The following is a 288,358-nucleotide window of genomic DNA, read 5'->3' on the forward strand; positions in this document are numbered from 1 at the left end:
ACTTAACTTCACACCTAACTTGTTTGGTCTGGACCTTCTGACGGTTCAGTTTGGTCCAAACCAAAATAGCAGGTGGGAAAAGTGCCCTGAACCACAGTTAAGAACAACGGATCAACATCTTTTTGGATGCTTCAGAAATCAGACTATTGAACCAATTTTATCAACATCAGGGAAGATAAAAAAATCCATTGATCGAAGAATAACCTGCTCTATATTCAGTATATTCAGGTAGTCAGCTGACCTAATTCTTTCAGCACATACTGTTGCTGAACCTAAACCTGCAGACCAACTGCAGCAACCTGGTGGGCACTGGGCATGATTGGTGCATCACAGGGTAAATCTGGGTTCATCAAATGATGAATTATGACCTTCTTCCATTGCACCAATCTTTATGCTCTCAAGGAAATTGAAGCCAGTTAGCCTCACCAAATGTGATCATTTAAGACTTTTTCTACCGCATCCCTTTGTCGAAGATGATGTTCTCCCACTGTCCTTTTTACTCTTTAATAATAATAATAATAATAATAATGATTTTAGTAGTTTCAGCATCTCCTTAGGTGTTTCTCTGCTTAATTTGACCCTTATGAAACAGATAAACATCTTTCCCACGAACACAGAATGAGTCTTTCCACATGGTTGTTTAACAAATGAGAAGCTACTCACTGCATCAGTTAGGGTTAAATAACTTGTTGCCAGTTGAAAAATTATGTAATTATCCAATGGGAGGCATGGTTTTTCCATTCATTTTAAAATGTCTAGTTGTGCTCCGGGGATTCGGTATAACGCTGCTTAAGTCCAGTAGAGGAGAAAAGATAGGATTTAGACTTTTGCTCATGAATATTCATACATGCAAACATATCAGAATGTGTGTATGTATGTTTCTGAATTACTGGGCAAAACATATAACACTGATGTGATATTCGCACAAATAACACAGGAACAAACTGCCTTGCTGTTTCTAGCGCTGTTAGCTCCTATCTGACGAGACAGCGCCGCTGCCTGGCTTCAGCTCTGCCTGTGGGTGGGTGGGGCCACGAATATGATGATTGATGTAGACACAATGCTTTTCCTGATTGACTCGTTTTTCAGAATATTTTCTAAGCAAGAGTTTCATGTGCAGCATCATTATAAACAACTCAGAGAAACCGTATTTCACAAAGAACAAGAAAAAGGGGATTTTAGTGGAAAGTGACCTTTAAATTCAAGTGGTGACCTTTTTTGGTCAGGCAGTCTATAAAACATTAAATCTGTATTAACATTTTTGTGATAACTTTCATTTTAAGGCATCACATTTTTTTTAAGGAATCCAGTTCTTATACTCAGCACTGCGAACAATACATATGTGTTACATTTCTATAAAACTGATTCTTTACATGAAACCACTCTGATTTATTATATATTTATTCAAATAAACATTTTTCCGCATTTTTCTCTTTAAAATAATTCCACATTGCTGACATTGTCTTTTTTATGCCATACACTCTAAAAAACAGAGGTACGATATGAGTACTTTTTTGTACTCAGAGGTACATTCTTCATAATTGTACCCTCAAAGGTACAATATTGTTCTTTACAGGGTCAGATTTGTTCCCTCTGAAGTACAAAGTAATTTCTAACAGCAATAAGTACAAATTTGTACCATTTAACCTGCAGCCAAAGGGTACATTCAGTATTCTGTATCACTGTACTAATGAACAATATATATTTTAATTGCACATTTTTTTATTTGAAAGCCAGACAATTTTGGATCATTAAGTTTTTGAGCCATATTCAGTTGATGATAATGTTTATAATCTTTATAATCTTTACTGGCACAAAAACCATGGGTACAGAAAATGACTTTCACTGAAAGGTACTTTTTTGTACCTCATTATAAGGTACAGCCCCAGAGACAAGCTTTGTACTCTTTTAAGTACAAATCTGTACTTATATTTCTTAGTGTGTAAATAGAGCTGATTAAGCTGCATTTATCATTCCTTGTTCACAGTGTGTAAGAATAATATATATCAGTGTAAGAAAAAAAAAACTGCAGTAAATGAGCTTAATCATTACTGTGGTTTCATCATGCTTAACTTCACATTGGCCTGGCTTTGGATTCCCACATCCATTAGAGTGCAGTAATCATCATTGTGAACTTCACTCTAAAATCGACCCATTCACAACTTTTCACTACTTTTCTTTCATTTTAAGAAAAGCTTTGCAAATAAAACAACAGACGACCACAACAACCATAGCTGATAACAGACTCTGGTTGCAGGATGCAGATAAGCACTTAAAGATACCTTATTAACCCGTGTTCATTTGCTAAAAGCTGTGATGAAGCCGCGTGCAACACGAGACAGACTGCAGATGAAGTGGAAAGAGAGGGTTGGCTGGATTACATGAGAAATGTAATGGCATGAACCTTGGGATGAAAATGAGCGCAAATCATAATTATGAACATTATCAGTGACTGGCTTCTTGGAAACTGGATACGGAGCAGTGTTTCTGGAGTCTTTGCTGAGGGAGCTGATTTTTAGGAAGGTTGGGGTTAATAAAAGTAACAAGAGCAGAGATTCTCTGTTTTAAGAAATGTGCAGAATGCTATTTGCTCTCGGGCCGTTCGCTCGATCTGGCTTTCATTACCAGCTTCTCTTTACGGGCTGTTATCAAGAGGAATTTATAGCATCTCTGGATGATAATAATTAATGGCTGAAATGACGGCGCGGGTTTAAAACGAGTCTTCCTCCTGTTTCAAAGGACGCTGTATAACTTTTATATATTTTTATATTTAACTTTTGCACTCTAAGATGATAAAACTAAATATAAGCGATAATATAATAGGTTTCTTTGGACCTATGTTGGGGCACTGATTACTGTATTACTGCTTACAGTTGTTATACACGGTCAAGTCACAGTAATATCTCAACTATCCTTGTTTCTACACTTGCTGATCATTTGATCATTTGATCAGCTCCTCTGATAAAATCTGCTAAAATATAGGAGCATTTATTAGTTCTAAAGTTACAGACTGTAGTCCTGTATCTATTTCTCTGCATTCTTTATTATCAGAGGTGGAAAGTAATGAATTACATTTACTCACGTTACAGTAATTAAGTAGATTTTATGAGTGATTTTTCATTTTTAAAGTTTAACATTTTTTAAATAGGTAATTTTACTTTTACTCAAGTTCATTTGACAAAAGTATTTTACTTCGTTACATTGGAAAACTCCCTGCTACTGAGTAAAAAAAAAACAAATTGTCTGAATCAGAGACTGTAAAAAAGATGGATGTTGTGTCGCCGTTTCCATTCATTTAATGAAAATGAAGCCAAAGTCTTCCACCATGTTGGCGATCCTGAAACCCGATTCTGCGCAGTAGAGACCAGAGGAGGGAGAAAGACTGTGGAGAGACAGCCTACTCATTTAAATAACCCCGCCCCTGTGGGCTGCCTCGAGGTCACAGGCTGTGGAGCGGAGCGGGGCGGAGCTGACGGTCTGTTATTGGTCCCGCCCATAACCAGCCCTTTTACAATAACCACACCTTTTTTGAACAGAGCTGAATAACGCTTTAAAAAACGAATTCTGTGGGGATATAAAAATGTAACAATATAAGCAGAGGTTACACTAGCTGCTGCATTTAAATAATGGAGGTAGAATTACAGTATATTGGAAAAAAACGTGATTGAAAGTTGTCTGTTTTGCCATTGAAACCTATGGGGATGGGTGGGGTTACACAGCTTTCTGAAACTGAACAGCAGGGGGCGCCCGACCTGTGGTGGCTTCACTTTTGAGAGACGATGCTCTGTCCAGCTATACACAGTCTACGGTCTGAATGAAAAAAAATTACATAGATCCCATTTAGACATTAAACAACGCTGAACTAAACTGGAGACATATCAAACTGCCTAGGTTAGCTAACAAGTTAGTTAGCTGAGCTGCAATACGTTACGTGCTTAAACTGTGTCCGCAAACTGAGTTTACCTTTCTGAAAGTCTTGGTGGTGAGAGAAATGCCTCATAATGTTTGCTGTGTTTATGTTCCGCTAATTTTATCACATAGTTTGCGCTGAGTTTTGTTCTCCATGGCAGCGCAGCTGAACTTCTCCCAGCAGTGTTTATTATTACGGTTAGCGGGAGAGACGTTGTGTGTATCAGCTGTGTAGCCTGTGGGGGAACCGGTTTTCTGTCGAGTTATGCCACCCATCGATATGTGCTTCTTTACGGCACTGCGCATGCTCGACCAACATTTTTTTTGTATGTTTTCATGTTTTTAATGATAATTCCTTAGGTTTTTATTGGGATTATTAAACAATCTGCTTGAATGTAAAAAAAAAAAACATGTAAATATCAGTTAAAGCACAGCAATGGCAAGTAAAAAAAAATAAAAAATTAACTGTAAAACTATAAAAATACGGTTTATTGTCACCTATATGACCATAACTTTTTCACTTTTTAACAGTAAGGAAAAGAAAATGGATCACAGAAACCTATGCCACTTGTTTCTGAAAATGTTTTATAGGGTGGTCTGAACAAATACTGCCTGAAAGGTCCAAATTCAAAAATAATTAAAAGTAATTATGTAACTTTTAATCAAAGTACATTTTAAATTGAGTACTTTGTTACTTTTGTATTTTTAGATGGGTACTTTTACTTTTACTTGAGTAAAGGTTAACAAAGGAAAGGTACTTTTACTTAAATTACAATTTTTCATACTTTTTCCACCACCTTTTGTTTATTATTATCCTCCTTTCACCCTGTTCTTCATTGAGCAGGACACTACAGGATAGACCACCAAAGAGCAGGTAGTATTATTTGGGTGATGGGTCATTCTCATTCTCAGCAATGCAGTGACTACTGGAGTTAATGGAGATACCATACAGATTAAATAAATAAATAAATAAATAAATAAAAAATATAAAGGTTATTTTTTTTTACATCAACAGACAACATGGTGCCCAAGAAACCTAAGCATTCTGTCTAAATCTTGGAGATATCGCTCAAAGCATCGTAAAATAAAAATGGTACATATTTATCTTTATATACTGTATCTTTATTTTACTGATTTATTCATTTATTTATCGTACCTTCCCTGTTCAATATCAAAACATGGTCTGCTTTTACGATCTTCCTGGGGAGAGCTAAGGAGAATGGAATGCAGGTTGAATCTTCACATATTGAAAACTCAAAGGAAGCTCTTATCTAGAGCGCCTTTGGTAGATAAGGATAGGCTGATATATGGCCTACACCTGGGTCACTGACCATTTTTATACATCATTTGTGCACCAAAAAAGTTGAATACCTGAAAGAAATACTGAAGATGGTGGATTGTAACTTCTGTGTCTGTGGGTTAAATGAAAAGGTCTGCTTTAAAAGGTCTGCCGTCGTTTTGTTTGCTGCCTAGAGAAGCATTTTTACCCGTTGAGTTTATATTCTAGCGTTTACAGAAAATTGCAGAGAATATTGTTTATCTTATTGTTGCTAAATCTCGCTGTGTATGTCTGTATATGTGTGTATATGTGTGTGTGTGTTTATTCTCTAAGCTTTAGTACAGATTCAGTGTCATCTATGTGACTCATTTACTGGAAAGTGAGGGACTCTGCTTGTTGTCTCGGCTTGAGTTTATTGGAGGGAAGACTCTGAAACAGCTGCTGATGCTCCCAGACGCTTCTGGCTCCAGCTAGACGTCGTCATCTCTGTCTGTGATCTCGGTAACTAAGCCAGTTTCAGAGTCAGAGCGACACACGAGTGCATACACACACACACACACACACATTTTTTAATAAATATCTTTGGACTATTTCCACTCATTTTCGTTGTTCTTATTATTGAATTTTTTTCTCCTACATTGTAAACGAATACTGAAGTCATCCAGACTATGAAGGAACACATAAGGAATCATGCGATAAATTAAAAGCCAAATGCTCTTATCTGTGGTTCTGATAACTTGCTGTTTTTTTGAGGCTGGTAACTTTAAAGAACTTGAGAATCCTGTACAACACAGTAAACTCTTGGTCTTCCTTTTCTTCTTTTCCCGGGGGCGGTCCTGATGAGAGCCGGTTTCATCATAACGCCTTTGACGGTCTTTGTGACTGCACCTGAACATGCTTTTAAAGTTCTTTTAAAAGTGTTTTTTCTTTACTTAGTCGAGTTGACTGTATACCATCTCTACCCACATTAAGAGGGAATACATTTAAGTAATAAACTCTTTACAAGTTGAACTGAAAGCCTGAATTCCAGGTGACTCTACCTCATAAAGCTCATAACTGCAAAACTGTCATCTAAGCAAGAGGTGCTACTTGGAAGAATCTAAAATTGGAAAATGGTTCAATTTTCTTCAAAAATGAATGACTGTAGTATTAATCTGCAATGCAGAAAATTGTAAAATAATGAGAAAACTTTTCATTTTTTATTTGAATGGTACTGTAGAGATAATTCAAATTGGTACACAATGTACACAGCCTATTACTCATTTTTAGTGTAGGTATGTAATGCCACCAGACAATCACAGCATTTCTCCTTTATTAGCCTAATAATGTGCTGAGAAAGTCAAAGTTAAATGGCATAACAACTCCTGTCTCCCTTGCATTTAGCTCCTTCTGCGCTCTTCACTCACCGGACTACACTACCCAGAAGGCACCACACATGGACTACACTGGCTCACATGATCACATGACTCTGCAAACGGCACATTCAGGAAGTAATCATTGTAATTAGCCTCACCTGTTGTCCCCTGTATATATACCCCTACAGACCTATCTCTCACTGCTGAGTATTGTTTTGCTACCTGTATGTGGTTTAAGGTATGTCATTGACCCTGCTTGCTCTGACTACCCTTAGTATCGCCCCTTTTCTTAATAAAGCTGTTCTTACGCATCCACATTTGTCTGAGTCCTGCCTGATCATGGCTCAACTAGACTAAAGGACTGCTGCTAACTTTAACTGGTTGTGTTGGACTGAGAAGCTCAAGCTACTGTGGAGAAACTCAAAATCCAGTAAAATGTCTTCCCTGGACACTGAAGACTGTTAGTCCAACAACATTATTACCCTTGATTTTAGCTTTAATTGAGCTTAAACATTACATATGCTTCTTTTCGTTGATCACATTGACTTGGCTCTTGATTCCCACAGCCAATAAAGTGTAACAATCAACTTTGTGGAATTCACTTCTCTACCATCTGACCATTTTCTGCCCTACTGTGATTATGAGAGTTTTTTTTAATACAATAGAGAAAGATTAATACACTGTCTGGCCACAAAAAAAAGTCACCACCAAAAATGGGTTCATTGTAAGGTTTGTGTATAGGCTTGTAATTTCCAAAGTTGCATATTTACCACTTCTACATCAAAGAACACTTGTCCAAAGTGTCTTTCAATAATGAGGTACAGGAGTTGGACATTGAAACTGAAACACCTGTCCTCATTTTAGTGTGGGAGGTTCCATCATGGCTAAATTGGAGCAGCCTGGTGGCCAATCTTCATTAATTGCACATTGCACCAGTAAGAGCAGAGTGTGAAGGTTCAATTAGCAGGGTAAGAGCACAGTTCTGCTCTAAATATTGCAATGCACACAACATTATGGGTGACATACCAGAGTTCAAAAGAGGACAAATTGTTGGTGCATGTCTTGCTGGAGCATCTGTGACCAAGACAGCAAGTCTTTGTGATGCATCAAGAGCCACGGTATCCAGGGTAATGTCAGCATACCACCAATAAGGACGGTCCACATCCAACAGGATTAACTGTGGACGCTGTAAGAGGAAGCTGTCTGAAAGGGATGTTCGGGTGCTAACCCGGATTGTATCCAAAAAACATAAAACCACGGCTGATTAAATCACGAAAGAATTTAATGTGCACCTCAACTCTCCTGTTTCCACCAGAACTAAATTATTGTGGTCTAAAACCAGGTGATTCAGTTTCATTGTCCAACCCCTGTATATAGAGTAATAGAAGTTCAAGGTAAAAAACATTTTTAAATAGGGCCTAAAGGAGGTCAAAGGGAAATAATAGGATAGAGGAGTGAAGGCGGGGAAGAAGGAAATGAGGTTAGAAGTCGTTAGTTTGTTAGAGATGTTAGGAGAGTAAGTGCTCTGTCTTCAGGATTTTTTCATAAATATAGCGAGTTTTTAAAAGATATTGCTCTACAATACTTGATATACATATTTTAAGGCATCTTAAAATCAGCGTCCGAAAGCACTGGGAATTTGTCTCGACCCCTGACACTTGTTGTTCCATATGACTCACATATGAAGTGGAACCTGATCAGATTTTATTTTAACCACTTGATTCCGGCTGTTGAACGTGTCCGCAGAGACGGATGCATTTGCAGTTTTATAACATCTGGCTAAAACGCACCTCAGGCCATCTCTGAGTGATCGAATGGAAATGTTTTAAAATGCGTCTTGGGTGCATTTAGACCTGCATTTTTATGTGGGTAAGCCCGATCCACACATAATATTGATACCCAAGACACATGAAGTGACCAGTTGAAAATGGGATCTTAGCTTTTCCAATAAAGCTCTATTTCAAAATATATTTGCCCTTATAGAGATCACCCATATTTGGCCTATAATGTTCATGTTTTATTCATCAACCTGGGGACATTTGACCCATATAAAGCATTGTGTGCACCACCACCCCCACAAACCCACCACCTGAGCCTAGAACTAGCTCCTTTAGAGAGGTAGTTCACTGTGGATATTGTGGTTGGTTTAGAATTATTATTTGCTGTTTTGTTAACTGCTATTTCATTACTACATTACTGACAGTAATGTTAAAATTAGGGACATGCCTAGACTTCACAGAGACCCAGAGATCAGCCCACATTAAACTCATATCAAACCCATAAGGAGATTAGATTATACTGCGATGATATAATAATGTAACTATATATATATATATATGGTTTACTGGAGGAGACTTTTGAACCGATATAGATTTTTCCTATACCGCCGTACCACTAGAGGCGCTGCGGAGCGCTGTGCAGTGTAGATCAGCGCCGCCATAGAAGACACACAGCTAGCTAGATAACGTTAGCCAGTTAGCATAACAAACTAACATACTGGAGTTAACGGTAGATTGGATGTGAATAGGAAATTAACGCAGTCGATACACAGCTTGGATAAAAGTTCCTCTCGTACTCCAGACCAGCCCAGAAATGGTCATTTTTTCAGCACTAGAGATTAAACTCCATAAAAGACTGAAAATCAGAAAGTAACCAGAGCCTTTTTAAATATATGAATACTATAGCTTGAAGGATAATTTTAATGCACACTGAACTGAATTCAAATGTTAACTGGAGAAAGAAGGCAACTGTAGCTGATTTTATTACAGTAATGCCTCTAATGCCTTCAGAAAAACATTATAAATTGATATTAAACATGTGTCTGACTTGTATAATAGAGCTTTTGAAAAAAAAAGAATACTTAAATACTTAAACATTGAGTATTTAGGTCCATTTTACAGTGTTTATATAACTATTTAAAAAGGAAGCAGTGTTAAAATTTGTTGGTGTATCTCATTTTAAGGTCAATTGTTGACATTCTTCAGCTGTTTTTCTCATAATGAAGTCTGCTTTCTTCATATATTGTGTAATTTTGTGGGACAAAGTAAACCCAATTGTAATAAAATAGAAATAAAAATACAGTGATATACTGTGAAACCGTCAGAATCTTGAAAAATACCGTGATATACATTTTTGGTCATACCTCTCAGCGCTATGAGAAAAGGATTCACATCCATTATAAGAATCCCTTCATCATACTGTTTACTGAGACTTGACAGTAACACTAAGGAACACAATTAGGGACTTGTTAATGCAGTTGTTTGGTAAATAAAGCCTAAATTAGACATTTCTAAATTATTTATTCATTTCTAATTAAACTATATTATGTGTAACATTTTAGACACATTTTAGGATAATTTTCATAATTTTCCTTTATAAATCATTGGTTATTTGAATCAGCAATTTCAGCAAAATATATCATATAGCAGATGAACACAGTGATAGAGAGATTTGAGGAGTGAAGTGAAGTTCATAGGATTTACAGAAAGTGTGAAATAATTCTATACTAACAAAATTAGGCATGTGCATAAATACCTTTTTAGCACTAAATGTTGAAACATAAAATAAGTTTGTTGAGCTCATTGTCCCTTAACCTACATACACAGGTGAATTCAATTATGAGAAAAGCTTAAGGTGACCAATTGCTAGTTTTTCTTCTCTTTACATCTTCTCTGAAGTGTGGCAACACGAGAGCCTCAAAACAAAACTCTCAAATGACCTGAAAACAACGATTGTTCAACATCATGGTTTAGAGGAAGGATATAAAAAGCTATCTCAGAGATTTCAGCTGTCGGTTTCCACTGTGTGGAACATAGGGAGGAAATAAAAGACCACAGGTTCAGTTCTAGTTAAGGATCGAAGTGGCAGAAGAAGAAAAATCTCAGATAAGCAGAGGAGAAGGATGGTGAGAACAGTCATAGTCAACCTACAGAGCAGCTCCAAAGACCTGAAACATCATCTTACTGCATATGGAGTCACTGTGCATTACTCAATTAACTATTCAGTGCATTTTGCAGAAGGAGAGGCTGTATGGGAGAGAAATGCAGAAGAAGCCTTTTCTGAGCACACGCCACAAACAGAGTCACTTGAGGTATGCTAAAGCTAAAGCACATTTGGACAAGTCAGCTTCATTTTGGAATAAGGTTCTGTGAACTGATGAAACTAAAATTGAGTTATTTGGAGGGCGGTATGTATGGCGGAAAAAGGCCACAGCATTCCAAGACAAACACTGTACTGCTCCCCACAGTAAAATTTGGTGGTGGTTCCATCATGCTGTGGGGCTGTGTGATCAGTGCAGGTACTGGGAATCTTGTTAAAGTTGAGGGTCTCATTGATTCCAGTCAATATCAGCAGATTCTTGGGAACAATGTTCAAGAATCAGTGATGAAATTAAAGTTGCGCCCCAAGTTGAAGTTGAAAGCTCCCATATAGATCGCTAATGTAGGACCCATAGTCTCATTAGCAGTTTTGTCTTGGAGTTGCATAAAAACGCAATCCATGAAAATGTCGAAAAAGTGCCAAAATCTTCCATCATCTCAAAAATAACCTTATATAAAACCTGCATCTGACCGATAGCAGAATGCTCTGCAGAACAGCCTATGATTATACCTCTGCTATTGGCATATGAAGCATGAACACAGAACTCAGTTTTGAGAATGTGATCTTTATCCATTATCAGATTCATTTAATCATGAGTTTGCTTATACGAGTGTGTGTGCTGGCTCTTATTCTGTTTCTTTAACTTTTATTTATTTCTTGTTTGACCAAACAAAGAACCCAGATCCAAGCTGCCAACTAATTCACTCCAGTTATCAGAGCTTATTAACGTCAGTTGAGATGTTTATGAACAGCACAAACACGTTCATTAAAAACTACAAATATCCAAACTGGTCCAAACTCCAGCCTCGAGATTATTTTTCACCATCATCATCGTTTGTTTATGTGGGTGAATGTGTATCTTTCAAGCTAATGAATGTGGAAAAGCATGGGCAGTGAAGAGTCTTTCCAAAGTGAATCAGCCATAGATATAAGATAAAGCTCCCCTGCTGGCTGGTTATAGTATTACATGTAGCTTCACACATTCCCGTACATGAAATGTGTTTCAGTGACAAAACAGCCCATTTTAATCTCATTTTCTCAAGATTATTTCTCCAGTCCATCTCCAGTGTTAATACTAATTAAGTGTTTTGTGTTGTGAGCAAAATGTTTACATGCATTTCTGGACAAGCTGAGAGATACAGAACCATACAACCAAAGGTGAACAAAGCATGGGACTGACACATTACAGTAATATTACAGGATTTTACACAAGTAAGACACAATGACGATCAAGCACCAGAGTCAGCACCACAGTCCATCACTAATTGGTGTATAAACCAAACCTGTAAATAAAGAAATTTAGCTAGGCATGTGTGCTGAAGTAGATAGATAGATAGATAGATAGATAGATAGATAGATAGATAGATAGATAGATAGATAGATAGATAGATAGATAGATAGATAGATAGATAGATAGATAGATAGATACTTTATTAATCCCCAATGGGGAAATTCATTTGTCCAACAGCACACAAATAATAAAAATAATAGTAATACTAATAAAGAAGTAACACAAAAAGCATACACAACAGAGTCCACACCCAGGTACAAAAAAAAAGTGCTAAATGGTGCTTATTAAGTACACACATCAGGTGTTAAGCAGTCTAATTCCAGCAGGAACAAATGACCTGTGGAACCTCTCAGTCCTGCAGCAGAGAGAGAGGAGTCTATCACTGCGCCTGCTCCTCTGAGCTGCCAGGATCCCATGCAGAGGGTGACTGCTATTACTGAGGATACACTCCATTAAACACCTCATCCTCTTCTCCACTAACTGACCCACAGAGTCCACTTTCCCGCCCATAACTGACACACACTTCCTTACAAGCTTATCCAGTCTGTTCCTGTCCCTAACAGTAATGCTGCTTCCCCAGCAGGCAACACCAAAGAAGACAGCACTCGACACAACCGAATGATAGAATGTGTGCAGAAACTCTTTACACACATCAAATGATTTAAGCTTCCTGAGGAAGTAAAGCCTGCTCTGTCCTTTTTTATATGCTGCACTCGTCTGCACTGACCAGTCCAGTTTGTTGTCCAGGTGGACTCCGAGATACTTATATGACTGAACATTCTCAATGATCTGTCCATCGATGATAACTGGCTGATGGGAATGTTTCAGTCTACGGAAATCCACGATCATCTCCTTGGTCTTCAGTGCATTGAGGAGAAGACCTTTTCTTCTACTCCAGGCTGTAAAGGCAGCAACAAGATCTCTGTACTCTCTTTCATCCCCACCTCTTATACATGCCACCACAGCTGTGTCGTCTGAATATTTCTGAATGTGGCAAAGTTCAGACACATGTTTAAAATCAGCAGTGTAAAGAGTGAAGAGAAATGAAGAGAAGTGAAGTGGGCTGTACTGTGACCCTCCGGGACTGGGAGTGAATATTCGGGTTTAAAAGGAACATTAAATCAGTTTTCAGCATAATCTGATAAGTCTTTCCCTTTTCACACTGACTTAAATCAATAATACATTAACTTAAACACACCTTAAAGCTAACAGGCAGGTGCTGTGTGTTTATAGTAAAGCTTCTGTTCTTTATTAGCGCACAGTTAAATCATTGTCTGTGGTATCTGATTGCTTGCTACTGATGCAGCTGATAGAGACTAAAAACATTCCTTTAGCTTATGAATTGCTTTGACTTCTTCCACTAAGGGCAATTGTTCTCAGTGAGAGGCTTGTAAAGTGTTGATATAGGCTGGGGCCATTTCCCATGATGCATAGTACATCACTGCGTAGTCACTTTGCGCTATGTGTGGGTCCTACTCGCTGAAACCATTACAAGACCCTTGGTTCTAATATAGAGCTCCATTCTATGACCGAGCAGAAAGAAAATACACCCACACCAGCTTTCAAAAAAAGCTTTGGTTACACATGTGGAGCTTATTCTGCTTTATAGCATGTATGATATGCCTTACATTTCTGTGTTTTTTCACCTAATGCCATTTCCTATTTGCACAAATGGACAAATGTGGAGAAACATGATAAATGAAGATTCTTACCAGGTGGAGACTTTTGCTAATTGCTAATGTATATCATTATTTGTGAGTCCCTTTAGATAAAAGCGTCCGCTAAATGCAAGGTAATGCAATGTAAAAAACATCACTCCAGCTATACAACTGTATGGTATTTTTTAATAATTTATTGTTGATAATATTCTTTTTGCTTCTTTCTGAGGAGCATTGCAATGCAACACTTGCTTCTGTTTATTTCTCTATGTCGATGATGAGTGTATGGCGTGTTTTCAACACGTTTGGTGAAGGGCCCTCTCATGGGGAACAGGTGTGAGAGCAGTGTGGGAACCTGTGAAATGTAGTTCATGCATATCTGTACATTCACACTCAAACAAGGCGCGAGCTGCGATTTCTCCCGCAGAGCAGTGAAACCGGCTAATGAAATATCTTATATTCTCTTTATCACACTCATATATATAACAACACACCAGGGGCTGGAGTCTAATCTCTGCTATTCAGCTCTCATGCTGCTGCATGAGGACAGAGATCGTTAAGGGAATGCACAAATCCAGTACCAGAGGTGGAAAGTAATGAATTACATTTACTCAAGTTACTGTAATTGAGTAGATTTTATGAGTAATTTGTAATTTTTAAAATAGGTAATTTTACTTTTACTCAAGTACATTTTCACACAAGTAATTTACTTTTCTACATTGGAAAACTCCCAATTACTGAGTAAAAAATAAAATACTGGGGGAAAAAAAACAATTGTCTGAATTAAAAAAAAAAAATTGCCGCGGATCACCGGGGCACGGATGCTCGCGTGTGGAATAACAAGGCAATAACATGCCCCACCGGACAGAGCTGCAGCTTCCAAAACTTCCACATCAAACCTGAGAAAGCATGTGGTGGTGAGTATATTTATCATTAAATGTTAAAAAAAAAACATGTAAATAGCAGTTAAATCACAGCAATGGGAAGTTAAAAAATAATAATGAACTGTAAAACTATAAAATTACAGTTTATAGTCGCCTATATGACCATAACTTTTTAACAGCAAAGAAAAAATGGATGATAGAAACCTATAACACTTGTTATTGAAAATGTTTTATGGGGGGGTCTGAACAAATACTGCCTGATAGGTCCAAATTATTATGTGGAATAATAGTTCATTAAAAATGATTTAATTTATGATTTGTTTTTACTTTTTTACATCAAATAATTAAAAGTAATTATGTGACTTTTACTCAAAGTACATTTTAAATTGAGTTCTTTTTACTTTTACTTGAGTAGATTTTTAGATGGGTACTTTTTACTTTTACTTGAGTAGATTTTTAGATGGGTACTTTTACTTTTACTTGAGTAGAATTTTAGCAAAGTAAAGGTACTTTTACTTAATTACAATTAATCAGTACTTTTTCCACCTCTGTCCAGTACTGACCTTTAAACTTCATTCAGCACAGACTCTACCTTTTCTACTGGTGATTCTATAAAGCACAGAGCGTGGAGCTCAGCCTGCTCTTCTCTTTTTTGTTCGTCGCCAGAAATCATATGACAGACGACATCTTAATGGCTCTGTAGAAAAGTACTGCTACCAGTATCAGAGCGGGGCCCTTATTGTGATAAATGATAGTTAAATGGGAAATCCAGACTGCTATTCCAGGGCAAAAGTTTAGAGCGTAATAAATTCTGTTTTTACACATGGATCGTTGAATATTCATAGCCAGGAAAATTAATCAGAGCGTTTTTTTTTTCTTTTTTTGTTCATACTAATTATGACCTTGATTAAAACTAATGAATCATTCATAATGCAGGACCTAAGGTGACCCGACCGAAAAAAAAAAAAAAAAAACGTCAGACAGCAGAACATGGCTAAACACATCCATATGCAAACTCACTTCTTATTGATTCTTCAGAATCACATTAAATAATGTGCATATTTAAAAAAAAAAAAGATTTATCACAGTGTGAAATGAATGCAGAAGCAGGGTATATATATAACATTCTACTATCTTTTTTCCAAAATGTCTACTATAGATTTTTTTGGTGATTTTACTGAATTTACTGATTCTGTATAGAACAATTTTAATATATATGTACTAGAGATTATCTATGTTAGGTCCCATCCACATGTATTTACAGGATGCCCACCACCCCTACAGTAATCTATATCTAGATACTTGATATGTCATTAATAATTAATTTAGGCCATCCCATTACTCCAACAGTTTCCAACAGTTTAATTTTAAAATGTATATGTATTAATGGCACACTTTGATTTTCTTCTTTAATAGAGCATTACATTGGGGTCTATATGTGACATAATGTTTAAAATATAGTGGATTTAACCTGGAAACAGATGTATTTTTTTTAGTTAGAGAAAGGTCTGCATTTCCAAAATGTTACAGTGTTCTAGAGATCAAACACAGAGATACAAACAGTAATCGCTCACAGCTGAAAACAATCCTAAAATTCAGGAGATGACAAGTGCAAGAAAGCAAGCTGATTGGTTGAGTCTGGACATGTGATAGAGACAGATGTATGCTGGGGTTTGGAGTCCTGAGGCAGGGATTGTCCAGGGACAGGAACGGAGAGTCCGGGTTTTAGAATACACAAGTATTCCAGAGCAAATATGTTACTGTTGTATTGTATAGATATTATTGACAACTGTCATTAAAACAAAATATTATAATTACTATTGTTGTTATTTTTCACTAGCCTGATTTTTTGGTGCCCTACGCGCAGTGTGTGATCCACAAGGGTGGAGAGCTGGTGTTGTGCCCAATTCAGCACCCCCGCCTGGAAAAGCACCCCCTCTCGGAGCGTATTTCTAAGTTAAGTTACAGCACTTTTATCAAGAAGACAGTGCATACGCTCTGCAGAGTGTGGGTGCTTTTTTATGGCCGGGGTGCAGATTCTGGCACTACTATGTTGCCGAATTCAGCACCCCCGCCAGGAAAAGCACTCCCTCATGAAAGAGACTGCAGGTGATATGACATGATATTTTTCATTATTTCTTAGGAGTCAACGTAGCGTAGAACTGCATCTTGGGTATTTTTATTTTCTAAAAAAAGTAAAAGCCAAGAAGACGTCCATGCGCGCACCCGAGAGGGGGTGCTTTTCCTGGCAGGGGTGCTGAATTTGGCACAACACTGGCACTGTGTATGCTGACATTTTTACAACAGAGGTTTGTCTGCATTTTGGCCTCCTATCTACTTACAAATTCTGTTTTCACTGTCAGCTTTTTGTGGATGGAAAAAAACTGAACTTTATGAAAATGCTGACTTCACAGTGCATGTTTCTGGCTGAACCTCACATACCTTTTTACTCCCTACATAGTGAAGTTCATGAGTCATAAAACTACAATGTCTACACACAGATAGCACTAGATATGCTGTAGTTTTTATCGTGTGAATTCAATAAGTGCAAATACTGTTCAATATATTTTTGTGACTTGCATTAAGAAGTAGTGTGTAGTTTTGGATTAAACCTCTGTTTGTTTCCTTCTTTGTGTTGGTTTATTTTTGATTTTTGTTGGGGTTTTCCAAAAAAGCCCCATACAGTTCCCTCAAAAACGTATTTTCGTTTGTTTTGCTTTTTTATCATACTTACATTTTTCAGATTATTCTAATTTAATTTATTAAAGGGGAAAAAATGTATTTAAATAAACCTGGCCCTGTGTGAAAAAGCCATTACCATGTTTTACTTTCAGTGTGAATTTCTTTTTCTGAGATGCTGTGTTAGTTGTACATCAGATGTAACGGGACACACACCTTCCAAAACTTTCCACTTTTGTCTTGTTAGCCCACAGAATGTTTTCCCAAATGCCTCAGGCTCTCACATTTGTTTGCTGGTAAATTTGAGATGGACCTTTGAGTTCTTTTTGGTCAGCAGTGATTTTTGCATTGGAACTCTCCCGTGGAGACCGTTTTCATGGTTAGATGAACAACATTGTTGCATTGGTGATGCTTTAAAAACATATAGTAGTACTTCAGAGTCCCTATTATATGCCCTGTGCAAGGCCCGTTGTGATGGTCATTGCTATCTTACACCCTGACAGCAGTCTATGTTCACGCCTTGTGCACACGATGGACGTGGTGGTCTGGAAGTGAGGTGTGTTCAGGTAAATTTTTGCCATGTTTCCATCTTGGTGGCGGAAAATACAGGTGCGCTACTGACCGATTTAAACCTTGACAACAGTCAGCAGTCAGCTGCCAAAATCTAGCATTTACATCAACAATAAACAGAATAAAGAATAAAATAACATCGCTTATCCCTTAAATGAGCTGCAGGTGCATCTTCACAGTATGTACGCACAGGTCAGTATCCTCTGTTGAGACACGCAAACGCGCTTTGCTGTTAAGATACCAATGCGCCAAAGTCAGAGCTCACCTGGCTCTTAAAGGGAATGGCAAGTGACATGCTGATTGATTTATTCATTTTATGTTACGGCCAAAACTCACCCATGATTAATTAAGAGAATTAGCACACGCCTTTTGCACGTTTCGAGCCACGCAAGGCAAATTTTTTGTGCCCTCACTATACCACACCGGCACTCCCTTAATCAAGCTGCCTGATGCACAATTGACTGGTGCCCCATGTGGCCCTATTTTCAGTAAAGTACTCGATAGCTGCATCCCTAGTGTTTTCCATTGCCAAGATAGCAATACACCAGAAATTTAACTGAACACACCTCATTTCAAGACCACCACACCAAGCATAGATATATTCACAAGCTCAGTTACTATTTAAAGATGCAAGTGAAAGGTGTGAAAATAAACTGTTGGCGCTGTGTAAGATAACAATGAGCAAGGGAAGATAGACAGCATAGTGCTTTTCCGGTTCCCATGTGTCTGTGAGGAAAATAAATGCTAGCGGTACCATCAAAATTCTCATTTTTTCCAAATGTACAAATGCAGAACGCATTTGAATCAGGTAAATCCGGTGCATTACTGGATCATCCCTGCCTGCATGCTGTTCATTTTGCAATAGATGTGGATGAAAGTTTGCCTGAAAGTGAATCATATCTCTGCGCTGAGTGTAAATCTGCGGGACGTGAACTGTAGTAGTGAGGTACAGGGGAGCTGAACTCCAGCCAACAGCAACCCCAGCATGGGGCCAGACAGATCAGGTTCAGGACAAACAGCTGGAGGGGAAGAAAATAGTACTACACACGACATTCAGACACTTATTGTCTTGGCTGTCATACATTGAATTCCTCAGAGAGAAAACCACGTAGTCTTCTAGGGGTGTGACGAGATCTCGTGGCACGAGATCTCGCGAGATTAATAGTGACGACATTTCTCGTCAAGCTTTAACCTGTCTCGCGGGAAAAAAATAGGTTAGTGTGGACTTTTTAAGCGGGATCTGGCAACACACGTAGAATCAGCGCACCCGGGGGGGAGGGGAGGAGATTCGTTCTGTCAATACAAGCCCACCGAGCTCCGCAAAACCAGCAAGCTGATTGGCTGTTTCTCCTGAGAGAAAATTTATTTGGGGCTTTCATTTGGCGCCCCCTATAGTGCAGCGCCCCTATGCGTCGCATAGACTGCATACCCCCTTTTTAAGTTGTATGTTTGGCTGCATTTTGGCTCCAGTGGAAACAATAAACGGTATTTTGGAACATTTAGGAGAAAAAAAAACACAAGCCATAGTCTTAATACGACTGGTTGTGGTTTGCACTTATTGTTTGCACTATAAAAGTCCTAGAAAAGTTTTAGTTTTATTTTTTATTCTTATTCTTATTTCTATTTCTTATAGAATCAATGTGTGACAGAAACCAGTCTGTTAAGTTTGTGTTATATGATTTTGTCAAATAAAACTCTAGTTTTCATTTTTTTGACGTTTTCATAAAATTATATTTTTAAATCTCGTCTCGTTCTCGTGATATTAGTGTCTCGTCACACCCCTATAGTCCTCAGTTTTCACCGACAGACTCTGAGAAAGTCTCAGGCTTCACTGTCTTACTGTCTGCATGCTGAAACCACAACCCTGCTGAGAAATCCATCTCATCACCAGCTTTTACTAGTAGCTGGTTTGGATGGCCCATGCTTACTCCATGCTGATAAGCTGGTTGGTTAATAGCGTTATGTTAAATTTGATTTTAGGCATGGTTGGTCATGTTGATCAAACCAGTTTAAGGCGTTATCACATTGCACGTGGTCCATTGCACCACATTGCTTTCTGCTTTGCTCAACGCTGCCCAATAGTGGTTGTGTTCTTCTGCTGATGATACCCAGCCTCACCTGCTGATAGTAGGCGGGGTTTCTGAAAACACATCACGTCTGTGACCAGTGTTTTGGTGTGTGGTGTAGCTACAGCATCTGTAGACATATATCTGTCTCAACGTCAGAAAAAAGCTTCTGGTCTTCTTCCTTCTTGTCTTCTTCCTGTTATCTCTATATATGAGCATAGGGTTGTACAGCTCAGGGTATTCCCTCATCATTTAATATGCAAAAACATGCCATCAGCTTATGGCTGTATAGGAAGAGAAAAACAAAAAGGGGAAAAACTTAAAGAACTTTTGGACAGCTTCAACTTGTCGTAGGAAGTGATTCCCCCTCTTCTATATGTAGGGAAAGAATATAATTAAAAAGAAGGAGATGCAAAAAAGGGTGGAGGGTTGTCATAACACTTAAGAGAGGTGCAGGGCACTTATAAGAAGTTAGACTGAAAAGGGGAGGAGCTTCAGGCATGTCCCTTCTCCCAAAACGTAGTTATTTCATAACATTAATAAAACAAACTGCTCTGTCGCTGGAAAACAGTTGAACTCAACGGGGGTCAGTGTACAGCAGTGGAGCTACAACATGCAATGTAAAAACTCTTTTATTCATGCTGGTCATGCTAGTAAATCAGCATGGTCAACTTTTTGGTCAACTTTTTTCTAGCTTCATCAGGGTTATTGTGCTTGTATACCAGTTAAACCATCAAACTTGTATACTGGTCAAGAGCTAAGCTAGTCAACCAGTTTAAGTTGCTTGACCAGTTTTACCTTGAGGTGGCTATGTTATTTTCTCTGCAAGAACATTAGGGTTGCTCATGATTATTCTTTTCAGTTTGATCACAATTGACAAATCTGCCGAAATATTTGATATATCGTAAAAAAGAGAAAAAGAGAATAAACCTTGTTAGCCTGTTGTTGTTCCAGCATTACATCAGAAAGCTGTAAACATCTTTCTTCTCCATCCTTTTATCGCGTCTGGCTGGACAGTACTATTTCTATTTACTAAAGAAAATGACAAAAAATGAACACAGTGACCTGGATAAGTTACTTTAATCTAATTACTGGATTGGAAATAGATTATTATAAAATAGATTATAAATTAGGTTATTCGTTAACTGAAAACAATGGTTAGATTAGAGTAACGCATCACTGGTCCCATGGAAGCTAAAGCATTATACACTGAAGACGAGCTGGACTAGGGAGCGCAGTCCTCACCTCCTTCTACAGATGTGTGGTGGAGAGCGTCGTGTGCTCCAGCATCAACGTGTGGCATGGAAGCTGCTCTGCTGCAGACAGGAAAGCTCTGCAGAGGGTGGTGAAGGCTGCACAGAGGATTGTTGGAGTCAGCTTCCCCAGCACCATGGACATCTACACCTCCAGATGCAGGAAGAGGGCCACCTGCATCAGGAAGGATCCCACCCACCCAGCACATGCACTTTTTGTCCCGCTTCCCTCAGGACGGAGGCTGCTGAGCATCAAGTGCAAAACAACCAGACTGAGAAACAGCTTCATTCCGGAAGCTGTAAGACTCTTAAACTCCACTTAACAACACACTGCACTGACACACAAGGACAATTACTGCACAAACACGGTCACTTTACCCGCACTGAGACACTTTATTTTCTACTGCTCCAATTCATTTCATGCTGCTATAGCACATTTGCACTCTGGACTTGTTGTTGCAACCTGTCTACTCTTTCTATTTATTTCATTGGGGTATTTATCTTTAACTATTTTGTATATTCTATTTTTATTGTATTCCTTTATTGTACTTTTATCTATATATCTATTTAATAACAGCTCCTGGGTGTAAACTGGATCGTGAGATCACAATTTCGTTCCACCTCATGTACCACATAAGATGCGAATGACAATAAAATCTCCTTGAATCCTTGAACTCCTGCATTGAATTTGAATGCATGCGGTAGTGCACTATACATTCGCCTTACATTACTTTTACTTTCATACTTTAAGTAGTTTTAAAACACTTTTATTATACAGCACTTTTATTCTTTTACTTGAGTAAAGAGCTTGAGTTAAAACTGCTACAACTTCTACAGAAATATTTTAAACCCTAGTATCTATATCTCTCCCTGAAGTATATTAGTGAATGTGAATACTTTTGACACCTTTGCCCATAAACAAGCTAGCTAAGGATGTTTTTGTGCCTGCTTAATGTTACGTCTGTGATAAAAACTAGAAAACAGCTTTAATGGAGCCTTTTCTTTAACAAAACTCAAAAGTTAATCATTTATTTTAGCAGACTTACATAAAATATTTCTAAATTTCCATAAATAGTTCAGACATCCTGCATCCTCTCATATTTCAAATACTCTGCACTAAAACAATCAGGTTCCTTGATGCTTTCTGGCACATTAATGGAGCAGAAATCCTCACACAGCTATGCAATCAAACCTGGCCACCATATGAGAACAACATATTGCACAGTAATTACATAAATCAACATTATATGTTATATTTTTAAGCACTGTTAATCTGGCGAGGGCCACACGCGGTGTACATTTTTGTTCCCTGAGTTAATGTGAGAATTCTGCACTGCTGAATACAGTGCATTGCTTATTTTGCACATGTATATTGACATGCCAAAAGTCACGGGATAGCTGGGATAGGAGTGTATAAAGTGATCATGCATTCAGGTGTTACCTCAGGAGATGGCTTGGGAATATCCACAACTGTTGTGCTGTGAGGTGTTATCTTGTGAGAGATGTTGAACACTGGTTAGTGTGCTTTCATACGCTTTATTCGTCTACATCACCATTGTCTTCCAAAACGAGGGGGGGGGGGGGGGGGGTAGGTTCCTGTGTCCTGTGGCATGGCCTAAGATTAATTTCTGCTGTATTTCTATTTTAGCAAAGGAAAATACAGGTGCACCACTGACTGAATAGATCCTAGACAACAGTTAACTATCAGATGCTCATTGCTATCTTGGCAATGCAATGCAATGCGCTCAGCTTGTGTTAACCCCCGTTCATTAAGGCAAGGGCACACAACGATGAAAATAATATTAAATAAAATAACACTGCTGTTTTCATAAATGAGTGCAGGTCAGTTTCATCTGCTGAGAAGAGCAGAAGCGCTGCGCCTTTAAAATAGCAATACGCCAAAGTCGGAGCACAACTGTCTCTTAAAGGGAATGGCAAGTGAAACACTGATTGAACACCCATGATTATCCTTGTGAAAAGAAAGTATACTTTAAAAAAATTTAAAGTATGTTCAAATTAGGTAAAGAATACTAAAAGCGCATTTTTAATTGAAAATACTTTATGAAAATACACATTAAATGTATGTCTCCGTATTTCCTAAAATGTATTTTTAAGCAATATGCCTTAAATTATACGTTGTATTGATAGAAAATATATATATAGTGCCATTAAATACTGCTTAAAGTGTTCTTTAGTGTAGTTTTTTTTTTCCAGTAGCATTAAGGTGCGCACAATATGTGCATCAATACGCAAAGTAGCACATTTAGATTATACTTAAAGTGTATTAAAAAACGATGTTTAAGAAAAAACATACTTAAATCTAGTTAAGTTTGAAGATGTTGTTCGAAAAAAGCACTCAAAAGCACAATTTAATTCTTACTCTATGTTGTGTTTAAGTATAGCTTAATTACAACAAAAATATACTTAAGTTTGGCATAAGTTGTTTTCAAAATAGTACATTTAGTATGTATTTAAGTAGATATTTTAAATTATACTAAGTATACTTTGAATGCACTTTTTTAATTTACATGGGTAATTAATAGAATTAGTACATGCCCTTTGCACGTTTCAAGCCACGCAAGGTGTACTTTTCCTGTCGTTACGATAGCAAAGACAGAATGAAATGTTCTAAATGACGTTGCACAGTGTTTGGCTGATGGCTCGCCTATATATTGCTAAAATCAGGCCCATAGATTGATAGTAAATGTGATTATTTATTTTTTTCTCCTATACTGTCCCTTCTTATGCTTAATAATCATGTTTAAGTACAGGACACACCCCATGCTCTTGGCTGCACTCAGTCTCAAGCCAGTGCTGGCTATGGGAACATGCTATTTCCAGGCAAATAGCTTTTTAATGAAGGATGAATTTGACTCTGACCTCTGCAAGTCTTTCCTGAAAGCCAGATGATTAGAGCCTGTTCAGGCTTCGGTTGCTTTTTATACCCCTGCCAGAGCTCCGTTCATTTCCAGAGGGAAAACAGAAGGAAAGGCCGGACCAAGAAATAGACAAAAGAAATCAGTAGGAATTTAATGGTTCCTTTAAATATATGTACAGATGATTTCTACCACTCTGCTGCCAGGAGTTTGGCAGTTGTCTCGGGTCAAACGTTTTTTTTTTTAAAAGGGATGCTTTCCACACTCTCAGACAATACGGTACGGACAAGGTCAGCTTTTAATCTTAACTGCATGAGACAGTCGAACAATCTCAGGCCGTTCTGCGATAGGCCGTTCCAGCTTGAGGCAGTGTTGGTATGAGGCATGCACCAGAGGTAGCCAAGCAGTCCTCAGAAGACCGGAGGACGTCCAGGAAAACAGGAGGACGCCCATTTGCTGCAATTATTGCTGTAATCTTCTTTGCACCGAGGAGTGTACAGGGATAGAAAAAATAAGACATATAGGTTTTTCCCCATACGAAAGCTCCAGGATTTATCCCAAAATACAGCATGAGCAGTGTGAGCAGCTTCCCTGGTGATGTGTTCAGTTTTCTTGCTGACCTTTTGGTTGAATATATGGAAGCACAAGACTTGAAGACACTAGCAGGAACCATTTTACCTGCTAGGCTATGTTCAGACTGCAGGCTGCAAATCATTTTTTAATTTGTTTTTGTTATATAGATAGATTTTCTGTCCAGACAAGATAGGATTTGCCTGTTTGGACATCACAAATGTATGATTTGAGTCCAGAATGACATCTAAACTGAAGTGAATCTGTACAAATCTGAACGTAACCGCATTTCAAACCACCTCCAAATGTAGTTTAGATATGATTTGCAAAAAAAAAAGAGTATCACTTTACTAGGATGGTCTATTATAGAGGCATCATAGATTGAACTTGCATTAACTAACATTTAACTGAATATCTGTTAAAAGCAACTAAACTCTCAGCTAAACAATACAACCTATACAAACTACACAACCTTAAACACAATCCTACAATTAGCCTTTAATGTACATCTAACCCTTATTCTAACTCCTAAAAGTTACAAGTTTAGAAGTTTAGGGTTAGATATAAGGTTACATTCAACAAAGAATTACATTGCCTTTAATAGACATTTAGCTCAACGTTTAGTGAACATCAATAAGGCAACAACAATGGACCATCCAAGTAAAAAAAAAATTGAGATTTTCCAAAAAAAAAACAACATCAGATATGGGCAGTCTGAACATAACCTAACTAACTGATCAAATCTCCCACTTTTAGAGTCGTAATAAAAAAAGAAGCAAACATACAAATAAGCAGTGAGCAAAGGCTGTTCTTCTTCAGTTGGCACCATACAGGAAACCGTTTCACATACAGGCGTCTCTTTGCATTACCAGTGACTAAACAGTGACAGGTTTCAAGATAAACCTCAAACAATATGATCATGTCAAGCTCCACTGTGATGCTGGGAAAATCTAGTGTTTACCAAAGAGAACAAAAGTAGAAGAAAAGTGTAATATAACATTATGCAACATGGGTACTCTCAAAATCTCAATGATCAATGATGAATTTTATATAAATAATGATCAAAACACTCCCCAGTCACTCACATCACAGAGCACATTCTATCACACGTACATCAGCAACCATACAGTATTATGATGATAAAAACACTATACAACAATAAGGCATACACACTACGACTGGCATACAGTACATACAAATATACAGAGTGTAAATGCAGTGAGCTCCTCTAAAAGGCGAGGTAATGGCATTTTCTTTTTCAGAAACAAACAAAAGCAACATGTGATACGCGATGGAAGTTAAAAAATACATTTCAACATATGTGTATATATATATGAGAGTGAGCTACCATGTGCGTTTGCAGTGAAATCTCTTTTTTTAGAGTTCCAATGGAGTCCAAAAAAATGTGTGGTGATAGCAGCCATCTTGGACAGATTCTGCAAAGCACTGTAGTTGTAATGCAGTCAGTCATCAACATATAAAAAAGGGCACTAAAGCCTTATCTCACTGGCCAGCCAGTGAGGCGACACAAAACAGCATACAAATCTGCAAAACCCAAAGCACCCAAAGCTACATCGGCTCTGATGAAGGGTATCGTCATTTCACAGCAGCAGTTTTTTTTTTTTAACCCTTTTTTTATGTAAGATACCAGAGACCTGTGTCACAAAGATGGCTACAAGGCGGCGAGTCCTTTCTCGCTTTTTTTCTTTTTCTTTTTTACAAAACTCACAAAATCCTTAGTGGCTCGAGTGCCGTCTTGTGTGTTTAAACAAAAAGTCAGTGCTCCCCACAATATGTAAAATTCTCCAAAGGAGAATTAGATTCTCATCTCTGCTTCATCACTGTGCTCCAACGAGTGCTCTGTGGTGCTAATAATGGAGGCTGAGGGGCCTTGCGTGACCCCAAACGGGGACACGGCGGGTGATCGGGCTGCAAGTGGGGACAGGGAAGGGGAGAAGCTTGGGGACATGGCTGCTGAGGAGATGGAACCCTCGTGGCTGATTGGGGAGCGCCTAAGGGACGCTAGATGCGGAAAAGTTCTTGCCATGGCAGGCTTCGGTGGAACAGACTTGGCGCCTGGGTGAGCGACTGAGGTAATAAGAGGGGGTGGATCAATTCTGGGTTTGGGATCTGTCTTGGCTTTCGGTTGGAAGGGTCGCCGTGGGTTGTTGGGGGGTATACTCTCATCTTTCAGTCTGGCAATTTCTGTAAAGACATTCGCAAGGGGTTGGAACTGTGGGCACCAGTTGAGAAGGTAGTCCCAGTTGTAGCTGCCGCGCAACTCCTCGTCACTTGCGACGATGGCTGTGAGGGAGCCATCTACTGAAGGTTTGCCATCTTCAGGAAAAGCATAATCCTTAGGATGAGATATGTTCAGGCCTCTGCCCACTCCTAGATAGCCACCACCTTCATCTCTGTATATTGGAAGTGTGCCAGACAGCATTGTGCCACTTGCACTCCCCAGTTTCTTTCCTTTGAACCATTGGCTGGCGTCCAGTGCCCCTGGTTCACAGGAAATGTCAGAGAGTTGGTCTGCGTCTTGCTGGATGCCAGAGTCAGGTCCACGGGCTGAAATGTGCTCTTGCATGGAAGACGTGATGCTGGCCACTCGTGGATACTCGTTTATCATCCGGATCTCATCGTCCTCCGCAGCTTCGGCTGATCCCCTGCCACTGGAGTGCGATGGATCCAATGAGCCGCCTCTGGTGTATGAACCTCCACCTCCTCCCTGATCGCCAGCATAACCTGGAAGGGTCTGGTGATAGATTCTCTCCCCACCAGCAGATTTAGATTCGTCCAACTGCTGTAGCGCAGTCCCTGAATCCACAGTCCCAGTGTTCTGCCCTTTCTTCTTGCGCTTGGACTTGACAAGATACAGCGCCACTGCAATTATGACCAGAATAACGATTACACCAAGAGAAGCTGCAATGATGATGACCAAGAGAATGTTAAAGTCAGTCGCAAGTCCGAAAGATGTGTTGGTGACATCGATGGTTAGCTGGGCAGTTGTGACTCTTGAGGATTCTAAGGGACTGTGCGCCGTAACATCCATGGTCATAAGGCGTGTTTCCCTTTTAGAGCGACTTCCTCCGCCAGAGCTTCCAGAGTTATCGATTTTGAGGTAGATGACACCAGTGGTCTTGTTCACATCAAAGTATGGGGAAGTGTTTGGAAAAGAGTACAGTACAATCCCATCTACTCCACCATCTTCATCGACCGCCTGCACTTGACCAATACTCTGGCCTTTCTTGGCCCCTTCTGGCACCTCAAAGGAGAGGGCTGAGGAGGTGAAGGCAGGGTCATACTCATCCTCGCCGGTGATGTAGACTTGTACAGTGACTGTGGCAGAATTGTTGCCTGCATCCACAGCTAAAGCCATGAAATGGAAGGAGTTCACCTTTTCAAAGTCAAATGCTTGACGAGAACGGACCTCTCCTGTGTTCTGGTCCACTGCGAAGAATTCTTTGCCTTGACTAGACCGGTCCACCATGAAATATTTCAAAATTCCGTACATTCCAGTGTCCTGGTCAATGGCGTGCAACACTGTGACTGCTGAATTCGCAGGTTGATTCTCTCGAATGCTTGCAGTCATGGTCTGGATTGGAAAGTAAGGTCTGTTATCGTTGACGTCCTTCACCTCCACATTGATTGGAGCAAGGGCAAAGTGTCCATGACCGTCCGAAGCCTGAATGATGACTACATGGGAAGGTTGAGTTTCCCGGTCCAGAGGTCTCTGCAGTCGCAATGCTCCAGTCCACTGGTCTACAGAGAACAGTTCCATCTCATCTCCAGAGCTTATGCTGTACTGGATCTCTGCGTGGGGTGCCGAATCTTGATCAGTTGCAGACAGCCGTAGGATCTCCGTGCCGGCTGCAGCCCCTTCACTCAGAGCCACTACATACTCAGCATGGCTGAACACAGGAGGGTTGTCATTGACGTCAATCACTGTGATGACAGCAGGGACACTAGAGCTGCGCTGGGGAACGCCACGGTCCGAAACCACGATGGTGAGGTTGTAGCGAGACATTAACTCAAAGTCCAGCTGTTCTGCCAGGATCAGTGTGCCTACTGTCTGGAAGCCGTGGCCTTCTATAAAACGGACACTACTTTCAATCTGGAAGGCATTCCCGACATTCCCACTTGCGATGGCGAAATCGAAGCCTGAGTTTTCTTGTGAGAGGTCGACATCTACTGCTTCCAGCGTCAGGATTGTGGCCCCTGGAAGCTGGTCCTCGGATACTGTGGCTCTGTATTCGGACTGATGAAACATGGGGGCGTTGTCGTTTACATCCGTGAGCTGGATCTGGACGGTGGCAATGGAGGACAGGGGTGGCTTTCCTCTGTCACTGGCCTCAATTACCACACTTACAGAGGGACGCTCTGGGTCAAACTCAGCTTTTTGACCGATGAATAGTGTGCCTGTAAATAAGAAGAAAAGAAAATAAAAGGGCTTGAAATGAGAGGCTGAAATTATTGTGCATGCTTAATAACATTTACAACAAAATATTACAATAGATGAGTTCTACAAAAGGTAGTTTAGAATCTGATTGACTGAGGATCATTCAAATTCTTTACAAATAGACACATTTTTAATAGGTTTTAATGCAGGTGATATGAAATGACATGTTATGCACTCATTGTCCAAAAAAATAGTTGCACACAGAAGGAATCATCTGACAGGAATGAAACTTGGTAGGTACTTTTAGAGGAAGTTTATCATCTTTAAAGACAACAAATAAATGTGTTACGTTAATAAAACATGTTACTAGTGGCCCTACGTTTTCTGAATGCATACTCTACTGCACTAATCCATTAAGACAATCTATAGAGCTTGCCTGCATTGAAGACATTAAATATGGCCAGATTTGCCATGGCCAGCTGCATTGCATGACCTATCCCTGATTGCAAATGTGTGGGATACCATTAGGAACCTCTACAACTCCATGCTGAGATGTCTGAAGTGTTTACACATGGGTTATACACTACTTCTGTATGTGTGTCTCAATAAATATTGGCAATATCAGTCAATTTTTTTTTACCCTTTAACTTTATTACAGATTTAACTGTTACATATTTGATGATGAGTGTATTTATTAACAGTTATTACTAATAAAAAGTATACAATCGATGTATTATTTCATATTGTACATTGTTAATGTATGACTAAAACCAATGTAAGCCACCACAGTTGTGGTGAATTTAAGCACAATTCAAGGCAGTAATACAGAGTCGTTTGTGGTTTTACTTTGCTTTTTTCTATTACCGCTAAGACATTAAAGCCTAAAATAGAACCAGCTCCTTACCGTTATTGGGGTCAATGTAGAAGCCCTCCCTGGATGACGACAGCACTCGATAAGTGACCCTCCCGTTCTCTCCAGAGTCTCTGTCTGTGGCCGTTACAGTGACTACAGCACTGCCTGGAGGAGAATGTTCTGGCAGTGTCACCTGGAAAACCACAACAGAGGAGTAACCGGTCATAAAGTATTCCAGTGTAACTTTCCTCCCTTTTCCCCTTAAATTAAAAAATAGCTCCTTCTGCAAATGCTGATGTCATTTCCTTAACCACGGCAGAGTAATAAGCTTAATGCAACCTCCACATCCACATTCGTACATCTATTACATTTTTACGGCTGTGAATGCACTTCTGCGTGTGTATCCTGGAATAGGCCTTTGAGGCTAATTTATTTGATCTGTCTATCAAATTTAATAAGGTGTGAAAAGCTGGGAAGGTCATCTGTCTGCACCTGATGAATTAGTGCAAATTAACACTCGGCCAGTTTTATAAGCGAAGTACAGCTTCAAATAAATCTTCAGAAGAAGTCTAAATAAAGTCTCGGGGGAAACTCTCTCTTTTCTTGTGAGCTCTTACTCTCTTTTTCCTTTTTCCTTACTAAATCATTAATACAGACTTACACAAGTCTGACAATACGAGTCTTAATAGGATAAAACCAGACACTTCAGTAATCGGGTCTATTTGAATATAGTAGCATGCCTTTTGGGTTGAAGCATAGTTGTTTAAATTTCATATAAACACTGTGCAACCATTTAAGATACAAGATGTAGGCATTTCAATCATTCATTTAGCTGTTTTAATAAAGCAATTTAAAGTCAGAGAATGTCAGAGAATACCCTATCACACTATTTTATTTTAAAGGGACTGCGGACATTTGCTGCATGTTCAGCAATTATTGCTGTTATTTTATTAAAATTCTACTATTAATACAAAAAATAATAATAGAGGAATATTAATGAGAGTCGAAGCTCGGTGGGGCAAGGTCTGACAAGGTGGTTGGGTGAAAATGAAGTGCTTTGATTGGCTGAAAGCATATTGCCAAACAGGGTTCATATTTTATAAAAAATAAAATAAACGAATAAAAAATCCCGATCATTACATGGGCCCCAAGGCTGCATCCTAGGGTTGTTCTTTTCGAGCTGTTGAGTGTGGAATATGGAACTACACTAGTGTTTATTTCCTTTATTAAAACTCTTAGTTAAACTTAGTAACTCAGAACATTACAATATTCTAGTTTAAAAAGCATCAAAACTACCCTGAGATATAATAATACAGTAACAAAAGATCTATACAGTTGATTACCAGCCTTTTAAATAAAATAATCATGATTTTATCCATGATTTAATTACAGAATATTGCTGTGAATAATACAATTTTTTAAAGGGATTTGCACCAATAATACAAATCTAAGTGGCTTTAAAACTAATTCTCAATTAAACACTGATTATTTTTTAATTGATTGACACCACTATTAAATTAACATGATAAATGGTCAAAAGAATAAAAAATTAAAATGAAAAGGTATGAGATGCCACAGGGCTCAGTATAATGACCAGTTATATTTGGGGGTATAAGCAAATGCTCATTAATTTCTTTTATTTATCAATGTATTTTATTTATACAGTATATCTACGCCTGAAGTTTACCTGATACAGGTCTTGTGTGAAGGTCGGCACGTTGTCGTTCATGTCTCCCACCAGCACTGTGACGTTGGCCTCGCTTTGATGCTTTGAGTCTGAAGCCTGAACGGTCAGAGTGTACCAGCTCCTCTCCTCAAAGTCCAGCGGAGCCGTCAGAAACACCCTGCCGCTATAGCGGTGGATTCCAAACTTGCCCTGAGAGGGCGTGTCCAGACGCAGGGAATAAGACAGCACTGGGCCCGAGTCCACGTCGTTCCCCGTTACCATGGTGATCTCTGTGCCGATAAGCGAGTCTGGGGGAGAGATACGCAGTAGAACACACTCTTAGTGGATGTATGGGGAAAAGAAGCAGCTTATATGGACAGGGATTATATACACAGATCAAGCATAACATTATGACCACTGTCTTGTTTGCACATCCTTCATTGTGTGTATACGAGCATTTTGTACTTCTTGTATTAATTTGTATTCCTGCAGTGACATTCACTGATGTTGGTGGTGTGTTAGTTAGTAGTGTGTGCTGTGCTTGTGTGAGTGGATCAGGCACAGCAGTGCTGCTGGAGTTTTTAAACACTGTGCCCACCCAATTAGACATATTCGTACTAGGGCTGCTTGATATTGGAAACATTTGACATTGCAATAAAAAAAAAAAGATTTTTGTTTCGACAATATATATTGCAATATTAAACAATGCAGGACCTGTGACATCACCAGGAAAACTCCAAACAACATTAATCAGACCTTCAATCAGGCATTTAAAATGGCCTGTAACTGAAAATATCTGCGCAAAACTGTGCTGAACTGGGGTGCACAGCTTTCGACAGGCTGTCAGCCACTGTGTTTACAAGCACGTGCCCAGCCATGTGGAGGCCATGAGGTTACCTCGCCCCAACGCGCTTCTCAGGCAGCAGCAGCCTGTCACTCACACAGAGACAGAGACAGCGCTGTGCACTCAGAAAATTACAGCACACTGTGTAACTACTTCTTATGTCAAAAATCAAAACACTACAACATGATGCATTTCATTTACTTGCCTTAGGTGACATTGCACGTCCTGCAGTGTGACTATTGCGCATGCTCACATCGCGATGAAGATGATTTAACAATATATATTGTGCAGCCCTAACTTCTACCTGGCTGGTCCACCATTTACAGTAGATGTAGCATCAGAGAAAGAAGCTCTGAATCTGTTGCTTCAAGGTTTGTATTGGTCATCCTCTAGTCCTTCCTTATTGTGTTAAAGAGGCACTTAACCCTAAACTATATTTTTTCATTAATAGCTAAAATGTGTTCTTCTGAAGTAATAAAACATACCAGTCTTGCTTTAAATTTTTTATAAACCTTTCCTAACCTTTAAAAAATGCTTTTATTATGGTTATTTCCACCTCAGCAGCGCCCTCTCAGGTTCAAATGTGCTATAGGCATGGATAATGTTTTCTACCCCTGGTGATGTCCTACCATGAGCGTCTTACTGCTTTCAGAGGCACACTGCTCAGCCAATCAGCTCTTCCTTCTGCCCTGCCTCTAAACCCATACATCATCCAGTGTACCTCCCAAACTACCCCTCCTATTCTAAACCAAATTCAGAGGGTTTAGTTCCCCTTTAAACAAACCAAACTACCTTTAGATGGCTCTTATCTGGGGTGCTGTTTCCTTGCTGTTAATTTTCTGAGGCTGATAACTTTAATAAACTTATTTTATGCAACAGAGGTCCTCTTTTTCTGGGGCGGTCCTGATGAGAGCCAGTTTCATCATAACATTTTTGATGGTGTTTGCGACTGCACTTGAGGACACTTAATTTTTTAATTTCTTAATTTTTTAACACAAAAGTAACGCAATAGTTACTTTTACTGGTAACTAGTTACTTTTATAGTGGAGTGACTCAGTTAGTAACCCAGTTACTTTTTTGAAGAAGTAACTAGTAACTATAACTAATTGCTTTTTCAAAGTAACGTACCCAACACTGTTTATCAGTGATTACAGGATAGTTTGCAAAGGATTCTGCCTACAAGACTACAAGATGAGGGGTTTAAAACCTCCAGCAGCACTGCTGTATCTGATACATTCGTACAAGCACAACACACACTAACAGATCACCACCATGCCAGTGTCACTACACTGCTGAGAATGACCCACCCGCTAAATAATACAGTAATACAGTATGCAGAGAAACAGATTAAAGATTACAGACTACAGTCATAATTCTAGAATTATAGAAGTGCTTCTATATGTTCAGTGAAGCTGAAAAAAGGAAAATGTTTGTAGAAACAAGCTCATAATGTTTAACTGTTTTTATGCTTGATTGGTGTAAGAATACAGTACAACACAGTTTTGCATGACATTATGCACTGAGTACACTATGCACTGAGTGCACTATGCATTGAGAGCACTATGCATTGAGTGCACTATGCACTGAGAGCACTATGCACTATGCACTGAGTGCACTATGCACTATGCACTGAGTGCACTATGCACTGAGTGCACTATGCACTGAGAGCACTATGCATTGAGAGCACTATGCACTGAGGGCACTATGCATTGAGTGCACTATGCACTGAGTGTACTATGCACTATACACTATGCACTGAGTGCACTATGCACTGAGTGCACTATGCACTGAGTGCACTATGCACTGAGTGCACTATGCACTGAGAGCACTATGCATTGAGAGCACTATGCACTATACACTATGCACTGAGTGCACTATACACTATGCACTGATTGCACTATGCACTGAGAGCACTATGCATTGAGTGCACTATGCTCTGAGTGTACTATGCACTATACACTATGCACTGAGTGCACTATGCACTGAGACTGAACGCAAGGCTATAATGTGGCTACAGTGAGGCTAATGAGCAGTGGAGGGCAGTTGTTACTCAGGGAAAATACTGGAAAGCTGACGCACTCTCAGCAGCGAGTAAAAAGTCAAAGGACACACGTTAGCTCACTCACTTTCTGGCACGCGCACTTCTCTCGGCAGGGGGATGGTGGGGCTGTTGTCGTTGAGGTCCACAATGATGACAGTTAGAGTAGCAGAACCAGCGAGTTTAGGGCTGCCACGGTCTGTAGCTGTGATCACTAGCCTGATGTGGAAAAGATCAAAAGATACAGATTAAAGGTTAAGCATGACGTCATTCCCTTTATTTCCCTCCAGATCCCAACCCAGACACACAATATTCTATTTGTAGGCAACCTCACCCATTACTTGCTGGAGTATTCAGATATGTCATTTTCTTTCTGTATATTTAAATACCCAATCAACTCACAGGACAGCAGGACAATGCTTGTCCCCATACTGATACCATATCTAGAGCTTGCCCTTAAGACAGATTCTATACGATGGTCAATCCTTATGTGTTCTTGTATAGCTTTATAATAGTTTTCAATATTAAATTTACAATGTAAAAAATCATAAAAAGAAAGAAAACACATTGAATTAGAAGAGGTGTGTCCCAACGTTTGGCCATATATGACCAAGAGTTGTCCATGTCAGTTTACATTTTTAATCTATTACTTTTCCTGGTAACCTTACAGGAAACTTCCTTCTAAAAAAATGATGATTTTCTTTGATTTTACCAAATTGAAAACCACTGGAATATAATCAAGAGGAAGATGGATGATCACAAGCCATCAAACCACCAAACTGAACTGCTTGAATTTTTTGCACCAGGAGTAAAGCAGCATAAAGTTATCCAAAAGCAGTGTGTAAGACTGGTGGAGGAGGAGAACATGATGCCAAGATGCATGAAAAAAAACTGACTAAAAACCATCAGGATTATTCCACCAAATATTGATTTCTGAACTCTTAAAACTTGATGGTGAATATGAACTTGTTTGTTTTCTTTGCATTATTTGAAGTCTGAAAGCTCTGCATCTTTTTTGTTATTATTTCTGTAAATAAATGCTCTAAATGAGAATATTTTTATTTGCAATTTGGGAGAAATGTTGTCTGTAGTTTATAGAATAAAACATCAATGTTCATTTTACTCAAACATAAACCTATAAATAGAGAACAAAGTCAGATAAACTGATTCTGAAACTGAAGTGGTCTCTTAATTTAGAATTTAGTGTTCTATTTTGAAAAGTGAACAAGGATCATATTCGCTTCAAACCACCAGCAAAACCAAAAATGTGAGAAACGAGAAGCTCACAGCATGATAGAGATCGAGGGGGAGCACTTCTGAAACGAAACACATGGCAAAGACTGCGAGATCCTGAACACATCACAAGCGCACTGATAACAGCGTGCGAGGGGAGGACTAGTGCATTCCACAGAACACAGGGAAATAAAAAACCTGCAGAGCTTCGACTTCGCTGGCCTGCCAAACACAGCACACACACACACACACACACACACCAAAGTGACACTCACTTGGTCTGCATCCAGATCTCCCGGTCCATGATGGCTGCTGTGGTGATGCTGCCGCTCAGAGGGTCAATCTTAAATAGGCCGCTGCGGCCGGAGGACTGGATGGAGTAGGTGACCTGCCCGTTAGGGCCTTGATCCACATCCTCGGCTACAACCTGATGACCGACAGCATTTAAGAGTGATTAAATGCATGAATATGACCTAAAACATCATCAGAAGTTCAAAAAGTAAATAAAGAAAACCTGGTTAAACAAATAAGACAAAAATATCATGATCCATCATACAGGGGTTGGACAATGAAACTGAAACACCTGGTTTTAGACCACAATAATTGATTGTGGTGACGGACAGTTCTGGTGGAAACAGGAGAGTTGAGGTGCACATTGAATTCTGCGTGATTTGATCAGCCGTGGTTTTATGTTTTTTTGGATACAATCCGGGTTAGCACCTGAACATCCCTTTCAGACAGCTTCCTCTTACAGCGTCCACAGTTAATCCTGTTGGATGTGGTCGGTCCTTCTTGGTGGTATGCCGACATTACCCTGGATACCGTGGCTCTTGATGCATCACAAAGACTTGCTCTCTTGGTCACAGATGCTCCAGCAAGACGTGCACCAACAATTTGTCCTTTTTTGAACTCTGGTATGTCACCCATAATGTTGTGTTCATTGCAATATTTAGAGCAGAACTGTGCTCTTACCCTGCTAATTGAACCTTCACACTCTTACAGCTCTTACTGGTGCAATGTGCAATTAATGAAGATTGAACACCAGGCTGCTCCAATTTAGCCATGAAACCTCCCACACTAAAATGAAAGGTGTTTCAGTTTTATTGTCCAACCCCTGTACCTCTGGGATGTTTGTAAAAGTGTATCATGGCACGATCAAAGGAGATTTCTGGGGATCTCAGAAAAAGATTTATTGATGCTCATCAGGCTGGAAAAGGTTACAAAACCACAAATGACTCAAGAATATCTTCTAAGCAACTGAAGGCCTCTCTCTTATATTGGCTAGTGTTAATGTTCTTGATTCCACCATCAGGAGAACAGCGAAAAACAATGGTGAGCATGGCAGGGTTGCAAGGAGAAAGCCCCTGGTAAAATAGTTAAATATAAAATGTTAGCATTTTGGAAATGTGGCCAAGTCAAAGTCCTGACCTTAATCCAATGGAAATGTTGTGGAAGGACCTGATGTGAGCAGTTAATATGAGGAGAGTGTTTAGTGTCAGTTATTGCTAAAATAATCAGGGGCTACACCAGATACTGAAAGTAAATGTGTAACATTGGATCATTTTCCTTTATAAATAAATGAGCAAGTATAATATTTTTTGTCTCATTTGTTTAAACGGCTTCTCTTTATCTACTTTTAGCATTTCTAAAGGCTTCACAAACTTTCAAGCACCACTGTACATAATACATATGGTATTATTTCATAAGTGTATTAAATGTGTTAAGGTATTAACCCAATTGCCAGAGTTATACATTAAGTACACTTGCCATTAAAATAGAAAGAAGATGAATAAGAGAGACACCTGAATAATAGGCGAGTCGTATCCCCGCGCCTCACGCATGTACGCCACGTAGTTCTGCAGCTGAAAGCGGGGCAGGTTGTCATTGACGTCCTGAAGAATGAGGTTCACAGCCATGAAGGAGCTGGAACTGGCAGTTTCAGCCTTTACCACTAGGCGGAGTCTTGGCGTGTCTTCAAAATCCAGCCCAGTGGAGCTGTGAACCCAGATCTCACCTGTGAACAGAAGCAAAGAGCGTACAGATAATGCTAATGAGATCTTAGTCTGATGCTTAGATCTGTCACAATAATAATTTTTGTTTGAATTATATATATATATATATATATATATATATATATATATATATATATATATATATAAAATTTAATTTCTAATTTTCCCTTTTTCTCCCCAATTTACATGGACAATTACCCAACCCACTCATTAGGACTCCCCCTATCACTAGTGTTGCCCCAACACACCAGGAGGGTGAAGACTAACACATGCTTCCTCTGATACATGTGAAGTCAGCCACCTCTTCTTTTCAAGCTGCTGCTGATGCAGCATTACCGAGCAGCATCACAGCGCTAACGCTTGGAGGAAAGCGCAGCGACTCGGTTCAGATACATCAGCTCACAGACGCCCTGTGCTGTGGATATCACCCTTTAGTGATGTGGGGAGAGAGCACCATCTACCCACCCGGAGGGAGCAGGGCCAATTGTGCTCCCTCTGAGCGCCGGCAGCTTGATGGCAAAGCTGTATGAGCGGGGGTTTTAACCTGCGATTCAATTATATATTTTGAGATGAATTGCGATAAATTATATTATTATATTGTAAAATTGTAAAGATAATTTAATGCCACTGATTAATTAAATGACCAAATACTGTAAAGCACAATAAAGCAAATACATGCATTTAAACAAAAACAGAATATTTATTAATTAAACTGTGCATATTAAAATATCCTATTTTTCATTCGTGTTAAGTGGCTCTACTTGGTAAGAAACACATAATATCCAATACTGAGATAAGATAAGAAAAATGATTAATATCCATGTAATTTCCATGTATTTTACAACACTAGTGCATCTCAATAAAAAAAGGAATATCATTGAAAATTACTTTATTTCAGTAATTCCCGGCAAATTTTACAGCACTTCATGCTTCCCTCTGCTGACCACTTTTATGGAGATGAGGATTTCATTTTCCAGCAGGACTTGGCACACTGCCCACACTGCCAAAAGTAACAATTGGTCTTATTATATAATACTCTAATTTTCTGAAACACTGATTTTGGGGTTTTCACTGGCTATAAGCCACAATTATCAAGAATAAAAGAAAAAAAAACTTAAAATAGATCACTCTGTGTGTAATACACCTATATAATAAATAAGTTTTACAGTTTGAACTGAATTACTGAAATAAAGTGCACTAGTAAGTCAATAATGTAAGGTAGTGTAATCACAACAGGCCTAACAATGCCATAGAAGAACCAGTTTTGGGTCCACAAAGAACCACCTTTATAGAAAGCATAAACTATAAACTCATTGGAATTTGTCTGTTCACTGTTGTTCTTTACATTGTGTAAAAATTTAGTGTTGAATGGACCAACAGAAATGCAGATCAACCAAGAGTAGTGCATCTATAGCATCTCTATGGCATCAAGGAACCAACAGATAGACGTGTCCTCTGTTTAAACCGGACTGCTGTTAGAACTGACCCGTGCTGGAGCTGATTCTGAAGGACAGCTGTCTGTTCCCGCTGAAGATGCTGTACGTGATGCCCCCGCGGGTGCCGTCTGGGTACTGCGCCTGGGCCTGGGCCACTGTGGTACCTGAGGGAAGCGAGAACACTGCAGCTCAGAACAGCGGTTACACTCATTAAAGCTGACAGGCTGCATTTCAATGCGCTGCATGTGGGCTTAGGCTGTTCCTACAGTAGGAGAACCACGACAATACAGGTTCCAGTGTTGAGGCAAGCTCTGCAGTGCATGGGTTACTATTGTTTAACCCCTTAAGACCCAAACATGGCAAGCATTTTTTATTTCAGTTTGCTATTTGGGCTTATTGGTACCTAATTAGTGTAGAAACAAAGAATTATCTTTTTACATGATGTAGTTCTTGAGAAAAAAAAAAAAAGATGTCCACATATGTGGACGTTAGTTTTACATTTTGGTAGAACACAGTAATGTGTGCAAAACATTTATTTTGTGCCTAAACACAGCAAATTTTGCAAAACAAAAGTAGAACAAATTTGCCCCTTGAGCAAACATTTACTGTATTTACTGTTCATTACTGTTCAAATTTCTGCACAAAATCGAAACTGTAATGTGTTAAACTCTTCAGCCACCACTAGGTGACAGTATAATGGCCTCATACGAGGACACCAGGCCCTTGTAGAGCAAAATTTAGTGTTGTGCTCTAGACAACCCAAAATGTGATGTCCACACATGGACGCCAGGTCCTAGGAGCTTTAAGTGCATTTTAATGGCAAATTGAACGAAATTTATAATAACATTTAAAAAATGTTAAAAAATCCTTATAGTGTAAATATGGTTGTGGCGATATGGAGTTTTACAGGTACAAAGAGAAGCTTTTACCCTACCCTACACAATATAGTGTACACTATATACAATATATATAGTATATATAATATATAATACACTATATATAATATAGTGTACAATATAGTGTTTTTTTTTGCATATAGTGGCATGCACAAATATTCATACACCTTGAACTTTTTCACATTTTGTCACCTTACAATCACAAACTGTAATGTGTTTTATTGAGATTTTAAGTGATAGACTTTGTGCTAACACAAAGTAGCACATCATTGTGAAGTGGAACAAACATTATACATGGTAAACAAATAAATATATAAAAAAAATGTGTGACATGCATTCAGCTCCCTACAACAATACTTCGTAGTACAAGTCTTTTGGAGTATATCTCTACCAGCTTTGCACATCTAGAGACTGAGATTTTTGCCCATTCAGGATTTAGGCTGGACGATTCTAACACATGAATATTGTAGCTCTGGCTGTATGTTTAGGGTCATTGTCTTGCTGGAAGGCGAATCTCCTTCCTAGTATTAAGTCTTTTGCAGCCTCCAACAGGTTTTCTTCCAGGATTGCCCTGAATTATTTAGCTCCATCCAACTTCCCATCAACTCTGACCAGCTTCCCTGTCCCTGCTGAAGAAAAGCATCCCCACAGCATGATGCTCCCACCACCATGCTTCACAGTGTGGATGGTGTGTTCAAGGTGACAAGCAGTGTTACTTTTCCGCCACACAAACTTCTTTGCACTTTGGTCTTATCTGACTACAGAAACCTCTTCTACATGTTTGCTGTGTCCCCTACATGGTTTGTGGCTACAAACGGCAGACGGCACTTTTTATGCCTTTCTTTCAACAGTAGTTTTCTCCAAGCCACTCTATAAAAATCAATAAAAGCCATATTTGCGGACTACATGACTTTATAGTTGTTCTGTGGCCAGATTCTCCTACCTGAGCTGTAGATTTCTGCAGCTCCTTCAGAGTGACCATGGGCCTTTAGGCCGATTCTCTGAGCAGTGCTTTCCTTGCTTGATTTGTCAGTTTGGGGTGAATTTCTTGGTCTTCGTTGTACTGTTTTGTTCATTAGTCACAGAACAGGTGTATTTATATTTATACTAAGACTAAAACACACAAAACTGTATTTTATTAACTAATTGAAACTAAGTGACTTCTGGAGGGAATTGATTGAACTGGATTTTATTTTGCACGTTTCAGAGTAAAGGGGTCTTAATACCTTGTTCTTCTCTACATACTTATAGTATGTGCTAATTTTTGCATTGGTCTCTCACTTTAAATCTCAATAAAATACTTATTTTTTTTTAAATATGAGAAAAAAAAGTTTGCATATAGCATGATACTCTATGACGAACCTTTGGCTGCGTTCTCCTGGATGCTGACATCTCTGGTGGTACGCGAAAATCGGATGCCCTGGTAGTCTTGCTCCTTCACGTAGATGATGACCACGCCCAGGGAGGACTGTGCTGGACTTCCCTGGTCCATGGCTTCCACAATGAGGGTGCGCTGACTCTGGGTCAAGCTGCTCAACAGCTCTGTGGTCTGGATCTCTCCAGTCAGAGAGTTAATGGAGAAGCCTCGTACTGGCATGGCGAAACGGTAGAACACGGAGCCGTTGGCCCCAAAATCTTTATCTTCAGCCTTCATGGTGGCCACCACATGGTTGGTGGCCACACTCCTGCTGGACACGTTGATGATGAGAGGGTCCTGGATGAAGAAGGGGGCGTTGTCGTTCACGTCTAGGATGGTGACCGTGACCTGGGCCGTGGTGTTGCGGGGCGTGGCCGGGGACAGGTCGACAGCGCACACCTGGAAGCTGTAGGAGGCTCTTTTCTCTCTGTCCAGTGGTGCTGCGGTGACGATCCTACCTGTGTCAGGGTCCACTGTGAAGTCTCCTCGAGCTTCACTGCTCAGAAAGTACAAGATCTGACCGTTCTGACCCTCGTCTGCATCTTTAGCCGTCACGTCCAGCAGTGACGACCCAACAGCAGCGTCTTCTGAAACATCTACAGTGTAACTGCTGCTAGTGAAGGTGGGGCTGTTGTCGTTGACGTCCAGGACGGTGATCTCTACCGTGGCTGTGCTGCTGAGGGAGGGGGTCCCACGGTCTTGGGCGACCACTTCTAAAGAATAACTGTCCCGTCTTTCTCGGTCCAGAGGTCGAGAAGTGGACAAAGCTCCTGAACTGCTGTCTAGCTGGAAGTCTCCGTCTGGATCTCCAACTAAAGAAAGAGAAGGAAAGGTTTAGAAAAAGAAATAATAAAGCAATGTCACATTAGAAATACTTGAGTCCACTTAAGAAACCCTTCAGCAGATACAGTATAAAGTATCAAACAAAAGTAAAATCTTGACAAGACCTTTTATGAGTGGAACCCATCCTGTTTAACCAGTGTATGGTTTTGTCCACCATGCTGCAGCTCAGCTGCAATTTCAGAGTGTTGGCAATCTTCTTATAGCCTAGGCTATCTTTATGTAGAGCAAGATTTTTTTCAGATCCTCAGAGAGTTCTTTGCCATGAAGTGCCATGCTAAATATCCATTGATCAATTTAAGAGCAAATAAACCAAATTTAGCACACCTGCTTCCCATTCACACCTGAGACCTCGTCACATCGAGGAGGGAAAATGGCTAATTGGGCACAATTTGGCCATTTTCAGTTTTGTTGCCAGTGGTTTAGACATTCTGTGTGTTGAGATATTTTGAAAGAACTGCAAATATTCACTGTTATACAAGCTGTACACTGACTACTTTTGTATCAAAGTTTCATATATTCAGTGTTCTCCCATGAGAAGGAAAAATAAGATATTTACAAAAATGTGATGGGTGTCCAAAAAAAAATGCAAATATATCAATGTTAAAAAAAAACTTAAAATATATAAAAATATGGAGGTTTAATTCTGCCAGTACCAAATTCTTTGTATTATCATCTCCTACAAAGGGTTTAGCATGACTATTGCCTTGTTTCCTAAAACTAAAGTTTAAAGATACACTACCGGTCAAAAGTTTTAGAACACCCCTATTTTTTTCATTTATTTTTTCGATTTAAACTATTCAGGTCCAGTCTAAAAGCAAAATGGTACAAAATCCAGTGTACAAAATTTGCCAGGGCCTATAAGAAAAAGAAATTAACTGACAACTGATAGACAGAGTGGTCTAGCGGACTAGGTGCTTTAATATGTTCGAATCTCATTCATGTAGCTTGCCATCAGCTGCCGGAGCCCTGAGAGAGCACAACTGGCCTTGCTCTCTCTCTGGGTGGGTACAGTAGATGGCGCTCTTTCCCCACATCACTCCAAAGGGTGATGTTGATCAGTACAAGGCATCTGTGAGCTGATGTATCAGAACTGAGTCGCTGTGATGCTCCCTCCGAGCATTAGCGCTGTGATGCTACTCAGCAATGCTGCATTAGCAGCCGGTTTAAAAAGAGGCGGTGGCTGACTTCACATGTATCAGAGGAGGCATGTGCTAGTCTTTAACCTCACCTGTCGTAGCATTACTAGTGATAGAGGGAGCCCTAATGGAGAATCCCCATTAGGAGAAAAGAGGATGAAAAAGACTTCAAAAAACATATATTGTTTAAAAAACAAGTAGCACAGCTACTGAACAACTAACAACAGAGGTGTTCTAAAACTTCTGACTGGTAGTGCATGTCAAGAAAATCTTGGGACAGATTATTTGCATTTTCCATTTGTTTGCATGTTCTAAATATTAAAAAAAAATTATTTTCCATTGTTTTAACCCAATCTGCCCACATATCTGTTTCTCTTTACCAACTTTATTTTCGTGTTTTAATCAGAAAAAGATCTGCTTGTACTGTTGCATTACTTTTAACTGTTGACTCACTTAGCTTTAATGAATGCTTTGTAAACCACATGGAAGTGGACCAAACCAACAAAATGTTATGTGGCACAAGTAGTAAAAAGAGTTTTCAGTAATGAGGAAAAGAAATAGCAAATTTCTGAATTTCACTATTTGCATTTTCAGAAAAAATAACATCATGTTTAAATTATTAGACTTTCAGGTTGAATTTATCTGTACGTATCTATAAAACATGCAATTTGCAGACTGTTGTTAGACACTGAAATCATTAATAAATCTTAAAAAAGAAACAAAAGAAATTAAGTCTAAACTGGCAACTTTAAAAAGTGGTTTTAAAACCAGAGAAAAAAGTACTACAGAACTACTATCACTACTATAAGCATTGCTCTTTCTTGTAAGTCCTGGCCTCTACATGTTTCACACTATCCAGTATGTATTGGCCTCCTCCTCTCCACACAACCCACCAGTTATCCTGTACTCCAGATGGCCGCTGTCTCCGCTGTCTTGATCGGTAGCTTTGATGATAAAAAGCTCTACAGGTTCAAGGTTCTCTGGCAGCTCGAGACTGTACTGGAGCCTCCCGAACACTGGAGCGTTATCGTTCTCATCCAGGACTGTGATGTGCACCGTGGCCTTGGCAAAGTTAGGGGGCATCCCTCCATCCTTGGCATACACTAAATCACACATAACAAAGATATCAAATCAACCACACACTGATAATAAAGCTTATTATAGACAGAATGTAGTACTAGAGATCCAGACTTGAGTAAAAGTACACGAATTTATTAAAAAAGTGACTAGAACACCACCACACTTAAGTGAAAGTAGTAAAGTATTCAACATTTTTGGTGCTTTTTGTACTATTGTAAGTAGATTATTCTAAAATGTAGTACTGAAGTACTGAGAGTAAAAGTAGAGTACTGTGTTATGTAGTTACTACAGAGAGAAGTGAAAATTCCTTCTTATAAGATCAGATTGATTTCTTAATTGATCTCAGTGATGAAGAGTACTTTAGTGCTTAAGTAAAGTAGTTAAGTTAAAATAATACTCCAGTAGATATAGATACAGCATTTTAGTGCTTAAGTAAGAGGAGTAAAGGAGTATAGAATTTAAAATAATTATCCAGTAGATACAGATACAGCATTTATAGTACTTAAGTACCATATTAAAATAGGAGAAGAAATAATACTCCAGTAGATACAGATATAGCATTAGTACTTAAGTACAGTAGCGAAGTAAAATTAAAACTCCAGTAGATACAGATACAGCATTTTAATACTTAAGTACAGTAGAGAAGAAGAAGAAGTAAAAATAATACTCCAGTAGATACAAATACTGCATTTTGATACTTAAGTACAGTATAAGTAGGAGAAATTTAATACTCCAGTACATACAGATACATCATTTTAGTACTTAAGTACAGTAATGAAGTAAAATATTCCAGTAGATACAGATACAGCATTTTAGTGCTTAAGTAAAGTAGTAAAATAAAAAATAATACTTCAGTAGATGCACATACAGTACTTTAGTGCTTATGTAAAAAAGTAGTGAAGTTAAAACAATACTCCAGTAGATACAGATACAGCATTTTAGTGCTTAAGTACAGTAGAGAAGTTAAAATAATTATCCAGTAGGTATAGATACAGTATTTTAGTACTTAAATACAGTACTAAAATAGGAGAAAAAGTAATACTCAAGTAGATACAGATACAGTATTTTAGTACTGAAGTACAGAAGTGAAGTAAAAATACAACTCCAGTAGATACAGATACAGCATTTTAGTACTTAAGTACAGTATAAGTAAGAAATATATAATACTCCAATAGGTATAAATGCAGCATTTTAGTACTGAAGTACAGAAGTGAAGTAAAAAAGATTCTCCGGTATATACCGATACAGTATTTTAGTACTTAAGTACAGAAGTGAAGTAAAAATAATTCTCCAGTAGATACAGGTAAAAAGTAGTTTAGTAGTGAAGTACAGTAGTGTAGTAAAAATAATTCTCCAGTAGATACAGATACAGTATTTTAGTACTTAAGTACAGAAGTGAAGTAAAAATAATTCTCCAGTAGATACAGGTAAAAAGAAGTTTAGTAGTGTAGTAAAGTAGTGAAGTAAAATAATTCTCCAGTAGATACAGGTAAAAAGTAATTTAGTAGTGAAGTACAGTAGTGAAGTAAAAATAATACTCCAGTAGATACAGATACAGTATTTTAGTACTTAAGTACAGAAGTGAAGTAAAAATAATTCTCCAGTAGATACAGATACAGTATTTTAGTACTTAAGTACAGTAGTGTAGTAAAAATAATTCTCCAGTGGATACAGGTAAAAAGTAATTTAGTAGTGAAGTACAGTAGTGAAGTAGTTTGCTACTCTTTACTAAAATAAAGAGGAAGAGTGAATTACCCGTTACAGTGTAGTGATCCTGCTGCTCTCTGTCCAGCACTTTAGTGAGGGAAATGACGCCGGTCTCAGGAGCGATGATAAAGCCGTCTACTGTCACATCTCCATATGTTACACGTCCATTAGTGCCTGAAACGCAATTAAAGCAACGGTGAAAAAAACAAGCTAATGAATCCCTTCTCACTTCTAACTAGAATTTTTATAATTGTAACAAGCTGCTGTGGACTGTGGAGATTTACACTGCTCTGTCGCATCAACGCACAATGATGTATCCCATTCATTTCCAATGGGTCTGGAGGAACGCAATGCAATGAAAAGTTAAGTCGAGGTAAACTTTATGCAAATAAATCTATCCAACACAATGCGTCTATCCAATCAGAGAGCTGGTGTCTGGTGACAGCTAAATAACTTTACTTTAATTATGACTCTGTAAAGAACCAGAACTGCTATTTAAAACTGTGTAAAAAAGTATTCTTGAACAAATATACACAAAAAAGTGCAAATGAAGAAAGTGTTCTTATCATCCGGGTTCCGTGCGAGCTGGCCGTTTCAGGCTTGGCACTTTTTCACCACTGTGGCTGTGTGGAGTTGGCACACGGATGCCAGGTTGCGTGCGGAGTGGACTGGACTTGGCAGCGGCACCTGTTTACTCCGATAATAGCTCCTGGAGACGGTCTTTACAGCCACTCTGTTTCATGCCCTTACACCCAGTCCGGGAGAGTGAGAAGGATCCCCACAATCTCCACAATCTCCACAATCTTCTCCATATGAGCGATTAAAACCCCTCACTGCTGCTGCTGCTGCTGCTTACCAACAAGCCACAGCTCTGAATTCTGAAACGATGGCACGCAACTGTAAACTGCAGAGGTACGGAATGTGCACTCCTGACTGTTAGTTGCTCAGTCACAGAGCATTCACAAAAACAGGTGCCAAATCCAACTCCTGCAGTCAAAACCGGAGCTGGAGGAGGAAATGTTTGAAACATTTAAAGTGAAGGAAATGAGCAGGAGAGGAAACGCTGATAAGCCCTGACTATAAATACACTGTTTGCCCACACGTCTATTGCAGTGATTAAAAAACTATTATATATATTATATATATATTATATAACTATTTGATATATAAAATTATTTTAACAGCTCTGGAAAAAAAATATTTCTGAATCAGTTTCTCTGATTTTGCTATTTATAGGTTTATATTTGAATAAAATGAACATTGTTGCTTTATTCTATAAACTACAGACAACATTTCTACTAAATTCCAAATAAAAATATTCTCATTTAGAGCATTTATTTACAGAAAATGAGAAACGCCTCAAATAATGCAAAGAATAAAACTAATTCATATTCATAAAGTTTTAAGAGTTCAGAAATCAATATTTAGTGGAATAATCCTGGTTGTTTTTTAATCACAGTTTTTTTCATGCATCTTGGCATCATGTTCTCCTCCACCAGTCTTACACACTGCTTTTGGATAACTTTATGCTGCTTTACTCCTGGTGCAAAAATTCAAGCAGTTCAGTTTGGTGGTTTGATGGTTTGTGATCATCCATCTTCCTCTTGGTTATATTCCAGAGGTTTTCAACTTGGTAAAATCAAAGAAATTCGTTATTTTTAAGTGGTTTCTTATTTTTTTTTTCCACAGCTGTATTTCCTTCACTGTTCATGCTTAGTTTTTGTGTTTTTTGGTAAAGTCTAATCAGGCCTTTCTGTTAATTAGTTGCTCAGTCACAGAGCATTCACAAAAACAGATTCCAAATCCAACTCCTGCAGTCAAAACCGGAGCTGGAGGAGGAAATGTTTGAAACATTTAAAGTGAAGGAAATGAGCAGGAGAGGAAACGCTGATAAGCCCTGACTATAAATACACTGTTTGCCCACACGTCTATTGCAGTGATTAAAAAACTAAAAATAAAAAATGTTTTTATTACTACAGAGTGTGTGCTTTGTTTTTGTTGGTTTGCAGAAGAAAGCAACTGACCATTTGATATATAAAGAGGTTTAAATGGTTTTATTTTACATTTTTCTCGATTAAAACGGGAAAACTTAAGAAACAGTTGACAGAAGAACTGCCTTGGGAATAATGTGAAAGCTTCCACATTATTTATGCATTATTTTCCTTAAGTTCTTTACTTTCTTTACTTTGTTTTACAAATATATATATATATATAAATACAAAAGTATAGCATTTATTAAAATGTTAAATTATATTTTTATTTCTCTTTTGGCAAAACCTGCTTTTTCATCCTATTAAAAAAGAATTTAATTCATTAGCATTAAGCTGATACCCTAAAGTACTGTATTATTTGCACTATAAGACGAATTGTATTATAGGGCACATTCTCAATGAGCGTCTAATTCAGCAGGTCTCGCTGCTGGGTAAGCTAAGCTTAGTAAACAAACCTGTAATAAAACAGATTTGACTTTCTTTTAAAGTTAAACGAGCGCTGGATGTTAATCTACCCAGATTTCTCTCCTGAAAACTCTTTATTTGGGTGACTAAAGCGCTTTTGTTTATTTACAGTAAGCTTAGATTCCTGAATTTCTCCAGCACTAAGGCTGGACCACTAGCATTAGCGGCTAACCACTAGCTATGCTGCCCAACAGAGCTATACTGAGGAACCCCAAGTGTTTCGGTGACCCATGGCGATATAAGCTAGCGGTTTGTAAATACACAGACTACAGTCAAACATACTTGTCTCTGAACGAGGAAATAGCTAGCATGTTTAGCGGCTAATGCTAATGCTATTATAGTCCCAGTGCTGGAGAACTGAACTGAAACTCCTGTAGGCCTATAACGCTAAGTGGATTTATTGCTCCTTAATACCTGACTGGTAAAAATCATACATAAGGAGCACCACATTATAAGATGCACTGAAGATGCATTTACCTAATATAACCCAGTTAAACTCCCTGAATGTCTAGTAAATGTGTTGTCTTACCCTGGTCTCTGTCGGTAGCAGATACGGTGAGTACGGTGGTTCCAGCTGGCTGGTTCTCTCTGACCTGAACCTCGTACTCGCTCTTCTCGAACCACGGAGCTTCATCATTCACATCAATCACCTGCACTGACAGCACCTGAGTGGTGGAGTGCTGCGGGGTCCCGTGATCCTCAGCAATGATAGTCAGATTATAGCTGTCCTGCTCCTCTCGATCCATGGCTTTGAGGATGGACAGAGAACCTGAGGAGGAGAGAATTTGAGAAAAGAAATTCATGAAATTCATTTTAAAAATGCTAAAATTGTGTCTTCCTCACTATGGATAAAGAGGTTCAAAATAACTTAATAACTTAATTTAATTATAGTACCAACAGTTCTGGCTCCAATATCTAAGTAAAATTTATTTTAAAAAAGTTCCGCAACTTTCTGCGTCAAAATATTTAACTAAAATATTCTACATATATTATGTATCATAAATTATTTGAGTAATATTGCATCAATTAATTAATTAATTGTAATTAGGTAATATTGTATGCAGAAATGAAGTAAAGTTTACTAAAAGAAAGGATTGACTGAAGTTCAGTTCACTTATTTACTCTATGTAACTCTATTTAAGTCTTGAAACTGAGCTGAAGTTACTTACATTTATCTGAAATTAAATGTACTTAAAAAAAGCAAATGCAGAAAGTTGCGAAAAAACAAAACAAACACTTTATTCCTCCTTTAAAGGTGAAGTCCTCTGTGAAACATGATAACGAGTACTTTTATTAAATTAACTTTTATTGAATAGTTCACCTCCGTTCATTTTCAGCATTCTAAAATAAAGAGTTTTATCTAATGCTCCCAACAGGCTTACAATGCAAGTGATAGGGGCATATAATTGCCCATGCAAAAAAATGCTATTTTTACACCATTAAAAAGTTCAAAGTATCTCCAGACTTCATTGGTAGAATTCTAAAGGTCCTGACGTGTAAAACGAGGCACTAAAAACTTTGGAATGTGCACGAATAGTTTAGTAAAATGACTGTTTTTACACACATTAGTCGACTTGTCATAACTTAGTTTCAAAATGGGCACGAACAGAAAAGTACCTGAAGGTACTGTGTGTATAAACAGTGTTTTAAATAAACAAGGTGAACACTTTTATAGTTCTCAGTGCCTTGTTTTAAATATCAGGTCCCTTTAGAATTCTACCAATGAAGTGTGGAGCTACTTTAAGTCTGTTAAAGGTGTAAATATATGGATTTCCTTGCATGGGCAGTTCTATGGCCCTATCGCTAGCATTGTAAGCCTGTTGGGAGCATCGGCTAAAAGCACTGTATTTCAGAATGCTTAGGTGAACGAAGGTGTTCAAAAGTTTGTACTCATTATCATGTTTCACTGCACCACAAGTCTATTTCACAAAAGACTTCACCTTTAAAGGAGGAATAAAGTGTTTTTTTTTTGCATTTGCTTTTTTTAAGTACATTTAATTTCAGATAAATTTAAGTAACTTCAGCTCTGTTTCAGGACTTAAATGTTACACAGAGTAAATAAGTGAACTGAACTTCAGTCAATCCTTTCTTTTAGTAAACTTTACTTCATTTCTGCATACAATATTACCCAATTACAATTACTTAATTAATTCATGCAATATTACTCAAATAATTTATGATACAAAATATGTTATAATTCCTGATATGAGAATATTTTAGTTAAACATTTTGCTTAATTAAATTTTACTTAGATATTGGAGCCAGAACTGTTGGTACTGTAATTAAAGTCGCTAAAGGACACAAAACAAATGAACTGTACTGCAGGCTGGGCTGCTGTGTGCTTGCTATGTGTTGCTATGTGTTTTTTTTTTCTGCCTGAAAAACTACATTATTCACACGATTCAAAAGTTGACAAAACGATAAAAAAGACAATTATCCTTCCTCTACCGCAAAATAAAAGACGAGGTAAAGCAGAGTGGCTTTTCCCTCACTCCTGCCGCCAAAATAGAAGTCTTTCTCATTCTTCTCACTCAAACCACATGCACTGCACACGCTACTGCAGTACTGCAGGAGCCAAAAGACTCAAAGGCTTGACTTACTTAAATTTCCAGGATCCTTTTACTACTGAAAAAAAGTCGACCGCAGGATCCTCAAGTAGAAACCAGAGTTTTATTATCCAATTGACTCTCCCTTCTGCTTTCCTCCTCGATAATGTCTCCGCGTTCAACAGAAAAACAGTGAAAAAGAGAAAAAGAAGCAGAAAAAAGTGCCTTTTGCCTCTGTATGAGAGCGAGAGGAGGTCTTGGGTTGGGGTCTCGCAATGTCTCTACACTTGATTGGACTGATTTGACTGTCTGACCCCCAGCCTGTCCATCATATACTACCAAACATTTGAGTGAAGTCTCGATTTATACATTTAGACTGTGGGCGTGGCGGCATGGTGGCTTAGTGGTTAGAACCTTCGCCTCCCAGCACTGGGGTCTTGGGTTCAAGTCCCTATCTGGATGGAGTTTCCATGTTCTCCCCGTGTCTGCGTGGGTTTCCTCCGAGAAATCCGGTTTCCTCCCACAGTCCAAAAAACATAGAGATCAGGTAAATTAGATAATCTAAATCTAAATCAGAAATTTTTTATTGAAATTGAATACTTTACACTCTAAAAAATAGAGGTACGATATGAGTACTTTTTTGTACTCGAAGGTACACTCTTCATAATTGTACCCTCAAAGTCACAATATTGGTCTTTACAGGGTCAGATTTGTTCCCTCTGAAGTACAAAGTAATTTCTAACAGCAATAAGTACAAATTTGTACCATTTAACCTGCAGCCAAAAGGTACATTCACTATTCTGTATCACTGTACTAATAAACTATATATATTTTAATTGCACATTTTTTATTTAAAAGCCAGACAGTTGTGGATCATCAAGTTCTTGACACATATTCAGTTGATGATAATGTTTGTAATATTTATAATCTTTACTGGCACAAAAAACATGGGTACAAGCTTTTACATGGGTACTCTTTTAAGTACAAATCTGCACTTACTTTTCTAAGTGTGTAAATTAATCTAGTAAAATTGGATACTCTAAATTACCCAGAAAAAACGTTTACTCTAAATTGATCTGTGTGTGTAAAGTGTGTGTAAATGTATGTATGACTGTGTGCCCAGATATGGATTGGTACTCTGTCCTGGGTAAAATGCTGTAGTGCCCGATGCAGTCCTCCAGGTGGACAGTTGTTTCCGGTTGAGAGTACGCTGTGCGCTATTGGCTGCCTCTTCTCACCGGTGTGTGGATGAGTGCTCAGTATAAATGGCTGTACGTAAAACTGCGTAAATTGTAAAGTGTCCTTGGGTTTCTAGAAAGACACTATATAAGTTGAACTTCATCATTTATAAGCTCTAAACACTCCAGTAGCTACAGCCAGTAGCTGTAGCTGAAATAAAATTCCACTCGAAATGTAAAAACTCTTTTTCTGCTTTTGCGCTTAACTCCACTACAACTCAAGTCCAACTCCTTATCCATTCAAAACCCTGTTAAAGCCTAATCCCCCAAGTCTGGTCAATATCACTTCATTAAAGCTCCCCGAGACACAAACTCAGGCCTAATCCCACCCTGGTTAGTGCCACTGCTGCAATACGTATATCACGGCTGATTTAAACCAGAAATGAAATATCGACCCGTATTAATTCGTAAAGCGTTCTGACGTTAATGGAAGAAAAACACCCTCCAGCTGGCGGCTCTATTAGGTGTCTCTGCCTTTCTAATCCTGTTCAGAATAAGCACTGAGTGGGGACTTTATTATGAGCCTTTGATGATGGAGACATTTCTAACTAATGTATACAGTACACGCACATCCAATCAAAAGGCTGCGGTAGAGCTAACCTAAATAAAACAGCTCTCACATTTATAAACCCCTTCAGAGAAGCCCCTCGCCTCCTGCTCAATGACTTTGAGGATTTTTGGCTTTGAATTAAAGGAGCATAAAGCTGAGTGCTGGGAAGTTGGGAAAATTGGCTGTTCTTTATATTAAAGGCTTTCTTAGTCAACCGAATAGTCTGATTTTCAAGCGGAAAAAAAACAACTAATAAATATATGCTGGTAAATGAATAAATCAGTTAATTAGTAGTGCACAGCATTGTTTTACTCAAACATAAACCTATAAATAGCAAAATCATTTGTTTATATAATTATGTTTTAACCCTTGTGTGGTGTTCGGGTCTGTGGTACCCGTTTTCATTTTTCATCAAATGATACAAAAAAAAAAATTCTCATTGGCATTGGCTCATTTCTTGTGAAAAACATATATCAAAACACATTTTCGATAAACACACACTGTACCCCCCCCCCCCCCCCACACACACACACACACATTTATATTACATACAGTATGTTTGGCCAAGGGCTAATAAACATTGCTTCATTTGTAAATTTGAAACTAAACAATTTTTTTACTCATATCTTGAGTTTAATTAATTTTCTTTTACATTTTATTAAAAAACTAATAAAAAAAGCGTAGCACTTTAAAAAAGAAATGTAACATAAGAAAGGTAAAGGGCAAATATTAACCATGTAAGCTGTTTATATTGCTTGCAATTTAGGTGAAGCGAGCATGTGTAAAGCATTTTAATGTAAAATTGCTTAATTTTGCTGAATTAAATACAAGTAACAAAGTAAACGAGTAACAAAAATATGAACACCACACAAGAGTTAATTATAAGAAGCTACTAACAGTAATTTATTGAATCTGAATCAAAGTCAAACAACTACACCATTAAAGGAGATCTCCAGTGTGAAATGGACTTGGGTTGTAGTGAAACATGATAATGAGTACAAACTTTTGTTGAATCGCCCACCTCCATTCTCACCTTGCATTCCTGAAATACAGAGCTTCTAATTGATGCTCTTAACAGGCTTACAATGCTAGTGATAGGGGCATAACATTACCCATACCAGGGAATTCACTATTTTTACACCATTAACAAACTCAAAGTAGCTCCATCTGAGTGCCAGCAGCTTGATGGCAAAGCTGCATGAGTGGGGGTTCGAACCTGCGACCTCCTGCTCATAGTGGCAGCGCTTTAGACCGCTGGACCACTTGGCGCCAAAAGTTCATACTTTTTATCATATTTAACTGCACTCCAAGTCAATTTCACACTGGAGTTCTCCTTTAATGTTTAGTCTCTACCAGTTACAGACTCACCAGTATTGGGGTTGAGGCTGAAGCGGCCTCCTGCATTTCCTGTCTGGATACGGTAGGAAACTCGTCCGTTTTCACCCTGGTCAGCATCACGAGCCATCACGTAGAGGAGCACGAAGCCCACGGGCTGATCCTCCATCACGCTGACTGCAGTGGGGGAGCTGAAGATGGGAGCATTGTCGTTCTCGTCCGTCACAAAGATGCGGGCGGTGACCGAGCCCCAACGCCTCTGGTTTGGGTCCACTGCAGAGTCTGTACCTCGAACCACCAGGAAGAGACTGGAGGTCTCCTCGTGATCCAGTGCCTGACCCAGGGTCAGCACTCCAGAGATGGGGTCGAGGGTCAGGAGGTCTGAGCGGTCTGGATAGCGATGCTGGATGGAGTAGCGCACCTCGCTGTTGGGCCCACTGCCATCCTTATCAGCAGCCTGGAAGGTGTAGATTGAGGAGCCTGGCTGCATGTTCTCAGGAACCACGATGGTCACAGGGTCTTCAGGAAACTCTGGGGCGTGGTCATTGCTATCCTGCACTGTGATGTCCAGCTGGATCATATAGGTGCTGGGATAGGCCTTCGAGAAGTCCTCCACCTCGATATTTAACGTATACAGAGCTCCTTTCTCATAGTCCAGCTCCCTGGCCAAGTACACATCTCCCGTCAGCCGGTCAACCATGAAGGTCCCATCCTTATCCGTGCCACCCACTACAAGGTACGTCACCTGTCCGTCAAGTACCACGTCACGGTGGTCATGTGACCGTACTGAACCAATGACGGAGCCTGGTTTGGCTCCCTCGACCGAGTTAAGAGTCATGGACAGAGTGTTGGGTTTGGGAGCAGCTCTAGAAGATCCAAGAATCTGTGGTTTCAAAAAACAGAGAAAGACAATGGCGAGAATCATCAAAGAGAGTCATCAACAACAGACATGAGCTCATGATCTTTAGGAAGTTGTAAATATTCAGTTTCATACAGTCTGTAATTTCATGGTCACAGTAAGATCGCTTTCATGTGTTCTGCTAGAAAACTGAAGAAACGGCTCTTCAAAAAGAACAGGAACAATCTAAGCAACACCCTCAGCAGATCAGAGACTTCACAAATGGAAAAAAAAAACAGCTCTGAAAAAAATAATTAATAGACCACTTCAGTTTCTGAATCAGATTCTCTGATTTTGCTATTTGTAGGTTTATGTTAAAAAGTAAAATGAACATTCTTGTTTTATTCTATAAACTACAAACAACATTTCTCCCAAATTCTAAATAAAATATTGTAATTTAGAGCATTTATTTGCAGAAATAATGATGAGATATAAGCTTTTATACCTCAAATAATACAAAGAAAACAAGTTCATATTCCTAAAGTTTTAAGAGTTTAGAAATCATTATTTGGTGGAATAACCCTGTTTTTATTCACAGTTTTCATGCATCTTGCATCATGTTCTCTCCTCCACCAGTCTTACACACTGCTTTTGGATAACTTTATGCTGCTTTACTCCTGGTGCAAAACTTTAAGCAGTTCAGCTTGGTTGATGGTTTGTGATCATCCATCTTCCTCTTGATTATATTTCAAATTGTTTAAATCAAAGAAACGCATAGTTTTAAAATGGTTTCTTATTTTTCCAGAGCTGTATATTTAAGTTTTAGCACCTTATGTGTTCTCACTGGTCAATTCTCGTTTTCAAGGGCTATTTTGCTAGTATTTCCCAAAGCCTTAGATCGAAAGGAAAAAAGGGAGGCGAGAACTCAGAGGATTTGGGCTGGAGCTGTGCTTCTCCAATGAACGTCGCCTCGCTTTACCAAACATTCACACAAAGCAATCCAGACTGTTCTCATACAGAGTTCCCCAATGGTGGAACAAACTACCTTCTACTACCAGATCAGGAGAATCTCTCGCTATCTTTAATAAACTCCTGAAGACAGAGCTCTTCAAAGAGCTCTTACTCTCCTAACACCTCTAACTAACTACCTTCTACTACCAGATCAGGAAAATCTCTCACTATCTTTAATAAACTCCTGAAGACAGAGCTCTTCAAAGAGCTCTTACTCTCCTAACACCTCTAACTAATTACCTTCTACTACCAGATCAGGAGAATCTCTCACTATCTTTAATAAAATCCTGAAGACAGAGCTCTTCAAAGAGCTCTTACTCTCCTAACACCTCTAACACACTAACTACTTCTAACCTCATTTCCTTCTTCCACTCCTTCACTCCTCTTTCCTATTATTTCCCTTTGACGTCCTTAAGGCCCCATTTAAAGATGTTTTTACCTTTAACTTCTATTACTTTTGTCGCTTTGGACAAAAGCATTTGCCCAATGTAATGTAATGAAGCTGAAGACCCCCATGAGAACAGATACAGAAAAGAAGAGAAATAAAGAAAGAAAGAAAGAAAGAAAGAAAGAAAGATGGGGAGGAGATGGATGCAAAGTTGCTCAACAGGAAGTGAGGCTTTATATAAGGCGAGTGGGAGGAGTAAAGTTTGTGGATCAATCACCCACAATTAAGTTAAATTTATAACTCCACATAGGGTACATTGAAAATCCATAATAAGAAACTATAGGCCTTAGCTACCCTTATACCAAAAAACACAAACGAAGAAAAAGAGGTGTGGTAAAAGAATCATTGCTTGATGTTTCTGGCTCTAATTGTCTCTTTCTCTCTTTTGAAGGCTTTTTTAAGCTCATATTACCAACAACAAGAATGTATGCTAATTGAATAGGGCTATAAACAGTGTGTAAAACTAAAAAAGAGCAGGCTGTTAACGCATGCAGTGTACAGGCACAGAGCAATGCTTTAATGTTTGCCTTGTGTTTAAACAGCATGGATTTTATTGGTAGTATGTTATTGTCTGTACCATGCAGAGCTTATTGTATATCCATGTACAATAGGAGTGAAATTATACTATATGCAGTCTTTTAGGATACGTTCACATTAGAAGCCACTTTGATAAAATCAGATTTTTTTGCTCAGATTGGATTTGGCTATCTTGACAGTTCACATTCACAAAAGTAGGTGACCTGTATTTGTGTGTAATGTAAACAAATCTGTCCCTGAACAAAAAAAAACTAATATTTGAGAGATGACTCGTAACTTTATAAAGGGAAATGGATGAGTTTGTTAGCAGCTCATATGTGGAGCATCTTTTGCTGGAGTGGAGAAAAAAAAAGCTGCTCTAAAGTTCATGCTCAGGTCGAGGAGGTGAAAAAAGGACAGGTGGTTTGCTTTTGCTGTTTTTCCAGTTATAGCTGCACAGCTGCACCAAGAGATCAGAGAATTCCGATTTGACCATTCACATTCATGTCGCATGTCCATGGATTGGATTTGGCACGTTCACACAGCCATGACAAAATCAGATCTGAGACACATTGAGCAAAAAAATCAATGTAAACGTAGCCTGACTGAAACGTGGTTTGAAACTTTAACAGCAAACTAAACATGTAACATAATAGAACATAAATAGACTGTGATTTGTCCACACATTTACTAAAAACATCAAGAGAAGCTGCGCTGTTTGGTTTGTAAGCGCTGCATGGTTGCTAGGTTACCTGTATGTCTTGGAGTAACACATAAAGAGCTTCGGTTACAGTGCATTACCGGCTGATAACGGCACTCATAGAACGCCTCTCAGCCAATCACATTGCAGGGTTGGAACTGCAGTAACTGTGGTATAATTCACAATTAATTGTTCCCTGCTAATCTTAGAAATTCACATACTCCTGCCACTCACATATATGTAATATTTCAGATCACATAATGTAATATTTTTGTCTCATTTGTTTAACTGGTTTCTCTTTACCTACTTTTAGAACTGATGATGTTTTAGATCTAATTTTTTGTAGAAATATAGAAAATCCTAAAGGGTTCACAAACTTTTTAAGCCCCAATGTTAAACACATTTCTGTAATGTTACAGGCTAATGTTTCTGGAATCTCTGTAAAATGTTGCTAAACTTTCTTAAACACACTCAAATACCTAACTAATCCTTGAGAGTATTTTCAATGAAAGATGACTCAGAGATGAATTGTAGAAATTGTAAAGAGTTGTATGGGTGATTTAGTCATAGACATTTCAATACAAATGGATAGAAGTCCAACAGTCTTATGTGATGTCACTATGAATGGGAGGTTGTAGGTTCGAATCCTGTTCATGTAGCTTCCAAAGAGAGCAAAATTGGCCCTGTTCCCTCCGGGTGGGTAGATGGCGCTCTCTCCCCATCAAGCTCAAAGGTGGCGCTGGGCAGCAGGAGGCGTCTGTGAGCTGATGTATTGGAACCGAGTCGCTGCGCTTTCCTCCGAGTGCGCTAGCCGCTCAGGCAAAAAATTAGAAATGAAAAACAAATAACTAAAAAATTGATAGAAATCGTATCCTTTGTAAAAAAAAAAAGTCTTTATAACTTTATATTTTTTCTTTATTTACTTAAATTTGGGAATTCTAAAGCCTCTACATCAGGGGTGTCCAAACTACGGCCAGCGGGCCATTTGCGGCCCGTTTCCTTTTATGGAGCGGCCCGCAAGGTATTTTAGAAATAGAATAAAAGTTGGCCCACTGTTAAGCAGGTTTTTATAATGTGTATAATGCTAGGTGTCAGAAACGGGCCAAAGAGTCTAAAAGCGGAGAGAGTGTGCATTTCTAGCGCAGAAAAACGGACTTAAGAGTCTAAAAGCGGAGAGAGGGCGCATTTCTAGTGCAGAAAAACAGGCCAAAGAGTCTAAAAGCGGAGAGAGGGCGCATTTTTAGCACAGAAAAGCGGACCAACGAGTCTAAAAGCGGAGAGGGTGCGCATTTCTAGTGCAGAAAAACAGGCCAAAGAGTCTAAAAGCGGAGAGAGGGCGCATTTCTAGCGCAGAAAAACGGACCAAAGAGTCTAAAAGTGGAGAGAGTGCGCATTTCTAGCGCAGAAAAACGGGGCAAAGAGTCTAAAAGCGGAGAGAGTGCGCATTTGTAGCGCAGAAAAACGGACCAAAGAGTCTAAAAGCGGAGAGAGGTCGCATTTCTAGCGCAGAAAAACAGACCAAAGAGTCTAAAAGCGGAGAGGGTGCGCATTTCTAGCGCAAAAAAATGGGCCAAAGAGTCTAAAAGCGGAGAGAGTGCGCAGTTTTAGCGCAGAAAAGGGCAAATGAGTGTAAAAGTTGCCGTAATTAAGGAGTTTAATATTAATATTTTGCCGTAATTAGGGAGTTTAATATTATGAAATGAAACATCAATTTGAAAAATCTTAGTTTACACAACACTGTCAAAGATAAAGATAGTAAGTCAAGTAAAATGGTGTGTAAATAAAGTAATCAGGAAAATGTATTATTTAAAGTGGTATATTTCATTATTTGTTTTATTACAGAGTCTGTGGCCCGTGACTTCAAATATATTTCTCCTTCTGGCCCCCAACAAAAAAAGTTTGGACACCCCTACTCTACATTCACAGCACCATTAAAACACACTCAACATATAAAACACTTCTCCTGTGAACAGTAAGCTCCTCTACTGTACTGACCTAGAAGTCATGGACTCTGCATTAAAGTGCAAATGGAGGAACATGAAAGCGCGGCAAGGTCATTTCCTGTGCCCTCAGAGCGAGGCTGGAAACATGGCTTAGTAATAACAACAGGTGAAAGCTTTCATACTTAAACTGCCATGAAGCACAAAGCCAGCCGACGGCCCTCTACGAGGAACCTTAGAGACCCTACAGTATAACCTCCTGACTGCTGAGCGTTCCCTGCAGCACGGTGTGCTGGAGCATTCCGCAGTGCCTGGTATTGCTTGAGCGGTATGTGGAATATTATCTTGATGTTGTTGATGTGGTGAAACGTTATCTGGGGCGAGTGTGTCCGTCACTGCTACCGTGCGAGGAGGCGGGGGATAGCGGCTCGCTGCGTCTGATCAGAGCCAGCCACAGCTGGGTCCCATCACCAGCCATCTGGGAACACTTGATTCAAAGGTGCTTTTTCTTTTCTCCCTCTCTCGACTGCCTTCTTTCTTTCTTTCTTTCTTTCTTTCTTTATTCTCTGGAAGCAGAGATACAGTGGGGAACCACATGCCCTACAATTAGCATCCTATTCCTTTTTAGAAATCACAGCTGAGAAAGCACTAAAGATTGTGAGGACCAGATTCAATTCTTTTTTTTTGTCTTTTTTTTGTCTTTTTTTTTCTCGTTGTATCCTGTTCATGTAGTTCGCCATCAGCTGCCAGAGCCCTGAGAGAGCACAATTGGCCTTGCTCTCCCTGGGTGGGTACAGTAGATGGTGCTCTCTTTCCCCACATCACTCACATCACAAAGGGTGCGTCTGTGAGCTGATGTATCAGAACCGAGTCGCTGCACTTTCCTCCGAATGTGCTGTGATGCTACTCAGCAATACTGCATCATCAACAGCAGTTATAAAACAAAGGCATTCTGACTTCACATGACAATAATACTGTTTATCGCAATAATTTCTGAGATGATATATCGTACACAAAAAAATGACCTATTAAAAAGCTCAAAGTAGATCTACACTTCATTGGTAGAATTGTGTTCTTTCAGAGCTCCGGCAGCTGAAGGCAAGCTACATGAACAGGATTCGAACCAGCTCTCCTGATCATAGTGGCAGCACTTAGCCTGCTAGACCACTCAGAGCCCAAAAAGTGTGTATTTAAAGGCTAGGAAATGTTTATATAAATTTAATGCCAGGAGGAAATGGAAGTGGGCTATTTGACAAAATTTGTACTCGTTTTTATTTAAATACTCTCATAAAATGAAAAATGAAGGTAACATTGAGTTCACAAACAGTGTGTAGACATGACGTTCACTTTTAAATCAAATAAATTAGGTTAATATTTTTTTTCAGCATAAAACTACAATACAAACTTCCAGGTTTATGTTTTTTAATGATATAAATCTTTAAAACATCTCATTAGCATAATTCGTACACCCCATTCAGATTCACACACCTCCCTTTTGCTTTTTCCAACTGCTGCTGATGCAGTATTGCAGAGTAGCGTCACAGCGCAGCGACTCGGTTCTGATACATCAGCTCACAGACGCCTCGTGCTAATCAACATCACCCTTTGGAGTGATGTGGGGAGAGAGCACTACCTACCCACCCAGAGGGAGCAAGGGCAATTGTGTTCTTTCAGAGCTCTGGCAGCTGAAGGCAAGCTACATGAACAGGATTCGAACCAGCTCTCCTGATCATAGTGGCAGTACTTAGCCTGCTAGACCACTCAGAGTCCGAAAAGTGTGTATTTAAAGGCTAGGAAATGTTTATATAAATTTAATGCCAGGAGGAAATGGAAGTGGGCTATTTGACAAAATTTTGTACTCGTTTTTATTTAAATGCTCTAATAAAATGAAAAATTAAGGTAACATTGAGGTCACAAACAGTATGTAGACATGACGTTCACTTTTAAATCAAATAAATTAGGTTAATATTTTTTTTCAGCATAAAACTACAATACAAACTTCCAGGTTTATGTTTGTTAATGATAGAAATCTCTAAAACATCTCATTAGCATCATTCGTACACCCCATTCAGATTCACACACATCCCAGTCCTCCATACAGCCAAACCACAGCACTGGCTGTACAGTGTGTGGCAGATCCTGCTGCAGTATTAATGTGTGGTATCCACTAGCATGTTAGGGGAATTGATGTGGAAGCAGAGAGCTTCTGTCTGTCTGCTACGATTCTGTAAAAACACACTCTGTCAAAGCTCTCAACGTTACTTCCCTTCCAGAGCCGGATCCTGTAATTCAAACCCGAACGAGGGAGCCGGGTCCAGCCGGGCCGCTGGATTAGACACCAGCGTCATGCTGGATTTTATACCATACACTATTCTTATTTTCATATCCGCTCAAAAGTGTCCAGATCCCGCAGAATCCGTCCTGTACGGAAGTGTTTCTGGCAGAGAGCGGGCTTCTACTATAGCCTACAGTCTTCTGTGCTTTCTCAGCTGTGATTTCTAAAGGGGAATAGGATGCTAATTGTAGGGCATATCTCTGCCCTGCCATATTTCTGCTTTCAGATCTAAAAAGAAAGAGAGTGATGTATGGGTTTAGAGGCAGGGCAGGAGGGAGAGCTGATTGGCAACAGTAGTATGCCTCTGATAGTGGTGAGGTGGACGTCAGTTTAATTTTTTTTAAAGGAACACATTTCATCTCTTTCTTCTTAGATTCACTTTTTTATTGTTCTTTGTGAAATACAGTAGGTCTCTCTGGGTTGTTTATGATGCTGCACATAAAACTGTTCCTCAACCTCCATTGTCTGCAGGAGCTAGTAAAAGAAAATACTCAGAAAAACGAGCCAATCAAAAAAAAGCACTGTTTCTACTCCAACCCATGAATTAGTATTCATGGCCTCGCCCACCATGGCTCGGGGCCGTCTACAGAAAGAGCTGAAGCTGGGCTGACGCAGAGCCAACACTGTTATGTCTCGTCGGCTAAAGAGTTTACAGCTCTGCTTACACCAGCTAGTTAATGTTAGCTATCTTGTGTAACTATAGGTTTAAATAGGATCTCCGGTGGATTCTGCGTTTTACAGAGACTTTAAATATACACAAGGGAAGCAAGGGAAGCAAAGGTAGTACAACTTGAGAGAACACTGATCAAAGCGGGCACTGTTAGCGTCAGATTTTATGATGTAGAGTGGTCCTGAACTTTTCATTTATTTAAAATTAAATGTAAACGTATTAAATGTTTGTAATGTGAGCACAGTCTAAAAACATGTTTTACCCCTTGGCCCCACCACCAATCCCTACCCCTCACATCTAGGAGTAGGGTGTCCTGATTCTTGTTAGGCTGAAGGGGTAGGGGGGGGAGTGTTGGGGCAACAAGGTCCTTCAAACTGAGATTTTTCTGAGGCACACTCAAAACAGAGGGTTATGAGAATCACAGGGAAGATGGCAGCACAAGCAACCAAAGAAACTTTTCTTGTTAAAATTATGCTAATCACTATATTACCATAGTTTAATATGTAGTTTCAATGTTTTATGATAATTTTCTTTATAACAAGACAAACTAAGAACGCTAAAAGTTTGTCTCAGTAGCTAGCTAGCTAACTTCCCTGTTGCACCTTAAATGGTGGAAGAGGCTGCAGCATTTAAGGTGGAATGGAAAATAAACTGAAAGCTAATAAAAGCTAATTTCAGCTGGCTGTCACAGAGGAATTAAGGAATGAACAATAATAATTAATTACTAACTGCACCACCTGCCCACATTCTGAAGACATTCTGAAGCCCTAAAGGTAACTAGTTATGCAGCAGTTAGGTTGCTGAACTTATATATAGCGCTCCAGTGCTATATATCTGTATTGGGTGCTGGAAGGTTTGTCCCAATTCTTAGGGGAAAGATTTACACTCAAAAACAACAAGGGTACAAGGGGTAGGGTACAAAGGAGAAATGGGATTGGACCAAAGTCTCACCTGTATGCGCAGGACGCAGGACGAGCTCTGAGGTGGAGCACCGCGATCAGAAGCGCTGACAGTAATACTGTACTCAGATTTCTCTGCTCGTCTCAGTGGAGAAGAAGATCTCAGCTCTCCTGTATTCGGGTTCAAAGAGAAGCGCTCTGCTCTGGAGCCTGAGACACAGAAAGAAAAAACTAAATCAATAAAAACCAACATGTGCGCCCAAATTTATGCACCTGACTAATTTTGTTTAAAGAGTTATTGCACACATTCTGTAAATCCTATTATCTTCATTTTACTCCTAAACTATCACGGTGTTCATCTGCTATATGATATACAGCTCTTAGAAATATGACAAGACCACTTCAGTTTCTGATTCAGTTTCTCTGATTTAGCTTTTTATAGGTTTATGTTTGAGTAAAATGACCATTGTTGTTTTATTCTATAAACTAAAAACAACATTTCTCCCAAATTACAAATAAAAATATTATAGTCATTTAGAGCATTTATTTACAGAAAAAGAGAAATGGCTGAAATAACAAAAAAGATGCAGAGCTTTCAGACCTTAAATAATGCAAAGAAAACAAATTCATATTCATAAAGTTTTAAGAGGTCGGAAATAATCAATATTTGGTGGAATAACCCAGATTTTTCATTATATTTTTTCGTGCATCTTGGCATCATGTTCTCCTCCACCAGTCTTACACACTGCTTTTGGATAACTTTATGCTGCTTTACTCCTGGTGCAAAAATTCAAGCAGTTCAGTTTGGTGGTGTGATGGCTTGTGATCATCCATCTTCCTCTTGATTATATTCCAGAGGTTTTCAATTTGGTAAAATTAAACATCATTTCTCATCATTTTTAAGTGGTCCCTTATGTTTTTCATGTATTTCCCTGTATTTAACTAAACTATCTGATCTGAACAACCAACTGAAACTTTTTTATACCACTGTACTGGAATACATCGGTCAATCATAAAATTGGCACCATGTATCTAATTTTGAGTAGGTTAGCCTGTCCAACAGATCCTTATGCTCGCCCAATTTTCCTGCTTTTAACACAACACTTTTAACCTTCAAGAGCTGACTGTTTAATTGCTGCTTAATATGTACATACCTGTACCTGTATCTCTTGACAGGTGCCAGTGCAAATGAAGATAAAACAGATGTTTATCACTTTAACTGTCAGTGGTGCTAAAGATGTGCTTCACTGTCATATTGTTCCTCTGTATTTTTAAAGTATAAAAACTTGTAAAAAGCATGTATTAAAGTTGCTGTTCTGTTATGGTGGAGCTTTGCTTGCTTACCAGACAATGAGTAGAATATGGTGCTATTCTCTCCCTCATCTGGGTCTTTAGCCTGCAGTGTTCCCAGCAGAGAGCCAGCAGGCAGACCTTCCTGCACCTGAAACACACACACACACACAGGTATAACACACATTAAATGGTCAATAAATATTAATAATATTAGAACATTACCACACTATTTTTCACACTATAAGGTGCACCTAAAATCAGTGTGACTTGTGTATGAATTTAACCATTGCAGAACCGCTGAAGTGCAGCGTTGTACAGCTGTTCAGATGTGAGTATTATCGGTTTGTACCCTGCTGCTAACCCCAGCTAGCACTGCTGGAGCAGCATTAGCATTACCTGTTAACCATGCTAGCTATTTCTTCCTTCAGAGAGGAGTGTATCAGACTGTATTCTGAGTGTTTTTACCGTGTTAAACAAGCTACATGGGATGAACCGCTAGCTAATAGCACCCTGGTCCTCTGGAACACTCAGGGTTCCTCAGTGTAGCGCTGTTGGGCGGTTAGCCACTAATGCTAATGCTCCAGCTTTAGTGCTGGACAAATTTGGGACTCTAAGCTTATTGTAAATAAACGGAAGCGCTTTACTCACCCAGCACTCATTAGACTTTAAAAGAAAGTCTCTTTTTTTATCACAGATTTGTTACTTAACTTTCACAGCTTTACTTAACTTTGTTGGATTCCCTCCCACCACCACCACCCAGCGGCGAGACCTGTTGAATTAGAAGTTCCTTATAGTGTCTCTTAAAATTAGCCTTATAATCTAGAGCGTTCTATGTTTATAAATCATTTTTAGACCATAAATAGACGTTCATTGATAGTGCGTCTTATAATACGGTGCGCCTTATAGTGCGAAAAATACTGTACTAAAATAGGAAAGTTTTTCACTCACATGTACACCTGTACTCTGTGACGTGACAATAAAAATCTTGAATCTTGAATCTTGAATCTATTGTCACGCCCTTGCTCTGTTTTCCTCTGTTTCTCCGTTTCCCAGTGTGTTCCCAGTAATTTTCCATCTTGTGTGTGTAATTTGTAGCTCCGCCCCTCGTTACCTGTTTCCCCAGGTGTGTGCTTCCTGTATGTATATATAATCCTCTTATGTCTGTGTTTATTCGTCTGTCTTTGCACCTTCCTCTGCTGTTTTGTCTATCTGCGTTTGCTCTTGTTTATATCCGCGTTCCCTAGTTATTCACTCCGTTATTTACTAGTTATTTTCTCATTTGTTTCTTTGTTTATTACTCCCTGTTTGTTTATGTTTGTATTTTCTCTCATTTGTTTGTTGTTTGTTTCTCTGTTTATCTGTTATTTATATATTAAAGTCTTATCCGCTTTTACGTCCGCCTCCTGCCTGCGATTCGTTACAACTATTCACTGTATACCACCAACTCTACCTCTTCACAACTTTACAACTGATGCTCTCAAACACATTAAGAGGCAAGAAATTCAAGAAATTAACTCTTGACAAGTTCAGCACAGCTGTTAACTGAAAGCCTGAATTTCAGGTGACTCAACTATGAAGGACTTGATGATGTTTTCCTTCATAGTTTGAATGACTTTAGTATTAATCTACAATGCAGAAGATTTAAAAATAATGAACATGGTTATGGTTACACATGGTAAACTCTTGGTTAACACTGACCTGGATCAGCAACTCTTTGCCCGGCATCATGTGGCTAAAGATGGGGGCGTTGTCGTTCTCGTCCAGCACGGTGATGTGGGCGGTGCCGGTAGCGCTGCGTGGGGGCGTGCCTCCGTCCTGCACTACCACCACCAACTGGTAGCTGGACTGGTGCTCACGATCCAGTGCTGCCCTGGTGCTGATCTCACCTGGAGAGTAAAGACCAGAGAGTGTAGAGAGTGAAAACTAGAATTAGAACTGGAAGTAGCCGGTTTGCCTTCAGGCGCTGTAAATTACACATAACTCCACTGCTGGAAAGAGATGCTGAAGGCTGGCAGTACCACTAATCCTGCTCTCTGCCAACACTTAATCACAGGCCTAATTGTATAACAATAGCCACAGGGACTTCCTGTCCAAATGAAGTGAAGGAAGGGGAACATAAATTAACTGAGTAATGTCAACTGCCTGCCCAGCTGAGCCCTAATCAATCGAAGACTGTGGACCAGGGGGGTCCGGTTCTGCTCTTGGGAAGCCCAGGTCATTTTTCTGCTTCAGCACATCTACACCTACTTAGTTATTATTGATGCTGGATATTGTAAAGATGAGCCCAGAACTCTAAAAAAGACTTCTAAGCTGTTGGTTTGCCTGCTTCCTACTCTCATTTTCAGTAAATACGAAAAAAATCCTCCACATAATCACATAATCTTTTGTATTGTAGTTCAACAGCTGGACAGAGATGTTAGGAGCTGGCAGTGCCACTCACACTGCACTTTGCCAGCACTTAAACACAACCCTGATTGCATTACAATAGCCACAGGGACTTCCTGACCAAATGAGCTGATGAAGGGGTGCATAAATTAACTGGACAAAAGGCCTAGTCATCACACCAGCTCTCTGTGAGGGAAATGGACAATATTTTTGGCCAAATTCTTAGTAATAAGCAGAGATCAGGAGACCCTATTATAGTGATCTACATGCGAGCTGTCAACAGGACTCAGTTTGCAGTTTGATCACTGTGTATCAGTGTGTCTTTGCTATCATAACAATGGGAAAAGTACGCTTTGCACAACTCGAAACGAGCAAAAGGCATGTACTAAATCTCTTAAATAATCATGGGTGTGTTTTGGGCATAAGGAATAATAAACCAATAAGAGTGTCACTTGCTATTCTCTTTGGTGGATTGGTATTTTAACAGTGCGACGTTGGTTCATGCTGTGAAGGTATGTAAACTGGCCAAAAGTGCTTGGCACACCGGCATTGCCAAGAAAGGAATGGATGCCCTGTTGCCAGGGTTTTAATCAGTCAGTGGCGCACCTCTGTTTTCTGTGTCAAGATAGCAATATGCCAGAACACACCTGAACACACTTAATTCCCAGACCATCACACCTCAGCGTAGATATATTCCCAAGCGCCTTTGCTATTTAAACAACTCAAGTACAGTATAGGAGTAAATATAGACTGTTAGCAATGTGTAAATAGGAATGAGTAATGTCTTATCTGACCAAATGTTTAATGTAATTAAAAAGACTTTAGTAGAACAGTGATCATCTCTTTTTTATAAATAAGATTATAAATAAATAATTTGTGAATTTTCACTCAATTCAATTCAAAGGTTTAACTGCGTTGGCCTAAAAACGAAAAAAAAAATAATCTAGTGCACTAATTTGCAGTAATTTAGATTTTGTTTTACTCTTTCATTTTAACAGTGTATCAGTGTAGATAAATTCCTAAGCGCCTTTGCTATTTAAACAACACAAGTGCAGGGAGTGAAAATAGACTGCTAGAGAGGTGTAAGATAGCAATGAGCATTGTGATGCACCTTGCACAGGGCGTAAGATAGAGACATATGAGTGTAATACTATGACTCGGGCAGCAATAGTCTGACAAAATGCATCCATCCATGATCTAGGGAGGTGGTTGAGTAAGAATGGGTTTAATACAGAGATTTTAAGTTTCATCAATCCATACATTTTTTGTATTTGGTAAAATGGAACAGAGGACTGCAGGTCAGTGCTCACTCACCAGTCTGGGAGTTGATCTGGAAGTTGCGGTCAGTGTGCAGCAGTCTGTACGTGAGGCGGCTGTTGAGTCCAGCATCCCGGTCCGTAGCCGAAACCCTGCCGAATCCAGTTCCGGTGGGCAGGTTCTCCCTCACTGCGAGGAAGACCCTCTCCTGGGAGAGGCGGGGGGAGTTGTCGTTTTCATCTGTGACGGACACTCTTACCGTGGCACTGCCTGTTTTCTTCATCCGTCCACTTCCTGAGGTGGCCAGTACGGTCAGCAGGTAGATGTCTTTGGCCTCCCGGTCCAGAGCGCTCTTCACGAACAGCCATCCGCTGTCCGGAACGATGCCGAATCCGGCTGCGTCCCCGTCGGGCCGGAGGCGGTAAGAAAGCAGCGCAGCGGGAGAAGAACCTGCAGAAACATACAGTAAATCTCAATTTGAATAGAACAGGGATCATCTTATATTTCTACAGGAAAATGATTGTTGTATTTATTAACATTATTTTAGAGGTCCACATCCCTCATATAAATTCCAATTTCAAATTAAATGATTTTATTATTTTATGCACAGATTTTTAGCTACAAGTCTACTTTTGCTCACAATGTAGGGTTTATGAATGTATTTATTTATTTAGATTTGTATTCATTTAGGCAGAACATTACACAGAACTGTCTAAAATTGACTTACCAATTGATTTTACAATTGAATTTATCAATTATGTGTGGAAACAAAAATTAAACTATTTGTATTTGTGTACTTTTACATAAATGACCAAAACCGTCAAAAAATACCCCAATACAACCCTATACAATACTGACACTAAAGGGATGTCAAAAGTCATGAGATAACAGTATGTACCGAAACACTCAGGGTTCCTCAGTGTAGTGCTATCGGGTGGCATTTTTGTTAGATGCGTTACATGCGGTTAGCAGCTAATGCTAATGCTGCTGCACCCAGCCTTAGTGCTGGAGAAACTTTACTGGAAACTCAACCTTAGGCAAAATATTGGGATTCTAAGCTTACTGTAAATAAATGGAAGTGCTTTACTCACCCAAATAAACAGTTTTCAAGAGAGAAATCTGTGTAGATTAACATCCAGCACTCGTTTGACTAACAAAGAATTACATTTTTACTTATTTAGGCGCCTCTCCCAGCTTCCCCATTAGAAGGGAAACATGGCGACACCCTTGCTCACTTCGATGTAGGCATCCTTACTAGTGCTGCTTAATGTGCCTTATACTCTGGTGTGCCTTTTGTATGAAAAAATTTGACTGGTGACATCTTGCTGGAATTGGACAATGCGGACATACTAAAGCAACTAAAAAATGACACATATCCCACAGGTCAGTGCACCATTTTTGAGCTTCTATAAGACATGGCTTCTATAAGTTCCTGTCACATGATATGTAGCATATCAGTCTAGAACTGCTCTGAAAATGAATCTTCAGAACATTATTAGAATACAAGATCAGAAAATTACACCAACCTCCGTTTCCTCCGTTGGCTCCGTTTGCGGCCTGGTCTCTGCTGAGAGCTCTAACCTGCAGGAAGCGAGTGTTGAGGGGCGTGTTTTCCTTCAGCTCCACGCGGTAGGTCAGGGTGTCGAAGGCGGGACCCTGGTCGTCCTCGGCCTGAACGTGGACCACCAGGGTGAAGGTGGCGCTGCGCTGCGGGACCCCGCCGTCCCGGGCCAGCACCTGCAGGTCGTAGCGCGGGACGCTGTCGTAGGACAGGCTGGAGATCAGGCGGATCTCTCCGCTGCCGCGCTCCACGCTGAACGCCCGCTGACCTCCAGACGCCAGCAGATGGAAGCTGATCCGGCCGTTCTGTCCCGAGTCACGGTCCTCTGCCTGGACGCGGTAGACCACCGAGCCGATCTTAGTGACCTCGGGTAGCAGTAGGGACTCGGAGGAGGAGGGCAGGAAAGCGGGGGTGTTGTCATTGACGTCGCCGATGGTGATGGTGACTCTCGTCTGTCCGAAGGCGGGAGGAGAGCCGCTGCTGGCCTGGACCTCCAGCTCCAGAGAGGGGCGAGCCTCGTGGTCCAGCGGCAGGCTGGTGCGTAGAGCCCCTGTCTCAGAGTCTACAGTGAAATAACCGTCAGGATCACCAGAGGAGATGGTGTAGGAGATGTCCTTGGTGGCTACTGAAAGAGGAAAGAGGAGAGAGAAAGAGAGAAAGAGAGAGAGTGTGTGAGAGTGAAAGAGAGTAACACGATTTAACCATTCTTCAAATTATCTTTACAGGACTATTTTCCTTTTTTCCGCATGGATTTTAGCTAATGGGCCAATTGTCCCACCCACTCAGCTGCTACTTAGCTGTATTTCCTTCATTACACATCATGCTACAACACGAAGAAGGCGAAGACTAGCACATGCCTCCTCCGATACATGTGATGTCAGTTTTTGAAGCATTGCTGCGTAGCATCACAGCACACTTGAAGGAAAGCGCAGCGGCTCAGTTCTGATACATCAGCTCACAGACGCCTTGTGCTGATCGACATCACCCTAAGAGTGATGTGGGGAGTGAGCGCCATCTACCCACCCAGAGCAAGGGCAACTGTGAAAACTCAAAAGTCATTGACATCTACACTCTAAACCCATACATTGTTTGAACTCAAATGACTTGAACTCAAATGAAGTCTGTTTTACATAAAACTGGATATTTATAAACAATACTCAACTATTTTGAGTTAGGTGAACTGAATTTGTGGGCACATATACTGTACTATTCAAACTGAGACCTTTGAGTTGAATCAACTTATAATAACTGAGTTGATTCTGTTGCAGCTTCTTTTCCATTGGCTTCTGTCACAATCTATTTGCATACTGGGTGTGTCCAACAGTTTCTGACTAACACTCACCATCAGTGTGTAGTGATTCCCCCTGGTTCCCCTTTAGTTGTAATAACTTGATGTTTTAAGTTATGCTAACTCAAGTTTTCATTCCCTGTTACTTAAAAAATTAGCAAACTGGCTGCCATAAAAAAGTTAAGTAAACTCAACTTATCTGGTCTTACAGTATAACAAAAATAAAAAAAGTTAAATCAACTTCCCCTTTAGTTGTAATAACTTGATGTTCTAAGTTGTGCTAACTTAAGTTTTCATTACCCATTACTTAACCTTTTTAAATTCAACTTATCCGGGCTTACAGTGTATCAAAGTCATTTCTGAAGCTTTGGGACTCCAGTAGACCATAATGAGAGCTATTATTATTTACAAATGGAGAAAACATGGAACACTGCTTAACCTTCCAAAAAGTGAACAGCCTACCGAAATTACTTCAAAAAGGGCATGGACAACTCATCCATGAGGTCACACAAAGGAACCCAGAACAACATCTAAAGAACTGGTGTTATCACTTGCCTTAGTTAAGGTCACCCCTAAATCTCTAATCCTAGAATCACCCCTGCCACTGTGTATTGTTCAAATATAGCACACTTTATCCTATTTAGATATTTGAGAATGAATTAATTATCTGGATTAGGTACAGTATGTTACACTTAAATTTGAGCTTAACTCTGCAGAGTGGTGGATTTCCAGGACTCAGACTAGGATATTATAATTTATAACTACTTAATTTTTTAACTTTCATTACTTTTCCAAGGTATGAAATGTATAAAAGTACATAAAAGTATACTCCACTCAAAGTCACTTAAGGTCACCGGATTCTTAACCCAGTGAAGCATGTTCCACTCTTCAGCTCAAGAAAAAAAAAAAAAAAGAAGTATAAAAAATGTCAGAAAACAAAATGGCAGAGCATAAAGCATAATAACACCGCAGAGGCAGCGGAAAGGAATCTGTGATTGATGTAAGTGTCTAATGAGCTCCACAGAGCAGCTGTTTTTCTATTTGTCCAACTGGCTGAATGTGAGCAGCACGTCCTGCCACTCCAGCTCACAGACCCCCAGCCCTCGCTCTGCTGCAGATGTTGAGAACCATGCCCACTGCAATAGAGCCAGCAGCTGCACACACAGTAATAACCAACCAACTAACAAAAAATCATAATTACACACTTTTAATTTTAATCAGATTAATTAATCAGCCAGCTCTAGAGGTTAGATTCTCTGCCCGAGCGCGAGACCATGCCTAACTCCAACTCAGCCCGGGTCAGGCCGACATTTACCCACTACTTTCCTCAGACCCTGTTGGGTCAGGCTCAAGAAAATGGTCCACATTAAAAAATGTAGGCTTACATTTTTTAATGATATTTTTTTTATCCTCTACTTGTCTGCATTAAACTTTTGAATTATTTAATAAACAAAACAGTTAGTTAATATTTAAGATTCTTCAAAGCTTTGCACAGTTTTGCACATCTTTAGTCAGTTTTATGAGGTAGAGTCACCTGGAATGTTCAGCTTTCAGTTAACAGCTGTGCTGAACTCATCAAGAGTTAATTACTTGAATTTCTTGTCTCTTAATAAAGTGTTTGAGAGCATCAGTTAAAGTAAAGTAGTGAAGAGGTAGAGTTACAGGTATACAGTGAATAGTGAATATTTGAGTAATGGGTAACACTTTATTTCAAGGAACATAAATTGTGCTCTTATTAATGTCTTATTACTTTCTTAATAAAGCCTTAATTAGACATTTGTAAATTATTTGTATTTATTCACGAATTATTAGGCTTTACTCTGTGTTATTGGTGCTTAATTAGGGGTCTGTGATTGATTAAATATTAATTCAGTTCTTTTTAGTGTGTAATTAAACCTCACTTTAGAATATGGTTCACGTCTTGGTCTATTAGTGACTTATTAACACCTTATTAACTCAATACACTCCAGCACAGCCATAACCTTGCTATTTATACACTAATAACATGTAGAATTTGCTAATAGCTTATAATGCTTAATAATCTGCTTAACAGGGTGCTAACATACCTGTTTATTGTGCACTATAAGAACTAATACAGCCATTATTGATCATGTCCACTCAAGTAGTGAATAAATCATTTACAAATGTCTAATTAAGGATTTATTAAGCAATAAAGATATTAATAAGACATTAATAAGCGACCTAATTTGTGTTCCTTAAAACACAAAAAAGTGTTACCGAGTATGGTTCTAATCCATATTATGGCAAGAACTACTCTGAAAAAAAAAAAAAAGTCCCAAAGACCACCAAAAACATTATGATGAAACTGGCTCTCATCAGGACTGCCCCAGGAAAGGAAGACCAAGAGTTACCTCTGTTACAGTGTTGCACATCTGGCATTTTCTCTCAAGAAAGAATAAAATGAAAACATTGAATCAGAGGGTGTTTCCAAGCTTTTGTTTTGGTACTATAAGTGCAGCAATTTGACTATTGGCCCCTTCATTAAATATATTTTTGTTTAGATAATATATATTGTCCCAGAAATAAATGTGATAAATGTGATTTTATTGTAATTTCACTTCTTGTCAGGTTTTCTGTCTGAGCTGTCCTATCTCTCTGTTTCTATCTTTTCCCTTGTCTTCAGTGCTCCCGCAAAGTGTTATTTGTAGCTCCGCCCCCTTGTTACCTGTTCCCAGGTGTTTTGTTTCTTGTCCTCCTCCGTGTGTATATATAGCCCCTTTGTTTCATCCTTTTGTTCCCTTGTCTGGTCTTGTGCGTGTTCCACGTTTGTCTGGTGCTACTCCTCGTTCATTCGTCTGAGTATATTTTATTTATCCCGTTTTTAAGTTTTTGTTTTGTCCATTTTTAACAAATTAAATGCGTATTTTTACTGTACTGTTTGTCTATTACAAGTGGATTATAAGGATTTGCAACGCCCATGCCTGTATTGTTGTAAGTTGTGAGGTGTTATTTTGTGAGTAAGGCTAAACACTGGCCAGCATGCTCATGGCAAGGGAATGTGAATGTTCGAGCATGTACTGGGAATACCTCATAGAAGGCATTACCACTCACAGTGGACAGCACAGTTGGAGATAATGATTGTGACCGGTGGCTTCTGGCAAGAACTGCCCATATGAACAGATAAGTGACTCACATCTATATATATTCAATGCAGGAGGGCCCACACAAATATCCCACAGCTTCCTTGGAATATGCCAAAAGTTATGGGACTGTTATAACACTACTACACTCCCATCCCATGACTTTTTGCATTTGACCGTGGTTAGTGTTAGTGAAAAGCTTCACACTATAAAATACTCACGGCTCCTGCTGTTAGCCCTCACCACCCCGACCTCCGTCCCTCTCAGAACGTCCTCAGAGACGGTGAAGAAGTACTGAGCCTGCTCAAACACAGGGGGCGCCACAGAGCCGGCCACCACGCTGATGTTCACTCTGGCGTTAACCGGAGCCGTGAGCCCACCGCCGTCCTGCGCCGTGATCACCATGGCGATGACAGAGTTGGCCTTTCCATGCAGCGAGCGGGACAGAGAGATCACCCCTATGGAGAGACAAATACCAACGAGAATGACATCACAGCATGATGACATCACAGACTTACTGACCCATCTCTTCCAGCTCTCTGCAGTGGCTCTCCTTACAATAAGATAAACACTAAACACTCCCAAAAACATGAACACTTACGAACACTCAAAACACCATGATTTATAGAATAATTTACAGTATCACTTTATTTGGATGGTCCATTATACTGTAGATGCCCCTTAGGTGCTCAGCTAACATTCACTCAACATTTACCTGCATGTTTATTAAATGAACTGAACTCTACAGTGAAAGTGACTGATTCTCTACACACTAAGAAAAGTAAGTACAGATTTGTACTTAAAAGAGTACAAAGCTTGTCTCTGGGGCTGTACCTTATATTGAGGTACAAAAAGTACCTTTCAGTTAAAGTCCTTTTTTGTACCCATGGTTTTTGTGGCAATAAAGATTATAAAGATTATAAACATTATCATCAACTGAATATGGCTCAAAAACTTAATGATCCAAAATTGTCTGGCTTTCAAATAAAAAATGTGCAATTAAAATATATATTGTTTATTAGTGCAGTGATACAGAATACTGAATGTACCTTTTGGCTGCAGGTTAAATGGTACAAATTTGTACTTATTGCTGTTAGAAATGACTTTGTACTTCAGAGGGAACAAATCTGACCCTGTAAAGACCAATATTGTACCTTTGAGGGTACAATTATGAAGAGTGTACCTTTGAGTACAAAAAAGTACTCATTTCGTACCTTTGGTTTTTAGAGTGTATTGAACAGAACCCTACATCTAACTCCAACCCAAACTCTAATCTCTACATTTTAGGGTTAGATTTAAGGTATAGGTTAAGGTTTATATTAGGGTTAGGTTTTAGGGATAGGTTTAAAGTTTAGGTTAAGTTTGGGTTTTAGGGTTTATTCATAGCCGGGATTAGGTTTAGGGTTAGATTTAAGATATAGGGTAAGGTTTAGGCTACTGTCAGGTTTTAGGGTTAGATTTAAGGTATAGGTTAAGGTTTAGGCTAGGGCCAGGATTTAGGGTTAGTTTCAAGATATAGGTTAAGTTTTAGGTTAGGGTTAGGTTTTAGTGTGGATTCATGGTTTGGACTGGGTTAAGGGTTAGATTTAAGGTATAGGTTTAGGTTAGGGTCAGGTTTTAAGGATAGGTTTAAAGTATAGGTTTAGGTTAGGGTTAGGTTTTAGGTTTTATTCATGGTTGGGATTAGGATTAGGGTTAGATTTAAGGTATAGGTTTAGGTTAGGGTTAGGTTTTAGGTTTGATTTACAGTTGAGGTAAGGGTTAGAGTTAGGTTCTATAGATAATCATTTACATTTTATTGCATTTTATAGACATTCGGTTGAATGTTAGTTGAGCATCTAAGAGACATGGACCATCCAAAAATGTGTTACCCAGTTTACACAATTAAAATAAATGAGCAATTATAGTAATAAATGGCGGTCATAGCATTTTGTGTTTTTGGAGGGGGCGGAGTCATGTGACCACACATGTGGTGGTAATTTTTTAAGGAAGCAGTATTAAAAGACTCATAACATTTGTAATTATCTCTCTTTATTCTTCAGCTCTCATTGTTCTCAACTTAAAAGTATTGTTCTAGTTCTCAGGAACTGTTCATTTAGTTTTTTAACCCACTCTCACCTGTGTCCTTGTTGAGGGTGAAGAAGTTCGAGCCTTCTCCAGGTACAGTGCGGTACGTCACTTTCCCGTTCTCTCCTCCGTCTGGGTCGTGAGCCGTTACCCTGATGACGGAGGTTCCGGGGGCACTCTGAGAGCTCAGGCTGACTGCGTAGTTCACCGGGTAGAAGGTGGGCCTGTTATCATTGATGTCCTGCAGAGACACTTTCACAACCGCTGAAGAGCTCAGACCACCCTGAGGAAGACAACAGACCACTTCATCATCATCATCATCATCATCATCATCATCATCATCATCATCATCAGACAGTTTTCAAAGCCTTAGAGTCTTCAGAGGGATAAAAACAGAGCGTGAGATGGATAGTAAACTCCTCCTTTATTAGCACTGTGTTATAACTGCATTAATAACAGAAACAGGAAAAGACAGACTGAGTCTGACACAAAAAGAAACAGAGAGAAGCAGTCAGATAGATTATGAGAAAGAGACTCAAACAGAGACCGGGGTCAAACTAAGAGAAAGAAAGCCAGAAAGAGTCAGGCAAAGAGAGAAAAAATGAAACAGAGTGAGTTACAGAGAGAGAGAGAGAGAGATTCAGACAGACAGAGTCAGACAGAGGGAGAAAAATGAGTGAGAGAGAGTAAGAGAGAGAGACAGAATCAGACAGACAGATTAAAGGACACAGAACATGTCAAACACAGAAAGTGAGAGATTCAGAGTGTGAAAAAGAGACAGAAACAGTCAGACAGAGGGAGAAAAATGAGGCAGAGTGAGTTACAGAGAGAGAGAGTCAGATAGAGAGAGTCAGACAGAGGGAGAAAACATGAGTGAGAGAGAGAGAATCAGACAGACAGAGTAAAGGAGACAGAGCATGTCAAACACAGAGAGTGAGAGAAAGTAAAACAGAGAGAGAAAAAGAGACAAAGAAAGAGTGACAGTGAAAAAAGTCAATCAAAAAGTGAGAAAGAGAGTCAGACAGAAAGAGTAAAAGTGAGAAAGTTATTTCTGACCAAGCGAAAAAGAGAGTCAGACAGACAGAAAGATAAGTCAAAACAAGCCAGAAAAAGGGAGCAAGAGAAAGAGAGACATATAGGGTGATAGGAAGTGCAGACATAGAAAGAAAGAATGTCAGACAGAAAGAAAAAGTAAAAGTAAGTTAATTCGGACCAAGTGAAAAAGAGAGTCAGTCAGACAGAAACAGGGAGAGACAGAGAGGTAGAAGCAGACAGAAAAAAAGATGGAGTCAGTCACAGAGACAGAAAGAGAGACAGAAAAAGACACAGAAAATGGGAGTATTGTATATAACAATACACCCCAGAGAAACTGTGTTTTACAGCCTCTTTACGTGACACTCATACGAGTTGACAGTTGTTGTTATTGACAGTAAGAAGAGTTGAGCAGAACTGAGCAGTAAATGAGAGAAGAAAGAGAGAGAGAGAGTCAGAGTGAGAGAAAGTGAGACAGAGAGAAAGAGAATTAAAGAGAAAGGAAGAGAAACCTGAAAGCCAGAGTCAGGCAGAGAAAAATTAACAGTAAATGAGAGAGACAGAGAGCAAGAACGACGATTGATTCAGATCGTGCAAGAATGAACGATTCAGAAGTCAGAGAAAGAGAGAGAGAAAGAGAGACAGACGAAGAGAACGTTAGAGAATGAAAAGTAAATATTATCTCATTTTATTTAGATTACTTTTATTCTGATTATTATTTTAAGGTCATTAGCATTTATTATTAATACTGTCATTTACTGTAAAATGCTATTACTATATAAAGCTAATGATCAGCGTTTTAAAGTTTATGTGCTTTGGCATCACTGAGGTTTAGAAACTCATGCCAATAAAGCCAGCTTGAATTTGAATTGTGAGCATGAGAAAAAGAGAATCAGACAGACAGAAAGACAGAAAAAGATGGACAGACAAAGAAAATATATGCGTGTGTGTGTGTTGTATATAACAATACACCCCAGAGGAGCTGTGTTTTACAGCCTCTTCAGGTGGCGAGTGTATGAGTGTATGAGTGTATGAGTGTTGTTGCTGGCAGTAAGAGGACAGTGTATTGAGCAGTAAGTGAGACATCTGCTCTGTAGACAAGCTAACAGCACAAACAGCTCTATCCAGTCCTGACTGGAAAATGCTGTTAATGGGTTCATATGATTTCCTCAGTAAAAGTTTAGAGAGTGATCTTTCAGCAAGATATTCTACTCAAAATAAAACAAACCAAACTTACAGAGCATTTCAGTGAGCAATCAAATATTTAGCAAAAGCACAACAGCCTTAAAAGTCAAGCCTAGGGCGCCGAGTGGTCCAGCGGTCTAAAGCGCTGCCACTATGAGCAGGAGGTCGCAGGTTCGAACCCCCGCTCATGCAGCTTTGCCATCAAGCTGCCGGCGCTCAGAGGGAGCACAATTGGCCCTGCTCCCTGCGGGTGGGTACAGTAGATGGCGCTCTCTCCCCACATCACTCCTAGGGTGATGTCTGCAGCAGAGGGCGTCTGTGAGCTGATGTATCAGAACCGAGTCGCTGCGCTTTCCTAACAGAGCGTTAGCTCTGTGATGCTGCTCGGCAATGCTGCATCAGCAGCTGGAAAAGAAGAGGTGGCTGACTTCACATGTATCAGAGGAAGCATGTGTTAGTCTTCCTGGTGTGTTGGGGGGCATCACTAATGATAGGGGGAGTCCTAATGAGTGGGTTGGTTAATTTACCGTGTAAATTGGGGAGAAAATGGGAAAAATTAGAAATAAAATTATTTAAAAAAAATAAAAAATCAAGCCTAGCTTATAATAAAGCTGCACTATGACCCTGAACAGCACTGTGTTACTGTTAAATGCGGTCACTATACAGTACATTATATTAATTTGTATTAATATACCCACAATTTTTATAATGGGCTTAAAAGGCCATACAGTAAATAGTCTTAGTCTTATCTGAACAATAATAAGCCTTCTTTTTTATTTATTATTTTGCTTAAATAGATAATTTCCTACACTGTACAGTAAAGTCACATTTAATTTTTTAAGACCTTTTTAAGACCTCAATAAATACATATATTTAAGACCCAAAAATATAGTCTTAAGTACAGCTTAAGTAGAAAATAATTTATTGTACTGACAATTCAAACTTAAAGTTTCCCACTTGTTATCAATTTTCTTTTTAAATTTTTGTTCCGTTGTGATGCAGAATATGTTAGCATGTTAGCTAGCTCACCGCTAATGTTAGCTAGATCTACATTAACACTATTTTTCCCTGGAGACGTGGCTAACTCTCTGCTAACGTTAGTATATTAGCTAGCTTGCAGCTAATTTTAACTAGCTCTTTGCTAACCTTAGTTCCCTCCCTGTTAATGTTAGCTAGCTCACCGCTAATGTTAGCTATATCTATGTTAACCCTAGTTTTTCTCTGGAAAAAACAATCAAAGCTTTTTAAAGCTTTGACTCTTTGCTAACATTAGTATGCTAGCTAGCTTGCAGCTAATTTTAGATAGCTCTACACTTACCCTAGTTCTCTCCCTGTTAATGTTAGCTAGCTCGCAGCTTATTTTAGCTAGCTCTCTGCTAGAGCTATGCTCGCAAACACATTAAGAGGCAAGAAATCCAAGTTCAGCACAGCCGTTAACTGAATTCCATGTGACTCCACTGAATCAAGCCAAGATGTAAAAGCTTCCATCTAAGCAAGAGGTGCTACTTTGATTAATCTAAAATATTAGATTGTATATTCTGGTTTGTTTAACACTTTTTCTGTTTACTAAAAAATTGCATATGTTTTTCATAGTTTGGATGACTTTAGTATTAATCTACAATTTCATTTTTTTTTTAATATTGAAATCCCACTAAATTTAAGTTGTGTACAAATGGTTGACTGGTACTGCATGTGGGACTGAAATGAACTGAGATGAGACCACTTCAGTTTCTGAATCAGTTTCTCTGATTTTGCTATTTATAGGTTTATGTTTGAGTAAAATAAACATTGTTGTTTTATTCTATAAACTACAGAAATTCCAAATTCCAAATTAAAATAGTAATTGAAAGTTTTTTTTTGCAGAAAAGATGCAGAACTTTCAGACCTCAAATTATGCAAAAAAAAAAAAAGTTCAGAAATCAATATTTGGTGGAAAAACCCTGGTGGTTTTAATCACAGTTTCAGTTCCACCAGTCTTACACGCTGCTTTTGGATAACTTTATGCTGCTTTACTCCTGGTGCAAAAATTCAAGCAGTTCAGTTTGGTTTGATGGCTTGTGATCATCCATCTTCCTCTTGATTATATTCCAGAGGTTTTCAATTTGGTAAAATTAAAGAAACTCATCATCATCATCATCATCATCATCATCATCATTTATTAGGTGGTCTCTCATTTCTTTCCAGTTGTTTGTGTCCCTGCTATCACTACTAGGGGTGACTGAGTGTACAGCAGTTGGGGCAATAACTGTAGTATAATAGAGTTTAGTTTAGTTTAGTTGAATTGTCTCTAACTCACCCCGTCAGCAGCAGTGACAGTAAACTCAAAGCTGTCGGCTCCTTCGTCTCGGTCCAGCGCAGCACTGGTGCAGATCTGACCCGTCTCTTTATTGATGCTGAAGCGTGTGGGAGGAGAACTGCCTGCTCCTGATCCCAAAGAATACGCTACAGCACCAAAGGAGCCCCCATCAGCGTCACTCGCCGTCACCTGCAAACACAGAACACACAACATTACATTAGTTTATTAATGAGTTTGATATCTGGAGGAGAATACTGACAGTTCTACTAGCTAAAACACACCCACAATGAGTGTTAGGGGCCCAATAACAATAGGGCTAACACTTAGATTGTTGCAACACAATACTGCCTTTTCTAATACTAATTTTGATCAAATTGTGTACAAGTACTTTAGCATTATAAGCATTACTTGTCAAGGGCAATTCTCGGATCAAAAGAGCCTTGCCCAAATAAAAAAGGAAATTAATTTGAGAAGAGTTACAGTGCACATCCACCCTATTCATTTCAATGGAGAGAGTCGCCACATGTGGTGGTGCATGCTGGGTTGTGATTCGTTGAGCGCAGCCCCGCCCTCTGACGAAAAGGTTCAGCAGAGCTCAATTTTATTTAAATGAATCCAGTCGCCGCGCTGCATCCAGCCAATTAGGGAACAGCAAGCTCTGACTTCACACATATACAAGCCTCACACACATAGAACAGGCGCCTTACAAACACAGAGCAGAGGCTAATAATGGCAGAATATGGATTTATAGAGCTATAGATTATAGTTAGGTTTACTAAAAATGTAGAATATTAAACTTATGATTGTTACATCTGTTGTTTCATTTGAATTCTAAAATGTCACGGACATGCCCACTTGCGACAAGCCGAGAGATGCATTAAAGAAAAGTACATTAGAACATGCATTAAAGAAAAGTGCCAGTGGACACGTACCGCAACACACACAAACATACACGCAGACACACACACACACACACACACAGTATCAGAAGTAGGAAATCACTTATCTCCTCATATCTTCTATAATTCTGTAACATTAAAATTATTTAGCTGATACACATACAGACAGTACTAGTCTAGCACCTCACCTTTAATATAATAAACACACAGACCAAGAAACAGCAGCATTAACTGATAAACATTCAGACAGTATTATTCTAGCACATTGCCTTTAATAATATAATAAACACACAGACTGAAAAACAGCACCACAGCTAGCCAGTTTTACTCCAGATTAACCAATTTAAACATTGATATACCAGTCTGGAACATTAGCATTAGACAATACCAGCATAAAGAGTGGATTTCAATTTGTGGGATGACAGGAGAGGAAAGATTTTAAAAATGTAAACTGCAGTAAAAAAAAAAAAAATACAACAAAAACACATATTTTTGGGGTGCTTGAGTGACATCCCTTATTCTTTCACATACTGAAGATTTCAGATCTGCAGATTCAAACTTGCAAATTTAATTAACTATCTAATCAATTACGATTTAAAATTAATCATCTTATTATCTAATTATTTCGTCAGATTATTTAAAAATGTAAAAAAAAGTGAGTGCATGGCAAAATGATCAAGACTTCTGAGGGTTTAACAATCAATCCCCTCGGGCCTTGTGCAGCGGGAGAGAGAGAGAGAGAGAGAGAGAGAGAGAGAGAGAGAGAGAGAGAGAGAGAGAGTGCCAGAGCGAGAGAGCATGAGTAAGTGAGTGAGAGAGAGAAAAAGAGAGAGTGCCAGAGCGAGAGAGTATGAGTAAGTTAGTGAGAGAGAGAGAGAGAGAGAGAGAGAGAGAGAGAAAGAGAGAGAGAGAGAGAAAGAGAGAGTAGAGAGAGGATGGTGTGATGTCTGTGTGGGAGCTGCTCTGGATGCCTCAGCCCTGCCTGTACATACCTGGGCAAGAGACCATGGAGAGCAAGAGCACTATCTGAGCCAAAGAGAGAGAGAGAGAGAGAGAGAGAGAGAGAGAGAGTAAAAGAGAGAGAAAGAGAGATTGAGTGAGAGAGACAGAGGGAGGGAGTGAGAGATAATAATGAGGTGAAAAGACTGGGATGAAGATCTGTCCTGCCTTTAGCTATGCATTCAATATACAGGGGTTGGACAATGCAACTGAAACACCTGGTTTTAGAGCACAGTAATTGATTGTGGTGACGGACAGTTCTGGTGGAAACAGGAGAGTTGAGGTGCACATTGAATTCTGTCGTGATTTGATCAGCCGTGGTTTTATGTTTTTTGGATACAATCCGGGTTAGCACCCGAACATCCCTTTCAGACAGCTTCCTCTTACAGCGTCCACAGTTAATCCTGTTGGATGTGGTTGGTCCTTCTTGGTGGTATGCTGACATTACCCTGGATACCGTGGCTCTTGATGCATCACAAAGACTCGTAAAAATATACATGTTCAGGCTTTTTTAATGTTTCACTACTTTAATTACATTACTTTTAAAAGAACAACATATTAAACAATAGTTTTATATAACATTAAAACATAACATTGCAATTTTGTTTTAGTTTAGTTTTTGCAGGGGGAGGTTGCAAACATGTGAGATGAATCATTTTCATATTATATCTTGATTAACCTAATGAAGACAAGCAGAAGAAGTTACTTTTTTTTTTTTTTTTTACAAAAAAATTACTTTTAACTATTTTTCCTAGATCTTCAAACTTTAAAACGGGTTAAGCTATTAATGTAAGAAAGACTTTTCTATAAAATGATGATTTTAAACTTTTAACTGCAGCAGAGAGAGAGAAAGAGAGACAGAAGAATTTGAAATAGAGAATTAGAGAAAGAGTAAAAATGTGCAGCCCATTGTACATCTGTTAGACTGAATGCTGCGGCCAGTAGGCCCAGAAGAATAGGAACCGTAGTGTTTGGACCAGCGCACTCTCTGCTTCTACAAATCACTAAACCATTTGTTTGTTCAGGAACCTTGCCTCCACTGTGAGTGCTGGCGACCAGACAACATCTCAGCAATACACTCACAATATGAACCTCTCACAAATGAAGAAATGTGAGGGGAAAATACACAATCGACGGCCTGGCGAGGAGCGATGGAGGTCATTAGCTGATCTGAAGAGGAGAGTTCTGGGACGTTAAAAGCAGTAGCCGGGTTTTAAAGCAGGAACAGTGTTTTACAGAGGAACGGCCGTCTATCTGTCCACCAGCTGCGGGAGAGGGAGCCCCGTGTTTACGACTCGGTTCAGGTCAAGTTCATTTGCCTTCCAGACATTTTCTTACGACACTAAACACTGTGAAGGAGATCGTGAGGAGGAAATCCCTTCCTGCGCAGGTATACGGGAGCTTAGTCTAAACAGCTCATAATCTGCCAAAAGCTGGAGAAATTCTACAGGCTGCAGATGAGCACTGTTACACAGATTAGTCTGCTTGAATATTCACATATATTTCACATATATGCATAATACTTAAATGTATTCCACAGAGAAAAACATTATAGTCCTGAATAAAACTGTAGTGAATAAAACATTAAGGGGCAGTTTCCTGAATAGGGATAAAGCCTATAAAGGACATTTTTTTGGCACATTTTTATCCTATTTTCTCCCCAATTTACAAGGTCAATTGCCAAACTCCCTCATTAGGACTCCCCCTATCACTAGTGATGCCCCAACACACCAGGAGGGTAAACACTAGCACATGCCTCCTCTGATACATGTGAAGTCAGACTCTGCCTCTTTTTAAACTGCTGGCGATGCAGCATTGCCTTGAAGCATCACACGGCAGTTTCGATACATAAGCTCACAGACGCAGCCTTGTGATGATCGACATCACCCTAGGAGTGATGTGGGGAAAAAGAGCACCATTTACCCACCCAGAGAGAGAGCAAGGCCAATTGTGCTCTCTCAGGGCTCCGGCAGCTGATAGAGTTACTTGCATTTCATTGCTACTACTGAGTACTGGATAACCACACCACCACCTCTCTCATGGTAGACTAGGGTTCAATTCCCAAGCAGGGCAACCACACTATGCTAGACCCATGTATCCTTAGCCAAGTCCTTAGCCAAGTCTCCTAACCCCTACCACTACCTGAAGCAAATATCTGTAAAAAATGAACTTTTTTGCAGCAGGATGCCAGGAATTTTCCTTTTTCCCCCCATCTAGTGAGTTTGTTTCTAGTGTGTTAGTTAGGGCTACTGATTATGACTACAAATCACGTTTTTGTTTTAGTTGCAAATAAATTCAGTGCCCCAACAACCTGAATTTGGAATCATTAACAAGTGAACACAAGAAACCGCTACATCTCATCCCATATTTTGTATAGATTGCATAGTGTTGTTTTTCTACAATCTTTTTTTTTTATTTCACCAAACCGATTAACACCATTCAAGTTATTTTGTACCACATTGCTTCCTTAAAGATGGTGATTCTCCACTGTCCATCCATTTTTTTATAATGCTCTGGACTGTTCTTAACCTAATCTTTGCTTAACCCTTGTGTGGTGTTCATATTTTTGTTACTCGTTTACTTTGTTACTTGTATTTAATTCAGCAAAATTAAGCAATTTTACATTAAAATGCTTTACACATGCTCGCTTCACCTAAACTGCAAGCAATATAAACAGCTTACATGGTTAATATTTGCCCTTTAACTTTCTTATGTTACATTTCTTTCAAAAAGTGCTACTCTTTTTTTATTAGTTTTTTAATAAAATGTAAAAGAAAATGAATTAAACTCAAGATATGAGTAGAAAATTTGTTTAGTTTAAAATTTACAAATGAAGCAATGTTTATTAGCCCTTGGCCAAACATACTGTATGTAATATAAATGTATGTGGGGGGGGGGGGGGGTGTACAGTGTGTGTTTATCGAAAATGTGTTTTTAGAAAAAATATATATTTTTTTGTATCATTTGATGAAAAATGAACACCACACAAGGGTTAATTCATGCCAATAATTTGAAAAGTGTCTTTTCACATGAGAAGCTACTCACTGCATCGGTTAGGTCTTCGCTTTAGATCTTTACAGTTTTACATTTAAACACTTGTGCTTTGTAAACATTGTTGGTTTCCTCTTATTTAGTGTTAAATACAACAAACAAAATAGATTTTTTTCCCATCTAGTGAGCTTCTGTCTAGTGTGTTAGTTAGGGCTAATGACTGTAACTACAAATCAAGTCTTTTGTTTCAAATATTAAATGAACACAGGAAAACGTTACATCACATCTCGTATTTTGAATTTTTTGAGTCATTACAGCCCTGAAAAAAACATACACATCATCAGCACAGCAAAAAAACAACACAACCTCACTGCCGATCCTTCAAAATCTCCCGGCTGAATCCACAGCTGACTAACATTACAGCATGAACTAACGCTCAGAGCCGCAGCAGACCTCAGGTGCTCCTCAGACGGCTTTCCTCAGAAGAATGTCTGCGACCGGAAAACCGGGACCTCCCGACTCCTCTTTCTGCTCTGACCTCTCTTCCCCACAATGCACTCGGTAAACAGAATTACACTGGTGGTCCTAGGAAGCCCTCATTCATCATTTCCATCCATACACAGCTTCCAAAGCCAATAACCCAACAAAGAGTTCCTCTGCAAAACATTAGGGGGAAGTGACCTTCGACTTGGCTGGGCCTGCTTCTCAACAAATGTTTTTTTTATATATGTTTGGCTTTGAAAGCAGCCCTGTAACATTGCTCAGTGCCATTTACTGCAGTCATAAAAACGGATTCTTCTAGAACATATTGCAGCTTCGAAATCTGACCAAGAAGGGCCAAGCGGAGGGAGGTATCTCAGAGGCCCTGAACCATGATGCTGCCCTGAATTTTACTCTGCCATTCTGATTCAGATATTTCTCTATACTTCAAAGTGCTCAAAAAGAGCTCAAACATGTCTAAAAGTGATGGGTAATATGGCGAATGGCTAATGGTTCTATTGTTGGTCATGAATAAGCAGTGACATGATGTTCACTCATGTATTTAGATACAGTAGCGGTGGCCAAAATCAATTGTTTTAAAATATAGAAGATAAATACAATTTAGATTTTTTCAGGAGGAGGGTACAATGGGCACCAACCTGGCCAAAAAAAAGGATCACCTATGGGCTTCAGGTCTGTGGTGGCCAATCCGTGTGTAAAAATGTTGCCTCATGCTTCCTGAACTCTACACTGTTTCTTAATCTGAGGATTGTAATCTTAAAATATGCCCGTGCTATCAAGGGTTAAAAAATCCATTGATGGAATAATGAGCTTTTTCCATTGATCCAAACTTTAACCAGATTTTGCTGGTTAACCTCACTGATAAGCTGTTCAGTCCCAATCTCTTGAGTTCTCTTCACATTGCAAATGTGGAAATGCTCTTACTTTCACTATTAAACATATCTTTAAGATCTAGTGTTGTTTGTCTACAATCTTGTCTTTGAATTTACCAAACGGATCACCATCATTGACGTTTTTTTGTACCATATACCATCATTAAAAATGATGATTCTCCACCGTTTCTCCACTTTTTAATAATGTGTTGGAAAGTTCCTTACCTGATTTTAGTAGTTTCAGCAGTTACTTCTTGTAATCTTATAATTGATTTTAAAAGGGAAAGACAACCTTAATACAGCCGTAATACAGTCGTATATCCATATCATACATGTGATATATAAATTACAAAAAGAAGTCACACCTGGATTTAAGTAAGTAAGTAAATGATGTGTTGGCTGGTTGATGCTGCAGTTGGTCTGCAGGTTTAGGTTCAGCAACAGTATGTGCTGAAAGAATGAGGTCAGCTGACTCTCCCTGAATATACTGAATATAGACCAGGTTATTCTTCCATCAATGGTTTCATGGTGCTGGAATTGTGAAAGAGTTCAGAGTTCAGAGAGCATGAGATCATCATTTTATCATTTTCACACATGGATTGAGAGAGAGTTTACCACAGAGTCCAGATCTTAACCTCATTGAGAATCTTTGGGATGTGCTGGATGGAGAAGAGCTGCTTTGTGCAGTGGTCAGACTCTACCATCATCAATGCTGCTGCAAGATCTTGGTGAAAAATTAATAAATTAATGCAACACTGGATTAAAATAAATCTTGTGACATTGCAAAAGCTTATTGGAACAATGCTACAGCGAATGTGTGCAGCAATCAAAGCTAAAGGCGCTCCAACATAATATTAGAGTGGGTTATTTTAAGTGCAACACTATCGCATGGACGGATCTGTGATCTTATGTTTGGGTTCTTGAGCAGATATTTACACAGATTGGGGGGAGATTGGGGGAGATTGAGGGAGATTAGGCACCTGCAACTTTAATTTGTCTTGGGACATCAGGCTGAATGGGCTTGAGGATCAGTCGTTCAGACAGGAATGCCCATTGAGGCCCATTTGAGGACGCAGTGACCTCAGCAGCACCTCTGTACGCAGCAGAAGATCCGTAAATTTCCACACCGGCCATCAGAGGAGCTTGGATATGTATGAGATCATAACTGACACAAGGGATCAGTTTACTCTTGAAGAATCATCAGGAGAGGAGATTAAAATCAAATCAAATTTAACTAACTTTGGCTTCTTCTACACCACAACCTTCTTCTACAATATGCACCTCATCCAGATCCTCATACAGTCAGGTGTGGAGGTCTGATGGGGGGCACGGGGTCATGGTGAGCAGTGGATTTGGTAAGGAATGGGGTGCAGATGAGAAAAGCATTAGGGGGGCCCGGTGCTGAGACAAGCCCCTTTGGGGGGCCGTCCAGAGGCCCTCAGCTGTGGGGAGAGTGGGTCGAGCGCTACATCGATTCTCCACGCCCTTCAGGAGTTCAGAGGCATGAGCGTTCACAATCCGCACACTCGCTGAGATAAACACAAACACACTCGCCGCCGCAGCAGAAATTCCCAGGCAGGAGAGACTTTTATGAAAAGTCAGAGAGCGATAAAACGGAATGCGATGAAAAAGTGAAACGATAAACAGCAGCGAGATCAAGCACAGAAAAAAAGTGTGAGAAGAAATTAAGGGAAATCTAGACTCTAGACTTTTTGCGAAATTGAACTTGGGAAACGTGGTCACATGCTCATTAGGAGGAGGCATGTGTGGGAATTGTGGGTCGCTGCAGATATCTAATAATAATTCTTTTTTTCGTGCTGCAATGTGACTGACTGAGAGACGTTATATAAGTGCCAATATATCACAGTAACGGCACTCTGGATGCATCTGTAATGTAAATGTTGTTTGCTTTCATTGCCTCAAACCTGGCAATGACCAGTCAGTTAGTTTTAATTCATTTTTAGAGCAGGTTTGCTAATTTTTATTAGCCTTTTTATTTTTGGTTGAGGTTGTCTTGTTTTATGTCTATTTTCAAACATGCAGAATTTGAGTTTGATTCCTGTTACTGATCTGAAATTATTAAGTGAAGTACAAAGAAAACAGGTAGCTTCTCTAAATGTCCTGTAGGAGATTTTAAAGCCCTCAAATTTTCAGTGTAAATAACTTATTTTTAGTAACATTGGACAAGACTCAAGCTAAAGCTATTTTTTTTCTACCAGTGTAACATGACCCAACTGTGAACCAGTTGTTCTGGATAAGATCGTCAGCAATATAACAAATTTAAATATACTGTATCTACAGTGGGACAAGATTTGGTTAACTCTTGTATTTTTTTGGTAACACTTTACTTGGATGGTCCATTTGATGGCCTCTTTGATGCTCAACTGACATTCAACTAACATTCAACTACATGTCTATTAAATGCAAATGAACTAAAAGGTGAAAGTAAATTATTCTCAATTGAATATAACCCTACATTCAACTCTAATCCAAACGCTTATCTTTATATTTTAGGATTGGGTTTAGGGTTAGATTTTAAGTTGAGGTTAGGGCAAGGGTTAGGTGTAGGGTTTGATTTTAGGGTTGATTAAGGGTTAAGGTTAGGGTTAGGTGTAGGGTTTGATTTTAGGGTTGATTAAGGGTTAAGGTTAGGGTTAGGTGTAGGGTTTGATTTCAGGGTTAATTAAGGGTTAAGGTTAGGGTTAGGTGTAGGGTTTGATTTTGTGGTTCATTAAGGGTTTAGGTTAGGGTTAGGTGTAGGGTTTGATTTTAGGGTTGATTTAGGGTTAAGGTTAGGGTTAGGTGTAGGGTTTGATTTTAGGGTTGATTAAGGGTTAAGGTTAGGGTTAGGTGTAGGGTTTGATTTTAGGGTTGATTAAGGGTTAAGGTTAGGGTTAGGTGTAGGGTTTGATTTTAGGGTTGATTAAGGGTTAAGGTTAGGTGTAGGGTTTGATTTTATGGTTGGTTAAGGGTTAAGGTTAGGGTTAGGTGTAGGGTTAGATTTTATGGTTGGTTAAGGGTTAAGGTTAGGGTTAGGTGTAGGGTTAGATTTTAGGGTTGATTAAGGGTTAAGGTTAGGGTTAGGTGTAGGGTTTGATTTTATGGTTGGTTAAGAGTTAAGGTTAGGGTTAGGTGTAGGGTTTGATTTTATGGTTGATTAAGGGTTAAGGTTAGGGTTAGGTGTTGGGTTAGGTTCTATTTTGAATCATTTACATTCAACATAGGGTTAAGTTACATTTATTGGACATTCAATTCAGTGTTAGTTGAATGTCAGTTGATCATCAACAAGGCCATAAAATGGACCATCCAAGTAAAGTGTTCATATGAATCCTCCTTTCATTCCCAGCTTATCCTAGCTAATATCTCAATATCTACAACTCTGATGAAATGGAGCTCCTCTCATCCTCGATCATCATCAATAAGAGAGATGCTTGACTCTGAGAGAAACACATGACTCACTTGCGGACATCACTACGGCTCCAAATTGACAAAGCAATAAAAAAGTGAAGTGCAATTCATTTCCAGCACTGCAGAGCTGCAGAGCAATCTGAAGCATTATGAACCGAGTGGAGTGTAGCTTCTGCTGCTGCTGCTGCTGCTAAACTCACTCAAAGCCCTTCTGTTAAGTGCAGCTCCGCCAACGCAGCACTGCTAAACTCTGAAGAGCAGCCTGGTATTAGAGTGTGATACAGATGGATTAGGCTCTGGTGTGAAAAGCCGAGTAGTAATTCTGTCTGGACCGAGTCCCGCTGCTGCCTCTGAGACCCATCCGTTCCTGACGTGAGGTCACACTGTGTGCAATCTCCCGCAGGACGGCGTGTGTCCCACCATAACCCATAACTCAGTCCTCTCTCTGGCTCCTACGGTACGTCTCTCTGGAGATGGAGAACAGGAGGCGTTTGTATCAAACTTCAGCAGCAGCAGCAGCAGCAATGTAGAAACCTGATTTTAGCTTTCATATCTTTCACATCTTACCAAGTAGCATTATACGCTTCCATCCCAGGTCTGCAATATTAATCTGACATGCTTGATACACACAGTTCAAAAAAAGTCAAAAGTCTGAAAACATCTTGGCTTATTTCGCAATTGTAATATTTCTCTTTGTTAGAGATCACAAAGTTTGCAGTGTCTTTAATGGAAAACCTTTTTTTAAGCAAGTTTTGCAATTAGAACAGTATGATTTTTCACTCTCCACACAGTGAAATACACAGTATTCTTGATTTCATTTGTTAATATAAAGTACATTCTGCATTCTACATTTAGACCTACAGCACCATTCAATAAAAAAGATGGGATGGGCAATTTAGAGACAGTAATGACTATGTGGATGTAAGAAAATTGTATGTTATTGTCTCACAATATTTTATATCTTGCAATACTGTATTAATTTTCAATTATTAGTTTACATATTAAAGGGGACGTAATACATAGTACCATATGTCTCGGATTATAAAGCGCACTATCAATGAAAGTCTATTTTCTGCTCTATTTTCATAAATAAGGTGCACTGGATTATAAGGTGCATTAAGCAACACTAGTAAGGATGCCTACATTGAAGTGAGCAAGGGATTGAAGTGGGCATGTTTCTCTTTTAATGGGGAAGCTGAGGGAGTGCTGGATGTTAATCTACACGGATTTCTCTCTTAAAAACTTCTTATTTGAGTGAGTAAATCTACACCACACGCTGCATATGCAAAGCTACCAGCATTGTGAATGACCCCACCCATCCCTCACACGGACTCTTCGCTCTGATGCCGTCTGGCAGAAGATACAGGAGCATCCGAGCCTCCACTACTAGACTCTGCAACAGCTTCATCCACCAGGCAGTCAGACTTCTCAACGCACAGAGACAGAACTGAACCCCCACCACACCCACCACTCACCCGACACACTCACACATAACTGAACTCACCCCCCCCTTTACACACACAAAGACTGAACTTCACCCACACACACACACACACCCACTCAGCACACAGAGACTGACATGACTTTATTCCTTTCAGCAATATTTGCTGCTACTCTCAAAAAACTATAAACTCTACCTCAGTAACTGCTGTGATTATATATGTTCTATATGTTACAGTATGTCACACATCTCTGCACCCTATCTTCACTATACACTTTATTATACCGTATCGGTACTGCACTGTCCTGTCTTTAAATTGTCTCGTCTTTTGTATTTATTGTATTTATTGTTATTTAGTGTTATAATTTTATAGTTTTATGTTGCACTGTCGTCACTCCTGCACTTTATGTTGTCTATTGCTTGTTGTTCCATGTTGCACCATGGTTCCGGAGGAACGTAATTTCACTACACCGTGAACCATCTTTTCCATCTTTTCCGTCTGTAAATTTGCCGTTTAGGAGTCTTTAGCTTTTGACAGCGACGATATATCAGTCTTAAAGGCACAGCAACAAAAACAGGAAGAGCTTGGAAAACAGTCAAGTAAACACAAATTCCTGTCGTTTTTGGTCACGGTCATAATCCAAAAGTGCTGCTTTCAGCTGTTCTCACACCAGACTGAACAACTCAAACGTGATCAGCCTTTGCTCTCTTCCCCTCACAGAACGAGTGAGCTGATTAAATGAGACACATCGTGATCGTGATAGAGGAAAAAAACACCTCACTCTCTATCTTCTGATCACTTATTCATTAAAACATGTTTACTTTCTTTCAACACATCTAAACTCCAGCCTGAAGCTTAACACCTTTAAACTACATCCAGAGAGATTTAAAAAAACAGGGTAAAAACAAATTTAATGATTCAAAGACCGTAACACTGTTTAAAAGACATTTCAAAGACAAAAGGAGCAGAATAAAAGAAAAGAGTAAAAGAATAACAGTGGCAGTTTGATTTATATCTACAGTAAATATTTAATTTCCAATCAGAATATTCAATTTATTAGGTAGTTAGCAACAGAACAAATGTAAAGCATACCTATCTATTGCTATAAGTATGCTTTACATTTCTTCTGTTACTCTGTTACTAACTACCCAATACCCAATAGATCTGTATATCATATGTTTCAGTGTCAGAGGCGATTGCTCTAAGACTGCAAGGGAAGCTCAGCTTCCTCTAAAATGTAAAAAAATAAGTGATTAAATATATACTGTTGTGTGTACATGTCATTGAATGAATATGCGCTACAACGCGCTGAACTTAGTTCAGAATCAGCTTCTTATCACTGGTAACGAGGCGGCTTTCCTCTCACTCATTCCCGCAGCTTCACAGCGCTGCTTTAAACAGTTTAAAGAGTTGAATAGCGAAGCAAAGCGTGCAGCGAAACGAGACGAGTCATTGGATGAATGCTGCGGGACCAATAACAGACCGTCAGCTCCGCCCCGCTCCGCTCTGCAGCCTGTGACCTCGACTCAGCCCTCAGGGGCGGGGTTATTTAAATGAGTAGACTGTCTCTCCACAGTCTCTCTCCCTCCTCTGGTCTCTACTGCGCTCTACAGACTCGGGTTTCAGGATCGCCAACATGGCGGAAGATTTTGGCTTCATTTTTATTGAATGAATGGGAACGGCGACACGGCGCCCATCTTTTTTTTTTTTACAGTCTCTGATGCGGACAGTTCCCCCTTTCTTGCTTATGCAAGTGTTTTTTTTTCTGATATGTACTTTCCTCAAAAGTGTCTGCCTTCAGTATATACAGTACATAAAACATGGAGGCTCTTTTGAGTTTAATAAGGTTTTACGCACATGCATCATATGTAAATTAAGGGTTATTTCAATAGGCATGAATGCAATAGTTCTTTACAGAACCAAATGTTAATGAAAAGCAGTTCATCTATGTCACTGAGACCTTTGCACCACTGGGAGCTTTATTTTATGAGTGTAGGGAAAGGAGGAAAGGAGCAAGACTGGATGACATAGCATGTTTTAAACTGCAATAAACAGGAACAGGATTCCATTAATGTCCAGTGCAACTTGAAATGGACAACAAACGCCGCTGCACTAGAGCTTTTATTCCTGCGACTCGGGCCCAACCTGTTTAACTACCGCGGGGTCTTCCCGAATTCCAGAACAGTCGTTTAGCCGACGAACGCTTACACGCACTCACGCGAATGTTATACAGCCACAAACACGGCAAAGTGGCCGGGGTCAGCGTGCATTTACAAGTGTTGTAAATGGTTTGTTATTACATTGCTTGCAGGGTCTAACATGTGGTCCACATTATTAATCCCGGGTTTATCTCTTGGTTGCATCCAGTGTCAAGAGGCTGAAGGTAAAATTTATTTGCATTTTTTAACAAGAGCGTTTTTTTTTTCTCTCTAAACACTGAGAATTGGTTTCAGACATATACAACACACACACACACACTTATAAACACTGTATTTATGATTAATAAGATGTGATTTGCTACAGTTTAGAACACCAGACAACAAATGTTCTCACAACAAGTGTACTTCACCTCCAAAAGTATCTAAAAAAAAAGACTTTTCTACCAATTTTAGTCATGGCTATTAAAGCATACATCATACATCTATACTTTCCCATTGATATCTAATCCTCACTAAACCATCAGTGTGTAATCGCTCCCCCTAAAGACACCTTTTCTTGTGCATTCCTATTTTATACAGCTCTGGAAAAAAATAAAGAGACCACTCATTAAAAATGATGAGTTTCTTTGATTTTACCAAATTAAAACCTCTAGAATATAATCAAGAGGAAGATGGATGATCACAAGCCATCAAACCACCAAACTGAACTGCTTGAATGTTTGCACAAGGAGTAAAGCTGCATAAAGTTATCCAAAAGCAGTGTGTAAGACTGGTGGAGGAGAACATGCCAAATAAGATGCATGAAAACTGTGATTAAAAAACAGGGTTTTAATATAATATTGATTTTAATATTGATTTCTGAACTCTTAAAACTTTATGAATATGAACTTGTTGTTTTCTTTGCATTATTTGAGGTCTGAAAGCTCTGCATCTTTTTTGTTACTTCAGCTATTTCTCATTTTCTGTAAATAAATGCTCTAGGTAAAGCCATGATCAGTACAGTGATGGCGGTGCTCAGAGATGTAGGTTATGCTATGGGATGTAAACACAGCCTGGATAACGGTGTAAAAAAATGCGATTTATCTGCAGGAGCTAAATATACCCCATATTTTATGCCCAACATAAAATAACTGGATCTTGGAAAGCTGCAGGAAAGCAGAGGTGGGCTATTCAACATAGGTTAGTATTCTTTATCATGTTTTACTACACACAAAGTCCATTTTACATGGGAGTTCTCCTTTAAGACTTACTTAACAACTTACTTGATTTGACAGGGATCAACTTTAGTCGAATAAATGTGGTACACCTTTACAATTTAGCTCAGAGTCAAAAACTAAAGGATAATTTGACTGAGTTCATTTAACCCTTGTGTGGTGTTCATATTTTTGTTACTCGTTTACTTTGTTACTATTTAATTCAGCAAAATTAAGCAATTTCACATTAATTGCAAGCAATATAAACAGCTTACATGGTTAATATTTGCCCTTTACCTTTCTTATGTTACATTTCTTTTAAAAAGTGCTACTCTTTTTTTATTAGTTTTTTAATAAAATGTAAAAGAAAATGAATTAAACTCAAGATATGAGTAGAAAATTTGTTTAGTTTCAAATTTACAAATGAAGCAAAGTTTATTAGCCCTTGGCCAAACATACTGTATGTAATATAAATGTGTGTGTGTGTGGGGGGGGGGGGAGGGGGGGTGTACAGTGTGTGTTTATCGAAAATGTGTTTTGATATATGTTTTTCACAAAAAATGAGCCAATGAGTTTGAGTTAGAAAAAATATTTTTTTTTGTATCATTTGATGAAAAATGAAAACGGGTCCCACAGAACACCACACAAGGGTTAATTCTACTTTTTTTCAGTGCACCCTCATGCACTTGTTTTTGCATATTTTCTTCCAAAAGTAGGTTGAAATGCTAGTCACCTCCAGTGGCTCCTAGTGGACTTCAGTGTACAGGTTCATTCAGCTAATCTCCACAGTCTTACCGCAGTTCAAAGTGCCTATTACTCCGAGTTTTAAGGTAAGGGTCGGCGAGACTTAAGAGGAGTTAAGAGGATTCTCCACTACAATGAAACAGCCCCGGACCACATCTAGATAAGAGCTACTCATTTGAATGTGATTCCATCTGACGCTAAGCTCCGACTGTCGCACCGCTGCTCCTGAGCCTCTCACGCAGATCTGTTTCAAAGTGGAGAGGGGCTACAGGCTTAATTAGAGATGAACTCATAACAATCTCTCACATATTTATAGTCGGTTAAGCCCCCTATCGTTCTGGCACAAAGCCCACATTTGCATCACTGGCCCGACTGAGAGATAATAACCACTTATAGCGCGGCTATTAAACCCAGCAGTGAAAGCTACGAATAGAGACTGAAGCACTCTAGCCTACAGTGCCAAAGCGAAGTGGGTCAGAAACCCAACAAGAGATAAAAGAGGCTTTTACGAGACGTTTTGTGTCTATTAACGGTCAGTCCTTCACCTCAGGAATTCTGCAATCGGTTGTTGAATTGGTAATTCGCCCACCCTGCGTAACCCCCCAATTCCACCCCCATTAGTGTGTGATCACTCCTCTCTGAATATACCTTCTCTTGTGTACTTGTATTTAATATATTGGGAAGATGAATGGGTAATTAATCTCTCAGCAGTCTAAAATTGTTTAGAGAGTCTGGACCAATGGTAGAAGCTTCAAGTGGACCAATTGGAGAACTTTTAGGGCTCTACTTTTGGTGTTATGTCTAAAATGCACATGTTGGACACTGCCCATGCCCCCCCACCAAACATACCTTCTCTTGTGTACATGTATTTTACATATCGGGAAGCTGAATTGGTAATTCAGCTCTCAGCAGTCTGTAATCATTGAATACAGACTGGACCAATGTTAGAAGCTTAATGTCGACCAGTTGTAGAACCTTTAGGGTTTTACTTTTGGTGTTATATCTAAATTCAGAGGCAAAAGAAAAGTAAAAGAAAAGTTGTACCATATATCTGCATACTGCCTATGCCCCCCACACACCACCATCAGTGTGTAATTCCTCCCCCCCAAAGATACATTGTCTTATGTACATGTATTTTATACACTGGGAAGCTAAGTTGGTAATTCATCTCTCAACTGTCTGGGGAGGGGTGGGGGTCTTTTCTATGCGGACAAGGGGTGAGCGGCGCAGCGGCGGGAAGCCTACACTCGCACCCTGGCGTTGATAACGTTTTTTCTTAGCCTTGCAGCCGAGCGAAGGTGACATTCTTTAAGTGAAAATTAAGTGAAGTTTAGGGGTTAACTTTAGCCAACACTTAGTGCTATATCTTTATAACTAAGGCTGTATCTCAGAAAAATAATGTCCTTTGAGTTTTAGAGCTGTAAAATTGACTGTGGGGAAGGCAGGTAGGTGTTCTCTGCTGCTGCAGTGCTGTTAGCCAATCAGAGGCGATATGTTTGCATGTATGAATATTCATGAACAAGAGCCAAAACCTGTCTTTCTTCAGAGACCGCTAATTCAGTGATCTAAAGCAGGGCTAAATAGAAACACCAGAATGTTTTTTTTTTTTTTTTACAAAAAATGGCTCACATTGCATTTATTCATACTAGAGACCCTTTTTGGTCCAAAATAATCTGTTTCTAAGATGTAAAAACCATGATGTAGGATAGTTTTAAGCAAACGTGCATTTAGACTGTAATTATACTGTAATTAGACTGTAATTAGACTATAATTAGGTCACTTTTAATTGTTACTCTTCTTAACCAAACCAATAATAAAAAAGTGACCTGAATATTGTCTAAATATGTATATAATCCCACATTTATATCTGCCTAATTCTTTATCTTGCATGGGAAATGGCAAAAATGATGGGACACTAGATACTAGTTCCTGTCTTACATCAATTAGCTTTAAAGCATATAATTGTGTATTGCTTGTAAGATGTACAGAGATATATAAATAAGAAATAAGAAATAAATAAACTGTGTAACGTAGCATAACTTAACGTGGGTGAACTACAGTGTAACAATTTTACATCTACAGTATTAATCAGGTAAATTGGAATAGACATAATAATGATAAATATATTAATCTGTTTGGACATGTCTTACAGTTTTACAGCTTAAAAAAGTAAAATAAAAATCAATATATGCCGGCAAGTACAGATTATTGATCTCAGTTTTGCATTAAGGACGTTCCACTTAATTCTGCGCTAAGTGACGGCTCTGTTTCCAGGCAACAAGTGCAATATATCAAAAAAGCAGGAGGGGCTAATATAACACAAGAACTCTGAGCTCCCCAAATATTGATCTGCACAGAGAAAATGTGATAAAATCAACTGACAGATTACAGCAGCCGCCCCACCGGCCCACCGGCCCACCGTGATTAATGTGGAGCATGCACTGTGATGAGCATCAGGCAGGAGCGAGGGGGTGGGGGGCTGGGGGTGGGTCCTGGAGGCTGAGACATCCAGCATCCTCCCAGGAGGCAGCTCAAAGAGGAAGTTGGTCTGGCGCTCAGATGCCTGCTATAAAATACAACGATCTGCTCTGAGAAAAGTGGTGGGATTGAGGTGGTCACACTGCCCACCCACCTCCTCTGGAATGTAAGCATGAGTCAACTCAACTAATGGGCGTCATGCTGAGGATATGAAATGAATCACATATTATATCTTCTTTATCAGAGTCTATTATACAGACTACAAAGTCTGTACATTCGCTGGCATCGTTTTGCAGCAATAAAAAAAACTATAAACTGTAAATGTGTTGCTCATGCCTTGTTTAGATTAGAGATTCATTATCCATCAATTAGGGGTGTGACGAGATCTCATGGCACCAGATCTCGCGAGATTAAACGTGACGATATTTCTCGTCAAGCTTTAACCTGTCTCGCGGGGGGAAAAAATAGTTTAGTGTGGACTTTTTAAGTGGGATCTGGCAACACAGCAGTACTGTTTGTGGTGTATGCAAATGTAGTATCAGCGCCGCCGGGGGGGAGGGGGTGGAGGAGATATGTTCTGTTTTTACTAGCCCACCGCGCTCCGCAAAACCAGCAAGCTGATTGGCTGTTTCTCCTGAGAGAAAATGTATGTGGGGCTTTCATTTGGCGCCCCTTTAGTGCAGCGCCCCTATGCGTCGCATAGACTGCATACCCCCTTTTTAAGTTGTATGTCTGGCTGCATTTTGGCTCCAGTGGAAACAATAAACGGTAACAGAGCGACCAACAAGATACAAACCATATATAAATACTGTAAGTAAATCCTACACGTGACTGTTTCATAGACAGCTGTACTAATCCCTTAGCTCTGTACTGTATTTAAAAAAAAAAATAATCTGTTTCTGTTTGCACTTCAAGCATAGTCTTAATATGACTGGTTGTGGTTTGCACTTATTGTTTGCACTATATAAGACCTAGAAAAGTTTTATTTTTATTTTTTCTTCTTCTTCTTATTTCTATTTCTTATAGAATCAATGTGTGAGATAAACCAGTCTGTTAAGTGTGTGTTATATGATTTTGTCAAATAAAACTCTAGTTTTTCATTTTTGAGGTTTTCTTTAAAATTTAACTTTTAAATCTCGTCTCGTCTCGTTCTCGTGAACCCAAAATAGCGTCTCGTCTCGTCTCGTCTCGTGATATTAGTGTCTCGTCGCCCCTACCATCAATCCCTATTGTCCAGTTTCAATTCTGATACCAATACATTGTTCAAACCAAAAACGACCCAACTGAGTTGAATCAATAAACTGTGTACCTCACCATAGGGTATTTTATGTGTATCATCTCTGTAGACTACACCAAACCTGAGTTATAAATAATGTTTTTTCTTCCAAAATCAAGAGTATTAAAAATTGTTTATCCTACGTTTGTCAGAGTAAAAGAGTAATTCTGAGACCATCGCTGTGGTGTTCAGCAACAAGAGCATTGATGAGGTCATGATATTAGAAAATCACCACTCCACCTCATCACTAACTCCCCAACTTATCCTTTATTAAGCATCAGATGAAGCACCACAGCTCAGAATCCACAGCTCAGTGTCGGCTATTAGGCATGGTGCCAATTGTTTTCACGATTATCTGCTCTAAAGAGTCCTATTCTATTGGCAGTATTTTTTCGTTCTCAATAGAAATTCTCTAAAATTACTTTAAAAGTGGTTTTTTCCTTCTCTTGGAAATGTTGTAGATGTTTTTCCATGGCACTAACAATTAACTAATCTCTATTACTTTAATACAGAAAACCCACTGACCCTAAAAGCACAATACAAGCCAATGCCCTCCTGTTATAAATGTTAAAGAGTTATGAAGCCTAGAAGAGCAGGTTAGTCATCACGAAGCAAGCAGACACAACAATCGGCTTTAGAAGCATTGGACTGTACCAGTTGCTATACTAATTGTTTTTTTTCTGAGCTGGATTAATCACGTATAGTTGATGACAGGTTAGTTATAGTTGAGTGCAAAGGTTAAATTATGGTAAGTTTTGCTGTTTGCTATTTGGTACCACTTTAAAATAAGACTTCCTTTATAAAGGTAGTCTTATTTTAAAGTGGTACCGCTATTTTTATCTAGAATATTGGTATGAAGCTGTCAGCACAGTGTTGGCATCAATTTCAGTACATGGATCAGTCCCATGGATTGGCTAATTTTGTTAATATTAAGTGGGATTTTCTTTCCTAAGTACGCATCCTAAGTGGGTTTTATAAAGGTAACACCATAATCTGTTGAAAGATTTTTTTCCATAAGCAACAACAAATAAAACACACAATGACAGATCTTTTACAGCTCTGAAGACTTTAATTCTGGAATCTCAATAGGCATTGGGAATTGCGCATACAATGGGTGTAAACCATAAAAAAGGGACACAGAATTACGAGAATTACGAGAGTAGCCTAAAGAAACGAGATTTCAGAAATGCTTCCAGATGCTCACGCGCTTCTTGTTTGAGAGAAGATTCATTACTTGCAGAGCACAGATTACTGCCAATCACTCTGCCAGCCCAATTCCGTTTGCGGGATCGAAGAATACGATAATTAAACGGGACAGTGACAGAGCGGGGACAGTCTGATTCGGACCATTTGAAGCGAAACAAGAACAGATGACAACAGACGGACTCCGACCGCTGCCGCTTCCCATCGAGGCGAAGTCCTGGAGGATGAAAACCGCAGTTCATAACTCCAGTAGATGCGTAGATCCTGTTGTGTAAGAAAGTGTACCTTAAAGAAGATTTACGGACTGAGGCATCTCTGGTTGAACTTCAGCGCCGGGCTGTACTGTATACGCTATAAAGAGGGGCATTTTAGTGGCTTTCTCGTAAAGTAATGGGACACAGTGGATGTTTCTCCTTCCCAAAGCTTTTGTAAAGATGCCATTCGACTCCGTTTTTTTATTTTATGGGCTTGTGGGATTCGTTGGCCTCTGCAGAAAGACAGTATTTCCAGTCTCGCATTCTTCTTTGAAGTGCGGTGGAGAGCCGGTGCTTGTTGTTGCTTCCAATTTGTAGTTTACGGTACGAGTATGTATACAGAATGCCGAGGACTGAGTGCATTAAGGACATCTCGAACTGCCCTAATTCGGCGATTGAGCTTTAAATGTTTACAGCCTCTATGCTCCATCAGAAATGACCACATTTGTGTTTAGATAGCTCACAGTGCAGATCTTGAGTGGGTCACTACTGTAGTAAAAAGCACCACACGTCTGGCTGCTGCCTGACATGGAGAAGAGAGACTTCTGTCACAGCCAATCATATTCGAGAGATGCCGATCACATAAAAGAAATATATGCAGCACTTACAGTAAGTTCTCATTACACTTAAACATTCTCGGTGAACGCACTAGAGGCCTGAGGCATGCAATGCAGTGGTATTTGAGTCTTGAGATGGGGCCTAGAGACCAATTCAGTTAAACACAGGCTGATTAACGTCCCCTTTAGGCTTCTAATGAGGCTTTCTAAGAGGGGGAAAGAGGGGAAAGCTCACTTGTTCTCCAGCCAATGATGGCCAGGGTTATTGTATAATGTTGCTGTCACTCAAATCCCTTGTATGTCCAAGACATCAACGTCTTAATTTTCAATGGAAGTCAATAGACAAAGATTGTATTCCATGTCAATTCAATGTTCCAAACATTCTTGAAATAGAATACAACTGGGATCCATGCTTGTGTCTCCTGAATGATAACTCCAACTTGGAGTTAAAGATGATACAGTGCAAGATATTGGTCTCTGGATTTACAGCTGCTGAAAAAGACAATTCTACAAAACTGGATTACACCTGGTCTTCACATGGACACATTTTGGGTGGTTAATCTACTCAATATAGCAAAACATGAATGACTGCTGCTCGACTTCATCATGCTAAGCCCATAAATGTTGAATTTAAAAAGTCACTTAAATTGTGTGACTTATTGAGATATACAGGGGTTGGAGAATGAAACTGAAACACCTGGTTTTAGAGCACAATAATTGATTGTGGTGACGGACAGTTCTGGTGGAAACAGGAGAGTTGAGGTGCACATTGAATTCTGCCGTGATTTGATCAGCCGTGGTTTTATGTTTTTTTGGATACAATCCGGGTTAGCACCCGAACATCCCTTTCAGACAGCTTCCTCTTACAGCGTCCACAGTTAATCCTGTTGGATGTGGTTGGTCCTTCTTGGTAGTATGCTGGCTGACATTACCCTGGATACCGTGGCTCTTGATGCATCACAAAGACTTGCTGTCTTGGTCACAGATGCTCCAGCAAGACGTGCACCAACAATTTGTCCTCTTTTGAACTCTGGTATGTCACCCATAATGTTGTGTGCATTGAAATATTTAGAGCAGAACTGTGCTCTTACTCTGCTAATTGAACCTTCACACTCTGCTCTTACTGGTGCAATGCGCAATTAATGAAGATTGAACACCAGGCTGCTCCAATTTAGCCATGAAACATAAAATCCCACACTAAAATGACGACAGGTGTTTCAGTTTCATTGTCCAAATCCCTTTTTAAGTACTTAATGGAACAGCAAAGCTCAATGCTTGACATTAGGCATAGTGCCAATTGGTTCATGATTATGTTTCAGAGAGTCCTATTCTATTGGCAATAATTCTCCTTCTTAATAGAAATTCTCCAAAATTACATTGTAAATTAACTTCTATTGAAGATAAAGATGTTTTGTTTCTTTATCCTGAAACAACTGTAGATTTTTGCAGAGTTTTATTCCGTTTTTTCTAGTAACAATATGCTAATCTCTAATACTTTCATACTTAGAGAAACTTGCTGACCCTGAAAGCACAATACAAGCCAATGGGTGCAGCTGAAACATTTCCCCAGTGGCTTCTGTCTGTTATAAATTTGAGATTTGAGACATTAACAGATTTTTCAGTTCTTTTTTTCTCCAGATAGAGATCAGTCTGAAAACTAAGGAAAAAAGTGCTTGAGTATATAACTTAAAGCTTAATAACTTTATAATAAGCACAGGGTTCATTGGGGTTACATCTCAAGGGTCCTTGTGCACAGTAATTTGCCAATTTCACGAACTTAAAACTTTAAAACGTCATTTTATTACTGTACAAATCTCCACTCTTTAAGCAACACTGAAATAGCAGACTAAGATTAAGATAGATTAAGGTTATCTGTTATCTGTAGGTTACCTATAATAAGTCTTCCTCTACAGTTAAGGGTACATACCCTACATGCCGTGCCACACAAAACCTGATCAGACAGTATCGATTCCTCCTTTCTTGAGGTTTGAGGTTATAGAAAGGAGAGACTGATGGGCTCCATTAGCGCTATGCATCATGCTGACAGATGCGGAGAGCAGCCAACGTTGCTAATATCACTCAAGCTAATTCGGGCCAATCACGCTAACTCAGACACTTAGCCTATTTAAATAAATGCTTTTCTGGCCACATCAAACAAGATTCAGTCCTATTTCTCTGGCATCATACTTAAGCAAAAAACACAGAGTAAGAAAATGACAGAATGTTGGACTCGCACAATTGCCAAATGTGTCAAGATAAGCAGAAAATCGATGTTTTACACCGCTGAGAATCGACCGCAGAAAAGAAAAAGTTTGCGCCAGACACTAATACGTCATCTACGTAGGACGCGTGACATTGTGCACACTTTCCTTCGGATAATATGAGCATCAGGTGGATGATTTATTGAAGATTATCTCAGGACTTCTGACAAAAAGCAGAGCAGGAGCTGGACTCAATCCACGGTTGCTTCTGCCTTTCATATATCTCCCTTCCTCCCAGGCCATGCAAGACCCAGGCCTCTAATCTCAGTATCTGTGCTCATCCAAGACATCAGAGAAGAACATTGAAGAAGAAATGAAGAGAGAGAAAGAAATGAAGATCATCTAAGAGAAGGGCGATCATGTTGGTTTTGAAATTCTGATCCATATTTAGAATAAAGTACTTGGCATCCAGTTTGGCCAAAATGTTTGGCTATATTATACGCAAAAGCACATGTCAAGGAGTGGGATACACTAGGCCTGCTCAAAAAAAAGAGGCATGAAGGTATTCTATGGTATTTGGCACCAACATATTATTTGGGATCCATTAAATATTGTAATTTGTGGGGTGGGGTCTCCAAAGAACCACAGAAGAATGAGCTTTAATCCCTCACGACCCTGAAACTGGTTCATCTACCTGGTTGTCCTACCTGAGACCACTTTTGGTAGGTACCAACCACAGCAATATGGAAAACCCCAACGATGGTTCATATGATTCAATAGGTTCATATGAAATTTCAAATGATGATAGATCACTTTTGGTCTTCATTACAGTCGGTTTAGTATTATATTAATAAGGTCTAAACTAAAGGCCAAACCTACATTTTTAGTTTATTAAACAAACTTTACTGTCAGATAAATAAAACCTAAGTACATATAAAAATTATTTCATTTATTAAAGTAAAAAAAAAAAAAATCCAAACCAATCTAGCCCTTCGTGAAAAAATGTTTCCCCACCTATAAATTAACTGTGATCAATCACACTTTTTGGAAAGTTGAGTTTAGAACCTGTCAGACAACATAAAGCAGATAAAAGATCTCCAAAATCAACACAATGTGCCCCGATCTGAAGAAAAAAAAAGAAGAAGAAAACAAAGTCATTGATCATCAATCAGTTTAGAAAAGGTAACAAAGTCATTTCTAAAGCTTTGGGACTCAAGCGAACCACAGTGAGAGCTATTATTCACAAATGGAGAAAACATGGAACACTGGTGAAGTGGCTGGCCGACCTAAACTATTTCAAAAGAGCATGGACAACTCATCCAGGAGGTCAGAATAAAACAAAAGAAATGAAAAGAGGACTGGTCTCCAATGTAAAGTTTCAAGGCAAAAAACACTGATGACCCAAAAAAAAAACATTTTTTGCAAGGTGTGTCCTGCTACGTAATTTTAGAAAAAGAACATCATACTGAATGTAAAATATGGTGGTGGTAGTGTGATGATGGTCTGGGGCTGCTTTGCTGCTTCAGGGCCTGAACAACTTGCTGTAATAGATGGAACCAGGAATCCTGCTGATGTTCGGTCATCTGTTTGTGACCTTAAACGTAGGTGTACTTGGATAATAGCTTAAACAAAAAAATAAATAAATAAGGTTTTCTAATTGAGATGCTGTGGCCGTTAAATGCCTATTAACACTCCAATGTGGCTTAATAAGAACAATTCTGTAAAGAAGAATGGGCCAAAATTCCTCCACAGACATGTGAAAGGCTTGTTGCCAGTTATTGGTAAAGCTTGATTGCAGTTGTTTCCACTTATTTTCCTTTTAGTAAATAAAATTATCATTTAAAAAGTGCTGTTTTTTTATATTTACTCAGGTTTTCTTTGTCGGATATTAAAATTTGTTTGATAATCTGAAAACTATCAGTATTCCAAAAAGTCAAAACAAAAATTATTTTTTTGATGCCACTGTATATGCACGAGCCCTTTAATTTAAGTAAAGACGTTTAGACCGTTACTGAAAGCTGGAATTCTCTCCGTCACAAGAAGAGAAACAAAAGGCCTTCTGGGTACTGTCGTCACTCAGCAGACGTTCTCCTCTCGTCTCTGTCTGTGTTGACGGTGTGGGCTCAATTACACGCCTGCCCTAAAACCCAAACAGCATTAGAGCTGTATAAACTGCCCCCGCCACATTAAACATGCCCCCTCGGAGCCTAATCACTGCAGCATAAGCAGCTCAATCACACGCCAGGCGCCGCCTCTTCCACTGGAGCCAGCTCTCAGTGCAGGGGGGGGGGGGTGAAGGGAGGGAGGGAGGGGAGGAGAGGAAGGAAAGAAAGAGGGATGCAGGAAGCGAGAAGCAAAGTCAAGGGACTGCAAAAGGAGCAGGTCACGGCTCAAGGGCCACTCTAGTGTGGGGGAGAGCTGTGGATAAGGATAGGCTGTCAGAGCTCCATAAATACAGAGCGAGTTCTCCCCCAGAAACCTGCAGCACTATCCCTTACCCTGTTTACTTCCATCATGCCCTGAGGGAACAGTCTAGATCAGCATATATCACAGCTGGAGGCTCTTCTTTGCAGTACAGGCTTTAGGTTTAGTGCCATTATGTAAAGCATCTAAGCACTTTTTAAGAAGGAAAGTGCACACAAGTGCTACTCTTACATCCATTCATCCTCTGTACTTGGCCATACTTGTTTGTGGTGGGCTGAAGGCCAAAAAAATAAAAAATAAAAAGTGCACACATAAAGAAGATGCGGCATGTGGCACACACTAAGAAATATAAGTACAGATTTGTACTTAAAAGAGTATAAAGCTTGTCTCTGGGGCTGTACCTTATATTGAGGTACAAAAAAGTACCTTTCAGTGAAAGTCCTTTTTTGTACCCATGGTTTTTGTGCCAGTAAAGATTATAAAGATTATAAACATTATCATCAACTAAATATGGCTCAAAAACTTGATGATCCAAAATTGTCTGGTTTTCAAATAAAAAATGTGCAATTAAAATATATATAGTTTATTAGTGCAGTGATACAGATTACTGAATGTACCTTTTGGCTGCAGGTTAAATGGTACAAATCTGTACTTATTGCTGTTAGAAATGACTTTGTACTTCAGATGGAACAAATTTGACCCTGTAAAGACCAATATTGTACCTTTGAGGATGCAATTATGAAGAGTGTACAAAAAAGTACTCATATCGTACCTCTGTTTTTTAGAGTGCAGTGTCAAATCTATGTTTTTACTTGAGCTCAATCAGTGTGACGCACACATATTTTAAATAATAGGGTTCATACAATTTTTAATTTGCCAATACATTTCCATGATTTTTTCATGACTTTTTCATGCCCTTAAGGCAAATTTTAATGACCATAAGATTTTTTTAAATATCAGTGCAGACATGGACAGTAAAACCAAAAATCAAATTAAAATAGATTACAGTAGGTCTAAAATGAATCTGATAAAAAAATGTTGACACACAATCTTTAATAATAAAATGTGTGTCAGATCCTTAGAGCTCCATTGTGTGTAGGGCTAAATTACTGAATTAACTCTGAGCTGATTTGATTGTATTTGTTAAAAGCTCAAAATAGATTTTTCTCCTTCAATAAACAGAAACTTTCTGGGTATTTTTAGCTTTTCAAACCTTTTCCAGGCCTGGAAATTGCTATTTTCAAATTCCATGACTTTCCCAGGTTTTTCATGACCGTACGAACCCTAAACAATTACAGATTAGGCTACAGAGCATTTTTTGGGTTCTACTAGGAGACTCGTTTTCTGACCAATCACCATCCTCCCGTTTTCCCCTTTTACCCCATCACCTCCAGTTTGGTCCCGCCAGTCACTGTTGACCAGGAGGAGGATGGCTCCACCCTTGCCATCCATGCAGCATCTTATCTCAACTAGACCTATTGAATCTGTGAGGGTCCAGATGCGACAAAACCTGGGCCAATGACAGGCCCTTCACTTTTTGTCCAACTTTATTTAATTATGTTCTATATTAAACTGTTAAAATTGATCAAGATTAAAGTGTTTATTCTTGCATGTTTGTCTCTGGAGTTATCCTAGTATACTATAAATACATTTTGAGTTGAGCGGTCACCTTAAAATATGTCTAAAATATTGCACAATAAAAAGGTTTCCTGACCATGGATGACTGTGGTGTTACTAAAAAAATACACCAAAAATAGAAAACCATGTACATATCTGTGTCTAAAAGAGAATGAAAACATGTTATGCAGAGTTATTTAGCAGCTTTGGAGTGGCCCTATGGTCTAACTGCTGCTCATCAAATGTGATTTTGCTGCTAAAAACTTTTGTTTCTGGAATCTCTCGTTCGTTTTTGCTTTAGTTTTTGCTTCTGGGTCCCAGTTTTGTCCCAGTTTTTACGGGTGGGTGAGGCTTAGAAGAAGGCGTTCGCCTTGAACCCCTATTGGTAGGTCTCAGGTGAGGATTCAGGGTACCCAACAGTCCAAAATAAGGTGAGCAATGGAGATTCAAGAGGAAAGCATTCTTCTAAGCCCCGCCCACCAGTGAAAACTGGGCCAAAATTCAGAAACAAAGAAAAAACAATATAAGCAGAAGCAAACGAGAGATTCCAGAAGCAAAAGTCCAAAAAATTCAACAAAACGCAAAATTTCTCTTTTGAATTTGCAACATACAATTTTTCTTTTTTATTTCTAAAATTTTGAGTGCAGATTTAATTTATTTGCATAAAACATTTGGGGAAAAATTAATTCCATATGGAAGCACATGCTAGTCTAAAATCTGATCTTGAATCAGTATCTACAGAACAATAAATACACTTCCTAAATTCAACAAATCCCATTTACACAAACCCGTGAATGCTTGATGTGATGTCTGACCCCATACTTCCTTTTTTTTTCTGTGTCCTGTACCGGCTATAGATCCTCGCTGCTGAGTTCCATTCAGGGTCCAGTGAAAGCCTACGGTGCATGAAAGGGTCAGGGTCGAAGGTCAGCGGAACAGCAGGCTGCCCACTGCGTGTTCTTATTTAACCTTTGACCCCTTCTTTTCTTAGGGCCTGACGTGACTTCTCGGTAGTCCCGTTGTAAGCTATTCACGTGGGCTGAGACGTGCCAATGTGAGATACAATGAGGGACCACCTGTTATCTCTAAATAACATATGAACACATCCACACATACCATCCCTTTAAGGACCTTTACTAAGAACCTAATAAATTCAATTAGTTGAGGGGTAATTTTGAGCCATGACGTGAGTCACTACAGTCAACAGTGAGTTTCACCGAAGCCAATCTAATTAGACAGCTCAAAGCATGACACATCCACCTAATCCCAGCTATATATTCTCTCTGAGTTCAGAGCCGAGGAATAATAATAATACTCAAGTGTACATCATATGAGTTCATGCTGGCCTTATTTAAGCAATAGAACACGAGAGGGAGTGTGTTATCACGAATAACATCACTATTATTCGTGATAACACACGACCTCGAGTGTTCTATTGCTTTTATACAACAGTTTGTTTTTTACAAAATGGATAAAGAAAATAAATCAAAGAACTTTAAGAAATTCAGTTTGAATATGATTTAATATGGACTGAGCCTTCCACCAAAAAGTAGTTCCACCACAACTGTAACAGAACTGAAACTTAACTACAAAACGGTGTTTGATTCATACAGACTAACACCACGAAAGTTAGCTTGAAATCTAAATTGGGAATAGTGAAGATGGTAACGTAAGGAGCGTGAAATAACGCTAATACTCTCCTCTCCTGCTCCGTGGAGTCGTCTTCAGGTGAACGCTGCACATTTTTTGAGCATTTCTGCTTGTTTTGCTGGGTGGTGTTAGTGGTTTTAGCCAGCCGGCTGGACTGTGGTTAGGTTAGCGTAGCTTACTTTAGCTCAGCATTAACTTAGCGTAGCCTAGCCTAGCCTGGCTCGTTAGCGTTCTGGCTGTCAGACGGCATTAGCGGAGCGATTTTCTTTCCCTTTTTTCCTCAGAAAAGACTAGCCAGCACTGCAGGCAAGCGTGCCGTGGCTGAGCGCTAGCCTGTGCTAAGCTAACGCTGCTGCTGGTGTCCTGTGTGTATAAATACGCCGTTACTCGGAAATGCGTTATCAGAGAGACACAAGTTTAGTGTGAGAAGGCCGTGATTTTATCACAAATATCAGCAGGACACGGCTAGGACACTTCTCAACCAATCAGATTATGAGGTCGAAACTAACTGTTGTATAAAGTGTAATATACGTTTATGAATCATAGAGGTTGTGCTGAGCTGTGCTGTGCATGTATTCAATAACAGTAAAGCTGTGAAAGGAAGAATAGGAAGCATCCTTCACAGAACTGCAGAGTTTTAATCAAAAATGCTCCAAAATCCACAATAAATCATAGCCACATAAAGAACAATAACATATATGAAGTGATTGAGAAGAATATAAAAATATAAATAAATAAAATATTTAAAATACAATCATTTGCTTTGTTAATAGAACCACCGCAGGGCACCATCACTTAGCAAAAACACATTTCTGAAGCCGTAACGTATATTTTATTTACACTGCACTGCTTTGTGTTCAAGCAGAGGGAAATTAGCTAGCTGCTAAGCTAATTCCCGCATTATACAAGAAAATATATGCATTGGCTTGCAAAAGTATTCATACCCTTTGAACTTTTTTTACATTTTGTCACCTAACAACCACAGATTGAATGTATTTTGCTGAGATTTTAAATGATGATAGCCTCCACATTATACAAAGCATTTATAACAAGTAAATGTTTTGGTAACACTTTATAATCATTTATTTCTTTCATTTATATATTTTTAACTAATGATCAGTAGATGTAAACAAAGCAGTAGTTCAGCAGAATTTGAATATTAACAAATGCTCACACATGACACTTATTCATCAGCATGGATATTCATATTAAAATGTTAGCAAATAATGAGCTCATCAGAATTTGAACTAGGGGTGGGCAATATTATATTGTATACAATATATCGTGTCACAGAAATATCATGATATTAAAAATCCATACGGTGATAACAGGGCTGTTCTGTCTTAAAAGTAGTCTATTATTTACTGTGGAGCTTTAGGTGTATTTATTGTATATTTGTTTTAGTTTGCAGTTTATATGCATGCACTAAATATTCTGCAATATTATTTGCTGCATTATACTATTTTATGCTATATTATTTATTGTGCCACATTATGATTATTCTGTTATACTATTATACTATATTCCTGAAATGAATGAATTATTTTAGTTTTCCTATATCGCCAAGTATATCGTTATCACAAAAATACCCTGAAATATCGTGATATTATTTTAGAGCCATATCGCCCACCCCTAATTTGAACATTAATAAATTGCTAGTAAATACGAATTTTAAACCAGACAAATGTTTATCAATTGCAGTTCATGTTGCCAATGCGTTCAGGCTCCAGGCTCCAGCCCCTGCCACCCTAAAAGATAAAGCAGGCATTCACAATGAATGGATGGATGACAAACAATACATATTCACTTAGTCGCATTTACTTACTGACTCTAAAATAAGATTGCTATAATAAATATATGATTAAATAAACCTTAAATTAATGACAAAAATGAAGATTTTGTAGTTGTTTTCACATGCTTATATTTGCTCTTTCAGTTAAAAACGTGAGGCAGCAAACAAGCTAAACTAGCAACTTAGTGCCTTGTCATTTTTACACACATATAAACTTCCTCAACCAAATGGATTCTGGAAAAAAAAACATCTCCTGCAAAACAGCTTCACATGTGGTAAAGGCTTTAAATAGTAAATCTGCCTTGCAGACAGCAGAATGTCTATACATAAAAGAAATATCCTCCTTGTTCCTGGTAGCATAGCACATTTATACTGAGCTGAAGGACACAAAGTGGTATTCATGTAATGAGCAGCACTTATTAATGGAGCCTAGCCAGTTACATAAGCTGTTGTTATTGTATTTTTTACATAACTTTGGGAAATAATCTGCAGTCTAGACAATAAGCACTGTTTTTCCTCCAGGTCAGGAAGAGACTGTACTTTTAGCTACCTAAATATTCAAGTTTAATATTAATATACAGCTCTGGAAAAAAATAAGAGCCCAATCAAGAGAAAGATGGATGATCACAAGCCATCAAACTAAGCTGAACTGCTTGAATTTATGCACCAGGAGTGCAATTATAATATCTAAAAGTAGTGTGTAAGACTGGTGGAGGAGAACATGATGCCAAGATGCATGAAAAAACTGTGATTAAAAAAACAGAGTTATTCCACCAAATATTGATTTTTGAACTCTGAAAACTTTACAAATATGAACTTGTTTTTTCTTTGAATTATTTGAGGTCTGAAATCTCTGTATTTTTTGTTATTTATATCAAATACATGCTTTAAATGACAATATTTTTATTTGGAATTTGGAATAAATGCTGTCTGTAGTTTATAGATTAAAACAACAATGTTCATTTTACTCAAACATTTACCTATAAATAGCAAAATTAGAGAAACTGATTCAGAAACTGAAAAATGGTCTCTTAATTTTTTTTTTCCAGAGCTGTATAAACTAATTATTTAAATGATTCTTCCTAGATCCAAAAGGCCTGTTAGATTAACTCTTATTTTCCAGAGTTTAAGCTGAAGTAAGTCAAGCTTGGTTGGTTTGCCATTTAAAAGGTCCATTCCAGATGCCTGCTTAATTCACACTCCACGAATGACGTGAGTTCACCAAGTACTTTCTCCTGGCAGGTTGGCAACTGCCAGCATCCCTGGTGAACCAGAGCAGCCGATCGCTTTCACCATCACGACTGACTCTCCTTCCCCGAGGTGCTGTTTGATGTGGTCTAAGGACAGTCTGACCTCGCGTAGAGACAGTGCTAATGATAAAGCATATCCAGCGGCGCAGCGTAGCGTAGAGCTTGAAGTTGCCGGACGTTTTTGGGTTGCTTTGACTCCTCGCATTAGCAAGAGTGAAGCCAGTTAAATAACAGGCCAGGTCACGGAGGCCACACTTCAAAGGAACATCAGCTTTTGGAGGGAAAGACAGCAAAGACTTACAGTGCTCCAGTAATCCAGCTATGACTTAAGGAGCTGCAGAAGAGGACGTGTAGTTTAATAAGGGTGAGACAGAGGGCACGCGGCTTCGTACGACACGGACAGGGACAAATCGTGCAAGGTGCAGTCATAAAGTGCAAATTTGGAAGGAGTGGAAGAAAGGATCAAGAGAAGAACCTCCTTTGAGAGCTGTTTAGTTTTAAAACCTCGAAAAATGCCTCGGCACACTGCGACCAATCTGTATAATGGAAGCCATATTGGATTAGGCTAGCGTGTAAACAGATCATAGGCTGCAAACTGTGACTCGAAAAACCGTGCGCGAAGAAAACAAATCTCAATTAATGGCTGCCAATTGATAGCTGACAACAACATAAGCTGCCTAAATCAAGGTTAAAGTGACACATTGCTCCCTTTGAGACCATAACTGAATTTGTTTTTGTAAAGGCCACAATGCAATTAAGATAATCTTATTTAGCTTCCATTCACCCACTGTTGGTGAATGGAAGGTTTTGGTGAGAATGACAAGTCAAATGCAACGTTTGCTCTTTTCTGCCCTTGCTCTCTTCTTCTTTTGGTGTTCGCAAATCAATACAAAGCAACGCTACAGGTTTCAACCAGATGGTTAAAGGGTTAACATCCCTGTGCACCGACTCAGGGTCGTGACCCCTCTTCGCACTATGCGTATAAATCAATGTTCAGCACCCTGAAGAAGCGAGGAACGCAGTGCTGATGGCTAGAACAGAAACTGAAAGAGAACGGGGAGGGAGGGAGTGAGGGAGGGAAGGAGATGGCAAACATGCAGGGCATGTGAGTTATGCTTCTGAGGTCACATGGGCAAATATTTCATAGTAAGAATCTTGCCCTTGGATCTGTTTATGCCTTTAGAATCCTGTAGATGATGTAGATGAATACAATCTTTAGAATAACCTTTTGGGCTGTGCCAGAGATGAAAGACTTGTAGTTTAATTGGTTTTAGAACCTTTTAAGATTTCCTTTTTTGAGAATATATGTTTTATAAAAAGGTAAGTTTGCCTGTATAGAACTTCCACACGATACAAAGGATTTATATCAAATAAAGATAAAAAAACAGTTTTTCTCATATTTTTAAACACTTATTTTTGTTGTCTGCTTTGGTTTCACACTACAGAAAGCTTCAATATGCTCTAAAATAAATATCCTTATAGAGTAAAGGCTTTAAACAGTAAACAACAAACAAACCAAACAGTATACCCTCCACCTTTCCACCTGAACTGATGAACAATTCACAATTACTTCAATTATATATAGTAGTATTATGTATTGTGTGTAGTTTTACCTATGCAATGAAAATTAAGATAATTAAAATGGTATAAATTGGAAGCTAAAAAATCCTGTACTGACCACCAACCAGATGCCACCAATTACTATCATTGCCACAGACTGTAGCAAGTGTTTAACCTCCTTCACAAGATAACACCTCATGACTTGGTACAATGGCATAGGCATTCCCAAGCCATTCCCTGAGGTTACACCTAATGATCAATTTACAACCTTCTCTTCCATCACTACTTTATACTTTCTCCATATCACACATACCTACAGTACAGTCTTTTAAAAAGTCTCAGAAAGGGCTCAATAGAGCAATACTGTAGAATAAGCTCTTTTAATTCCTATATATTAATAATTTAAGACAATGTGAAGAACCATTTTATAATGTAAAGAGAATCTTTTTTAATGTAAAAGCACTATACCAATTAAAGGCTTTTCCTGGAAACAGCCATTTAGGAATTTATATTCTGAAGCATATAGCTGACAGCACATACAACCATATCCACATATCATAAAACTAAAGCAGAGATTGAGAACGAAGCCGACGCTGATGACAGACTTTATTTATCGGAAAGCCTCTCACCCAGAATATGAGTTATGGGAAGGGCTTTGGGAATTGGAGCGCTGGCTGGAAGAGAATTCCAGGTGCAAAGTATTCCCAGCACATTCCAGCAAGACTCTCCAGTTCTGCAGTTCTACAGTTGGTCTCTGCATTTGCTGGCTCTTTCTTAAACATGTGAAAAATTGGGAATCTGGGGTGAAAAACAGCTTCTTTACACTCGGTTCCTTCCCAGAGTTGTGCATGCGAGTAACACCTGGAGAATAAAGGGAGAAATGAAGAGTAAAATGCTCTGATTCATGAAGCACCTGTTGTATTTAAAAGCTGCACACACACAGCCACGAGCCACAGCATTTCCTTTCTTATTTTTCCATCTAAGGCGGTTTGTTGATCTTGAAGGGAGCACTTCCGAAAGGTTTAGCAGGGACACACGCCCTTAAATAAAGCTGTCAGTGGACGGCTGTGGGCCGGATGTGTGGATGTAACCCTTCGTCTTCTGCTCGCCGAGTGGCAGCGGCCTTGCTGAGAGTTCACTCGCTGGGCGGCCTGTTTTTGCTGAGGATGTAGAGCGAAGTGGGGGTTGAGTTGAGTTGAGTGAAGCTAAAACTTTAAGAATTAGCCTAGCCAAGTTTAGCACTTTAACTCTTAGCCTTAGTCAGATCAAAGAGGACTCCTGCCGTGGTTTTTATGCCACATACTCGCTAGATAATGAAGTCACTGCCTGGTAGAGGGGGGTTATAAATTATTAAAGTGCAGGCTAGACGTCTACAGGGGCATTTAATAAGCCAAAAGGCGCACATATGGACTCGCACTCATAAGCACATACACATGCACACATGCATACACACACCAGACACCACACTCCCACTTGCACTCTATTTTCTCTGCTCTTGGCTACCTAAGGCTTCAGGAATGGCCAAGAAAAACAAGATGGCCAAGCGCGAGATAGCACCGGGGTCAAGGGGCGCCCCGGTTCTAACTGAGACGAAAGAGAGAAAGACTTGAACATTCGAGTGCGAATAAAGAAACTGAATCTGCCTTCCATCTTCAATCCATCATCATATATCTTTCATCTTCAATGCTCAGGATTCCTTAGTGTGCATGCATATTATCCTCAAACACTTAGATTGAACTTGAAATGGTTACTAATGGTTACATCGATTTTTTATGGCTTCTCACAGTTATGAGACTAAGAGTTGCTGTTGTTGTATGTGTTTGGTCTCACGTCACTGTCATGACTTTACTGCTCTTACTGTAAAACATCGCTAGTGGCTTTTTTTTCAACATTATTACTGCTAATGCAGCACTAGTACACCAGCCACAGATATCATTCAGTATCACTACTACAGTGTTAGCATGCTGGCTACCAGCCTTATCCCACATTGCTTCCATGGCATTACTGGGCTACTCTGGCTAGCAGCCTAATTCCACAATACTACAGGCTATTTCTAGAATTACAGTCATTGAATTAGAGAATAGCCACTGAAACAGTTACTCGTTCACCCCTGCAGTGAAAAATTGGCCATAGTAAAAGATACTTCACAACCTAAACTAAAGGATCAGGCCTTAGAGTAAAATTCCCAAAATATATCTGTCTGGAATTTGAAGCTAAACGACTCGCTTACAGTGCGGCTGCCTCCAGACATGTATGGTCTAGAGAAAGAGAATAAGAAGCAGAAGAGTGGGCTGTTTGCTGACCGATGTTTGACATCAGCCTAATTAACAGCATCTCCTCAGGGAAAACTGCTTATGCAGGCCAGGCCTCGTAAAAGATGCATTCCGAATGAAAACACCGCAAAAAGTCAGTCTGAAAAGAGAAAGGCATTCCTATAAAGCAGAATACAGTGCAGTTAAATCTGCCTCTACGCACGGTGTAGCGCTCACGGTGCTCACTTGCTGTTTTCTGCTTTTACTGTACAGTGATTTCAAAAACTTGAAACAGTAGCAAGACGAACTGGAACGAAAACCTTGGACTGATTCAAAGGATTTAATGGACTTAACATTTAGAAGCATCCAGATGAGGAAAGTGGAAAATGGGGTGGGGGGGTTGAGTGATGTCGTGATTGAGTCCAGTGATCAGGGCCCAAAAGAGTAATGCAGAAATAACAACTATGGATCAGAGTCAGTGAACTCTTTTCCAGCTGGATTATGAAAAAAGTGAAATGCAAGAAATGGGCACGAGACTCCAGAACTGTCACAACGGGAAGAGTAATGAGGGCGGGGAGGGCAGTGAAAAAGAAAACAGTACAGATTACAGTTACAGCTTCAAAAAGTCTCCTCCCAGATGTAAATTAAGTGTCTGATACTGTATGTGTTGTGAGTTAAGCTTGTCACAAAAATCAGGATTTGCACTGTGATTGGCTGAGTAAACATCTTCACATCATCACAATTTCCAAAAGATTTGGTTTTCCAGGTTGATTCCCTGGGAAATGGGCAACTGGACAGTTCAAAGAAGTACTGCAATCTGCAAAAGACATTCCTGGGAAACTTTCCTGCTGTGTGTGGGTGAGCATTATCCTGCTGAAAAATGCCATGAGGCAACAAACTACTACTAGGGGGGACTGAAGGTCCAATGTGATGGCCTGTAATCATTAAGCCAGCAGTTAGTAGGATTAAAGTATTCACAATAAGGCCTTTATTCTCCATATTGGAAAGCTAACAATTGTCGAATTCCAAACAGAATCTGGATTCGTAACTAAAGATCATATGGTTTAAGTCCAAAGGACCTCTCACTAAGAGGTACGTAAACTACCCCAAAGGTTTCCTCTAAGAACCTGTAATCATTTACATATTGCCTGAGACATAACTGCATGCTGAGTGCATTACATTAATTGGTTTGTTAGTAAGTGAGTGTTAGTCTATAAGCTTCTTTCTGGCAAAATGGGTAAATGGTCAAACTAAGGGATAGAAAAACTCTGAAGGAAAAATGCAGAAATTTCTCTTGCAAGACCCCAGTTTTAACAACTGTCCTTTGTATTAAATTAAATATTTCATTACCAATGAAATGCTATTATCATCAGCTGATACGTGATTAAATAAATGGAGAATCCTGCTTCAGACTAGCACATTCAAGCTTAAAACCAAGATACATTACTCCCGACCACCTCCAGCATCTCTAGCCTTGCTGCTAGCTCAGCTTAATTGCTTTATTTTGTGTCATGATGTAGATCAATACCTGCCAGCTCAAACAGCTTCCTCAGAGAAGCCTAAGCCTTTTCAATGTGCTGCAGTGATCAAGCCTTCCTCTGTCAGGGCTCCCTGTGGCATTGCTGCAGACGTGCAGTATGGGTAGAGTCACTGAGTTCACGGTGAATTCGTATGAGGGCAGCACAAAACGAAGGAACCACGTGCTCTGCTTCAGAAAAAAATAAAACTCCATCCCTCAGAAGATCCATTTGCTTTCTTTAGTAAAGTGACCCCTTCACCGGTGTACTATGTTGTCTATAGAATTTCAATAATGTATCAGCTCTGCTGGGTCAGATCGCTCCCAGGCTGCATTCCAACAAAACATGCAAAACACGAAGCGGTTCTTGTTATCTACGACTGCATCACTCCATACAATGTTCATGCTCTCCTGCTGTGTTCCGGTCGGAGTGAATAAATCTGGAATATGTCAGAAGAAAGATGTGGGAGGAGATAACAGGTAGAGAACACAAGAAACCTGATCAGAGTGTCTGATATTATTAGTACTGCAGAGGTTGTAGCGCTCAAACTACTAATAACTAATATCCTCTTTGATATGTTGCTGTTGGTGCCACTAATCCCATTTCTGAACTCGTTGATCAGACCAGTTTTCCCAGACAGAGATTAAGCCTGTTTTAAGTCTAAATCAGGGCGGAATTAGAGATTCTACTTAGAATTCTACAAAGGTGCGCTGCAGGTGGAAGGATTTCTCTATAATTTGTGAATAGAAGACTGACAGTTTTTTAGTCATATCACATTTATGGAATTTTATGGAAAATAGGAATAGGAAAGCTATGTAGAGTGTCATCCAGTCATAAATCACATTTAGGGAAATTTGAGGCAATTTGCAGCATAAAAAATCTTCCTGTTACATAATATGCTTATGGAATTTTAATGGAAATGTGCTACTAGGAGGCTGCAACTTTCCATAAACATGTTATTTGTCTAGAAGCATTAGTCACACAACATGTTCTCAAAAATTACATACATTGGATGAGTGACTAGAATTTCTGTTCAAAATCCTATATTAGTCCTGTGTCACTGATAGGTTCTCCCTTTAAATTCTGCATTAATGTGATGTGTGACTAGAAAACTGTCATTACAGTTTGCTTAAATTCCTTCCATTTCATCTGTGAAATGCAAGACTAAAAGGTTGTCTCTATATTTGTTCTCAAAATTCCATGAACTTGATCTGTGACTAGGCGAATCTAGTCTCTAGAAATGCCCTTACTGTTCCATAAACATGTTGTATAAACTTAAAGACTGTATCAGGAAAGGTTCTCTTCAAAATCTTATAAACATGTTTTCTATCTTGAAGACTGTGTCTACATTTCTCCTTTCCTAATTCCAAAAACCTAATGGTTGACCTTAGGTTTAATTTGCTATAACCATTAATTCTCCTCAAAATCACATTTCCTTGATGTGTGATTAGATCATTAGAATACATCTTTATGGATCTCTCCTTAAAACAAAAAAAAATCCTTTGACATAATCTGTGGATAGAAGGCTGTCCTTACAGCTTTCCTTTAAGTTGATATCCGTACATTTTGGGATTTAGGGTCCTCTCTGGTGAGAAAGGGTAACTGCACCAAGCATTCAGAAGAATCATTTTAAACTGGGCGGGTGTGATATGTCTCCATTCAGAGCGGATGAATCCGATTCCAGGTTATGTTCAGTCATAGAGAGAGTTTCTTTGTTTTTACTATGAGTGAATGGTGGAGCTACTGAGCTCTGAGTTTCCTCTTCTGAAGTCTCCATTGCTCCACCAGCTGCTCAGTAAAACTGAGCCGGATCCTCTTTTAGAGGCTGTACATATGACATAAGCACAGAAAGACGAGTGACGTGGCCAGAAGAACTCTTGCAAAAAGCGACCCGACACCCCAGTTTTAAGAATACATTATATTAGACTTAGCAGGGAAATTTGTTTCAGAACACTGGCAACATTAAACACAATATTTTGTCCCTTCCTTCTCCACTCAGAAAAGCTTCTGCTTTCAGTGTAGAAACTAAATAAAATGGACTGCCACTTTAAAATTCATTAACATGACTCTTGAATTTTGTCAATTCTCTGGAGTACTCCTTAAAAATACATAAAAAATACATTTCATTTGTGACAAGAAGGCCACCACTACATCTTTCCACAAAAATTCGATAAACTTAAACTGTGACTCAAATACTTTCCCTGCAGTTTCTGCAGAAGTAGGGTCAACACAAGGGAAACAAGGCCCTAAACTCTGGACTCCGATGGTAATCTTCTCCCTAAACTGAGGTTTTATCAGACTCATTAAGAAGCACTACAGCTGTCCAAACACTGAACCCTGGAACACTGTTCTAACCCTGATGTCAGCTCCTACAGACATAACACACAACAACCCCAACTACAAGCTCCAGAAGGACAAGGCCTCAACTCCTCCTTCAAACCTGATGCTTCTCCCTGTATCCCCCTGACCCACATTAACAACCCCCTCCCCCCCCCCCACCTGATCCAGCAAGCATGCATCCAAAAGGCCAGCGCCGATGAGGGATGACCGCAGAGAGCGATGCATGCTGACCGACGACGGACATCCGTTAACACTTTCCCGCACATGCACATTCCTGCTCAGAGGAAGTAAATGAGGAGTAAAGAAATATGTTTTGGAACATGGATGAACAGACCTGCGTGCCAATAAAAGCTTAGAAGATGGGAATTATCCCGGAATTGTACCTCTGCACAGTCCAGCTGCTAGAACTGACCTTCTTGTCGGGGCAAAAACTCCAGTCGTCACATGATATGCGGGGCTGAAAAGGGCTGGTGGGTAGATTATTAGATGATCAAAGGGTCCTAAAGTGGATTTGGGTTTCAGGGTGGGCTCTGGACTGGCCGTTCTGGACTTTACAACTCAGATAGAAGAGAACTGTTCGGAAGACACTGGCTGATGAAAACACTCAAATGGAAAGAGTAACAGCAGTGGCTGAACACGCTGTAATATGGGAACTTTGGGCACATACCAATCTACAAACTTTTATGGGTGCTGCTGATGTTGGTACCAATACATAGACATCTATAAAACATAGAAACTGGGATTAACATGTACTTAACATCTAACAAAAAGTGGATAAAGGCTTTCTTTGAGACATTGTTTGCTAAGAATCAATCTAATCATGTACTGCTCTTGAACCTGATTCTGATATTACACATGGTGCAACAGGATTTTTAAACATTAAACACATACAGCTCTGGAAACAAATTAAGAGACCACCTCAGTTTCTGAATCAGTTTTTCTGATTTTGCTATTTCTAGGTATATGTTTACGGACAATGTTTCTCCCAATTTTTGTCATTTAGCGCATTTATTTGCAGAAGATGAGAAATGGCTGAAATAACAAAAAAGATGCAGAGCTTTCAGACCTCAAATAATGCAAAGAAAACAAATTGGTGGAATAACCCTGGTTTTTAATCACAGTTTTTTCCATGCATCTTGGCATCATGTTCTCCTCCACCAGTCTTACACACTGCTTTTGGATACCTTTATGCCATTTCTGGTGCAAAAGTTCAAGCAGTTCAGCTTGGTGGTTTGATGGCTTGTAAACATCAATCTTCCTCTTGATTATATTCCAGAGGTTTTACATTTTTTTAAGTGGTCTCTTATTTTTTTCCAGAGCTGTATTATATATTATTATATATATACAGTATTTTGTAGCATTGTAGCCAATAAATTCCTCTAATTTAGCTAAGCCAATTAACCTACCCCTTCACTAGGAAACCCCCTAGGTGTCATCCATCATGACCCTGGATGCAATAAGTTGGGAGAGTGTCATCTGACCTCCAATAGAAAGGATGTCCAACTGTGCTGATAAACTGGGGTTTGAACTTATGATCTTAGTCTAGACCATAGTCTCAGAGTCTTAATCTGCTGATTGAAGCCCATCTATGTCGCATTCTTCCTTAAAATAGCAGCTCCAAAGTCATTGTGGTGCCCAACTGCACTATGTAACTTTGGTGAAGCAGACAGGACAATGATGTGCACCAACTATGTAATAGAACACTGCATAGAATTTGTGCTAAATCCTATGAAATACTACATAGTTTTACTATAGTTTCTAACTAGGTTCTAAATCTACTGTACCAGTAGCTTGTCCAGAAGTGTGTGTTCTGTAGGGGTGACTCAAAGGATGAGAGCACTTATTGTAGAGCTATCGTAGATGCTCAACAAAGAGGTTGGAATTGGAAAATCTATCCGGTGGAGGTGGGATGCAGAGGTTTTATCTTGGCATCCATGGCCAGGCTTTGCGAAAGACTATTAAATCAGTCACTGACGGTGCCAAAAGAAGCAACCAGTGGATGTGGATCAAGCAGAAGGACCCTTTATGGCATCTACATCACCCTGTAGCTGGTCACCTTTGATGAGGGTCTCTAGTGTTGAAAGGCTGAAACACTGCCTTATTTCAAAGGCACACTACTGATGTGATGATGGGTCCCAAAATTAAAATTTTCCATGTCTGTAAAGCTTTTACACTCTTAATATCAAGGCAAACCTTATGTGTATATTATTTATTGTCACAAAGGAAGGTTTCCCATCATGTCCTGTGTATCTTTGACTCTATACTACTTGGTAAATTATAAAGTTCAAAGTCATCTCTTAACAATGTCTTAAGCGACTGAAGAAGAAAATGGAGAAAAGGCATGTTTTGATGCCTGCAAAACAAACAAACCTCCACTTCCTCTACCAGGAAAGCAGACAGACTCGTCTGCTCCATCCACCCATTTCCGCAGCTTCCAGGCTCCAGGTATTTCCGCCTGGGATAACCCTCCTAATCTGCATCTGTGTTGGTCAACGACTGTCTTGCAGTGAGTTTGCACTTAGGCTAATACTTTCCATTTGGACCATTTCAGCTGTAATTTGATTATACCATTACCTCCACAACTAGCGGATAGTGGACAGGATGGACGACGACAAGGGTCAGCTCTTCTCTGCCTCAGGTGGGCTCGGGCTTCCACGCTTGACCTCTGTTTGACCTCTTAACCATCCGAGAACAACATGTTGCTTCCTTGAGAGCGAATCTTGCGTGTGACTCCGTAATGCAGAAACCAGTCGTGCCTTTGCCTTTTTTTTCCCTTGCTATGTTTTTCCTGACCTTTGAAGGACATTGCCACTAAACTGTTCCCTTCTTCTTTACTTTCTCTCCCTCTCTCTCTCTCTTTTTCCTTTCTCTCTCTCTTGCTCTGGATTCACGCTTAGCTAGCACTCCTGAGCAGTGTCGTTTTTAGCTCAGCTCAGCACTCAGCAGTCAAACACACAGTAAACGCCACGGAGAGAGAAAGAGGGAGACAAAATGAATTGAGAGAGAGAGAGAGAGAAAAAAAGAAAGTGACTCCCTCATCAACTAATAATGTCTAATTCATTTTTTTGCCCTTATCATTATCTCCCAGTGTTGATGCGCCATACGACACAACACACAAGCTCACACAAGCACCAGCTTCCTGTGCGGTCACTGCAAAACACTCAATATAACAGTGGGATAAAGTGACAAGCAGAACCAATTCTCATGTTATCGTGATGGTGTGAAATGTGATATTCCCTCGCAGCAGCTTACGGTTTATTAGCCTCGTCTGTAGACCTATAGGTCGGATAGTGTGCTACTCTTATCTACATCTCAGCAGAAATGCGTATTCAATCTACATTTACACAGAGATTTGGTTTCAGGTCTATTTCTCAAATTGATTAGGACTGGGTGTCTACGACTGGGGAACACCCAGTATCATTTAGGCCTTCAGAGTACTTTTTGAGTACTTTAACATGTTAAAATAACATGTTATAAAGTGGTCATTGCTATAACCATTAAGATATACACAATGATATCGGAATTATATCAGTATCAGCTTTGTTTAGAATCATTGGCATCAGCTGGCCGCACTACTACAATTGGCCAATGCTGACTGCACTACTTATTAAAATTTAATTTAATAATTTAAGCTCATTTTTACTTGTTTTGTTTTAAAGTTTTCCTGTGTTATTTAATCTCTGTTTAAGTTGTATGTATACATGTGTATATCGGCACTTACATTGGCAGATACACTTCTGGTGAAAAGTTTTTAGAACACCCCCATTTTTTTTCTTCATTTTTGCCATTTTAGCTGGACAGGTCCAGTCAATAATTGGAAATGGTACATAATCCAGTGTACAAAATTTAGCAGTAAACAAATAGTGGGTGAGTAAATGTGTGCAAGTGTTCAAGGGGTTAAGATGGAAATTGGGACACTTCCCATTTTGAGTGCCTGCATTAACTACTGTCTCCATATAAAACAGTGTTTCTCAATCCTGAGTTTCTCAATCACCTCACAACTAGAAATATTATAAAATAAGAATACTTTTATTTGTTGAGTGTTGTTAATTAAAAAATTAATTAGAAATATGTACTTTGTATGCTTATTTTATGAAGAAAAAAAAACACAAAAAATGTACCGAATTTATAGAAAATGTGCTATATCATGATACATATACAGCTTTGGAAAAAATGAGAGACCACTTAAAAATGGATTTTTAAAGGTATCCAAAAGCATTGTGTAAGACTGGTGGAGGGGAGCATGCCAAGAAAAACCAGGGTTATTCCACCTAATATTAATTTCTGAACTCTTAAAACTTTATGAAAATGAACTTGTTTTCTTTGCATTATTTAAGGTCTAAAAAGCTCTGTGTCTTTTTTGATATTTCAGCCGTTTCTCATGAATGCTCTAAATGACAATATTTTTATTTGGAATTTGGGGAAAAAAATATTTTACTCAAACATATACATATGAATAGCAAAATCAGAGAAACTGATTCAGAACCTGAAGTGGTCTCTTCATTTTTTCCAGAGCTGTATATATCATTATCAGCATATAAAGTTATGCAAGTTATATAGAGTTTTCGGTCATATCGCCCAGCTCTAGTGTAAGAACCTGGAGCAAAAACTGACACTCATAACACTCTAAACTTGTCAAGATGCGCCACTTCTTCGTTGGTTTGATGGCCATCCCTTGGCAAGAGCCAGGGCTCTTGAGGAATGTCCTCTCATTAGTCTTCAAAGCCATGCTAGCATCTTAAACTCCTCCTTTTACTCTCACGGTGAGGACATAAGTCAGACTTGCATTCCCATCATCGCTGTGTCCCCACAGGTCATCGGGTCAGACCTCTTAATAGGCCGGTATGAAGCCGTCCATTCCCCGTCTTCAGCCATAAAGCTGCCGGGTTTAAAGTTCTCGTCGTTTGAGCCCGACTATAATTCGAGCACCTGTGGGTCTGACTTTTTCACAGATATCTGATACGTACCTGATCCTTTCTGAGTCTCAGAGTCTAAACACTTGGCATCGGATCTTTTCTCGTGTGCTTCTCAGCGAATAAGGTCATGAATGGATAGACTAAACACCGGTATAGAACTATAACTGTTAGAGGTAGTTATTTAGATATGGGTTATACATGTCAAAACACGCATTTTCACACACTTGCTCTAGATTAAACATGTATATTTAAAGCTCATGAAAGGCATTCGCTACATTGACATGCCTAAAGTACTGAGATAGCAGCATGTAAATTGATCATGAAGCATTACCACATTGGACGGCTTGGGAATACCCACATCTGTATAGTGTAAGATATGAGGTGTCATCTTGTTAGTGAGGTTAAATACTGGTCAGTTATACGGATATCAAACAATTCTCAATCCTTTTTTTTTTCATTTTGACAGAAGCATATAAGGCTTAAGGTTCTTTGGATGCTGTTGTGACCTCTTGGATGAGTCGTCGCTGTGCTCTTGAGGTAATTTTGGTCATCCAGCCACTCCTGGGAAGATTCACCCTGGTTCCACATTGTCGCCATTTGTGGAAAATGCCTTATACTATGCTTCTCTGGAGTCCCAGAACTTTAGAAATGGCTTTTTAAATAACCTGGTACCACTTTAAATTAAGACTACCTTTATAAAGGGTTTATAAATGGTTTACAATTAGTTTATTAATGGTTACTAATTAGGTTGTAAATGCCTTAAAATCATTAATAATCAGTTATAACACATGTAGAAAGGGCAACAGTATAGATGGCTGTGGGTTCACTATTTGGCAAACAACAGGTCATTGTGGCCCTTTCTACGTATGTGTTATAACTGATTATTAATGGTTAGTAACCATTAATAAACTAATTGTAAACCATTTATAAACCCTTTATAAAGGTAGTCTTATTTTAAAGTGGTACCAATAACCTTTTCCAGACTGATAGATCTCAAGTACTTTCTCTCTCATTTCTCATTTTCCTGTTTTTTTTGGATTTTGGCATGATTTCTAGCATTTTATGTATCTTTTCGTATACTTGGCTTCATCAGGGAGGTCCTATTTAAGTGATTTCTTTATTTAGAACAGGTATGACAGTAAGGCCTGGGTGTGTCTAAAGAAATTGGAATCCAGGTGTGATAAACCACAGCTAAGTTATATTTTAACTGGGGAGCAAACACTTTTTCACACAGGGCCATGTAGGTTTGGATTTGTTTCTCCCTTAATAATAAAAACCTTCATATAAAAACAGGATTTTGCGTTTACTCGTGTTGTTTTTGACTAGTATTTTCTTGTCTACCTTGCTCCAAATTAGTACATTTAGGATGTATTTAAGTACATACTAATATTACTGCTTAAAGTACAGACTTTAAAATTTTAAGTATACTTAAAAAAATACACAAAAGTGCACTTTTCTTTTACAAGGGCTATGCTTAATTGAACTTGTGTGGGATGCTATTGGTAGTATTACCAACACTTGGATCTACATGAATATATTCTAGTTGCATAGATTGGATTATTGTTGGACACCACTATGAACCTTTACAACTCTTCCACTACTTTTGTATGGGTAGCTCAATAGATTTGACAAAGAGTTACCCATATTAGTACAGATTGTTAATAATTTGTTGTCTCTTAGTTACATCATTCTGATTAGCACACTAAAAAAATGATGTGTAAAATTGAATTTTAAAAGGTTTTGCTTTTTTTTTGCATTTGCTTTTTTTAGTAACCTTAATTTCTGCATACAATATTACCTAATTAAATATTTTTAGTTAAATCACACATTCTACACCGTCTCAACACATGGATGGCATGTAATAAATTGTTTTTAGTATACTAAAAACAATGTATTACATACCATCCATCTGTTGAGACAGTGAGACTTGGTCTGTTTACAAAAAAAATCTTTGAGATCATGTAAATATTTGAACATGTGTTTTAACTGAAATTATATATAATAATAATATTGTATGAATTAAGTAAACTAAAAGAAAGATTGACTGAAGATTGACTGAAGTTCAGTTCATTTATTTACTATTTTTTTCAGTGCATTGCAATCCAACACTTTCTTTTTGGCTCCAGCTATTTTAACAACTATGTTTTGATAACGATTGTTATTAAGCTAGAAAGCTTTATTTGTGTTGTTCTATAATCTAAAGTTTTTATTCTATAGCCTTAATATATTGGTCTTTGGTGGTCAGGAAGTTCGCTGAATAAAGCATTCCACTGAAGCTTTGATAATGGTGTTAATCCCCATGTGGCCCATGGCACCAACTGGTAAACAGCACCATTCTCCACACACACACACACACACACACACACACACACACACACACATTATTTTAGACATATGTGTGACTCACACATACACACATACACACATACACACTTAAACCCTGAAAATAATACAGGATATAAAACTTCCAAACTAAATGCTCTCCTTTGTAGTGTGCCCATTCACACATCATTCCAGCGTCCCGCCAGCCCACTAACGTCCTGTGTGCCATCAACACTCTTCACAGTTAACTCCATGCTGATTAAACAGGACTCTGCAAACACCATTATACAGTCTCCACACCTCATCTATAACTTTACAAATGATCATATTGTGAATATGTATCCAGTTGAATAACTCTGGCTAATGCTTTGGGCTTTATAAAGTCATACAGTATTTAATGACACTATTGCACAACCAGTGACTAAAAACCCTATCTTAAACCCTGCACAGGCTGTGTTGCAATGCTCATTGCTATCTTACACCCCGTTAACAGTCTTTTTTCACGCCTTGCGTCAGTGCCATTAAAATATCGTCTGAGTTTAGGAATATATCTACACTGATGGGCATGATGGTCTGAAAGTGACGTGTGTTCAGGTAAATTTCTGGCACGTTTCTATCTTGGCTGCGGTAAATATAGTGCGCCACTGACTGATTAAAACCCTGACCACAGTCAACAGTCTGCCACCCAATTTGTTAGCAATGCAAGAGCAGACCAGACTACAAAAAGTCTTGGTCTCTACTCAGACTCAAATACTATAAGCCTTGGTCTCGACTCAGACTCGACTACTATAAGTCTTGGTCATGACTCAGATATGACGACTAAAAGTCTTGGTCTTGACTCAGACTAGACTATTAAAAGTCTTGGTCTCTACTCGGACTCAACTACTAAATGTCTTGGTCTCAATTCAGACTCGACTACTAAAAGTCTTAGTCTTAACTTGGACTCGACTACTGGAAGTCTTGGTCTCGACTCAGATTTGACTACTAAATTTCTTGGTCTCGTCTCGGACTCGTCTACTAAAAGTCTTAGTTTTAACTTGGACTCGACTACTGGAAGTCTTGGTTTCGACTCAGATTTGACTACTAAATTTCTTGGTCTAAACTAAAGATTTGACTACTAAAAGTCTTGGTCTCGACTGAGACTCTACTACTAAAAGTCTTGGTCTCAACTTGGACGACTATTAAAAGTCTTGGTCTCAACTCAAATTTGACTTCTAAATTTCTTGGCCTCAACTTGGATTTGACTACTAAAAGTCTTGGTCTCGTCTTAGACTCGTCTATTAAAAGTCTTAGTCTTAACTTGGACTCGACTACTGGAAGTCTTGGTCTCAACTTAGATTTGACTACTAAAAGTCTTGGCCTTGACTCAGACTTAACTACTAAAAGTCTTGCTCTCAACTGGGACTAGATTACTACAAGGCTTGGGGCCCTATTTTAGCCTTGCACAGGGTGTATGATAGGGGCCTTGGTCTTGACTCAGACTGGACTCCTAAAATTATTGGTCTTTTGGTCAATTTCTGTTCCCTTTGACAGCAATCCAACTGATATATTTGCCTACCTGGGTCCCTATTTTAGCCTTGCACTGGGTGTACGATAGGGCCCTTGGTCTCCACTCAGACTAGATTACTAAAAGTCTTGGTCTCGACTCGGACTAGACTACTAAAAGTCTTGGGGCCCTATTTTAGCCTTGCACTGGGTGTACGATAGGGGCCTTGGTCTCGACTCAGACTGGACTCCTTAAATTATTGGTCTTTTGGTCAATTTCTGTTCCCTTTGACAGCAATCCAACTGATATATGTGTCTACCTGTGTAACATAATTTGATTACAAGTCATTGTGAAAAAGTGCAGCACTCTCGTGTAGAGACTTTTAGAGTCTTGCGCATTTCTTCACACTCTTCACTGTGTTTTATATACACTCTATACACACGGTCACATTTTACACACACACACACAAACACATCAACTCTGCGACCTCTCTCTTTCTGCTTGCTGCATACTGTACTGTACGTACGAGTTTAGCCAAACGTTCCTCTGACCTCAACTTATCTTAGATGCAATCGGAGAGTTAGCCGTAACAGTTATTCATCATGCGCAGAGAGTACAATAAACAAGCCTGAGCTCCGAGTATCGTATGACTACGCAGGAATCCACGCTGCGATTGGCCGCCGTATTGTTTCATACTTTGGCCCACACTTGTGTGCACTCTGTTCCTGCAAGGGACACATTTTTTTTTTCTTTTTTGCGAGGTTTGATAAAAATGGAAGCTTCACGGGGGCCCTGGCTGTGTTCCAGGCATCTGGCAGGCACCGAGCGAGGCTGACCGAGTTTATATTTCCGTGAGAAAAGGAAAGGAGCGCAGTAAAGGTGATTCCCATAGTGGACAACACTGTGCGCTATACACTGGAACAGCACAATGAATATTAACCCAAAAAAACGATATGAGACTCATTCTTTCACAGTAGTGCTGTATGACAGATCGCAGTGCTTGAATGGGGATTATGTCTCATGCTCGCGGGTTTCGACACCGCACTTATCGCTCTTATATACTGTAGTAGGGCTTTCAGAGGGAGGTTGTGAAGGCTTTAGAGGAATGCAGTAAGAGTTTTTCACTTTGACCATCTAGAGTTTATCTCTTCCAACCTCTCTTCTTCTTTTTTTTCCCAAATGTTCCAAAAGTTCACACAAATACACCATGGGTGCAACAAATATTTGGCAACCAAAATACTTAGTGGAAGATGCCAAAAAGCCATTTTATTGTTCAGCTCAGACACTGTAAAAAAAGATGGACATCGTGTCGCCGTTCCCATTCATTCAATGAAAATGAAGCCAAAATCTTTTGCCATGTTGGCGATCCTGAAACCAGAGTCTGCGCAGTAGAGACCAGAGGAGGGAGAAAGACTGTGGAGAGACAGCCTACTCATTTAAATAACCCCGCCCCTGAGGGCTGCCTCGAGGTCACAGGCTGCAGAGCGGAGCGGAGCGGAGCTGACGGTCTGTTATTGGTCCCGCCCATAACCAGCCCTTTTACAATAACCACACCTTTTTTGAACAGAGCTGAATAACGTTTTAAAAAACGAATTCTGTGGGGATATAAAAATGTAACAATATAAGCAGAGGTTACACTAGCTGCTGCATTTAAATAAAGGAGGTAGAATTACAGTATATTAGAAAAAAACGTGATTGAAAGTTGTTCTGTTTTGCCATTGAAACCTATGGGGATGGGTGGAGTTACACAGCTTTCTGAAACCGAACAGCAGGGGGCGCCCGACCTGTGGTGGCTTCACTTTTGAGAGACGATGCTCTGTCCAGCTATATACAGTCTATGGTTCAGCCAAAAAAGTAAAGATCTGGTCTGCGCAGTGCAGTTAAGGACGAGTCATAGTGCTGGGCAGCATACCGGTTTATACGGTATACCAGAGAGTGATTTTGAACCGGTATGGGTTTTTCTCATACCGCCATACCACTAGAGGCGCTGCGGAGCGCTGTGTAGAAGTGTCTCAGGCTGGTTTGCTTGAAGAAACATGAGTTTAGAACTCCTGCAGACTCTGCTGTTATTCCTTGCAATATGAGTAACTATAGCTGTGTTTAAATATATTTATACTGTAGCTTAAAGGATATTATACAGTTAAATATTGAAAATCTCTAATGACTTCAATAATAACACACTGCAAATTGAGTGTTTTACTTTTTGAGCTTTTGAGAAATATCTCTTCTGAATACTTACATTATGAGTATTTTAGGTTCATTTATAGGTTATGATATATTGTGTGATTTTATGAGACAAAGTAAACCAAATTTTAATTAAAGCCTTAATTTAAAGCCTTAATATTTGATATTATATGGACTCCTAACAGTACAGTTAGTCACAAACCTATATTTATAAAAAAATATATAAATAAATCTAATCTAATTCTCTTTTACCTTTAGTTTATTACTGTTTATAAACTTTTCAACCAAAGATACATTTTTCCCAGGGTTATTGCACCATTTTAAGATGTATTGTTTTTTTAAGATATTTTTAAGACATCAATAAATATAATTTGGGACCCAAAAATTTAGTCATAATTTCTTTAGTCCTCTCCCCAGTAACATTAGCTAACTTTCCTCTGATGTTAGCATGTTAGCTAACTGCTGCTAACGTTAGTATGTTAGTTAACTTTGTAAGCATCTACTGTAAACCAATGTAAACATCTAATCCGAGGAGAGAACTAAAGTTAGCAGAGAGCTAGCTAACATTAGAGGCAAGTCAGGTAATACATTAACTTTAGAGGTGAGCTAGCTAACATATTAACTTTAACTAGCTAAAGCGAGCTAGCTAACGTTACCAGGGATAGAACTAAGGATAGCGGAAAGCTAGCTAACATTAGCAGCGAGTTAGCTAACATACTAACGTTAGCAGCAATTGTTAGAAATATGCGTTGTTGTTTTTTTAAATATACACAAGTGAGAAAATGGTGAAAAATGGCACATTATATATTATTATTATTATATATTATTATTGTCACTATATATTGTGTATTCACTTCATAAAGAATGAACCAATACAAATGGCTCAAACTGGGTCTAAATGGCCTAAACATTTTAACATTGCATTTTAATATGGTAGCAAATTGCATGTAAAATATAAACTAAATGTAAAAGTTTTGCTTAATAGACTGACATGCCAAAAGTCATTGGATAGGAGTTTGAAAAGTTGTGGGTTATCTATCTAAATCTAACAGTGGCCAGCATGCCAACGTGCTCACGGCAATATGATGTGAATTACTAGAGTACAAGTGAGGTGATGTCACAGAAGTTATTCCCACCCACAGTGGACAGTGCATTTGGGGGTAATGATTGTGACCAGCGGTGTCTGGCTAGACCTGTCTGTGTGAACAGATAAGCACAGGAGACCCCGCACAGATACAGCAGGTCAGTGCGGTGTTCTTTATCTTCCATGGGACATGGCAAAAGTCATGGGACGCAATATATTTATCCTCACACTGACTGTGACATGTGTGAATCCCATCCTTATAATAAAGATTCTACAAATAAATCAGTTTCAGTTCTTCTTTGGTTCTGAAACCTTTTTAAACTGGTAAAGCACCTTTAAATGAAGTGATGGCTCTTTAGACCTTTAATGCATGTTTATGTACATTTTATTATTAAAACGCCTTATTTATAAGAGTGAAGATTACTTTAAACAGTCAATATCCTCCACTTGACTTCACCTTCAGGATTAAAGAAAGCAACATGTAGCAAAAAAGCTATTTTTGCTGCTCCTCACATGATAGAAAGACCCTGTATTGTCTGTTTTTACTACATCTGGAAATAGAAGAACACAAACACTTACACACACAATGCTCTGGCCCTGCCCCCGTCAGAAGCCTCTAATCTATGTGGGATGGAGTAAGGTAGTAATTCCACCCAAAGCTCTCGTCCAGCCTGCGGAGCTGCTCTCACACCAAACAAACAGGAGGCTTTTACTGTGTGATGGATGGAGCACTCGTCTCTACAATAAGGAAATGACCTTGCTCTGAGTTTTATCAGAGTAGTCTCTGGACCAGGAACCATCCTGTAACACACTCGATTCAGTGATGATGTGAGGGGCAAAAAGCTGATTTGTCAAATCGGAGATGTGTTAAACTGTGTAATTTACAGTGGCTTGAAAAAGTATTTTTAACCCTTGTGTGGTGTTCATATTTTTGTTACTCGTTTACTTTGTTACTTGTATTTAATTCAGCAAAATTAAGCAATTTTACATTAAAATGCTTTACACATGCTCGCTTCACCTAAATTGCAAGCAATATAAACAAACAGCTTACATGGTTAATATTTGCCCTTTACCTTTCTTATGTTACATTTCTTTTAAAAAGTGCTACTCTTTTTTTTATTAGTTTTTTAATAAAATGTAAAAGAAAATGAATTAAACTCAAGATATGAGTAGAAAATTTGTTTAGTTTCAAATTTACAAATGAAGCAACGTTTATTAGCCCTTGGCCAAACATACTGTATGTAATATAAATGTGTGTGTGTGTGTGGGGGGGTGGTGGGGGGGGTGTACAGTGTGTGTTTATCCAAAATGTGTTTTGATATATGTTTTTCACAAAAAATGAGCCAATGCCAATGAGTTTGAGCTAGAAAAAATATATTTTTGTATCATTTGATGAAAAATGAAAACGGGTCCCACAGACCCGAACACCACACAAGGGTTAATATTTTTTCCAATTATCAAACAAACTTTACAATTAAACAAAGATAACCTGAGTAAATATATATATATATATATATATATATATATATATATATATATATAAACACTTTTTAAAATATAATTTTATTTATTAAAGTTAAAAAAAAAACTATCCGAACCAATCTAGCCCTGTGTGAAAAAGTATTTTTGCCCCCTATACCAAATAACTTGATTGTGCCACTCTTGGCGGCAACAGCTACATTTAATCTTTACTGATAACTGGCAACTGGAGTCTTTCACATCTCTGTTATGGAATTTTGGCCCTCTCTTCTTTACAGAACTGTTTTAACTGTTTAAGAAAGGTTTAAGATTATGCCACAGTATCTCAATCAGACCTGCAACTGCAAAACCTTAATTAATTCATTTATTTTTTAAAGCCATTCAGAGGTGGACTTGTTTGTGTGCTTTGGGTCATTGTCCTGCTGCAGAACCCAAGTACACCTGAGCTTGAGGTCATGAACAGATGGCTGGATATTCTCCTTCAGTTTCTGGTAAACAGCAGAATGTCCCGGCCCACACACTCCTGCTTTCATGGTCCAAACTACAGAGCAACGTAGACATACAAACCGGCCTTAATATACACTATGTTTAATGTCCTTGGGTTCCTTCTATCCACCAGCATCAAAGGGCACTTTTGCAAAATACACGTCCCTGCTAAATCCATTAGCCTTAGATTAAAAGAAGCTCTGTTAAACTGCGCTATCACAGTAAACCACACTCAGAAACATACTGCTCTGATTAACACACAGCCCTCTGCTAAGCTTCCATTACTTCATCTGCGAAGCATAACGCTCCCAGTGATTTCAAAGAGCTAATTGACGTATAAAAACTCTCAACACGCCTGTTTCCCACTCAGCTCTCAGAGCCCGAGCGAGAGGAGTGAGCGGAGTGAGCAGAGTTAGCGTAGCGGCTGAGATTGGTGAAAATGCACCAGACCCTACAGAAGGAAGTCGCGCGATAAACCAGGAAAGGACGTCCATTGTTGGGGCTGAGAGAACGGAAGCCGGGATCACGCCGATACTGGCCACGTCTGGAGCCCACGGCTCACATTCTTTTCTCCAAGGCAGCTCGAAACATCCTGAGAAGACATTAACTCGCATTTACTCCTATCTCTCCAGGATCTATTTTTAATAACCGGGAGGTTATACTATCTCATAAGGCAATATGTTTCCTCTTTAATACGTTCCCCTGGCACATCGGAGCAGCTGGCGTTTCTTGAGAAAGGCACCGATCGGCTCAACAATGCGGAAACATTGAGATCACAACTTAATAAGATGATAAATAGCAGCAACAAAAGGGCTACTACCTGTTAACGACGCACGCCATGTGAAAACTTTCGTCGTAAAACCGAACAAACAGAGCGTCGGCTTATGCCAGCGCTCCTCATAACTCCACGTTATGAGCCTGTTGTACATGTGAGCATATTTTCATCTTGAGTTAGGAAAATAATAGTTATGGCATAAAAGGGCAGTATAGTAGTTCAATATGTGAAGAAAGGAATGAATCCCAGTATCACAGCAGGGCTCTTTCTTGTATATATTTACCGAAATGTTAAACAGAGGTATTCTGTAAGCTGAGTTGGGAAAATCTCTTGGGGTTAGTCAGAGATTAGGTTTACTGGCCTTAGGCCTAAACTAAACCAGGCTTAGTCATTTGTTCTAGCACTAGAATACCAATGCACTGCACATTGTAAAGCTTTTCTGATCATTCATTGGTCAGTCCTCACATGTATGCTCTGAGTTCAGAGTATCTTATCTTAAGTATTAACTGGAGATTAATGTAATCTTAATGTTTTTTACATCTAAAATTTCAATCTTAGTTATGTCTTAGATTTTCTACTTCCAAGCATCTAAGTAATCCCAATCCAAGTAACATTCAATAGGAGTGTGACGAGATCTCGTACACGTAAATCCTACACGTGACTGTTTCATAGGCAGCTGTACTAATCCCTTAGCTCTGTACTGTATTTAAAAACATGTTCTGTCTCTGTTTCACTTCAAGCATAGTCTTAATATAACTGGTTATGGTTATGAATACTTAAATTACAAGAGATTTAGGAGAAAAAAACACAAACACATAGTCTTAATATGACTGGTTGTGGTTTGCACTTATTGTTTGCACTATATAAGACCTAGAAAAGTTTTTTTTTTATTTTTTTATTCTTATTCATATTTCTATTTCTTATAGAATCAGTGTGTGAGAGAAACCAGTCTGTTAAGTGTGTGTTATATGATTTTGTCAAATAAAACTCTAGTTTTCAAGCCATTTTTCATTTTTGATGTTTTCTTTAAATTTTTATTTTAAAATCTCTTCTCGTCTCGTCTCGTGATATTAGTGTCTCGTCACACCCCTAACATTCAATGATGTCAAGGTCTGGATTCTGATGTTATACATTCACTGAAATACAAATTAGTGTTAATCTGTAAATCTCACAGATTTACAGGAAGGAAACATTTGTACATTAGAATGAATTTAAACAGGCGTGAAAACAGTAACTGTATTTATATGTGGACAAAACTAAACATACGCAACAAGGCCATCGATAGAGCTTTTCCACCGGCATGGAACAGGTACTCTTCTGGTTTACGAACCTAATTTTGAACCGGATTACCACGTTTCAACGAAGAAAAAAGTTTCCGTAACCAGAAACTTTCATTCACAAGGTTCTCGTCCTGTACTGTGTCTCTCTTTTTTATATCTGTGTTTTACTTTTCCCCACATGTTCCCCTGCTCTTGGCCCTGTTTATTGCTCCTTGTCTCCACCCCAGCCCTGTGTTTCGCCTTTTGATTTTCCGTAACTCCGCCCCCTCGTTACTTGTTCCCAGGTGTTTCCTGTTTCACGTGTCCTTCCGTATGTATGTATATATATATATATATATATATATATATATATATATATGTCTGTGTTCAGTTGTCAGTTCTTGTGCGTGTTTAAAGTCTGTCAGGGTGCTGCAGGGAGACATGAAAGCGGACGCAATAGCAAGGTATATTTATTAGCAAACAAATAATAAACCAAAACTAAAACAACAAGGACACAAAAAGTAAACCAAGAATCATGCAACCTGACTGACGTTAAACACGCACATGAACCGCCAACTGAAGACAGACACAAAGCAGACAGACAACATGACATATGAGTCATTAAAAGCTGATGCCAAATATCGGTTCTGCATCCAAATATGGCAACCAGGCAAACAAGAAGCCAATTTCACACCCTTCTTTCTAAATTCCAATTAAGCTTATTAAGCTCCACAATTATACATCCCTTAAACTTTGTTTTACATATGATGATTCATGCTTTGATGACTGCGTGGAAAATTACACAATTTGTCACGTTCTTTGTGTGCTATAGTGAGGCCCTGACGAATGACGACTGTGTACCCGTAATGCAATGTGCTGATGTTATGATAAACAATCTAATGCACACACTCTGATTGATTTAGCTTTATTTTGCTCCACAGAGAAAACGCAGCAACTATTGTTCAGCACCTCCAGGAACTCATTAACTTCAAGATTCTGGGAAAACTATTCCAGGTGATTCAACCTCATGAAGACACTGAGAATAAAATACCAAGAGTGTGCAGATCTGTTAAAAAAGCTAAATGTGGTATTTAGAAGAATCTAAAGCATAAAAAACATATAGAGAAAAAAACAAAACAAAAACAACAAAAAAGATGCAGAGCTTTCAGACCTCAAATAATGCAAAGAAATCAAGTTCATATTCATAAAGTTTTAAGAGTTCAGAAATCAATATTTGGTGAAATAACCCTTTAGTTTTTAGTCCCAGTTTTCATGCATCTTGGCATCATGTTCTCCTCCACCAGTCTTACACACTGCTTTTGGATAACTTTATGCTGCTTTACTCCTGGTGCAAAAATTCAAGCAGTTCAGTTTGGTGGTTTGATGGTTTGTGATCATCCAGCTTCCTCTTGATTATATTCCAGAGGTTTTCAACTTAGTAAAATCAAATAAACTCTTTTTCCAGAGCTGTACACGTGTTCAATATCACATGTACAATGTAAAAAATAATAAAAAAGAAAGAGGTGTGTCCAAACTTGGTTTGTTTTACCATGTGCTTGTGCAATTCCATTTAAATCACTGTAAGACTGTAAAAGGACGACCAGAGGCAGTAAATTTTACACCATCTCCTCCTCCAGAGCAGCCGGTAGAGCAGAGTGTCTGAGAGTTGAAGAGCAGAGTGGTGGTGAAGGTAAAAAAAAAAAAAGCTGTGGACCCAAAGCCTTTGATTGTGAGGTAATTTTAGGTAATGGCTTCCAGAGTGAAGGTTTAAGGTCAGAGGAATGTGCTGGAGTGATCTTGAACTGCTAGCATGACTTTTACTCTCCACTGACAAGCTATTCACCCTTCTCTGCTGTGCTGTGGAGGAGTGTGTGTGTGTGGAGGAGTGTGTGTGTGTGGAGGAGTGTGTGCAGGCTCATCAGGCCAAGTGAAAGAAAGAGTAGATTTTTCTTTTTCTTACTTGAGCTGATAAAAAAATCACCATTTCTCCATCAAAAAAAAAACTTTACAAATAATAATCTTCATAAGAAAAAAAAATATTTATAACTTTATTAAATAAATTAATAAAATGATATTTTAAGCCATAGAAAAAATGCATTTTTTTACTTTGTTAACTAGTTCGTATCTTACTGAGAGTATCTTACTGAGAGTATACTGAAGAAAACATGGGTAGTTAATAAAACTTATACCTTTTTTAGCAATCTATAGGCAACTCGTCAGCCGTATAGCCTGTAGCTTTAGGGCGTGTCAGTGTGTCTTTGCTATCTTAACAACGGGAAAAGTACACCTTGTGTGGCTCAAAACGTACAAAAGGCGTGTACAAATTTTCCCTATTGATCAGTGTTTTTGGCGTGAAATAACGTGAAAAAAAACAATCAGTGTGTCACTTGTCATTCCCTTTAAGAGCCAGGTGCGCACTGACTTTGGCGTATTGCTATTTCAACATGGCAGCACTTCTTCACTTCTTAGCAGAGGACACTGACTTGCATATTTACGCTGTTTAAAGTTCTTGTAAAAGTTGAGTTTGTAAGGACACGGCTGCGTGTCCTTGTGTGTATAACAAGTGAGAGTGTACATGTGTTGTCAAGATAGCAATAAGCGTGTGACAAATTAGTGTTTTTTTAGGCTTTTATATGCCAGAAATTTACCTAAACACGCCTCACTTCCAGACCACCACGGCCATTGGCGTCGATACGGTATATTCACAAGCGCTGTTGCTATTGCAAGACTTTAAAAAAAGACTGTTCACCGGGTGTAAGATAGCAATGAGCATTGTGACGCACCTTGGGCATTGTGTAAGATATAGAGCTCATTAGCTTGATACAGTGGCACATATCAATACATAGGATATACAAAGAGTATTAGGCAGCAAGTTTACAGTCTTGAAGTTCTAGAAATTGATGGCAAATGTAAAAACAAACATAAAAAGTGTAGGTATTTGAGCCAGATCGTTTCAGAGGAACAATGCATAAATCTGCACAAAGCAGTTTAAACCCTTTTTTTTTTATCATTTTTCTGTTTTTGTTATTCAGTTTATTTTAAAATTAAAAATGTTCAAAAGCAAAGCATGGTGTAGTGGGGTTCCGAAAGCGAAAGTAAAAAAAAATGCGTAACTGACGCGTGTTTCCAGCTAATCCACGCAAATCCACGTTTCAACTCTGGACTCTTATTCAGCGTAAACCAATTAAACCAAAGTAATCCAACAGATGTGCATCTTATGTCCACTTTCTTCCATCTGAATATTCTAATTCAAGGCTAAGAACTTAAAATAAATCTGTTGCTGTGAACATAAAATTAATACACATTTTAAAACAAAGCATTTAAATAAAATAATATATATTTATAGACTTTACTAAAGCCATTTAAAAGGCATTTGGCTCCTACACATGGCACCACAGCTCCAATACAGGAGCCAACAGACAATAGTCGCCAGGAAACAACATCAACCCACCCTGAGAGAGCAAGATCATTTTGTGTTCTCTCTGACTCCGGCTGCTGATGCAAAGCAGCATGATCCAGGATTTGAACCAGCGATCTTTGAATCAAAGTGGCAGACTCATATAAAGTCCTTCCAAACAGTGGGAAGTTCTGGCCCCCTAGAAGTAGTTTTGAAGAACCTTGGCTTAGACAGTTGAACCACTTCAATCAGACAATCCCGATTCTTGCAACAGCAGCAGGTAGTCAAATAAAATAGGAATAAAATGTTGGAACTGTGATGGACCATAACAGGTCAGCAGGGTTCTCACCCCCCCACTCAGATATGCCCTCACTTAGCATTTGTGCTGCAGCAGGATAAGATTCCAGATCACAATTAAAAAGGAAGCTCGCTCAGCCCGGCATGACACTCTCCAATCAATCAAGCTCTCTGTTTAGCTGAGGGTCAGCAGTATTGGGTTCATCTGTTGCTGGAGTGGACAATCAATGCTCCCCTTCAGGCGTATCTCCAGCAGCACGCTTGACCTCCTCACCCAAGACCACAGAGACCACTCCAGCACAAACTACCGGCCCAAAGGGACTCGTTAACTCAAACGTGCATCTCAGACAGCTCTGTTTGTTAAAGCAACAGTCTTAAGGAAGTCCAGTACCCTTGTCTAATTGCTTGTTTGCGCTGCAACTGGCCCGTATTGCAAAGCTTTCGTCCAGCGAACGTCCAGTACAGTGGCAAATAAGGACAGGGTAAGCTTTCTAGAGTTTGCAGTAGCAGACCCAGAAAGAATGGATCGAATGGGTGCTTATCAGAGGATTTCCTACATCAACATTAAGTGTAGAAGTACACCAATGAAAACAGTACAGAAGGAAAATGATAAACGTTCCTCTTAGATAGTGTTTGGATCAAAGGAGGGACGGGATATTCCAGAACATGCATACATACACCCACACAAACATCTGCCCAATCTCATTTCACTCAAAACACTTAGCCCCACCCCTTTGTTTTTCACATCCATATCTAGGGGTAGTGTGTCCTGATTCTTGTTAGGTTGGAGGGGTAGGGGGAAGTGTTGGGGCTACATGGTCCTTCAAACTGAAAATTTTCAAAGGCACACTCAAAACAGAGGGCTACAAAAATCACTAGCAAGATGGCGGCACAAGTGACAAAAAAAAATTGAGTAATTATAACCACTAATAATAACCACTATATTACCATATTTAATTACAGTAGTTTCTAGTCTGTTTTTTTATGGCCATTTCCTTCATAACAAGCATAGAAACAAATTGCTAGTAGTTCATCTCAGTAGCTAGTTTGTTAGCTCAATTTCCAGTTCCACCTTAAATGGGGCAACAGATGGCAGAGGCTGCAGCATTTAAGGTGGAACGGAAATAAAATTAGTTTTTTTTATATATATAATTTTATTTCAATTTTTTCCTATTTTCTCCCAAATTGCACGGCCAATTACCCAACCCAATTAGGACTCCCCCTATCACTAGTAATGCCCCAAAACACCAGGAGGGTAAAGACTAGCACATGCCTCCTCCGATACATGTGAAGCCAACCACCGCTTCTTTTTGAGCTGAGCAGCATTACAGCGCTAACGCTCGGAGGAAAGGGCAGCGACTTGGTTCCGGTACATCAGCTCACAGACGCCTTGTGCTGTGGACATCACCCTAGGAGTGATGTGGAGAAAGAGTGCCATCTACCCACCCGGAGGGAGCAGGGCCAATTTTGCTCCCTCTGAGCGTCCGGCAGCTTCATGGTAAAGCTGCATGAGCGGGGGTTCAAACCTGCGACCTCCTGCTCAAAGTGGCAGCGCCCCAAAATGAGTTATTTTAAGTCACAGACGAGTTAAGTAATAGATTATAATAATTGATGCACATCCTGCCCCCTTTTCTGAAGACATATAATGTCTTGAGGTTAACTATTTAATCAGCAGCTAGGTTGCTGAACGTTAGTGCTCAACTGCTAACAACACACAGATCCATTGGTCGTCTCTACCAAGACAAAGGAATAAGATGAGATGCTGCTACTCTGAGCCAATCCATGACAGTCACAACTGGCACAATTACACACTAAACTTTATTCCTATCAGTTGATTCCCTCTGGAAGCAACTATTATTTTATTTGTTATATTCTTTTGAGTGTACTGTACGTAAAGAAGCTCCAAGAAACCCACGGTCCACCTTCACTTCTCTAGACACTACATCAAGTGGCCTCGTAAATGTTTGAACGCTGGCTCAACAACAGTGATTAAATATTGAAGCCCTGGACTGAAACTGTATCCTGGGAGAGGTAGAGCAGTGCAAGCGTTCTCCACTGACGAAAAGTCAGCAGCAGCAGCAGCAGCGCAAAGTTCCCTATCCCTAGCTCCATGAAACCTGACAGAGCTGATACACACCAGATGCAAGATGGAGGCCGGGCCAGGTTCTCATGAGAGAATGCTTGGGTTAAACTGTCTAAGCTCCATTCAAAACAGTTTACATATTTGCGATGATATATTCTGAGCGCCGCCGCTACTTTAAGGTAGATGCTAGGAGAAGATGAAGAGATGAAATGAATTTCGCATCGCTGGACAGCAACTCTCAGCTGGACATAAACACTCACACGTTGCAATTGATAAGAGTTTGTAAACACATACACACACACACACACTAACACACAGATACTCAACTATTACTATCCGTACTTCTTAGCCTAGAGCTAAAGGATCCGATCCAGTGCCTTGTGGTCAGTATTCAACACAAGCGGTTTTGTTTAGCTCCTTCTGCTTCCATGCAGTCTACAGTGTGGAGTGTGTTTACACAACGCTCCTCTCGTGTCCAGACCCCCTTCCCCACCCCTCTATCCCCTCCGGTGACAGCTGTTGACAGGACGCTGAGGAAATTACCTTCACATGGCTAAAGAGTCGAGACAGAGCACTCTGGGGAACCTGAAGTGTTCAGGGTCATCAGGTTTGGGCAGCAGCTACCGGTGCTTAAGTCTAAAAACCCACTGTTTTGTAGTAGTTTGCTAGTAGGGAAATGTACACAGGTATGTGCTGTATACACAATAGGAAGCCTCTTAAGGTCTTGTGTATACTCACTTGGAAATACTGTATATAATGATGTCTAAGAGATTTTTTTAACCCAGATACCTTGAAGAGTGGGTCCAAACTTGACTAGTATATGGCAGCACTGGCTGAGATAATCAGCATCAGCCATGCAGAATTGGGAACAATGCTATATAATATACTCAGCAACTGGGGTGTTGGTACAAATGGCTTGGGCCAAACTCATATGGTACTCAACAGTTGGTGTGTTGGCAAAAGCAGTTTGGGTTGAGTCGAATATTTTACTTGATAACCGTGGTGTTGAAATCAGCTGCATGGGCCCATTCCCATAATTTACTTGGCAACCAGATGTTGGCATAAGCAATGCAGGCCAATCACCATGTTATACTCAGAAACTGGGGTGTTGTCACAAACGGCTTGGGCCAAATCTTATATAGCACTCAACAACTGGACTGTTGGCAAAAGCAGTTTGGGTCAATTCACATATTATACTTGGTTACCGTGGTGTTGAAACCAACTGAATGGGCCAATTCCAATATTTTTTTTGCCAGCCTGATGTTGGCACAAGTGATGCAGGCCAATTCCTATATTATACACGGTGACTGGGGTGTTGATACAAGCAGCTTGGGCCCATTTCCATATAAAACTTGGCAACCGGAGTGTTGGCACAAACTGTGCAGGCCAATTCCCAAATTATACTCATCAAGAGTGTTGGCAAAAGCGGTTTGGGTCGATTTACATATTATACTTGGTCACCGTGGTGTTAAAACCAGTTGCATAGGTAACCAGATGTTGGCACAACGATGCAGGCCAAGTCCCATACTATGCTTGATGACTGGACTGTTCACCTAAGCGGGTTTGGCCGATTTCCATATTATACTTGGCGACTGGGGTGTTGGCACAAACTGTGCAGGCTGATTCACGTATTATACTCGGCAACTGGGGTGTTAGCACAAGCGGTTTGGGCCAAATCTTATATGGTACTCAACAACTGAAGTGATGGCACAAGCAGTTTGGGCTGACTCCCATATTATTCTCAGCAACCGGGGTGTTATCACAAGCACGTTTGGCCAATTCCCATATTATACACGGAAACAAGGGTGTTGGCACAAGCTGTTCAGGCCTATTCCCATATTATACTCAGCAACTGGAGTTTTGACACAAGCAGCTCGGGCTATTTGCCAAATTATACTCGGCAACTAGGGTATTGTCACAAGTTGCTCGGGCTGATTCCCATTCTATATTCAGCAAAGATGGTATTGGTTGGCGCATGCTGCACAGGACAATCCCCATATTATACTCAGCATCCGGGGTGGTTGGCACATGCATCACTCTGCCTAGATGAGAGTTGAGCATCTGAGACAGAATTGGGAATAGATTTATACCAAAAAAATGTACCTGAGTGGGAAGAATTAGATCACAAGAAAAAGTAAATTTGGAACATCTCAACATCCTGAACATCCATGGTAATAAAATGCTCCATCTTTGTCTTATACACTGTCTGTCTGTCTGATCACCTCAAATACTCTAATCTGATGGTCTGAGTTTCCTGTCAAGCTGAACTACCTTCTTATTTGGTCTTATTTGATGCTGGTATAAGACCAACATTGATCAGGTGCCCCTGCTTGCCTTCCCTCCACACCAGCTCGAATGCTACAAAGATGTCTGCATTTGCACTCAACCACTTTATGAGCCAGAATACCACATTAATTCCTCAGATAAGACTGACCCCTGTACAGTTTTTTTTCTAAAGACATGAGTACTAACAAAGCTGATTACACTAGTTGTTTTGGGAACAAAAATCACTACATTTTAACCCATTTTTACTTGACTTTCATGAAAAGTAATTTTCTCTTTAAGTGCCTTTTTTCTCTAGCTTTTATTACTTTTGTTGAGTTATTTGTTTGGGATCTGGAGTCGACTAGACGATAACAGGTCCCCCCTTTGAGTCCTGTTTCCTCTCAAGATTTCTTTGCTCGGAGGGAGTTTTCCTGGCCACTGTTGCCTCTGGCTTGCTTACCCGAGGCTAAGACTTAGATCTGTGTAAAGCTGCTTTGTGACACAGCCCATTGTGAAACGTGCTGCTATACAAAGAAACTCAACTTCACTTATCAAGGTTTCTCCCTGAACATGGAATTTGAAGGTGTTTCACAGGAGTGAAAGAGTTTTGCTTGTGGCTTGACTTGCGGCCTGGGATCGAAACAGGTCTGGTTGAAAAACTGGTCCTTTTAATAAGAGTAACGATGATCAGTTGTTTTGTTGGTCAAGATGTGAACATGTGGTGGAGACTTTCCTTTTTGAAAAATAATCAAATTCAAATTAAAATACATTTTTGTAGTCTATCAGCATTTTTTTTTTCTAGATGAATATGTAAACTATATTCAAACACAATAATACAATTTGTTGCATGCTTTAATGAAGAACAAAAGAAAGGCTTAAATGCACAATTCTCACATGTGAGGGGCTATCTTGTGAGTTGGTAATACAGTAAATCATAGAAGACATTACCGCCCACAGTGGACAGGGCAGTGGGTAGTGGGTAAAGATTATGACATTTTATGCACGAGGCCCCATATGCAAATCGTACGGGTCAGTGCAGTGTTTTTTTTTTTTTTTAGCTCTAACAGGACATGGCAAAAGTCATGGGACATGATACTAGTGTGCAGTATTAGAAAACAACAGCTATTTTTATACATAGCTCTCTCAAATCTCTAGGTTCTAACTATGTTTCCCCCACACTGTAAAAAACAAAACTTAAAATTGTTTTTTTACGTCAGCTGAACAAAAAATATTAATGTCCAGCCACCTCTCACTCACCATCAGTGTGTAATCATTCCCCCCACAGACTGCCTTGTCATGGAACTTGCATGTGTATTATATACTGTTATATACTATTGACCATATAGCAGGTATGATCAGTGATGGTATAGTTACTTTGAAAAAGTAATCCGATTACTGATTACTGATTACTCCTTTAAAAAGTAACTTAGTTATTTTATGGATTACTTGATTTTAAAAGTAACTAAGTTACTGTACAAGTTACTTTATTAGTTACTTTCAGCAGCTGCAGACACCACCTCCCGCCGCGGCGCCGCCTTAACATAAACATTATAACCAGTTTTGCCAATACTCCCTTTATTGGAAAATGCATTTTTAACAGCAACAATGTATCTCTAGACATTTAAATTTGAACTATTTCCTGATTTTTTTTTTTTTTTAAATAAAAGACAATTTCACTTGAATTAACTTAACATAAATTATTTTTTTTATAAAAAATAAAATATGGTCTTTCTTGATTTCACTAAACATAAATACTTGTTTTTATAAAAAAGAAAAATAAAGAAAGTCTTTCTTGACCTGAAATATTTAACACTGTAAATCTTAACATTGAACCTGTTGTTCTCTGCAGGGCAGCAAGGAGTGGTTTTATAAAACAGAACCGTGTATATGTTCTAGGCCAGGGATCACATATATGCGGACTGCGGTCCGGGTCCGGACCCAGACGTTGTCCAGTGCGGACCCAAACCAGTAAGCTAATGAAAAGTATTTAATTTTGACAGCGTTCATTTAAAGCGTCAGAACTTTTCTTGTCTTTACGGTATCCGCGCTCTGCGGCTGTGCAGACCGCTGCCCTGGCTAGGGAATTGGGACGCGGTCGGGAAAAACCGCCTTTATAAAGAGATAGGGAGCCCGAGAACTGGCGGAAAAATGAGAACGGGCGGAAACTAAAGACACGCCGAGCGCGAGAGAGAGAGAGACAGGGGAGGATTGTAAAGGTGACGGGAAAGGGAGTGGTGTGTGTGTGTCTGTGTGTGTGTGTGTGTGTGTGAGTGTGAGTGTGAGGTGGAGAGAGAGAGAGAGTAACGCACAGTGACTTGGATAAGTAACTTTAATCTGATTACTGGATTGGAAATAGTAACGCGTTAGATTACTCGTTACTGAAAAAAAGGGTCAGATTAGAGTAACGCGTTACTGACATCACTGGGTATGATATAGACTAAATAAATTCCACAGTTAAAGTCCACAGTTGCTTTGTTAAATCAACCACAATACAAAATATAGTGTTGCACCTACTAGAGGATTAAATTAACGTACATTTTTTCATTGGCACAACTTATTTTTTTCAGTTGATCCTAAAGGATAGTCAGTTTGGTGAGACTTAATATTTGAAGTTTCAATACATATAAAAAATAATGATCTGGGCTAAAGATTTCTAGATAGCAAACCGCATGTGGCTTTTTTATAAAACTTAAAAGTTGCCTTGAATCTAGTGCAGTAAGTTGCCTTAAAATGTTAAGTTTTCTCAACTTTTTTTATTTTTACAGTGCATTATGGTAAGAGAATGGGGTCATTTCATGCTCAGGTAATGGGCACACCACAGTAATGGGCACACCACAGTTTAGCTGCCTAACATCTGGCTACCTTCACAAAGCAGCAGGCCAGGGGGAGGAGTGGTGGGCTTAATGAAACCTCAACAATCGCTAAGCGCTCCAAATGAGGGCTATTTTTAAAGGCGTGTCACCTGAGATGTAATGATTTTCACATCCGTGCGGCGATGGGGTCAGCAGTACAACAGAAAAAGAGTCATATCATGTCAATCCCAATTCTTTTGAACTGTTCCAGAGGAAGAATTGTTCCATTCTCCCCATATCCATATCCATCCTGGCCCACCAGCTTTTACAGCTCACATCTTTATACCTAACGGTTAAACCTGCACCCCACCAAACCTTTCCTTTCCTCCCCAAACAAATGGCCTTCAATCCACCGCCTTCATCACAACCTGCTCCTCAACAATGACCTCAACCAGAAGGGTGTCATCCTTCAGTTCCCTCTGCTGAGCATATTAAGCCATGTAGTGTGTCTCACTATGTGTGTGTGTGTGTCCAGTCTTTGGCTCTGAAGTCCAGGGCCAGCCACTGTAAGTGCTAAATCAATGACCTCAGCTCCCAACAGCTCTTCAGCTTTCTGCTGATGAGGTGGCTGTGCTGAGGTGGCAAAAAAAACACAGAAAAGTGTGAGATTGAAACACAGCACTGGAGCCCTGCATGGAATACGAGCCCCCAGACTGGACATAAAGTGAAGGAGCGAAAATAAAAAAGTGCTTTCTTTGGGCAAGATGAGCTTTCAATCCATACCACTTTCTGTTCATAGTTCAGAAGTGTTCATAGAAAAGAAGATTGCGTAGTATCGTATTCGGATGTTGAATCGATGAGGAGTTGACCTTTGTGCATGGACTCTTGTTTTGCAGAAAGAAGAAAAAAACGTTATTTAAACTTTGCTTGTCAATGATTGACAATTTGACATTGTAACAAATTAATAGGTATTAAGTAAAGCCTGAAATTGGCGAAAAAGTATGAAAATTAAGTGTAAATGCAATATTTTGGTGCAACGAGCTATTTAACTCATTATGTAATCGTGTAATTACACATACTATACAGTTTTACAGTGACTCTTTTAGAAAAGCTGCAAAAACAGTTTTAAATTTTTAAAAACTCTCCGAAAACTACTGATTACAGTACTTCACTACCACTGCATTTAGTCCTTCCATAAGACATTGAAAATCCTATTTTGGCGTTTTATAGGCAAACCATCAACCAAGCTTGATTTAGGACGTGTCTTTGCTTATAACAATGAGAAAAGTACACCTTGTGCGGCTTGAAACACGCATAAGGCATGTACAACTTCTCTTAATTAATGCCGGGTGCCGGTGCCATCGCTATTTTAGGGATGCAGCTACCTGGACGTGTAAAATGCACAGCTCCTGACAGGGACGTACTATGGGTTTGTGCACTGCTGCACGTCCATGGGTGTGCACAACAAATGAGGATGTACGCATGTTGGGCATGCACCTGTGTTGGCAATTTACTCCCAAGATAGCAATGAATGTCTGATGATATTCACAAGCGCTGTTGCTATTTAAATGACACAGGCAAAAGATGTGAATGTAGACTGTAGAATGTAGACAGTTGATGGGGTGTAAGATGATCACTGGGATCGCCTTATGCAGAGCCCAGTGAGTAATGTATAGTCAAATGCCATGTTCAGACTGCAGGCGAATCAGATTTGTTCCTCAGAAACCAGATTTTTTTTTAGTTAATTCATGTTTTAGTTTCATGTTCTCATAACTCAGTTTTAATTTTTTTCAGTCCTGCAACTGATGGGTGGCAAGGTGAAGTGTTAAAGGCATATAGCCCTTCAAACTGAGATTTTTCAGGGGCACACTCAAAACGGAGGGGTATAAGAATCACTGGCAAGATGGTAGCACAAGTGACAAAAGAAACCAAACATTTTATGCATTTTTCTTGTTAAACATTACGATAACCACTATATTACCATAGTTTAATGTGTAGTTTTAATGTTTTATGGTCATTTTCATTAGAAGAAGTATAGTCATAGTTGCTAGTAGTTCGTCTCAGTAGCTAGCTACCTAGCTACCTATTTTTTCCTGTTCCACCTTAAATGCTGCAACAGGCAATCACAGCCTGCAGCTTTTAAGGTGGAATGGAAGCTAATTTTAACTCCTTATCAGAGAGGAATTGAGTAATTGACAATAATAATTACTTGCGGCAATATGTGCCCCCTTTCTGATGACATACTATGCCCTTAAGTTAACTAGTTAAGCAGCAGTGAGGTTGCTGAACCTTTTTTTTTTTTCTATTTTCCTTGTAGCTCTGTTCCAAATGGAAGGGTTACGCTCTAAAACAAGAGGCAGGGTACAAAAGAGAAATGGGATTGGGATTGGGCGAAGGTGTGAAAACTTGGTTTAAGATGTAAATAATCTAGTAATCTAGTATGGCGGCAACAGATCTGTGGTATATAAACCAAAGTTTCATCTCCATCTCTCCCTCAGCCCGCAGCGCTGGCTCGTCTTTTGTGGAAAAAAAGGAAGGAAAATCGCTCGGCTAATGCCGACTGATAGCCAGAACGTTAACTTAACCAGCCAGGCTAGGCTAAGCTAAGTTAATGCTGAGCTAAAGCAAGCTACGCTAACCTAACCACAGTCCAGCCGGCTAGCTAAAACCACCAACACCACCCAGCAAAACAAGCAGAAATGCTAAAATTCGCGGCTTTCACCTGAAGACGACTCCACGGAGCAGGAGAGGAGAGTATTAGCGTTATTTCACGCTCCTAACGTTACCATCTTCACTTATTCCCACTTTTGATTTCAAGCGAACTTTCGTGGTGTTAGTCTGTATGAACCATACACCGTTTTGTAGTTAAGTTTCAGTTCTGTGACAGTTGTGGTGGAACTACTTTTTGGCGGAAGGCAGAGTCCATATTAAAGCATATTCAAACTGAATTTCTTAAAGTTCTTTGATTTATTTATTTTTTTATTCATTTTGTAAAAAAAACAACTGTTGTATAAAAGCAATAGAAGGCTCGTGCCTACGACCAAATTACAGCCGTTATTAATATGTTATTCGTGATAACACACTCCCTCTCGTGTTCTATTGCTTAAACATCTCACTCAATGTCTCTTAATGTCTGAGAGTATCTGTCTATCAGTGGCTCAGCTCTCCAGCTCAGGGGACTCCAGTGTTCTCATTCTGAAAGAAACAAACACCTGCAGGGGGCGAGCAGAGAGCCAGGGCCTCCCACACACTCCAACAATACGACAGAGCGCAGCGCTCTACTGCCAGCCAGCGCAGCAGCGTCTCAGACACTGGAGAGACCGCTCACGGGAGTCAACATTAATTAAATGAATTCATCTCATGTGGATAACACACGTCTGCATTAATGCAGTCGCTGAGGCACCGCTGGCACGGGCCTCTCCTGCACTCCAAAGCCTTTTGTTTAGCTTAGCTTTCTTCTGCTGCTCTTGCCCAGCTTGTGTTCGCTCTCCGAGCCTCAGATCAAGCATTCCCAGCTTCCATTAGTCACAGTGTTGAAGCAGCTGAGCCAGACTCCTGAAAGATTTGTGTACGACACGTCCAAGGACTCGACAATTTCGGCTCCCGGAGCCAAGCTGTTTCTTAGGCCCTTCGGTGATGATGTGACACTAAAGACACTCAGCAGAGAGACAAAAACAAATACGACGCAGAGCAAACATAAACCAAACGCTTTCACACTGATGTAACCATGCAACAAGCACCAAACCCTTATATATCTATACTTTCTTGCCACTTTTACTTTGTAAGGGGTGTAAGACAACCTCAACATACAGTATCAAAATATTGTAATATCATGTTTTGCAATACTGTTGCATCGATTCTCAAAAACAGACAAAAAAAGCAGATTGCCAGTTCGAATCCTGTTTATGTACAGGGGTTGGAAATGAAACTGAAACACCTGGTTTTAGACCACAATAATTTATTGTGGTAACAGACAGCAACCACGTCAATAAACAGCGCAAATGGCTGTGAACACACTGAAAACAGATTAAAGATGTTTTGATTGTTGTTTTTTTCCCCATGGTTAGCAACATCGTTAACACAAGTATTAAGATATTATCGTGGACAATATCTATTGCACATTCCTAGTTTCTGACTGAAGCATGAAGCTAGGTGAGGAAAGGAGGGGCGGTTAGGTGAAAATGAAGCTCTCCGATTGGTCGAAAGAACTCACTGTATGCACAAATCTGTGTAGCTTGGCGGCAAAATCAACTTCAAAGACAACCTGGTGACAACTTGACTGAAACTGGCGAAACTCAAAGTTTCTCTGATATAGGTTTATTGTTGTTTTATTCTACAAACTACAGACAACATTTCTCCCAAATTCCAAATAAAAATATATTCTCATTTAGAGCATTTATTTACAGAAAATGAGAAACGGCTGAAATAACAAAAAAAGATGCAGAGCTTTCAGACCTCAAATAATGCAAAGAATACAAGTTCATATTTATAAAGTTTTAAGAGTTCAAAAAAATCAATATTTGGTGGAATAACCCTGCTGGTTTTTAATCACAGTTTTTTTCATGCATCTTGGCATCATGTTCTCCTCCACCAGTCTTACACACTGCTTTTGGATAACTTTATGCTGCTTTTCTCCTGGTGCAAAATTTCAAGCAGTTCAGTTTGGTGGTTTGATGGTTTGTGATCATCCATCTTCCTCTTGATTATATTCCAGAGGTTTTCAATTTGGTAAAATCAAAGAAAATCATCATTTTTAAGTGATCTATTTTTTTTCAGAGCTCATTCCCTCTCTATTGTGATGTGTAGTGTATTGTACGTTCAAGGCCAGTTTTCCAAAGATTCACAGAGACACTGAATGGGCATGAGCAAGGATGCTCTAAACCATATGTCTACAGTCTACTTTGTTGCTCAACACATCACAGTTCGGCTTCCACATACACAGTGTGCACTGTTATAGTGCACATCAGACAGAGAAAACAACATTAAGCAAAACAGTAAAAACATCAAAACAACAATTGCTTCCAGACGTCCATCTGAAACTGCGCCGCCCTGATTCTGACAGAGCTAACACAAACACATTTATAATGCTGGCGGCTGTAACTCTCAGCAGTCGCTGAAATATGGAGTGGAGTGAGAACTGCAGACTCAGTGTGAGGCTTCAGGCCCTCTGACCTCCACTGACCTGAAGCGTCCGGAGAGGAGCTTTAGATAATTGCATGGCACAGTGGTGACAAAGGGATGAGTGTTGGGAATGGAAGTGTTAAAGACCTTGTTAACAATATGAGGTCAATAAAAATGACTGAAAAGCGTAAATAACTCTGGCGATGGTCAGGATTCCTGGTCAGGAAGAAAGAATGGTCAGGTATGATCTGCAGCTGATCTGAGAACAGTTACATTAACACTCTTAGGCTACATTGACACACCAAGTAAAAGTGGGCCAAAGACGATCTGAAATTCGGTATAAATTCCATTCACGACAATGCAGCTCAGTATGAACAGCAAGATTGGAATGAATTTGACTTTTGGGTCAAGGAGAAGTAGAAAAGGCTGTGATCATTGACTATCAATGTCCCTTTTTTAAAATGAGCTTAAACTCTTGAGCATTCTCTGAGATAAGTGCAGCTATCGGCTACTGAAACTTCTCAATAGCTCCTGTGATTCTGGTAGGGATGAAACCGAAACTTTACTTGAAGCATACTGTTTGGAACAACTGTTTAGACAGCTGGGTAAAATTAACGCTATCTATCTGTCTGTCTGTCTGTCTGTCTGTCTGTCTGTCTGTCTGTCTGTCTATCTATCTATCCATCTATCTATCTTTTGACAAGATCTGAAACCATAGTACCATATTTGGTAACACTTTACTTGGATGGTCCATTTGATGATGCTCAACTAACATTCAACTACATGTCTATTAAATGCGAATGAACTAAAAGGTGAAAGTAAATGATTCTCTATTGAATATAACCCAACATTCAACTCTAACCCAAACGCTTATCTTAATATTTTAGGATTGGGTTTAGGGTTAGATTTTAAGCTTAGGTTAAGGTCAGGGTAAGGGTTAGGTGTAGGGTTAGATTTTATGGTTGATTAAGGATTAAGGTTAGGGTTAGGTGTAGGGTTTGATTTTAGGGTTGATTAAGGGTTAAGGTTAGGGTTCGGTGTAGGGTTAGGTTCTATTTTAAATCATTTACATTCAACATAGGGTTAATTTTAATTTAATGGACATTCAATTCAGTGTTAGTTGAATGTCAGTTGAGCATCAACAAGGCCATAAAATGGACCATCCAAGTAAAGTGTTACCCCATATTTTTTCCACCTTAAATGTCTATTTTCTGGTCTATGTTCATACATAAGGTGCACTGAATTCAAAGACACATTACGCAACACTAGTAAGGAACAGTGGTGTCACCATGTTTTTTCAGCAGTTTTTTCAGCAGGTCCTACTGCTGGGTGGCAAGACCTGTAAAGCTAAGCTAAGTAAACAAAACTGTGAGTAAAAGAAAAACATTTTCTTTTAAAGTCAAACAAGCGCTGGATGTTAATCTGCACAGATTTCTCTGCTAAAGAAAACTCCTGTTTATTTGGGTGAGTAAAGCGCTTCTGTTTACTTAGGTAAGTTTAGATTTTCAGATTTCCACTAAGGCTGGGTGCAACAATATGGGTGCAATATTATAATATAACAATATTAGCACTAGCCGGGGTTAGCAGCTAATTCTGCCTGACAGAGCTACACTGAGCAACCCTGAGTGTTCTGGTAAGCCAGGGTGATATTGGCTAGCGGTTATGTAAGCAAGTTAAACACGCAGGCTACAGTCTGATATTCTCACCTCTGAGCGGCGAAAGAGCTAGCACTTTGCGTGGTTAGCGGATAATGCTAATGCTGCTCCAGCAGTGCTAGCTGGGGGTGAAAGCAGTTCCCTTCTATAATAAAGAGAATACACAGAATACCCAAGAGACTCTTGCGCTCAGAGAGTTTAAAGAGCCGAGAAGTTGTTGCTTATTTGGTTTCAATCTGGCGGCCCACAGCTACTGTTTTCACTTAGTGTCGTATTTCTGTAAATTCCTTTCTCAACATTGTGTATTAATGCATCGCTGCTTCTGCTTCTGCTCTCTCTCCTTATGCAATGCCTTCTCTCTGCATCCCGCAGTATCCGGCCACGGCAAAAGACGGGGGGTTTCAAACTGAGCGTCTTGTTTGTAGAATCAGAGCAGGCGATGCCTGGTTTTGACAGATGGCCTTGGGTCTCCAATCAGCGCCTTGCGTGAGTAGCGCTGCAGCGGCTCTGGCAGATTGATAAAACAGACAGTTAAGATATTTACACACGTCTGCCAAAGGAGGCACTCTCTAGAGGCGGAGGAGAGGGGCCCCGGCCCCCGTATCCCAGGCATTCTACCACTCCCCTCCTGCTTTTTCAGGTCTTTCTTAAAGCCCTTTCTCCATTTATTTAGCACTGAATAACCACTTGCTGCAGCTTAAGAGTAGCAATTAAAACCATTTTATAAAAAATAACCACAATGGGAAAGAATTAACATCAGCATTAACAATTCGCCTGATGAATTAAAAGAGCGCAGCAGGAATGAGATCATTGTTGCTGATAATTCCCAATTTTTTTCCATTATACACAACAGAGCTGAAGAGAAACAAATGGAAAACAAAAGTGACAACATAAACAAAACAGATAAAACTTTCAGTGTGAACACCTCTATGGCAAGTAGCAGGAGCATTGAAGAGCGACAGAGAAAAAACTCTGGCAACCTAAGAGGTGAAAAAGGGGGTTATTGGAGAAAGAGTTGGTAAATACTGCTCTCTGGGGCCTTTGTACTCAGATCAGAGCTTTCTCCACAAATTCCTCCCAGTTATTGTAGAAACAATGACTACATAAAAAAAATACCTACATAAAAAGTTTGACAGGTTATAAACACTTCTTACATTTATTTTTAAAGGATTTTGTCATCAGGTGCACTTTATCATTGATATCTTATCATTGAGTTGAGTGTGAGCCACATGCAAATGCTAATGCCAAGTGTAAACAGCCACTAGGGCTGAATGATATATTTCTATTGCTTTTTAAAGAATTGATAAAGCTGTGATAACACTGTAATAAATTAGTAAACACAAACTGCATTACTCTCATGCAGCAACAGAGGGAGCTCTTCACACTGCAGAGTGTGTTCACGTAACACAACTCGGCTGGAGGCAGAATGAGGTAGATTGAGGTACAGCAATGTATAGTAAAGCAGAGTGAGGTAGAGTGAAGTTGAGAGAGGTATAGTGAGGTATAGTGAAGTAGAGCAAGGTGTAGTGTGGTAGAGTGAGGTAGATTGAGGTATAGTGAGGTACAGTGAGGTAGAGTGAGTTAAGTTGAAAAAGAGTGAGATAGAGTGAGGTATAGTTAGGTACATTGAGGTAGGCACTCTCCTGTAAGTTAGAGTGAGTTAGATTGAAGTAGAGTTAGGTAGAATGAAGTAAAGCGAGGTATAGTGAGGTAGTTTGAGTTTTAGTAAGGTAGAGTGAAGTAGAGTAAAGTAAAGTGAGGTATAGTGAGGTAGATTAAGGGAACTGTGAAGTAGAGTAAGTTAGATTGAGGTAGAGTGAGGTAGAGTGAGTTAGATTGATGTAGAGTGAGGTAGAGTGAAGTAAAGTGAGATAGAGTGATGTAGATTGAGGTATAGTGAGGTAAAGAGGGTTAAATTGAGGTAGAGTGGGATAGAGTGAAGTAGAGTGAGATATAGTGATGTATATTGAGGTATAGTGAGGTAAAGAGAGTTAGATTGAGGTAGAGTGAGGTAGAGTGAAGTAGAGTGAGTTAGAGAATGGTAGAGTGAGTCGGAGTGAGGTAGGGTGAGATAGAGTAAGTCAGAAAGAGATACAACATGGCAGAGTGAGCTAAAGTAGGGCAGAGTGAGGTAGAGGTCCACAATGGATGTGCAGCCAAGCCAAGTACAGAAACTGTATTCAATATAATGTAACATATTTAAGCAGTATAATGAAAGAATCACATTTGGTTTCCCTTAAATTACTCTTTTTGCATTGGAAATATATTAGTGTAAAGAACCTTGTAAGTCATTTTACACCTTTAAAAGGTTTTATTAAGATTTATTCTCACACATATACATTAAAAACATGGAGTCAAAAGTGGTTATTTTATGGCATCACTCAAGGAATTACTTGAAACACCTTTAAAAGTGATTGTCGAACGGCAATCTGATTTTGCTTCAACTAGAAGGTAAAAAAAAACTATAAAAACACCTATAAAAACTAATCTGCAGAAAAGAACAGGGAGTAGACTGGGAAACTAAATCAGGGAGTGCTAAAACACTGTCATATGAAACATGACGGAGATTTTAAAATAGAAATATAAAGTAACTTATGGAAACTAAAGGGAGTTTCAGGCCTAGTATGTCTCCTCCAGTTATTTTCTAACCCTGTTTAGCATCCAACCCTTGAATTTTGCAATTGGGGTTGACATCCAGTAGAACGGCCTGGTACCTAAAAGTGGTGCGCTGGGCCTGGGCCAGACTGCTTTAGCCCATCTCTCAAAATAGCACTAAACTGGGCCTGATAGGCAGACTGGCTCTTTATTACTGTTGGCTCAGCTGGCAGAACAGAGGCTGCTAATAAGTGGGCTAAATCAGACTCTATCTTCTGGTGGTTCAGTGTGGTAGGAAGTAGGGCTCGCTCCACCTGCCGTACAGCTAGACGGGGGATAGGAGGTGACAGAATGTGGGCAGGGCAGGAAGACAGCTGCCCTGAAGTGGTGGGGAGAGTGTGAGAGTTAGGGTGTACTCACACTAGGCAAATTGTGCCATGCCGGGGCACGGTTACCTTCCAAAACATGGCTCGTTTGACTAGTGTGATCACCATGAAACCAGCACGGTTCACTTGGACTAGAGCATGGTACGCATGCATTGTGAACACTATCTGTGCCCAAGTACGGAAAAAAGATGATGTCAGTGATGCAACGATCCTGTAAACAAACATGGCATTGCGGTGTTGTGTGCAATTCAGCACCCCCGCCAGAAAAATCACCCCCTCTCAGCAGAGCCAGCTCTATGTCTCTATGTCTGTAATCGTGACTGAGTAACCATGACTTTTGGCGTGTATTTCTAAATAAATTTAAGCTAATTATCTCTGCTTTTATCAAGAAGACGGTGCGTTCACGCTCCCGAGAGAGGGGGCTTTTCATAGTGGGGGTGCTGAATTCGGCACAACACCGGCAAGCCCACTAAGCAGTGAGTGACATAAGTGTCCTCGGGCACGGATTGTTTAAATGCAGTGGAAGTGCAGGCCGGCGGGGGAGTGGGGAGGAACTGGTGGAACTAGGTTTGGGGTGGTGTAATCATAATAATAGTACATGTTGCCCTGATATATCAAAAAAATTGGGATAATAATTCAAATTTATGATGTACAGTACCAGTTAAGAAGAAGAAGTGTTTTGACACAACTTCTTATTCAATGATAAGTTTTTTTTTTTCCTACATTGTAAATGAATACTTACTGTAAGTTATCTGAAGACTATAAAGGAACATATAAGGAATCATGTAGTAAACTTGATTTGTAACCCTTGGTCTTCCTTTTCTGGGGCGGTCCTGATGAGAGCCTGTTTCATTATAATGTGTTTGATGGTCTTCGTGACTGGACTGTACTTTGTTAACTGAAGACAATTCCAGGTGATTACCTCATAAAGCTGACTGAGAAAATATAAAGATGTGCGGAAGAAGTTATCAATCGAAAAATTACAGATCAGGGTTAGACCTCTAAAACTTCATGTGGCCATAAGTTTAGCTCAAAAACATTTGAGTAGAGCGTAGAGAGCTTCATGCTTCAATGGGATCCCATGGCTGGGCAGCTCATTTCAAGACTTACAGTGTTTGGACAATGTTTTATGTTTTTTGGATACAATCCGGGTTAGCACCCGAACATCCCTTTCAGACAGTTTCCTCTTACAGCGTCCACAGTTAATCCTGTTGGATGTGGTTGGTCCTTCTTGGTGGTATGTTGACATTACCCTGGATACCGTGGCTCTTGAATCATCACAAAGACTTGCTGTCTTGGTCACAGATGCTCCAGCAAGACGTGCACCAACAATTTGTCCTCTTTTGAACTCTGGTATGTCTCCCATAATGTTGTGTGCATTGCAATATTTAGAGCAGAACTGTGCTCTTACCCTGCTAATTGAACCTTCACACTCTGCTCCTACTGGTGCAATGTGCAATTAATGAAGATTGGCGACCATGCTGGTCCGATTTAGCCATGAAACCTCCCACACTAAAATTACAGGTGTTTCAGTTTCATTGTCCGACCCCTGAACATCATCAAGCAGTAGTTTTGGCAATATAGTGCATGTCATTAGGCTATGGTGAACATATAGGGTTACCTGTAGAAGAGCTACAACACCAGAGATTGTTTTACATTTGAATAAATGAAGACTGAATGAATGAAATTGTACATATAGTAAATGCATCTTTTTTTAAGTATTTCAGAAATTAAATGAATGTGCTGGCTGCTCTAATCTATACTGTGTTGACAACAGCAATGTATAGCCATTTAATGTAATTTGATCAGGGCAGTTAGGTCAAAAACTACCACCTGTGTTTTATTATAGAAAACCAGGAAACATCCAGCAGCAGAAAGAAGTTGTATGGGAAACGACCACTAAATCAAGTTTACTTTATCGCAAAGCTTACAGAGCAAACAGCAGAAGGTACAGGTGGACCTTATGAAAAAAAAAAACAGAGCTTTGAGCAAAAAGCCATCAGGAGGTCCTGTGGTTTTCAGAGGCTCAATCGGTCTGTTCAGTTCTGCCGGAAGACATGCAGCGGCCCAGATCTTCCGGGGAAGACAAATTAAGAGTGTACAGTTTCAGTGAGGTGGATCATTGATTCATTCCCAATAGGGAGGCTAAGGGCATGGGTGTGATTTAGGTAACTGTAAACCAACGTGAAATCGATTAGAACTTACGAAACCGCAAAAGCGCAAAAATGAGGGTGAAGAAAGAAGTGAGCGGGTTATCCGAGACGCTAACTTCCCCGTGGAAGCTAATCGCTAAATTCTACATGGTCACAAGTGCATTTTTGCGCTCGTGGAGAGCAGGTCTCCGCAGCCTGAGAAGAAGACCACAGTGAGAAGTCTGAAGCAGAGCAAACAGTCACCTTGCTGACACAAGCACAGTAAATCACTGTAATGAACTCTTTGAAATGAGATGAGCTTCTTGCTGAGTAGGCAGTGAGGCAGAGCTGCTAGACTGTGCTGGAATGGGTTCGACTTCAGCTCTAAGGTTACTGAGAAGAACATCCTGGACAGGCGTTTGAGATTTCTCAGTCTGGCTTCTTCAAGTGAAAGCTCTTCAAAAAACAATACTATTTTCTCTTTAGACCAAATCAGAATAATCAGAATAATGACCCAAGAAATGATTGGCTAATGTAGCTACTAAGTTATGGGAGCTTATGCCAACAAGTTGTGAGGTATTATATTATGCGAGGTAATTGAGCATGCTCAGATCAAGTCACGTGTTACATGTGTGGAGGGAATATGTCATAAAAGGCATAAAAATCTCCAACAGTGGACAGTGCAGTGGGCGGTAAAGATTGTGATTGGCAGCATTTGCCTAGACAAGCAACCCTCGCATTCATATATTACATTCACATTCAATGCAGGAGGCTCACGCGAGATGCAAGACACTCAGGAAAAAAAACTAAACACAAACCATAGACTAAATATGACCGGTTATGGTTATACATAGTTAAGTTACAAGAGTCTCAAAAGAAACGAAACGGAAACCATAGGCTTAATAAGACTGGTTGTGGTAAATTGCACTTATTATTTACACTATGTAGGACCTAGAAAAGTTTTATTTCTATCTTTAATTTATATTGTTTAAATGTTTATAGACTCAATTTGTGAGAGAAACCAGTCTTTTCAGTTGGCGTTATATGATCTTGTCAAATAAAACTCTATTTTTCAAGTAATTTTTAATTTGTAAAGTTTTCTTTAAAATATTTTAAAATCTCGCCTCGTCTCATGAACCCAGTATTGTGTCTTGTGAGATGAGTGTTTTGTCACACCCCTAAAAAAAAAAACGTGTTTGCGTGCTGCTGTATCTTATACCTGACAACCCTGAGTGTGGAAATGGGACTATTATAACTTAAAGTTAGATCACCCAGTCTACAACATAATAATTTATGTCTTGGCTTAAACATGGACTTAAATAAAGACTGAGAGAAGTCATACCAGGGCACAGAGTGCTCCAGCAGTCTAAAGTGCTGCCACTATGGGAGATTGCTAGTTAGAATCCCAGTCATGCAGCTTGTTATCAGCTGCCGGCGCCCAAAAAGAGCACAGTTGGTCTTGCTCTCTCTGGGTGGGTGGATGGCACTTTTTCCCCTCATCACTCCGAAGGGTGCTGTGGATCAGCACAAGGCTGCATCTGTGAGCTAATGTATCAGAACCACTGTGATGTTACTTGACAATACTGCATCAGCAGCAGTTTAAAAAAAAAAGCGGTGGCTGACTTCACATGTATCGGAGGAGGCATGTGCTAGTCTTAACCCTCCTAGTGATGGACAATTGCTAAATTAGCTAAACTGGGTGAAAATGGGAAAAAATGAAATACAATTAATAGTCTTTCCATTTCCATTTTCATTTTACACCTTCATAAAAAGGCTCTCCCCTTTCTGTCTTCCTGGCTCCACCCAGCTCACATTCAAACATTCAGTCCAGGGGGAGGAGGATAAGAGTGAGGAAAAGAATAGTGAGGACAGGAGGAGGGAGACGACAAGGAGGAGGAGGAGTAAAAAGTGGAGGAGGGGTGGAGGTAGTGAACTATGGTGAGGCGAGATGGTGAGATGTCTGGTGCCAGGAAAGCCCTCACCCGTCCAATCCCCTCGGAGGCCAGACAGATGGAGAGTGTGGAGAGTGAGTGGGGAGGGGGAAAAAGAGAGAGAATGAGTGAGAGAGAGAGAGAGAGAGAAAAAGAGAGAGAGAAAAGAAGAAAAAAAGGAAAGAAAAAGAAGGCACAAGGCCCAAAGGATGAAGCTGTCAGGTGGAGTTATAGCGCAGGTGTGCTTTGGCTAAATGTCCCTTTGTTCGTAACATTCTTCCTGCAGTGTGGAAAACACTGCCCAGAGCACGGGCACCTGGCCACGGCCCAGCCCGCCGCCCGCCTGTGCCCGGCTGGAGATTGATGATGACAAAAACGAGCCCCGGTTCGGCTGATTTCAACAACTCCACCCAGAGGAAAAGAACCGTGAGAGAGAAGAGAGAAGAGAGAAGAGAGAGAGAGAAAGCATTGGTTGTTCTCGACTTCTTCTCTTTTATGTATGAGGCAATGATTGGCACCGCACCACATTTCAATTAATAATAAAGATGAGAGGGTCTGGCTTTGGTGGGATGGAGACATGATAATAAGGGTATTTCTGTTCAGTGTGTATATCTGTGTGTGTGTGTAAATGTTTGAGTGTGTGTCTGTCTGTCTTTCTGATTGTGTGCAAGACTGAATGAGTGAGTGATTTATTGGGTGTATAATGAGATCCACCTCCTCAGTGTTGGCGATGGGATCTGTCCTAAATCTCTCTCTCTCTTTCTCTCTTTCTTTCTCTCTCTCTCTCTCTCTCTCTCTCTCTCTCTCGTTCCTGGACTCCACTGAGTGACACATAGCAGACTAATGGAACACTCAACACTCCGGGCCCAGCTCAGACCACCAGGGTCAAAAAGAGCTCTGTGCTTGAGAAAGAAAGCAAGACGTGGTCCGGCTCCAAATACGAGAAGTCGTGCCTAAAGACACAAAGCCCACACTGCATTAAAAAAATCACAGAGGGAAACACTCGCTTGATCAACTCCCAGCTACAAACCCCCCCCCCCCCCCCCCCCAAAAAAACATATGCTCTACACAGACTAAGGCTAAAGTCCAAGCCAACGAGAACCAGCTACACTTTAGATGTTTAAACATTTAATTAAGAGTCAGTATATTTCAATAAGAACCTATCCAAATATTTAACCTCATTTGTATTATTCAGTACTCTGGAGGCTCACTGGAGTCACTGAGATTGATTCACTCACTCAGCTCACTGAGCTCCAACAGCATACGCTGTTATATAAAGTGATGAAATCAAATAAGTAATAAGTAAGTCCTATTTACTAGGGGTGTGACGAGATCTCGTGGCACGAGATCTCGCGAGATTAAAACGTGACGATATTTCTCGTCAAGCTTTAACCTGTCTCGCGGGGAAAAAAATTGTTTAGTGTGGACATTTTAAGTGGGATCTGGCAACACAGCAGGAGTGCAAGTCTGTGAGGAGGGGGTGGAGGAGATAGTTCTGTCATTACTAGCCCACTGCGCTCCGCAAAACCAGCAAGCTGATTGGCTGTTTCTCCTGAGAGAAAGTGTATTTGGGGCTTTCATTTGGCGCCCCCTTTAGTGCAGCGCCCCATGCACTTCAAGCATAGTCTTAATATGACTGGTTATGGTTATGCATAGTTAAATTACAAGAGATTTAGGAGACAAAAACACAAACCCTAGGCTTAATAGGACTGGTTGTGGTTTGCACTTATTGTTTGCACTATATAAGACCTAGATAAGTTTTATTTAATTTTTATTTTTATTCTTATTCTTATTTCTATTTCTTATAAAATGTGTGAGAGAAACCAGTCTGTTAAGTTTGTGTTATATGATTGTCAAATAAAACTCATCAAAGTCATTTTTTCATTTTTGAAGTTTTATTTTTAAATCTCGTCTCGTCTCGTTCTCGTGAACCCATCATCATGTCTCGTCTCGTCTCGTGATATTAGTGTCTCGTCACACCCCTACTATTTACTGTATGTACTGTAAGTTACACTGGATGTTATTAGCATGCCACACTTTGTTAAACACTGTGGTATTTGTATTTGTGTATATTTCTAGTAGAAGCCAGAAAAAGACGACATTTTCTGTTTTTATTATTATTGAATCAGAACAATGAACTTAACTGAGGCAGGTGGGACCTGCAGTGACTTTCAATATTATTCTGGCTTCTTTTGTGACCTCCTGGATGAGTTGTTCATGCCCTTTTGGAGTAATTTCAGGAGGCCGGTCACGTCTGGAAGGTTCACCATGGTTCCAAGTTTTCTCTGTTCATGAATGATTGATGATGACTTTTAGTTTTCTCATCTTTTCTTGAATTTCTTCTTTGATTGGGGCATAATCTGTTGTTTTCTGAGATATTTTATCCTGCTTTATGTTTTCGGTGGCAATTTCTTTTATCACATAGGGTCAGGCTGGTCCAAATAGATTTATAGCTCTTTGTATTCACTCAGATTGTATTTGTCTGATATTAAATTTTAAGCTAACCCTTTTTACAGCACTATACAGTATGTTTCTATTCTCCTGTTCACCACAGAGCTCACAGCTCTAACATTACTAACATTACTGTCCGTATGGTAGATAGAAGTAGCACATCTGCTCTCTGTGGACTGGGCAGGGTTTCGTAAGACATGTTAAAGAATCCAGGATCAAAGTGGTTCCAGAGAGGACGAGAGAAGAAGAAGAGGAGGAGGAGGAGGAGGAGGAGGAGGAGGATTCACTCAGGGCCTTATTCCAAATGTAATGAACTGTAATGAACAGATCTATCCTGTTTTCTATCAATATCTCTCCAAATTTAGGACTCCTTGAGACCAAAGGAGACAAAAGGAGACAAAGTGAGATGAAAAAAGAAAGCTAACTGTAATGATCAGATATTTCCTGGTTTCTATGAATACTTTTCAAAATCTAGCACCCCTGCAGACAAAAGGAGACAGAATGAGACGAAAAGAGAAAACGAAATGCAATGATCAGATCTATCCTGTTTTCTATCAATACCTCTCAAAATCTAGGACTCCTGCAGACAAAATGAAACAAATGGAGATAAAAAGAGAAAAATAACTGTAATGAACAGATCTATCCTGATTTCTATCAATACTTCTCAAAATATAGGACTCCTGGAGACAAAAGGAGACAAAGGGAGAAGAAAAGAGAAAACGAAATGCAATGATCAGATCTATCCTGATTTCTATCAATACCTCTCAAAATCTAGGACTCCTGCAGACAAAATGAAACAAATGGAGATAAAAAGAGAAAAATAACTGTAATGAACAGATCTATCCTGATTTCTATCAATACTTCTCAAAATATAGGACTCCTGGAGACAAAAGGAGACAAAGGGAGAAGAAAAGAGAAAACGAAATGCAATGATCAGATCTATCCTGATTTCTATCAATACCTCTCAAAATCTAGGACTCCTGCAGACAAAATGAAACAAATGGAGATAAAAAGAGAAAAATAACTGTAATGAACAGATCTATCCTGATTTCTATCAATACTTCTCAAAATATAGGACTCCTGGAGACAAAAGGAGACAAAGGGAGAAGAAAAGAGAAAACGAAATGCAATGATCAGATCTATCCTGATTTCTATCAACACCTCCTAAAACCTAGCACTCCTGGAGACAAAAGAAGACAAAGGAAGACGATTGGAGAAAACGAGTGCGAGTCCCAGGTGGACATGAGCCTACAGCATATGCTGATTTGACGTAAAAGCTGAAAACAAGTCAGCTAATAGCTCCAGAGCTAATGTCCTCCTCCTCCTAAATCAGCAGAATGACCTGCTGGCACAGGAGAGCCAGCTTCAGCTGTATGACCAGGCTTTGACCCGAGTCCAGAGCGCTCGGCAGGAGGCCCAGGGATCTGCTTTGCGTGGCCACGTTGTAAACCTATGAAATCGGCACGGCGTATGTTTCAAAAACAACTTCCAACACAATCAAATAATCCTTGAGGCCACGCCACGAGCGCAGCCAAATTAGATCACCAGAGACGCGGCGTAACATATATTTACCCGCTCTTCTCCAAACAGGTCCGCTTGGAGGGACAGATGAGGAAAAGAGCGATTGACGCGATGCGGGGAAGCGAGCTCGCAGCGCCTGCACTCTCTAACCCCGGTTAATGCATCTGTCTCCAGACTGTTGACTCTCCGAGGCTCAGATACGGGGCTACGGGGCTGAAGCCGTCTCTGTCAGACTCATTTAAACCGGCTTTATTTAGACGCCGTTCATTTCCTCCTGCAGAGCACAGACATCCAGCATCCCACAGTCCCCCGGGGCGCGCTGGTCCAAGCTAAGCTGCAGCTTCCACCGCTACACTCGCAACGGGCAGATGTGAGGCTCAACCAGCAGAAGCTGCCAGTTGTAGCTCAACACCGAGCCTGACCTGAATTAACCTCCTGAAGTTGCAGCAACAGACACTGCAAGCGTACAAAAAATAAAAAGCATGATCTATTTACAGTATATTCATCTTTATATTAATCCCTTGCTGCAGGCTTGCTATCCTTTTACTAGTAAGTTATAGTAAATTATTCAGTAACTACAGCGAATCAAGAAGCTTCTGAAGGGGTGTAAAAGTTGAAGCCTGGCCAGGGGTTCCTCAGCACGATGCTAGACAGCGAGAGTGTCTGGTAGCTGGCAGAAATGAACTGGTGATTAGTGTTCTCCTACAAGTGTGTCAAACAAGAGGCTGCAAAGGAATATGGACCGACATGATCTCACGAAGAAAAATGTACACCCTACAATAAGGTATATTTGGTATTAGTTTTTCCTCTTGTTCTCTGGTCCTAACTTTCCTTCGGTATGAATAAAGTATCAATCTATCAATCAGTCTGTCTGTCTGTCTATAGCAGCCATCTTGGTAGCAGCCATGTTGAGCAAAATACAAACAAACACACACCTGCTACGTATTTACTAGAAGAAGAATTGATAAAACAGCACTAGGAGATTAAATCCTGATGAATAAGCATTAAGGGTATTTTTAGGTCTAGATCATAGAGTAGGTTAAGGTTAGGAGAGATGTGGTTTTGTTTTAGATTAGGGTGTGGGTCAGTTTCAGTTTAAGGTAAGATTAAATTAAGATGGTTGAGGTTAAGGCAAGGTTTAGGTGTTGATTAAGATGTGGGTTAGGATTAGGTTACATTTAGGCTGTACATTAAGGTTAGGTTTAGGTGAAGCTTAAGGTGTATAATTATGTTGTTGATTTAGTTTAGGTTTAGGTGTAGATTAAGATGTGAGTTAAATTTAGATTACATTTACACTACGATGTAAATTAAAGTATATATTAAGGTTAGTTTAATGTTCAGTTAAGATTAGGTTTATATGTTAATAAGGGTGTAGATTAGAGTTAGGCTCAGGTGTAGATAATGGTGATGGTTAAGTTTAGGTGTAGATTAAGGTGTAAATTCAGGTTATTTTAAAATTAGGTTTAGGTGTAGACTAAAGCGTAAATTAAGATCAGGTTTAGGTGCAGAGTAAGGTGTAAATTAAGGTTAGGTTTAGGAATAGATCGTGGGAATCATTTTACATTTTATCGTTTTTTTGTTTTGCTTGATTAGAGTAAAGTTGGGTTTATTGATTTGTTCATTCTTAGTTTTTGCTTTTAAACAAAATATGAACAAACACACACCTTTTATATACTAGAAGAAGAATTGATAAAATGGCACTGGGAGGTAATCCTGCAGATTATGAAGTTGTTTTTTTGGATAAAATAAATTGGGGAAAGAGTAAGAATGCACTATGGTTATTGGGTTAAGCTTGGAATGAATTAGGGTTAGGATTTAGATTTAACTGTAGATTAAGGTGCAGGTTAACAATGATTAAAATCATTTCACAAGAATAAAAAAAAAACAACCAATGTGGATGTTTTAATTTAATTTCCTTAAAAGCACAGTAAATCATACTTTAAAAGTAGTAAAATAACAATAACTACTTCAAAAGTCTATAAGTGATTTAAACAGTGCAATTAATACATTTGTTTAATGTTATCTAAAAAAACAATGTTTTAAGAGGGCTAAATCTGACCTACTTCATAATGAAAAGAGGTTTCACAGCAGACCAAAAAAAAACGAAAAGCCAAAAAGCCACACACAGATTCGCCAAAGCTATAAATCGTCCTGTAAACCTGGCCTCGCTCTCTTTTTTCACCATGCAAATGTTTCTCTTTTCATTTGAACATGAAAACGAATCGAGGATCTGGACAAAAAAAGGAGCCATTTAGGCTAAAGAAGCCATTTAGCTTTTCTTCGCCGCCTGAAAGAAAGAGCGCTATTGTAGACTAATGGCGTGGAATCTGGAGTGGTGCTGTGGGCTTGAGTCGGGTGCTTAATCTAACCTGTTGGAGTCCCTGTCTGGCCGGACAAATGGGGACGCTAATGTGTAGAATGGAGGATTTGCCACGGACCTGCTTGTCTGGAGAGCAAATAAATAAAAAAGACTAATTGCCGCTGGAATCGAGGTCATATGGCATTTTTCCATTTTAGAGTAGAGCTTTTTTTCCCCCCATCGCAGGCGGCTGGACTAGCCTCTACGTTTCAAAGACGTTTGGGGATGGGGATGGCTTTTTGATGGCTCGCAAACAGTTCGGAGGAAGATTGTTCCCATATGACGAGAGTCCCTCTGACTCTCAGTGGGGATCTTCAAAGTCGTTAAGACAAAAGCATCAGTATTTACACATAACAGTCACCACGTCTGGAATGTCCCTGACAGACAGGACCGTGACAGGCGTGCAGCTTGGACCACTCGAGGACAGAGTGACAGTTAAGAAATTAGGATAATGGAACCCAAGTGACAATGATAGGCCTCAGCTGTTCAGTCGCGGGTCTACGTGTTATCATCTGCGACCGAGGGGGGGGGGGGGGGGGTTTAGCAGTATGTGTGTAACTGTGTCCCTCAGGGTGGTGGGCGGGTGTTTGCCTTACACCAACCAGTCGTCCCTCGGGAGACGCTCTGCGGTTCTGGACGAGGGTTTAAAAAAGAGAATAGGCAGAAAATTGAAATTTAAAAGAATTAGCCAAAATGAATCACAGAGGTGCACTAGTCACATCAAAGCCTGTCTCAGAAGTCAAAAACAACATGGATGTCCCTGTTGCCATGCCTTATTAAGGCTGGGAAAAGAAAAAAGCAGAAAATCAGAGCTGTAGGGCTGAGAAACGAAGCAGCTGGAGACTGTAGAGCTTTGTGTCTGTCTCTTTATACACAGATCCATCTGATTCCTTATAGGTGATTTGGGAACTGTGGGCAGATGCAGTTTTGGGTGGACAGGGCAGTTTCTCTGTTGTAGCGGTTAGACTCGACCACTATACCAGTAATTCATCTCTTTAAAAGACTCTATTAACCAAACATTTAAGACTGTTGCGTGGAAACTCGTCCGCCAAAGAACACAGCAAGCACTGCTGCAATTAATAAAGCTGGATTTCCCCAAAAGAAAGTCGATAATCAATCAATTCAAAGTGTCTCTGCAGAGGGACTGGACTGAACCATTCCTCTCACCAAACAGGAATTCAGAAACTCAAACACGTCCATAAAATAGAGAGAGATCCTGGTCTACCCGAAGGACGAGCTTAGAGTCTAAAAGAATAGAAATGCAATAATCTATAAGAAGAGAAACCACATAGCATAGAGTACAAGAACAAAGAGCCTATACTATATAATAAGAAATATACCAAATTCTATAAGAACCATAAGCATTTAGTCTTTACAAATAGAGGGCTTATAGTTCATAGTCTAGTCTACTGTCTACAATAAGGAACAGCCCATTGTCTAGAAGAAGGAAAAACTCGCAATTTAAACTTTATGAGCTCATAGTCAATAATGGAAAAAATGGACATTCCATGGTTTATAAGAAGTACAAAACCATAGTCTATGGCCTACAAGAAGGATTAGCCCATAGTCTAAAAGAGGAAAAAGTCCATAATTGATCACAAGGAATATACCACATTTATTTTAGAAGGAATAGCCCATCATCTACATAAATGTACATTCCATAGTCTATATAAAGGATTAATCCATAGCCTGTAAGAAATTAGAGATTATAGTCTAAAAGAGGAAAACTTCCATAATTGATAAAAAGGAATAGCCAACAGTCGAAAAAAGCACCCACATATAGTAGAGGGAATAGCCTATGATTTACAGAAATGTACATGGTCTATATAAAGTCTATATAGTCTATATAAATGATTAGTCCATAGTCTGAGAGATCATAGTCTATAAGAGGAAAAGTTCATAATTTATCAGAAGGAATAAACTACAGTCAAAAAAAGAAAGAGTCCACATTTACTAGAAGGAATAGCCCATCATTTATAAAAAAAATTACATTCCATAGTCTATAAATGAGCATGAGTCTTTATTTTATAAATCTATAGCCCACAAGAAGGATGAGTCCACACGATTGTCTATGAGAAGAGAGGATCTTATAATCTATAAGTAGGAAGAGTCTGTAATCTACAAGAAGAAAGCACTGATAATCATTTTTTGCAGTCTATAAGCCCATAATTAATAAGAAGAAACAGCTAATAGTATATGGTCTACAAGAGGGGTGTTCAAACTTTTTTTGTTGGGGGCCAGAAGGAGAAATATATTTGAAGTCATGGGCCACAGACTCTGTAATAAAACAAATAATGAAATATACCACTTTAAATAATACATTTTCCTGATTACTTTCATTTACACACCATTTTACTGGACTATCTTTATCTACCTTTGACAGTGTTGTGTAAACTAAGATTTTTCAAATTGATGTTTCATTTCATGATGTCTCTTAATATTAAACTCCTTAATTATGGCAACTTTTAGACTCTTTGGCCGTTTTTTTCTGCGCTAAAACTGAACACTCTCTCCGCTTTTAGACTCTTTGGCCTGTTTTTCTGCAATACTACTGCGCAGCCTCTCCACTTTTAGACTCTTTGGCTGTTTTTTTTCTGCGCTAAAACTGAACACTCTCTCTGCTTTTAGACTCTTTGGCCTGTTTTTCTGCAATACTACTGCGCACTCTCTACGCTTTTAGACTCTTTGGCCCGTTTCTGACACCTTGTTGAATCTCACATTATAAAAACCTGCTTAACAGCGGGCCAACTTTCATTCTATTTCTAAAATACCTCGCGGGCCGCTCCAAAAAAGGAAACAGGCCGCAAATGGCCCGCGGGCCGTAGTTTGGACACCCCTGGTCTACAAGAAGGAAGAGCCTATAATCTATAATCTATAAAAAGGAGGAGCACATGGTCTAGGATCTACAAGAAGGAAGAGCCCATAGTCCACCAGATGGTATAGCACATAGTTGACTGAATAGAATGAATAGTCCATTGCCCATAAGAAAAGCCCATACTCTATAACAGTGATGAGTCTTTATTTATCTGATGATAGGTAGTTATATAGTCCAATAGTTTCATATGGGAAAGATCATTGTGACTGTAAGTAGGGAAGATCCATGATCTGCACCTGCAGTCAGTTCTGATTTAAAGCCTTAGACAGCAGACAGAGACGGGATTTCCTCTCAGTAGCAGTTTCTCAGTGCTACTCAAAAGTACTTCCTTTGCTCTCAGTGGCCTGACTTTTGCTCTTTACATCCTCCTCACTTATTCAAACACTTCAACAGTTCGAACCTCCTGTCTGCCACTTTCAGAAGATGCCCATGTTTTATACACCATCTATTCAGACATGAACTGTGGAGAGTCTGTCTTTAGTTACAGTAGAATTGAGTTTTAAAACAGGCAAATAAAAAAAAACATTTGGGGAAGAGTTGAGAATTGACACATATTGGCACTCAATGATGACAATCAACGAAAATGAACATTTGCTATGTTTTTATTGTCTGAACTCCTATGGATTTTATATCGGTTACTCGGTTAGCTTGGTTTGTTGGTGAACCTTACTGAAGCTCAGTGATTAGCTGTTAAAAATGGTTAGTTTTCCTGTTATTTATTTGTTTGTGTGCTGTTGTGTTCTATACCTGGTAACCCAGTGTGTGGAAATGGGACTAGGGGAATAAGGATGGGTAGGTTCAGAGGTTATAACCTCTGAACATTTATAACATCATAACATTTATAACATTTTACCATATTGAAAATTTTAGACAGTATCAAAAAAATGTAAGTAAGGTCACAGAAACACTGTGAAGCACCCCTACATACTAAATTTTAGATAACTGCTTTAGGAACTGAGGAAAACAAATTGAACAAAGCAGTTTTGGAAATATTCTCTTATAACCCTCTTCAGATGGAGAGTCTATTGTGTCTTTTTTTCACTCCTTTCCCTGGTTTCTTTGTTTTGTGTGTGGGACCACATTGTGAGTTCTTGATAGGAATGCTCTATTTTTGATTACTGATAAAAATCGCAGCAGCGCCGTACGGTTCACCCTCGCTATCTCTAATCAGCATGACGCGTTAGCTTCCTGCACTGCGATCTCCACGGGAAGGAAGTGATTCCTTAACAGATGATGCAATTTACATCCAAAGCATGACGCCCCAGGTCACCATCTGACAGCATGGGCCACCGAAGACCAAGCTGTTATCAGCAAATGTTTACTTCTAGTCATGTTTTCTAGAGTGTTGAAGCTGCATTTCTGCTGAAAACTGCAATTCTGCCATATAAACCAACGTGTTCTACACCCATCCTTCCTCTAGACTGTGCTGTTTGGCATTAGTGTCTTGCAGTAATGAAGAAATACCAAATAAATGCATGAATTATAAAAAAAACACTGCTAGAACTGAGTTTAAAATAGTCAGATAAAAAAAAATTGGGAAGAGGGTTAAGAATTGACACATATTGGCACTTTCATTGAGGACAATTAACAAAAATATACATTTGCTATGTTTTTTTTTTAATTGTCTAAATATTATAACCTCTTGAGACCCTGCGTTTTCGTATGAGGACATTACATTTTTGCTTCTCAGCACCACGATACACTATATATTTTTTTAAATATTGATAATTTGATCTCATATGGACACTAAACCATCTAGTGATCACATTGCAACATTGAGAACATGACTGAAAATGATTGAAAACAACATGGCGGGAATCCCAGTCAAAAGTTTCTACAGCCAGTCCAGACAGAAACATGATATGGACCGGCCGCAAAAATTCTAATTTTGTTCTATTTTTTTTTTGTTTGAAATCAGTTTAATTACTTTTTATCAAAAGCTATTGGGTCTTTCTAATCCCAAATGGCAAAGATCATTTAAAATGTTAACATTGATTAGTTTTAGACTTGTTAGATCCCACTAATCCCAAATTGCAAACTTTTGGGTCTCAGGAGGATATACAAACTTGTGGATTTTATATACCTCTGTAAGCTTGGTTTGTTAGTGAACCTTACTGAATATCAAGGATTAGATGTTCAAAATACTGTAGCTAGTTGTGTCCTATACCTGGTAACCCAGGGCGTGGAAATGGGAATGGGGGAATAAGGGTGGGTGGGTTCAGAAACTAAAACCCACACAGAAGCTCTGCTGTCAAGAGATGACTGTGATGTTTGGCATTACTGTCTTGCAGTAATGAAGAAATACTAAATAAATGTGTGAATTAAAAAAAACTGCTAGAATTAAGTTTAAAATAGTCAGATAAAAATAAATGGGAAGAGGGTTGAGAACTGACACATTTTGGCACTTTCATTGAGGACAATCAATGAAGATGTACGTTTGCTATGTTTTTTTTTATTGTCTAAACATTATAAACAAACTCATGGACTGTATATTCCTCTTTAAGCTTGGTTTGTTGGTGAACTTTACTGAAGCTCAGTGATTACCTGTTTCAATTTGTTTGTGTGCTGTTGTGTTCTATACCTGGTATCCCAGGGCGTGGAAATGGGACCGGGGGAATATGGGTGGGTGGGTTCAGAGGCTAAAACCCACACAGATGCTCTGCTGTCAAGAGATGACTGTGCTGTTTGGCATTACTGTCTTGCAGTAATGAAGTAATACTAAATAAATGTGGGAATAACACAAAAAAGACCATAAAAATGATGCTAAATCCCATTTATCCATCAATATGTCAAGAAGAACCTAACTAATGAAGCCAGACTAAGCCTGTATGTAAACTTCTCGTGCAGGTCTTCTTCAGTGACCTTTCGGCTAAGACTTCTCGCCAGCCTTCTCTGTTTCAGCCGGTGCCAGCGGGCAGCGCAGTGCAAATAAGAAATCCCGAAACGCACAACAAACCTAGCAGCCAGATTCATTTACATGCAAAGTGTGTTATGTTAGCGAAGGCAGCCAGAATGCTTGATGTCTGCTAGAGTGGAACACCGAGATATGCCCAGAAAAGTGCAGGAAGAATGTGACCTTAACTAATAAAAGAAAGACAAACTTAGCAGTAAATTTGTCTGTGGAATTGAAAGGATTAAGGCTTAAAGCAGCAGTCCCTGAGATTTTTCTTACTTTTTACATTGAAAGCAGTAGCACTTCTGACTTGGCAGGGAACCCAATATTCTTATTAGTGGTATCAGTGGTATCAGTGTAGTGGCATGACCATCCCTGCGACGTCTAATATAGTCATTCTAAAACAGAGTGGTCTGGTAGGTTTGTTGGATATAACTGTACTCTTATTTTATTTTTAAATTTATTTTTATTTATTTATATATATATATTTATATATATATATATATATATATATATATATATATATATATATATATATATATATATATATATATATATATTAATATTATATATATATTAGTTCTATTATTGATTTTATAATTTCTTATAATTCTTGACATTTTACTTAATTTAACTATTGACTTTTTATTTATTTTATATTTTATATTATACTTTTTATGTTTTAATTTTTTAGGGTATTTTAAAAATTTCTGTTTTACATATATATTTTATTTCTATTAATTAAATGTTGATTTAAAATTAGTACTTCTTTTATTTATTTACTTATTTATTATAAAAAAATATATATATATGTATATATATATATATATATTTTTTTTTGTTTGTTTGTTTTATACTATTTTATTCCTTATTTTTTCTAATTTATGAATGTTTTTCCTGAGCCCTAAAGCTGTTTGAAACCTGCCATCCTTAAATGTTCATTGCCCCAAAAAGAGGACTTTTTGTAGAGTAGAGCCCTATGATTTTTGCACTGTTGAGAAGAACTGTAGACAGAATTGTAGAACTGGGATCCATGATTATATTAAGGGCAGACTAGTTTGTTTCATTTATTATTGAGTAATAAAACCAACTTTCCAAATATTCCAATCTTTTCACTATAGGTGTATTTCACTGTATTTCTAATGGTGCGCACCAAATCTATGAGTGCTACCTCTGTCATTACGTTTTTCCAACACATGCCTCTTTTAAACTAGAGGTAAATGAGTTTTAGCAGTCTCTAAATGCTAATACAGTGCGAACTAGGATTACCCTTGCCAGGAACAGGCCTATGGCAGAACATATAGGAAAAAATATATAATAAAATAATGCAATAGCCTGTTTCAGTAGTGAGGTGCTTTCCTGTCAACCAGAACATGCAGAACATGCAGCTCATGCGCTGTAATTGGGTTGGAGGCTAAAATAAAATCAGGCTAGAGTTCCCCACTTTACTCATTTGATCACTATCACTGCAGATCAGCGTGTTTGGTTGTATAAGAGCACATTAGCGCTGCAGCAGGGGCGTTGGGTTTGAGAGGACTGTGTAGTTTGGCTCGGCTGATGACTGACAGCCCAATTTCTCTGATTACAGAAAATAATGCTGGTCAGAAACGGAGCACACGCTGCACCCCTCGGAGGCAGGACGGGTTCCGAGTCGCTCGCTGGTGTGCCTGCCTGCCATCCAGCTTGTTTTTCTTTCTTGTTTTTCTTTATTACTCAGTTTTGTCCGAGTTATTAGCTTTTGCTTTGACTGGATGTAATGGTTAGCATCTGCGTGGCAGCGGCAACACTGAGCCTGATTTCCTATAGTGGGGAAAGAATAAGCCAGCTGGGGATTAGGACCAATTTCCTTTGAGGTAAATAAAAATGGGTTTAGGGGTTCCCTCAGTTTCTCTAAAGAGCTGTGCTCATACAGGTTCATTTGATTCTGATTAAACCGCGGGCCAAATCCCAGAGGAGAGGAGAGCTGCTGGAGTACACTTGTTTCCTGAGTGGTTCTGCGTTCTGAGAGTTCTGTGCTAACTTCGCAACTTCACACAGACAGAACTTCTTATACAGCTTTGAAAAAAATGAAGAGAGGTTTTCCGGTTTTGCAATTTATAGGTTTATGTTTGAGTAAAATGAACATTGTTGTTTTATTCTATAAACTACAGACAACATTTCTCCCAAATTCCAAATAAAAATATTCTCATTTCGAGCAATTTTTTTGCAGGAAATGAGAAATGGCTGAAATAACAAAAAAGATGCAGAGCTTTCAGACCTCAAATACTGTAATGCAAAGTAAACAACCTTTTCTAACCTAACCGTGCTAAGCGCTAGCTCTTTCGCCGCACATAGGTGAGTATATCAGACTGTAGCCTGCATGTTTACAGTGTTAAAACAAGCTAAGTGGGACGAACCGCTAGCTAATATTGTCCTGGCTTACCTGGCTAACACTCAGGGTTCCTCAGTGTAGAGCTGTCAGATGGCATTAGCTGCTAACTGCTAGCCCTAACAATTAGTTGCTAATGCTAATACTCTAGCCTTAGTGCTGTCAAAATCTGGAAATCTAAGCTTACTGTAAATAAACAGAGAAATCTGTGTAGATTAACATTCAGCGCTCGTTTAACTTTAAAATAAAGTGTTTTTTATAAGAATTACAGTTTTGTTTAGTTAGCTTTACCCCCTTAACCACCTCACAGCAGCGAAACCTGCTGAATTAACCCTTGTGTGGTGTTCATATTTTTGTTACTCGTTTACTTTGTTACTTGTATTTAATTCAGCAAAATTAAGCAATTTTACATTAAAATGCTTTACACATGCTTGCTTCACCTAAATTGCAAGCAATATAAACAGCTTACATGGTTAATATTTGCCCTTTACCTTTCTTATGTTACATTTCTTTTAAAAAGTGCTACTCTTTTTTTATTAGTTTTTTAATAAAATGTAAAAGAAAATGAATTAAACTCAAGATATGAGTAGAAAATTCGTTTAGTTTCAAATTTACAAATGAAGCAATGTTTATTAGCCCTTGGCCAAACATACTGTATGTAATATAAATGTGTGTGTGTGGGGGGGGTGTACAGTGGGCGTTTATCGAAAATGTGTTTTGATATATGTTTTTCACAAAAAATCAGCCAATGCCAATGAGTTTGAGTTAGAAAAAAATATTTAAAATATTAGGGTTAAAAGGAAAACATGGCGACATCTCTGTTGCTTTATAGTATCCCTTTAAAATGTGCCTTACAATCACGTGCATCTTATGTATGAAAACAGACCTGAAAACAGAGCGCCTTATAATCCGGTGCACCTTATAGTGCAAAAAATAGGGTATGTATTACAATATGCAATACGATATAGACATGTAGACATATAGGGCAAATGTATTGTTTTTATGATTTTTACAAATACTGTATAAACGACAGTTCTTTAGATTATTAAGTTATTTAACCTGCATATACTACTCATCTTTAATTAAGGGTAAAATGAAGATAAAATGTTCGGTACCACTTTAAAATAAGACATAAAATAAAATAATGCCTTAAAAATCATTAATAATCAGTTATAACACATATGTAGAAAGGGCAACAATGACCTGCTGTTTGCCAAATAGTGAACTATATTACACAGTCATCTATATTGTTGCCCTTTCTACATATGTGTCATAACTGATTATTAATGATTTTTAAGGCATTTACAACCTAATTAGTAACCATTAATAAACTAATTGTAAACCATTTATAAACCCTTTATAAAGGTAGTCTTATTTTAAAGTGGTACCAAATGTTCTAAAGGATTTAATGGGCTTTTTTTCACTTCTGTATAGGTGTGCCTGCAACTTTGCACCTGCTCATGCCAACACACAGTTTCACACACACACACACACTCAGGCATAGGCCTCTACTAGGCCTCAAGCTAATGAGCATGATGGAAAATGTGCTTCTACAACATTTATATATATATATTTTTTTTCACCGTCTGCTCCAGAAGACCCAAAAGAAAGGGTGAACCCATAAAAGGTTGATTTCTCTTTAAGCAGTGATGCTGAGAGGTGAGTGCGTTTGATCCTGCGTTCCGGCGTCGCTTCATTCCATTTAGAGCCCCGTTCCCCCCACAGCCTTTGTCCTTTTCTCACATCCCAGTTCCTCTAAAACTGTTACCCACTGGGGACTGGTTACCATGGTTACCTAGTTGCTGAACCTAGCTAATGGCACTTTTTTTTTTTTCTTCAGCGCTATCTCACCCACCCCCACCCCCAATTCGTTTAACTGGTTGGCGGACGGTGCGCGTATTAACCCAGACGCTACGCTCCAGCAGTCAGACATGTCCAAGTCCCCAGAGATCTACAGCTCGAGAAAAAGAGACAGAGAGACAGAGAGAGATAGAGAGAGAGAGAGAGAGAGAGAGAGAGAGGTAGAATATCTATTGATGCCTCCGCTGCTAAGCTGTCACGTCATGACGTACGTTATGTGCTAACTCGCAGGTTGCTATGTATTATTCACAATAGCGAATTCATACTGTCTAAATATATGGAGACACACTGTTCTTGCATGACACCAACAAGTTCATCCCAAAAGTAATGTATGTAGGGCTGCACAATATATCGTTTTATCATTAATATCGCAATGTGCACGAGTTTAGCGCCATGTCAAGTTTTTATCAACTTTTAATTTTACATGACAGTATTTTCCAGATTGTTGATTACTTGTTGATCTACTATTCTGTCCCCTTCACACGTGGGGCTGTATGTATTGACAGATAGCTAAATACAGAGATACGAGAGGCTTGAATGAAGACAGGCGCTGAAGTAGAGTGTAGAGTTCTTTACTTGTAATGTCCTGAGCAACATGAGCTCCCAATGCTCTCTATTGGGTGAAAACTGAAATAAATACAAAAATACTTCTTACTGCTAAATTCACAATTGAACAAACAAATATACATTTCCATTAAAGAAAATGAGCAACACTGGATTGGAGATCTAGTTCAATTAAGTTAGACATCTATCATTATATAACAATAACACATTCAAGACATAAACATATTTAGAATGTTTCCCAACATATTTGCACAATATAAACTTACGGCAAAGCTTCTTCATGGATCGGCACGTGAGGATTGCAAGGATTCTCGTTAGCTCCCGAGAACCTGTGAGCTCATCTACTGTAGGTAATACCATTTATTTTATCGCAGTCATTAATGCACAAACTTTATTTATTATTAATGTTATGACATGCTGGATCATTGGCTGGGAAAAAAATCCTGTACTTTTATAAGTATATAACAATATATTTTGCAGAACAACAAAATATCACAATGTAATTTTACCCTAATTGGATTAAGCCAATTCCCCTGTTCCACAGCTCAATTTTGTGCAGGAACATTTTAACTCGACAAGGAATCATTTAAGCATTTAAATGGTTCCTTGAAATTAAATGGTTTTATACAGAACCACTGCTTTTACTACAGAACCCATAGCTAATTAAATTAGTACAATAAATCATTATATAAATGATAAACAATTAGAAAGAAAGAGAAAGAGAGAGAAAGAGAGAGTAGTAAATGTTGTAACTAGAAAAACACAACACAATGCTAAATAAAGGTAGGGGTGTAAGAATGCAATACTGTATAGATTTACACAAAAAAAAAACATATTGACTTTTAATAAATGCTTTACATCCAAAGATTTGCTGATAGATTTTAAAATCATTCATTTAAAACCAAATTCTCTGCTAGATCTGCCTTCTGATCCCACTGTTCTGATTGGATTAACCCTAAATTATTATTTTGCTTAGATTTTATGAATTTTATGTTGTGTTATGTTGTGTTTTTTATACTATGATGTTTTGTTTTATAATATACAGTATATACAGTAATATACAGTACCAGACAAAAGACTGGACACACCTACTCATTCAATGTTTTTATTTTATTTGTTTTACCTACAGAGTTAATGTATACTCTGTGAAGCATTTAGGTGGCTCTTACATGGGGCGGTCCTGATGAGGGCCAGTTTCATCATTCAACATTCATCCTTCATTCATTCATTTAACTTTTTTGATGGTCTTTGCTACTGCACTTGAAGATATTTTTAAGTCGAAATATTTAGAATTTACATTTTTTACATTATTTTGTTTATTTCTTTACATAATATGGATTATAATGGAACATTACTCAAATAGAGCTTTTCAATGTATACCTATAACTCTACCTCTTCATAACATTACTACAACTGATGCTCTTAAACACATTATAGGGGGAAAGAAACTCAAGTAATTAACTCTTGACAAGTTCAGCACAGCTGTTAACTGAAAGCCTGAATTCCAGGTGACTTTATCTCATAAAGTTGACTAAGAAAATGCAGCCAAGATCATCTAAGTCAGGGGTGTCCAAACTACGGCCCGCGGGCCATTTGCGGCCCGTTTCCTTTTTTGGAGCGGCCCGCGAGGTATTTTAGAAATAGAATGAAAGTTGACCCGCTGTTAAGCAGGTTTTTATAATGTGAGATTCAAAGTTTGTACAGAAACGGGCCAAAGAGTCTAAAAGCGGAGAGAGTGCGCATTTCTAGCACAGAAAAACAGGCCAAAGAGTCTAAAAGCGGAGAGAGTGCGCATTTCTAGCGCAGAAAAACGGGCCAAAGAGTCTAAAAGTGGAGAGGCTGCGCTGTTTTAGCGCATAAAAACGGGCCAAAGAGTCTAAAAGCGGAGAGAGTGCGCAGTTGTAGCGCAGAAAAAACGGGCCAAAGAGTCTAAAAGTTGCTGTAATTAAGGAGTTTAATATTAAGAGACATCATGAAATTAAACATCAATTTGAAAAATCTTAGTTTACACAACACTGTCAAAGATAAAGATAGTAAGTCAAGTAAAATGGTGTGTAAATGAAATAATCAGGAAAAGGTATTATTTAAAGTGGTATATTTCATTATTTGTTTTATTACAGAGTGTGTGGCCCGTGACTTCAAATATATTTCTCCTTCTGGCCCCCAACAAAAAAAGTTTGGACACCCCTGATCTAAGTCATCTATGCAAGAGTTGCCTACTTAAAGAATCTAAAATATAAAACATATTCTGGTTTGATTCACATTTTTTTTAGTTTACTAAATAATTCCATATATATTTTCTTCATAGCCTGGAATGTATTGAATCAAAACCTCTGCATGGTGATATGCATCATATTTCCAGATTCTTGCCAACACACAGCCCTAGTTAAACAGGCGTCATACGATTTGTTTCTGGTTTGCTGTGTAAACTGAGCAAGAATTATTACTCATTTCTTGTGTCACACGCTGCTGAACTCCTTTAATAGACACATTTAAAAACCAGCATCCTGCGTGCTCTCTGTAAAGCTGTGCTCTCTCAAAAAGAAAATCATTATCAATTTACGGTCCAAACTCTTCCAATAAAAGTCATGCCGTGGGGCTTTGAAACCAGTCTGGTATTTCAGGGTTTCAGGGTTTTTTTTGTTTTTTTTTCAGATCATTGCTTTCCGCCAGTCTGGGCTTGAAAGCGATTTTTCCGAATAGCAGCGGGATAAGTGTCAGTGCTTCATTAGTTAATAACGGAGCGAATGCAGCTCATGGTTTGGGCCTCAAAGACGAAGAAGCAGCTTATTGCACTAAGCACTGAGCCTGAAGAATACGAGCCTTCCCACAGTCCTGACCTTGGAAAGGATGGAATACATTAGGGTTCCTAAAGAGCGAGATGGGAGGGTGGGGAGGGTGAGGCGGGGGTGTGAGGTGGGGGGGGGGGCAGTCTATGATGGATGGCTTGAAGAATCAGCAAGGAACTGTACTGTAAACCAAATCCGGCAGTGTGTTTAAGTGCTTTTAAAGGCAGGAAATTAAAGAAGAATTTGGACATTTTTTTTTTTTATACTTCATAGCTGTGTTTATGAGCAGGGCAACCTCCTCTTAGCTCCTCTGTTGTGTGGACTGGACGCCCATCACTAACACTGATAGCATGTGGCATAAAGCCTTATCACCTTCACACCCACACAGAGCCCTGTGCTCTGCCTTTCATTCTTGGTCTTTATTGTGAAGTCCTGCTGGTGACTCTGGTCCTCTAAAATCAATGCTTAGGATTACTAAAAGAGAACCTAAGAAATATGAATAAAGCATGACTGAAATCAAATCTGTTTTCCTAAGTGTTGCTAGCTAAGAAATGCTAGCTGCTAGCTGCCTCAATCTCTTCCTGCCATACTGATTGCTGTCTCCTAAGTCAGTCAGTGTCTCAGAGGGCAGTATAATGATAAAGGCAGGCTATCTGCAGCCAAATCACGTATCATTGTGCTTTGAGGGCAGCGCTACATGACGTTCACAAGCTCCAGACAGATCACTGCTGCATTCTGAGCAAAAAAAAGGTTCTATATATCACTGAAACATGAGTATAACACGTTTAAATGTTAAACAAAACCATGTGTTAAACCCTACAGCTTGTGTGTAGCTGTTAGCATTTAGCTTCGTTAACAACTATTATTTTCACTCAGTAAATTCAGTAGCTATGTTAGCTTTAAGAAAGCTAGGCTATACTGCTTTGTGCTTTCCAACTCTCTCTCTTTCTTTTAGAAAGTTAGCTAGCTAGCTAATGCTTTATTTCCTCTTTATCTAGCTAACATTTACAAATATATAATTAGAAACATGTATTTATTGGCTAGCTTGTATTAGCAGCACTGGTCCTTGAGTGTTAGCTCGCTAGCTCACACTAGCCACATTTAGCCACATTTAACCGACACTTGCTTTTATTCTGTCCTATGGCAGCAACAACTAATTGACTAACTACTAACTAATCAAAATAGTTGGCAACTAATTTAATAATCTATTAGTTATTACTTAAAACAATTGCAACTCAAGAAAAGCCTTGATTAAGCAATTTTCTTCCTGAAACCCTGGCTAGCACTAGCAGACCAAAGTCATCAAAAGTCTGAGAGTACTTTACATTAATGCAGTTTTTCTCTCACTCAATTTTACTCGAGTCTGCTAGAATAGTTAAACAAGATGTGTCTCATTCTTAGGACATTTATATCTCACGTTTAGCATAACACTTTCCCTTCCACCTTAAATTTCACATTTTTCACGTTTTAGTCAAGCTAACGTTAGCAACAAGTTCTATTTGTCTCTCACTCAACTTACTGAAGTCTGCTAGAGTAGTTAAACAAGACACGCCTCATTCTTAGTCAAGTTATACCTCATAGGTGTGTAGTGAGTTTTCCGTTCCACCTTAAATGCAGCCGCACTTATCTAGCTACTGTACATTCAGAGTAAAAGAAAATAAATCCAAACAGATTTTCTGACTCTGCCATTGCATGGAAATGTTTGAGAATCACAGTCAAGTGTATATTAACATTATATATACTCTTGTTGTGTTTTTAAATTAATGATAGTAATGAAATGAATGTCAATCTCAGGTTAAATCTTTATGTAAACACACAGTATTTTAATAATGGCTGGTTCCTTATGTGTTCCTAATACAATTAAAATAATAATTGTAATTGTAAAATCTTTCATATCTTAACAATACATTAGAATATAAATAAATTATATTAATAGCTCTATTTTCTTTTACCCATTAATAATCGATTCATCGAAAAAGAAAAAAAAACACTGATTAAATTGATTATCAAAGTATTGGTTAGCTGCAGCTCCATTCTATTCCCTTTAACATTTCTAATTACTGTAATACTTTACTTAAGTAAAATACTTGCCTTTCAGAAAGAAACTGTAATTCTAAAATTACAGGGCTTTGCACTGTGAGCTAAATCCGCTAATAGACATTTCCTTTATTCAACCTGGCATTTTACATAAATTATAAATTTGCCATTCAGAAAGAAGCTCTGATGTAAAAAAAAAAAAAAAAGTTTACTGGGTTTATGGGCTAGCCTACATTAGCAATGTTGGCTAGTTTGTGTGCACCTATCAGTGTGCTAGCTCACATTAGCTAAAAGCGCTAATAGACACAAAATGCAGGAGAATACAACACACCAAATAAAAGCTTTAAAATGCTAAAATAAATAAAATACAATCTAGATGTATGAAGTAGCTGTTTAGCTTAGATTAGCAAGATCAGTTTAGCCAACTAGCTAATGTTAAGCTGTGAAAAAATAGCCTGTTGTATAATAGATTTTATATTTAGAAAATAGCTGAAAGCTAAATTCAAATACAATTTTAATTTTGTTTGTTATTTAATTAAAAATACTGTCAGTGTGACTGAAGCAAGCATTTATTCAATTTCAGACACAAGATTTGGACAACTCTGGATGAAGCAATCAACTGACTGATGACTTATAGCTAGATTAATAACAGACATAACCCGAGGAGACTGCATAACCCACACAACAATTATTAAACACAACAATTACTGAAATACCTCGAACAAAAATCTAATTTACAAGCAAACATGGCTAATCACAAAGGGAAGCTACCCTGCAATTAGCACTGTGTTAATCAGGCCACATCATGCAAATTAGAGGCTAATGGTTTGCACTGCCAATTAGCCATGCTAGCATTTTGGTCAAATAAGTCTTCTAACTGAAGAAAATGTCAAAAAAAAATTACACAAGCATGAGTACAAACGCTTGCTCATAGAACCCACTGCACATCCCTACACACATGTCCTTACAGTGGTGTATGAAGTAATTGTGCTCATCCCTCATTGCATCATTGTATTCGATTGGTGGGGGAAGGGTTGGGGGCTTTTCAAATAAGAAGCTGTCTGCTTCCTTTCTTCAGCTCAGTTCAAAATAAGGTGTGTGTGTGTGTGTGTGTGTGTGTGTGTATTTGTGAGAGGTGGAGGTGGTAGTGTTCTAGGAGGGTGGGGGGAGGGGGGTATGTGTAATAAGGAGCTGTCTGACCTCTATTCCCTAACCAACTTACAATAACATGACTCTGCCTGGCCTTATATGACAAAGACAAATAAGTGTGGTAAACTAAACACACACCCAACCATACACACACACACACACACACACACACACACACACACACACACACCAGGAGTGGAAAAATGCTCAGCGTTCAATATTCTATTCATTGTACAAAAAATGTCCCTGTGCCTTTGAAATTATTTGAAACTTAAGATGGTCATGTTGTGGGTAACCAGTTTAGCTCTTGACCAGCATGTGGTATGATTTCTTTATTTTTTTGAGTTTGTTGGTTTGATCTAAAAGCATGATCATGCTTAACCATGGGCTAGAAGACCAGTATGACCAGCATTGCCAAGCTGGTCGATCAGCAAGAGCATCATCACCAAACTCATTGACTAGCATGGCTAGCAATACGAGCAGTAATCACCAAGCTGTACAATTAGCATGACCAGCAAAATCAACAGTACCAAGTTGGTCAAAAAGCAATACCAAGAAGTCGAAAAACATGGTCAGCAATACCAGGCTAATGTGACCAGCAAGACCTGTATAACCAATATGGTTGACCAACATCACCAATCTCGTCAAATATCATTGCTAGAAAGACCAGCACAACCAAGCTAGCTCAGATAGCATGAAGAATTTGCAGAATTGGGGTAAATGTGGTTTATATTCAGCAACCAGAGAGTTGGCAAAAGTGGATTGTGCCAATTTCCATATTATACTTAGCAACCGGGGTGTTGGTGCATGCAGTACTTGGGTATAGGGTATATTTCATCCAACGTGATCCAACAGCTTCTCAACCACCTTGACCATCAACCAAAAATAGAATTATGAGGGTTTTTTTATTTTACTGAATTAAAACCTTTGGAATATAATCAAGAGGAAGCTGGGTGATCAAAAGCCATCAAACCACCAAACTGAACTGCTTGAATTTTTGCACCAGGAGTAAAGCAGCATAAAGTTATCCAAAAGCAGTGTGTAAGACTGGTGGAGGAGAACATGATGCCAAGATGCCTGAAAAAAAAACTGTGATTAAAAAACACCAGGGTTATTCCACCAAATATTGATTTCTGAACTCTTAAAACTTGAAACTATAAATATGAACTTGTTTTCTTTGCATTATTTGAGGTCTGAAAGTTCTGCATCTTTTTTGTTATTTCAGCCATTTCTCATTTTCTGCAAATAAATGTTGTAAATGACAATATTTTTATTTGGAATTTGGGAGAAATTTTGTCTGTAGTTTATAGAATAAAACAACAGTGTTCATTTTATTCAAACATAAACCTATAAATAGCAAAATCAAGGAAACTGATTCAGAAACTAAAGTGGTCTCTTAATTTTTTCCAGAGCTGTATGTATAATATCGGAACTTTTAATTACGTGAAATATATTTTCCATGCCCTGTAAAGTTGCCAGTTATGAAATACAAGGTTTTACCACACCACTACTACCCTTCTGTAGCTCTAAACACTGCCTTTTGTTCTACTACAACTAGAATGTCCAATCCCAGGGGAGATGAGCACAGTGACAGATCAGCGGTGGAGGTGGACAGTGGCTGCGGCGGGGCTGTAGAGGAAGGGACGGCTCTTTGTTCTGACCGAGACGAGATTTCAGATGGAACATGTGTGTTTTTTGTTTTTTTTTAACAGGCAGATAGCAGCCCAGGAGTCTGCACTCTTCATTGCCTGTCCATTTCCATTAGGTTCTGGCTGTAGTGGCCTGATAACCAGATGTTTGTGTGTGTGTGTGTGTGTGTGTGTGTGGCTGTGTACACGTGTGTGGATTTGTGAGATGGAGGTACGCCTGTGTGAGGAAACTGGGAGTGGTCTGTATTTTTCCTTTACAAAGAAATTGATGAATGTGTGTGTGTGTGTGTGTGTGTTGACATAGGACACTTTTGGGGACAAATCTCAGAGTACACACCAGTATATTGGGGACGGTTGGGGAATTGGGGACAAAAAATGCAGTCCCCAATTGGTTTAGCTATATACCATATGTGTGTGTGTGTGTGTGTTAGTGTGTGTGTGTGTGTGTCAGTTGGGGGCTGTATTAACACTGCAAGCAAAGAGACTTGCCCTTGCAGATCATTAGCCCAGTTATCACGTCCTTGAGCTCAGACTGGTCAGACATAAAGCAGACGAAACACACCCTCCTAAAATCACCTCCAATACAGTACAGTCTAAAAACCGAGCCGTACAGACAGACAGGCTGCAAACGACACATTACTGCATCTAAACGGCAAGCTTACAGAACACACACTCTCACACACACATGCTCACACCATCCCTCCATCTCCCCCGAACACGGTCACGGTAACCATGGAAACCACAACCGTCACAATTCACTGCTGATGCATCGCACCACAGGCAGAAGCCTGTGTCTATCTCTCTTTCTCTCTCTCTCTCTCTTATTCTCGCGTCCATTTCTTCTTCTTTGTCTCTTGATCTCTCTACATTTCACTATATCATCTCACCCCTCTTATCTTTCTTTGAATCTCTCCCACTTTCATATTGTCAAAGGCTGGGCTTACACTTACACTAAATTATTAAATATAAAAATGTAGTAGAAAGTAGAAAAGTAGAAAAACAACATACAGCGCTGGAAAAAATTAAGAGACCACTTCAGTTTCTGAATCAGTTTCTCTGATTTTGCTATTTAAAGGTTTATGTTTGAATAAAATGAACATTGTTGTTTTATTCTATAAACCACAGACAACATTTCTTCCAAATCACAAATAGAAATATCGTCATTTAGAGCATTTATTTGCAGAAAACGTGAAATGTCTGAAATAACAAAAAAGATCCAGAGCTTATAGACCTCAAATAATGCAAAGAAAACAAGTTTATATTCACAAAGTTTTAAGAGTTCAGAAATCAATATTTGGTGCAATAACCCTGTTTATTAATCACAGTTTTCATGCATCTTCAGGCATGTTCTCTTCCACCAGGCTTACACACTGCTTTTGGATAACTTTAGGCTACTCCTGGTGCTTGATTCTGCATGGTTTGATGGCTTGTGATCATCCATCTTCCTTTTGATTATATTCCAGAGGTTTTCAATTTAGTGAAATCGAAGAAACTCATCATTTTTAAGTGGTCTCTTATTTTTTCCTGAGCTGTATATGCTCTTAAATAGGCACAGTTTGGGCCTCTAATGAATAAGTGTAAGACAAGTGTCATGTTTTTAAAAAGCCACTTTAATTGGTTAAATTATGATCAATTATTAAATCAAATCTAAAAGGCAGCTGGTGTTAGGATGCACCTTTGTGAAAGTGGCATTTACTGTAAGTCTGCATGTACCACAGGTTTGTGCATGCCATGTCAGTTTGCATGGCTTCAACTGTAAACAGCAAGAGGCATTAAAGGTCAATGGTTTCTCTCGTAAAAAAAAAGCCTGTGTTTAACGAGTGTGCCGTATAACGTCTCCCCACCACTTTTGCTCAAAGGAACAGCAGCTTTAAACTGTTTTAAAATGCCTCATGGTGTAAAGGCCTGCATTAGACACACTGTATGGTGCATGGGTTACGTGAGGTTAGCAATTGTGTAGTAGGCCTTTATAAAAGCTGAATGTTGGGGATGGACCAAAAGGGGAATATTATCTTGCTAGCTAGCTACTGAGACGAACTACAGTATATGCAGAACTACAGAAATGGCCAAAGAACATTGGAACTACACATTAAACTATGGTAATATAGTGGTTATTGTTATTTTTTAAGAAAGGAAAATACATTATTTGTTGGGTTCTTTGGTTGCTTGTGCCGCCATCTTGCCAGTGATTCTTTTCAGCCCTCTGTTTGGAGTGTACCTCTGACAAATCTCAGTTTAAAGGGACATGTAGCGCTAACACTTCCTTCTACCCCTTCAGCCTAACAGAATTGGGACACTCTACCCCTAGTGGTAGGGCCAATGGGTGAAATGGGATTGGGCCTTATTGTGATGTGTAGCTCTGCTCATCCTTATACTGTATGTTTCACTGACCAAGAAGCCCATTGCCCATCTTAGTTCTTCTTCTGAGGATTTAGATTTAAATTTGACAACATGGCAGATCATTTTGGCTTTATTTCTATATGGAACAGAATGGAACTGACCCATGCAGGTCACCCAACAGGCCTGGCTACTATACTATTTTGCAAGCATTCCAGTCACCGTCAAACTCCAAAGGCAGTCAAAAGGCCAGCGATCTAATCACACACGTGGTTCCTTTGATCAACGCCGTCACATCTGCCCAGCATTTGAAGCCTATTTCACAGATAAGCACCAAAGGTTTATTACCGAAGAGGAAAAGGCATTTCCAGCTCATCAGGTGTGCAGTGGTCTCTCGCTTGTGGAGGCCTGCAGATCCGGTCTGGTCGTTCACTTTGCAATCAGGGAGTCCCTGAACATCCGCCTTGACCATATGGGCACAACAAGTTCGGCATTCCAAAGTGAGAACTCAACTAGAGCATGAGCCAAAAGGGCAGGAGAAAGTGATAAAAAAAGAAAAACGACTACGCCACAAATTCTGTGTGCAAACAGATGCACATGCAGAAGCCCAGGATCATTTGGAGGACTTAGAGGACCCAATTTACTCAAAGTCAATTAATGTGTCAAATATCAAAATTACAGTATATTTTGTAGAAGCCAAACCACTTTAAAATGCATCCAAGTGTACATTTACATACAAACCCAAGACTTTATTAAAACAGGTACAAACCTAATTGCTCAAGCCACTTCAGGAGGTGGTCTTAGACAATTTTGAGCCAGGTTATAGCAGTGTAAACCCATCCATCTCTTAAAGACACTGTTTAAACCTGGTTGGTTCAAGAGTCTTAAGTAGTATTTGGATTATATCTGGATATAGTCGAGCAAGCCACATGAAAATGCGAGTGTAAACGCATTTAAAACAGAGCTTAAACGATATAAATCTGATCACTTAAACTACTTCAGAATGTGGTCTAGGAGAGCCTTTGAGAAACATTTTATAGCAGTGTAAATACTACATCTGTAGTAATTCCAAATCTGATTTATGGCCTATTTAGACTGTATCCAGATTGATTTTGATAGTTTAAAGAGTCAGAAACCACAAAAAAATCAGATTTTTGCTAATCAGATCCAAACCATATTTAAACATGGTTTAAATTGTGATTAGAATTGAATTGCGTCTGAATGAAGTCTGGAAGATCTGATACGCTTGTTGTGCCCACAACCTGACCCTTTGGAAATAACAATGTGGACATTTTAATCTCAACAGATCTACATTTGAGGAACAAATCTGATTTGCCTGCAGTCTGAACACAGCCTAAGAGCCATTTGACAACCAAAACTCCATCCAGTACAAATGGAACACCAGTTATGAATTTCTGCATAAAGTGCAGCAGATTTTAACCTAAATACCCAAAGAAGCATCTGACTACCAAGTGTAAATGCACGAGGCTAAAACTTTATCAGGATATTATCAAGATATGAGTCACATGAATTGATCAGGTGTAAATGGGGTGCAAGATGCATTACCAAAACCAAAAGTCTTCCCAGTTCAACCGAACCACCTCCTAGTACAAAACACCAGTAATATTTGCCATATTCTTTCCCATACAGTCTGAATAACTACAGATGTATTTCAGTACCAAGTGTAAATGCAAGCAAAATCCAGATGGTAGTCACAAAAAGTGACCAGGTTTAAACGGGGACAAAGATGCGCTCCCAATACAACCAACACCAGTAAAAGCTGCACCACCATGAGCAGATTTACATATGTCTTTTCATACAGCAATCGTATTTCAGTCTGACCTTGGCCTCATATGCCATATTCCATGGAAATCGTCTTGCTGGCCAGTGTTCAACCTTATTCAATGACAAGACATCATCTCACAACTTATACAGGTGTGGTTGTCTGAGGTAAAACTTCATGATCAATCTATAAACTTCTATCTCATGGCTTTTGACCTGTCGATATACAAGCTTGTGGAGCAGAGCGAGCTTTGTGGTCTCTAAACTCTCTAGAATAAAATAACAGACCTCTATGAGGAGGAGTTCATAGAGAAAAGGGAAATTAATTCCCATTGTACCTACTGATCATCATCCATACATTTTAAAATACAGCCCTGGTTTTAAATCATGAACACAGATAATTGCCAATTTGTTGAATATTTAAGAATGTTAACATTTAAATCTTGGTGTCTTTTTGGGCGGAGGCTGACTGGAACAATGTTATAGAGTACGCCTTTGAGAATATAGCCGGTGCATAACTCTTGTAGAACAGAAAAGGTACTATAGACTACAGTAAAAAAATATTAAAAAGTTTGGAACAACTACCTACTGTGGGAGGCAGTCTGAGAAACAGACAAGAGACAAGCAACTCAGACTAATAGCAAATCATGAGAATTCATGAAGCATTTCTGGCTTTTTTTTCCAGGCCGGCAGAGAGTGATGCCAGGCACTGGGCCAAAGCTTGATGAATCCAAATCCATCCAGCTACTGGAATCTTCTTCTTTCTTTCCTCTTTTAAATGTTGTCCAGCATCAGTCTCTCATTTGCTCAGTCCAACAGAGACTCACGGACATTCAGTTTATTTTCTAGGCTGAGTTTTATGTCCATTTAGAGAGTTCAATTCTGCTCTAAAACGTAGAGTATTAGATAAGAAAGAGAGGGCCAGGTCAGTGGAGTTAAACTGATATTGCAAAAGCCATGGGACAGCAGTATGTAAATTGAGACAATGAAATGTTTATATAGTATAAGTTGTGAGCTTTTATCTTGTGAGTGAGTTTTAACACCGGCCATTCAATTTCTGACGCAATGTGGAGATTTAACAAATGGACAGTGTCACCTTTGTACTGAGGATAAGTCATAGAAGGCATTACTACCCACAGTGGACAGTATAGTGGATAGTATTAATTGTGACCCATTACTTTGTAGAGTCCCTTGGAAGATAAAGAGCGCTGCTCTAAATGTGAATGTGACTGAATGTTCTGCTAGAGGTGCTTATCTGTTCGCATGGACAGTTTTAGCCAGACACTGCCGGTCATGGTCATCATTTCCACTGAAAAATGCCTTCCATGATTTACAGGGGTTGGACATTAAAACTGAAACACCTGGTTTTAGACCACAATAATTTAGTTCTGGTGGAAACAGGAGAGTTGAGGTGCACATTGAATTCTGCGTGATTTGATCAGCCGTGGTTTTATGTTTTTTGGATACAATCCGGGTTAGCACCCGAACATCCCTTTCAGACAGTTTCCTCTTACAGCGTCCACAGTTAATCCTGTTGGATGTGGTTGGTCCTTCTTGGTGGTATGCTGACATTACCCTGGATACCGTGGCTCTTGATGCATCACAACGACTTGCTCTCTTGGTCACAGATGCTCCAGCAAGACGTGCACCAACAATTTGTCCTCTTTTGAACTCTGGTCTGTCGCCTAGAATATTGTGTGCATTGCAATATTTAGAGCAGAACTGTGCTCTTACCCTGCTAATTGAACCTTCACACTCTGCTCTTACGCAATGTACAATTAATGAAGATTGGCCACCAGGCTGCTCCAATTTAGCCATGAAACCTCCCACACTAAAATGATGACAGGTGTTTCAGTTTCATTGTCCAAACCCTGTATATTCTTCTATATATCTCATGACTTTCAGCTCGTCAGCATACTAGCTTGTGGTCGAAAATCTATGAATGAAATCTAAGCATGTTCTTTTTTTTTTTCAACTGAATGCTTGAACACCATTCAACTTAAGAACCCATTCAAAAGATCGATTTGTCCACAGGACGATCAAATTCCGACAAAAATAAACCAACTGTCGCTGACAATCTGCTCTGAATGCTGGTTGTAAATAACAGAAACGCAGCTATGAAATACGACTACTGAGCAGTTTTTAGCCTCGCTCTGGTTTTCTCAGGCAGAAGCTGTCTTGAGCGAAATCTTACACAGACACACTGAGATGCCAACCCAAACAAGTTTACCTAAACTGGGCCAAACGCCTATGAATCAACTCAGCGTGAGGTTTTGGAAAAAAGCAGTAAGGCCTTCTTCCCGTCAAACAGAAACCTCAGGCTAATGTACAGGCTCTTAATTATACAACAACCGTACCGTGCCTACCTCCTCGCTTCAGCAGCACACTGGGTGGAAGGAGAAAAGATGGTTGTGGAGTGTTTCTTTTAAGGGCCAGAGCGATGGAGATGTGTTGGAGATGGCATTGAGGGTTTCATGCTGGCAGGCCGCTGGCAGAGTGCTTGCGGTGTGCTGGTGTGTGTGTGTGTGTATGTATGTGTGTGTGTGTGTGTTTTCTGGAAGGATGGAAGGATGGAGGTCAGGAAACAGACCACCAGGGAGAGGATGGGATTACTGAGTATGCTGGACAGGGCATGGGAGGAATACTCTGGGTGCCTGACAGTCTGCTGCAGACGGGGAAGAGTTAGGGGCAACTGCAATTCATGGAGAATGATGAGTATTTATGAGAGAGTTTGTTTGCGTTTGTCCATTTTTAGGACAGAAGTGTGCTGACTTTGTAGAAAAAGCAAAAAAAAAAACAGTTACAGAATTTATTGATATACAGTGATGTATGCAAAGTTTTTGTCCCCTACAGATTTTTGTCATACTGTTATTTTTTTCAGATCATCAAACAAGGATACCATAAGTAACTATAAAAAGCACTTTTTATTAAGGACAAATTTCACCATTCACAACCAGGTCTGGTTACTGCCAGACCTGTAGAATCAAGAAATCACCTAAATAGAACCTGTCTGACTGTCAGGTCTTTTGTCTGTCTGCATCTCATGTCTGTGTTATTCTCAGGTCTGTGTTTCATTCCCAGTGTTTTTCCACTCACCTGTGTTCATTTGTAGCTCCGCCCCTTCGTCCCAGGTGTTTCCTGTTTCCTGTGTGTGTGCACCTCTATTTAAGGTCCGTGTTCCATTTCCCCGGTGTCGATCCTTGTACGTTTATCGTCTGTCAGTGCTCCATGTTTTCCCCAGTTTCCTCAGCCCTGTTCTCTGTAAATCCCTGTGTATTTTGTATTTGTTTTCTGTAATAAATCCCATTTTGTTTGCATTTGCGTCCGCCTCTGCGTCCTCCCTGCACCCACACCTGACACTGACAACATGAAGCAGCTAAAAGATCTCAAAAAGCAACACATTATGCCGCAATCTGAAGAAAGTAAAAAATATGATGAGAAAACAAAGTATTGATCATCTATCAGTCTGGAAAAGGTTACAAAAAGGCATTTCTAAAGCTTTGGGACTCCAGCGAATCACAGTGAGAGCTATTATACACAAACAGAGAAAACATGGAACACTGGTGAATTTTTCCAGGAGTGACCGGCCGACCAAAAGTATTCCAAAAGGGCATGGACAACTCATCCAGGAGGTCACAAACATTCAAGAACAACATATAAAAACATTATGATGATCTTCAAAGACTTTAGGTAAATACTCTGACGTGAAAAAAGTGGAACTTTTTGGAAGGTGTGTGTCCCGATACATCTGGTATAAAACTAACACATACTTTCAGAAAATTAACATCATACTAAACGTTAAACATGGTGGTGGTAGTGTGATGGTCTGGGGCTGCTTTGATGCTTCAGGACCTGAACAACTTGCTGTGGTTCCAACTTGCAAGTGGTTACTGTGGCACCCCTTGTGGACAGTTTGGTGTTACTAGTGTATTTGTTTCACGTCAACTTTGGCACTCTATTCATTTTCATTAAGAAAAATCCATAAATATATGAGTTGCTATGTGGAAACAGTACAGCCAACCAAAAATTGCATGAAATCCCGAATCACAAAGTCATACTGAACATATTAGCTGAGATGATAGCTGGTTGCTATTGGTTGCCAGCTAGTTGACATAGTATCTGGTTGCTAAATGGTAATTGTGGTGTCGCTAATTGCTTGCTATGATATCATGGACTTAGGTATGTAAGACCCTTGACATGTGTCCTAACATGGCTTAAAAACCAAAGGAAACAAGGGTTGGTGTGGCACAACCTGCTGCTCTTGAGCTACAACAACATGCAGGAGACATGGGTTCAATTCCCAATCTGGGTGACTACACCACGCTACACCAATAAATATAGTCTTGTCCTTGGGCAAGACTCCTAACCCTACATTGGCCGCACCTCTGTAATGCAAATAACCTTGTAAGTCGCTCTGGCTAAAAGACCATCAGCTAAACGCCAATAAATATAAAAGTGCTGTAAAACATTTGCGAATATGCATGAGTGCGACTTCCTTTGCAGCCAGCACCCACATCCATCTGCAAGTGTGCTTCTGCACTTTATTAAAGCACAACTCAGCTAATAAACACAATGGTCCGTAACCACGAGGTGGAGAGTCTGAAAGCAGCGCAGATTAGCAGGACCACAGTGTGGTCGGGAGTCTAATCCAACCCAAGCACAGGTCTGCTCGTGCACAGGCCTTAATATAAAGCGCTCTTCAACCTGTTCATTAAATCAATATACCTCTTATTATTGCTGGCTGTGTGACTGCAGCCAGCGGTAGCCTTGTAATTAAATTTCACTCAGCTGAGCTCTTTGATGGGAACGGGCTTTCTGTATGTTAGAAGAAGAACTGGAAAAAAGAGAGAGTGATGCTTATTTTGGAGGGAGGAGAGAAGAACGGTTGGACATCTTTCCACTCTCAGATTGCGTGGATGTAATGCAATTAGACACATCCTTCAGAGAAACGGAGCTGCAAAGGTTGTTAGACTTTTTAAGGAGTTTAAGTAATGAGTAAAGAATCTTTAGAGAGAGTTCTAGCAGGAGACTCAAATGCACGTTAGTCGTATCTCAACCAATCACCAGCTTCCACATGTCTCTTATACAGGTGCTGGTCAACGAATTAGAATAATTTGAAATAGTGCAATCATGAAATTCTTTGAATGCATTTTTGTGCAGAAAGCAAATCAGGTGTTCACAGCACCTGTCCTACTCGTTAGACTAATCACAAAACTCGTTACCTGGAAAAATTTGCTCAGCTGAGCTTTCCAAAAGGCCCATTTAGGCCATTTAACTGTGACACTGTTGTTTTATTGAATTAGAATAATGGAGAAACCGTTTCACTGAATTAGAATAAATGCTCGAATTTTTGTTTTCTGTGAAGAGTGTTCACTGTGCAGTATAAAGTCAGGGTTGAGTAGAATTTCTAAGTTGTAAAATCAATCATGGGTAAGCAGCGCGACCTCTCAACCGGAATAGTGGCTCAAATTCAAGCCCTTCGCCAACAAGGCTTGACCCAAACTAAAATTGCTGAGCAGCTCGGCATCAGCCAGTCTTCCGTCTTCAAAGCTCTCAAGAAAATCTGCAGCAAGCACACCAACTGTTCCGGCGTCCGAAAAACTTCTGCTCGCGACAACAAGCAGCTGAGAAAGATCACAGTCAGCAACCGGTTCAAGTCCACTTCCGAGCTCACCGACTTGTGGAACAAGCAGACCGGCGCTGACGTCTCCAGATCAACCACTTACCGTCGTCTGTGCGAACTTGGCTTCAAATCTCGCGTTCCAGCAGTAAAACCGATGCTGAACAAGAAACAAATGGAGAAACGGCTGAAGTGGGCCAAAGAACACGGCGAGTGGACTGCTGAAGACTGGCAGAAAGTGGTGTTCAGTGACGAATCACGCTTCTGCATCTCCTTCGGTGACCAAGGTCCTCGTGTCTGGCGTCGTGGTGGCGAAACCTACAACCACGAGTGCGTGAAAAGATCCGTCAAGTTTCCCCAGAGCGTTATGGTCTGGGGATGCATGTCCGCTCGAGGTGTAGGGAAACTCTGCTTCCTCAAGAAGACTGTCAATGCTGCCGTAAATCAAGATGTTCTGGAAACGTTCCTGATTCCGACTGTTGAGGAACAGTTCGGCGAAGAAGACTTCATATTTCAACAGGATCTTGCACCGGCTCATGCGGCAAAGTCGACCAAAGATTGGTTCACTAAAAAACAGCTTGAAGTTTTGGCATGGCCGGCCAACTCGCCTGACCTCAATGTCATTGAAAACCTTTGGGCCATCGTCAAGCGGAAAATTCGCGATAGAAAGCCTACTACGCTGGACCAACTGAAGCAGAACATCGCCACTGCCTGGGAAGCTGTGAGTGCGGAAACTTGCGACAAGCTGGTCAAATCGATGCCGCGGAGACTTCAGGCAGTCATGCAAGCCAAGGGGGCAGCCACAAAATACTGAGAAAGTGATGATTGTAATTATAATAAAAATTATTCTAATTCAATGAAACGGTTTCTCCATTATTCTAATTCAATAAAACAACAGTGTCACAGTTAAATGGCCTAAATGGGCCTTTTGGAAAGCTCAGCTGAGCAAACTTTTTTCCAGGTAACGAGTTCTGTGATTAGTCTAACGAGTAGGACAGGTGCGGTGAACACCTGATTTGCTTTCTGCACAAAAAATGCATTCAAAGAATTTCATGATTGCACTATTTCAAATTATTCTAATTCGTTGACCAGCACCTGTACATCTTTGCCCAATCCCATTTCACCCCTTGGCGTCACCACTTATCCCCAACCCTCTGTTTTGTGTGTGCACACCAAGGGGAAGGGGTGTGCTGATTCTCGTAAGGCTGGAGGGGTAGGCGGAAGGGATAGGGCTTGTTAGCCCTTCAAAACTGGGATTTTTCAGAAAAACACTTCATACCAAGGGGTATGAGAATCAGTGTATTTAGAATAAGTATTTTCCCTGTTAAAAGTGATGATTATCACTATATTACCATAGTTTAATGTATATTTTCAATGTTTTATGGCCGAATTATTCATAACAAGCATAAAATAGATCACTAGTAGTTTGTCTCAGTAGCTAGCAAGCTAACTTTTACCATTCCACCTTAAATAGTGCAAAAGTTGGCGGGGCTACAACATTTAATGCAGAATGGAAATATAAAATAAAAGCTAATCAAAATCAAAATTTCACCTCCCCATCACAGACGTATTAAGGAATGGACAATACAAATTTATTTCTGCACTATATTCACTCTTTCTGAAGACATACAATGCTCTAAAGTTAACTAGTTAACCAGCAGCAGCAGCTAGGTTACTGAACTTTAGTGCACCTGATGACGTAACAGGTACTTGAAGGGTTGTCTTAATTCTTTTAACTCAATCTGTTCCAAGGGGAAGGGTTACACTTGAAAAGAAGAGGTAGGGGTGAGTGGCAGGGCCAAGGGGTGAAATCGGATTTGGCCCTTTATTGCTTTCTGATACAGTCTTGTTTTTACCTTCTAACTCTCGACCACCTTTGATCCAACCTTCTATTAATTGTGGGATCCACAGGGGTCTAGGTGTTTTGGAATCACTGGGTTTTTCCTTGGACACATCCTTTAGAGTAACGGACCTGCAAAGGTTGTTGGACTTTTTGAGCAGTTGCCGTAATTAAATATTTAGAGAAAGTTCTACTAGAAGGTTCAAGTGCATATCACTCTTGTGTCAACCAATCACCAGCTTCCACCTGTCTTCATAAGACCTCCCCTTACACACCTTATCTGAGTTCCGGTGCTTTTTTGTTTTTACCTCCTAACCCTCGACCACCTCCAGTTTGGTCCAACTACCAAACAGGTCCAGATGTTTTGGTGCAGCTGGGTTTTTACTTGTGCGAAAACCAATCCAAACAAAACGGGGAACACTCTAAGCTTCAAATTCCTTAACTGATTCTGACCAGAGCAAACAACCATACTAGCGACAAACCTCCGATAATGCATCTACAAACCTCTCAAGGTTAGTGTACTTTGTCTTCTCTGGTTTTCCTCATCATCTGCACCACTACACTGGGGCCCTAAAAGCAGTAAACCAGGCTTGATGATAGTAACCAGAGACTACAATGAATTCAGACCATCACAACCACCAAAAAAGATCAATTAAAAAGAGTGATAGAAGGAAGACATTCAGGTAGTGATGAAATGCAAGAATCAGAATGGTGGAGAAATGAATATAAGAAAGAAAGTGAAGAGAGTTTGGTAAGAGCGTGTGAGAACAGAAACATGGTTGGAGATGGAGTGGACACATGCCAGGTAGAGACAGATTGAAATAAAGAGAAAGCCTGTCCCCTTCGTCTCTCCTGATTTGCCCCTTTGTGTAGCTCTAATAGCTTTTTAGTTCAGACTCTTTTGGCTCTTTGTCTGGCCGTGGACTAATGCATTTTTTATCTGGGTTCAGCCCCACTGTTCTGGTCATTCTTCACTGCTGTGCGCCGGAGCCAGGCAGGAGATTTTGATTGGAGAGGCTGGCAGGCCTGGAGGAAGGGCAGGGTGGGGTGTTTGTTGAAGAAAAGGCCTGTTTGCCCCGCGCTTGCACTCTCTCACACTCTTAAAAACAAGCCCCTTTCAGTCGGGGTGAAAAAGCCTGTCACTGTACACAAACTATTCCCAACGCGGTCCCAAACAACAGCGTCTGAATGCGGATCTAGTTGAAAATATTTGGGCTACGTTTGATCCCGACCAACTGCGCCATTCAGGCATTTACTGACAAAAACTCTGGCTGTCTCATTGTGGCTGGCGAGGAGATGGAAACGGAAAAAAGCATGGCTGACGCTTGTTTACACAACGTCAGGAGAAGTTGGTTGATTATAATCTACAGTGGAGGCAGACAGTGTGAATTTGTGCGTCTGTGAGTTAGCATTAGCGTTAGCGTAAGCGTTTTGGCACATGCTCTTTCTTTCTCTCTAAGACGTTGATTTAGAAGAGATAGTAAGTGGCGAGAGACAAGCAGCTGCAACAGCAAACAGGATTGGGACCAGCACATCCAGAAACCCCAAAAAACCCAACTCTTGAGACAATTCTCAACAGATCCACTTTTGATGGAAGAGTGCACATAGGAGAACTGAGCCAGAGGAAAAAAATAAGTAAAAAAAAAGAAAGAGAAGAAAGCAGTAGATCATCGATGGTGTCATTGTCTCAAACGCAGTCCAGAACACAGAGCACGAACAAGCAGCATGCTGGGAACTCTTCCTGACCTTCTGGAAAGTAAATAAATTGGACGAAACGTTGAGTCTGAGACACAACAATGGAAAATCACAGTTATTCAAGAGCTATTTCTGGGCCAGGGACCACTTGTGATGATGTAGGATAAAGCACATAGTACAGTAGAGTTTGAGTTGAGATTCTGCAGAGATTATCTTATCATCATCGTCATCACCTTACATGCCGCTATGACTAAGTGCACTGACTTACCGAGGTACATGTTCAACGTGGTGTTTTGCTTTGCATCAGACAGATGATTTTCGTCCTTGAGTTTGCAAAGACGACTTTTTTTTTTCTTTCTATAGAGTCCTTGACTTTCAAAGGAATGACATACGAATCGCAGGAATTTACAGACAGAGGCTCTCCTCCGCCGAGACGCTTCCAACACTAAAACATGAATCCTCAAGAGCATGTCCCGGATCTTCTGTAAGCCTCCTCTCATAAAGAGCAGATGTCCGAATCAGCCACCTGCTGTCACGATAGAGTGTCCTGCTTTACATCTGTTTTATCTGCGTTTGTCCAATATCATGATGACCAAACCTGACAATGTGGGAAATTATCGCCGCAGAGCCCCGTCATCCCTAAACCCATAGACCACCTGCTGGCTCAGATTTCCAAGCTTCTACCATCCTCCTCTGAACCCAAAGAATTGCATATTATGGCAGATTCATACTAATCTGCCTCAGTATGCTGTGAAATTTGATTATTGCGACCCTGAGGACCACCATGACACTTTGAATGAACCTCCTGGTGCTAATGCCAGTAAGGAATACCATGCTGCCAGATGTTCCTTCAGGAGATTGTCTTGTAGTTACTCCGTAACTAAGTCTGCACAAGGGATCAACATCTTATAATCGAGATACAGTGAGACAAGGTCTTTGCAAATTAATTCAATTGCAAACAGTGTTAGAAAAATGTAATAATAAAAAAGAATGATTCACCAAAAATTATACAAATATTGCAGTGTTCCTACTTAAAATATTAGGTCCTTGCTCTGCAATATAGGAGAGAACCAGCAGGGACAAGCCGGAAAGGGCAGATTTAAGTTCATTTTTAACCTATATGCGCGGAAAAAAAAACAAAAAAAAAACATTCAGATTAAATTTTCATTCTTAGTATCAGTTTAAAACGTTATATATTATTTTCCTCAGCTAAAAGATACAAGCTGTACCTTAGCCTTAGCGTCTATTTGTTTACCATTTCTGTGCACAATTGTGACTTGTGAACTTCTAGTTCTGAGGTACATTCCTAAGCAGAATTGCACTTATATAGTAAATGTATGTTTTGAATAACACTACTGAAGTAAAAGTATGACTAATTTTGCATTGCTGAGGTAGCTACATTTATGACTAGGACAGCAGTATATAAATAGGTTGATGATAACAGTAGCACTGCTGAGGTAACTTTATGATTAGAATAACACTACTGAGGTAAAAGTATGACTAATTTTGCATTGCTGAGGTAGCTGGCTAGCTAGCTACATTTATGACTAGAACAGCAGTACAGAAATAAATGTACGATAACAGCAGCACTACTGAGGTAACTTTATGATTAGAATAACACTACTGAGGTAAAAGTATTACTAGTTTTCTATTGTTTAGGTAGCTAGCTAAATACCTTTATGACTAGAACAGCAATACAGAAATAATAATTCATAACAGTAGCACTGCTGAGGTAAAGCTTTTTCTTTGCAAAGCAAGACAAAATATATTGTAAATGATTATCAGAATTGTTTAAACAAAAGGCAGATCCTGATACTTGTTAAGAAAATACAATGAACAGAGACAGAATGAATGAATGAGTCAGAAAACAAGACAAATGAATATTATTTTGAGAGAATAAAGACATCTCTTTCTAAGTGTTCCAGGAGAACAGAAGAGAGGAAGTGTCTTCACCGAGACAGACAGACAGGTGTCAGCTCTGGGAGTCCAGTAAAATGGAGAGTTCTCTACTTTCTCCTTCATCAGTATCCAGCTATTGTTTCAAATACTGGTGGAGACTTTGAACCAGGACTGCAGCAATAAAGGAAATGCATTGTATGTATGGAGCAAGTGGGAGGTTTTCCTCACTGGAGCTTTGTTTATTGATCTTCCAACTAATCAAGCTGGGAACGAAGTACAAAGGGCGAAGAAAGCTGCTCACTCATACCCCAGGTTTTCACTCATTTACATTGATGGATGTGCCATAAATATACTGTATTTTTCACACTATAAGTTGCTCTTAAAATTCTTTAATTTTCCCCAAAATCATTAGTGCGCCTTATAATCTGGTGCATCTTATGTATGAATTTTACCAGTCAGGTTGTAAGGAGCAGTAAAGCCAGTATTAGCATTAGCCGCTAACAGCTTGAGTATTATCAGCCTGTATCCTGCTGCTAACCCCTAATGCCAATCAAAGGGATGGCAGTAAAGCACCATTAAGCTGAATGCATGTTGGATCCATGGGTGATAGAGATTTACAATAAGTTTGTAGTAAGTTAGTGTTTTTTTTTTCTTTTACTCAATGTTTCCAGAGGCTGCTAGAGTAGTTAAACAAGACTTAAGTCTAATTCTTAGGAAATATGATGAGAGTATACCTCACTCACATTTAGCAAATAATTAGCATTAGCATTTAAGCTAATTAGCATTAGCACTTAAGCTCTGAGTGGTCTAGAAGACTAAGCTCCGCCACTATGATTAGGAGATTGCCGGTTCGAATCCTGGTCATACAGCTTTCCATCAGCTACCGGAGACCTTAGAGAGCCCAATAGGCCTTGCTCTCTCTGGGTGGGTACAGTAGATGGTGGTCTCTCCCCACATCACTCCAAAGGGTGATATCTGCAGAGAGCTGTGCATCTGTGAGCTGATGTATCAGAACTGAGTCACTGCGCTTTCCTCCGAGCATTAGCGCTGTTATGCTACTCGGCAATGCTACATCAGCAGCAATTAAAAAAGAGGCGGAGTCTGACTTCACATGTGTCGGAGGAGGCATGTGCTAGTCTTTACTATTCTGGTGTTAGGGCATCACTAGTGATAGGGGGAGTCATAATGAGTGGTTTGGGTAATTGGCCTTGTAAACTGGGGAGAAAATAAAAATAAAAATAAGAAATTAAAAAAAAACGTAACTTTCGGTTTTATTCTTCATGTAAATACAAAAAATGTACAACATTAGTAAAAAATCAAGTTTGGTTTATTAAATATAAAATGCTGGAAATCAAATTTAGCTTTTTTCCATTTTCCATTTTTTATCCGACTAATAATTGATTCATCGATTTAAAAAATTATCGACAAATGAATCGATTATCAAACTAATCATTAGTTGTAGCCCTAGAGTCCAGCTATTTTCCAAATGCATTGGTATCAGTGTATTACAGGGTAAGAACACAGAAATGCAAACCTAGAAAACCCAGAGAGATTAAGGGAAGAGAAGAGAAGAGAAGGGAAGGGGAGGAAAACTCCATGCCATATGGTAGCAAGCATTCGACTTAATGAGGCATACCACCACCCCCGATCTGCAGAGTCCAGCTATCTGCCAATATTTGAGATGTTTGGATTGTGAATAATCAAAGTAAACACTTACCAATGGCTGGAGCTCTGAGTCTGAAGTGTTTTTTTTTAGTGAATCAAGTAATTGTTTTGGCTTCGTGGGAATAGAGTTTACTGTGTGCAGTCAGTCTTTGCAATAGAGTCTTTGCAATTCTTGTGCCAGGGATTGGAGGGTGCATGTGCAGTACATCACTAAATCATTCTGGAGAGCAAACAGACCATAATTAATTGTATTACCGTAATTAATTCCAAATTCATATTCTATAACATGCCTCCCAGTTTAAAAACACAATGTGCATGCGAATGTTGCATGCATCTTGTTTCGACAACCTACCCAACCCCACCGCTCAACCCTTTCTTGACCAGGGAAACAAATAAGGGACAAAAAGGGTTTTGTGCTCCCAGGTTCCAGGTCCTGCATGCTAGGCTATATATCCCTGTGAGCAGGTTGCCACAGTCTGGCTCGTATTTCCGGCGAGGTACATTTCAACGCGACCCCACTGGGGGGCCAGGACTTATGTTACAGGAAACTGTCCCTAGGTAGCTTCCCCTGCAAGAGTGGGCCCAGATGTGTTTTACTTCTGAGTTTATTAAACGCGATTAGTCTTTCCGTGTGGATTCGGGAAAAATATTACTTAACACCATGGAGCGCGTGATTGCGGAGGCAGGTGGGGAGACGGCAGAAATTTACTGCGGTTTAATGTGAGGAAAGGCACTCCATAGTGCTGCACCTGCAGAAATATGGACTACACACACTCATGCACACATACACACACTCATACACACTACACAAACACAACACACAGCATCACAGCAAGGGGTTGAGGTTGCTGAGTGAAGGAACTGATACAATCACTCCAGAGCCCTCCCAAGCCCCCCGTGTCTAATGCCTAGCGTACATAAGCAAGCTCCATTGCCCGATTCTCAAAATGATTTGTTTTCAAGCTTTTGTCGAGTAGATCTGAGATCAGCGCTGAGAAAGACTGCCAAGGCACGACTCACGCAGGAAAAAGATTCCTCTACGGCTCGGCGGAGAGCTGATAAACACGAGCGCCCCTGCCTGAAACGTGAAAGCAATCAAAACACACGGTGAAAAATGCTAAAGATGCTGTCAGGTTTGTTTCTTTTTAGCCTACAGAGTGGAAATGGCTGCAATTTGTCACTCATTTGTTTTGAGATCGTACGTGATGGTCTGGAACCCAAAGCAGACCCAGCAGTCATCACCGCTAACGCTAACAACCGCATGATTGAATGAGGAAAAGAGGAAGCCGACCTCCGAGCGTGAGCCGAAACAGAGCGGAGGAACCATGCTGAGCATCCTGACCCTGAGACCCATCCTCCATAGCCAGGACCCTGAACTTCAATCATTATCTCAGAACAGTAAAGTTCAACAAGCACCAAAACGAACTCCCAGCAGCAGCAGACGCCGGGCCGAGTGGAGGAAACTCTACCAGCTCATGCACACAGAGGGGTTATTCTCAACTCAGCACGCCACAACCGGCCTCCGCTGAACAGGGTCTGGTTATCAAACCAAACTCGCAGGAAAACATACTGAGAACCGGAGACGACAGACGTCGTGAGAAATCACTCTCGGGAGAAGAGAGGAAACCGAAAAATAAATACAGGCCAGGCTTTCCTTTCACATGTAAATAATACCACACCGTGCTGAGCTTCAGATAAACGTTTTGGAGGGAATGAATGAATGAACTGTCTTAGGACGAGTGAGGCCATAAAAACCAAAAGACCTATACACATCCAATCCAATTCTGTGATTTGCAATGATTGTTTGGTCGAAACTAAACAAAATTGAACATTTAGATGAAGGCCAAAAATCTAATTGAACATTGAATTAATTGAAAATTATAAAGTATATTGTAAAAGTGTTGCTTAAAAAAGTACAATTTATATAATCAACTCTGGAAAACCTTAAGAGAGCACTTCAGTTTCTGAATAAGTTTCTCTGATTTTGCTATTTATAGGTTTATGTTTGAGTAAAATGAACGTTGACATTTAGAGCATTTATTTGCAAAAAAATTGAAAATGGCTAAAAATCAAAAAAAAAAAAAAAAAGATGTAGAGCTTTCAGACCTAAAATAATGCAAAGAAAACAAGTTCATAATTATAAAATCAAGTTTTAAGAGTTCAGAAATCAACATTTGGTAAAATAACCATGTTTTTTAATCACAGATTTCATGCATCTTGGCATCATGTTCTCCTCAGCCAGTCTCACACACTGCTTTTGGATAACATTATGCTGCTTTACTCCTGGTACAAAATTTAAGTAGTTGAGTTTGGTTTAATGCCTTGTAATCATTTATCTTCCTTTTGATTATTTTCCAAATATTTCCAATTTGGTAAAATCAAAGAAACTCATCATTTTTAAGTTTTCTCTTATTTTTTCCAAAGCTGTGTATATGTTGTGAACAGTTAATCTAACCTTGATGCACAATACATTTACCACAGCAGTGCAATTTTAATCGTAACATTTTCTTCTTTCTAGCAGTGCTAAAGTAATAGTTAGGCCCGTTGCAACAAGGCAAGCAAACCAATCAAGTGCCTAGGGCCCCTAGGCAATGACTGAATATGAATCTAATACAAGGACTAACTGTGTGAGCACCCGTTTCAATTCTATGACGGTTAATGCAGGAAAGTACAACGACACTGTTATTGGAACCCCCTCATGGGTTGCCCTGCCACTAGTAACCAGCCTGCCAGGTTAGGGATCCCTGCAGCCGGCAAAATATTAAACCTTAGCAATTATAAAGTGAAATCATTTTGTTTGGGGCCCCTGAATGTCTTGAAATGGCCCTGGTAATGATGTAGTTTTGTAGTGCTACTTAGTTTACTTAATTTAAACAGAGAAATGCAGTCAGTGTTTGGGTAAATAAACAAAGGCTAGCTAATAGTTACCTAAAGCTAAGTTAGATGGGTTGGCTAAGCTTGCGTTTCTTAGCCCTGTAGCTATAGCTTGTATCTTTCAGATGTAAAACAGACAGTTTGTAGAAGGGTACTAAACTCATACAGAGCATCATAAAGGATGCTTAAAGTTATTTTGTTGAATTTGTCCAAACAGAGCAGAAAAATTAACTTAAACGGGCCCTTTCTTGTCTTTCTCTGTGCTTGCTGTCTCCCTCCCACTCTGTGACTTGTGTAGCACTGCTGAGGTAATTGTGCGACTAGACTAGCACTGCTGAAGTAAATTAATGATTGAAATTGCACTAAATTATGTTTAGTGCTGAGCTTCAGATAACATTTTGGAGGGAATAAATGATTGAACTGTCTCAGGACGAGTGAGGCCATAAAAAGACCTATACACATCCAATCCAATTCTGTCATTTGCAATGATTGTTTGGTCGAAACTAAACAAAACTGAACATTTAGATGAAGGCGAAGTACCAAGTTCTTGCTTAAAAAAGCAAAATTCATATTCAGCTCTGGAAAAAATTAAGAGACCACTTCAGTTTCTGAATCAGTTTCTCTGATTTCGCTATTTATAGGTTTATGTTTGAGTAAAATGAACATTGTTGTTTTATTCTATAAACTACAGACAACATTTCTCCCAAATTACAAATAAAAATATTGTCATTTAGAGCATTTATTTGCAAAAAAATAGAAAATGGCTAAAAATCTAAAAAAAAATGATGCAGAGCTTTCAGACCTCAAATAATGAAAAGAAAACAAGTTCATATTCATTTAGTCAAATTTTAAGAGTTCAGAAATCAATATTTGGTGAAATAACCCTGGTTTTTAATCACAGTTTTTTATGCATCTTGGCATCATGTTCTCCTCCACCAGTCTTACACACTGCTTTTGGATAACTTTATGCCTTTACTCCTGGTGCAAAAATTCAACAACCAAAACTCTGTCTGATTTTCTCTTTTTCTCCCTGTAAATTTCGCTCACATGTGAATTGTGTAGCACTGCTGAGGTAATTGTGCGACTAGAATAGCACTGCTGAAATAATTTAATGATTGAAATTGCACTAAATTAAGTTAAATGTAATTTTATTCTTTGTTGGTTTGGTCAGCTGGTGTATTAAAACCTGGAAAAATGAATTGAAACCTGCAAACGTTAAGAAAAACTGAAATTAGACTGTAATTGAGTCACTTTGTCTACTTTGGCTAAATACTGAAAGAGCTTTCTTGGCATTTTCCGATGAATATTATCTGTTTCCAAATATAATAATTGTCAAAATAAAAATCTACTGCCACTGTATAAAATATAAGAAACAGAACGATATATACTGTAGATCAGTGTGAACAGAGCCAACACACAATGGCAACTGTGAAGCATAAGCAGAAACCACTGGCAGTTTTGGCGCTCTGCTTGCACGCCAGTGTGTGGAGCACAGTGGCACTATGGCTGGAACTGTCTCATCCTGTGGCTCGTCAGAGAGCCCCGATTTGTTCCTTTAGGGTTTTGGGGAATGTGTGGGGAATAAAGTCACATTCTAGAACAGCGAAAACCAACAGTGGTGGCGTGTGGCATGAAATGAGTTCTAAAGATGGAGTCGACTAATAATAACTGGCAAGAAATAGTTTTACACAGAGGAAAAAAGCAGTTCTTCCACGTCTTTTTTTGACATTGTATCATTATAACTAAGAACCAAAGGCCTTTGATATTGCACGAATCACTGTAGCTGGAAATAGGGGCTTGTGTAAGCTGACAGTGTTGACTTTACTCAAGCTTTTCGCTTTTTTACCAGCTGCTTTTCTACATTATTATGCACCAAATATTTGACAACAGATATTATTTGTCAGAAAATGGCAAAAAAAAACACTTTCGAAAGCCAAAATCTCAGTGTTTTAAGTTTATTTTTAAGCTATACTCATATAAATTAAACAAAGGTATTTGTACAACATCTTTTCTCATGCTTGGTATTATTTTAGTGCCTTTTATTACAATCTATGTGTTTTCCAGCTGAAGGATACAATTTGCACAGGGTTAGCTAAGATTGCAATGTAAGCTGAGCTAACTTAGCTTTAGCATTTGCTTGTTTACCAAAACTGTGGCTGCTTTTCTCTCTTTCTCTCTGTAAATTTCACTCAGATGTGACTTGTGTAGCACTGCTGAGGTAAATTTGCGACTAGAATAGCACTGCTAAAGTGAATTAATGAATATAATTGGACTAAATTAGGTTAAATGTATTGTGCTTTGTTGGTTTGGTCAGCTGGGATATCAAAAACTAGCTAAATGTATTTAAAACTGCTCAAAGAATAAAAAAAGGTTCAATTTGGTGCATCTCTACTCTTATGTCTATATTTTTTCCCAATCTGTATTTCCTCTCTCACTATTCTTCCCCTTATAGGGAACCCACATTCCAAGTTCCTCTGATCACTAACCAGCAGTTCTCTCCAAATATAAGTTAAATGAACCTGCAACAAAGTGGAATTCCAGTATTTATCTAAACTATTTGTTCTGGAGGGCATTTTTAGCACAGATGCTTCAGTTGGAGCCAGAAGATCTTTCAGGCTTCTGAAGTTTGTGGTTCTTTGCAAGGAAAACATAAAGGATAAAAACATAAAAAGAAAACATGCCTCAGTTTTAATTCCTGCTGCAGAAAGGCAACAACATCTTAAAGAAATCGACGGCCAAAACACGGCCATGCACGGTTGCTAAAATTGATGGTACTGGTCTTAAATCAGCATTTAAAAAAGCATAATGCGTCATTTGAAAGCAGCCAACAACACTCAGCTGTTAGCTGGTCTGTATTCAGAGATAACATGAGCAAAATCAAATATTGTGTTTTGTAGTCTCTGAAGATATATATAAATATTTCCACAGTGTTATCTATCCATGTAGATCTGCAAATCCTCCTTCAATAAGCTCATGCTTCAGTAATTACTTTTAAACCTGTGTAATCCAAAGTGTGGATGAATCCTACGCCTAAAATATAAGTATAAATTGCATGAGCACAGCATGAACTGCTACTATCTATAAAACACAGATTACTAGGGATTAGGGGTGTCACGATCTCGATATTTTATCGAAATCGAATCGAAATGAGGTCACGATCTCGAGTATCGAAGTCAAAAAGAGGATCGACGATCCCTCCCGCGCGCGCTACGCAAATAGCGCAGCGCGCTACGCAAATGGCGCGGCACCAACACAGCGCATCCTATTCATTTAAATAGAGATAGCCACTGCATGAGCGCAGTCGGCGGGAGTGTGATCACTGTTTTTATCTGTCCAACGGGGGAGGGGGGGCGGGGGTTGGGCGCGCAGGTTTTGTATCTGTATCTAACGGAGGGGTGGGCGCGCAGGTGAGAGCGTGTGAACTCGCTGAAATGCGTGTGTCAGTGTGACTTGAGAACACTGACTATAGATCACAGTGAGGTGGATTAAAAATCTTAAACTTATAATTGACTACACCTGTTGCTTTCCATTGAATTAAAAAAACATCTTTCTCTCAGATAAAGTAAACACAAGCGTGTTTCTGACTAAAATAAAAGCTTTTCAGGAGAGATATAAGTTATGTGTAAATATTTATAAGACAATACCCACATCACTTATCTAACCAGCCTGTACTGATTTCTGCCCCCCAATAATGCTTTCAATAACCTCTTGTAACCCCTGGGAGCCAGGGGTTACACTCTAATAGCCTTTAATAGTCTTCAGTAGCCTTTAAAAGACTTACCTGGCGGCCGTGGTGTGTCCACTAAACTCCGTAGTTATAAACATCCTGAGGTTAGCAGCGCGCTAACTGACCTGTTTATAATGTAATCCGAGCAGTGCCTCCCTGTCGGCTGTTCTAACCTGCTGCTGTTAGCTGCTTGGGCTGAAAGATGAACTGTAGTGAGCTGTATTATCCGGTTAGTGGGGTTAAAACCTTTATTTGTTTACAGAAACAGTAAAAACGGACTGGCTGAGCTCTGTAGCCCGTGGCTGGGCTGTACTGAAGTAGTGACTGAGTGAAGAGAGCGGGGCTTGTGCTGCTGCTGCTAGTGGTTGGATGAAGAACTGCAGCTTCATGTAATGAGCAGTTTCACCAGCCATCCACACACAGCTCTGATAAACTGCTTGTTTTAATAGTGCACACTGTTGCTACCAAAAAAAGTCACTAGATGGCATTACCATATATATCTTAATAAATAATAATAATAATATTTATAATATTTATAATAATAATAATAATAATAATAAATATATTATTTAAATTTTATGAGGCATAAAATAATAACAAGAAAAAAAAACAAGAAAATCGAGAATCGAATCGAATCGTGACCCTCAAATCGAAAATGACATCGAATCGAGGATTTAGAGAATCGTGACACCCCTACTAGGGATGAACTGAATTAAAAATATTTGACTAAAATCTAACCCTAGATCTAACTTACAGTTTACGCTTGATCGCGTCATCAAAAACATCATTGTTTGCTGTAAATGTTTGAACATTTCCACTTATTTTCACAGATTTTCACCTAAATAATGTAATTTTCCAAATATTTCCTGCATCCCTACAAATCCCTACAAATGACAATATCAATATCATGCCCAAAATAATCCACCACACTCTACTCCACCCGCCAACACGTTGACGTAATGTTCCCTACCTCGAGGAAACAGGTCCCGGCAGCTGTGTTCTCCTTGATGGACACATTGTAGACGCTGCTTCCAAAGACTGGCTCGTTGTCGTTAATATCCTGTAGGCTGATTTCCACCAGGGCAGTGGAGGACAAGGGGGGCTTTCCACCATCTGTAGCGACCACCTTGACACTGGGGTTGGGGTATGTTTCGTAATCCAGCTGAGTAGCTGTAGTGATGATCCCTGTCACTGGGTCAATGGTGAACCAATCAGAATGTGTGCCCCTGTCAGGCAAGATGCTGTAGAGTACATCGCCATTGGGGCCGTGGTCTTTGTCTCTTGCTGTCACTTGTAGCACAAAGCTGCCTGGATAAACCACCTCTGGAATGGTTTGCTTGTACGCCTGCTGGTCAAAGAGAGGAGGGTTATCATTGACATCTGTTACTTGGATTGTGAAGGACGATTCGGCTCGGAGTGGTGGGGTGCCAGAGTCTGTAGCCATGACACGAAGCTCGTACGAGTCCCTTTCTTCACGATCCAGAACCTGGTCCACGTAGATGAGGTAGATGATGCTGTCCTTGGTGGTGAGGGCGAACTTGCCATCTCCACCTTCCAGAGAGACATTGACGTTGGAATATTCACCATAGTCAGGGTCAGAGACCGAGATCCGGGCGACGTACTGCCCAGGCTGGGCACCCTCGGATATTCGTGGAGATCCATCCTCGCTGAGGAAAATGATGGTCATAGTTGGCTGGTTGTCATTGAAGTCTCGGACGTGAATAGTGACGAAGGCATTTGTGATCTCTGGGTGGCTGGCATTGTCTCTCGCCTGCACTACCAGCTCGTGGACCTTCCTTACTTCATAGTCCAAAGGCTTGTTGAGTGTGATTATTCCTGACCGAGGGTCAATAACGAAGTATCTGTCTGGATCACTCTGCCGGCGATTGATCTCGTAGAGCACAAGGCCATTGTCGCCTTCATCTGCATCCGAGGCAAACACTTGAAGGATATTGCTACCCTGAGGGAGGCTTTCCGAGATGATGGCATGGTATCTGCTTTGATTAAAAATGGGAGCATGGTCGTTTATATCCTGCACGGTGACGTCAAGAGTCATTTGCCCAGTTTTCTTAGGAGATCCCCCATCAAAAGCCTCCAGAAGCAAGGAATAAGAAGCCCTTTTTTCTCGATCAAGGACTCCATTCACTACCAGGTCCAGGTAAAGAACTTTGTTGGTTGCTCTCTTGGTTTCCAGCCTGAACACTTGTCCGACATTGCCTTCTTTGATGAGATAGCCCTGGGTGGTAAGCTGATCTTTGTCTGCATCAGTTGCTGGCTCGAGGGAGAACTTGGTCCCTACGGCAGTCTGTTCAGGGATCTTCAGGGAAGCCTTCTTCTTGGGGAAGACTGGAGCGTGATCGTTGATATCATTGACCGTGATGGAGACCTCCACCGTAAGACCGGTCATAGTGACAGCGATGAAGCTATAATGATCCCTCTCCTCTCGGTCCAGGCGCCGAGCAGTCTCGATGATGCCGGTGGTCTCATCGATATTGAGATCGCTCCCCACACCGGTGCCTTCATGGTCAGAGATGAAGTAGAGAGAGGCAGTTTCTCCAGGCGGTAATCCCGCACTAATGTCACCAACTATTGTCCCAGCGGGCTGTTCTTCATCCAGCTGTAACTCCAGTATGCCTGGCGTTGATTCAGCACTGACAGATACTACTAAAAAGTCCAAAGTCACAAGCAAAAGCAGTAACATCCTCGGTCTCCAGCTTCTTTTCTTGTAAAGTTGACTACATATACCGTCCCTGGGGCCTTTGAATAACGTCATCACGGCGCAGTTCTGTTACACCTGCAAGAAAAGAGAGATAAAACAGACCGTCACAACCTCAGCCACGCTAAGAAAGCTCTTTAAACGCAGGCATATGTCAGACTCCACCACCGCAGCCTTCCATAAGGTGCTGGAATGCATGCGAGGTCTGGTGTGGATCAGGCTGAATTTTCTTTAGAGAGCAGAGGCGAAGAAAGGCTTTGGCCCAGCCGGGACAATAAGACTGTAAGACTGAAAGCTCCCTTCCGTGTATGCTAGCCACAGCTCTTCTCAAAACATAACACAATCCTCACGCATATCACACACATGGGCTACTCTTTTATACTTAATCTGTTTAGCTTTGCAAGGAATTTCGGGCAGCACAGGGAATGGTAACAGTGCTACCTAATATAAAGTGTTTTATAACTGCTCTAGTTCATTAAAGTAGAAGTAGTTCAGCAGGACTTCCAGAAACGAGTTCATCCTTGATATTGCTGCAGTGCATCAGCCCTAACTGCATGCATTGTGTATTTCTTACGTTACACAATTTAAGTCCTGTAACCACTAGCTCTAACTTTTTTAAATGCATACTCCATGGTAATATTCCAGTAGGATAATGATGGTCCGCCTACTTATGCCATCTTAAGACACAGATATAAGACACAAATATTCAAGCTGTGGATTATTAAGGGATGGATTATTGCAGGACACCATTAGGAACCTCTACAACTCTGTGCTCATGTATGTGTAGCTCAATAAATACTGCACAGATCAGTTTACTTTTAAAATCCAGCAATTTTAAATAATTTTACCTTTCTTCCTATTAGCATTGTAATGTAACACTTCTGGTGTTACTATTTTGTAGAGGTGTGATGAATTGTCAGCTTTCTCATCAGATATTTCTCGTCATAGTATGCTTGTCACATATTTTTTATGCTTGATAATATGCATGTTGTTTGTAAAAATCTAAAATAAAGTTACTATTAGAATTAATGTACAAAAATAGCACAAAAACGTTTTATACTTTACTGTTGTTTACATGCTCAGTGATTTTGGAAAGTCTCACAACTTGGTTAATTCATTTTGCACCAAAATTTCGATGTGCTCAACTTGAGGATCCTATTTCAGAGGTTGGTAACATGGAATTTTATGATGGGAAACTTAAATGTAGCATAAGTATATAGACAGAGATTCAGTCATAGGTTGCCTGGTCTGTAAAGAACCCTGCTAAGGTCTGAAGAGATTTGGGTGAGATTATACAAAAGAGAAGCTGTTGAGTTGTCGTGGTAAAAAACAGAGTAAAAATTGATTAACATCTATTACGAAATAATTATTATATTACAAAATATTTAAACATTCACGTGCAGTTTTACATTTCGTGAGTTTCATTCATATATTGTATTTATATAATGTATATTGTTCAAATGTGGTCTCGTCTCATGAACCCAGTATTGTATCTCATCTCATCTTGTCTCGTCTCATGAGATAAGAAGTCACATCAAACCCCTACTCTTTTTTTGATTATTTTTTTCCCATTTTCTCCCTAATATACAAGGCCAATTACCCAACCTACTCATTAGGACTCCCCTATCACTAGTGATGCCCCAACACACCATGTATCCTCCGATACATGTGAAGTCAGCCATCATCTCTTTTCTAACTGCTGCTGATGCAGCAATAAGGAGTAGCATCACAGCGCACTTGGAGGAAAGCACAGCGACTCGGTTCCGATACATCAGCTCACAGATGCCTCGTGCTGAGCAACATCACCCTTTTAGTAAAAAGGGGAAAGAGCACCATCTACCCACCCAGAGAGAGCAAGGCCAGTTGTTCTCTCTCAGGACTCCAGTAACCGATGGCAAGCTGCATAAACGGGATTCAAACCGGCGATCTCCTGATCATAGTCGCAGCGCTTTGCCCGTTTGACTTGATGAATGCATGTTTAAGTCAATATTGAATAAAGTACTAAAAGGATGATGAATAACTGGACTTTCAACAGTCTGTATGTGTGTCCAGTCGAGTGGCTGGGATAACAAGGATGCATGACAGGAATGTGGCGAGGATTTAATGCTGTTTAAAGTGCTGGGCACAAGGCGGCAAGGGAAAGGCTCATTCACTGAACTCCCCGCGCTGCTATTTATTCAGGAGCACTAACACGAGGAATGTCCTCCGAGTAACGTCAATGTAACCCCAACCAAAAAAAAGGCTGAAGTGGAAAATGCAGTGTTTTAAAAGCTTTCAAAGAGATTTTAGTTCTGGAAAGTTCTCCAGTATGAAGAGGTAAGTTATGAGAAGTTATGAGACGAGACGCAAAAGCAAGGCAGGAGTTCGGAGCAGTGTGTGTGTGAGTGTGTGTGTGTTTGGACAGCAGTTCTACTCCTGTCACATATGGGAAGGCAGAACAGTGAGAGCTACAGGTGGCCAGACGAACAGTTGCTTTTTCATCCAGAATGTAAAAAAAAATGAAAAGCACTACAGAGATTAGGCGGTTATACAGCTTTAGTTGGAACGATGGCTGCACTGTGTTGGGAAGACCAGCTTCTTGCTTCTTGTTGGTGTAAAAGTGGGGGATATTTAAGCTGTAGCATTTGTAGCTGGATTATCATGATTCCAATTTGTCCTTGTCAGTAATTTTGAAGGACTGTTTTCCTTATAAGCCACAGAGATCTTATTCAGAGAAAGCGAATAAAAACAAGCAGTGAAATTTAATTTTGTACTACTACACTCCAGCAAACCACATGCCTTCAGTTTAGAAGCATTACACATTTACGCTCCCTCTAGTGGTAATAAATAAATGTTTTAGGACAGGAGTGTCCAAAGAGACTGTATATACCACTTTAAATAATACATTTTCCTGATTACTTTCATTTACACACCATTTTACTTGACTCACTATCTTTATCTTTGACAGTGTTGTGTAAACTAAGATTTTTCAAATTGATGTTTCATTTCATGATGTCTTTTAATATTAAACTCCTTAATTACAGCAACTTTTAGACTCTTTGGCCCGTTTTTCTGCGCTACAACTGAACACTCTCTCCGCTTTTAGACTCTTTGGCCCGTTTTTCTGCGCTACAACTGAACACTCTCTCCACTTTTAGACTCTTTGGCTTATTTTTCTGCGTTTAGAAAATATGCACACGCTTGTCTGTGGGAAGCGCTGGTAACCAGGGTAAGACGGACAAACACTTAAGAACTGAGTAGCGTTTTCGCATATTTTTGATGAAAAAAATTGTCTGTATGTAAAGATAAAAAAAATCGCGATTACCATTTTAAAAATTGTGTTAAACTGTAATTCGAATTAATTGTGAAAATCGCTTAGCACTACTTGCATCTCAATTTTTTGATACTGTTTTGCACTCTTCTTTACAATGTGTCAATATTTTTTGATAAGTGACCAATATGAATGAATGTAGTTCAACTTATATAGCGCCTTTCTAGAAACCCAAGGACGCTTTACAATGAACACGTTTTTACACACAAGCACATTACACATCAACACTCATCCACACACCGGTGAGAAGCGGCAGCCAATAGAGCACAGCGTACTCTCAACCGGAAACGACCGTCCACCTGGAGGAAGACTGCATCCAGCACTACAGCATTTACCCAGAACAGAGTACCAATCCATATCTGAGCACAGACATACATTTACACACATTTACACACACACAAACGTACATACATACAACACACTTTTAACACATACACAAGATCAATTTAGAGTACTCAATTTTCTGGGCAAATTGGAACATGGAAACTCCACCCAGATAGGGACTTGAACCCAAGACCCCAGTTCTTTTACATTCCACTGAAAGTTAAGAAGGTTTTCTTTCCTCCTTCGTCTCCTCTGAGATACAAAATGTGTATAACGCGATAAATGTGTCCATCGTATCGTGAGTAAATGTATATGTATATATGTGTGTGTGTGTGTGTGTGTGGGAGTGTGTAGGACTGTGTGTATGTGGTTGTGATTGATGTTAGATGTGATTAACCACACAAGCACAGATGACTAGTAGGGCTCCATGCAGTCTACCCCACACTGTAATCTGGCTGTTAGTAACCCGTCACCGGTACACGAGCCCACAGATACAATCAGCCACATAAACACGCTCAGATCATACACAGACCTGAGGGACTATCGGCTGCTGATTACTCGCATCTCTGAAAGCCGTGTCTCAGATAAGAACTCATTTAAATGTACATTCGTCTCATGCTTTTCATGGGAGTTCCCATAAGAAACCAGAGCTAGCCTGCTCCATCATAGGCCCTAACTGCAAACCTGAGATTAGAGCCTGTTCTATCATAGTGAGGATATTTTAAGAGGCCTGTGTTCGTTACTTTTGATTAAATTCCTATTCTATTCCTTTTATGTCTTGACCAGTATACGGGCTACAGCTGTAGGTGATACAAAACCCTTTTTTTCCTGCAGTAAAATAAATGATCTACATTTAGAAAAATGTATGGCTTTGAAATTAAGGTTTTTTTAAAATCTATACTATACTTAATAATTCCAGATCAGTAACAGGAATCAAACCCAAATTCTGCACTTTTGAAAATAGACATGAAAACCAGACAACCATAAAAAAAACTATGGGTTTGGAGGACATGAACGGTTTCATTTGTATTTAGGATATTTTTAAAATATTGATTTTGGCCAATTTTATGATTTTATTCATTATATTTTGCCACTAGCAGATTTACTTAAATATTTTTTTATATATTTTCTGTTACAATTACAGTTATAATTTTAAGTAACGTTCCTTATCAAACATAAAAGCTTTTTATGTAATGTTTAAATAGAAATCCTCAAGATTTAGTAGTGTAAGTGTCAGGCAGACAATTGACAAAATCCTGGCCTATTTTTAACTCATCTTTTGGTTCATGAATTCAAGTTGGCTCATTCTTTAGCTTCCATTGAATCAGGTGTTTAAGAAAACATTAAAATATATTAAAGTATTATGAAATAATTTGTTTGTAATACTGTATTGATATTTTTTTAAACACCATATTGTTATTGAATATTGATTGATTGATTGATTGATTAATGGATTGACTGATATGTATTTTGTGACTTAATGTGAATCTGACAGATGTTCTTTACATTTTATTACAATTGTATAATTCATGGACCAATAGGAATGCTCTTAAATGGCCTTTTCCATTTCCTGTAAAGTAAAAATATATATTGCCATATGTCTTTAAAAGATTACAAGAGGTAGAAAAACCTTCTCAATTTTCTGAAGAAGTCAATGTAAAGACTGTATGTATCCAAGCTGGAGTCACATTGGAGAATTACTATATATTAATATATAATCTATTATAATTATATTAAGAATATTGCACTATTGTCTTCCGTTTGTGTCCTTGTTGTATTGTACACATAGTGTCTCCCATTCTTTTATATTATATGTCTTATTTCACCCCTCACCACTACTGCACCTTGTTTCTGTCTCATGTATATCTATTTGTGTCCCTGCTGTATTGTACACAGTAGGGGTGTCACGATTTTGATATTTCATCGAAATCGATCGAAATTATGTCATGGTCTCGAGCCTCGAAGTCAAAAAGAGGATGGGCGATCCCTCCCTCTAAACTACACTAATGGTGCAGCACACTGTAGCGACGGCGCGGACATTGTGACTGCTGAAAGAGCAGCTCTTTCTCCAGAGAATGTGGACATTCTCATCTTCTTAAAGAAAAACTGAAAGAAAATATAAAAATAACAGTTGTTTTGTCTAGCCTCAAATATGTTAATAGTTTTGGTACGTTAAGGAGCATCTTTCTCTCAGATAAAGTTAATAATATATCTTTATTAAAGAACAAAACTTCTCATTCTCAGGGACCGAAAAAGTCTTAAAGTCTTATTTTTCATGTTTAACTGTTATAGTAGGATAGAGTTCAGTTTGTTAAAGCTCTAATTGTTCTATTATTTTGTACATGACTGTTCCTGTATTTTTTAATTATTTATTTTGTTATGTTGCACATTGCTGTTTTAATAGTGCACACTGCTGCTACCAAAAAAAAGCCACTAGATGGCATTATATATATCTCTTAATTAAATTATAATGTGGTGTATTACAGATCACTTATATCAAGCCCACCTTTTTAAATAAGATATTGTAAATTTGATGAATCAAACCAATGACTGACCATAGACTAATCTAAAACTGGCATAAAAAAAGAAAAAAGAAAATCGGAAATAAAATCGAATCGAGGATTTAGAGAATCGTGACACTCCTAGTACACATAGTGTCTCCCATTCTCTCTTTTATTATATCTATTATCTGTACCTGCTGTAAAATTGGGAAGGAGAGTAACGTAATTTTAATTCTCTGTATGTCCTGTACATATGCAGTATTGATAAGAAAACTACTTGACTTGACTTGAGAATGTACTTTCCTTATAAAAGTGCTGTATCTTAAATAAAGGATTTTTATGAGAGGTGGACAGGAGATCAGGGATCCCCCTGCAGGCCCTCAGCTGATACTGCAGCGAGCGTGATCTTCCTCTAATGCCTGTAACAGATGCAGCAGGAACACAAGGGCCAGCAGAAGCCAAGTTAAACAGGCTCCAGAGTCGCAGAGGATCTCTGAGAATTGCCACACTGCCTCAACAATGTGTCTTATTCTTCTATTTAACGGCTTATTGAAATATATGGCGGGGACCCGTCTGTCTCTCCATCACACAGAATAAACAGAAGCCAGACTGAGTGATTGACAGTGGCGTCTGAGGAGAGCCGGCGGGGGGCTTTTCTGTTCTCCGCATTGCTACACGGTGGCATCTAGAACTGCCGCCGCCATCTTGGAACAGCTGGGGAGCAGGATTTATGTTGTGTGTCTGAAGAGTCGCTCAGACGATGCGTTATGTTTGCTATTGCATTTATTTCAATCAATTTGTTCCGTATGGAGTCGACTTAAGCTATGACAAGACTGTAGCTTTGCTGAACTGCCAAAAAAACAAAGAGCATCTTGAGAAAAAGTGGTTCCAGCACCTGTGGTTCTTGGTTCTTGCAATACGCGGCAGAGATTGAGCGTTACACGTTAGCAGTTCACACAGTGCAAGCTAGGCAAGGCCGCACTGTCCCTACGTTTTTTTTTTTTGGCTTTTAAATGTAAAGTTATAAAGTTTTTTTTTTTTTTTTCTGGATGTTTGTCACTGTTAAATGTTTCATATCATGAAATAAATGTAATTATACCACACTTAGTTCTGACTCTGCAGTGTGATTGGTTGAGAGATGTTCTTTGAGTGCTGTTATCAGTGGATAATGTACTGTAACCAAAGCTCTTCATGCATTACTCCACCACATACAGGTAACTTAGCAAAAGTGCAGCGCTTACAAACCAAACAGTGCAGCTAGAAGCAGAGCAGCAATGGAACTATTTTAACTTGCAGAGTTTTTATAACCAAGCAGATCCTGTTTTCTTGTCCTCTGTAACTCACAATCTTCCAATAAACAGCGATAATGAAACTGTGGTATAATCGCAATATTGCACTCGAGGTTCGTGCCATAACAGCACAGCAGTGCCAATATTACACATTTAAGCACGAACCTCGAGTGTAGTCAAAGACATCAGAAATAAATACATTAAAATGCAGCTTTTGAATGAAGGTTTTTTATCATTAAGGGAGAACAAATCCAAACCTACATGGCCCTGTGTAAAAACGTGTTTGCCCCTGAACCTAATATTTGATTGTGCCACCCTTAACAGCAACAAGGTTCACCAGTGTTCTAGTTTATGCCATTTTTTTGATAATGGCTCTCACTGTTTTTTTTGCTAAAGTCCCAAAACTTTAGAAATGGCTTTATTTATTTTTTTTCAGACTAATAGATCTCAATTACTTATTTTTTAATTTTTTGTTCCAGAATTTCTGTAACAAATCACGTATACTGGCATGATGTGTAGCTTTGAGTTTCACACAGGACCATGTAGGTTTGGAATTTCTTGTCCCATCAAGCTGCCGGCGCTCAGAGGGAGCACAATTGGCCCTGCTCCCTCCAGGTGGGTAGATGGCGCTCTCTCCCCACATCACTCCTAGGGTGATGTCTGCAGCACAAGGCTGCGTCTGTGAGCTGATGTATAAGAACCGAGTCGCTGCGCTTTTACTCTCCGAGCGTTAGCGCTGTGATGCTGCTCGGCAATGCTACATCATCAGCAGCAGCTTGAAAAGAAGCGGTGGCTGACTTCACATGTATCCGAGGAAGCATGTGTTAGTCTTCACCCTCCTGGTGTGCTGGGGCATCACTAGTGATGGGGGGAGTCCTAATGAGTGGGATGGGTAATTGGCCGTGTAAATTGTGGAGAAAATCATGAAGGGTCATGAAAAGAAATCATGAAGGGTCAAACACTTTTTCACACCTCTGGATAAATGTATATATTCATTCTAAAAACTAAAAGTAGTCTGGTAGGTTTGTTGGATGGAATTGCTTTCTACATTTACTCTAAAACACAGCAGTTACTTTTTCACACAGTAATGTATTTACATTAACCTGTATTAGAAGTACTCATCACTTCCACATGATCTGTAGAATGTGCAATTACACATTCTCACCAGAGGGGTCTCCAAATCCCCAAATCCCCAAAACTTACAGACTGTCGCTTTAAGAAGGTATTAATTATACTTAAGTGTAGAGAGTTTAAACCACTACAGATGTTCCAGTCTCCTGCACACATCCGTGTCTCTAATTCTGTCAGCATTTGGTTTTTGGAGTCTCAAGCTGTTCTTCCACCATGATTTTTATCATCACTGATGACAATTAGCCCAGTAATAACCATTAAAAGCTCCTTGTGAGTGAAAACCACAATGGCTTAAATACTCATAGTTTTCGCCCACAAAATGTTGGCGTTCTGAAGGTTTTATTTTCCAGGAGGCTGACTGGCTTTCGCCTCCCCGTGCAGAACGGGCAAGGAATGCACTCCTACTCAGTTTCCAGGACTTAGATGACCACAATGCCGGAGCCCTCTGCATATAGCCATCCAGCTGTCAGCAGAGAGTTAGCTTTGGGAAGAAGGTGGCAGACGGGTCTCGGCAAGCTACAGTTTTTGGTTTTTTTTTTATGAATGAGGGCCGATCCTTTTACATCAGTGCAGTGAACAGAGATGGCAGCTGTGGTAGCCCAGATGATTTGAGGAACACTAATAAAAAAAGCATCAGAAATGGATTTTACCAATTGTTCACATTATATGTACAGATTTTATTAGCACAAGTATCCAGGGACCCCCCCGCATGTGTGCTCAAAAATGTGTGGCTTTTGGTTTGGTCAATACAAAATTGAGCTACGAATAGTATCCAGTACTATAGTATCTCTTTACCATCTCTTTATCACTTTACCAGCCTTAAGCTATATACCACATTTGCATTACTGTTATATACTATTTATACTGTCATCCCATCTCAATCACCATCAATACTGCACTATTGTCTTCCGTCTTACGTATGTTTATTGTGTCTTGTTGTTTTGTACATATAGTGTCTCCCACTCTTTTAGATTATATATCTATTTCTTTTTTTACTTATATTTATATATCTATTTCTCCCCCACCACTACTGCACCTTGTTTCTGTCTCATGTATGTCTATTGTGTCCCTGCTGTATTGTACACATAGTGTCTCCCATTCTTTCTTTTATTATATCTATTATCTGTACTTGCTGTAAAATTGGGAAGGAGAGTAACTGTCCTGTACATATGCAGTATTGACAATAAAACTACTTCACTTGACTTGATCTCTGCTGTCCAGGGAAAGCTGTCAAACCACATGATTTATTCACTTTCAGTAATGGTTCTGTATCTCTCAGCTTGTCAAATGCATGTGAAAAGTGTGTCCTTTAGTGGTGGCTCAAAGCATCTTTTAATGTTTTAATAGTAGAAGGACCCAAGGAGCAAGATACACTAAATCCCACATAATGCATAATGTTTTAAGATGGTATTTAGTGACAAAAGCATTAGTAAGGTTAAGATATTGAATGATCAACATTCCAATTCTTCCCAAAAGTATTAAATGAAGCTCCATCAATCCAGAGAACACTCAAGTTCCAGTGCTTAACAGCTCTTTTCATTACTCTAGCCAACTTTGCCAAGAGGTTAATGTTTAATATTAGTTAGTGTAGTGATTGTCATTCAAAATGTGCAGCACTTCATCTAATTAAACAGAACTAAGTATGCACTTTGTAATTAAATGTACAGTTGAGTGCATGTTTGATAGGTTCCTTAAGTACTAAAATATCCATAAGCTTAAAAAGAGCATAATCTATATGACAAAACAAGAAAATTGCAAAATCTGCAACTGCAAAATCACATTTTACCTGCTGTGTTAAATGAAAGGCAACTTAGTCTACATGTAGCTGAAACCCTGGCACTACTGGGACTTCATTTTCCGCTATAAAACAGGCGAACACTGCAGGCATTCAGTGTGCTGAAAACACTCTTTACTGATGTAGGTTGTGGATGTTAATGCATGTTTATAGCACCTCTATGACAGTGGCTCTTAAGAGGAACAAAGCAAAGGATCTGAAGCAATGTATGCAATGGGTATGCAATCCAGTGTACGCCCAGTGCATCAAAACTTTGAGATCTTTGAAATGGTAACTTTCTATGATGAGGAGTGATTTTTTTTTTATACTGTATAGACTAGTGATGAAATATGGTACTGAAATATGAGATATGGGAGTTCTTGTAAAACTCAACATGGCGTCTGTTTACAGATTAATTCCAGCCCCAACAAAAAAAGACCAATAAGCTTACTGGTTACCATAAAAGGAAGAGAGTTGGCAATATAATGATAATGACGCTAGTGGGTTAAGCCAAAGTCCTTTAAGGAAAGTCTGTTCAATAGGCGGCCATCTTTAGAAACCCATCTGCCTGTTATTTCCAGTCACACAAGATGTTGAATCTGTATGAATGGGTAGAAACCAAAATAGTCTAAAGAACTTATAAAATTGCCAAAACCTCATGTTTAGTTTTAGCGTTTAACTTGATAATCACTCACTCTCTTATTGTTGACTTAAAAACACAAAAACTTATTTTTTTTTTGTCTGTTTTGGCCACTGCCACTACTACTCAGCTCATGGTAGCTGATTGTTTTGTTTGTTTCTTTTTGTCACAGGGCTGAACTTTACTAGTTTATCTGTAAACCGAGCCCATGTTGAGCATTATGATAAGTTCCATTTAATTTTTCAACCAGCATCTAGCTTGCTCATTATAACGTCTCTGGAAATAGTTCCTTCCAAGTGGAGATCTGTGCAAGTGCAATAGCCAGAACGGGCTGAAAAATCATGGGTTTTTTTGGTGCATTAAAGAGCCAAACAGTAATAAGTATTTTAATCAATTTACTTTTTATTTAATCAATTATTTAAAATGTGTTAGAGACGCCTGTATGTAAGGGCAGAAATGTTGGGAATAATTTTGCACCAAAGTTTCTAGGGACCTGGAATGCTGGTATTTAAGTGGCCTATTTCTGACTTTAACAAGAGTATCAAGCATAGAGAGTATAATGCTAGGTCAGCAAGGCATTTTGATGTCAGCCTAATTTCTCTACAGAGCACTAAAATAGCAAAATATGATACATAATCATGATTTAGAAGGTGCTAACAGAGCCTCGCTGGCTGTGCCTGTGGTATGCACTGCGTTTCTGCTTCCATTAGAACTTCTTTATTGTAATAAAGTCTGAGATGATGCTCCTGAGTGCAATCACAGGCTAATTTGTTGAGCGTATAAGACCCTCTGTGCACTTTAGCCAAACACTTAAGCTTTGGAGACGGGGGTTAGCGAGTGCCAGAAAACGAGTGAAGCTGCTCCAGCGCCAGAGCGTGACTCAGGACGAGGATAACTCCACTTACAGATGGTGTGGAGAGCATCGGTACACACACAATCCTGGCTGTGATCAGAGTCAGATGAACAAATGAAAGCCTGATTCTGATTTACGGATTTACAGATGATGCCGATGACGCAAGCCAGTGGGGACCATGCGGTGTAACCATGCAGGGTAACACTTTTCCGGATGGTTCCCTTTGCAAACACACACACACACAAGCGTGCACACCGTCGACTTGTTTGCTTTTTTTTTTACAGCCTCCCTGAGAGGCAGGTTTAACGGGATATGAAGTTTCCCGAAAAAGAGTCGTAACGGCCGAAACACGGGCGGTGTAATCGCTGTAAAAACCAGAGGAAATAAACTGCAGGGCTTCCAAGTTTCCCCTCTCGAACTGAAAGCAAAGCCAGAGAAAACAAAACAGGGGTTTCAGGCAGTGACCCCACAAATCCAGGTGATACATGTTGCATGCCAGGCTGCGCTCTCACACAGGCGTCTACTCTCGCTGCACTTTCAATGCTATCGCCAGGGTGGAAGCTGATCCAGTTTCACAGGTCCTTCCTTGGTTTCCTTGAAGCAAAATTTCACCTCAAAGCAAGCCTTAACGTAATCCATCAGACCAATCAAGTCTGGTGCCCAAAGTTTGTGTTTTCTTAGTGTTGTAATGAAGCTACAAGAGTAGTGTAGCTTACATGTAATGGAAGCTTTTACCTCACATTACCGTTATCATAGATCATATAAAATTCATACCCAGTTAATACTTATGTATTGTTAAGGTTCTAAAGAGAATTTACACCCACTTCTCAAACATTTTGTTTAGTTATAGCAGCATTACATAGAATTTTACCATAAAAAATTATCCAGTAACCTGTAGTGCTGTAGGTAAAGTAGCACCACAATCATTGCTACCTTAGAGTTTACTTTAGCACACTATGCTAATGCTAACTGCATTACTTTCTCTATCCCCCTGCTTGTAAAATGCATGTGAAAATAAAAAAGTGCATCCTTTAGTGGTGGAACATAGCATGAATTACACTTCCCAACTGTAGGGGGAAACCAAGAGCAAGACATGCCAAATTTTGTATAATGCTGCATTAAAACATGAACAAGTAAATGGTTTAGTTTGGTTTGGTGAAAAATGCTTAATTTTACAGATACTAAGGTAAAAGTTATTCAAGGTGGTGAATGAAAACAGATGTTTGAAGTGTTTAATGTCTCTACAAAGCTATACCACAGTTAGTTAACAAGAATTGGTTATGAATTTGCTGTCTGGTGCCTGAAGCTACTCTAGGTTTATACTCATTAAAGTGCATAAAGTTCTCCAATAACCTGTAGTCGGGACAGTAGCACCATTATTATTGCTACTCTAGGCTTAGCATTTTGCTAGCTGCATTATCTAACTTGGGTGAAGCTAATAGGATTAATCTGTGTAACATTTAGTCATATTTGTGTGAAGAAATGTAGAATATTAGTCTACTAATTTAGTTTACATGATTATTTGATTAATTTTTAGCTGTTTTTTTATGTCTCAGATTGTAAAATGCATGTGAAAAGCTTGTGCTTTAGTGGTGTCTCACAGCAATACATTACAAGTCTCACATGATTCTGCTTTAGAGTGTAAAAAAGCGACATAGGGTGGTTTGGAGCAAAGTGTTTGATTCCAGAGACACTTAGGCAAAGATTTAACAGGGTTAATGAATGAAATATTACTTAAAATTAGTGCAACAACAGAAGCATTGGAAGGCCTGTAGCATTTGCATTTGACATGAGTCTGAAACACTGCTTTACAATAGTTTTGATCATTTATAATATTGGGGCATCAAAGTCCTACAGTTTTTGAGAAGCTGGCTTGGAACATGTTGCCATTTCAATTCTCAACATGAGTATCTATGGCCAAAGTGCCCTTAGGCAAGGCACCTAACCCCGGGTTTGCTCCATGGGGTGTTTTTCCCTGCCCTAAATTGTGTGTTTACTTCCATTGATGGATTTTACACTGGTAGATACATACATACCTAGATAAACCATTTTTAACAATAAATTGTCTCAGAAATAATAATAAATTACATAAGACCCATTTATGGCACTGACAGATTAGTGATGCAGTATATTATGAATGTACTTACACATTACTTTTATAGAACAATGAGCTATTTAAAAAAATATATAAATATAAAAATGAATCTATATTCTAAATAAATAAAACATGCCATAAAAGCACTGTTTTAAGCAAAGTCAAAATACCATCTCCTTCACATTAATAGACTCTTCTTGTTGAGTAAACACAACAGCCAACACAAAAGCCAATATTGAGGTCAGCAAATATTATCCTCTATTTATTGTATGAAAGTCATGTATATATAATGTATTTATTGTTAAAGGCCTACTATGTGGTGTATTGGGTTTTTGTGGAAGTTTGGGAGTTTCTCTAGAATGAACTATTACACATTACTCAATACCACTCTAAATGACTTTGTTTAAAATCTTTATATTTATTATAGGCTTATTTATGAGGTGTCTGAAGCTGTAAATCATGCTGTTATCTTTACAAAGTAGATACAAAAGTATCACAGACACAATTTAGCAACTGTTTTTTTTATTAACTGTGCAATTTGTGTAAAAAAAACACAGTTTTCCTTCAGATCCAACCACTCCAAGAAACTAAACAGCATTGCCAAGTGTATTTTTCCCTCTTTTTCCCTTTTTTTTTTTTTTGGAACAGAGGCTGATTTTAGGTGCACCTTTCAGATCTCTAAATCTTTCTGGAAGCACGATGGAAAAATGCTGAAGTCATTCTGTTTCCCATGGGAACAGTGAAGTGGCAACCAAGGGTGACTTGAAATGTGTAAAAATGTTGATGGTTGAGCCGCTTCCAGCAGAGTTACCACATGCCATCGATCATCTACTGACACCCAATACTCAATAGAACCGTTGTGTTCTATTCAGACTTTCAGCGTGGTGTGTAAATATCCCAAAATGGAATTTACTAGAGACAAAACACAGGGTGGGAAGCCAAAACTGGGTCAGAGGAATCAAAAGCATCCCTGTATTATAAATCCCAATCGCTTTCCCATCTCCTCACCTCGCCAATGAAAAGTTATACTATTCTTCCACGAGTTAAATAAATATATATTTTTTCCGCTGTGCAATTTGCCAGGTTTAAATTCAATAATATAATCGGATTAGGGCACAGAAGACATTTGTCCTGAATGGAGAGACTAAGCAAGAAAGAGAGAGAGAGAGAGGGAAGTGGACAGCCAGTTCAAGCCGTGAATGACTGAAACAAATCAAAAACAACCTGCGGTTTTCATGTTGTGATCGGAGCTGCGTTCGTTCCTGCAGGACTTGCGGTGCGATGCGCGCTCTGCTCTCCTGAGGAATAAAAACTCCACGGGAAAACAGAGACGGCTAAAGAGACCAGGACACTGAATTATTAATATGTAAAAGGGCTGCCTGGTTATTGGAGAAGACAAGATGTTAAACACAGAAATGGCAGGAGATCAGATTCCAGAATACCATACTGCAGATTCCAGACACTCTGAATTAGGGGTGGGCAATATTATATCGTATACAATATACCGTGACACAGAAATATCATGATATTAAAAATCCATATGGTGATAATAGAGCTGTTCTGTCTTAAAAGTAGTCTATTATTTACTGTGAAGCTTTAGGTGTATTTATTGTATAATTGTGTATTTTATGCACAAAATATTCTGCAATATGTTTTGCTGCATTATATTATTTTATGCTATATTATGTATTTTGCCACATTATGATTATACTGTTATAATATTATACTATATTCCTGAAATTAATTAATTAATTATTTTAGTTCTCCTATATCGCCAAGTATATCGTTATCGCAAAAATACCCTGAAATATCGTGATATTATTTTAGAGACATATCGCCGACCCCTACTCTGAATGCTGAACGCTCCGCAGTTACGTCTGGACCTGATGCAATAAAAAAATTCACAGCCGGATCAAACGCAGCACAATCTGATTGGGTCGAGACACTACATAGATGTAAAACGATGCTTGATTGACACTGAAAAACTTCTACGTTTGATGAAAGTAGCTGCCGCATGGAGCTCAGTGGGATGCTTTTACTCCAGCCAGGCAGCAATCCCTCCATTACTCAGAGCTTTGATCATCCTCGCTCATTTATTTGCTCGCATAGAGCGCTCAAATGAGCAGGGTTGCCACAGTGGAGTCAACACCAGCTGAGATAGTTTGCATCTCCATTAAAAAGCCTGATTGAGACGCCCAGCAGTGGTTTCAATAGAGACTTTATCTCTCTATTTAATACCCAGTTTCAACCACACACTGATTAGCTGGGCTGTATCGGTATTAGCTGAATTTTGGCCAAAATATATAATCAGCGATCAACAATTAGATGATTTTTCTCTCTGTAAGACACTTACTGTAGGAGCTTCTTGATTACAGGAAGCAACAGTTCACTACAGACAATGCACAAAGCTGCAGACACTCATTAACAGCTAATGTTGAACACTGTGCTGTTAGTTTTGAGGTTTTTTTGTTGTTTTTGCTATTTCAGACTCAAACTAAGTCTAAAACTCATTGTGGAGGAAGTAATATAAATGGTTTTATGACAACACTAACCAGATACCCCTCTCAAGAGTGCACGTTTCAGGTTGTGCAGTAAGTAGCTATTGGAACAGCAACCACTAAGCTAGCTAGCCGATAAACACCTCTGTCCAAACAAAACAGCAAAACACAAACACTGTGGACCATGACTAAATATTCAGCAGCAGCAACTGGAAAGCACCAGTTAAATCACATTCAAAATAAGAGTTTAAAGCACTGGATAAGGAGCCATTTTCAGTTGTCCACAGCACACAACTACATGAGCCAAGTTACCAAGTTTGTCTGGAAAGGACAATAAAGCATTCAGACTGTGATCGGCCCCAAAAACACTGATCTGTCCATCTCTAGTAGAGATGCACGATATGAAAAAAAGTACATTTGTGCAAAAACGATCTTGGATATACTGATATCGATGTGAAATGTGATAAATTAAGATTTAATTAGGATTATAACTTTTTTGTCACTTAGTCTACCTCGCTCTGCCTCCAGCCTCATGTCACATGAGCACAGTCTGCTATACATACTGTAGGTAATGCAGTTTACATTTGCTGTTATGTAAACTCATTTTGCAATAATGATAAAATTCGATTTTATCTTAGAGCACTAATCACTATCAATAATTTAGATAATCAAGGCTTATGCTGGTTTAAAACCCTGATCTCTAAAGGGAAATATGCTGTAGAAATGCTTTACACTGAATAATTTGCACAATGGTGCATCATTAGCGATTCTAATTCTTTGAGCCCATTGAGTCCAGTTGGTGGGAACAAGCATTTCCCTCATTCACACATTTACAAAAGGAACCCCAGCTTTACAAGCATTTATATGACTAATGTACGGATATTAATACGGAACATGTGAATAATATGGCAACGGGTCTCATTAAATGTCAGTCTAAACCTGGCTGCAGGGCTAAGAGCCTGTTCCTGAAGCCAACCCACATCAATAGCCAGAGCTTCACTCTTTCCAGAGCTTTTCTCCACAGCTGCTGCTGGCAGAAGCTGGTCTTTTATGCTGTTCTGAGACCAGGTGGTGGTTCTTTAGCAGTACTTAAGGTTAGGACTTAGGTTGGGCAGCTGCTCCAATATCAGCAACGAGGTCCACCACACTCGCAGGAACCATGCCTCGGTACACGTTCACATGGACTTGAACAAACACAGGCCTTATCTTCAAGCATGCTGTTTCCAGTCCATTTGCCTGAGGTTAGGCTTGAGTTGGATGCCCATTACCGGCAAAAAAATACAGCAAAAATGCCACTACGGGCAGCCCAGTCAGTCCGCTCAAGGCTGTTGCACTCTTAAAAATGAGGGCGCCAAAAAGTGTTCTTATGAGTGATACCACAGAAGAACCTCTTTCAGTTTCTGAAATTTGTCAGTAGATGCTTCTGCAGAGAACAAGAGAGCTTTTCTAAATTAGATATATAAGAGTGGGGGGGGCAATCTGTTGATAAAAGGATGAAATAACCTTCGGATAATGAAGATCTTCTAAGAAGAACCCTTAAAGCCTTAAAACTTTGGCAGTGTTTCTTTATCCTGGTCCTGGAGGTACTGTGTGCCGCACATTTTAGTGTTAAATAACTTGATGTTCTTCCAGAATAGTATTAAAGAGTAGTAATCACTAAAATTTGCAGAAAAGAAATAGAAAAATGTCGATTTAAATTAGATACACAAATTGTTATGTACTGGTATACTAGTCACAATACCAGAACTATGACTTTCCTATGATACCTGCCTAATTATCTCAATAGTGATACTAAAAGGATACCGCAGTAAAAACCCAAAACATCAGAAATTAATTGAATAATAGAGGAATAATTGTTTGTTTTTTGTTAACATTAAAAAAAACAACAAGAAAAGATTAACAATGTGATGACAACAATATAAAATGGAATTTGTTTGATAGTTAACTTTGTTTGTGAATGATGGGTTGAGTGTAAAGTTGACTTATTGAATGAATCGGTTCACCAATCAAGTGCAAGTTTGAATCAATGATTCAAAACACTATTTAAAAATCATGTGTTCATATGATGTTCTGACCTCGTGTTTACACAGCCACAGGGAAACTCAGAGACAGCACAGAGCTCACCCCAGACACTGGATTATACCTCAGAATGCGTGTTTCTGACTGAAAACTGAAAAATAAAGCAGTAGTAAAGTCACAAAAAGTTACTTTAAAAGAAAGAGAGCTTATTATTGAGTGTTCCTTAACTCAACTGAACAATGAAGCTGCAATTTTCTTTTTAGCTCTCTTTAGTTATTAAGCTGAAAATGCGACAAGGTGCGAATTAGATGTAAAACGTGACGCCTGGTCCCAATTGGGTTAAAGTAATGGTACAGAATAAATTAGGTATTGACTAGTTTTTATGGAAGAAGTATTGAGATATTATTCTAGTTCTGGTATACTGTTCAAAAGCATTATGTATTGGAGACAGTTGTGTTTCTTTCATTACAATGATAAGGAGAGTAAGAGTGATATTAAATGCATGGCAGTGCGGAGAGAAATTGTGCTGTACCATTTGTGCTGTAATGGAAAACTGCTATATTGTTGTTTCTAAAATTCAGTTTAATTATATACTTTCTAAGATTTTAACATTTTGTACTTTATCAGAGACAAAGTTTCAATCAAACTCAACTTTTAGGGGTACTGGGACACATTTTAGGGCAAAAAGGGATAGCTATGCCCCTTCTTATGTACAGTAGCTGCAGGATTGTAGAGTAACCAAACAGAAGCCCAGCCTTTAGAAATAACCAAGAGTTTGAACTCTGAGACACCAACTGGTTTTGGCCTAAAGTGATGTTTCTTTCCTCATGAAACTGGAACCATCTATTGGACATCAAAACATAAATGGCTGATTCCACTCTCAGCTCCTAATTATGTTGGTCCTAAGCAATTGGAGACCTCAGTTAGCTGCATCTACCAAGACTCCACATAGGAAAAAATATACCCTTTGGCATTTTTCTCTGAAGGCCAAAAGGCATTAAGGGTGGCTTCAACAGAAAATCAGCTACTTATGCTGTGCTGAGAAATGACTGGAAGGTGATCATGCTGTTTGCATGGTTTACAAATATCTGCAGAGGATATCTGAATATGTTTTCCAGAAATGTGTTTTTCTTGGTGGTATATTCACTTCTAGCAACGCGATTCTGATTACAAACCTACACTTTCTCTCTATTTTACTCTTGTTCTCTGGCATAGACAGACTCTCTAGTGTGGATCAATGGATTTCAGCACTTCAGACCAAACCTCAGTGGAAAACAAAGCTTTCTTCGAGTGCAGGCTACTCTGCTAGTGTACGTGCAACTCTACAATTTGATATGAACCCAACAACCTTTGAGTTTCTGCACGTCATGCACAGCGCGCTAGCAGAATACACAAAATCTGAAAAGCTGAGAAATGAAAAACGAGTTTGAGGCAACTAACCAGCTTTTATATGAGAACTACGCGATCTCACTCAACAAGAATACATCATTACCTTATTATCCATTTAGAGAGGCTATTAATAATAATAACCTTCCACGGGCAAAAAGGAGACCTTGGTTTCCAGGAGAACAACACTATTCTGGAGCATTTAGACATAATAGCTTTTTGCTTTAACTAGAGTGCCAGCGAGCTGACAGCATAGGCTAACTATAGAGCGCTTGTTGCAAACGAATTAAAATGGAATGCGTTGCAGGCGTTACGTTTTCTCTTTCTTCTCGCACTGAACTGTAGCTTTGTTTTTCACTTCATTCAGTAATAAGACAGTGATGATCAACAGAAGAAGCAAGCGGGGAGGGGTTAAATTCTTGTGTAAACATTTCCCCACGGCTACTTAAGAGAGAGGGATCACACGCAAAATCGTATTTGTTCTCTCTCTGCACTCTCACTCGTGTCATCTGTTCTTCATTCAAGTGTGTGTGTGTGTATGCTTGTGCCTTTGTGTGCCTGTGTGTGCGCGTGCTTGCAATTTCTGACCTGAGTACTTAACATTCAGCTTCTCAAACATAAAGCACAGGGTGATTGAGATAACGTGCACCACAAAAGAAACAGACAGATAAAGAATGTGTAGTGGAATTATGTATAGAAGCACTGAGGCAAGAAAACTAAGCATCTGCAAAGGTAGCAAAGAGCACTTACTCTCCTAACACCTCTAACTAACTACCTTCTACTACCAGATCAGGAGAATCTCTCGCTATCTTTAATAAACTCCTGAAGACAGAGCTCTTCAAAGAGCACTTACTCTCCTAACACCTCTAACTAACTACCTTCTACTACCAGATCAGGAGAATCTCTCACTATCTTTAATAAACTCCTGAAGACAGAGCTCTTCAAAGAGCACTTACTCTCCTAACACCTCTAACTAACTACCTTCTACTACCAGATCAGGAGAATCTCTCACTATCTTTAATAAACTCCTGAAGACAGAGCTCTTCAAAGAGCACTTACTCTCCTAACACCTCTAACTAACTACCTTCTACTACCAGATCAGGAGAATCTCTCACTATCTTTAATAAACTCCTGAAGACTGAGCTCTTCAAAGAGCTCTTACTCTCCTAACACCTCTAACTAACTACCTTCTACTACCAGATCAGGAGAATCTCTCACTATCTTTAATAAACTCCTGAAGACTGAGCTCTTCAAAGAGCTCTTACTCTCCTAACACATCTAACTAACTACCCTCTACTACCAGATCAGGAGCATCTCTCACTATCTTTAATAAACTCCTGAAGACTGAGCTCTTCTTATTTGCTAGGAAGGGAGTTTATTTGGAACACATAATTTGAAAGAATGCTTAAAACAACATTAATAAGTTAGTTAATTAATAAGTTAATGTTAAGATTAACAGTTCATGTGTCAGATACATGATTTGATTAAAAAGAGACTGTTGGTCAGTTTATTTGGATTATACATAGGAAATGGACTTGAAATGGACTTCATTACCCATGGGACATTGTACGTGTTACGTTACACACGCAGTGATTCTGAAGGTTGGGGGGGCGGGGCTATATTTTTTGTTGTGGAAGGAAGCAGACAACTCAAGCAATGCACTCGCTGTAAATATGTGGAGTTCTTTAATTAAGTAAACGGTTGAAACAGATTGACGTCTTACTTCATTATTTTAGTCGCCAACAAGATTAGTTAGAACAAAAATAACATGATTGTAAATCAGCTTGTAAAACTGCATCTGAGCAAGTACTGTCTAATTATATTGGCAATTAGAGTAAAAATCACTGATTGCCTTTCAGCTTAATTGGCGAATAGCCGATACTGATCTAAAAGGATAAATGTAAGGGTAATGTACTGGCCCAGCATACAGTATCTCCAACCCTAAACCCTACTGAGCATCTGTGGGGCATCCTCAAATGGAAGGAGGAGGAGCACAAGGTCTCTACCATCCACCAGCTACATGATGTCTTCATTAAGTTATGAAAGAGGATTCCAGTCACAAGTCTAATAAAAATGCTGCAAAATATCTTAAAATTAATATTTTTTAGCATCACTGTCACTGAAAGTTAAGTCTAATGTTTTCTGCTCTTTATGTGAATGTAAAAATTTTGACATACCCTGTTTTTGCATGGCTGCACTTTATGTAAATCAGCTCTGCTCTGATTGGCTGTCCTCTCTATGTGCCTGTACTTCATTTAAACAGCAGTCTAGACTGAAACACATGTTAGCATGAATAAAAAGGGCTACACTTTACATACAGATTGTATAAAAGGGCTGCATGTATTATTTTTTTATGTAGCACCATAACATAAAACATTTTTTTTATAATCATGAGCTCTTTGAAGTTAAAAGAAGGTCTTTCCTGACTTTAGATGAAACAGATTACCCCTGTTTTTTAGAATTACTAGAATTACAGTTTGATTACAACTTGACTGCTGTGATAAAAGCTACACCATACAGCAGTGAATCAGCGCCACAGCCATTATGCATTATTGTGTTTGTGAGGCAGTGTATGTGTGAGAATCATTTCAGATTATTTCTGCATCCACACACAAACACACACTCACACACACACACACACACACACATCACCCCTCCTCACGAACTAACATGCAACCCAGTAGTAACACTGAGAACCTTCAGTCCTCATCAAGAGCAGCTGTGTGATCTGCATCCAAGTGATGACGAGCTGTATTAACAGACTTCCCCTCACTGGGCACTGTTTTATTTTATGGTCCTGTGATCTGCAACCCACGCTGGGAGTGCACATGTGTTCCCTGTGTGCCCAGACCTCACCGGTGCCCTATAGGAGTGGCTGGGGATAGATGTACTGCCCACTTTTGAGATTTTCTTTAATCTAATATGCCTGACTCAGCTCTTTGTAATGATCAAGTCCTCCGGGGTGTGTGTTGCAACAGGCTAATCATCTAAATCTGCAGTGCATGGGGTCGAGAAGACCAGGACCACTGCTGTAATAGATGCGGCTACAAGCTGAACTCTACTGATCTGAAGCCAGTTTGGTATTTGGGCCTAAAATAAATTGAGATTTAATAAGGTTGAATCCTAAACAGCTCCTTGATAGACTTAGAAAACAATGTGTAGTAGAAGGGCCCACCGTTAATGGTCACATATCAAATGTCTGTTCCATAATTTGATCAAAATACAAAATAGCCCCACAAAAATAAACCAAAAACAAAAACAATTTCACCTCCAGCTGTCTTTCAACAGCCTTATTGAGAATGTCATTTATTTCATTTTGTCACATAAAGATCTCACATTAATCTACTAACTGATATACATATCAGTTCTTAGTAGTGTTATTCTGTTTAGTGGGAGAGACCCATCTATTGCATTATTTGGGTACAGTGTTATTAACCTAAAAAAGTGCACCATCAAGGAAGCAGCTTAAAGTAGTACAGCAAGGCTATTTGTGGGCTATAGTTACTTGAGGCTGCTAGAGTAGTTAAACAATGTGTTTCTTATTTTTAGTACATTTATATCTCACTCACTCAGTGAGTTTCCAGTTCCACCTTAAATCAATCTAAACATGATTTAATAATAAACGTAAAGCGTTTTTCAATTTTTTTTCTGACTCTTTAGATGTTGCATGGAAGTGTGTATATTTACATTACGCACACTGTTTTCTGTTATTTAATAATGCTAATAAAAACTAATATTTTTTAATTATGGTTGGTTGTGTTCCTTATACAATAACAACATTAGTACAATTAAAGTTCAGTTTATTATATATTTTTTTCTTTTTTTAATTTGATGAATTATCGATTAATCGAAAAATAATCAAAATATTTAAAAAGGTGATTTATTTTAAATAATCGTTAATAGCCCATACACGTCTGAATGTTCAGATGTGATGAATGAAAGCAGCCACAATAAAATAAATAAATAAATTCAGTCCAAATAAAGCAGTCTACTTCGCCCCCTCTCTGAACATTAAGGGACACCCTCAGAACTGCAGCTCACCTGCGACTCTCTCAGGCTAACACCTTTAATAAAACCACAGAGTGCTCTCTCTCTCTCTCTCTCTCTCTTTAACTGTGTGTGTGGCTTATTCAGAGTTTATTATCCTTATTTTAAGTTTATATTCTGAGACGTGGCGTCCGTGTTCCTTTAATTACAGGCCTCTTTCTGTTAAACGGGGAGTGTAAGTGATGGTTAGCCTGGGCTAAACCCTGGTGATGGAGGTGAGTAGTAGCCATGCTGCTGCTGCCGGTCTGCAGCCACAGTTGTGAAGGGAAAATTACATTCTGAGAAAATACCAGCGTTTGATTGCTGTTTGACGGTGAGCTGAGTAAATATGGGGTCTACTGTAGCTTAAGTAGAGCATATGTCTATCTATTAGAGAGACCAGCCCCTGAACCAAAACAGGATCACTATACAGTTAGGCTAGAAAGCTAATACTTCAGAAAAACCTTCAGTACAGTCCTTAAAATTACAGTAATGTCACTCAGCATTGTATATTAATTTTATTTAATAATTAGCTCATTAATTAATGGCTACAGGACTGCATTAATGAATGAATGAGGTCTGCAGAGAATAGCTAACCTACATCCATACATACAACATACTGTATAATCTACTACTCAGAAAGCTTACTTAAAACCAGTGTACAGATCGGTTTGAGACCACTGCAGTCTTTATTAAACTGGTTCATATTAAACTAGTACATTCATATACAACATATATACCACTTAATCTTACTAGTTTTCTTTAAAAGGCCAATTTTACAGCACTTCTCCCTATATTAATATGGTTCATATGAAACCTACCTACATATACAATAAAGAACACCTTACTGGTTTTCTTTAAACCTTAATAAATATACATGCATGTGCAATACAGAACCCTATTGGGTTTCCTTAAATCAAACCAGTATTACACCACTTCTCCCTTTATTCGACTGGTTAAAATGAAACCTACATGCATATACAGCACAGAACCATACTGGTTTCCCTTAAAAGCAATACACATGCCAATTTCCCACTGCTTCTCACTTCTCACACTATCATACACTAGACTGGAACCATAACCCATGCACCATCATATCCAGTACAACATATAACTAAAGCACAGATTCCTACTGGTTTTCCTAAAACCTTAATATAAACCTACATACATGTGCAATAAAGAACCATAATGGTTTTCTTAAACCAGATCACATCACCTCTTTTTTTATTAGACTGATTCATATATATATATATATAAAAAAACTATACATACATATACAGCACAGAACTATACTGGTTTCCCTTAAAAACAATGCACAGGCCAATTTCCCACCACTTCTACCTTTACTACAATATGCATTCGACTGGATCCATATCCCATAACCCATGCACCATCATATCCAGTATACAGCCTATAACTACAGCACTGAATCCTACTGGATTTTGCTTATTAGCCTTACCCCACCACTGCCCCCCTTATTTCTGGCGTTAAACAGGCTACGTGGACGACCGAGCTTTTATTAGGTTACCGTACTCACTGACAGCCTCCCTGAGCAGCTCCCACTCCACAGCAGGATGAATGGAGCTGGTCCTGCTGCCAGTCTGCTCTACAGAAATGTATCGAGCGTTAACTATGAATGGGCACGAGCCTCAATCAGCAGCACGGATACAATCAAACAATGTATCCAGTGATCTGCACTGAAAGAACGCAGAATGAGAGAGAGAAAAGGAAAAAGCTGCACCGGCTCCTCACTTACACTCATCCGCCCGCAGCTCGATCCCCGCTAGCGGTTAAAATCCCTCCTATACGGGTGTGTTTCCAAATCGCTCCAGAGAAGAAAGAGATCCAGCAGAAAATGAGCCAAATCCACGCTTTTTAGTCCTGATCTGACTGGGAACTGTGAGATGAGCCCCTGTCAGATGGAAAAGAGCTGTCCCGAAATTTCCCCCCAGATCATTCAGACCCCCGGGTCCACTTCTCGCAGGGATGCAGCTCCGCAGCTCCGCAGATCCTCCAGCAGCATCTAATCCAGCCAGCGCTGAAAGCCGAGTGACCACACCGCATCTCACCCACTGAAACCCGAGCCCACAGCCGCGTACTCTACCCCACACCTGTATTCCGGCAAGACCCGACTAGTCCCGCCCTCTTGCGCAGTTAAATCCCCACAATTGGCTAGTAGTATCCAGCCTCCTGCGCTTTCACTACCTCTGATTGGCTGAGATTTCACGCTCGCTCGACAGGCGGACTCCTGGCGAGTGCGAGCCAATCACAGCGCACCGCTCACCGCTCAATATAGGTGTGGAATAAATCTAGAGCTCAGCCCCGCCTCCTCCTCCTTCTTCTCATTTGAATTGCTAATGTGCATACGGCACGTGGGGGGCTACACACAAAACGGGGGGAAGAGAGAGAGGAGAGAGAGAGAGGAGGAAAAAGAAAGAAAGAAAGGGGGAGAAAGGAGTGGTTCTGGTAGGCTTTGGTGCCACCATGCTCTGCCTCAGAGAACTGGCTTTCAAAAGACAAAGAGCTAACCAGATGACAAGGCTCGAGCTTCTGAAGGCTCTGGTCTAAAGGCTGTCAAAACAATTAGCAATCAATAGGAATAAATCAATAGAAAAAAATAGGCAGATATTATTGTGGATGGTATTAAAAAATGTAGGCTAAGCTAATTTATATAATAAAGAATTCATGCACTTCATCAGCAGATTTGAGAACTGTCCATGTTTCACAATGCTATGTGTTACGTTTAGGTGATCTTGAATTATAAGGGCATTTACATGCTGATAATGTGTTTATTAGTAGGTTCTATCTTAAATTTACCAGGTGATCTTAAACCATGAGTTCCCAAAACCAAACCCATTCCCATGATTATTGATACCAATTTTAAAACTTGAATGAGATTAATTCAGTGAGCAGCTCATTAATGTTTGGTTAATGTTTGTTTTTTATTGTAGGCACATGGCTGGAAATATTTTAGGGTTAAAATTATGATAAAGGATAAATAACACAACACCAATTTCCTAACTGTTATTAGCATTTTGTTCTAGAAATCAGGTCAGAAGTAGTTATATGGAATGTAAAACATTCATTTAATTGGTTAAATGGTTAAATTGCATTTGGCAGACACCTTTGTTCAAAGCAGCTTAAAATAATGATGTACATTTAGTTATAGAGGACATAAAAAAAACATGGGGACTAAAGGAATGGAAAGGGAAATAATGGTATATAGGAGGAAAGGAGGGGAAGATAGAAATGAGGTTAGAAGAAGGTAGTTTGTTAGAGGTGTTAGGAGAGTAAGTGCTCTTTGAAGAGCTCTGTCTTCAGGAGTTTATTAAAGATAGTGAGAGATTCTCCTGATCTGGTAGTAGAAGGTAGTTAGTTAGAGGTGTTAGGAGAGTAAGTGCTCTTTGAAGAGCTCTGTCTTCAGGAGTTTATTAAAGATAGTGAGAGATTCTCCTGATCTGGTAGTAGAAGGTAGTTAGTTAGAGGTGTTAGGAGAGTTAGAGGTCTTTGAAGAGCTCTGTCTTCAGGAGTTTATTAAAGATAGTGAGAGATTCTCCTGATCTGGTAGTAGAAGGTAGTTAGTTAGAGGTGTTAGGAGAGTTAGAGGTCTTTGAAGAGCTCTGTCTTCAGGAGTTTATTAAAGATAGTGAGAGATTCTCCTGATCTGGTGGTAGAAGGTAGTTAGTTAGAGGTGTTAGGAGAGTTAGAGGTCTTTGAAGAGCTCTGTCTTCAGGAGTTTATTAAAGATAGCGAGAGATTCTCCTGATCTGGTAGTAGAAGGTAGTTTGTTCCACCATTGGGGAACTCTGTATGAGAACAGTCTGGATTGCTTTGTGTGGATGTTTGTTTGGTAAAGCGAGGCGACGTTCATTGGAGGAGCGCAGCGGCCGGGAGGTAGCGTAAGCCTTCAGAAGTGAATGCAGGTAGGAAGGAGCTGTTCTGTCATCACCTTGTAGGCGATTGTAAGAGGATCTATCTATCATGCATTTCTGGACAAGCTTAGCAACAAAGATCTCTAACTGTAACATAGTAAATGCAATATCACAGGATTTTACACAAACATGTCTCGAGTTATAGAACATTTATACAACACATTTATCTTAAGTGTTTTCCTACACATTTTACCAAAGTTACATAGTGCGGTTAACAGCGAGTCAAGCCAGGCAAGTACCAATGACAGAGATGCTGTTCTCTCTATTTCACTTTATTTTGGGGTATGTATACATTTTATTAATTAGCATATTTTATTTCTGTCTATATTTTACAATGCCACAATGCCACGTGTTCAGATTTTTTTTCTTATCATAAAATGCAGCATGAGTGAGTTGTTGTAAATTGAAGTGATGGGACACAAAAGAAGCAGGGAGGATCTCAGTGGCCGTGAATTGCAGCACCGAGAGCTTGGACACACACCACTGCTTGCCGGAGCACCAGGAGCATCAGCAGAACAACAGGGCCATTAATCAACTAGGATTTTAGGTCAACAATATACTGCCTTAGCTGGGCTGTAGCACAGGAGAGTGGATTGCCTGTGTGCAAGGCTGTGAAACAGTCTTAAGGCGGAGGAGAGCAGCAGTATTTTTCTATTTATGTCCAGGCAGACAGCGGTGCGGATGTAGCTCAGGTGCTTTTATAAAGGAAATGAAAGAGGATATACTGTATACTGAGAGAATATATACACCAAATAATAAAGACTCTTTTGTGGGCACTCTTTAGATGAATGGGTTTTAATCAGAGGTGGAAAGTAACTAATTACATTTACTCACATTACTGTAATTGAGTAGATTGTATGAGTAATTTGTAATTTTAAAGTAGTTTTTAAAATAGGTAATTTTACTTTTACTCAAGTACATTTTGACACAAGTAATTTACTTCGCTACATTGGAAAATTCACCATTACTGAGTAAAAATTGAAATGCTGGGGAAAAAAATTGTTCTCCATGGCAGCGCAGCTGAACTTTTCCCAGCAATGTTTATTACGGTTAGCGGGAGAGACGCTGTGTAAATCAGCTTGGTATCCAGGGGTTTGTGTGCACGGCTTTGGGGGAACCGGTGTTCTGTCGAGTTATGCTACCCGTCGATATGTGCTTCTTTACTGCACTGCACATGCAGCGACAGTTTTTGTATGTTTTCATGTTTTTTTTTCATAATAATCCCTCAGGTTTTTATTAGTAACATCTGCTTGGATGTTAAAAGAAATGTTAATAGCATCATAGAAAAGCATAGCAAGGGCAAGTTAAAAAGTAGTAATGAACTGTACATTTATAAGAATATGGGTTATAGTCACATATATGACCATAACTTTTAAACTTTTTAACAGTAAAGAAATAATGGATCATAGAAACCTGTGCCACTTGGTCTTGAAAATGTTTTATGGGGTGGTCTGAACAAGTACTGTCTGAAAGGTCCAAATTATTTCATTTAATATTTATTTAATTTATGATTTGTTGTACATTTTTACATCAATAAATAAAAGTAACTATGTAACTTTTACTCAAATTACATTTTAAATTGAGTACTTTTTTACCTTTACTCGAGTAGATTTTTAGATGGGTACTTTTACTTTTACTAGAGTAGAATTTTAGCAAAGTAAAGGTACTTTTACTTAATTACAATTTTTCAGTACTTTTTCCACCTCTGGGTTTTAATACATGCACATCCTTTACGTTATTTTGTGAGGGTGGTGTTGTTTTGTTGTGAAAAAAGGAGCGCCGCAGAGATTTTCAATACACGTTGTTAAATGTTAGCAGATGGAGTAATTGTGTCACTCCTGTTTGAGCGTTTAGGGAGTGCTTATCCGCACAGCTCCAGATTTATTCCCATAGAGCGTCTGGAAACACATGCCTGGGACCCATTTGGCTCCTGTTCATATCCTTTATATTACAGTCCCCAACCACTCTGATCTTATCACTCCCATTGTGATCTAACTCCACTCTCTGACTCACTGACTGCAGCAAGTCTTCACACAGGTCACCACTTTGGTCTGAGGCCTTGGGTTTAATGAAGGGATCTCTGGCCAGTTATCTGTCTTTCTGGACAAGCTGTAAATTTAGACTGGGTTGTTGTGAGGTCATTCGGTTCTCGCTCATTTGGAGCTAATGGGGGTTCTCGCCTGTGGTACCAGAACTATTCGAATGGGGTAAGTTCGACATTTTTAATGGACTTCTCACGAGCTTGGACGACACTGAGTCATGCATCATAACACGTTGGATTCTGCAACATAACTAGACCAATATAGTCGAAAAATTCATATGGATGACAATATAATTGTGATTTATTTGTCAGTGAAAATGGCCACAAAGACGCAAAATGATTCTGGTGCTGCAAGGACGTCCAAAAAGCCCTCTTCCCGGCCAGCGAGCTTCTAAATGAGAGTAATTTTCTCTTCAGTTCCCATCTTCCATTATCAGTGCATCAGCTGGCAAGGGCCCATTCAGGCAGGTGTCTGGTCCCATTATCTGATTCACACTTCCTTCCTCCGAAAGAAAGAAAGCAGTGAGGTCACTCGCTGTAATTCTGAGAGGGGAAAGGGTGTTGTTTCCACCACAGCTTTGTTGCCGGCTCTGCAGCTCCAGCTCCAGTTCTCAGACTGGCCCTGAGCAAAGAAACAGAGGCATCAGCAGCAGCAGTCAATCAACAAACCAGTCGATCTTTATTTATATGAGCACCTTTTAGCACCTTTTGTATAAACAATTGCAATTCAGAATGCTTTACAGAGTGACATGCAGTTAACCCTTGTGTGGTGTTCGGGTCTGTGGGACCCGTTTTCATTTTTCATCAAATGATACAAAAAAATTGGCTCATTTTTTGTGAAAAACATATATCAAAACACATTTTCGATAAACACACACTGCACCACTACACATTTATATTACATACAGTATGTTTGGCCAAGGGCTAATAAACATTGCTTCATTTGTAAATTTGAAACTAAACAAATTTTCTACTCATATCTTGAGTTTAATTCATTTTCTTTTACATTTTATTAAAAAACTAATAAAAAAAAGAGTAGCACTTTTTAAAAGAAATGTAACATAAGAAAGGTAAAGGGCAAATATTAACCATGTAAGCTGTTTATATTGCTTGCAATTTAGGTGAAGCGAGCATGTGTAAAGCATTTTAATGTAGAATTGCTTAATTTTGCTGAATTAAATACAAGTAACAAAGTAAACGAGTAACAAAAATATGAACACCACACAAGGGTTAAAACAAACAATTAGTTAGGGTGAAAGCTGGGAACTGGGAACTGGAGCACAAAAAATAAATTCCATACAATCAAACAGAATATATTTCTAATATAACTGATGCACACACTTACTCACAGCATTTTAAAAATAAAATAAAATGAAAAAGAAAGAAACACAGGAAGAATATCCAATCTTTCTACTATTGTACATAATAATATGACATAGTACTGTTTTTTTGTAAAATTTTATATATTTTGTATGTGACTTCTTTAACCTTGCTATTTAATACATATTCATTAAATTGAGTCCATACTTTCTCCCAATCAATAACAAAATGTAAAGCCCACCGAGATTGCACTGCAGCTTTAAATCTCAGGATATCCAGGTCTCTCACAAATCCATTATTAAATCAGCCTTATGTTAATTTTATTGATTGAAGCTGTATTAAGGTTAACCAGTATTGGTATTGTTTTGTTTTTTTATTGTGTTATACTCATGGGAATAGCTTCTGTTACTACCAGAGGTGGAAAAGTACTGAAAAATTGTAATTAAGTAAAAGTACCTTTACTTTGCTAAAATTCTACTCAAGTAAAAGTAAAAGTACCCATCTAAAATTCTACTCAAGTAAATGAAATAAAGTTACATGGAAAAGATCAGCTGCCATGGAGAACAAAAAACTTTTTTTTAATTAAGTAAATTACTTGTGTCAAAATGTACTTGAGTAAAAGTTTTAAAAACTACTTTAAAAATGACAAATTAATAATAAAATCGACTCAATTACAGTAATGTGAGTAAATGTAATTCATTACTTTCCAGCTCTGGTTACTATAATTTATTCTCTTGTGCACTTTATATTATTTTTCTTCTGCTTATTCTTATTTTTCTGACATATTTCATGTTTCAACTCCAGGTGGTTTAGTTTGTGCAATAGATTTTGTTCCCCATAAGATTACCGTAGGAAAGTAGTATTAATTTAGCAACATAAAAACAACCAAACGTGTCAAAAGTATCCACATTTATTATTCAGGTAGAAGAATAGGTACTAGGGCTTAAAAATACTTTTGTAAAAGTTGAAGTATCAACTAAAGCTTTTTACTCCAGTAAAAGTGTAAAAGTACTGGCTTTAAAATTATATTTCTTTTAAAAAAAGAAATATACGCCCCCCCCCCCCCCCCCCCCCAAAAAAAAAAACACATTTCTCTAAAAGCCATAATGACTATAATGTTCTATTAAAATGTTAATGTTGAAAAAATTGGGATCCATTACGCCCCCTGTTTCAGCCTCATATATGTCCATTAAAAAAAAAGAAAATTAATGTATTTTAGTATAAGACAAATATATTTAAAAAGCTTAGTTGGGAGTCTCTGCCACGGATTATGCATCTGCTATGTGCAATGGATCGCATATAAACCAATAGGGAGTCAGAATGGTACATGTTTATACATCTCATCCAACCACAATCAGATTCACTCTATCCGAATGGAGAGATTTATCTGGATAAGGTTTTTTTTTTTTTTTTTTTTTTTTGAAATGATGAGAAGCTGAAATGAAATAGTAACAAGAGTAACAAGGTTATTTTTACAATGTAAGGAGTAGAACGTTCGAGTAATAGTGTGAAAATGTAAGAAGTAGAAGTAAAAAGTTGTGTAAAAAATAATTACACAATTACTAGAAAACCAAAATTTCAACTTAAGTAAGGTAATAAAGCATTTGTACCACCAGGGATATGACCTACTAACCACTTACCAACACCACAACAACCAGCTATGAAAGGCGCATGGTATACCACAGAAACCAGTTTGTAGTAGTTGCTAAATCATTAGCTGTAAGCAAGTTAAGGTAACGCTTTCTATTAATCAGGTATCTATAATTCATTATAAATACATTCATAAAGCTTCCTAAACCTTTCACAATGTTGATAACACTTGACATAACATAAGTTATGACTATACATAAATGTTTATAATCTCAAACATAAAATGTTATAACACCACAGTATAAAGCTTTATAGCACAATAGTCATACCTGTTTCTTACAGCTTAATAGATATTGAGTTTTTATAATTTGTTATATGCCTTTGGTAATGTGGAATAACTCATTACTTTAACTAAAGTCTGTGAAAAGTGTTTATAAGTGTTCATTAGATGTTATGTGAATTTACAGAACAATTTTCATATAACATATAGCAGTTAGAGGGAAGGCATCGCTGTGGATCGTAATAAAGCATAATGTGAGTGAACCCAACATCTATTAAGCTTTATGAAACAGGTCTGACTAATAATGTTAAGAACAGCAAATACACATATATTATAATGCATTATATCGCTTTGTTCTGCTGTTTGTTTATACTGTGGTGTTATACCGTTTTATGTTTGAAATTATAAACATTTATGTAGTTAGAAATGCTTATGTCAAGTGTTATAAAGCATTATGAATGGTTTATGAAGCTTTATGAATGTATTTTTAGTGCTATCTAGATACCTGATTCATAGAAAGTGTTACCTAAGTTAATTCTCAATTTCTGCTGTTTATTAGTAACAGATTTAAAAAGTTTTAAAGGACACTAATCAGTTTATTAATCAGGCTGTGCAACCAGGTGAGGAAACACTCAGTGACTTTAGTTTCCACAGTTATTGCAGATTTATGTCCGCTTGTCATAACCTCCCCCCCTTCCAGTCTTCGCTGCTGAGACTGGCTGTTATATTACTGCTTTAAACGGTTTTATGAATTTGTTTAAAAATGTCCACAGAAACAAAGACACCATTGTTTTTAGCATAGCCTGAACGTTATAATACTAATCAGTCTGTCAAATTGACAAGAAAATTCTCATTTGACTGAGACACTGTTCATCATTGGGATCAAAAAAAGATTTTCTTTAGGGGGCCGTTGTGATGTCAGTCACGGCTGCAGGTCCAACAGCTGAACACACACAACTCTTAGTACCCTGCAGACTGTAATCCAAGCTGAGTCTCACTTCACTCAAAAGAGAGACGTATTGCTTACAAAGAAATCCGTCAAAACAATGTCTTTAGTGTTCGCAATCTTCCAAAGTGTCTGATCCTAATGGATATTTTGATGACATCATCTGATGTCACCCTGAAAGGATAAAAATGAAGGGACAGATGTAAGCTTGGTGTTTCCCAAGACACTTTAAGAGAACAATGATTCATTTCAAACATGATTGTCATAAGGTGAGTATAAGTCTGTCTGATTTTGACATGTTCTGATTAGGGAAAGTTTCCGGGAATCACTCTTCAGAAAGCTCTTCATGCTTTCTTTACGCCGCCCTCTCTTTTTTCTAATTCTGATGCCAGAATGTTGGTTCATGCTTTCTCATCTTTTTCTCATTGATAACGTAAAATTGGCTACTGGAACCCTGACGGAGCACAATTGGCCTTGCTTTCTCTGGGTGGGTAGCTGGCGCTCTTTCCCCTCATCACTCCAAAGGGTGATGTCGCTCAGCAGAAGGCTGCATCTGTGAGCTGATGTATCAGAACCGAGTCGCTGTGCACTCTAAGAAAAGTAAGTACAGATTTGTACCTAAAAGAGTACAAAGCTTGTCGCTGGGGCTGTACCTTATATTGAGGTACAAAAAAGTACCTTTCAGTGAAAGTCCTTTTTTGTACCCATGGTTTTTGTGCCAGTAAAGATTATAAAGATTATAAACATTATCATCAACTAAATATGGCTCAAAAACTTGATGATCCAAAATTGTCTGGCTTTCAAATAAAAAATGTGCAATTTAAATATATATTGTTTATTAGTACAGTGATGCAGAATACTGAATGTACCTTTTGGCTGCAGGTACATGCAAGTACAAATCTGTACTTATTGCTGTTAGAAATTACTTTGTACTTCAGAAGGACCCAATCTGACCCTGTACAGGCCGATATAGTACCTTTGAGGGTACAATTATGAAGAGTGTACCTTTGAGTACAAAAAAGTACTCATATCGTACCTCTGTTTTTTACCAGCTCCTCCAAGCGAGCTGGTACTTCGTAATGCTGCATCAGCGGCAGTTAGAAAAAATGAGGTGGTGGCTGACTTCACATGTGTTGGAGGAGGCATGTGTTAGTCTTCACCCTCCTGGTGTGTTGGGGCATCACTAGTGATAGGTTGAGTCCTAATGAGTGGGTTGGGTAATTGGACTTGTAAATTGGGGAAAAATGGGATAAAACATTTTTTAGTCGGCTTGCAACTTTGCTCAGTTTCCTTGAGTCACTCAATACTCAACAGCAAAATTCCTTACACTTACCAAAAGCACTGTCCTCACTATCCTCAACTACTAAGTCACTGCTTGCTAATTGTTCACCATATTAAGTATAAAATCCTTCTTCTTACCTTTAAAATCCTTCATGCTCTTGCCACTTTCAGTCACAGTGGGCTCTGTATCTATACTGTAACTCTCATAACCTCTGGAAGTTACATTAACATCTGCTTTAGACATAAAGAAGCAATGTTGGGATTTTAGGTTGCCATATTTTCAGCAGATCACTCTGCTGCTCCTTATCTCTGGAATTCCTTGCCACATTCTTTTTGTGAAAGCTCCACTCTCTCCTCCTTCAAAAAAAAACTCAATTAAAATCCTTACTTGTTTGTACATGCATTCACCGGCCACTTTATTAGGTACCTCCTTAGGTTGGACCTCTTAATCCCTGGCCTTAATCCTTCGTGGCACAGATTCAACAAGGTACTGGAAACATTCCTCAGAGAGCAGTTCCTGAAATACTCAGACCAGCCCGTCTGGCACCAACAACCACGCCTCATTCAAAGTCACTTAAATTACCTTTCTTCCCCATGTTGATGCTCAGTTTGAACTGCAGCAGATCGTCTTGGCCGTGTCTACATGTCTAAATGCATTGAGTTGCTACCATGTGATTGGCTGATTCAACATTTGCATTAATGAGCAGATAGACAGGTACCTTTTAAAGTGGCCGCTTAGTGTATTACTCTTATTTGTTTTTTTTTTCTGCTTCCTTTGCTTGTAAAACGTCTTAGGGTTGTAAAAGGTGCTATCTTAATTTAACTTATATACTGTACGACAGCAGTGATTCAATGGACACTAATAGTTTGGGATTATAATATTTATAGGGCCCAATCTTAGCAATCTATAGGCAAGCTATCAACCGCTAGCCTGCAGCTTGATTTAGGGCGTTTCAGCATGTCTTTGCTATCATAACAACGGGAAAAGTATGCCCTGCCTGGTTCAAAATTATCAAAAGGAATGTACTAATTCTCTTAATTAATCATGGGTCTGTTTTGGGCACAACATGCAATAAACTATTGCTATCATTGCTATTTCAGTGGCGCAGCTACTGAGACGTGTAAAATAGCAATAATCATCGCGTCGCACCTTGCACAGGGTGTTGGAGGCTTTTTTTCACACCTGTAATTTGTTTCTATGTTCCGGATGAGTTCATTTACTCGGAACGTTTTCTCTCTCTGTTTGTTTTAGTTCCACACAGGCACAAACCTAAATGCACCAAAATGTGCACCAATTAACCATGCAAACATGTTGTCTCCTCTGATTGGTCAGAGCTGTCTGGCGTGGGAGAAAGAAATTAACACTGCACTTTCAAACACAGTATTTGGACATGCAACTCAAATATATACATGGTAAACAGAGTTGTGTGGCTGCGAGTAGTGAACGCAGCACATACCGCGTGTGTAAACAGCATGAAGTAGCAGAGATAGCGTTTGTGTTTATAGCTGTGGTTATTAGCGCTATCTGACTAATATATCACATTAAATTGTGCCTTGTCAGCAGTTTAGCTCAAATAAAAGGAGTATATTTGATAGCTGGGTTGGATCAAGACCGGATCATGTTCTCACCACAAGTGAACTGCTCTGGAGTTGGTTTGGAACTGGACCAAGACCACCTCCTCTAACTGGTCTCGGTCAGGTTGTTTTGATCCGCACCCGAGTGTGATTTGTGTTTTCACACCTGCTCAATCGTACAGCACTAAGGGTACAAACAAACCAGAGTCCGTTTTAACCAGACCAAATAGTGTTAGTGTGAAAACGCCTAAAAATAGTGCCCATAATGTATCTTTTAACCACGCTTGTTTCCTCTCATGGCGGGGATTCCACCTGACATTTTTCAATGGGATAATGCTCACCCACAAACTGCAATGGTTTCCTGTTTGGCCTGGTAACCAAATTTATCACCACACAAATTGAGCATTTAAAAACCAACCAGGCCAATCGTATCTCATCCTGTATCCTTCCTCATCCATATTGTACCTTCAAATCCTGCTTCCTACCCTAAGAATTAAATTTTAAAAATCTGTGGGTGTCAGATCATTGTGTGCTGCTGCTTCTCTATCTCTTGGATTCTTTACCACAATCTCTTTATGACTGCTGTACTCATCTTATCAACTTGTAAAGCATCCTTGTTATTGTGAAAAGTGCTGCATAAACTGAATACATAAATACTAAGGAGGCCAAGGTGTTATCCTGGAAAAATAAAACATCCATCCAACTTGATGATATTTACTTCCTCTTTCCTTTCCTGTTGTTCTGTGACACATAGGATGTCTTTACGTAGGCAAGGCAGTTCTATTCTTAGGACACAAGGTAAAGAAAAAAAAAGAGTTGTGGGAACCGAAGAAAGAACAGAACGTGCTGCCCACCAACAACACTGCAGTCAGCCCTACTGGGGCAGATAAACGGGGCAGTGTTGACTGACAGGGTTAAAATGAGAGTTTGTGCTGATCTTTTTATAGAACTTTGAGGAAAGTTCGGTTCAACTCTACCCCAAAGCTGTAAAGCTGTAAAGTTGGGAGCCATATGGCTACTCCTTTGTCATGTTAGTATCCTGAATCCATTGATATTAATCCATCTTTTTATGAACTTTTGTTTGAGAGGGACTCCACACTATAAGTCTATACTCTCCCAAAGCCGCCATAATCTTGCTTCACTCTTAAGCATCCAATTTCCATAAAGTACGAGTAGCTTATTTAATATATTAAATATGCACTTTCAGAAAGCTGCACCAACTTATGGTAATTCCACCAGCTTTCCTGTCTGGTCACCAAGTCATTTCTTAAAGTTTCTATTTCTACTTTTATGATTTTTTTAATATTACGTATATAAAAATATTACAGCGTATGCTTTTACCCGCTTAAACTTTTTTTTTTCCAAGTGCGGAAGTGAAGCAGGAAAAGATTTGTAATTCCTCTGTCATATCTGCCAGCTTCTCCATGATTCATCTCTGAATTTCCTTCTTGATTTTCACAGTAAAAATGAATGTGAGTGTAAGAAATGGCTCAGCTCCAGTGGTTTCGTGGGAAAGAGTGGTATAATCTGATTGTAATTTACGAGCCCAACACACACACAGAGATCACAGATGAGCTTTTTTTAATGTTGCCTTCTTTCTTCGTCTTAATAACTCAAGAGAGATGATGTAATTAGGGCTAGGCTGTGTTATGGAGGAAGAGGGGATGTAAATAGTCTGGGGACACATGGAGGGATGGGTTGGGCTGGGTGTGGAAGGGGGTGTGGGGATGGTGTGGTCAGTAATCAGTGCAGTCGCTGGTCAAACCATCTGCACCATCTACTGTTGTATCTACAAACCTATGTGGACCATGTACTCTATGTCCACTATAAAGGTTTGTTATAAATGAATAAATAAAAGAACACATTCCACATTACCACAAAACTCTTCATGCAGTTATGTCAGGTTTGGTGTGGTTTTCGTGCTGCCTTATAAAAAGCTTCAAGGAGGCTATTTTTAGGTAGTGTACCTCTTGGTGAAAGATTGTTGGCTGCTAGACATGCATCTAGGACACAATCATTTTTAGACATTTTGCCCAGTTAATAGATTTTGAGAGATTTTGAGAGAAGCACAAAGGTTCTTTCAATGGATTTCCCACAATGAAGCCCATCTGTCAGCCAGCCATTGTCACATCTGTTTGTAGTGGCTTCAAACTGCCCCAACTGCTGGTGTGATGACCTGGGGACTACAATAGTCTGTCACCCCTAGTAGTAATTCGGGCAATACTAACAGCTCAGCAATATGTCCAGGACTCCCTGCTTTTAACTGCCATTTTTCAGTAGATAGATAGATAGATAGATTTAGATTTAGATAGATTTAGGAAATAGGATAATATGTAGTAGGATAAGAAGTCACTTATTGTACTTTTTGTACTATAAGGCGTACTGTATTATAAGGCATACTATCAATGAAAGTCTATTTTCTGGTCATACATAAGGCACACCAGATTATAAATTAAGTAAGGTTAATCTAAGTAAACAAAACTGTAATTCTTAAAGAAAAAACGAGCACTGGATGTTAATCTACAGAGATTTCTCTTCTGAAAACTGTTTATTTGGGTGAGTAAAGTCCTTCCGTTTATTTCCAGTAAGCTTCAATTTCCAGATTTCCATCTACACAGATATCGCTAGAAAATGTTGTTGGCTAATGCTAATGCTGCTCTAGCAGTGCTGGCCATGGTTAGACTGATAATACTCACTCTGAAGGGTGAAAGAGCTAGCGCTTAGCGCAGTTAGTGGTTAATGGAGAGAAGCTTCACTGAAACTCCTTTATAACACTGTACTTTAGGTGGAGTGGCTTTACTGCTCTATAAAACCTGACTGGTAAAATTCATATATAAAGTGCACCAGATTATGAGGCCTTTTTTTGGGGAAATTTAAAGGATTTTAAATGCGCCTTGTACACCTAAATGCAGAGTTTCATGTGTCAAGGCATGGAACTTGCTGTTTCCAGACGCTCTCCATCCGACCTGACTGACCTTAAGCTATTTTGCGTAGAAGAATGGGCAAAAATCTCAGTCTCTAGATGTGCAAAGCTGGTAGACACCTACCTCAAAAGACATGCAGCTGAAAAATGCAGCAAAAGGTGGCTCTAATAAGTATTGTTCTACTATTTAAAATCTCAATAAAATACTGTACATTTGATTTTGTGATTTTAAGACGACAAAATGTGACACATTCAAAACATACACAAATCTGAAAGACGCATCTAAGCCAGAATAAAGCACTGTAAAAGTATCAGCTTCTCCACATTGCATTTATCAACCAAAACTCCTTCCATTACAACTGAAACTCCGCCCCATTCGGTTCTTTTCTTTCACTGGTCCAAAGAAAGATAAAACAGAAACGGCATTGCAAAAAATCCATTCTAATTGTACACCAGCAAGGTGGTTCTATAGGGTAGTGGGTTCTAATAAAGTGGACATATAAACATTGAGAGTTTGATTGAGGCTTATAGTAGGTGCCAGATAGATGGGAGATTCCATTTCCTGAGTTGTGTAGACATTTAAATTCCTTGATCTACAGTGTCTATCTAATGTGTGTACCAGGAATATGTATTACAAGGCATTACCATTGACAGTAGCCAGTCCAGTGGGTGGAAATGATCGTGACTGGCAGGGTCTGGCTAGAACTGTTCCTGTGAACCAACAAATAGCTTCACATGCCCAATGTCCAATGTAGAAGGCTTACTGGTTAGTTCCTGTCCCATGACTTTTTGCCCAACATGTAACCTTTATCAATCTACAACACCCGAAATGTGTTTTGTTCATCTTCTCCAAAGGTCTAAAGAGGTCAGATCTTCTTATGTTCCCTTCCTGCCTAAAGTGCATCCGTCTTGGCTCTGATTCGTCCTCTTTCCTTACTTTCCTGTTGAAGAATTGATGGATAAGTAGTTAACTGCTCACTGCCTGTAATTATCTGCTTCTATTTTATAGCGACTCTGGGTTTGGAGGTGCAGGGCGCAGATTATGGGACTGAGGTTTTACATGTGAGGAAAGACGTTTTACTATGCTCTAGGAAGTGGGAAGAACTGGTTTCGATATCATTTTGCATGATTTTACTGTGTTTTAGCAACTAACGTGTCCATCATCCTCTCAGGAGGATTCCCTTCTCCTCGTAAAAGACAGTGCACCTTCCACATCTCTCTCTGTTTCCTTCTCACACTTCAGAGGTGTTTCCATACAGAGCTTACATTATAGAGCTTCCACTGTCCAGCTGGGAAAGAGAATAGGAACTCTGTGGAAAGACAAAAAGCCCCAAGGCAAAGATAAGATGGGTCAGTATCTATATAACGTGCCTTATTGCACGTTATATTGCAGAAATGCTGTTTATATTTAATTATTTAAATTGTCAAGATTCACTTTAAATGAACATATTTACAAATATAGAGGAGTGTTGACCTTCAGATATAATTAAAACAATTTTTGTATATATTATACAGTTTTCTTTGATATGGGAGTGTTGTTTTTTGCCTTGTCTGCAATGCTGCCTGGTTAAGTTGAATAATTCGATTAAGTGGTTTAAGCCGATAAAATACACTTTTTGTGTATTCTAAAGACTTATAAATATGACATTTTGAGAACCAAAAGTCTCATTATTCTGATAATAATTTAGATATGCAGGGCGCCAAGTGGTCCAGTGGTCTAAAGCGCTGCCACTATGAGCAGGAGGTCGCAGGTTTGAACCCCCGCTCATGCAGCTTTACCATCAAGCTGCCGGCGCTCAGAGGGAGCACAAATGGCCCTGCTTCCTCCAGGTGGGTAGATGGCGCTCTCTCCCCACATCACTCCTAGGGTGATGTCTGCAGCACAGGGCGTCTGTGAGCTGATGTATCAGAACCGAGTCGCTGCGCTTTCCTCCGAGCGTTAGCGCTGTGATGCTACTCGGTAATGCTAAAGCATCAGCAGCAGCTCAAAAAGAAGTGGTGTCCGACTTCACATGTATCAGAGGAAGCATGTGTTAGTCTTCACCCTCCTGGTGTGTTGGGGCATCCTAGTGATAGGGGGAGTCCTAATGAGTGGGTTGGGTAATTGGCAGTGTAAATTGGGGAGAAAATGGGAAAAATTTGAAATAAAATAAAATAAAAAAACAATTCGTAAAGCTAGACACTCTTATTGTTTCACTTTAAGGGTTATGATTTTTTTTCGTGTCACGTTTTATCTCTCCTGCAGACATAATAATGAAATATATTATTGGAACAATCTAAATGAAGAAATTTTGTCTTTTCAAAAAGCCCCACTTTCAATTGGCGGTGAAAGCACTGCTCCAGCCAGCATTGTCCATCAAACAGCCACACACAAAACAGGAAGTGCAAAATCCTGAGAACTTCCTGCAGCTTATGTTACGTATACAGCGCTGTGTTTTGGGAGAGCAATATGGCCGCCGTCGCTGCCTGACCGACACAACTCTCTATCAGCTTCCTTCCCCGCTGCGGTCGGGCTGTGAACGGCATCGTGGGAAAGAGAGAAAGGCATTACTACTGCCGGGCTTTTCCTCTGCATTGTGCTCAGTCACTCAGCACCGCTGGACCCCCGAGCCCCAGCAAATACACAACAAATATACTTTTAGAATGTGATGATTTCGGCCTACCTTTGTGTGTGTGTGTGTGTGTGTGTGTGTGTGTGTGTGAGTGTGTGTGTTTCAGGTCTTTTTTTAACAAAAATGTATGGTCATTTTTTATATTAACCACAAAATCTCTTTTTAAGACAATCCTTTATAGCCAAGCACACAGAAGCAGAGAAAGTATAATATATACACTATCTGGCAAAAAAAAAAGTCTCCACCTGGATTTAAGTAAGTAAGTAAATGATGTGGGTTGGTTGGTTGATGCTGCAGTTGGTCTGCAGGTTTAGGTTCAGCAACAGTATGTGCTGAAAGAATGAGGTCAGCTGACTCTACCTGAATACACTGAATATAGACCAGGTTATTCCATCAATCGATTTATTCTTCCCTGATGAACACGAGCATATTCCAAGATGAACAATGTCAGGATTCATGAGGCTGGAATTGTGAAAGAGTTCAGGGTTCAGGGAGCATGAGATCATCATTTATCATTTTCACACATGGATTGAGAGAGAGTTCACCACAGAGTCCAGATCTTAACCTCATTGAGAATCTATGGGATGTGCTGGATGGAGAAGAGCTGCTTTGTGCAGTGGTCAGACTCTACCATCATCAATGCTGCTGCAAGATCTTGGTGAAAAATTAATTAATGCAACACTGGATTAAAATAAATCTTGTGACATTGCAATCAAAGCAAAAGGCGGTCCAACCAAATATTAGAGTGTGTGACCTTTTTTTTGTGGTGCAGGCAGTGTATATATATATACACTATAATAAATAATAAATAATAAATAATGAAAAAATGTGAATTATCAAAAATCTGGAGAACATTTACATCAATATTTGTGTCAACTACACAGGAAAAGAAGCTGTATTGCTTCTTTGTATTGTATTGTATTGTGTCTTTAGTACTTTTGTGCTTATATGAAAATAAATTACAGACTCCATTTCCCATGGCCCATCTTCCACTGAACCTTTGGTCATGTGACTGGCTCCATCCAATCAAGAGCAAATCTGATTCCACATCACTTGTCACATGAGTATTATTACACTCAACTGCTTGCATATGTACCTGTCCTTGCGAAGTATTGCCAACCATTCTATTCCATTGAGTTGTCTACTATGTTTTTCTTGTCTGTTACCAATCACGAATTACTCTACTGTGAGAATTTGGTTTGTCTCTTTCTTCAACAACTCAAAGGCAGTGACCTAATCAAGGTGTGAAAGCACAAGCCCATGGTGCTGAAGTTAAGAACATTTTAAGTAATAGGTCAGGTATGGTATTTTGTCATTTACAGTTTGTTTAGCTTGTTTAGTTTAGAGTTTTCGTCTGGTAATTAACTTATTTTTTGCTATATGCTACACATCCTTCTGAGACATTTCTTAAACAATAACTTATTCTTATTCTCAGTTCCAGAGAATTTAAAAACTGCCCAGAACTAATAATTAAATTGGAATATTTTTATACTTATTTATTTGCTTGCAACCAAAATGTCTTTTGTATATTTCTAAAAAAAAAACAATGAATGAATTGTAGTCATTGTTATGTTGGACATACTGTACAATGTATGACCCCCTGTCTTGGCTGTGCGTGTGAAAGGGTTTCGAGTGTGAGAATGCGTGTGCCAAAAAAAAAAAAGGCAGAAATTCTTTATTTGGCATCCTTTTTTGTGTTGACGTGTTATCGCGCATGTAGCCCTCTCACTGCATTGTGTAGAGGTTCTCCTATCAGCATCAATCTGGGCTTATCAGGCAGAACTGACTATAGAATTTATTCAGAACCGGATTACGGGGTTAAACAGAGGGGTCGTGAGCGAGGAGCCTCGTTTCCTTTTTTTATGGGTCCGTTTCTGCCGTTTTGGCCTCAGAATAAGAATCCCTGCTCTTATGTGAAAGCAATCACCGTCAGTGTCAGAGAAGTCATCCTCCGCTCCTCCCTCCTCCTTCAGCTTGGCGTGTGCAGTACGGTAAAGATGTGCAGTAATAGAGAAGAAGACGTGAAGGTCGGGAGCACAAGGTCATCTTAGGATTCCCCAAGTTCCTCCCTATCGTCACTGGAAGCACGCAGAACGGATCTGTCAGCTGTTTCCTGTTTATTGTTATGGAGAGGTGTTGTCTTTTGTTGATAAAAGATGCTAGGCCATCAACCTCCAGTAAGGGAGCCGGCTTCCTGAAAGGACTTCCGTGCACACGGGGGCTGAAGTCATTGAACTTGTTCATATCCGACAGTAGGCTCTGGCCTGTGGACCTGAGGAAGGATGTGTAAGCTTGGGAAGTTCTCGCAGAAGGCCACTGTTTTGAAGAAGTAACTGTACGTCTGCAAATAAGAAAGATCTGAGGTCTTTCTTTTGTGCATCAAATTATTTTTGTTATCTGTAAAAAATAACTGTATTCTGCAGCAACGGTGACAGAATAAAAAACATAAAAACACTAATTATAAAAGGCTACATTACCTTTTTTTTAAATATTGTTTGGCAAATCTGTATTTTTATTTATTTTATTTATTCTTTTTTTCCCATTTTTTTCTTACAATTTGGCTATTCAAATGCCCCACCCCTTTTTTAAATACAGCTCTAATATGTAAAAAAAAAATATATAAATATATATATATATATATATATTGTTATGCATTAAGTGATTAAACGTACAAGTTATGTGAGACGTGCATAGTTAACATCAAAAGGGCACTGAAAATTAATTACATACCAGAGTAAACAGCCAAAAAAAAAGGTAATAGACGGAAAATCTAACAGGAAATAAGGCAAAACGATTAGTCTAAAATACACAACAAACTACAGAAACACTTCATAGAAGAGCTAGAGATCTAGATTCAATACCCGGTGAAGAAACAACAAAAACAAAGTGGCATTTATACAAGACAGACAAGATGTGTGCAATCAGAAGCTCGGAGAGCGTGAACGCCTTAGCATCACGTGATCAGCACATGAGTCAGGGAAGTCCAGTAAGAGAGCATGCTGGGAGTTGGAGTCTTTGTTGTTAAGTTCAGCATCAGGACTGACACTTTTTAAGGATCTTTCTAGAATTATTTTAATCTTATCAGGTTAAAATGCACAGTTGTAAATTAATGATCCACACACATTAATAACTTATTAAACTTGTAGAAAAAATAAACCCAGCCAGTCACACCAGAATGTCTCGTAGAACATTAAAAAACACAAAATGACAAATCCCTATGCCTCATGGGAGCTCTCCAATGTCAAAACCTTTGTTTTTGACAGAGACTGTTCACTACAATGGCAAAAGTATTCACTTACCCATCCTAACCTTTAAATGCAGGTGTTCTAATTACTTCCATGTCCAAAGGTTGCTGTGAAAACAGTACTTGTTTGACTGCATTGTGCCAAGTGTAATGTTTGGTGGAGGGGGGATTATTATGGTGTGGGTTTGTTTTTTCAAGAGCTGGGATCAGGCACTTATTTCCAGTTAAGGGTGCTTCTAATGCTTCAGCGTACCAAGAGATTTTGGACAATTTCATGATTCCAACTGTGCAGAAACTATTTGCACTTCAAATGCAATGCAATGCCCACAAACTCACTCCTAAACCATGTGGAAAGCCTTGCCAGTTTGCAAGGCTGCAAGAGTTAAAGCTGTTATGGCTTAATTAAGGATGGGATGTCACTCACATTCATATGAGTGCAAAGGCAGAAAATTGAAAAATTGAAAAAAACAGCAAATTTACACTATTAACATTGCAAGAAAGAGTCTATTCTTTGTTAATATTAATACAGAGTTTATATTTAGTCATGGTGCATATTGTGCATAGAAAGATAATAATACAGCTCTGGAAGAAATGAAGAGAGCACTTCAGTTTCTGAATCAGTTTCTCTGATTTCGCTATTTATAGGTTTATGTTTGAGTAAAATGAACATTGTTGTTTTATTCTATAAACTACAGACACTACAAACTACAAACATTTCTCCCAAATTCTAAACAAAAATATTTATTTGCAGAAAATGAGAAATGGCTGAAATAACAAATAAGATGCAGAGCTTTCAGATCTCAAATAATGCAAAGAATAAAAAAAGTTCATATTCATAAAGTTTTAAGAGTTCAGAAATAATCAATATTTGGTGGAATAACCCTGGTGGTTTTTAATCACAGTTTTTTTCATGCATCTTGGCATCATGTTCTCCTCCACCAGTCTTACACACTGCTTTTGGATAACTTTCTGCTGCTTTACTCCTGGTGCAAAAATTCAAGCAGTTCAGTTTGGTGGTTTGATGGTTTGTGATCATCCATCTTCCTCTTGATTATATTCCAGAGGATTTCAATTTGCTAAAATAAAAGAAACTCATAATTTTTAAGTCGTCTCTTATTTTTTCCAGATCTGTATAAGCAAAATAACAGACAAAAAGTGAAAAAAAACTTTAAAAAAAGTCTATACTTTTTTGTTATTTTGCAGAGAAAATAATTTCATGGACAATACTGTACAATTTAATGGGAAAACAACAGCAAAAAAAACTGTTTTTACATTGCAGTTTCCTGTCTATTTCCACATGTGAAGCACTGATTTCAATTTCAGTTTCAGGTCTGGAGGCAGTTGTTTGGCTATTTGCTCTCAGATATTGTCTGCAATGATTTGACAGATTGCTCTCAAGCCAGTTGTACATATATTTTTTCATGGATAATGTGGAAAATATTGTAATGACAGTTTGCTTACAAGCCAGTTTCTCAAATATTTATTCATAGATATTGTCCTTCATTGATTTGCTTTCGTAACGAGATACAACTTCCAATCTGGACCTGCTCTAATGTTGCGAGATAGTATTGCACTGTGCATTCGCTAAATAAACACTGACAAATACATTTTACAGACAAACGTGTGTAGCAACGCTAATATCTTACCTTAGGCGTGATTGGCTTGCTGCCGTTTCTCCGTTCCTCAAATCTTAACATTAAAAATATTGTGGGAACAATCAACAGCACTGTTAGTTCAGTTTAAAGAATAACATGCCTTCAAACAACTGGGCTATCTTGGAATCAGAAAGCAGGACCTCGTGGTGTACTTGGACCTGGATTTGGGTCAAGAACAACTCCAGCACAGCGATAACTCTCCCAGCTGTCGGGTTGCTGCTCTGGCACTTCGTGACTGGACCCTCTAAATAGGCAGAGAGAGAGAGGATGTGTCCGAATCTATTTGAGGCTGAGGACTTTCGTAATCGTTTGACGGGAATGAAAATGGAAATGGAGCATTCTCAGTGTGAACAGACCAGTGGTTTATTTGTACAGTTTGACAAACCATGAAGGCAGAATGAAGGTTTAGGAATGGGTGGATGCACGGTGCTGGATCAGTGTGCTGAGTGGAATGGTTGGAGAAGAGTGTGAGAGGTTTCATGGCTAAATTGGAGCAGCCTGGTGATCAATCTTCATTAATTGCACATTGCACCAGTAGGAGCAGAGTGTGAAGGTTCAATTATCAGGGTAAGAGCACAGTTCTGCTCTAAATATTGCAATGCACACAACATTATGGGTGACATACCAGAGTTCAAAAGAGGACAAATTGTTGGTGCACGTCTTGCTGGCGCATCTGTGACCAAGACAGCAAGTCTTTGTGATGCATCAAGAGCCACGGTATCCAGGGTAACAACTGCATACCACCAAGAAGGACCAACCACATCCAACAGGATTAACTGTGGACTCTGTAAGAGGAAGCTGTCTGAAAGGGATGTTCGGGTGCTAACCCGGATTGTATCCAAAAAAACATAAAACCACGGCTGATCAAATCACGCAGAATTCAATGTGCACCTCAACTCTCCTGTTTCCACCAGAACTATCCGTCACCACAATCAATTATTGTGCGCTAAAACCAGGGGTTTCAGTTTCATTGTTTAACCCCTGTAGGTGACTTAAGATTCGAAGGCTTGACAACATTTTTCAATGTCCAATCACAGCATCGCAGCATTCAGCAGGGACAAGATAACACAGTTCATGGTACAGAAAGAAGCCTATATTAGATTAGAACTTGACATACTTGACAAATAAATGTATTTTATTGAGATTTTCAGTGATAGATCAACACAAAACAGCACATAATTGTAAAGTGAAACAAAAATGATAGATGGTTTTTAAAATTAAAAAGGTGGCATGCAAAAATATTAAGCTCCCTTTACTCTGAACCCCCTAAATAAATAAAATCCAGTGCCATCAATTGCCTTCAAAAGTCATATAATTATTTAATAGAGTCTAGCTGTGTGTAATTTAGTCTCAGTATAAATATAAACGCCTGTTTTGTGAAGACCTCTCAGTGGTTTTATTAGAGAACACTAGTGAACAAACAGCATCATAAAAACGAAGGAACATGCCAGACAGGTCAGAGATAAAGTTGTGGAGAAGTTTAAAGCAGGGTTAGATTATAAAAACATATCCCAAGCTTTGAGCATCACAATAAGCACTGTTCAATCCATCATCCAAAAATAGAAAAATGGAAAAAGTATTCTACAACTGCAAACCTACCAAGACATGGCTTCCACCCAAATTGACAGATCAAGCAAGGAGAGCACTGCTCAGAGAAGCAGCAAAGAGGCTCATGGTCACTCTGGAGGAGCTGCAGAAATCCACAACTCAGGTGAAATACTCTGTCCACAATACAAGAACAAAGTCATGCACTTAACAAATCTTGAATAGTGGAAAGAGAGAAACTATTGTTGAAAGAAAGATAAAGGAAGTCCTGTTTAAATTTTGCCACAATCCATGTAGAAAGATGGTGCTGTGATCAGATGAGGCCAAAGTTGTTCTTGGTGGCCTAAATTCAAAGTGCTTTGTGTGGAGGAAAAACAAGAAACACAAACCATCGGCACTGTGAAACATGGTGGTGACAGCATCTTGCTGTAGAGAGGTTTTTCTTCAGCAGGAAAGGAAAGCTGATCAGAGATGAGGAAAAGATGGATGGAGCTAAATACAGGGCAATCCTGGAAGAAAACCTGTTGGAGACTGCAAAAGACTAGAAACTGGGAAGGAGATTTACCTTCCAGCAAGACAATGACCCAAAACATACAGCCAGAGCTACAGTGAAATGATTTAGATCAAAGAACATTCATGTGTTAAAATGACCCAATCAAAGTCCTGACCTAAATCTCACTGAGCTTCTGGGGCAAGACATGACAATTGCTGTTCACGGATGCTCTCCATCAAACCTGGCTGAGCTTGAACTATTTTGCAAAGAAGAATAGGCAAAAATCTCAGTCTTAAGATGCGCAAATCTGGTAGAGACAAACCCCAAAAGACTTGCAGCTGTAATCGCAGTTAAAGGCGGCTCTACTAAGTATTACTATAGATATAGAATTTAATCTGAATTTCCAGTTAAACTGTACCATCATAATTACTCTACTTCCCCCCAGAGGGACTGAACTAAAATCCGTAAAGACATCTCAGCAGCTAATGGATGTAAAAGGCAAACCTTGGCTTGATTTCATGTCTTTCACCAAATGTAATCTGATTTAATAAATACATCAGTGCGAGTGTGTGTACATAAGGCGAATGCGGGTCTGTAAATATTTGGTCTGATAGTGCTGGAAGCTGCGAGGGATTGAGGATATAAACATACTGGCTCAAACTGTGATTAGCCGAAGAGCTTGCTGACCTAATATGCATCCTACAGTATTTACATTCTTCACTGTAAGATCAGATTCAACTGGCCTTCCAGCTACAGCTGCCAATATACTTGAACTAATAAAAAAAAAACATTTTAAAGCAAAATATACCTTTCTGGCCAAAATACACAGCAGAGATTTGAGTTTGTAAGTAAAAAGTAAAAATACTTATTACAATGAATACACCATCCCAACTGTGAAACGTGGTGGCGGCAGTATCATGCTGTGTGGATGCCGTTCTTCAACAGGGACAGGAAAGCTGGTCAGATTCCTTACTGTAAGGTCAGGATCAATTATCAATTGGCCTGCCTTCTACAGTATGCAATATACTTTAACTGAAAAAGACATTTTGAAGCAAAATATGTCTTTCTGGACAAACATATACCTACCATCTACAAGTAATTTTAAGTCCTTTTGCCAGCCGTTCTTTACTAAATGTCTGTAGTTTGTCCAGTTTAACAATTTAGAAGAAAAGGGTGTTTAATTATTGTTTCTGGTCAGTTCACTATGTCTATTGAGATATATCAGAATGCTTGAGACTACATACCAAAGGAATTAAAAGTATTCACATTCATTACTCAGGTAGAAGTATAGATACTAGGCATTACAAGATACTAAGGCATTCCCCCTCTCTATTAATTGTTGACACCTGTTCTCCCCTGTATATATACCCCTCAGTTTGGCCTAGTCTTTGCTGAGTATTGAATCTAGTTTTCCAAGCTCTTCTATAACACACTTTTTGTCTTTCCTATTTTGTTACCGACCTGTTTTGTATTACAGTTTCTCGTTTTTTGCCTTGTCCACTCTATTAATTACTAAAATTCTCTTTTAAAAATCGAATGATTTTTGATTCTCTTTTGCCTGCTCCATTTGTTTGCTGGATTTATATTGTATGACCCTGATTGCCTGACTATTTAATTCTGGTATGTTGTTTATATATGCTGCCATTATGTTACTGACCCTGCCTGCCCTTCACTACCTTTGTAAAGTATAAAAGTAAAAGTAAAGCAGGGAAAAGAAGTTCATTAAGGAGAAAAGATTTGGCCGTGCCACAGGAGCCCATAGTGCACTACCCCCCTCTCCAAAACACATTTTTCTAACAGCCATAATGATTTTAATGTTATGTTAATTTTGTGATTTAGGAGATTTAGGGTCCTCTCTGGTGAGAATGGGTAATTGCGCCAAGCATGCGGAAGAATCATTTTAAACTGGACGGGTGTGATGCGGTCTCCTTTCAGAGCAGATGAATCCGATTCCAGGTTATGTTCAGTCTGAGAGAGTTTTACTATGAGTGAATGAGCTACTGAGCTCTTGAGTTTTCCCTTCTGAAGGCTCCATTGCTCCACCAGCCACTCACGTTCAGTAAAACTGAGCCAGATCCTCTTTTAGAGGCTGTACTTGTGACGTAAGTACATAAAAACGGGTGACGTGGACAGAAAAACTCTTGCGAAAAACGACACAACACCCCAGTTTTTAGAATGAATATATTATTAGGCTTAGCAGGGATAGTCTTTTTAGTAGCATTGGTACCATTAAACACAGTAAAATTAAGATGCACTAGGCTCCCTGTTTTATGCATTTTAGTACATTGCTGGCACACTGACGAACATTAGAACAATATAAAGAATTCATTTTCCAGTAAAACCATGCAAAACCACATGCTGCACACATTTACTAAAACATTTACTAGAAACTAATAGTCAGTAGTGACAAAGTCACCTTCTAAATCTTTAGAAGATTCTCAATTTAAAGTGCTAGAACTGTTCCTTAGACTGTACATCTGAGTTAAAATCATTTAGGATACTTTATTTTAAGAGTAGAGAATAGTTATTATGTGGTTAATCATCTCTCAAGGACTTCCTTTTCTTTTTTGTGGTTAAGAATTAGCCACTGACCTCATCTGATGATGTCTGGAACATGTCTATCACAATCATTTATGGTAATGGCTGGAATAGCGTGAGTTACCAAACCACCTCCCCTCCTCTGTGCAGAAAAGGCGCCTCCCAGTCAGATACTGGCCTGCCAGGTAGCTTCAAGAGGAAATGACTTCATCCTGGCCAAAACATTAAATAAGAGTCTGAAGAAAAAAATGAAGAATCAAATCATTTACGAAAGCTGAGGACTTAAAGTCAGGCAACACTCTTTAATCCCTTACTGGAATATACTTTCTCAGCCTATTTTTGTTACACAAATACTGAATATGTCATAATAAAAGGACTGTTTCTCTTTAATCTTTAATTTATTAGGTAAAAAAATCTTCCATTTTACTCCAGCGAATGTTTTGGAACAGATATAGACCAAACACATGGACGTCTACTAAGCAGCGTAGCAACAAAGCCATTCCAATGCAGGCCTGCAAGGTTTCAATCGTGATTTTCCCGCTAAATAACTGATATTAATTACAGGCACCCAATAACAATCATTCCAACATTCTAACAAAGACATTTTGAAGTTTCCAGCATTTTTCTGAAAACACACGCGACCGTTTACTCTTGTTAAATGTGTCCAAAGCTTGGCCTCGTTCCTCACTGACTGAAAAGGCATTACTCTTAGATGCTACAGGCTGGCCAGCTAAAGACCAAGCCCATTACAAACACATCACTCAAACCCAACCAACCATTATATTCCTGTAAGGGTGAAGAAAAGCCTCCACCACCCCGCCCCCTCTAAAAGATCTGTTAGTTAGAGTTGGAGGGAATGGGTCTGATTGGAGATACGATTGGAAAAAGTGAGGATTAGGATTCTACACAATGGACAAAAAATGTAAAATGTAATAATGCCTTTGGATATCATGATATCAATGTGAAACGCAATGAATAAAGATCAATCACTAATTCAATTTAATTAAAGGTCTCATTCCATCACTTTTTCATTCATTTTAAAATGCCATGGGAGCTGTTGTTTGTGAAAAAGAGTGCTGATATACCGGTGATCCGGTATAACGCTGCTTTAGTCCTGTGGAGGAGTGGACTGCGATAAATGATAGGGAACATATCGCCTCAAATTGGCTAACAGCAATGTGTGGCAGTGAGATGGACAAGTTAGAAATATTTTATAATAAAGACATTTTTACACTAATAACAGTCTTTGCAATGTTATATATTACTTTACAACATGTGTAATGCTCTGCTTAGTGCAGTTCAGCCACTGACCTAGTCTTAGAGTCTTAGAGAAATCCACTGGAGATCCTATGTAAACAAACAGAGGTGGGTAGACCAGGTCCACTTTTCACTTTCTGGACCTTTTTTTATTTTTAACTAGTGTAAACAAAACTGTTCTAAACACACACCTACCTATCTCAATTTTACTTTACTGGTGTTTTTCCTCCATAGACAAATTCAAATAATTTGTTCCTTAGCTCTGAATTACTGGCATATAACACTGATGTGTTGTTTGCACAAATAACACAGGAACGAACTGCCATGCTGTTCCTAGCGATGTTAGCTACTGTCTGATGAGACGTGCCTGGCTGCTTGGCTTCAGCTCTGCCTACTCCTGATTGACTTGTTTTTCTGAATATTTCATTTTCTTAGCTACTGCAGACAATGAAGGTTGAAAACAGTTTCATGTGCAGCATCATATACAACTCAGAAAGGCATATCATATTTCACAAAAAAAACAAGAAAAAGTGGATTTTAGCGGAAGGATACTTTTAAATGAAATTTCACCAAATTCTAATTTTTCCTATGCAAAGTATTGTCCAATGTGGACAATATCGGCCATACTGGCCCTGCATTTACTCGGTATCGGATCGATACCAGAATCCCCGGTATTGCCCACCTCTACTAAGGAATGGGTTGGGTCTTTGGCTTTTCTAATCACGGAAAAAAGGGATACAATTACAAATAAATTGCTTTTTTCAAGATTTAAGATTTTTTTTTTACAGCCCTACACTCTAAAAAACAGAGGTATGGTACAATATTGTTTATTACAGGATCAGATATGGTTCCTTTGAAGTACAAAGTGTTTTCTAACAGCAACAGCAATGGTACAAATTTGTACCATTTAACCTGCAGCCAAAAGGTACATTCAGTATTCTGTATCACTGCACTAATAAACAATATATATTTCAATTGCACATTTTTTTTTATTTGAAAGCCAGACAATTTTCATCAAGATCATCAAGTTCTTGACACATATTCAGTTGATGATAATGTTTATAATCTTTATAATCTTTACTGGCACAAAAACCATGGGTACAAAAAAGGACTTTCACTGAAAGGTACTTTTTGTACCTCAATATAAGGTACAGCCCCAGCGACAAGCTTTATACTCTTTTAAGTACAAATCTGTACTTACTTTTTTAGTGTTTAGAGGAGATTTGCTTGTCCTTCTCTCAGAGAACCTCTGCTTCCCCACTTCCACACAAGAGACACAGCCGTCATTAGTCACCCTTCACCAATGGAAAAGAAAAAAAAAGATGGCCTCTGTTCTCTCGAGTCGGCAGGCAAGAGTACACGCTCTCAGAGATCAGCCGATGCGTTTCCCATCGCTGCACACAGATAGCCCCTGGATGGAAAAGCAAGGTGGCGTAATATTGGGGAAATCTGCTGGAGCACTTAGAGGTCGGCCAGCCGTCCACATCACAGGGGCTACTGATTTTGCGGGCTCTATAATTATCATGCAGCAGGCTATTTCAGTGATATTGGGCTATGGATTAGTCTCCAGGCTGCCCGGGTTTCCATGGCAAGCGCTGGAAGTCCCTGGTAAAAAATAACAAACAGAAGGAGCTCAATCAAGATTGAACGTGACTGTTTGGCGGCGTGCAGACTCGTAATAATAGGCGAGCTGCTGGAGTGCAGTAGTCTGGGACTGATTAAGGGATAGATACTGACAGCATGTGTCCTGTGTTAAAAACTAAACGTTATAATATTAAATGTCAAATATTATCTGAAAAGGATTTAATTTTTTAGATCGTTTTACTTTTAGAAAAAATTAAAAAACAGTGGTTTGTATTTTTAGATATATATTTTAATAGCAATCATGAAAGAAGTAAAATGAATAGCTACTTTTCTGCCCAAATAATTTTTATTTTTAAAAATGTTGGCTGTAGAAACTGTATTTTTCATTTCTTTTCCATTTTTTCCATTCAACTTCAGAATGGCAATAAATTGAATACAACACAGTGAAAACAACACAACAAACACAACAATGCAGCTTTCATACAAATCATACATTCCCATACAAACACAACAAAAAAAAAAACAACACGCCACATATATAAAGTAGTAAAAACCCCTTTAAATCTAAGTATGAAAGACGTATGATTGTACTGAATGAAAGTATACCCAGACAGCAAAAAAGTCACTCTATTTTCTTCACTCTGAGCCATTTCTAGGCAGAATATCCTGAGTTGCATCAAACCGGCTCCTGTTTAAATCAAGCCCAAATGCTCGGCTCACACCCGGGCTAACTGGTTGCTGAGTATAATACAGCAATTTGCTACCTTGCTACATTTGACACAGCTCCCCTTGTAAAAGAAAAGTGTATTTAAGTATATTTTTAAAAGTATACTTAACATTAAAAAGTACATACTTTTAAAATATTTAACTGTGTACTTAAATACATGCTAAATGTACTATTTCAGAACAACTTATGGCAACTTAAGTATATATCAGTTGTAATTGAGCTTTATTTAAACACAATATAAAAGCATTAAATTAAATTATGCTTTTATGTGTTTTTTTTGTATATCCTCTGTGAACTTAAGTAGATTTAAGTATGATGTTTCTTAAAACATCATTTAATACGCTTGAAGTAAATTATAAATGTACTCCTTTGTGTATTGATTCACATATTGTGTACAATTTAATGCTACTGAAAAAAAACTACACTAAAGTGTGCTATTAATGCCAATATATATATATATATATATATATATATATATATATATATATATATATATATATATATATATATATATATATATATTGTCTGTCAGCACAATGTTTAATTCAAAGCATATTGCTTAAAAATACATTTTAGGAAATACAGAAAAAAGTATATTTAATGTGTATTTTTTAATAAAGTATATTAAATTGAAAATGCACTTTTAGTATTCTTTACCTAATTGAACCTACTTTTAGTGCTCTTAAGTATACTTCCTTTTCACAAGGAAGTTTGCAGAACTGGGGCCTATTTAGAGGTTTCAACTTTGCCCTTTCATCTTGGGAGTTGGCTCCGCCCTTGCCTTCTATATATGGTATGATCTGTAAGGGTTCAGGTGAAAGGCATTGGGTTTTTTTTTTACAAAGAATCAATGGATATGTACCTAAAAATAGGCCAAATTGACAGAATGACCAATGGAAATGCTGCAAACTTCTCAGAATAACATGTATTACATTAATTGTGTTTTTATGTAAAGAAAATAACAATAACAACACAGATTAGCCATAACATTAAAACATGGGCAGCCAACAGGTACTGATGCAATCTTTTGAGGTCCCACCTTGCAATTTCCAGGATTTAATGGATCTGATTTCTAAAATCTTGGTTTATAATAACACAGGATGTCTTTAGAGGTCTTAAGGAGTAAAAGCTGTTTCAGCAGCATGAGGGAAATCTACACATTATTGAATTAGGCATATGGTTTTAATGTTATGACTGATCTGTGTATAATTTTTTAGTTTTCTAGCAATGGGACTTTTCCCCCTTGGAAAGATATTAAGAGAGAAATCACTGTCAAAACTTTCAATACTTGGGGGAAAAAAATACATCTCAGATCCTCACATCACTCAGCAGCTCAACAGCATCACGGCATGACATGAATTAACCAAACAGTGTGTATTCAATTAAAAACTGACATCAGATTCGCTCAGCTGTTTCCCACAGCCAGGATCGACATCACGAACAGCAGAACACACACACAAAACGACATCACGAACAGCAGAACACACACACACAATCCTCTCTTCAGCCAGAGTGAGAAAGATGAGGCCGTGCAAACATGAGCTCATTAACTTCATGCCCATGTCACTCAAGTAAAACATAATAAAATATCTTTATAATAACATAATAAAGTGTTGATGATTTGCTAATGGTACAGTTTTGCTCTGGAACTTTTATTTGGCAAAAAAATTCTAGTAAAATTAAAGTAAAATACTGTCAACAGGATTCAATCTGTTTACCGTACTCTAAATGTCATGTGATCTGTGTTTTGTGAAAATAAAATGCTCTGGTGATCCTGTATAACAGTGCTTTAGTCCCGTGGAGGAGTGGATGGGGAAGAACGAAGGGATTTCGGCTCTTGCTCATGAATATTCATACATGCGAACATATCGCCTCTGATTGGCTAACAGCACTGTAAAACAAGGAGGCAGCGAGATGGTTAGAAACAGTGAGAAACATTTAAAAATAAAGATATTTTCACACTAATAACAGTCTTTGCAATGTAATATGTTACTTTACTACATGTGTAATAATGCCCTGCTAAGTGCAGTTCAGCCACTGACCTAGTCTTAGAGTCTCTGTAAAACGCAAAATCCACCGGAGATCCTATTTATATTTTTTCCAGTCCACCAATCACGGTCTCGCACTGTAAAACCATTGCAATAAACCTGGAGCTCCCCACACAACTGTTCAGACCATCATCTGCTTCACCCTTACTGGCTGAAACACACCACAGATGGCTGGATGCAAACAAGCTCCTCCCTTGGCGAGAGAAGTTATTATCAAACAGTAATATGCTGAACGCTGGCTGCCAAAAAGCTCTCCCTGCACAATGCTTTCACGCTAAAGAGGAAGCAAATGTGGTCGTCACGCGTTTAAAGGCGTCGTTTAGCTCTGGCTTGGTTCGATTTTAATGTGCTTTCTACACTGTATAGAATTATAAAAAAATACAGGCATATTACAACATTAAGACACTGTACCATATTTTATTGCAATATAAGGTGCACCAGATTATAAGGCGCATTATGCAACACTAGTAAGGAACAGGGGTGTCGGCATGTTTTTCTTCTAATTCACCTGTAAAGCTAAACTAAGTTAAGTAAACAAATCTGTAATTCTTAAAGATTTTTTTTAAGTCAAACAAGCACTAAAAGTTAATCTGTACAGATTTTTCTCCTGAAAACTGTTTTTACTGTAAGCTTAGATTTTCAGATTTCCATTAATGCCACCCGACAGCGCTACCCTGAGTAACCCTGAGTGTTCCGGTAAGCCAGGGCGATTTTAGCTAGCATTTCTTCACATGTTGCCTGTTTTAACACAGTAGACACACAGACTACAGTCCGATATACTCACCTCTGAATGGCAAAGAGCTCGTGCTGTGGTTAGCGGATAATGCTAAGCATTGCTTCAGCAGTGCTAGCTGGGGTTAGCAGCAGACTACAGGCCAATAATAATCACCTCTGAACGGCAAAAGAGCAGGGTTCCTTAGTGTAGCGCTGTCGTGTTGCATTAAAGGAAATCTGGAAATCTATGTTTACTGTAAATAAACGGAAGAGGTTTACTTGCCCAAATAAACAGAAACTTTTGACTTTTTTTTACTTTTGTTTTAATAATTACAGTTTTGTTTACTTAACTTTAGCTTTATGGGTAAATTAGAAGAAAAACATGGCGACACCCCTATTCCTTACTAGTGTTGCATAATGCGCCTTATAATCTGGTGCAAAAAATACAGTACAGTGTCTTAATGTTGTAATATGCCTGTATTTTTTAAATAATTCTATACAGTGTAGAAAGAACATTAAAATTGAATCAAGCCAGAGCTAAACAACGCCTTTAAATGCGTGACAACCACATTTGCTTCCTCTTTAGTGTGAAAGCATTGTGCAGGGAGAGCTTTTTGGCAGCCAGCGTTCAGCATATTACTGTTTGATAATAACTTCTCTGGCCAAGGGAGGAGCTTGTTTGCATCCAGCCATCTGTGGTGTGTTTCAGTCAGTCAGGGTGAAGCAGATGATGGGCTGAACAGTTGTGTGGGGAGCTCCAGGTTTATTGCAATGGTTTTACAGTGCGAGACCATGATTGGTGGACTGGAAAAGGAGTCTTTGATTGCTTGGCAGAGGTCATTGGGGGCAACCCGGGCTTCTAAAAGGGCATGCAGAGGGCAGCCACTGTTAAAAAGGTCCCTTGTCCACGATCAACAGCTGTAACTACACGTGTAATTCAAACCATGCTAGCGTTTTTTAACCTCCATCGCCAAACGATTAGTTCATTAAAAGCAAGGTGTAAGGGACTGTGACCAAATGGTAGCCTTGGGCTGTGACAGCCTGCGGCAATTATTTTCATACTGCTCGCCATGCCTGGGGTCAGATCAGAGAAAGAGCGAGGCAGTCACCTGCACCTTGATGGTGCTTCATTTTTTTTTTTTTACCCCTTCATGAGGTGGGATGGAGAACAAAAGACAGGAAACTGTTTGAAACATTGCCGCCCTCATTAACAGTGGACTTCTTTGGTCATATGTCCTGTACTCCCTTTGTAATTAAATATGGGCAACACATGAAGGGGTGTTAGAACAGTACAGCACTGTTATAGTATATTTATTTGAATGTATTGAAAGGATAGCCCCTTGAGATGTGACATCTCATTTTCAAGGGGGTCCTATAAATACATACACAAAACAAAACAAAAAAAAACATTTACACACTAAACATACATTACACATACATAGACAGCTCACTTTCCATCCCAATCCACCAGAACTCAACTTATTATATTACATCTCTTGGTACTTATAATATTCCAATACAGATAACTGAAAACAATAAAAAAACATAAACTATAACATTGCATATATAATATAACAAATATAACATCAACCGGTACTTATATTTCAATACCAATACAAACAACAGAAAAACATAAAAACAATTGTTTTAAGATAAGAAAATAAACATTTCCTGAAGCAATGAAATGAAGTTTAGGAAGATTAAGGAAGATTATTCCAGTCAGAAGGAGCTTTGTAATAAAATGACCTGTAATTCAAAACTCTAAAATATGTTTATAGTAGCACATAATCCAACCCCAAATCTGAAAAAGATTTGAAAAAACAGTGTTTCTTATATTTACTTGGACTTTTAATTCATTGCAGACAGTATAAACATGATTTTTTCATGTTTTCTCTGGTCATCCTTCATTAAATCTGTTAATATACAGTACCAGTCAAAAGTTTGGACATACCTTCTTATTCAATGTTTTTTTAATTGATTTATTTTTCCTACATTGCAAATTTAATACTGAAAGCATACAAACTATTGAGGAGCACATAAGGAATTGGGGCTCTTATCTGGGATGCTGTTAACTTGCGTTTTTCCTCATGGTTTGGATATGTTTAGTATTAATCTACAATGCAAAAAAAAAACACAAAAAAACACTGAATTTAAGGTGTGTCTAAACTTTTGATCGGGACTGTACATCAATTTCTGCATTTCCAGTCTGCAGCACATTCGAATAAACAGTTGGGGCAGTGAAACATTGTAATAGGGCAGTAAAACATCCACTTTGTTATGTTGCCCTTTTTTCCTTACAACATTTAAAAGAGATTTTGACACTAATGATTTCAAACAGTGAAATATTTAAGGTGCAATTTTGTCCCATGTTTATTGCAAACACTTTACATTAGATTATTATGTTTCTTAAGCCACTCCTGGTGCAAGAATAAAGAAGTTCAGCTTTATTTTATGGCTCCACAGGTTTTCAAAACGCGCAAAAACAATCCATCCATCCATTTTCTGTGAATCAGTTGAGAGAGTTTGGTGTCAGGAATAATATGCTTCTTTGAGCCATTTGCATGCTCTCTTATTGTGGCATCACAATAAGAAAACCTGCATAGAACCACCCTGGCACCAACCCTTACATATTAACCTAAGTATGATTAGCCAGCAGACTTCATCTGAAGGAGGGATCTGTGGCAGGTCCGCAAAGGAGGGAAATATATTGTGTTTTATTGTGTGCTTCTATTGCAGTTACGCATAAACTAGCTTGTTTGTGTTTCGCCATTTGCAGACATGCATATACTGTACCTGGAGTAGCCAGCAACAGCTTATTTGCACGAAAGTGACAGAGCCCTTAAATGGCTCATTCTGAAAGGGACTGAAACTGGAAGGAATAGAGCTGGAGACATTTCTTTATGTGAAAGTGATTTTGTGCAAATAACTTCATTAATATATATTTGTATAGCCCAAATCTATTGTAACTAGTGTAGAAGTGAGTTATAATATGTTCTCTTTAAAGGCTGTTAACATTACCTGTTTTTTGTTTTTTTATTATTTAGTAGCCGTATATTGCCCAATCCCAACTCTTTTTGTAGCATGTTGCAGGCATGAAATGCAGGAAATTATGTGTATTAATAAATGAAATAAAGTTAAGCAGACAAAATTTGAAATATCTTGGGTTCATCCTGTTTTTATTTGGGGTTGTACCAATTAATCACTATTGATTTTTCAAGAAGGGTATTTTTAAACTGTATATTTTTTATCATTTAAGCATTTTTAAGCATTTTTAAACAAAAAAATACTATTTTCACAAGAAAAAAAAATCACATTCACCTACACCGCTTGCAAGGTGTTGCACGACAAGCACCTTCTCAATAAAGAGCAGCGGGTCTGCAGTTTTACGAGCACAAAAAACGAATTCTTTCTCTTTGTCCGAGGCTCTAAATCACAGGGAATTGTTCCCAGCACGGCTCTGACACGTTGGGCTGTGTGGCCTCTGATGTGGAGGCCCTGTGTTTCAGGGGTAATTAAATTCTGTGGTTTCGGGTTGGGGGGTGTACATTGGGGGGCTTTTGCTATGGAGAAAAGGTCTGGCTTCAGGTTTTATCGGGAATGATGGAACATTAAGCAGAAGTGAAGGTGGTAGCCACACACCACACTCCAACACATGAGCGGTTAAAAATGAGAAAAAAAAGGATACACTCACAAAGCCACCTGTCCATACTGTGGGTACTGGAGTACCAATGCCCTTTGTAGTTTAGCCTGTTGCTAATAACAGTAATAACAGTTGCTCTAGCACACCTAATTCAGCAGCTAATGAGCTAAAGGTGTGTTAGCAGAGCGGGGAAAATGCAGGCCTGGGGTATTAAGAACCAAACCTCAAACCACTGCTGCTCTTTTGTGTTGAATCGGCCTCTTAACATCTTTATGGGACCCTTATATTCCTACCTCCTACCTCCACAGGTTTTCACCCATAACTCATGAGAGTCTGCGATAATTTAAAGAGATCATGTAATCGAATACTGAGAATTTAAGTGTTAAATCCTCAAATAAGGGTTCATTGTAGTATTTGCACATTCATAATGTTTCAATTTACAGCTCTGGAACAAATTAAGAGACCACTTTAAAATATCAGTTTCTCTGATTTTACTATTTATAGGTACAGTACAGGCCAAAAGTTTGGACACACCTTCTCTTTTTCAGTGCGTTTTCTTTATTTTCGTAACTATTTACATTGTAGATTCTCACTGAAGCATCAAAACTATGAATGAACACATGTGGAGTTTTATGTACTTAACAAAAAAAGGTGAAATAACTAAAATAATAAAAAATATTTTCTAGTTTCTTCAAAACAGCTACCCTTTGCTCTGATTACTGCTTTGCACACTCTTGGCATCATTCTCTCAATGAGCTTCATTTAAGAGGTGGTCACCTGAAATGAAAAGTTTTCCAACAGTCTTAAAGGAAGGAAGGAGTTCCCAGAGGTGTTTATTAGCACTTGTTGCTCCTTTGCCTTCTTCACTCTGTGCTCCAGCTCACCCCAAACCATCTGGATTAGGTTCAGGTCCGGTGACTGTGGAGGTTCAGCTCATTTTTTGTTAAGTACATAAAACTCCACATGTGTTCATTCATAGTTTTGATGCTTCATTGAGAATCTACAATGTAAATAGTCATGAAAATGAAGAAAACACATTGAATAAGAGAAGGTGTGTCCAAACGTTTGGCCTGTCAGCTTAGTTAGACGGCTCCACGGGGTTCCAATAAATAAGGGTTCCGGTCAGGAAGCTGATCTTCAACTTATTAGAATGTCAGTCAGAAACTGCAGGAAGACATCAAGTGACCTACAAAAAGAATGGCAGCTGAAGAGCATAGAAAGAACAGTTTGAAACAGGCTCATAGAGGCAGGGCTCAAATCATGTAAACTAGAAAAAAAGGCAAAAGAAGAACCAGGATGACGTTTTTAAAAGACCATAAGGATTGGACTATAGAGGATTGGAACAAGAACATGTTCTCTGATGAGACCATGTTCTGCAACACCCGGACATGCAACGTTTAGACAAAGACATGGAGAGATTTTAGTTTAAGCCACAGTGCCTCGCTCCCACTGTGAAATGTGTTGGAGGATCAGTGATGATCTAGGGACGCTTCAACAAGGCTGGAATCGGGCAGATTCGTCTTTGAGAAGAAGGCATAAATTAAGCCACATTCAAGGTTATGCTGTAAGAAAACTTGGCAATGTTCCCCAACTCTGAGGACAACTGTTTTCAGCAGGACAATGCTCTATGCCACACAGTTAAATCAATCAACGTGTGGATCAAGGACCACCTGATCAGGAAGACCCTGTCATGGTCATCCCAATCTCCAGACCTGAACCCCAATGAAAAACTATAGGATTGAAATCAGGAGGAAGACGGATGGTCACAAGCCATCAAACATGTCACAACATCTGAACTGCATGATTTTTTTTGTGCCAGGAGTGGCATGAGGTCAACCAAAAGCAGTGTAAAAGACTGGTGGAGAGCGTGCCGAGACACATGAAAGCTGTGATAAAAAAGATTAATATTGTTGTTTCATTATTGGTGTAATTTTTTTATTATTTTGACCTTTTCTAATTTTCTGCAAATAAATTCTCTGAATGAGGAGATTTTTTTTTTTTTTTTTTTGGAATTCATGCTGGGTGTGTTTATATTTTGATTATTATGTGGCCTGGCTTTATCCATATAAATACTGATACAGATTTTGTTTTAACTTTTTAAGTTTGTTCTTTTCATCAGTTGTTGTGTTGCTGTACCAGATTTAACTATGCAACTAAGACCATGTCATGACCCGTCCAATCTCCAGACCTGAACCACAAAGAAAAAATCTAGAATGTAATTAAAAGGAAGATAGATGATCATAAGCCATCAAACATGTCACAACATCTAAACTGCTTGATTTTTTTTAGTGCCGGGAGTTGCATAAGGTCCACCAAAAGCAGTGTGTAAGACTGGTGGAGGAGAACATGCCAAGACGCATGAAATCTGTGATCAATAATCAGGGCTGTTCCACCAAATATTGATTTTTGAACTCTTCCAGAGTAAAAACATTAATATTGTTGTTTCTGAAAGAACATGAACTTGTTTTCTTTGCATTATTTCTGCAAATAAATGCTTTAAATGACTATTTTTATTTGGAATTTGCAATTCATCTTTGGTGTGTTTATATTTTGATTATTATGTAAATAGTCAGATAGATACTGATACTTAAGATGAATTAAGTGACCATGTGTAAACAGGGTCAATACGGCTTTAAGTTTATCTTTTTACGTTTATTTTTTTCATTAGTTATTGTGTTGCTGTACCAAATTTCTCACATATGCAGTCACTTATTTGTGTGAATTCAAAGCACATTTCTGTTAGTACACAGTTAACGGACCAAATAAAACCATCCATATGTTTATTAATTCAAAATCTGCAGTTGATAGAACTTGCATTTTGTATTTGATAAGCAGCGTAAGCATGATCTTTACTTATTGATCTTATATAGATATTAAAACTGTGATTTTGGAGTTAAAGGGTGCGAAATTGAAAAACACGGATTCTGAATGACGTGTCACTGTGGCTGTGTGGCCTCATGTGTGAGTTTGGGGGGTGGTGGGATTTTGCCAGCCAAAAATGCATAAACGCATCTCTAGCCGTGCCAAAAGCGTTCCAGGGTAATCTTCCCGGCGCTGCTAAAAAGTGTCTGTGGTTGAAATCCTTAATTTTGAGATCATTTTGGGTATACAAATAATATAACCCCAAAGGAGTGGGTGTGGAAAGAAGGGAGGGATGGAATGGGGGGGTAATCAGTCCCATGTTGCATGTGCACATGCAGCGAGCGGTGCGGCTACAGCCACCCACAGGTGGTTCTCATTTTAGAGGTCGTATCATCTTCTGCTTTGCCTCCTTGTGGGCGTCCCATCCTTTCATCCATTCCTCCCTGCTCTCTCCATCTCTCTCTCTCTCCATCTCTCTCTCTCTCTCTCTCTCTCTCTCTCTCTCTCACACACTCTCTCTCTCTTCTTTCACATTTGCTGCTCTATATCACAGTGTCAAGAAAAGAGTGAGAACACAGCACAGTTTTTATGTTAGATAGAACTCTAATAATCTAATAATTTCCATCATTTTTCACACAGTGAAAGAAGTGTTTCACCAAGTGAGTGTTCATGCTTCTGTAATACAAATGTCAAATAAATGTTCAAATAAATTCTGATATAAATAAATTTCACTTTTTATTTTCTGTTATGCATGCACCCCAATGACAAACGACAAAGTTTCATTTGATGAAATAATTTCGACCTATTCATTGTTCTTGTTCAATTTTAAAGATAGCCAAAGCTTTATGTCAGCTAAATATGAAAACAATATGACAAATATTAAGTAATTTATTTACTTAACATGCAGTGTGTGTATTCAGTCCCTTGATAGCCCCTGTAGGGGCTATCAGGTTCTTGATAGCCCCTACACGCTAAAAAACAGAGGTACAATATGAGTACTTTTTTGTACTCAAAGGTACACTCTTCATAATTGTAGCCTCAAAGTCACAATATTGGTCTTTACAGGGTCAGATTTGTTCCCTCTGAAGTACAAAGTAATTTCTAACAGCAATAAGTACAGATTTGTACCATTTAACCTGCAGCCAAAAGGTACATTCAGTATTCTGTATCACTGTACTAATAAACAATATATATTTTAATTGCACATTTCTTATTTGAAAGCCATAAAATGTTGGATCATCAAGTTTTTGAGCCATATTTAGTTGATGATAATGTTTATAATTTTTATAATCTTTACTGGCACAAAAACCATGGGTACAAAAAAGGCAAACTTTTTTGTACCTCAATATATGGTGCAGCCCCAGCGACAAGCTTTGTACTCTTTTAAGTACAAATCTGTACTTCCTTTTATTAGTGTGTATGAACTCTCCAAGCATGAAAAAAAAATCCATCCATCTATCTATTTTCTGTGAATCAGTTGAAAGAGTTTGGTGTCAGGAATCATTTGCTTATATCAGCCATTTGGATGGTTCCCGTATTCTGAAATCACAACAAGGAATCCTGCATAGAGCCACCCTGTCACCACGCCTCACCTGTCCATTTCCACCATATTGGATGAGAATCATGGACAGTACAGAGCAGGAGTAGCAAGCAGACATCGTCTGAGGAAGGGGTCTGTACCTACTGTCAATTCTAGCCACGTGATCATTACCACCCACTGTGCTGTCCCATTCATCTGCACCCACTATCACTATCAGGCATGAACTTCATTATTAATTTACATACTGCTATCTATCTATCTATCTATCTATCTATCTATCTATCTATCTATCTATCTATCTATCTATCTATCTATCTATCTATCTATATATCTATCTATGCACAAAAAAATCCATCCATTCATCCATTTTCTGTGAATCAGTTAAAAGAGTTTGGTGTCAGAAATCATATGTTTCTATAAGCTGTTTGGATGGCCCCCTTATTGTAACATCACAATAAGGAAACCTGCATAGAACCACCCTGGTGCCACCTTTCACCCATCAAACCCCTTCAGAACCACACCCACTAGATCAGTTAAAGAAACACCATTCCAGTCAGACAGTACACAGCAGGATTAGCCAGCAGACTTTGTCTGATGGAGGGATCTGTACCTACTATGTGTGCAATGTCAGCAGATGAGGGAGATGGAAGTACTTTCTAATAATGAGTTTTGTGCTTTTATCGCAGTGGTAGACGCTTAGTGTGTACATGGTGTGGCCAAGAACTGCTTATTTGCATGAAAGTGACAGAGCCCTTAAATGGCTCATTCTGCAAGTAACTGAAACTGGTAAAAATAGAGCTTTAGAAGAATAGACCTCTTTATATGAGAATGTTGCGAACATGTTTTGTATAGCCCACTGACCTATTTTAACTTGTGTAAAAAGAGGTAAAGTATGATATATCCCTTTAAGAAAATATTAATGACATATATTCAACGAAAACATCACAAAATGTAAAAACAGTTTTTGTTGCATGCCATAGAGGATTCACTATTGCAGGAAAAATCTTTGAATTGGTAATTGTATATTTCTATTACAAACATGGCTCTTTACGGACCCAAAAGTGGTCCTTCTATGGCATTCTATGGTCTTTTTGAAGCAATTTCGTTCTCGACACTGTCTCAGTGGCAGCCCCTACATGGAATTTTTCTGAACTACTGAGGAATCAGATTGGGAAAGGGTCCAAGTAAGAAAATAAATAGTCTGAGACCTGAATACAGACTCTGAATACAGACTCTATGGTAATATAAGTCAATGCATAGATGCACAGTATATTCCCCAATTGATTTTCCCAGAGATGTTCTCAAGTCTCTAATTTATGGGGAAAAGAACACAATGGCTCCTTGTGTCCTGTGTCTTTGAGGTCCAGTTTAGACTTTAAAGTGATTTAACGCTGTTTCAAGGGACATGAAACTGAAATTTCATGCTCATGTATCAGAGGATATATACATAAACTACAGTTTGTTACCATGATGGGGACACAAATACGGCATCATCTGCAGCACTGTTAATTTACTGCAGGAGTAAACGACTGAGCTGTTTTAGGATGACCTCACTGAACTGCAATTACCAAACTGGAAGACATAAAAATCTTGAAGAGGCTTTATGCAGTGTTGCAGGACGTGTTTGTGAGCTGGCTCCAGACGAGTGTCTTGAAGTGCAGTATGTGAGGGGATTAATCACCCTGGGGACTGCAGGCCGTTACCACCCAGAAAGATAGTGTGTGTGTGTGTGTGTGTGTGTGTGTGTGGTTGGAGGGGAGGATGGCGGAAAGGGGGATATTTTCTTTTGTCATGTTTCACCGATGCCAGAAAAAAGCACAGAGATGGCGTCTCTTCTTTCTTTCTTTCATACTTTCTGACTCTATACTGCATTTTAAATGTCTATGCAAGCATACTCAGTAATACTGAAAGAGCTTAAAATATATATATTATGTGAATATGCTTTCCATTTTTTGCCCTGTACTATGGAAGTTAAAGAATGCTGTACTGGCCTGTATAAAATGTGGATCTGATAGCCAGATGCTATCCATCCTAATTGGACCAATAGAAAATGATCGATCAAAAAATGATTGATCAGTTTACATACTGCATATAAATGTAAAAATAATCTATCTATCTATCTATCTATCTATCTATCTATCTATCTATCTATCTATCTATCTATCTATCTATCTATCTATCTATCTATCTATCTATCTATCTATCTATCTATCTATCTATCTATCTATCTATCTATCTATCTATCTATTCTTCCATCCATCCTATCTAGCATCACCAAATATAAATATATATTTTTTAATCTAGCAGTTCTTGATTTGGTGGCATATTTTCAGGCTAATTGGAACAATAGAAAATTATGCCCCAGAATTACCTGTGATAAAGGTGTCATGACTGGGTAGAACTCAGACAAGCAAAGACGCAAATCAAAATATACTTTATTAAATAGAGTAGCAGACAAACGTGTAGTCAAAATAAGCAAGGTCAACACCGTTAAACAGCAGCGAGAGTGAGTGGTACACATACCAGAATCGTAAAGTAATCCAAGGGTCATACAAAGCAAGGCAATATAACAGGGCAGGCAAAATGAGGGACAGTAAATACAAAAAACGAGGTCGGATACGAAACACTAGCAGGTAAAAAAAAAAAAGCAAGTTGTACGAGGATAAACCATTAATACTCGGCAGAAAGTAAGTGAAGTGAGTGGGTAACAGGTGAAATCAATATTCAGGTGATTCAGGTGATATTCAGTGTGTGTTGCATTCTGGGTGCATTCTGGGTGAGATGGCAGGTAAAGCTGAGTGTGGGAGAGACAGGAGCGCCTCCAGTGCCAGACGTGACTGACAGGAGAGACAAAAGACGTTTTACACTGATTTTAATGTAAAGATTTTTCCCTTTTATTAGGAAAATGATCCAGTATTACATATTGGATATGGCAGTATCTGGTGAGGATAACAATGGTCGTGAATTTCCTCCATTAGTGCAGAATCAGTCTGACTGTGGATTGGTGAGTCTCTTTAGTAATGTTTTTTAACCTTTTCTAGTCTGATGAGCATCAACAAATCCTTTTCTGAGGTCCTCAGAAATATTCTCTGTTCGTGCCATGAAAAACAACACTTTCCCAAACATGCGTTGTTAAGAGCAGACTTTGACATATAACTGTACTTTCAATAAAACAGGCCAGAAAACACCTAGATTCTAATTTCACCTTCAAACTAACTGCTAATCCTGGAGTTCCACAAACTTTTGCCACTTGCAAATATGTAATAGTGGATCATTTCCTTAATAAATTAATGAATGACTGAGTTTAATATGTTTGTCTCATTTGTTTAACTGGGTCTCTCTCTACTTTGAGGACATGTTGTTTTGGATCATATTTATGCAGAAATATAAAACTCTAAATGGTTCAAAAACGTTCAAGTACCACTATATATGGGACCAGCTGCGACTCCAGCTTTTGCAACCTATGAGTGTATAGCAGGATCTACAGCAGGATCTACAGGCCCAGCTGCAACATATGTGGGCAAATGTGCCACAGGATGTCATATGGAATCTGCCTTCATGCCCAACCGCATCCCATCTTGTTTCCAGACAAGAGGCCTAGAGTCAACAGGATGCTACAGTCATTTTTCAACTGTACAGTTTTTACTTTTATTTATATTGCAGTCACTTACATATATAATTATTCATTCACACATATACAGTAAATACAGTCTTTTTCGATTCTAACAACTATGTTTTCTTGTCAGTGAGTATAGTTGAGGGTTGGTTATGTTGCAAATAAATGGATTTTTCACACTTTGGCAGAAAGTGCAGCTTGGCCTTAATAACTTTCTCTTTTTTCTCTCTGTCTCTCTCTTTCTGTCTATCTGTCTCTGTCTCTCTCTGCAGGAGCTGTAGTCCAGGGCATGATCGATGCCTGTCTGTGTTCAGGTTCAGAGGCTTGGTGAACGTGAGCACAGTGGGGAGTGAAGCTCTAAAGCCAAACCAAGGCTTTTTATACCACACACACCCCAGGATTCAGCGTCCAAGACGGTTCTTACTCTGCCCAGCATATTAAACATCACACTAATGATGTCTGAACGGTGCTTCTACATATCAACTCGATTCTGTTCCATTTCTCACACTTTCATCTCTTAAAAAATCTACTGCAGCTCTGTCTGAGGCCAACAGCACAGTCTCAGAGTTATTACCACGCAGCCGCTCGGCTGTGTCGTCTGCAGACGTTAACTGATGCACTTTCTGACGTTTCCGTGTTTTGCATCCGGAAAATATTACAGTGGATCATGGTTTCGCTGTGTTATTTCCATGCCTTTATCACTGTTTACCTCCTGTTCTGTTTGAACATTGTGTTGTAGCTCTTTATCCAAGCCACTAATCTTCCAGTTGATGTTTATCATGGCGGTTCTGTCCAGGTTTCAGCATCTTGTCTTTATCATCCTCCCGCGCTCGTGTTTCGTATTGTCTGCCTACAACTGTATGAAGTTTCACTACAAATAAATGAAGGCACTGAACCAAGGTCACGATTTTCCCTATACAGTGTCCAGTATGAAGGATTTTATATTGGAAAAGTGAACACAGTGTACAAACTTGGCAGGTCTTGGGGTTGGTTTGTTTTCTGCTCAAGGTTATTTCTGTTTATAGACATATTTCAGTTTTTTGTGCTTTCTCAGTTTGTGGGATGGTGGCCGTTGGACCACTTTCCATAGATGTGCTTTTTTTCATAAATGTGTTTCCTAGTATAGTATATTATATTATATTATATACAGTGGTATGAAAAAGTATTTGCTTTTTTTTGTCATATTGATATTTTTCCGATTACCAAACAAACTTTACTATCGGACAAAGATAACCTGAGTAAATATAAAAAAACACTTTTTAAATGATCATTTTCTTTATTATTTGAAAAAAAATATTAAAACCAATCTAGCCCTGTGTAAAAATGTATCTGCCCCTGAACCTAATAACTTGGTAGTGCCACCCTTGGCGGCTACAACTGCAATCAAGCTTTACCGATAACTGGCAACGAGTCTTTCACATTTTTTTTCACACTTTGTTTTAATTCAGCCATATTGGAGGGTTTAAGCTCATCACACAGCATCTCAATCCGATTTTGACTAGGCCACTCCAAAACCTTCATTTAGTTTTTAAAGCCATTCGGAGGTGGACCTGTTTGTGTGCTTTGGATCATTGTCCTGCTGCAGAACCCAAGTGTGTTCAGGTAAATTTCTGGCATGTTTCTATCTTGGTGGCGAGAAATACAGGTGCGCCACTGACTGATTAAAACCAGGACAAAAGGCAACAATCACAATTTGTGCTTTTGCACACCTCAGGCGACTCTGTTTGTGGCGTGCTTGCAGAAATGGCTTCTTTCTCATCACTCTCCCATACAGCTTCTCCTTGTGTAAAGTGCGCTGTATTGTTGAGCGATGCACAGTGACACCATCTGCAGCAAGATGATGCTGCAGCTCTTTGGAGGTGGTCTGTGGATTGTATTTTCACTGTTCTCACCATTCTTCTTCTCTGCCTTTCTGATATTTTTCTTGGCCTGCCACTTCTGGGCTGAACAAGAACTGTCCCTGTGGTCTTCCATTTCCTTACTGTGTTCCTCACAGTGGAAACTGACAGGTTAAATCTCTGAGACAACTTTTTGTATCCTTCCCCTGAACAACTATGTTGAACAATCTTTGTTTTTAGATCATTTGAGAGTTGTTTTGATGAGCCCATGATGCCGCTCTTCAGAGGAGATTCAAATAGGAGAACAACTTGCAATTGGCCACCTTAAATACCTTTTCTCATGATTGGATACACCTGGCTATGAAGTTCAAAGCTCAATGAGGTTACCAAACCAATTTTGTGCTTCAGTAAGTCAGTAAAAAGTAGTTAGGAGTATTCAAATCAATAAAATGATAAGGGTGCCCATACTTTTGCACCGGTCAAATTTTGGTTTAATGCATATTGCACGTTTTCTGTTACAATAAACCTCATTTCAATCCAGTTAATTTCAATTACTGTGTCCATCAGTTATTAGATATATCAAACTGAAATGGCTGTTCATACACCCAAATATTTAGAACTAAAAATGATTAAGATTAATAGGGGTGCCCAAACTTTTTCATATGACTGTAAGTGTAATTGTATTTTTTACTTCTCTTTTATTTAACTTCAACAAATGTTAGCGTTCATTTTTTATCATCATTTTTTCTTATCATATTATTATTGCACACTTATGATACCAAAGACACAAGACACGCCCCTAAATCCAGCAGTCTAATGCATTTTCTTCTTTTCGAATAGCATTGCAATCTGACACTTAACTGTTTATTTGTTCCTTTTTTTTGATGATGATGATGATGATGATGATGATGATGATAATGATGACAATGAGGATTTTGGTCAATTAACCACAGGCATTCAAACCCAAAAGCAGACAAAAATTTAAGGATTTATAAAATTCCCCACTGCCACCCAAAATGTTCTGCATAGTATTTATAATTCTGATTCTAAATGTTTTATTTACTGGAGAAAAACTCCAGTAAATTAAAATGTGTTCTTGTGTATCAATATGTGCCGGACACTCATTATTCCTCAGAAAAAGAAATCCGTAATAATCATTAATCATTCAAATATTGAATTTCATTACAGGCATTAAACTCGTCATACTGTGTGTCTGGTTCTAATCAGCACCACTGTGAACAATTGTGACTCAAAGAAAGTGTAGAACAGCTCATTTTACACCATAAAACTCAGAATGACTGTTTATATGTTAATAGAGTATTAGTCAATTTTCTCTCTATTTTCTTACTAATTCTTGTCGGTGTCATTTTTACCATTGGTGGGGGGTCTCAGCAGGAGAGGGGATGATGAATCCCATGCAATTTCTATATTAAGTTATATGGGTAGGAAAAAACAGCACTTATTTCTGGCATTGGAGGACTGGTTTAACTGGGTATCAAACTTATTGTGCAGCTGAATTCCAGGTGTTTACTATAAAATAATAGTGGGTAACATTGTTTGCTATACTTTGTTAAATGGTGGTTTCTGGTGGTTGCTATGGTGCAGGTAAGAAGTTGCTATATGGTGCTGAATGGTTGATACAGTATGTGGTTGCTATGGTATTGCTAGGGGGTTGCTATGGTGTTCATAAGTGGTTGGTTGCAACTGAATATTATTGTTGATAAATTAATCAACAACAATTATTAACAATGATATTCAGTTGCAACCTTCTGGAAAACCATCTAACCACTTACGAACACCATAGCAACCACCTAGCAATACCATAGCAACCACGTACCCTTATGTCTTAACTGGTTTTGTCTATGGATGCGCTGTATTGCTAAGTGGTTGCTTGATGGTTGATAGGATGTTGCATTAGGGTGCTAAGCTGTAGTTATGGTATTGCTAGGTGGTTGCTATGGTGTTAATGAGTGCTTCCTAGATGGTTTCTATGGTGTTCATAATTGGTTGCTAGGTGGTTGCTATGGTGTTCATAAGTGGTTGATTTGGCATTCCAGCTTATGTCTTAACTGTTGTGCTGTATGCTGTATTGCTAAGTGATTGCTTGGTGGTTGCTGAGATTGTGCTATATGGTGCTAAAGAGTTGCTGTGTGGTTGCTATGGTATTTCCAAGTGGTTGCTATGGTGTTAATACGTGGTTGCTATGTGGTTGTTATGGTGTTAAAAATTGGTTGCTAGGTTGCTGTGTTATTCCAGGTTGTTACTATGTTGATGCTAAGTGCTTGTTGGTTGTTGGTTTGCATAAGTGTTTGATTTGATATTCCAGCTGGTTGCTACTGTATTATTAATATCAATAAAAATATTATTGTTGATAAATTCCCTTATATCTTTTTTTTTTTTTTTTTTGGGGGGGGGGGGGTTGTTTATGGATGTCCTTTATCTTGTATATGCATATTGCAGGTGGTTGCTATGGTGTTGCTCACAAGAAAAGCTTTACAATTTTAAGTGAATATTACATAGGAAGGGGAGGAAACATGACAACATACAATTAGTAATGCTACACTATCTCTGTAAATCTGCATGAAGTACTGAACTGTGTCTAAACTGGACCTAGAGAACTCAGTAGCCTATAGCAAAGTTTCGGCAAAGCAACGTCCTTTAAAGTAATATTTGAAATAATGGCTAGCTACAGCTAACACATATAGTGACTGATAAACTCATGTGAACTTGTTACAAAAAAACGATATATCGTTTTTGTTGAACCACATTTTAATGATTAAACTATATTATATTATCTTCACTTTAATTTTGCTATTAAAATAGAAATAAAACAATATAATTCATTCATTTCTACTGTTTGATTTGATTTATTTAAGGTATATCAGTTGAAATAACTCTAAGTTCTGACTAAGTGTGTATGCGTGGGTCTGCTGGGGGAGATCTGCTGTGTGAACGTGATCTGTGGGTGCGTGTGCAGTCGTGTACATGCCCTCGTGTGTTTGCACGCGGGTCGGCCGCAGCGGTCTGCTACCAATTACACTGCATCGGAGAACGGGTCCAACAGAACGAGCAGAAAGCCAGGGCCGAGCGCAGGTTGTAATTTACAGCTGAGATGGTGTGCGACAATCCGGTTAAGTGCTGGATGGAGTTTTCCCTCTAAAAATACCAGCAGGCCTTGCCCTCACCAAAATCTGCTCCTAGTTATGAGCACCAAACAAATATACAAGTAAATAAAAGCAGAATATATTATATATATATATATATATATATATATATATATATATATATATATATATATATATATATATATATATATATATATATATATATATACATATACCCTATACTAATATAGGGAATAGACCTAAAGTGACTTTATGAAGTCATAAGTTATGGAACTTTAATTGAAATATTTGAGTTAGGAAAGATAATGAGCTGGTGTGATTTCTGCCAGCACTGTAAACCACAGCATTTACAGGACCACAGTTGGTAAGAAAGAATGCAGAATTAAGCTGTCTAGACATTAGCAATAACACTAGAATAAAAAAAAGTATTTAATTTATTATTATTATTATTATTATTATTAGTAGTAGTAGTAGTAGTAGTAGTAGTAGTAGTAGTAGTAATAGTGCTGTCAGGCAATTATAAATATTCAAATTAAGTACATGCTCTATGATTAATTATTTTAAATTAATTGCATTTAATCACATTCATCATCAACATATTTTAAACAGTACAATTAAATTGTATTTTAGCTAAAAGGCAAATTAATGACTGAATAACTAGCATATATGTAAAAGCTCCCTTTTAAATAAAAGATGTTATAAATACTGTGTATTAGGGGTGAGCGATATGGCCATAAAATAATATCACAATATTTCATGGTATTTTTGCGATAACGATACTTTTGGCGATATGACAAAACACTGATTTTTTTTTTCAAGAATACACTACCGCACAATATTAATAGTTTCCATATATATATTTTTTTTTATTTAAAAGAAATAAAATATCTCCAAAACAATACAGTGAGGCATTCAAGTGAGTCATAAGTAAAAAAATAAATACATGTGTGCAGGAATAGGTACAGAAGTACATGTAGCTGTTTGAAAATGTATATTCTTCTAATATATATTTAATATACAAGAATATACTGTGTTTTTTTATTATTATTTGTTGCCTCAGGGCAACATTATGCAGGTAGAACACTTCTTGGATCAATCATTATAAAACAGTAAATCTCATCTTTACTCCAAAAATTCCCCTCCCATGTTTTAAATGCGTCCCTGCTCCCTGCGCCATTAGAGGTTTAAAACACACACACACACACACACACACACACACACACACACACACACACACACATATATATATATATATTGTTGCTTTGTTGCTTGAGCGCAACACTATGCCATAGAGGGCAAAGACATTTTTAAATTTATAAATAAAATATGGGGCTCTGTAATAATAAAATATATCAGCTTAAAACACTTAAAAATGAGATGCAGATATCAACAAAATTAAGATATTTAACCATATATTAAATAACAAAAAATTATATATAAAAATTATTATAAAAAATTACTTAAAATGTTTAAATAAAATTTAATATTGGATGTTCTATATTGCCTTAATACATTGTAATATGATTTGCCATGGGACTTTTATTATTAAAAAAGCCCAAAATGGCCCCAAAACGCTGTGCTAAAGTTTCGCTATCGTTCTCAGAGGTAAATTAATTACAAATGTTTGATAATCGCTATTTTTTATTAGTAGGTTCTGTGGTTTATGGCTGTAGTTTAAACTCTGGAGGCATTGTGTC

General features: G+C 39.0%; 1 protein-coding gene across 1 annotated transcript; it reads right to left on the reverse strand.

The window, feature by feature from the left end:
* Nucleotides 1–24,047: 24,047 nt before the first annotated feature.
* Nucleotides 24,048–237,793, reverse strand: dchs1b (dachsous cadherin-related 1b). Its single transcript, XM_022681444.2, has 22 exons — nt 237,492–237,793; nt 210,144–211,967; nt 80,996–81,184; nt 76,534–76,765; nt 74,637–74,873; nt 69,992–70,651; nt 68,523–68,915; nt 66,522–66,709; nt 64,875–64,971; nt 63,583–63,740; nt 54,207–55,056; nt 49,034–49,273; nt 46,097–46,222; nt 44,155–44,364; nt 41,228–42,094; nt 39,020–39,133; nt 37,324–37,535; nt 35,797–35,948; nt 34,377–34,507; nt 31,428–31,714; nt 29,792–29,933; nt 24,048–28,907 (listed from the first exon to the last, which is right to left on the reverse strand). Exons 2-22 carry the CDS (start codon nt 211,944–211,946, stop codon nt 26,305–26,307), a joined length of 9,891 nt encoding a protein of 3,296 aa, XP_022537165.2. The 5' UTR covers nt 211,947–211,967; nt 237,492–237,793; the 3' UTR covers nt 24,048–26,304.
* Nucleotides 237,794–288,358: the final 50,565 nt, after the last annotated feature.

Source organism: Astyanax mexicanus, chromosome 20, assembly GCF_023375975.1.
Source record: "Astyanax mexicanus isolate ESR-SI-001 chromosome 20, AstMex3_surface, whole genome shotgun sequence".
In the NCBI taxonomy this organism is placed as follows: Eukaryota; Metazoa; Chordata; class Actinopteri; order Characiformes; family Acestrorhamphidae; genus Astyanax; species Astyanax mexicanus.

Excerpts from the sequence above, each read along its gene's own strand:
- dchs1b (XM_022681444.2), bottom strand. The coding sequence starts at position 211,946 with ATGACGTTATTCAAAGGCCCCAGGGACGGTATATGTAGTCAACTTTAC. Across the intron at positions 37,536-39,019 it reads CAGAATCAGCTCCAGCACGG|GTGAGATCTGGGTTCACAGC; the intron begins GTCAGTTCTAAC and ends TTCTGTTCACAG. Across the intron at positions 29,934-31,427 it reads TCACACAAGACCTGTATCAG|GTGACACTGCCAGAACATTC; the intron begins GTAAACTTCAGG and ends GTGGTTTTCCAG.